A 277540-nucleotide genomic window follows, 5' to 3' on the forward strand; every position below is an offset into this window, starting at 1 on the left:
TTTTGTTTTCTTTTCTGTACATACATCAGAGACAACAGCAGCCTTTGGCTTTGGGTTTTAGTCCAAACTTGGAAAGATCTCCAAAAATCCCCATTTGGGGCTATATTGGATAGTTGAGGATATTTGGGATAGTTCCTTTAAAGTGTTGTCGGAAGGCTTCCATGGCTTGCTGTGAGTTTTCTGGGCTCTATGGCCATGTTCCAGTAGCATTCTCTCCTGACGTTTTACCCACATCTATGGCAGGCATCCTCAGAGGTTGTGAAGTTTGAACCCTTAACTCCCCCACTCTGGTTACAGTCTTGCTCACAACCTCCGAGGATGGGTTGCTGTGATTTTTCCACGCTGTATGGACATGTTCCAGTAGCATTCTCTTCTGATGTTTTGCCCACATCTATTTATTTATTTATTTATTTATTTATTTATTTACAGCATTTATATTCCGCCCTTCTCACCCCAAAGGGGACTCAGGGCTGATCACATTGCACACATAAAGGCAAACATTCAATGCCAGGCATCCTCAGAGGTTGTGAGGTTTGAACTCTTAACTCCCCCACTCTGGCTACGGCCCTGCTCACAACCTCCGAGAATGGGTTGCTATGATTTTTTCCACGCTGTATGGACATGTTCCAGAAGCATTCTCTCCTGACGTTAAACCCACATCTGTGGCAGGCATCCTCAGAGGTTGTGAGGTTTGGACCCTTAACTCCCCCACTTTGGTTACAGCCCAGCTCACAATCTCCAAGGAGGAGTTGCTGTGATTTTTTCCGGGTTGTATGGCCATGTTCCAGTAGCATTCTCTCCTGACGTTTTGCCCACATCTATGGCAGGCATCCTCAGAGGTTGTGAGGTTTGAACCCTTAACTCCTCCACTCTGGCTACTGCTCACAACCTCCAAGGAGGGGTTGCTGTGATTTTTCCGGGCTATATGTGCATGTTCCAGTAGCATTCTCTCCTGACGTTTTGCCCACATTTGTGAGGTATGTTGGAAACTAGGCAAGGGATATATAAACCTCCCTTGCCTAGTTTCCAACAGACCTCACAACCTCTAAGGATGCCCGGCCCGCCACAGATGTGGGCAAAACATCAGGAGAGAATGCTTCTGGAACATGGCTATACAGCCCGGAAAATTCACAGAAACCCTGTGATTTAGCCATGAAAGCCTTCGACAATACCCCTGAGGATGCCGCCATAGATGTGGGTGAAGCGTCAGGAGAGAATGCTCTGGAACATGGCCATAAGGCCCAGAAAACTCACAACAGCCCAGTTCTGTTAAAGTTTGGATTAAAACCCAGAGTGTATTGATGGCTGCCATGGACATAGCAAGCCTATCGTTTTGGGGTATCAGCCTCCCAGGGAATGTTGACTTTTGACTTCATCTCATATATTTTGGCATCATACCATATGTGTGTGTATATACACATACACATATACACATACATACACATACATACTTCCTTAAGATCTTTGAATAGAAAGTAACTGAATGTTTCATGGAGAGAATCAATAACAATAACAATACAACCGATCTAAATAATTATATATGAATGCATTAGGACAGAGCATTTTGTGTAAGTTTATTAGCCAACTTGAGTAGATGCCTAATAAATTGGGAGAAATGTGACATACAAATAAAGTAAACAAACTAAACAAATTATATGAATCAATCCTGCAGGCTGCCTGCCTCAAATAAACAAATTATGTGAATTATATTCAATCCTGCAGGCTGCCCGGCTCTCCTTGTAACACATAGCTTGGCTTACTTGCTTGAGCTCGCTGGTCTCTGTCACTTAACTCTTTCTTTCTTATACCTGAAAACCACAAGGATTTTTTAGAACTAATATATGCTCCACCAAATACCCTTTTTCTTTTGACTGCTTTTCAGATACGGCTTTCTAGTTTCAATAGGATACTTAAAAATCCATTTCGCACTGAGGTGCATTTTAATCCAGATCCCAAAGAAATTGAAAACCTGAAGTGAATGAAAATACTCTGAAACATCCTTTAATATAGGACATTAGTATTCTTTTCTTTTGCATTCTTTCAGCGTCTTATTAGCATCCAGATCATTCAACGATTTTGATCCCGCAGAACAAAAGAAGCAGAGATAGGGAAATCTTTGAATTAACTGGCATTGATTTTTGGAATCAAAGTGAATGAATTGCTTGCATGGTTTCATTCATATTTTATTGCTGGTTTAGTTGAATGTTATGGGGTGTGGGTTGTACGTTTTGTTCCAGGGGAAATAAACGCACTGCCTTCTCCTATGCGCAATCCTACTCAACCTCATCCATGGGTGCATCTACACACAATAATTGATGCAGTTTGAAACCACTTTAACTGCCCAGGCTCAATGCTATGGAACCATGGGATTAGTACTTCGGGTCACTTTTTGGCAAAGAATGCTGAAGACCTTGCAAAACTACAACTCCCAGTGTTTCATAGCTTTGAAACATGGAAGCTAAGCTGGTATGAAAATGCATTAATTCTATAGTGTGGATTCACTTTGCAAAATTAATGGAGGAGACATATATATATATATATATATATATATATATATATATATATATACAGTAGAGTCTCACTTATCCAACATAAACGGGCCAGCAGAACGTTGGATAAGCGAATATGTTGGTTAATGAGGAATTAAGGATAACCCTATTAAACATCAAATTAAGTTATGATTTTACAAATTAAGCACCAAAACATCATGTTAGACAACAAATTTGTCAGAAAAAGTAGTTCAGTACACAGTAATGCTATATAGTAATTACTGTATTTATGAATTTAGCACCAAAATATCATGATATATTGAAAGCATTGACTACAAAAATGCGTTGGATAATCCAGAACGTTGGATAAGCGAGTGTTGGATAAGTGAGACTCTACTGTATATATATATATGTAATTTATTCTTCTATTAAATGTTATTTGACCCAAATGGTGTCCAGAGAAGGGAATCAAGGTGGCCATAGATCTGGAAACATATACCATTTATAATAATAATAATAATAATAATAATAATAATAATAATAATAATAATGCAAAAGTATTGGAAAATGAGCATGCAAAGATACTGTGGGACTTCCGAATCCAGACTGACAAAGTTCTGGAACACAACACACCAGGCATCACAGTTGTGGAAAAGAAAAAGGTTTGGATCATTGATGTCGCCATCCCAGGTGACAGTGGCATTGACGAAAAACAACAGGAAAAACTCAGCCGCTATCAGGACCTCAAGATTGAACTTCAAAGACTCTGGCAGAAACCAGTGCAGGTGGTCCCAGTGGTGATCGGCACATTGCGTGCCATGCCAAAAGATCTCAGCCGGCATTTGGAAACAATAGGTATTGACAAAATTACGATCTGCCAACTGCAAAAGGCCACCCTACTGGGATCTGCGCGCGTCATCCGAAAATACATCACACAGTCCTAGACACTTGGGAAGTGTTCGACTTGTGATTTTGTGATACGAAATCCAGCATATCTATCTTGTTTGCTGTGTCATAATAAAATAATAATAATAATAATAATAATAATAATAATAATAATAATAATAAATTTTATTTATGTACCGTCCTATCTCCTCAGTGGACTCAGCCCTCAAAATGTCTGTTCAATACCTAAACAGGTGGTAGAGGCACAGAAAAAAATAACAAAGATTTCAGGGATGCTTTAATTGTTGATTCCTGCACTGGAGGTGTGGGTGGACTAGATGGCCTTTGGATATCTTTCGATAAGATTCGCTGAACCATAACTGCAATGTTTAATTTAGTGTAAAGCTTTAATGATGGAAAATTGTACGGATCATGGCACAACCTTTCATGAAGCAGAGTCTACTTGGTCTCAAGATATCTTCCAGTGAGCTCCTATGACCCATAGCTGCAGTGAAATCCCAACTAGACAGAAAATTGTATTAATCATCTCACACTCTTCCCATGAAGTATAGTCTAGTTCATTGGATGCATTAAATATGTGGATGTGTGTATTTAAAAAGACAAAATTTGAAGGTAAAGGATATTTTCCAGCAGAAAATATTGAAATGAAACTCTGGTATGAAAGTGTGCACGAGAACGTGCCAATTGAGACAAAGGCTGGAGCTACTTCTATATAATGCAATTTGAAACTGAATTATATGGTCAGTGTAGACCCTTATGATGCAGTGTAGGTCCAGCCTGATTTTATTCAGGCACAAATAGAGATCATGGTGTCCTCTCTTACTACAGTAAAGTCTCACTTATCCAACACTCGCTTATCCAATGTTCTGGATTATCCAACGCATTTTTGTAGTCAATGTTTTCAATACATCGTGATATTTTGGTGCTAAAATTGTAAATACAGTAATTCCTACATAGCATTACTGTGTATTGAACTACTTTTTCTGTCAAATGTGTTGTATAATCATAACCCAATTTGATGTTTAATAGGCTTTTCCTTAATTTCTCCTTATTATCCAACATATTCGCTTATCCAACGTTCTGCCGGCCCGTTTATGTTGGATAAGTGAGACTCTACTGTATTTATGATAACCCAGGCATGTTGCATTATTATAAATGCCTGCTGACTTGTTTCCAAATAAGAGTTACACCTGCTTGCTAGCTGCAACTGCTTTGGGTCTCAATCCAGAGAAAGAAGTGGAGCATAAATGGAGTAATAATAATAATAATGGCAATAATGATAACAACAACAACAGACTAAGCAGAGCAGAATGTAGTATGAGCCATGAATAGAGCCGGGCAAGAAATAAAGCTATTATTATTATTATTATTATTATTATTATTATTACATAACATAGTCTGACACAGCAAACAAGATATATATGCTGGATTTCATATCACAAGTCGAACACTTCCCAACCATTTAGGACTGTGTGATATATGCTTGGGAATTATTATTATTATTTTATTATGACACAGCAAACAAGATAGATATGCTGGATTTCGTATCACAAAATCACAAGTCGAACACTTCCCAAGTGTCTAGGACTGTGTGATGTATTTTCGGATGATGTGTGCAGATCCCAGTAGGGTGGCCTTTTATTATTATTATTATTATTATTATTATTATTATTATTGATTCAATGGCTCTACAACAGCTCAAGGTGTAACACTTGGATTTTGCCCTCCGATTTTTGTATGCCATTTCTTTTTAATACACAAAATGCCTATGTAATTGCGTTCCCCTCTTTTCCATTCATGCAAACCTACCTCCACACAAACCTACCTCCACAATGAAATGGTCTCCAGAATAGTGGCACAAGCTCTGCGGATTTCTCTCTTGCTTTTGCTACAAAAACCAGCACCTTTTGGTATCACACGGGCTGCATCTACACTGTAGAATTAAATGCCGTTTGACACCACTTTGTCACCATTGGCTCAATGATATGGAATCATCAGAGTTCTAATTTTGCAAGGTCTTTAGTCTTCTCTGCCAACGAATGCTGATGTCTCAGCAAACCACAACTCCGATAATACTGAGCCATAAATAATCATATTCAGGAGGCCTATATATTTATATATTCAAAAATAATGACTGGTGCTGTTTTGAATGCTTAGCTTGTTTTTCTTTGGTAGCAGCTTTAAGGGTTTTCAGTTAACAAGAGGAGCTGTTTTAAAAGAAATGTGTTTGCTTAGTAATTCCAATATTTATTTCTTACTCTGTTTCATGAGTTCTCAGGACGCCGGTCGTTTGCCATTGTCTCCTTCTGAAATACAGCCAATGACACCTAGTATCCTCTTGCAGTCTTTCTTTGAAGGCCTGGATATTATCATTATTTATTTTTTATTATACCCTGCTTTTAATTTCTACAAAGGAAACTCAAAGCAGCTTTAGTTTTTGAGATCAGAAAGGATCTGGTGCCGTTCGGATATTTAGGCAGCATGATACGTTTCTAGCATTGCAGTAGCCTAAAACTTCACTTAGCATGCAAAGAAAAAAGACTTATCAAGATAAAAAGCAGAATCCATAGAACCAGCATAGTGTTTGGTCGAATCTCTCTTTTTTAAGTAGAGGTTGGATGGTCATCTGTTAGGAGTGCTTTGATTATGTCTTCCTGTTTGGCAGAAGGGGGTAAGACTGCATGACCCCTGTGGTTTCTTCCAACTCTTTGGCCCCTTCTATGCCTCCGTATAAAATCAAGATTATCTGCTTTGAACTGGATTATATGGCAGTGTAGATTCATATAATCTGGTTCAGAGCAGATAATGGGGATTATCTGCTTTGATAATCTGGATTATATGGCAGTGTAGAAGGGCCCTATGATTCTACTGTTGTGAGCCACTTTGTCAAGAAATAAAAATGGGATATAAAGAAACGTCATCATCAGACACAACAGTAGAAGTGAAGGGAAATTTCATAGTGAGGTCAAGATTCTTATTCTCAGAATCATAGAATCATAGAGTTGGAAAAGACCTTGTGGGCCATCCAGTCCAACTCCATTCTATCAAGAAGCAGGAAAATCACATTCAAAGCACCCCTGACAGATGGCCATCCAGCCTCTGTTTAGAAGCCTCCAAAGAAGGAGCCTCAACCACACTCTAGGGCAGAGAGTTCCACTGCTGAACAGCTCTCACAGTGAGGAAGTTCTTCCTAAAGTTCAGGTGGAATCTCCTTTCCTGTTGTTTGAAGCATTGTTCCACGTCCTAGTCTCCACGGCAGCAGAAAACAAGCTTGCTCCCTCCTCCCTATGACTTCCCTTCACGTATTTGTATATGGCTATCATGTCTCCTCTCAGCCTTCTCTTCTGCAGGCTAAACATGCCCAGTTCTTTAAGCCGCTCCTCATAGGGCTTGTTCTTCAGACCCTTAGTCATTTTAGTCTCCCTCCTCTGGACACATTCCAGTTTGTCAACATCTCCGTTCAATTGTGGTGCCCAGAATTGGACACATTGTGATTCCAGGTGTGGTCTGACCAAGGCAGAATAGAGGGACAGCATGACTTCCCTGGATCTTCTAGACACCAGACTCCTATTGATGCAGGCCAAAATCCCATTGGCTTTTTAAGCTGCAGCATCACATTTTTGACTCATGTTCCCCTTCCTCCTCATGAGGACTCCAAGATCCTTTTCACACCTACTGCTGTCGAGCCAGGCGTTGTCCCCCATTCTGTATCTTTGCATTTCATTTTTTCTGCCTAAGTGGAATATCTTGCATTTATCCCTGTTGAACTTCATTTTGTTAGTTTCAGCCAGGCATCCTTCTCATCTGTGAAGATCATTTTGAATTCTGCTCCTGTCTGAATTCGGAGGCACTACCTTCACTGTGCATCATCCCCATAGCCATGGGGCAACCTATAAGAAATTTAACCAGCTCAAAACCAATTTTTGAAAGACCTCATTAGAACTAACTGAACCTGTATGAGACCATTTGACCCGGTATTGAAATCACAGATTTGGAAGGGACCCCAAGGGCCATCCAGTCCAACCCTATTCCGCTACATGGGGATACTTGTTAGTAAAAGAGACACTTCTCTGTTTGTTTTTTAAAAAATATTTTTATTATTTTAAGACATACACATACACAACATTTACAATTCCCACTACCACCACGAGGATTATTTTGTTTTACGTATTAATCCTGTTTGAAACAATCCTTCTAGATTTACATACTATATAACATTTGTATCCTATTTCTTATGGCCTGATCTCTACTTATTCATAATATAATCCTTGACCCGGTTCCATTTTTCTTCAACTTCTTGCATTATATTTTCATTACCTTTTGAATCATTTAATTTTACATCCATAATTTCGGATTCCATTTGGTCCGCCATATACTGATACCATTTGTTTGCTGTCCACTTTGATTTATCTTTCCATCCCAATACTATCACTGCTTGTGTGCACTCAATTATTGCTTCCTTTATTTCCCTGTAATCTCCCATTCCCTCTCTTTGTACTAAGACCGCAATTTCTTTTGTTATAACTCAATCAGTTCCTAATATTTGGTTTGACACATTTTGTATAGTTTGCCAGAAGTATTCTACCTGTTTGCATCCCCACTGTTGCAACACAGACTCAAGTGCCAGACCAGATGTTAGTAAAAATACAGTTTATTAGTTCACAACCAAAAGGAACCCAAAAACAAACTCAAAAGGCTCAGAACACTTAATCTTCAGTGTGAAACACAGAATTCCCAGCAAACAACACAAAACCCCAGACCCTGGAAAATAACCCGGATCAAACCAGAGTATAATCCGGTTTAAAAACAAACTTTGTAAAACAACAAAGAAGGCACTCCAATTTCCAGCAGGATGTCAGCAGGCAGGAATTGACGAGTCCAAGAGAAGGAGAGGTCAGCAATACGAAATCCAGTCCAGGTCAGAGAAGGAGAAGTCAGCAATACGAAATCCAGTCCAGGTCATATACAGAGCCAAAGCGTAGAATGCCGCACGGCAACTAATGCATAAGATCAACACAAAGCAGTCCAGAGAAAACCCTCACAGTTCCAACCCCCACAGCCATGGATAATCCAGATTAAATTTACATTCACAGAAGTCTTCCCAGCTCACACGGACACATGAACACCCAACAACACTTTGCCGACTGCAAAGGTGATCCATTTCCCAAACCCACTTTTATTCACAAATCATCCTCAGAACTAAAATCAGCTAACACCCTGCTAGCAGCTGCAGCCTGTTGCCTCAATTCCTCCTCAGAGCTAGAATCAGACAACGCCCCACCAGACCTCCTTTCAGCTGAAGCCCCTTGCCGATCCCTCCACCCAGTCCATCTTTTATCCAAACCCATAATTCCCCAAGACCCAGCTGAATACCCACTGTGCCAACCCTCAAACGTGTCGCTACTTGTGGGTTCTCTAAAGATGTCCTGGATCTCTCGCACCTTAGTCCAGTCCATTACCTCATCCTCTGAACTTGTCATCCCATCCTCCCGATTCTCAACCCCATCATCCCCCTCAAAGCCCTCAAATGAGTCATCATCAGTAGGCTCCATAAGTATTTCCCGGATCCGCTTCCTTTGTTGCTCCTCATCGGAGTCTTGCTCACGAGTAGTCTTTCTTCCTCTTCTAGTGCACCTAGTAGTATCATTATTCAAAGACTCCATCACAACACCCACATCATGTGCATAAAATGCCCTTCCTGTTGACATCCATGCTAACACTGGCTGCTTCCTTTTTATAATAATATGCTAATTGACAGGGTGCACAATAATATGCAATATTTTCCTCCTCATTTCTCTTACTTTTGTATTCCATGTCATTCCTATTGTCTCTACCACCTGTCTCATATCGTGTTCTGTAATTTGTAACTCTGTTTCCCACAAACTTTTCAAGTCCTGTATTGTACATCCGTCGGCCTCTATTAGCATTGTATATATTTTACTGGCCTGTGCATTATTTCTTTCCATTATCTTTTCAATAAAGGAGACACTTCTGTGTTGACATCTGGTTAATTCTGACGCTGGGTTCTGTCCTAGGCGCAGCCCAGGTACGGACGGTCCAGATGGTTCCAGCGGCCTCCTTCCTCCTCTTGCTGTTCCTCCCACTCAAGTCCTGCCTTCCCTTGGAGTGGCCGAGGTCCGGTGCCGCCCAGCTCCTTCCCCTCCGCGGCCTGAGCTGGGAGCCGTGGCCAAAGCGCCTGGAGTGGGAAGCCATCCCGTCAGTCCTCCCGTCTGGCCCAGAAGACAGAAGCCCCTCCAAGGACCGCCTGCCCCCCAAAGCCTGCAAGCTCCCGGGAGGGGAACCCACCCCAAAGCAGCAAAGAACCCAGCGCTCCCCTTCCTCCAGCAAACGGCGGGACGGGCGCCCCAATTCCTTGGACTTGACTTTTCACCTCCTCCGCGAGTTCCTGGAGATGTCCAGAGAGGAGAGACTGGCCCAGAAAGCTCGTAGCAACAAAATATTGCTGCATAATATAGGCAAATGAGTCGAGGGGAGGGTCTGGGGCGGGTGGGGGGCGACAACGTTTTGATTGTAAAGTTCACCCTCTATTCTTGTAACTGTGCTATTCATTGGGGAGTGGTGTGACCCCCTCTTCACCCGATGTCATGTTCTGCTCCAGAAGGGTCTCCTCTTAGTATTATGCTCTTCCAACATTATATATATATATCTATCTATATATATTGGAAGCCTTTGCCCAGTCAGGAATGACGACAACGTGTTTTGCTACAGTCCCCCGTTCTGTTTTTAAGTAATAATGATATATTTGATTCAACACCATCAATTTGCATAGTCTTTGCATTTAAAAAAGCAGAGGGGAGTAAGGAAGTCCTTGTTCCTGCCGCAGGAACTGGAAAACTAAATTTGATCCACAGGCGAGAGAAAAGAGGGAGGAAAGGAGAATGATTGGAGTTAAGTCTTTTTGTATTCTTCAGCGAAGAGATCAAAAAAGGTTCAAAATATGGAACTGTATTCAAGTTCTGTCACCCTAATAGGTCATGACAACTCCCATTATTTCCCACTGCTAGCTGTGCTGGCTTGGGATGATGGGCACTGTAGTGCAACAATGACCTGGATGCTATGGATGGTCCCTTACTTATCTCATTGAACCAGAGATTCAATAGTTTTCCTTTAGCTGAAGTTGACCAATTGAATTCAGACCAACATCTAGCAGGCTACAGGTAGGAAGCAATTAGATGTTCTTATCCAGTATAATCATCCCTCCACATTCGATGTGGACCTTTGTGAAAATGAAAATCTATGAAAAAATATTTTTTAACCTGAGAGTATATGTCTCCACAAATCTCTAGGTCCTCTACGATGTCTTCTGCTGGACACTGATCATGCAGTTTCACTGGAAAACCTAGATAGCCCTTCAGGATGATGATGTGGTCAATCTTCAGCAGAGGCTGACATATAGCTATATTGGAGGACCTAGAGATTAATCCAATCTGTGAATAATCAAATGCCCCAAAGTCAGACCCATAAATGTGGAGGACAAACTCATATCGAGGCTGCTGTGTCTTGGTGTACTGAATCTGCTGTCAGGTTTGTTTTAACCTTTGGGGGAGCTATCCAAGGTGCTAAATTCATTTTAGGGCTAGGATGCAGCACCATGGACAGCTCTTTTTAACTCTCAGATAAAACTCAGAGCAGATTCACTGTTAAATCGACAGAGAACATCTTGTTCCTCCCCTTCATCTGAACAACCACACTGTGAGGGAGGTTAGGCTGAAAAATGGCAACTGGCACAAGGTTACCCAACACGCTTTGTGGTCACAAAAAAATATGATCTTAAGTCTCTCTGGTTAAATCCTCGCACTCCTTGTCACTCCATTTGTTTCTTATGCCTCGCTGCTTTGTTTCCCAGGGCAAAGTTCAGCTTCAGAAGTGTGCTTCATGTCGGAACTGAAAATCCACTGTGGTTTTGTTGAAAAGGTGATTAAACAAGGGCTGGTAGGATCAAGCAGTTCCTTCTTGAGACTCTTTCTTGAAAAGGAACGGGGTGGGTTTGCAGTTCTGAGATGACGAAACTAAATGACGAGCACCATTTCTTTTCCCTGGAGTCAGATCTTGAAGTCCTTTAAGCACCCCTCTAGAAACCTGTAACTGAAAACTGCCAAAAATGTACAGCTTCTATCTGTGTTGTTCTTGAGTGCTGCTCTACACCAGCCTAGTATAACTTCTTCGACAGCTTTCGGGTCACAAGAATGTGATCACAGCAAAATGTGTGTAGACGCGTCTGTCTGAATGTATGTGTGTGTGTGAAAGGGAGTGTGTTTAGAGCGCCAAACATGTTGCTGCTTCTCTCCTTGTTATCTCAGCATTACGGACCTCCCGATCCAGATGTGAACTGATTGGTTTGGTCATGTACAGATGTTGTTTCCTCCCCGTCTCCATTGGATTAAAGCAATCAGCAAACTTGAAAATGTACGTTGAAGTGTTCTGAATAAACTTTATTTTAATAAGCCTGTTTCCTTCTCAAACTGGGGTTATAGAAAGAATAAGCCAGGAGAGGCCAAGTCAGGAGCATCCCAGGGCCTAAGACTTCAGAGGCAAAACCCAAGATCCAGTGGTGTTGATGTCAACCACCAACAGAAAGCACAGATTCTGAACCAAAGATTATGACTTAGTGATATCATATCATACACACACATTTATTAACTGGCACCAAGCCATCCCATTTTACTATTCTTGTTCGGGATAGATCCGAGTGGGGGATCCAGAAAAGGGTGTGTTTTTGGGATGAGTAGACAAGTTCAAGGAGAAGAACAAAGAAGGTTGAGGCGGTCCAAGGTCCAAATATGTTTTGTTTCACATGAACTGGGTCATCCTTGAATTACTGATGCTCTTGTCTCTAAGAGTGCATATTAGTTGAACCTTGTTTTTCCCACACAAGGGTTTAGATCAGGCAGGTCAACCTGTCAGAGGTGTGGAAAATCCTGTTGAAGGATGTCATTGGACCTAAAAGCCAAGAGAATAACAAGAGAGATAAAATGATTAAGACAGAAGACTGTGACACCTCAGGCAGCATGAGCACTGGGAATCAGACATGAAGGCCAATAAACAGTCTAATATCTTTATTAAGGAAATAAAGGAGACAACTAAAAATAAGCAGAGTATGTAGTCCAGCAGTAGACTTTTCAGGAAAGGTCAAATATAGTCCAGTAATATGAAAGGAGATATCCAGTATTAGAGTTCAAAGTTTTAAATCCAATAACCGAAACACACTCAAACCTTTAGGCTGTTTGAGTGAGGATTAAGGCAAGATCTGTCAAGAGTTCCAGGGCTAGGATGCAAGGCAAGGCAAAGTTAGTCGTGGTAAAGCTGAATTGCTGTCCAGGCTTGACAGGGAGACGAGAGGCAACGCCGGTCTACTCGAGAGTAGCGCGCTGCAGAACTAGAGTCGATGTGAATCCCTCAACTGACACGTTGAACACCGCAAAATCTATCTGGTGCCCAGAACTTTTATGGGACTTTGCTCTCCTCCTCAGCCAGGTGTCTGAACTCTTTCCCAAGGGAAAATGACCAAAGTCAACAACTTTGCCAGATGCAATCCTCCCTGAAAACTCTCAAGGGAACCAGCTTAATTAACGCTTGCTTTCTCCGCTAAACGAGCGCTCCTTCTGGAAATCTGCTTTTCCACTCGCGAAGTCTCCCAAAACAATCGGCGGTCAAAACTAACATTCTCTGGAGAACCGGGCTGAGAGCCAAGGCCCTTTTCTATGAACTGTGGGATAGAACTGTCAACAGGGGACATCTGGAAAGGAACGGAATCAGGCAGAAATGGCAAAAACCCCATCTCTTCTTCGGTCTGCTTCGTAATGACAACGGGGTCATGACTTGGGGGTCTCTGAGACACTACAAAGACTATCTAAGAAAGAAATAGGGTGGAGATGCAGCAGAAATATTAGACTGGTAAGACATTGAGTCCTAGGTACTCACATCCTTTTTAGACCTGGAACTCTAAATGGCAAGTTTCTCCAAGAATTTATTCAGTACTGAAAACTAAGAAACATCATGGCTGCAAGATAAGCTTTAGTGGTTTTGAATATCGCAACAGGTGGTGTTCTGCTCCCTGAGCTCACTCTCTCAGGTGCCCTATTCTTGACAAAAAATAGAGGTGGAAACTCACAACAAAAGGTACAACACTAAACAAAAAAGTAATTTAATTGTGTTGAAGATCAATACCCTAACTCCTCCCAGGGTCTGACTAAGAAACGATTACTTAAAGGAACAGATGGAAGCTCAGAACCTGAGTTTCTCTTGATTTCTTCCAAAGAGATCCTTTTTCTAACTACTTTTCTGTGTCCTTTGTATGGCTTTGATTTTTGTTAATACCTCCTGTTAAGTCTCATTCCTTCTTAAACTGCAAACTTGGTTCCTCAATACTTAAAGCTTGTTTCTCCACGTCACAAACTTAATTCCTTCAACCTTTAGCTTTTTAAACCTTGACTGAGTTTCCTTAATTTTGATCAAGTTTCCTTAACCTTTGACTGAGTCTCCTTGACTTTAGACGTGGAAGATATTGCAGCCTCTAGGCTCCTGGGCACCCTTAGACTGACTAACTGTTGCTAAGGAGGACTGCAATCTCCACCTCTGGGGGGTTTCTTAATTAATTAATTACCCACAGAAAATGATACAAAAAGGAAGTAAACGAGTCTAACTGACGGGACAACTGAGGCTCAACCAAGAAAACAGTAAAAGCCTCTGTGGAGCATGACAGGTGGTCTATGGCAGAAAAAAGGATTCCAGTCCTTCAGGAATGGAATCCAGTGGTAAATTTGGGATCTTAAATAACTCATTTTACCCAGACTATCCTGTGGCAAAGGTTCAAGATCTAAAGGTGCATTTATACTGTAGTATTAATATAATTTGACACCACTTGAACTGCTGTGGATCAATGCTATTGAATCCTAGTAGACTTCGTTTTACATAGTCTTTAGCCTTCTCTGCCAAATAGTGCTGCTGACTGATAAAATTACAAATCCAAGGATTCACATAGTAATTAAAGTGGTGTCCAACTGTATTGATTCTATATTCCAGATGAACCCCTGTTGCTCTAACTCTGGGGTGCAAGCCTAACTTTAAAGCAAGCCTTGTGGAAGAAATATTCCTGAGGGTTATATCTCACAGAAGCAACCAAAGGAAATCGAAGTTGAGAGGTATGAATCAAAAGCTATGAGAACTGTACAAGAAATTGTTTAAAAGGACTAATATGTTCCCAGCAGCATACCTTTTCCCAGCCTCAAATTGCCAAGCTACAGAAGAAACAACCTAGAATATAACCTTTTCTATGTCATTGGATAGCGGTTAAAATTTGTTGGGTTGTTGTATGACTTTCGGGCTGTGTGGCCATGTTCCAGAAGCATTCTCTCCTGACGTTTCGGCCACATCTATGGCAGGCATCCTCAGAGGTTGTGAGGCCTCACAACCTCTGAGGATGCCTGCCATAGATGTGGGTGAAATGTCAGGAGAGAATGCTTCTGGAACATGGCCACACAACCCGAAAGACATACAACAACCCTGCGATCCCGGCCATGAAAGCCTTCGACAACAGGTTAAAATTTGTTCTTAACACTATTGTAAAACCTCTCTGCCCATTGACAGAAGACATGGTGATTATGGCCCCAGATACGCCTCTCATCTGGGGCACATTCCATATTCAGGAAAAAAGAATTTTGGTTGATAGGGTTTTGAAATTTAATTCTCCAAATCCGCAACTGTTGGTGATGCTGGCTGGAGGTTTGGGAATCAAAGTCCAAAATATCTGGAGGACCACAAGTTGGAAACTACCGTGATTCTCAAGCTCTAATCCTCCAGGTGTTTTGAACTTCAACTCCCAAAAGATCAGAGATTTTGGGAACTGAAGTCCAAAATACCTGGAAAGACAGAGTCTGGGAAACTTAGATTGTATGGAGTTTCAGATGCTCTCATGTTGAACAGTCTTATCTTGCTGGGGGAAGGTCAGATTAGACATCCTTCCTTTCAAACTATTCATGATTCATGGGTTGCGTGGAAGAATGATTGGGGATGTTCCAAACAAAGGCCTTGATTCAAGACACTCACCTTCCCTAATCATGCAGCCACAGAGTGGGGTTGAAGCAGCTGCTGAGAAGAGGTTCGGTGAAGCCTTCTCTTCTCCATGTCTCAGTGGAGGAGTTGGATGTTGGACTCTGGAGAAGCAGAAAGATACAAGAGTCAAAAAGAGAAGGTGTCTTCAAGGTCTTCCTGAGAACATGAATGAGGGCCTTGTTCGATTTTCCTTTCCCTAAGATAAAGGTAAAGGTTTTCCCCTGACATTAAGTCTAGTCGTGACCAACTCTGGGGGTTGGTGCTCATCTCCATTTCTAAGCCGAAGAGCCAGCATTGTCCATAGACACCTCCAAGGTCATGTGGCTGGCATGACTGCATGGAGCGCCGTTACCTTCCTGCCGGAGCGGTACCTATTGGTCTATTTACATTAGCATGTTTTCGAACTGCTAGGTTGGCAGAAGCTGGGGCTAACAGCGGGAGCTCACCCCACTACCGAGATTCGAACCACCAACCTTTCAGTCAGCAAGTTCAGCAGCTCAGTGGTTTAATCACCATGAGGACAGAAATGGGTAACAAATTAGTGAGTTGGTTTTTTGTTTGAATGCTGGATTATAACTCCAGGAGACCAGGGTTCCAATCCCCATTCAGTTATGGAAACCCAATAGGTGATTTTGGGTGGATCTACATCAGGCATGGGCAAACTTTGACCCTTCAGATGTTTTGGACTTCAACTCTCACAATTCCTAACAGCCGATAGGCTGTTAGGAATTGTGGGAGTTGAAGTCCAAAACATCTGAAGGGCCAAAGTTTGCCCATGCCTGATCTGCAATATTTGACATGATTTTAATTGCCATGACCCAATGATACAACATCCTAGGAGCTGTAGTTTTACAAGGTCTATATCTTTGTCTGCCAAATGGTGCTGCTATGGCACCAAACTACAAATACCAGGATTCCATAATACTGAGCCATGTCAGTCAAAGTGGTATCAAACTGATTAATTCTGCTGTCCAGATGCACTCTTAGTGAGCAGTTTGCCACTAGAAGGTTTCCATCTTCTGCAGACAAAAATTTCTGTTTTTTTTCTTAGTACTATAATGAATAGAAACTTTATTTTAAAAGCACCGGTCCATTGTGTATCACATAATAGATTCCTGTTTTTGCTGTTGTGTGTTGTCAAGTCATCTCTGACTTATGGTGAAGATATCCTAGCATATTATTGGCAATCAAAGGGGGTTTTCTCCTGAGGCTGAGAGAGTGTTACTTGCCCATGGCTATGATTGAGTTGGCATTCAAACCCAAATGTTCAGAAATCCTAATCCAAGACTCAAGTCCATACATTATGCTTGCTTTTCCCTTTTGGGGGGAATTACTAACTGGATTTAGGTCAGAGACAGCTTAGCCGCTAATTGGCAGTATATTAGACCTTGCATTGTAGGAGACAGAACGGAGCACCTTTTGATCTGTGCCAACCACCCAGGACATGGAGATAATTGCAATATAACAGGAAGTGTGAGGCTTCTTTCAGGCCACAGGCTCATTGTCAAGATAAAGCTCTGATTTAACAATGGGATACGCAGAACATTGAATGGCAAACTCTTCCGGATCATCCTCTTTTGCTCCATTTGGTACAGAGGTCTCACACATTTTTAAACAGTCTTATTGATACGTTGACATTCTTTAAAGCAGCTCAGAATAGTTAGTATAGTGATATTAATACTGCAGTCAGTCATATCATTCTCATCTGGAAGAATCAGAATATATATATATATATATATATACACTAGCTGTGCCCGGCCATACGTTGCTGTGGCAAAGTGGTGGTGGTATTGGTTAAAAATTGTTGTGGAATTTTTATTTGACGTTATTTGTATTTTTTAATTAATTTTATTGTAAGTTATCTTTTTATTATTTTATTGTATTAATTTTTAGTGTTTTAAATTGTTTTTTTTAGTGTTTTTTATTATTTTTTAATTGGGTTGCTAGGAGACCAAGTTGGAGGAGCTTAGCCTTCTAACTGGCAGCAATTGGATAAAAGCAATTATTCATCTCTCTCTCATTAGGACTTTATTTTTCTTTTCTTTTTGTTGTATCAACCTAGAGGCATGAATGATGGGTTGCGTTGTCAAATTTCGAGGTTGGGGGGCCTGTAGTTTTGTTGTTTTGTAGGTCGCTGTGATGCCATCACTCTTTTATATATAGAGATATATGGAGTCCCTGGTGGTGCAGTGTGATATAGCGCTGAGCTGCTGAACTTGCAGACCGAAAGGTCCCAGGTTCGAATCCGGGGAGCAGAGTGAGCACTCTGTCTTAGCTCCAGCTTCTGCCAACCTAGCAGTTCAAAAACATGCCAATGTGAGTAGATCAATAGGTACCACTCCGGCGGGAAGGTAATGGCGCTCCATGCAGTCATGCCGGCCACATGATTTTGGAGGTGTCTACGGACAACGCTGGCTCTTCGGCTTAGAAATGGAGATGAGCACCAACCCACCCAGAGTTGGACATGACTGGACTTAACGTCAGGGGAAACCTTTACCTTTACCTATACCTATATCTATACCTATATATATGTATATATATATAATATTTATGCCAGTGAAGGTTCTGAGTATTTGGGTTAATTTTCCAGTGATTCTTCAAGCATTTGGAGAGGGTTTTTTTTCTTTTTGCCATTTTTCCACAATGTTTTCCTGGTCGATATTATAATTTATGAAATCCTTGGGAAGGATTTGCTTTCCTCTGCTGAAAATGTCTTGTCCAGGGAGTTTCCATGGCTGATTGGAGATTCGAACTCTGTTCTCCAGAGTTGTAGTCTAACGTTCAAGTCACTATACAATGTTGGCTTTTAACTATTGGTATCCACAAGCCATCTCATCTACACCAGGCATGGGCAAACTTCAGCCCTCCAGGAGTTTTGGACTGCAACTCCCACCATTCCTAACAGTTTGTTAGGAATTGTGGGAGTTGAAGTCCAAAACACCTGGAGGGCCAGAATTTGCCCATGACTGATCCACACTGTAGAACTGATGCAAATTGACATCACTTTTGCTATTATGGTTCACTGCTATGGAATCCTGGGATTTGCAGTTTGGTGATGGCAGAGAAGGCTGAAATCATTGTAAAACTACAACTCCCATGATTCCATAGCATTGAGCCATGGCAGTTAAAGTGGTGTCAAACTGCATTATTTCTGCAGTGTAGATGCACTTTTAGATGCTGCCTAGGTCACTGACTGCTTGGTTGGCATGATGGATAGAGGGCATCCTGCCCTTCCGCCCGTTTCCTGAGCCCCCAAATCCATATGCAAAAGTCTGTAAGTTTTCAAAAAGTGTCTTCCTTCTCCTTATTACCAGCTCCCAGCTTCAGCAAAAAAAGCCCTTGAAGATGAAAGGCACAGCTCATATTTGAGCCATTGTTATGGCAGCATCAGGAAGAGGAGTGAGAGGCTAAGAATAGATTCACAGAGAGCCAGACTCAGGGAACGAAAGTCAGCCCAGGCCATTCTCTGATCCAAGCAAAGAGAGAACAAAGATTGATTCATAAGGAGCATGGCGACCCCAAAATTAACTCTAAACACAATCAGGTGGGAGGATGCTGACAGACACCGTCAATTACCCATGTCCTTCCAGGACATCGCTTACCCAAATCAGAGTTTGGAAATCAGCACTTCTGGGGAGATGTCACATCTCACATTCCTGTATCCAACACAGATAGAGGTCATGCAGGTTGGGAAATTGTGGAATTTGTGGTTTCGAAGGAAGGAAGGAAGGAAGGAAGGAAGGAAGGAAGGAAGGAAGGAAGGAAGGAAGGAAGGAAGGAAGGAAGGAAGGAAGGAAGGAAGGAAGGAAGGAAGGAAGGGTGGGCAGGAGGGAACTAGAATGACCGAGAGATATCTGAATACATGGTTATGTGCCCAAGCTTTTGATAAGTAAATGGCCTGATTTAAGGATGAAGCATGAGGATCTCGGATGAATGGAATTAATTATATATACGTTTTTAAGGTTTTTATAATGTGTTTTAACAATGTTTTTAATGGATCTGTTTATATTGTTTTGTTTTTATGATTGAATTTTGGGCATTAAATTTTGCCAATTTTTGTAAACCGCCCTGAGTCCCCTTGGGTGAGAAGGGCGGGGTATAAATGTTGTAAATAAATAAATAAATAAATAAATAAATAAATACTGGGTCACCCAATAAAACTGACTGGGAATTCAAGACAGACACAAGAAGCTCTGAATACAATGAGAGTTGGAGACATCTGGGAAGCTTTCTCCAGTTGGAAAGCTTACTTTCTGAATTGCAACTCCCCAAATCCTCCAGCCATCATAAGAGCAGTGGTCCAAAATAAGTCTCATTTCCAAACTCTGAGAGAGATGTAAGATTTTGTGGGGCCTTCAGCCCTTCTAATCTGAAACTAAAGAGTTTCATAGAGGTGTTTCAGTGGACAACTCAGTGGGCAGTTCAGCAACAGACACAAACATCTCTGACCTGACTGGTGGAAGATGCCATCCCATTCAGAAAGATACTGTTGCCGCTCTGGTTTCCAAACTCCTCAGTCTCCTCTGAACTCTCTGCTTTGCTGAAGGTTTCCCCAGAGGCTCCATCCATGCCTTGGGTGGGCACCTTGCTCAGTAAAAGACCCTCTGGCTGAGATGCTGCTGAACTGGAGCCTCCATCCAGAAGACTCTTAAAGAACACAAAACACCCAGATAGCAAGGAAAAGCAAAAAGCTCCAGCAGATCTACGTTTCTGTCTAATGCCTGGATCTGTAAACACTGCAATGCATTAGAAGCAGTGAAGCATGGCTTCTGTTGCTTTTGTTGCTACTGTTGCTGTTTTGGTTGTTATTGATCAGTAGTTCCCAACCTTTTCTTGACCAGGGACCACTCTCCAACATTAGTACCAAAAGGGTTACGAATAAGTTCTGGGTCAACTTTAGATTTGCTTTGGTTATTTGGGGTGCTGATTCAGAAAATTGCAACAGATAGACCACATCAGTTCTAGTTTCTGATACAGAACATATGCTATCCAGTAGCCACCATATCCTCTCCCACAGAAAACCACATTTAATAATCTAGAGCTGATTTTACCCATCTTATTTTAGGTCTCGCAGCACACCGGTGGGCCATGTCCCACAGGTTGGGAACCACTGCTATTGATTATAGATTAAGGGTGACACTGTCCAGCAATATTTGCTTCTCGAAGTATGGTCTTATCCATGCAATCCTTCTCCAAGAAAGACCCCAGAGGTTCAAACTGTATTACCTCGTAGCTTAGATATATTCTCGTTGCTGGGACTTTGGCTTCCTTTGAAAAGACCTTGTTTCATGCCTATGCTTCTATGGATTTGATGATTACAGCCTTGTTTTGTAACTATATTTTGAAACTGAACTTTTACCTTTTATGAACTATTTTACTGCCTATTTCCTAATAAACTACAAAAGACTATGTTCTGTGTGCAGCCTGGTGTCTTTAGCAAGGTGAAGCTAACCTGAGGTGCAACCATCTGGTTAAACCCATAACAGTGAGAAATGAATGAGGCAGGAAGAGTGATGTCTCTTTCATGAGAAATTAAGTGCAGCCCAGGGTTTTGCACAGCAGTGGAGTTACAGAAATATGTTCACCAGTCAAAGCCTTTGACAATAAAGAGCCTAGTCATTTGTTAGAGTTTCCATCCAATACCATGTATCCCAATAAGCTCCTCTTCCCATTCTGGTGTCCCAGATCTAGATCTCATAGAATCATTGAGTTGAAAGAGACCCAAGGCGATGAAGTCCATTCCCCTTCCATTCAGGAAAACACAGTCAAAGCCCTCCCCACAGATTGCCATCCAGCTTCTGCTTTTAAACCTCCAGAGAGGTATCCCCACCACACTAAGGCAGAATATTCCACTGTCAAATAACTCCATAGGTTCTCTCTAATGTTTAGGTAGAGTCTCATTTCCTGACTTTTCTCACCTGTTGAGCACCCCATAGGCTGCCTTCTTTGCCAGCCGGGTCTTCTGCCATAGCCTCATGGGTGGCTCTGCTCAGGGTTTCCATCATCCGGAGAGTGTTTCCTTGCTCCTGCTCCTCATTCCCAAAGGCAAATAAGTCTTCTCTCTCCTCCGAGGCAGCAGCCCCCATCTCTGCCAAAGGGTCTTCAGCCTCACCGCTGGCCCCTTCATCCTCTGTTGACGGCTCAGGATCTTCAACTAGAGCAAAGACCAACAAGAGACAGCAGACAAAAGAGAAACATTTTAATAACTGATTCCTTATAAGTTTCAGAGTCTATCAGATGCACCTTTTTGACAATCCAACGATCTAGGAATCAGTTCAGTATGTTCATGATCCTGGGCTTCTGCTTCCAGTCAGATGGGTTTTAGAGAATATAAATACTGTAAATAAATAAATATAATATAAATATAAATACTGTAAATAAATAAATAATAAATTAGAGTCCTGGTTGGCATTCTGGCCAAATGTCAACAGCTCCATAGGGACACTAAAAGAGTTGCCTTAGAGCTCTTCCACATGGTCATATAACCCAGAATATCAAGGCAGATAATCCACGATATCTACTTTGAATTGGATTATCTGAGTCCACACTACCATATAATCCAATTCAATGTTGATTTTATACAGCTGTGTGGCAAGGACCGTAGTGATCTTGCCAAATACTTTTTTGCATCAGCTTTGCAGTCTGAAGCTAGAAAAAGTTATGGAAGTTGAGGAAAGAATAAGGGAGTGAACTGTATTGTTAAGTAGTTTATTTATTTATTCACAGTATTTATATTCCGCCCTTCTCACCCCGAAGGGGATTCAGGGCAGATTACAATGCACATATGCATACATGGTAAATATTCAATGTCATTATGTTGGGGTTTGTAAATGATAGATAGAAGCTCCTACATGTGCCCGTGAGCCCAGAGACACCCTGCAGAATGATGAACCATGCAGCTTTGCAGAACAAGTAACACAGGAACTTTTACTGATTCCAAAAGATCAACAGAACAACGGTATTTACAATAGCATCTCTGTTTGCTTACAGAAATCAGCCATTATAAGCAATCCTTTCTTAGTCCATGAATCTGCTTCAGTGAAGATCAGCAGCAAACAAGGCCTCAGAAATAGTCAGGCCTCTCTGAGTAAGGAGCCATCTTCTTTCCAGCCAGAACTCAGTAGACTCACTCACACACAGAGAGAAACCTGTTCAAACCGGTTCTTCGGCAGCAGGATAGCAACAGTTACAAAACTGAGTCCTTTCAAACTCAGCCAATTGGCTTCATGCATATGATTTTCCAGTTAACACACATTAGACATACAACATATAGACCGACACAGAGGCTATTTTAACATTTTCCAGCATCTGGCTTCATGAGGGTATACTCAATTCCGGCCACAGGGGGAGCTGCCGTTTCATCGCCCACTTGTGACACTGAGTCCTTGAGGGTAGTACTTCCTCATTCCTTTCTGCAGGCTGCTGGCAGTTTTATAGTGTCATGAATTAATTAAATTAGCCTCCCCACATAAAGCGGTACCTAAATTTTCTACCTGACAGTCTTTCGAGCAACTGTCTTTCGAGCTGCTTAGGTCAACAGCGAGCTAGGCTATTAATGGTCGGGAGCTCAATCCAACCTGGGCTTCGATCCCATGACCTCTTGGTCAGTAGTGATTTATTGCAACTGGTTACTAAGCAGCTGCGCCACAGCCCGGCCCTAGTTTGTACAGTTCTTATTGCAATTAATGGGAAGATGAACCAGGACTGTGTGCTTTAATTTTATTTGTTCACGCCTGCACTGTAATTTGTATAGTAACTCAGGCTTAGGCAAACTTGGGCCCTCCAGGTGTTTTGGACTTCAACTCCCACAATTCCTAACAGCCTACCGGCTGTTAGGAATTGTGGAAGTTGAAGTCCAAAACACCTGGAGGGCCCAAGTTTGCCCATGCCTGCTTAAGACCATCATATGTCAACCAACAACAACTTGAATACACACAACAGCAAACCAAAACATTGCTATTAAACTACTCTTAAACTGTCAATAAAACCATTGAAAAGGGAGAATTAAAAATAATTACAAAATCTATTTTAAAACACTGCAACCCAGAGCATCCCAGCACCCTATTTGAAAACATTCAGTTCTCAAAAGAACGGTTGGAATGAAAAAGCTTTTGGCTGCTGACGGAAGGACAGCAAAGACAGCACTGCTGTGGAGAATAGAAGAAAGGTCATGCTATCTTTTTAGAGGGGGGAAAAACCAAATAAAAGATATCAAAAATAGTCAACCTTTCGTCTTTCCAAATATAAGGATAGCGACAGCCTTGCATTGAACAATGAGTTCAACAGAACCTTTCCACTGACTTCCTGAATGGTTGATAGACAGAGAGGAAAACTGTAGATGATGTTGGAGTTAAAAATACAGGCATTTGTAGCTCCGCCAGAGCAATTATATTTATTTATTTACAGTATTTATATTCCACCCTTCTCACCCCGAAGGGGACTCAAGGCAAATCACAGAATACATATACAGCAAACATTCAATGCTGTTATGCATAGACAGGACAAACAACAGTACAGACAGTGGTATATAAGCATTTCCCATCTTCGGCGTCCTGGAGGCTGTGCTCAATTCCAGCCACTGGGGTTGGGGGGGGGGGGGTTTGCTGTCACTCCATCTTTCATGTCAAAGAGCCCTGTTCACATACTTCCTCTTTCTTTGGCCACCTCCCCTCTTAAGCAGTACCTATTTATCTACTCACAGCTGTTTTCGATCTGCTAACTGGGCAGTGAGCTGGGCTGAAGGTTGGGCACTCACCCCGACCCGGGCTTTGAACTGCCAACATTTCAACTGGCAAGAATTATTGCACCTGGAGGTTAACCTGGTATGCTAAAATGATCAATTTCTGGCGTATAATCACATACAGTAGAGTCTCATTTATCCAACATAAACGGGCCGGCAGAATGTTGGATAAGTGAATATGTTGGATAATAAGGAGAGATTAAGGAGGAGCCTATTAAACATCAAATTAGGTTATGATTTTACAAATTAAGCACCAAAACATCATGTTTAACAACAAATTTGACAGAAAAAGTTGTTCAACACGCAGTAATGCTATGTAGTAATTACTGTATTTACGAATTTAGCACCAAAATATCACGATGTATTGAAAATATTGACTACAAAAATGCGTTGGATAATCCAGAACGTTGGATAAGCGAGTGTTGAATAAGTGAGACTCTACTGTATAATCACCATATAATCACATTGGAGGGTCTAGAGATTTCTAGAGAGGCATCTTCTGAGATGAAAAAAATAACAACCATTTTTAAAATTTGGGTTGTTTTTCCACAATTGTGGGACTCTTAAACAAAAGTACAGTAATTCAAAAACTACCAATAAAAATTATATTAAAAAAACAAAACAAAAGTACAGTCCAAACAGTCATATTTAGCATCTGCACTCTTAAGTATTAACATATCAGGACTTTTATAGGGGAGAATGAACAAGCAACTTAGTAATTTTTTATGCTCTTTACTAAAACTGACCCTAAACAAAGTAAAGGTAACAGATCCTATCTGATCTTGGAAACTAAGTAGTATAAGCTCTGGTTAATACTATCCTACTAATCCCAGGTACCATGGGATGTATTTCAGAGGAAGAAACTAGCAAAACCACTTTGTCTTTAAAAAAATCCTTTGAATGTTCATTGATTTACAAAATCCTATGAAATTAATGGGATTACCATATGGCAACAGGCAGTATAGTAAATGTACAAAGGAACACTCCTTTAGGAAAAAATATCAACTTATCACAATCTAGTCACAGAATGTATCCTTTATGTATCCTTTGTGGGGCTGGGCTTAGCACGGTATCTATTTATCTACTCACATTTCTGCTTTCAATCTGTTAGGTAAGCAGGGAGCTGGGGCTAACAGCAGGTGATCACCCCGACCTGGGCTCAAACTGCTGATCTTTCAATCAGCAGGATTTTTCTGCTAAATCGCTAAACCGCTAGATGCAGAAAAATCCTGCTGTTTGAAAGATCAGCAGTTCGAGCCCAGGTCGAGGTGATCACCTGCTGTTAGCCCCAGCTCCCTGACTACCTAACAGATTGAAAGTGGAAATGTGAGTAGATAAATAGGTACTGCTTTTAGCGGGGCCGGGCTGTGGCGCAGCTGGCTAGTAACCAGCTGCTATAAATCACTACTGACTGAGAGGTCATGAGTTCGAAGCCCGGGTCGGGTTAAGCCTCCGACCACAAAAAAAAAAAAAATAGCCCCGGCTTGCTGTTGATCTAGCAGCCCCGAAAGACAGTTGCATCTGTCAAGTAGGGAAAATTTAGGGACGCTTTATGCGGGAGGCTAATTTAACTAATCTACAACACCATAAAACTGCTCAGGAGGAAAAGAAGAGGAAGAACAGCCACCAATGGACGGTGAAGCAACTGCTCCCCCTGTGGCCGGAATCGTGAAGCTGGAAAGATGTTAAAAAAATGCCTCTGTGTCTGTCTAAAAAAACTGAATGTTGTTTGTCTGTTGGCATTGAATGTTTGCCATATATTGTGTTCATTGTAATCCGCCCTGAGTCCCCTTCGGGGTGAGAAGGGCGGAATATAAATACTGTAAATAAATAAATAAAATAAATAATAAAAGGCACCTTAAGAATATTGATTGGGAGGACAACAAAGCTCCTCGGCATGGAAGATGGAGCAACAGCACCTCCTTGTATCTGGAGTCGAACACAGCCTCCAAGATGCCGGAAATAAGATGGGAAATAACTTTACCTCTATCTGTGTATTGTCTGTCCTTCTTAATTGTATAACGGTATTGAATTCATGCCGTATGTGTGTTCTGTAATCCGCCCTGAGTCCCCTCAGGGAGATAGAGCGGAATATAAATAAAGTATATTAGTATATTACAGTGTTCCCTCACTTATCGCGGGGGTTACGTTGCAAGACTACCTGCAATAAGTGAAAATCCGCGAAGTAGGAACACTATATTTATTTTAATATTTATACATTATTTTAGTAGTTATACACTATTTTAAATGTTTATCAACCAATCGTGTGTTGATAAATCGCCTCCTTCTCCTCCCGTTGCCACTTTGGCTCCTTTTCTCTCCCTTCGGCTTCTCCTTCCTCGCTTCCTTAGGCTATAGATTGTAATTTTTTAAATGATTTATAATATTCTTTTAGAATTTATTGAAAAACTGCAAAACAGCGAATCCACGAACAGCGAACCGCAAAGTAGTGAGGGAACACTGTATTTACTTTATATTCTATTTCATACATGTTGCAATAACTGAGAATGCTATTTCCTTTTTAACAATTGCAAATAGATATACCCAACTAAATAAATGTATCTTTTCCCTAAGGGCAGAAATGCTTTGACTCTTATTAAATTAGTTGTTTTTTTCTAGGCTTTCAATGCTGTATTAATTACCTGATGTACAGCCCACTCGGTCTACCCAAATGGGGATTAAAACGGCTCTAGACTTTCCAAAGTCCTTCCCACTCCCACCTCCAGACACATACTTTTGATGAAATCGAGCTGGTAAAGGAGCCGTTCCTCGGCATTGAAATCCACAGTGTAGTGCTCCATGTTGTCATAACCCGATTCCAGGGCATCCGGTTTGCAGCTCTGGGTCATCTCAACAATTCTGGAGTTCAATGGATGGAGAGGAGGAGAAGCAATTATAAGAGGATCACATAGAGAGCTCTCCTCTCTTTGAACCCCCGTCCACAAAGGCAAATTAAGGGTTGCAACAGGGAGGCAATTTAAAAGAATGAATAATACTTACTTTTGGATGAGAACTTTGGCGTTCTGAAGAAGAGAAGAAAACAGACAAATGGGATATGAGTGGGGGAAAGTGAGGTTTTTTTTACAAAGCACCTGAAAGAGTACAAAGTGTGCCACTCTTTCCGTCTCTGCTTTCATGATTCAACTCTTGTTTCAGAAAATGTTAGTGTGAACCAGCTAATAATATCCAGCGAAATGGCAAAAGACGGAAATGAACAGATGACACTACCTACTGTAATAAAATCATCGAAGTTGGCCATCTCATCCTGACATATAGCAGTCTGGAAGGATTCTCATCCAACTTCTGATGAAAGATATCTGAAGTTGGAGAGTCCAGATGTGGTCTGAACAAAATAGAGTATTGTATGGGAAAGATTTTTCTAAAAAGAAATACCTCCCAGTTTTTCCCAGTTGTCATGGCTTTAAATTTGAACTAAGGGCAATTCTCCATAGTGTTGTTGAAGGCTTTCATGGCTGACATCACAGGGTTGTTGTGTGTTTTCCAGGCTGTCTGGCCATGTTCCAGAAGCATTCTCTCCTGATGTTTTGCCCACATCTATGGCAGGCATCCTCAGAGGTTGTTTGATGTATTGGGGAAAAACTAAGCAAGGAAGGTTTATATATCTGTGGAGTGTCCAGGGTGGGAGAAGGAACTCTTGTCTGTTGGAGGGAACATCAAGGGAACCAATGACTGCACAGGGAAGCTGATGAAGAAACACAACCTACAAACTATCTGCAGACCCAGATGGAGATGGAGGCGGGGTATAAGAATAAAATTATTATTATTATTATTATTATTATTATTATTATTATTATTATTCTGGGGGAGGTATTCCAGAGCCAGGGAACCACCACAGAGAAGGCCCTCTCTCTCATCCCCACGAACCACGCTTGAGATGGTGGTGGTACCGAGAGAATGGCCTCCCCAGTCCATCACAGAGCCTGTACCAGTTCATAGAATCACAGTTAGAAGAGACCACATGGGCCATCCAGTCCAACCCCCGCCAAGAAGCAGGAAAATCACATTCAAAGTACTCCCAACAGACATTAGCAGCATTGTTCTCCTTACCCTGCTCATAATTTACACCTGATAATATAATATAGGAGTTGCTACATTTTTGCATATGTGTGGATTAAAAACAGAAACTATCTCCCGTTGCCGAACCTGCACGAAATCCGCCATCTGGGGCTCCTCCATGGATTGCAGAGCCGTGTCCACCAACTTGGAAGAGGAGTCAATGTGTTCGGCGCATACTTTGCTGAGAGATTTCAAGTGCTGTATCTTTTCTTCTTGCTCGTACGTGATCCTCTGCAGCATGATCTTTCTCCGCTCTTCCAGGATGGCAGACATGCGGTCAAACTTCTCGCACAAGGCCTGCTTCTGGGCTTTGCAATTCTCCTGCTCAAAAGGATGGAAATGATTGAAAGCTTCATCTGGATGGGATGCAACAAACCATGCATGGGCTGTCATTATGAGAAATAGCTCTGCTGAAACCAGGAATTTATTCTTTCTGTTGAGGGTTATTTAATGAACAATTTAATGGTGTGAGATTGGGACTTAATAAACTCACAATTGGATTTAATTATAAGATCACTATATGCTCAAAAATGGAAAGAGGTACCTATTCCGAAGATCTTTGAAACGGCCGAAAGAGACAAATTATCTAATTTGATCACAGGGAAGTTGTTGGGTACATTTTTAAAAGATTGGAAGTTGTTTTTGATCTACTCAAAGAAGGGGGAAAGGGCAGATTGATATAGATTTTAACATCAGAAAGAAAATAGTTTATCTCAGAAGCTTTCCAATTTAGCTCATTGGGTTGGAGGGTGAGAAGTCAATCTGTATGTATTTTATGGTGAGGATGAAGTAGTGTGGTCGTTAGAGCAGTGATGGCCAACCTATGACACACATGTCAGCACTGACACGCCTAGCCATTTTTGCTGATTGATTGGATGACTAATGCCTTTTGTGGCCAAATTTGGTGTGATTTGGTCCAGTGGTTTTGTTGTTTACTCCATGGGAATTATGCACATTACATTATATGTATGTGTATATGTGTGTGTGTGTGTGTGTGTGTGTGTGTGTGTGTGTGTGTGTATGTATGTATATATATATATATATATATATATATATATATATATATATAATCATTCTATTATTATTCTATTATTATTATTATTGTAGTATATTATTGTGTTAGTACTATTATATTATTCATTATTCATGACTACATTGAAACTACAATAGACAGAAATCAGTGTGGAAACTGCAAGAGGTACCATAGATTGTGGTACATGGAAATAATGGTAGTAAATAGTTTTTGATTTATTAAATACAGTTATATATTACAATTATATGTTTTTGTTACTTAAACTATATATATTGTGAAATTATGGGTTTTTTTTCTCGAAGTGTCACACCACCCAAGTCATGCTAGGTTTTTTTGGTGAATTTTGACACACCAAGTGCAAAAGGTTGCCCATCATTGTGTTAGAGTTTAGTGTTATTATCGAGATATATCTGAGGGAAAGGGAAATGCTTTATGTATACATTTGGAAATATAAATTGTTGAGAAACTTATTTTTTAATCTACCTATACACATAATAAAAGTGAAAATATGTATGCATGTGTCCGGTTGGGGTGTTCACTTACACAGACAATATCCCACTTCCACAAATAGCTCTAGCTCTCACTACTCAGGAGACAACAATAGCCTTCCCTCCAATGACATTGCAGGTTATAGAGAGTGCCATGAACATGTCCAAGAGCCCTGCCAATGTTCTCCACAAACACCATACTGCCCACCACCCAAGTGAAGGCTTTCATACAATGACAATTTCACCCTAGACTTTCTGTTTTTCCTCCACCACAGACATCCCAGTGTTTCTTCCTCTCTCCATTGGTGTGGAATTTGCATGACCCCGCCCACTGCCTCTCCCATAACCCTTTCCTATTATTTTCTATGGCACACAGCAGACAGAGGAATTAATCAGCAACTGAACATACTGGAGAGGTTTAGAGAAAATTCACAATGATTTATAGGAGTTGTAGGGACTGGGGTGTATAGTTCACCTGCAATCTAAGAGCATTCTGGACTCCACCAACAATGGACCTGGAATTAACTTGGCACGCAGGACCCCCGCGACCAACAAAAAATACTGGAGGTCTTTAGAGGGATTTATAGGAGTTGTAGTTCACCTATATCCAGAGCGCACTATGGACCCAAACAATGATGGATCTGGACCAAAACTTGATATGCATACCCAATATGCCCAAATTTGAATACTGGTGGGTTTTGAGGGGAATTGGCTTGGACATTTTGGAGTTGTAGGTTCTGGGATTTATAGTTTCACCTGCAATCAGTGAGCACTCTGAACTCCACTAAAGAAGAAATTGGACCGAACTTGGCACACAGAGCCCCCATGACCAGCAAAAAATACTGGAGGTCTTTGGGGAAAATTCATCTTGATTTGGGGGAGTTGTAGTTCACCCATATCCAGAGAGCACTGTGAACCCAAACACCGATGGAGCTGGACCAAACTTGGCACACATACCTGATATGCCAAAATTTGATTACTGGAGGAGTTTGGGGAGGAGCTGACCTTCCTTTCTGGGAGGTGTAGTTCACCCACAACCAGAGAAACTGTGACTGTATGTTGTGTACAGTAATTTGACATGAAACTGTTATTTAAATATGTTTGTTTTTAAGTAAGCATAAGCAAGTATTGTTTGTGTTTCTTCTGTTGAATATTTTAATTTTAAATATCTGAAAAATGAGTTTAGTACTAGCATTTTTTTCGTGCTTATACATTGGTAGTTTGAAGTTGGACAGATACTTGTCTATCATGTATTTGTGTTGTGTATAATAATAATAATTATAATAATAATGATAATAATGTACTTTACTTATATTCCGCTCTATCTCCCCGAGGGGAAAAAGGTTACAGAACACATACACAGCAAACGTTCAATGCCGTTATACAATTAACAAGGACAGACAATACATAAACAGAGGTAAAGGCTTTCCTCATCTCTCTCATTTCCAGCATCTGGAGGCTGTGCTCGACTTGCTCCATCTTTCATGCTGAGGTGCTTTGTTGTTCTTAGATGTCCTCCTGAGCGAATGTCCTTATGGGCGACTTTTATTACCTCCCCACTTAAAGTGGTACCTATTTATCTACTCACATTTCTGTTTTCAATCTACTAGGTCGATCAACTAGGTCGGAGCTGGGGCTGACGGTGGGTGCTCACCCTGACCCGGGCTTGAGCTGCCGATCTTTCAATCAGCAGGATTTTCTGCAGCTTAGTGGTTTAAAGCTCTGTGTTAAGACCAGCCCCTATTTGTTGTGTGTTTGTCTCTAAACATAAATAAAAATGTTCTATTTATCTCTCAGTTTGAACTTAAATATTGTATTCCTCTCCAGTTCTCCTCCTTTTTTATGAACATGCAAGAAAAGGTCAAAAGCAGCTTCTTTCAATTTTGGACTAATCCTAGCTTCCAGCGATGGGTGAAATGGGAAAAAACTGTGGTTTGCCCTAACTACGGCGGGTTAAAACAAATCCCAGGAAATCAGAACGTTAGCTCATCTCTCTTCTGAAGTTGTACTTTTTGAATTTCAAATATTCTACCTGTTCACTTCTCCCACGAATTGATTTCCCCCTTCTCTCTATGATGCCGTAAAAATGACAGATTTTTTTCCTCCTCAAGGGAAAAGCATGGGTGTTTGGGCTTTTTTTGCATTGAGAAAAATCCATTAACACCAGCAATTTTAAATGTTATCTCCATCTCACCCACCCATTTCGCAAACTCCGTTCTTCTTAATTTGCTTAGTTTTTGACAAAATACATTTATCTCTCATCTGTTGATGAGTTAGGGGTGAGGAATAACAACACAAATGACAGATTCTCTCAAATCTTCGTGTTGCTGGTGGTGGGTTTCCCCACCCGCTTAGAAAGCCCTTTTAAACACACAAACGCGTCATATTGAATCCAACCTGAATCACAGGTATGCGAATATTGGCATGCGGCAATTTATGTAAAAGTTTCTAAAGCCATAGTTTGCAACTCTACAACGTGTTTAATGTACCATTATCAGGGGGAAAATCTTGCTTTGTTTTCAGAGCAATGTCTACTGACGGGCCGGGCTGTGGCGCAGCTGGCTAGTAACCAGCTGCAATAAATCACTACTGACCGAGATGTCATGAGTTCAAAGCCCGGGTCGGGTTAAGCCCCCGACCATTAAATAGCCCGGCTTGCTGTTGACCTATGCAGCCCCAAAAGACAGTTGCATCTGTCAATTAGGGAAATTTAGGTACGCTTTATGCAGGAGGCTAATTTAACTAATTTACAACATCATAAAACTGCCAGCAAAACACAAGGAATGGAATGAGGAAGTACAGCCACTACTGGACAGTGAAGCAACAGCTCCCCCTGTGGCCGGAATCGTGAAGCTGGAAAAAAAATGTTAAATGCCTCTGTGTCTGTCTATATATGTTGTTTGTCTGTTGGCATTGAATGTTTGCCATATATGTGTTCATTGTAATCTGCCCTGAGTCCCCTTCGGGGTGAGAAGGGCGGAATATAAATACTGTAAATAAATAAAAATAAATAAAGATTAGCTAGAACTGATGATAGTGCAAGATGCAGAAAAGAGGGAAGAAGAAGAGGAGAAGGGAGGAGGAGGAGGAGGAGGAGGAGGAGGAGGAGGAGTCTATGCTAAAAATGATCTTGAAGTCTTCATTGATAACATGTTGAACTTGAGCCAACAGTGTGATGCAGCAGCTAAAAAAGTCAATGGGATTATGGGCTGCATCAAAAGGAGTCTAGTGTCTAGATCGAGGGAAGTCATGGTGCCCCTCTAGTCTGCTTTGGTTAGACCACACTTGGAATACTGTGTCCAATTCTGGGCACCACAGTTCAAAAGAGATATTGACAAGCTGGAAAATGTCCAGAAGGTCACAACTAAAGTGATCAAAGGTCTGGAGACCATGTTTCCTTATGAGGAGCGTCTTAAAGAACTGGTTATGTTTAGCCTTCAAAAGAGACGGTTGAGAGGAGGCATGTATACATCTGTGAAAGGGTGTCGTAAGGAAGAGGGAGCAGACTTGTTTTCTGCTGCCCTGGAAACTAGGACTGGGAGCAATGGGTTTAAATTACAGGAAAGGAGATTCCACCTGAACATTAGGAAGAACTTCCTGACAGTACGAGATGATCAGTAGTGGAACTCGCTGCCTTGGAGTCTGATGAAAGCTTCTTCCTTGGAAACTTTTAAACAGAGAGGAGGAGGGGGAGGGGGAGAAAGAGAAGAAGAGGAGGGGAATGTTGTAGTTCAGCCTTTGGTTGTGCCTGCACCTGATGTCACTGGGGATTCTGGATCTGCGAACCAGCAGGAGAATCAGCAGGAGATTTTAAGCCCTGAAACTGAGCAGTCTCTGTCTTAAACTGAAGGCCACATTCCAGAGAGGCAGTTCGCTAGGGAAGCAAGGTCAGAGGCAGATATGAGCTCAGAGAAGGATATTCCAGGTGCACAGTCTAATGAGCAGTTAGATAGGAGATTTATGTTTAGTCAACACAGGGCTGCTCAACAGAGTTTGAAAAGGTAAAGATGCTTGTTAGCCAAAAAGTATTTATCAGTTTTTCAGGGGAGAAGGCATATTTTCTGTCTATACAGTGTTCCCTCACTACTTCGCGGTTCACTTTTCGCAGATTCGCTGTTTCGCGGTTTTTCAATAAACTCTAAAAGACTATTATAAATCATAAAATATTACAATTTACAGCCTAAGGGAAGAAGGAAGGAGAAGCCAAAGGGAGAGAAAAGGAGCCCAAGCGGAAACGGGAGGAGGAGGAGGCGATTTATCAACACACGGTTGGTTGATAAAGACTTAAAATAGTGTATAACTACTAAAAGAATGTATAAATATTAAAATAAATATAGTGTCTCTACTTTGCGGATTTTCACTTATTGCGGGTGGTCCTAGAACCTAACCCCAGCGATAAGTGAGGGAACACTGTATTAGCAAGACCGAAAGGCTTTTTTGCCAGTCTGGTAAACGTTACCTTTAAGGATACATCTCTTGCCAAGTCAAGCCTGCTAAGGGATTTCTACTTCCATGTTTCCTGTTGCCCATGTTCCACATTGCCAAGTTTCAAAGATTGTTCCTGAATCTCATCTTTTGGATTTATTCTGCCTTGTATTCCTGGTTTTTTATTCTACTCTTGTATTTTGAATTCTGTGGATTATTTCTGACATTTAGGCTTTGTTTTTATACTAATTTTGCTGAACTGCTTTTTATATATATTCTTCAATAAACTGCTTTGCTATTTCACATGGGCTGGAGTATGGTGTTAAGTACAGAGATGCTTCCCAGCCTTGGAGTACAACAGAGGAGATGAATAGGAGGAGGAGGAAAAAGAGGAGGAGGAGGAGGAGGAGGAGGAGGAGGAGGAGGAGGAGGAGGAGGAGGAGGAGGAGGAAGGGGGGAGAAGAGGAGGAGGAGGAGGAGAGGAGGAGATGAAGACTCCTCCCATGGAAATGGCCAGATGCTTAAGTAATATACTTCACTAAGTAATAGATAGTATCTCCTGCCTGCATCTCCCAATCTTGATTTACCAGGAGGTAGTTGCTGCAAATGGCAGGGATCTGTTCAACTGTCAACCCAGAATTTCTTTCCAGTGATCCTTCCTTTGACTATGAGAATTTTGGACTAACCTTTGCTTCTAAAGATCTCTGCCACAATTCCTGCTTACACAGCGATTGTTCATAGGAGAGGGATGGAAATGTCAAGTCTTCTGTACCCCAGTCACTAGGAGAACAGACCTCATTTGTTCACAAGTGACTGCTGTCTGATAAAGCAGGATTGGTGGATTTTTATGATCATGGCATGAATAAGGACCGCGGATATGCATCCATAACAACAGTACCTAATTCCAGCCATTGTTTTTTGAAATGCTAAATTATGTTAAAAGGACTGCAATATATTTAAACGACTGATTGATTCCTGTGAAGATTTCATCAATGGTTCAATGTGTACAATTCCTCCATGCCCCCCCCCCCCCCCACACACAGGTTAGGAACCGAGTTTTAGAAGGAGACGTGCCTTTTGCTAGCTCTTCTTTCTCAGTTGCTTCCTGAACCTCCCAATGCTCCCATTACCATCCATATTTTGCATGTTCCTTGAGTAATGGATTTTCAAAATGTGTAGGATCAGACTGTTGGTTTCATGAAAGTTGCAAGAGGGTTACACACAAAGACTCAGATACTCCATGAGAGATCTATCTATGATGCCACAGTTATGCATCATCTCCCACTCCCACTAAAACTCACCATTCAAGTATAGCTGCTTGGCTTTCAAGGTGGGTTTTGGGGAGTGTGGCAATGGTGCCACAATTACAAATCTCACTATGAAATACAGTAGAGTCTCACTTATCCAACACTCGCTTATCCAACATTCTGGATTATCCAACACATTTTTGTAGTCAATGTTTTCAATATATCATGATATTTTGGTGCTAAATTCGTAAATACAGTAACTACAACATAACATTACTGCATACTGAACTACTTTTTCTGTCAAACTTGTTGTATAACATGATGTTTTGGTGCTTAATTTGTAAAATCATAACCTAATTTGATGTTTAATAGGCTTTTCCTTAATCTCTCCTTATTATCCAACATATTCGCTTATCCAACGTTCTGCTGGCCCATTTACATTGGATAAGTGAGACTCTACTGTAGTTACAAGGTCTTAAGTCTAACTTATGATATTGTAACTCCGTGACAGGATCCAAGATGAAGATTTCTGTGTTATGTCTATAGAATTTGACAATTTTATGCAATTTTTTGGAAAGGGATTTGGGGGAGAACATGGGGAAATAAATAAAGAGGTACCCAATTAGATATTATTTGGTTTGACAAGCAGCATTTGTCAGAAGGAACACAGACGTATGGGCACGGCCAAAGCTATAGGGAAGCTCAGCTGCCTCAATACATTTTCTGGTCACCTTGACCCAAGCATGAACAATTTGGCCACTGATTTCACTAGACTGCATTTGCTGTGACTAAATACATAGTTATTTCCTGCTGGAGGATGTGGCCGTGGTTTGATAATGTCTTGACAAGGATCACACGCTTCCTATTTTTCATTGACCGGTTACCCTCACCATCCTTGGCCACCTCAACTCAACACATTCTGGTCACGGGGCTGAATCAACCATTCAGAAAAGGCCTGGTGTTTTTCAAAACAGCCCTTCAGTCGCCAATCTGAGCTTCACAACCAGGTCAGCCTGTATCAGAACAACCGAAATGATGCGCACAGTGATGCAAGGAAGCCACCAAAAGAAGGTTTAATCTCCACCAAGTAATTGGCTCTTCGAACTTGATGGCTTGACGTCGTTGTGCAAGAGGCAATGACTCAGCCCACTCACACAGACTCCGAGAGTGTTCGGCTAAAAGGAACAGCAAGTGATGTTCCTTTGCTCTTGTAGAAAGGGATGCTGAGAGCCAGCAGTGGGTCTGCTTGCATTTTAGTCCAAACTTTAAATGGTTTCGTCCTCACTTTAAAAATGCTGAATCCACCAAATTGATTCATCATCTTGGATACTTTGTGCAAGGGCCGTTCTAGTATGTGGCATGGATTCACCAATGCACTTACACAGACGCTAAGAGCCAGCACTAATAAGAAGGAACGCCCTACCTCAATATTCCTGCAGGTTCCTTGCAAGTCACCAACGTAGGCCTGGATCCGGTCGTTTGCAGCCACAAGACTCCCAATCCCACCTGTCAACTCCGCCTTATGGAGAGAATTACAATGGTTAGAATGGCTTCCAATTCTAGGACCAACTTCCATCAACTCCATTCAACATGGTTCAGGGTAAAAGACTGAGAGATCTTATTATTTTCGTCATCGTCATCATCATCATCTATCCCATCTTTAATTACCATAAGTCCCATTATATATGATGGCACAAATGCTGTCCCTTACATAAAACTAGCTTTGCCCAGCCACGCGTTGCTATAGCTTATGGGAATCATTTGTTGGCCAAGTGGAATAGCAGTGAATAGCCTTGCATCCTCAAAGCTTGGCTGTTTTCTTCTTATGGGAATCCTTGTTTGGTGAGCTGGAATGCAACGGAATAGGGTTGCTGCTAGGAAGCCTGGGTACTTGTGTTCCAGGGGAATGGTTTTTTGGGCTGCTAGAATTGCAATGAATAGCCTCAATGCTTCAAAGCCTGGCTGCTTGCTACCAAGGTTAATCCTTTGTCTGGTTGAATTGGACTGAATAGCTTTGCAGCTTCAGTACCTGGCTGTGTTATACCTAGGGGAATCCCTGTTTGGTGAGCTGGAGTAGCCCCCTCAATCAAAGAGCCGTTTTGAAACCTGGCTACTTCCTTTGTAGGGAAATCATTGTTTGGCCAGCTTGAATTGCACTGAATAGTCTTGCAGCTTAAACTCCTGGCTGCGGAGCCTACCTTTCTAATGGGCAGTTAGGAAGAGAAAGGCTCTCCCTCATCCTCTGTAATTTGGACTATTTTTCTAAGTTTTTTATTGAAAGACATAGACTGGATGTCTATGTCATTCTTGGCCAAATTTGGTGTGATTGGGTTCAGTGGTTTTGTCATTTACTCCATAGTAAAACGCGACATTACATTTTTTTTATATATAGACTAGCTGTGCCCAGCCATGCGTTGCTGTGACTTATGGGAATCCTTTGTTGGCCAGGCGGAATAGCAGTGAATAGCCTTGCAGTCTCAAAGCCTGGCCGTTTTCTGGAGTAGCTGGAGCTTTTTGTTGTATGAATGTAGAGGCATGGATGAGGGGTTGTGCTGCCAAGTTTAGTGTTTCTGGGATGTGTAGTTTTGTTGTTTTGTCCTAGGCCGAAATTTCATTACCCTTTTATATATATAGATGGCAAAATCAAATTTTGCTTTTTAGATTTGTAGGGGGTGTGGGAATATTTTCAGGCTGTGGATGGTTGAATCCGTAGATACAGACTCCATGGATACGAGAAGCCAAGTGTATATATTATTGCTCTTGCTGTCGGTAACTCTGATAAATACAGAAGTATTTATCAGAGCACTGTGTGGGAGGCAACTGCACAAAAGTTAGGAAACCATACAAGTCGGATAAGAAAGGTCAATCTGAACTCAGAGAACCTAAACTAGGTTCTGATCTTGGAAACTAAACAGGTTCTCCTTAGTACAGTAGAGTCTCACTTATCCAAGTCTCGCTTATCCAAGTCTCTGGATTATCCAACACATTTTTGTAGTCAATGTTTTCAATATATCATGATATTTTGGTGCTAAATTCGTAAATACAGTAATGACAACACAACATTACTGTGTATTGAACCACTTTTTCTATCAAATTTATTGTATAACATGATGTTTTGGTGCTTAATTTGTAAAATCATAACCTAATTTGATGTTTAATAGGCTTTTCCTTAATCCCTCCTTATTATCCAAGATATTCGCTTATCCAAGCTTCTGCTAGCCCGTTTAGCTTGGATAAGTGAGACTCTACTGTACTTAGATGGGAAGGAATGGGCAAACCTACCTCTGAGCATTCCTTGCCTAAGAAAACCCTATGAAAAGCATGGGCTCTCCATAGGCAAGGTAAACATGCACACAATTGAGTGACAATTTTCCATCAAAGGCTCATCCATTCTCGAAACTAAAGGAACCTGAGTCTCCTCAACTCAAACAGGGATCAACCCAACCTTCTGCTTCATGTAGATGTCTGAGAGAGGAGCCACTTCGCACTCCTTGTGTTCTCCAAAGACCTTGCATAGCGAGCATGTGGGCACCGCACACGTCACACAATAAATGTTGATCTTTTCATCTTCGTGCTCTTCGCAGGTTGGGTGCTCACTTTTTAACAGCGGCCTGAAGGGAGAGGAGATAAAAGGAAAAGGAGGGTTGGTTTAGAAAGAAGGATTGAATTCATGTCTTCAGTGGTAGCTGGTGGCTCTCATGTCAGGAGGAGCAAACCTATTGCAATGTTTGTTAGGGAGTGAATATAGCGGGACCAGCAGCGTCCAGTTAACACCATGTGCAAAGAACTCACACCAGGCAGAGGAATTGAAAGAACAAAGGAACTTTACTCTTGCTTGTTGAGTTGAAATATAAAACAGTTCTGCAACCGTACAATGTCCATGTAGTTGCATAAGATCAATAACTAATCAATCAGCATTCAATATATACAGCATAGCATATTCAAACTGCTACTTGACCGTAGCTAGAGAGCCTGCCTTTTCTGTGCTCTCTCTGGAAGCTCAAATTCCCAACTGACAAATCCAGCCATCTGTCAGCAAACAGATACATTGTTTGAGGCGTGGCTTTGCCTCTGCAAAAAGCTGAGCTCTCTTGCAGAGATCCCTTGCAAACAACTTTGCAAGGATTTCTTTACACACACACACATAATAATAATAATAATAATAATAATAATAATAATAATAATAATAATAGCAATTTGGTGCAATAATGTTAGCTCTTGCTTTAAACAGACAAGGGTTCACAGGGTTGTTGTATGTTTTTCGGGCTGTGTGGCCATGTTCCAGAAGTATTCTCTCCTGATGTTTCGCCCACATCTATGGCAGGCATCCTCAGAGGTTGTGAAGCATGGATAAACTAGGCAAGGAAAGTAAATATATATCTGTGGAGAGTCCAGGGTGTGACAAGAGTCCTTTGTCAGATGGAAGTCAGTGTTAATGTTGCAATTAATCACCCCAATTAGCATTGGAAAGGTTTGTAGATGGGAAGCAACACTCTGAGGGCAGAGGAGCCCCAAGGACGGCTAATGACTCTGAACAGAGGATGCCCCCCAGGCAAGAGACAAACCTTTCCAATGCTAACTGTCCATGCTTAGCTGTCTGGTCATTGTATTAAACATACCCAGTTCCCTAAACCACTAGTAAAGGTAAAGGTTTTCCCCTGACATTAAGTCCAGCCATGTCCAACTCTGGGGGTTGGTGCTCATCTCCATTTCTAAGCTGAAGAGCTGGTGTTGTCCATAGACATCTCCAAGGTCATGTGGCCGGCATGACTGCATGGAGCGCAGTTTACCTTCCCACTGGAGCGGTACCTATTGATCTATTCACATTTGCATGTTTTCGAACTGCTAGGTTGGCAGAAGCTGGGGCTAACAGCAGGTGCTCATTTCACTCCCCGGATTCGAACCTGCGACCTTTCGGTCCACAAGTTCAGCAGCTCAGTGGTTTAACATGCTGCACCACTGGGGGCTTGGGGTCACCCTAAACCACTGGGTGACCCCAAACCTCTTCTGCATAAATTATGTTGACAAACCTTACAATACGTTTGCCCTAAGTTGCAATTGATTTGAAGGTACAATAGAGTCTCACTTATCCAAGATAAATGGGCCAACAGAACCTTGGATAAGCGAAAATGTTGGATAATAAGTAGGGATTAAGAAAAAGGCCTATTAAACATAAAATTACATTATGATTTTACAAATTAAACACCAAAACATCATGTTTTACAACAAATTGACAGAAAAAGCAGTTCAATATACAGTAATGTTATGTAGTAATTACTGTATTAACGAATTTAGCACCAAAACATTGCAACATTTACTACAAAAACATTGACTACTAAAAGGCAGACTGCCTTGGATAATACAGAACATTGGATAAGTGAAGCTTGGATAAGTGAGACTCTACTGTATATGATAACAGTAATAAAAATAATCCTGAAGGCTAAACACTATGGGAAATTTCTTTGCAAAGAATTTTAGCATGGGTTTCCATGGCTGAGTGGGGATTCAAATCCAGTTCTCCAACATCACAGTCCAACACTCAAACCATGAAAGGAGTAGAGGAATGACATGCATCTTAATGGGAAGAGGATGGTGACTTTTTAAGAAACTCTAGTACACAGAGACCTCTGGTGGCCAAATGAACTATTTCACAGCCATAAAGTGAATTTGTTTTTTCCTGTCAGGAGCAACCTGAGTCGCTTCTGGAATGGGAGAATTGGCCATCTGCAAGGACGTTGCCCAGGGGACGCCCAGATGTTTGATGTTTTTAACATCCTTGTGGGAGGCTTCTCTCATGTCCCCGCATGGAGATGGAGCTGATAGAGGGAGCTCATCCGCACTCTCCCAGGGTGGGACATGATGTTATGGTATTTCTGGTTTGGCTCCTCCCAGAGAAAACCTTCCTCAGTTTGATATCTTTGAAAAAGAAACTCTTTGGGGATTTGGTTTCTGATCTGGAGGGCTGCTAATGAATGTTTTGACTATTTGATGGAAGCTGATGTGAACTTTAGCCTGAACCAGCTGTAATGAATAAGTTAAATTATCCCAGGGAATAGGGAGGTCTATGTTCAATGCATATACAGTATTTATATTCCACCCTTCTCACCCCAAAGGGGACTCAGGGTGGATCACAATGTACACATACAAGGCAAACATTCAATGCCATATGAACATAGAGACACAGACAGACACAGAGGCAATTTAACATTCTCCAGCTTCCAGCTTCCTGAAGGTATGCTCGATTCCAGCCACAGGAGGAGCAGCTGCTTCATCATCCACTGTGACACTGAGTCCTTGATGGATACTTCCTCACTCCAAACACTGCTGGACAATTTTTATGGTGTCGTAAATTAGTTAAATTAGCCTCCCCGCAAAGCGGTACCTAAATTCCTACTTTATAGATGCAACTATCTTTTGGTTGCTTAGGTCAACAACCAGCAGGGGCTATATATTTTTTAATGGTCGGGTGCTCACTCCGACACGGGCTGGCCTCAAACTCATGACCTCTTGGTCATAGTGATTTATTGCAGCTGGCTACGTAACCAGCTGCACCACAGATCCACCTGGAAGCCCCCTGAATTAAATGCCGCAACACAACACATTATTCTCAATATTTATCTGCTCTCCTTGCTCTCTCCAGCCTTGGCCTTGCTGATGTAAGGTATACTTAAGTATAATTATCAGGTAACTTTCAGCACCCGATGCCAGAAAAACAACAACAAAAATGAAATAAGCAGAAGTGCACTTCTGGTTTGGATAAAACTGGTATCTGATGGGGATTAATCAATGCAAAAATGACTCCACTGAGGCTCTTGTACTGTGGAAAACATCATGAAATGACAAGACCCGCTGGAGAAAATGAGAAGTCCTATGAAGTGGAAGCCAATAGGGATAGAAATACTGTATTGCATTACATGTGGATTGATTCTATCAAAGAGCTTGCAAAACATGACGAGGATCGTTGACAAACAGTAGTCTTATAATCTGTAATAATAATAATAATACATTTTATTTGTAACCTGCTTGTCCTCATGGCTTAAAGCAGGGTACAACATAGTATGTATTATACATATATGTGCGTGTATATACATATATGTATGTGTGTGTGTGTGTGTATAGACATACATACAGGAGTCAAAGTAGGTATGTATGTTTGTTTGTTTGTTTATACCACAAAAGCTTTTGCTAGTTGAAGTAGTCAAAAGGACCTTAACAGATTAGAGAGCTGATCGGCCAAAACTAACAAAATGGATTTCAACAAGGACAAATGTAAGATACTACACTTAAAAAAAATGAAAAAAATGAAATGCAAAGATACAGAATGGGTGATACCCGCCTCAACAATAGTCCGTGTGAGAAAGATCTTGGAGTCTTCGTGGACAACAAGTTGAACATGAGCCAAGAGTGTGATGCAGCAACTAGGAAAGTCAATGGGATTTTGGGCTGTATCAGAAGGAGTCTAGTGTCCAGATAGAGGGAAGTCATGGTGCCGCTCTATTCTGTTTTGGTTAGACCTCACCTGGAATACTGTGTCCAATTCTGGGAATGATAGCCATATGTAAATATGTGAAAGGGTGTCATAAGGAAGAGGGAGCAGGCTTGTTTTCTGCTGCCCTTGAAACTAGGACTTAGAGCCATGGGTTATAGGAAAGGAGATTCCACTTGATCATTAAGAAGAACTTCCTGACTGTCAGAGCTGTTCAGCAGTGGAACTCTCTGCCTCTGAGTCCGGTGGAAGCTCCTTCCTTGGAAACATTTAAACAGGCTGGATGGCTATCTGTTAGAGATACTTCTATTGTGTTTTTCCTGCATGGCAGGTGGTTGGACTAGATGGTACATATGGTTTCCTCCAACTCTATTATTCTATGATTCTATGGTCCTCTGATGCCACTGGATTGGCTGTTAGGAATTTTGGAAGTTGAAGTCCAAAATACCTGGATGGGCCAAAGTTTGCCCATACTAGATAAAGATAAAACCCTGAATGTAACCCACCTCTCTGGTCCTCTTGCTGAGGCTTGCTTGTAAACGTCAATGATGTTCTCAACCAAGAGGTTCCTCTGCAGCCCATAAATGCCATGTCTGTCCAGGACGACTTCGTGGCGACAGGATGGGCAGCGAAACCTCCCCGCGGATCCCAGCGTCGTCCCTCGAGACTGAAACACACAAAAGCATAGATAATATACATAGGGTTGGTGGCCAGTCATTTCAGAGTATTGTTCCATCTCTATAGTTGGAGACCTGATCTGGATTTTCAAGGGATGATGTTCTCTGCACCTCTTTTGGGAGCAATCCCAGCACTCGTTTTCTGAAGAAATGCTTCTGTAGTTGTGGGGAAAAAAGCCTTGATGCACCTTTGCTCTTTGAGAGAAATGTAGGTGTAGAAGAATTAAAACTAATGGAGTTCGACACCACTTTAACTGCCATGGCTCAATGCTGTGGGATTCTGGAATTGTAGTTTCACCAGCACTCTTTGGCAGAGAAGGTTTAAGATATTGGGAAACTACAACTCCCAGGATTCCATAACATAGATACGATAGATTGCTAAAAAAAAGAGAGAGAGAGAGAGAGAGAGACATGAACAAATCAAGTCAGACAACTTTCTTGAAGACAAAATGACTAAACTGAGCTTTAGCACAGCAGGTTAACCACCAGCTGCAATAAATCTTGCCAATCAAAAGGTTGGCAGTTCGAAGCCCATGTTGGGGGTGTCCTGTTTTGTCTTTCAAGAACAGCCTTAAAACATTGTAGTAAGTATATGAAAACTGCTTTACTTCAGCAGAACATAAAGTACAGCACATTCAGTTGAATAATGCAAAATGAAGCAAGGAAGTCTTAGGACAAGCACAGTTCTTAGTCTCTGATAAATTTCCAAATCAAATAGCAGCATTACTTCAGACAAAGAAACAGCAATAAATCCTTAGGAGCAGTTTCCCAGATGCAGACTTGAAGCAGGCACAAGGGGAGTGAAGGCTTAGGCATTAGAGTCAGTTTGTTACCAGCAAGAGCTGGCTGCACCTGCTTCTGCTCTATAGCCCTGAGTCCCCTCACAGCTGCTAGGGCAGTTCCTAATTACTCAGCTGCATTTCTGGCAGCTATTCTAGCTGAATGACGTCTCTGCACTGTCTCTTTTCGCCTCTCCTGAAAAGTGGGTACAGTACTGGCAAAATCTCCTCCTCAGATTCCAACTGGCCCTCTGATTCATGAACACTTTCCTGCTCCCCTTCCTCTTCTGAAGAAGAGGAATCCCTAACAGGGAGTGAGCACCTGACCTTCGGCCCAGCTCACTACCCATCTAGCAGATTGGAAACAGCTGTGAGTAGATAAATAGGTACTGCTTAAGTGAAGGGGGGGATATTTTAATAGCACCATAAGGAAATAGCTGAAAAATGCCAGCAATCAAAAAAGGAGGAAGTCTGTGAACAGGGCTCTTCAACATGGAGGATGGAGTGACAGCACTGCCTACCCCCCCCCCCCCCCCCCCCGTGGTTGGAATTGAGCACAAACTCCAGGACGCCGAAGATAGGAAATGCCTATATATATCTCAATCTGTACTGTTGTCTGTCCTGTCTGTGTATAACAGCATTAAATGTTTGTCGTATTTGTGTTCTGTGATCTGCCCTGAGTACCCTTTGGGGTGAGAAGGGTGGAATATAAATACTGTAAGTAAATAAATAAACCAAGGCCGCCGTCCTTTGGAAATATCATGACTCACAATGTGACTCACATTGAGTGATTCAACCAAGGAAATCAAAGCTGTTCCAAATTTGTAAGACCTGAGCAGGTAATCTAAAGTGATAGCAGTTCCTGTTTTAGTTCTGATGACCATGGCTGTTGGAGGTCTCTCACTCATAGGCTTGGCATAAGTTCAAGTTGTATTGATGGCAAAGATCAACAACAACAGATCAACAAATGATACCATTAACAAAGCATTACAGGTATTGACACATTAATTTTTGGACGTGGATGGGGATAGGCTGAGTATTGTACGCCTTGAGTCCTTAGATTGGGAGAAAAGTGAGATAAAAATAAAGTAAATAGAAGAAAGTTGACACTTCTGCAAGAGATTTGCTTCTCTTGGGGGACGACCTGGGTTCCTTCCTTGGAGTTTCCGAATGACGGATGATTTGTAAATGTTTCCATCTTCGTCTCTCTCTAGAGGGATGCCTTAACAGCTGCCTCTGCGCTATTAGGCATCTAGGTTTACTCTCTAGGCTTCTGGCCTTTGCTTTCTTGCTAAAATATCCTCTCCATCATCCCCTTTGGCATCCGCCATAGAGGCTCTAGGGGTTTGGCAGTGACCTTTGGAGTGACACCTTTTCTGAACTGCAGACATGATGCACTTCGGTTTATGTACCTTTCAAGAACTGCACATAAAAGTCCTTCAATATGGAAATAAAAGATAGAAATTGATGTCTGAATAAGGGGGATATTGAAGCAGCTTATTTACTTTTTACAACTTTGGAAGACGACATGACTATCCCCATAGACCTAGTTTAAATTTTTAAATTTTTTATCAAGTACAAGTGTTCCATGTTACATATTGTGATATATATGACTTTTCATATACAGTAGTCTCGCTTATCCAGCATTCTGTATTATCCAACACAGTTTGCCTTTTAGCAGTCAATGTTTTTGTAGTCCATGTTTTCAATACATTGCGATGTTTTGGCACTAAATTCGTAAATACAGTAATTACTACATAACGTTACCATGTATTGAACTGCTTTTTCTGTCGATTTGTTGTAAAACATGATGTTTGGGTGCTTAATTTGTAAAATCATAATGTAATTTGATGTTTAATAGGCTTTTCCTTAATCCCTTCTTATTATCCAACATTTTTGCTTATCCAACATTCTGCCGGCCCGTTTATGTTGGATAAGTGAGACTCTACTGTAATAGAAATAATAGAATATAATTCTTTTTAACTTTCCCACCTAAAATTCCCTTTAAACTAATCCCTGATCTACTTGATATTTTGGCCCTTTCTACGCTGCCATATAAAATCCAGATAATCTGCTTTGAACTGGGTTATATACCAGTGTAGATTTATATAATCCAGTTCAAAGCAGATAATGTGGATTATTTTTTTTAAACTGGATTATATGGCAGTGCATATGACCGTGGTGGTGCAATGATTTTAACCCTTGTGCTGCTGAACTGCTGACCTGAAGCTTGGCCATTCAAATCTACGAGACAGGGTGAGCTCCCGTCTGTCAGCCCTAGCTCCTGCCAACCTAGCAGTTCAAAAACATTCAAATGTGAGTAGATAAATAGGTATTGCTTTGGTGGGAAAAGGCAAAGAGATGCTCCAAGCAATCTTGCCAGCCACACAACCTACTTGGCTTGAAAATGAAGAAAGCACGTTTGCAGAGCCAGAGGTGATCCCTGCCTCCAGAAGCCGGAAATGAAAGGAGAAGCCTTTGCCTTTGTTTGTGTTTGTGTGTCTCATTGTATGTGATTGTAAAGGCATTGAATGTTTGCCTATGTCTGCTGTAAATGCTGTAATCCACTCTGAGTCCCCTGGGGAGGAGGGCAGAATATAATTAAAATATATCATCATCATCATCATCATCATCATCAGATGAGGCCTAAGAAGTATATTTATACAAAAACAATTCAAACTGAATTCCCATCTCTTTCTTTAAAGACATACTGAGTACATTATTATGTCGTGCCAGTTATCATAATCTATATAAACCTTTTCTTTCTGTCTTCATTGGTTTCTTATAAAAATTTCAGCCCACAGTGATTTCACATTTTCTTTCTTTTCAATATGATTTATAACAGATTCCCAGATGAAACTGCTGAGCTCCTGAACTTGCTGACCAAGCAATTCAAATCCGGGGAACAGGATGAGCTCCAGCTGCTAGCTCCAGCTTCTGCCAAGCTAGCAATTCAAAAACATGCCAATGTGAGTAGATCAATAGGTACCGCGTTGGCGGGAAGGTAACGGCACTCCATGCAGTCTTGCCAGGCACATGACCTTGGAGGTGTCTATGGACAATGCCAGTTCTTTGGCTTAGAAATGGAGAGGAGCACCAACTCCCAGAATCAGACATGACTAGACTTAATGTCAGGGGAAAACCTTTACCTTTACCTATAACAGGTTCCTTGTAAATTGCAAAGGTATCTAGCAATTTCTCTGTTATCAAACATGTTATGTTTATTTACAATTTATTTATTTACAATATTTATACCCTGCCCTTTTCACCCAAGGGGACTCAGGGCGGCTTACAGAAATTGGCAAAATTTCATGCCCAATGCTTATAATGTTATACTTATAATCCCGTTCTCTTTTCTTGATAGTAAATCTTATTCTTCCACTTTTGGGTTAATTTCAGCAAAAGCGATGTGCTAAATCAAAGGCAGAGATTTGCGACAAGTTCAGGGACTGTTTTCTTTGGCTCTTCGTGGTAAATGGATGGTTCAAAGTGCTTTAAAAGGAAGACACAAAGAAATCCCACTTGTGTTACTTTTTAATGGGTATTCTTTTCCACCATTTAATTGCTTTTGCAGAGACATGACAAATGGAGGCCCGTAGAGGAGGGAAGGAAACCTGGATTAATTCCAAGCAAAATGGTAATTATAGTACAGATGTCAGCCTTAAGGACTATCCCACTGGATTCCCCTTGTTTTCCATTAACTGAATAATAATAATGACGATGACTGTGTGTAGTGTGGGTTAATAAGTCTTTATTTAGAACCGGGTGGGCAAATTGTAGCCCTTGAGCCACATGCAGGTTCCCTTCAGACCTCCCACACGGACCCATCCTACATCTTGGCAATTCTCTCTGCACCAGAGAATTAATGCAGTTTGACACCAATTTCACTGCCATGGAGCCATGCTATGAAATTGTGGGAGCTGCAATTTGATGAAGCACCAGCCCTTTTTGGCAGAGAAGGGTAAAGACCTTGTAAAACTACAGCCATGATTCCATAACATGCAACCATGGCAGCTAAAGTGGAGTCAAACTGGACTAATTCTACAGCGTACAAGCACTCATGGTCTCTTCATTGCTATTTTATGGTTTTAGCTGAACAATCTCCACTCAGAAAAGGTTCCAGGTAAGGTAAAGGTAAAGGTTTCCGTAGACACCTCCAAGGTCATGTGGCCACTGACATGACTGCATGGAGCGCCATTACCTTCCCGCCGGAGCAGTACCTATTGATCTACTCACATTTGCATATTTTCGAACTGCTAGGTTGGCAGAAGCTGGGGCTAACAGCGGGCGCTCACACCGCTCCCGGGATTTGAACCTGGGACCTTTCGGTCTGCAAGTTCAGCAGGTCAGCTCTTTAACACACTTCGCCACAGGGGCTCCAGAGGGAGAGGCTATTCTGTCAAACCTTCCTGATCTCAAGTCCATATTCCTTTTCTTAGACGAGATGTCAGAAGAAGAGCTTCAGCAGGCATTACGTCAATGGCCAGAGAAATCATCTCCTAGCTGAGTTGCTCACCTATCTAATGTGTTGCTCACCTATCCAAGTTGACCGATACTGTAAGCAAAGCAACAGAGAGATTCCTCATGCCTGTTGGGAAGAGGAACATGGGAAGCCGGCATTATGATGTTTATTATGTTTATTATTGTTATGTTTATTATTATGTTTGTTATGGGTTTTTTTCGTGTCAGGAGCAACTTGAGTCGCTTCTGGTGTGAGAGAATTGGCCGTCTGCAAGGACGTTGCCTAGGGGACGCCCGGATGTTTTGATGTTTTTACCATCCTTGTGGGAGGCTTCTCTCATGTCCCCGCATGGAGCTGGAGCTGATAGAGGGAGCTCATCCGCACTCTCCCCGGGTCGGATTCAAACCTGACAGCTTTCAGGTCAGCAACCCAACCTTCAAGTCATGAGGCTTTAGTCCACTATGCCATTTAATAACAACAACAACAAAAACAACAACTTTATTTATATCCTGCCACCATTTCCCAAAGGGACTCAGGGCGGCTTACAAAACAGCACATATTGATGCTATGACACATAAAATACAAGTAAAGTATATCAACATTAGTAACAACACAATATCGAAAAGATAAACAACACTTACAAATGTAAAACCCAACTCCATTTAAATAAGATATTCAATAAAAACGCAGCAATAGCAATTTAAAATGGACAATACTAAATTCCAAGTAACCGTAATACAAAGCAAGACCAATTAAAATGGGCAATACTAAATTCCATGTAACCGTAAAACAAAGCAAGAGCAATTAAAATGGGCAATACTAAATTCCAAGTGACATGAAGTGTCAGAGTGAGTTTGTTTGAGCAGCTGATGCCTTAGGCATTCTCTAGTAAAGATAAAGGTTTCCCCTGACGTTAAGTCCAGTCGTGACCGACTCTGGGGGTTGGTGCTCATCTCCATTTCTAAGCTGAAGAGACTGCGTTGTCCATAGACATCTCCAGGTCATGTCCACTGCGTGGAGCGCCATTACCTTCATGCTGGAGCGATACCTATTGATCTACTCACATTTGCATGTTTTCGAGCTGCTAGGTTGGCAGGAGCTGGGGCTAACAGCGGGCACTCATTCTGCTCCCGGGATTTGAACATGGGACCTTTTGGTCCGCAAGTTCAGCAGCTCAGTGCTTTAACGCACTGTGCCACCAGGGGCCCAGGCATTGTCTAAGGCCTGCTTAAAAAGCCAACTTTTCAGCTCCTTCTGAAAGCATTGCAGAGTAGAGGCTTGCTTAATTTCCCTGGGGAGGATATTCCAAAGCCGAGGGGCCACCACGGAGAAGGCCCTCTCCCTTGTCCCCACCAACCGTGCTTAAGACGGAGGTGGGACCGAGAGGAGGGCCTCCCCAGCAGACCTCAGAGTCCATGCAGGTTCATAGGGGGGGATACGGTCACGAAGATAGGCTGGACCCGAACCATGTAGGACTTTGTATGTAATGACCTGCACTTTGAATTGGGACTGGAAACTTGTCGGCAGCCAATGGAGCTGCTTTAACAGGGGCATGGTATGCTCCCTATAGCTAGTCCCTGTTAGTAGTTCTAGCTGCCGATCTTTGCACTAATTACAGTTTCCGAGCCGTTTTCAAAGGCAGCCCCACATAAAGTGCATTGCAGTAATCCATTCTAGATGTAACTAAGGCATGGGCCACCATTGCCAAGTCAGGCTTTTTGGAGTATGGTTGCATCTGGCACACAAGCGAAGGCCCTCCCGGCCACCACCAACATCTGAGCCTCAAGTGTCAGGGCTGAGTCCAGGAGGACCCCAAGATTGTGGACCTGTGTCCTCAGGGGAAGTGTAACTTCATTGAGCACAGGTTGCCATCCTATACGCCAATCTGTCTTGCAGGAGGACCTCTGTCTTGTCTGAATTAAGCTTCAGCCTGTTAGCCCTCATCCAGTCCATCACAGCTGCCAGACACTAGTCCAGGATCCAGGGAGATTCCTTGGAATTGGGTGGAAAGGAGTAATAGAGTTGAGTGTCATCTGCGTATTATTTTTGTTATATTTATTTATACCCCACCATTTCTTTCCATAAAGGAGACTCAAAGCGGCTAGATACTAAGTTAACATACCACAAGTAACTGGTAATATATCATGTATGATCACCTAGTCTGGTATTATCACTTCTGGCTGGCAGCTTTAATATATTAACTTGCTGTTCTGCTTACCCAAAAGCTGCCACAAATATAGTATGGCTTCCTATTGTCATGCTGCTTCTAGCCTGGGTTTCCCAAGTTGTTTCTTATGTGGAAAACATATCCCAGAGGGGGACAATTTGATTTTTAAGGGGGGCAGTTCGAGAATAATTTATTAACAGTGGATTTTTTCTGTTTCTTATGGTTCTTGGGACCTCATATACAGTATATAAATATACTAGCTATGCCCGGCCACGCGTTGCTGTGGCAAAGTATGGTGGTATGGGAAATAAAGTATTGAGGAATTGGTGGTAGTTAAGGTAAAGGGTAAAGGTAGCCTTCTAACTGGCAGCAATTGGATAAAAAGAATTATTTCTCTCCCTCTAATTAGGACTTTCTTTTTCTTTTCTTTTTGTTGTATCAACCTAGAGGCGTGGATGAGGGGTTGTGCTGTCAATTTTCGAGGTTGTGGGGCCTGTAGTTTTGTTGTTTTGTCCGCTGCCGTGATGCCATTACTCTTTTATATATATAGATATACAAACAATAACAACACTGTGTTACATTAGAAGTCTGGGGTTGTTCTTGGGTGCCTTCAAGAAGATTCTGTTTTCTTGGCAACCCTAAGGCAAACCTAACAGGAGGTTTTCTTGACAAGATTGGATCAGAAGGGGTTTGCCTTTGCCTTCCTCTGAGGCTGAGAAAAAACTTCAAAGAAAGTGTCCAAAGACAGAAGAAGTTACCATTCCTATCCGCTCAGAAATTAAAGAACTGTAGTTCCCAGGATCTGCCAGCCCGCAGGGATTTTGAAGCATTCTAGGCATAAAAATAATTTTCCCAAGTTTTGATAAGGGTCTCTTTTGGTTTCTTTGCCAACAATATAGTGGAAACTATATAGATCAGGCATGGGCAAACTTGGGCCCTCCAGGTGTTTTGGACTTCAACTTCCACAATTCCTAACAGCCTATCGGCTGTTAGGAATTGTGGGAGTTGGAGTCCAAAACATCTGGAGGGCTAAAGATTGCCTATACCTGATATAGATCCATTTTTTCCACTTACCTCCTCAAAACAAATCTCAGACTCTACACTGAAACACTCTGGTAGAGATGAGTGGCCTTCTTAAAAGGGGAGGATTGGATATTCTTGTGCGAAAGAGCACTTAATGGTGAATTAACATAATACAAAGGTTATTGCTTTGTGGGGAAAGCCAGACAGACTGATTCATGATCGTCAGACGTAGTAGTTGAAAAGCAGTAAATATACGTAGGAGGGCTTTGCAGGGGAACATGTTAGAGAGAAAACGCAAATCATGACAGCAAAATTCACGTCACAACGAAGCCTCTGTATGCAATTTTGTTTGGTACATCACAAAGTAAAGCCATTTGCTGGAAAGACTGTAGGCACAGTATTGAGTGGAAATGAAATATACGTAGCAGGAAGGTAAGCATAGTTTTAAAAATATGAGATTTGAATCATAGAGTGAAGGGAAATAAAGTATATTGGTTAAAATGAGAACTACAATAGCAATAATAGATCCCATTTTTAGTTATTTTAGATGCATGTTTTAACTGGATGGATTAATAACTTTTTTTGAGACTTTTGCATCACATATTGTTTTGGTGAAGCTATTTGGAACTGCTTTAGTTACCTGAGGTCTCCTATTGGTAGAAAGGTGGGGTATGAATCAATCCCAATCAATCAAAAATAAATGAAACCATGAGGCCTGAAACATTTAATGGGATGGAGAGGATCATATCTCAGGAGTGATGTCCTTGTGTTGCATGTAGGAGGTTATCAGGTTTAACCCCTTTATCATCTCCAGGTAGAGTTGAGAAAAAAAAACCCTTTGGTTGGGATATGCTGAATTAGATGGATCAATGGCACAAAACCCACAAAGACCCCCAGGTTGAGAAATACTGGATTAAACCCTTGTGCCAGCTGAACTGCTGACCTGAAGACAGGAAGGTCAGCTGTTGGAATCTGTGATAGGGTGAGCTCCCGTCTGTCAGCCCCAGCTTCCCATGCGGGAACATGAGAGAAGCCTCCCACAGGATAGTAACACATCCGAATGTCCCTTGGGCAATGTTCTCGCAGACGGCCAATTCTCTCACACCAGAAGCAACTTGCAGTATATTCTCAATTTGCTTCTGACACAATTTTAAAAATGGCTCTACAGCTAATCAGTTTTGTCTGATGGGTCTCAAGTTCTAGTGTTATGAAAAACAATATTTTTGCCTGGTCAGCTTCCTGGAAATCATTTTATAAATCTCAGTCATGCCGGTAAACATAATACTGATATGTTGTTGAAGGCTTTCATGGCCGGGATCACAGGGTTGTTGTATGTTTTCCGGGCTGTATGGCCATGTTCTAGAAGTATTCTCTCCTGACGTTTCACCCACATCTATGGCAGGCATCCTCAGAGGTTGTGAGGCAAATCTAGGTGTCCAAAAAGTAACCTTTGAAAGCTTTGCTGTGTGTGTGTGTGTGTGTGTGTGTGTGTGTATGTGTATGTGTATGTATGTGTGTGTGTGTGTGTGTGTGTGTGTATATATATATATATATGGAGAGCAAATACCCCCATAGCTGTGGGCCTTTCTTCCAAATACACCACACCTACCATGACAATGAATATTTTGCTAACAGTTTCATAAAACTGTGTTGACACCCACTTACAGTAACAGAATCTTAGATTTGGAAGGGACCCCCAAGGGCCATCTACTCCAACCCCTAGCCATGTAGCAATATACAACTAAAACATTCAGGAAAGTGCCCTTATCTGCAGGTAGGTCATCTCAAACACAGCTAAGGATTTAATAGTGGATTCAAAGTATGCATGGCTCACCTGGAAGATGTCGTTGGCACATTTTCTACACAGGTTGTGCTGACAGGGCAGGATGACCACTGGTTTGGTGAACATTTCCAAGCAAATGGGGCATATAAGCTGTCTCTCCAGGCTATCCATCGTGGGGCAATCTCTGGGGCAGGAGCTGTATTCCATGTGGGTCGACATGGCAATCCAACAGACTGCTGCTCTTCTGGATGCAGCTCACTGTGCGCCTTTGTCATAGTCACAAAATGTGTGTGGGGGTGGGAGTGGGGAGGATGAACAAGTGTGGAAGGAATCATCACAACCATCACCTCAATGCAAGAGGCAGCTGTCTGCCCCGTTTCCCAGGAGAGGAGCCTTGGCTGTTTTTGAAAACCTAAAGAATGCAACTGCGGAGGCTATCTCTTGCTCCCACCGTCTTGGGAAGAGAAGGGTTTTAGGTTTCAACTGTCTCCAATTTCTGCTCCAGTCCATAGAGCTATAAGCTAAAATGGAAATCCGGGTATTGGGGATAAACAAGATTTCAAACAAAACAGAAGCTGAAGTTTCCATCCAACTTTAGTATACAAATTTCAAAATTCAAAGCTGGTGGAAAATAAGAAATAACAAACTAGGGAACTAGGGGCAGCTAACAAAGATACCCACAGGCAGAAAGTAGCCAGTAGATGAAGCCATTCTATGCAAATTAGGGTGATTAACTGCAACATTCACGCTAGCCTCCAACTGACAAGAGTTCTTCCCTCACCCTGGACTTTCCAAAGATATATATAAACCTTCCTTGCTGAGTTTCTCCATACCTCACAACTTCTGAGGATGCCTGCCATAGATGTGGACGAAATGTCAGGAGAGAATGCTTCTAGAACATGGCCATACAGCCTGGAAAACATACAACAACCCTAACTCCTGTGTTTCTTTACTGGCCCAAATTGGCCAGCTATTTCAACCAGTTATTACCATCTTAAATGTGTGCCATTTTCCCTCATTTTAACTTTTGTGCCCCTTGGGTCTCCTCCCTATTCCAAACAATCCAAAACCCCAAATCCTGAGAACTTAATGTTGAGCAACATGTACTTTGCATGTGGGAAAGTAACAGTGTCAACTCTGCTTTGTGTCTCTTTGTGGAAAGAAAAAGCAAGGTATAAACATAACGACAACAACTCCAGGTGAAAGGATCAGGTGGCACACGATGGGAAGCGTCTTTCTCTTGAAATCTTGGAGCGGGCTGCCTGTCAGAATTGGAGATATAAATTGAGGCGGGCAACTTGTCTGGCTTGAAGGTAAGTTTTTTTGACTCAATCAAGTTAGAGAGTTGGATTCCTCCTTTTAAAAGACGGTCTCTCATATTGTGATCATATGCTGAGCCTTAAAAGGTTAATAACTTTTTTTTTCATATCCTCACTGTCCAAATGAATGGTTGCCTCTTTTTGTGAGTACAAATGACTGAGAAAACAGACAATACAGAGAGATTGTGCCCACTTCCTCCAAACACGATTTGCCCCATTCTCTGAATACAAGGGCACAGAAAAATATTCAGTAAAGGCAGATTTTTCCACTGTGCTTTTGACTAGACAACCCCCCAATTTGGCCCCAACTTGGACATAAAATCTTGTACCTTACCACTATTCCCTACCCAAAGATATTATGCTCCATTTTATATTGCCCTCCATCCCTAATTCTGCTGTCTGATTTACACTTTATCCATCAGCCCTATCCTCAAAATTGATTTGCACCAGCCTGCCCACCTGTGCCCAGGAACAGATTATTTCAGGTTCACTGGTTGGTTCAATGGTTGCTTCTAAATTTTGTTATAATATTGTTGTTTTATTCTGTTTTATGCTATTGTCTATGCACTTAAGTATGTATGTATTTTAACTTTGTTAATTGGACTCATCCCCATGTAAGCTGCCCCAAGTCCCTTCGGGGAGATGGAGGCGGGGTACAAAAATAAAGCTGTTGTTGTTGTTGTAGTTCCTGTTCTTACCTGTCCTATTAACCTTAAAGAACTATATGTGTTATCAGTGTGCCCTGCCTAGGACTGCCAAGTACAATATAAGATGGGGTCCTGCATCTTTAATTGCTGCGTAGAAGACAGAACTTCATGCAGAACCTGCCAACATGGTTGTCCTTTACACAACCATTAAGTGTACAGGAGCCCCGTCCTGTATTTCATCTGGCAGCTCTGATGCAAGACACATGCTTTCAATGAAATCCGGATGTGCAAACTTCCCCCAGAGAAACTGTGTCAGTATTATGGAAATGTTTGGCTTCCCTCAAAATTCCACAGATGATGTGTTGTCCAAAGGATGAAATCCTCCTTCAGTTATCCAGGTATCCTTCCAAATTTCTCAGTACATTCAAAGCTACAGGCCTTGGAACACAGCTGCTAAATCTCATCCTTGAAATCACAAACATATAAACTTAAATATTAAAAACAGGAGAAAAAAACAAGTTTTTGGCGCTTTGTTTGCATTGAAAACATTTATTTTACAACCTTAGTTTACTGATAATTTAGCAGTCTTTATTTTTTTAATTTTTAAGTTCCTATTCAGACATACAATACATAAAATACCATGCTAAAACATAAAATAATTCCTTCTGCTAGAACTGTAGGTATGTACAGGAGCTCAGTACTTGCGTGTGTTAACAATCCACAAAGTTCAGACAGCCACAGCTACTTACATACAATGTAAAGGTTGATCCTTTAAGTAACATAACAAAATATATATATAGATTCTATGTATATATATATTTATATATCATTGCTTTTCAAATGCATTTATACTTTTGATTGTATTGATTTTCTTTTCTTTATTCTTTTTACACCTAACATTTTTTTAAAAACACATTAGGATTTTTTTCCCTTCTCCCATCCCGCAAGTACAAGTGCAAAAGGAGACTCTTGTTACATCTTCAGGTCAACACAGACTTCAGACAACAAAATCTAGTAAAAAAATCAATCATGGGATCTACTCAACATTGCTAGGAAGGCTTGGCTCATTTCAAAGGGCTTTCTAAAGTTCATTGAAGCAAACAGAAGCCGATTAAAGGGAGCATTGGCTATACCCTTACTTTCAAACCAGAGTTCAGAAATGTTTTGGTTATTTTACTACAACTCCCAGAATCCATCAGCTATCAGGACACCCTCAGATGGCTTAAGGACTTTGGGAACTGTAGTCCACAAAAGGGAATCTGTCCAAGCATTACTTCATAATGAAGAGATTAACCTTGCTTTAATAGAGGAAAGCTATTTTTTAAAGCAAAAAATCCCCAAGAGAAGCAGGTCACAAGGAGAAGAAAACCCAAGAAAGAATGGAACAATGGCCGCAGCACAATGTGATAGCTACACACAAGTGCATACACTTAACAAACGCTTCCAGGTTGCCAAATGTGCTGTGATTCACACACACACACACACACATCCATGGCTCAACTTTGTGAGACAAACCCCTGCAATTAAGTACATCCTCAACACTGATGTAAGATGCATTAAATTACAAGATATAATAAAAGAGTTACACTGATTGCCTCTAGCAAAATTAAAACAAAAACAAAAAAACAACCACACACCATATATTTTTGGACTATATATTCGGCCATGTTATTCTGGAGACAAAGAGGGGAAAACACAAAGCTAATAAGGTTCCGCCTAAAAGGTGAGGGAGGCCATCTCTGCAATATCTAGTTTTGGAGGATCTTGTACCGTATATTCATGTGATTAAACACCATCTCTCCAAACGTATCTTTTGTGGGGTGAGAAATCCAAATCTTTCAGAAAAGAGGGAAAACAAGGAAGATAACAATGCAGATCTATAAAGGATCTAAAACAGTGGTTCTCAACCTGTGGGTCCCCAGGAGTTTTGGTCTACAATTCCCAGAAATCCCAGCCAGTTTACCAGATGTTAGGATTTCTGGGAGTTGAAGACCAAAACATCTGGGTACCCACAGATTGAGAACCAATGAGCTAAAAGGAATGTTAAGGGAAAAAAGCTAACATTTCCTTCCAAGGTTTCTGTTGGAACATAGTTCTCATCTCACTCACAAATGGATGAAAAATATGGCATTTCATACTTGCCAAGATGCCAACCATCTTCTTCCTTTTTTTCCAACTGAACAGCCAAATCTAAATGACTACCAGACAAGAAGTATAGGAACCCATACATGGCAATGATTATCCATGCTGCATTGTGTCTCACAGCACTGGAAGTAGTTGGAATCTGGTTTCCTCTATGCCCCTAATTATGGATTTTTTTCAAACCAGAACTTTCCTACCTTTATTCATATTCATCAAAATCTACCTCTTGTCTGTAGGACGCTACTTAGCTTTTCTCATTTCTCTTTTAAGATTCCCCACTAGCTTTCACAAAGATGCATTCAATAGTGTTTAAACACACGAATAAATCATTCATGTTGTAAGTGTTTGTTTGGGAAATAATGATGTGTTTGCATGGGATGCATGACTACTGTAGCCAGATTTCAGAATTAAGGCAGAAATCTTCCCAGTTTCGCTTATTCTGTAGTTTAAAAGAGTTACACAAGATTTCTATCCATTTCAGGCCCTTCACCAGAATATTATTTGCACAACGGAGTCTCTGTGGCTAGAATTATAAAATTCTTTCTTTAAATTCTTGGGAGTGCCAACCCTGCACCAGGTAATAGCATAGTAAAGTTTCCTGGAGAATCAATTTTTATCAACGGTTAGGAATACTGTTTTCCAAAACAGATTTTTGAAAAAGTTACAAACATTTCCTTGATTCTAGGTGTGATATCCATGCCAAGAACAAAATCATGTATTTCAATTTGTAGGATTCACTGATTTTGACAAAGTCACGAACAACAAAAATTTAAGCCGCCACTGGTCTCCTGGCAAATAAGGGTTTGGAAAACAGAAAGTTTGCTGTAAGGAAGAAAAGTCAACTTGAATTTGCTAATGCATCAAAATCGGGAGGATTATCTTGTACACTGAGTGGAAAACCAAGGCTAAAGACAGAAGATTGTGAGCTTCCCAAACAGCCTGCACTAAAAAGTTCAAGACAAACTTGTCACTCACATGGAAACATGCTCCCTTCCGCCTTTTCTAAAATTGCTTTGGCATATTTTCAAAATCCCCCAGAAAGTGCAACAAGAATCTTTAAAAAATGTGTATACGCTGCAGGAAACAGTAACTATTCAACACTGTTCTCACATTTCGAAATTTAAATGCATTCTTAGTAGCAGATGTATCTATTTCCATAACAAACTAGAATTCTGGCCTCACTTTAAACAATATTTTATCTCTTTAAGATCATACCACAGTCCCTCACTCTACTAAGCTATTTAAGCATTATTTAGAAAAAGCTTGAGCATAGTTTGAATCTATAGTGCAGAACAACAGAAGATGGTAACATTTGCATACTGATACACAGAAGCGTCATTATGGCTTTAGCAACAGAGTTACTAGAGTGGATTATGAAATGATGACCCAAAAGGATCTAATGAATAGCCTCAAAATCTACCTAAAAATGACCACAAATCACTATGTAAAAGTGCAAGACAGAAGACAAAGTGCCTTGAATGTATATTTCAACAGCTATTTGCGTGAAGCAGTATCTTATGTTGAAAATTAAATCAATTTGTTTCCACTGTCAACAAAACCATTTGAAATTATAAACACGCAGGGGGCTGAAGTCAGCATACAACAATGGTAAGGAGTTGTGAAAATGAAATTTCATTATCTTCTTGGCCTCGAATGGGGTGAAATGAATAGGATGGGGAAGTTGAGATTTGTGAAATTCTCTTCCATAAGGAAGGTCAAAAAGTTAGTAAAGTATTCGGTGAAATCTAGACAAACATCTATTCATATGTGCATTATACGGTTGCTTAGTATAGAGGTGGAAGTATGAAAGATTTGAATGATCACAGCAACTGTTTTAATAGTGTATTTTGTTAGCACACCATCAAAAAGTTAAGAACTATGTTTACACCTAGAGCAAATGGGTTGTGCATGCAATGCAGCTGGACCCCTCTGGAAAGAGGTGGGGATGGGATGAAAGTGCTAGGCTGACATTGAAAAAGGCCATTCCTGTCCACATGTCTACCATGATTTCAAAGTTCTTACTTTTCCTCTTTCTTCTGGGTCCAATGAGGGAAATAGAGTTCTCTAGAGAAAACATGCCAAGCCTGTGGAAATAAGCCACAGTGAAGCACCCCAAAAGAAATGTCTAAACAAAGTAAGCCTAATCCACAAATTTTGCAGAATGAGAGAATGGATAGAGTTGAAAGTATTATATCACACTGACAGCAGGGATAATATTTATGAATGCTCTCTTACATTAAAATCCTGCAAAATGGGATAGGGGAGTCAGGCAAAAGGCTCAGTTAGACAGCTCTTCCCTGAAGAGAGGAAGAAATCCCCATCTCACACACATATGGAGAATCTGTACTGGCATGCGATACAGTCGTTCTACCATCTCAAGTTTGAGTGTAACTTTTTCCATGAAAGGATAAGAGACAAAAAAAAAAGAGCAGAGGGAAGACTGCTTTTAAAAAAAGGTCAGAGTAGCCACTGCACTGCCCTGAATCCTTGAACATTCCTGGTTATATCCCTACAAAACAAACACAACATTTTCTAAAGCAAGACAGAGCAAGCAGTAAGTTACATCTATGGAGCCTTGATAACATCCACTCCATTCACACACTCCACACAATCTCCATTCATTATTTTCCCCCAAGAGTGTTCACTATAAACGTATCATCAGAGGGACAAGAGAAATGCCCAACTAAAAGTACCCTATATTTTAAAAAGAATTATGTGCAAAATATTTTTCTATTCAGATACAAGGAAATAGGAGTGATTTCTTTGCTTCTTTGCTTTGATAGCCATTTAGCAACCCTAAAAAACTAAACATAATATTTCAAGTGTGTAATGCATTGCAAAACAGTTAGCAAAATTCAGTGTTTTTGCTCCCATTTTACAAAGGGAGAACAGAGGTCAAAAAATGGCAAAGCCTGTTCAAGCAGCCAAATAAAGTTGCAGAATTCCATTCGCGTGCTCACTGTCTATGGAGCGAATCAACTCGGGTTTCACCTGAATTGCATAGCAGCAAACCTGTCTGCCATCAAATGTAATGTACACTCAATAAGCTGCCATTGCCAATAGTTCCCTGACTGGGGTGTATATATGAAACACAGTGCTACTTGCATTCTCACTAGAGGGTTTTCTTTTTAAAATGGTCATTAAATACATGCTAAAAGTGGGCATCCAGAATATATAACATAAAGTGGCCATTAATTTCTTTAGTTTAGGCTTTTTCCCTATGTAAAGGAGCTTCTTGGGGAAAATATCAAAGCAATGACATCTTACATACTATGGCAATATATAGTCCGAACAGCAGAAATCTAAAATTTGCTTTTGACTATTTATTTGCTTCAACTTCATTCAAGCTAGACAATGAGAATATACATCAGTTTTTCATGTCCATGCACAAGTAAAAAAAATGGCAATATCTGATTATAAATAGTGCAGGGGAATGATTCGATTTGAACAAAATTAGTGCGCACTTAAATTTAAAATGCAGAGAGATAATTCAAGTAACATCTGGTTTTGTAGCAAAACCCACATTTTGGCCCTCTCCCACAAAAGAATGTAAAAAGCAGCTGACTATCAGATTATAGTTTGAAGATGAAACAGATAAGCGAGAGGAAGATTTTGAGACAACTTCATTATTTTTAAAACAATTCTCCTTTTCTCACAACATTAGCATTTTTCAAGGTAAGTCTGGTGAGACAGAAGTGTAAGGAGCCAAGGGAATGGTGCAAAAATGTTGGAAATTGTAGTTACTATCAAGTGGATGAGGAATAGCAGCCTTCAAGGGATGTTCGTAGCTCAACTGTACAGAAGTGTGGAGGCTTCTGTGACAGATCTAACTTCTCTTTGAAAAATGCTTGTTGTTTTTGGCTGGTATCACTGCTTAAAATGCAGAACGTATCCATCACACTCATTGTGATAACTCCTCAATACATTACAACACAAAGACGTTTATAACGTAAACTCCACACATGCTATCTTTTTTTAAAAGGAAACAAAACAGACCAAAGCTAAACTGCTTTAAATACTGCATGCTACAGTACTTCCATGTATCATCAAGATACGACACTGAAGGTGACAAAAGGCGAAGGGATTACAAAATATTTTCAGCAGGTTGAAGGCTGCCCTCTTTCTGTGGCAGAACATCTCCCTTCCCATATTCTATTTCTAATGTCCATGATTCTAGTGCTGGATTGGCCATGTTATTTATTCTTATCCATTGTAGTTAACAGTGCTTCCTTAACTTAATTAAATCCATCGGTATGGTAGCTGGGGTGGGAATCTGCCGTGAGCTGGGTCGTCTCTGTAGCTGAGGCTGGCTGTATCACAATTGGGGTATCTGAGGCCTCTGTAAAACAAAGGAAAAAGGATCCCGGTTATTGTCAGATGCCCCGAGTCCCTTCGGGGAGATGGAGGCAGGATAAAAGAATAAAGTTGTTGTTGTTGTTGTTGTTGTTGTTATTACTTTATGGTGCCTCTGGACTAAAAGTGAATGAAACCCTGGCTTACTTGAGCAAATGTTGTGATTCCTTAGTTGTTCCCCCCAGATACAGCCTTCAGCATGTTCTGAAGGCAAATGGTCCTGAAGTCCTTCAAACTACCCAGTCTGCATCAGCCAATTAAGATTTGCTTACGTTATTTTTCCACTCACCTTTTCACCAGCCTGGACATGACTATCCCTCTGCTTTAAACAATAACAAATCCTACAATCACAATTAAATAAATTTAAAAATCAAATTCAAAACACAACTATTTTTGTTGCCTAAAATAGCAGTGTAAACCTCACAAACTTGCCTATCACCTTTGACATTTCATCTTTCAGTGGGTCTGAAAGGGCCAAGACTTACCCCTCTCATCTGACTGTAGCTGCGCCTCCAAGTCTTCAGGAGAGACATAGTATTCTTGCTCTTCGCCTTCAGGGGGTTTCGGTTTACACTTCCCACAGCAACAGTTACAGCAACAACAGAGACAGCAACAGCAGTAGCAGCCTGTGACGAGCCCACAGAACACAAACAGTGCCTGTCGAGGAAAAGAGAAAGAAGATATAGTCAGAATAAAGAGCCAGCTCTGTTCTTGGGGTGGAATCAGCTTCTCTTGTTATTTATTTATTTATGGCTCTTTTATCCCGCCTTTCTCAGCCCTGAAGGGGACTCAAGGCTGCTTCACAACATTGACAATGCCTTTAATAACATAACACAGTACAATAAAAATAACCGTATCATTAAAGCAATTAAAGCATTTAAATCCATACAACAAGTTAAAATCACGTGATTCATAGGCATAGTCCAGGGCTGTTCCATAGGTCAATTACACATCTTTCGTATCTAATTATTGCACTAGATTTTTGAAGTACAGTAGAGTCTCACTTATCCAACATAAACGGGCCGGCATAACGTTGGATAAGCGAATATGTTGGATAATAAGGAGAGATTAAGGAGAAGCCTATTAAACATCAAATTAGGTTATGATTTTACAAATTAAGCACCAAAACATCACGTTATACAACAAATTTGACAGAAAAAGTAGTTCAATAGGCAGTAATGCTACTTAGTAATTACTGTATTTACAAATTTAGCACCAAAATATCATGATGTATTGAAAATATTGACTACAAAAATGCGTTGGATAATCCAGAACGTTGGATAAGCGAATGTTGGATAAGTGAGACTCTACTGTATTGGTCAAAGAGCCACGTCTTCACTTTTTTATGGAAGGTCAGGAAGGAGGGAGCTAATCTAATCTCTCTGGGGGGGGGGGGAGTTCCATAGCCAAGGGGCCACCACTGAGAAGGCTCTGTCTCTTGTCTCCGTCAATCACGCCTGCGAAGAAGGCAGAACCGGTAGCAGAGCCTGTCCAGATGATCTTAAACTCTGAGATGGTTCATAGAGGGAGATATGTTCAGACAAGTAAGCTGGGCCAGAACCCTTTATAGGCTAAAGCCAGTACTTTGAATTGTGTTCAGTAGCAGATTGGCGGCCAGTGGAGCTGGTGCAACAAGGAGGTTATATGCTCCCTGTATGCAGCTCCGGTGATCAATCTGGCTGCCGCCCATTGGACCAGTTGAAGTCTTCAAAGGTAACCCCATGTAGAATGCATTGCAGTAATCTATTTGAGATGTAACCATAGCATGAACTACCGTGGCCAAGTCAGACTTCTCAAGGTACGGGTGCAACTGGCACACAAGTTTTCATGCCCTTAGATCTAATACTAGGCCACCTGGAATACAGCAGCTGAAAACAGTTCCTTAGGCATACGCAGTAAACTCTTCCAAACATACTGAACAGAGAATCTAAAACAGTATTTGATCAGAGTCTACACTGCCATATAATCCAGTTTCTGATCTCAGATTATCTGTTTTTAACTGGATTATATGGCAGTGTAGACTTGGATCAGATACTGGATTATATGGCAATGTAGATCCAGTCTTAGTCAACTGGCCAACTCAAGCCATCACCTTGAAGCTCTATACAATCCCTGAAATACCTTTTCCAATTCAGTGCTGCACAGCTTTGACCTGACACCATCTCAATGTGATTTATGAGCCAGGATGGGGATTCTGAGTGTAATTAGCATGTTGTGACTCACAGTTGCTATGTGGTAAAATAGCAAACTGATGGGAATCATTTAGTCATAGATTAAAAATCAAAGGTTACTTAGCAGATGCATGGGCCTAAGATATTCTAAGAACTACCACTACTAGCCATCCCACCAATTCTGCAAAAATGATATTTCTGCATGTAGCCCTGGAAAGAAGAAAATGCCTCCATTATATAAGCAACTTTCCCCAAAGTTTGGGCTACATGCTTGCACATTTTGTGTAAACCTCAATATACTTTATCTATTTTCCTGCTGTCATCAGCTACATTTTCAATGTGCTGATTACTTTATTTTCCAAACATTACTATAATAGATCAAAAATGTACCCAAAAGCACTGGTAAAGCTGAGCTACATCCTCAAATTATTTATGAAATGGCAAAAGGGGAATTTTTCCAGAACCCACACCTAACAGCAGTTTCTGCTTCTCATAAAAGGACAGGCTCCTTATCTATAACTGTATTTCTTTGAGTGGTCATCTGTGAATTCACACAATCCCACCCATCCTCTCCACACAGGGGTCATGCCACCTCAGATCTCAATATGCTGCAGCTGTGGCCTAGGAACTAAGGAGTTTTGGTGGCAAACCCCCATATATATATGAAAGGTTTTGGCGGTAACCCCACCACCGCCACCATCCCGAGGCTATAGCCTCGGGATGGTGGCGTTGGTGGGGTTACCGCAAAAACTTTTCTGCCTAGTGATTCTAGAAAGTTTAGAATAGTGCGCTGCACCTGCACAGAATACCCAATTGTGTGATTCACACAGATCATGAAGAAGAATAGCAAATTCTCTCAAATATTGCATTCAAATAATTTCTCTTTCAAGTCAAAGCAGCCATGGTAGAGGGTAATCATGATATTAATCAAAATGGGAAATAATGAAACTTAAAAAGAAAGATACCACAACTTTAAAAGCTAGAAGACCACAAAAACTTTCCATATAGTAAACGTGTCATAATCACTTTCAAAATGCAAGGTCCCTACAAAAAAGCATTCTAGGATTTTCAAAACATCATATTTCACATGTTGTTCACTAAATAAAACAAGCTCTTCCTTTTCCTACAGAACCCATATTTTGTTATGAATGTTATTAATGAAGAAAACGTATTTAGGATCAGTTGAGCAAAAGAATTTGTAAAATATATATTTTAATACAAGTACTTTTAACAGTGCTGCCAATGGTAATGAAAATACAGTTGAACCTTGACTTTCCCAGATTTTACTTTCGCAGATTTGGTTATCGGCATACTTGCTATCAATAATTTAAAGTTTTATTTTGTTTTTTGTTTTGTGGACTATTTTTAAAAATTGCAGTCAATGTTCATAAATTAGAAAATATAAAGAAAACCAAAAAAGTAAGTCATAAATTCATATTATGTGTGTGTTTGCTAAACATGGTCAACAATATTGAAAGTTAAGGGTTTTGAGGCGGGGGGGGGGGGGGGGGTGGCTAGAGATAATTTTAATTTTTCAATTTCTGCTGTGGTCCTACAGCCAGCAAATGTGACGTGTGAGCTACATTTTCTTCTTTCATATAGCAAGCAATATTGTTTTGAAATTATACCTACTACAACATGTGTACATTATCAGACATGTTTTCTGTCCATGTGCAAATCTGAATAATAGGTGGAATAACATGTTATTCATTAACATTTATTTACTAAAGTTGCAGATATTACATTATTCAGCTCCAAATAATTTTTCCTGAAACAGAGAAAAGATTTCCTGAAAAGAAAATCTAGAGGTCATGGGAACATTTTGAAGCTGCTAGACTCTCTTCAAAAATTAATGCACCTTCTATTTATACACTGAAACCCATCAAGATTGCAAGATAGGATTCAATCATTAATATGATGACTACACAGGATTACTATTGTTCTAAGCCAGCCTGTCCTGAACTGGTGCCTTCCCAATGATTTGGACAATGACCTCCAGTCACGCACTACTCTGCCTAACACTGATGGGAGCTGATGGGAGAGAACCTGTTTGAGAAAGGTTATTCTAAGCCAACAGCATATCTATAATAGTCATTACTCACCTTTGCCCACCAGCTGGACAGCACAAAGTATGTGTTCACGTTCTCTTCTCCAAACTGCTCTGCTACATAGAGACCCAAGGAACCATACTTATCATAAATATTTCGTTTTGTAGCATCAGTCAATATCGCATGTGCATTGTTGATCTCTTTAAATTTATCTGCAGCTTCTGGATTATCTGGATTTTTATCAGGGTGATATTTTAATGCCAGTTTCCTGAGGAAATAAAAAATCATATTAAGAATGAACATCCAGTTAAAAACTTAGAATAGTTAGTTAATATTTTGGAGAACCTTTACTCATCACCAATTCATAATATCCAGCAAATTAAACTTCCTTTGGAGAAACATCCGTCTTGTAAGAAAGAGATTTTTGTTAAAAACAAGATATTGCATTTGAAAACAAATATTTCCATATAGAATATCAGTAATTCCTTCCAGGAAGATGGGAATACCCTCACTATATTGTTAAGAAAAAAACTAAGTATAAACAATTACTTTTCTACTACAGCCTTCCCAAAAATGTTTTAGATTTCATTTCCCACTGGTCCAAATCAGAATGATTAGAAAAAATGGGAGTTATACTTCACTCATCTGGATAATACCAGGCTAGGGAGGGCTCATGTCAACCAAAACTATTTGATATAAGCCAGCGATCATGAAATGACCACTTCCTCATTGTGATTCTGCCATATAATCAGGCAGATTTAATGTGGCTTGAAAGAAATTCTCCCCTCAAGCCACATTAAAACTCCAAGATTTCAGTTCCTTTGTCTTCCTCACAAATCTCTCTTTAGGAAAACCCTTTTTCCCTGGCAATGTCAAGCCTGCAGTTGCTTTTACCTAATCCCCCTAATGAAACAGGAAGCAGTGCAAATAACTTTTCTTGTGCCAAAACTCCCCAATTTCTTGCCTCTCTTGCCCTGGGTTCAGGTTCAGGGTGACTGCAATACATACTGGAAGATACTTTTTATTTATTTTAGAGAAATGTAGTGAATGATTGTAATGTAAATTGAGATTTGCCTGTACAAGAAGGTTATCTTCTGGAACCTGTTTTGTTTTAGCCTATATTAGAGATTATTTGGAAGCTATCTTTCTCCCTACATTAGTTCAACACATAGGTTGCTGCTGACCTCTAGTGTGAAATTAAGTAAACTACAGCATTGCCTGAAGTCTGCAACTGCAACAATGTCTAAAACTGACATTCATTTCCCCTGAGACATGACAGTTTAGAGCAAGTTCAAAAGATGATTTTTAAAATGTTCAGTGTGGAAAAAGATCTTTTTCCAAGATAAGACTTTCCACTGAGTCAGAGGAGTTTCCTTCACTTGGTTGTTGTGTGTTTTCCAGGCTGTATGGCCATGTTCTTCTGGAAAACACACAACAACCCTGTGATTCCAGCTATGAAAGCCTTCAACAACACAGTTTCCTTCACTGCTCAGTAAAACGTTTGACGACGTGACCGCATAAAACAATGTGGTAAAGAGAACTGATCACAAAATATGTATGGACAGGTTGCTTACCTGTAACCATGTTTCTTCGAGTGTACTCTGTGAATTCACACTAATGGAGAAGCTGCGCCTGCGCAGGTTCCGACGGAAACTCTTCCAAGCTGAAGTTCAAATTTTGGCGGTAACCACGCCCCCCTTCCCAAGGGGCATATAAGGCAGCCCCAGGCGCCCGCTCTCCAGTTCCTACGCCGCCAAGGCAACGAGAAAGGGAGAGGTTTGCCAGAGGGGAAGGAAGGGCGGGTTTGTGTGAATTCACAGAGTACACTCGAAGAAACATGGTTACAGGTAAGCAACCTGTCCTTTTTCTTCGTGTACTCTGTGAATGCACACTAATGGAGACTGACACGCTAAGGTCCCGGATGGTGGGACAAGGCAAACTCGACAGCCAGTGAATGTCCAAACATAAGTTTATTAGGACACATTGCGATAACAGTCCCAAGAGACCAGTGCAAAAAATTGTCCGAAAGGACCAGTGCAATGCAAACATGAGCATAGTAGAAGAGAAAAAACATAACATATAGAAAAATATTCCATAAACATAATAGAAACACGCAATTGCGTATAGTGCATATAAACGCTCTCCCAGGGGGGAGAGGGGAAAAAACATCATGCCCTTTGACATACCCGCCAGGGTCAATAAGGCAATAAGGCAATAAGCAACCGAGCAACTGCTCAACACAATCAGGGAAAAACATATCCCCAGAGGTAGGTATGGGGAGAAAAACTGGCCCATAACTTGAAGGAGAGGTATAGAGAGTCACCTGCGGGTGAGTATAGTCAGGATAGGCAAGATGAGAGTACTGATCTTGCGAAGGCCGAGTCCTTTAGGGCTTTATTGTCTAGCCTGTAGTGAGAGACAAATGTAAGAGGGTTCGACCAGATTGCCGCTTTACATATGGAGTCAAGCGGAATACCTCTAAGGAAGGCGGTCGAAGCCGAGAGGCCTCTAGTCGACCTCGGACGGATGGATGGAGGAGGAGGGCGCTTGGCTAGTTCGTAGGCCAACTCAATGGCCTGCACAATCCAAAGGGACAACCTTTGGGAAGAGATGGGGTTACCCAACTTGTCCGGGGCATAGGCGACAAAGAGTCTTTGAGTCTTACGGATGTCCTTGGTACGGTCCCTGTAGAAGAGGAGTGCCCTGCGAACGTCGAGAAGGTGCAGTTTTTGCTCGAGAGGAGAGGAGGGGTTAGAGAAGAAAGCTGGTAGGACAATGTCCTGATTGAGGTGGAAAGCTGACACCACCTTAGGGAGAAAGGTAATGTCCGGGCGAAGAACAGCGCGGTCATGGTGGAAACGTAGGTAAGGCTCATCGACCCTGAGAGCAGCAAGCTCGGATGGCCGTCGTACCGACGTGATTGCCACTAGAAAGGCCAGCTTCCACGAAAGCAATCGGAGATCGGTCGAGGCAAGCGGTTCGAAGGGAGCAGAAGTGAGTTGAGAAAGTACAAGTTCGAGGTTCCAGCCCGGCGTAGGTGGTAGCGACGGTGGGCAGATGTTGTTGTAGCCTCGGAGAAATGTTTTAATCAAGTGGTGAGAGAAGAGAGATGGCTGACCATGGCGTTGAAAAGACCAGGAAAGAGCTGCAAGATAAGCCTTAATAGAAGCGAGAGAGAGTTTCTTCTCGACGAGGGTCATAAGGAAGTCGAGGACCACCGATACCGAGGTTGGAAAGGTGTCGACGTTACGGGATCGAAGGAAGGCGTGAAAGCGAGAGAGTTTGTAGGTATAAGCCTTGGTAGTAGACGGCTTATGGGCTGCTCGAAGAACATCTTGCAGGTTCTGCGGAAGGGAGGCTAGGTAAGAATCCTCCATGCAGTGAGATGAAGGGAAGGAAGGTCCGGGTGAAGAATTTGGCCGTCCTCTCTCGAGAGAAGGTGCGGCGAAGGAGGTAGAGGGCGAAACGTTCCTCTGGAGAGACGAAGAAGGGCTGGATACCACGGTTGGCGGGGCCAGGCCGGAGCTATGAGGATCGCTGTGACCGAGGTCGAGAGGAGTCTTTCGAGAACCTTCGGTATGAGGGGAATCGGTGGAAAAAGATAAAGCATCTCCGCTGACCAGTCCAGCAGAAAGGCGTCCCCTAGACAGCCGGGGAAGGAGTTCGGGGGAAGTCTCGCTCCGTAGCGGGGTAGCTGAGCGTTCCGGGGAGACGCAAAGAGATCCAGAGTAGGCCGTCCCCAGTGTAGGAACAGTCGAGGATCTCGGGATCGAGCTTCCACTCGTGAGAGGAAGATGTCATCCTGCTGAGGGCATCCGCCAAGTCGTTCTGGGCACCCGGAAGGTGAATCGCGGAGACCTGTACGTCGTGGGCTATGCACCAAAACCAGAGACGGGAGGAGAGGTGCATCAACTTCCTCGAGCCCGTACCGCCCTGTTTGTTGATGTAGAATACTGCTACCAGATTGTCCGATTGAATGAGGATGGACTTGTGACAGATGAGGCGGGAGAAAGCTTTCAGAGCTTTGAGAATGGCGAGAAGCTCGAGGAAGTTTATGTGGTTGGTCCTCTCGGATGGGGACCAAAGATTCTGGACCGTTAGACCGCTCATGTGGGCTCCCCAAGCGTAGGTGGAGGAGTCCGTGGTTATGGTTAGCGAGGGCGGGGTTGGATGAAATGGAAGGCCCCTGCACACGTTCCGGTGAGACGTCCACCATGAAAGGGACTGGCGGACGATCGACGGTACCGACAAGTACTTGGAGTTGTGGTGGTAGAACGGCTTGAAAGTGTCTATAAACCACCTTTGTAGGACCCGAAGATGCAGCCTGGCAAAGGGGGTCGTGAGAACCGTGGAGGCCATGTGGCCTAGAAGGACTTGAATGGCACGGGCTCTGACCCTCCGGGCGGATCGACATAGGGCGATCTGGTGGCGGAGAGCTAGGAATCTGTCGAGCGGTAGTGAAACAGTCTCTGCGACGGAGTCGAAGAGGGCTCCGATGAACCGGATTTGGGTCGACGGGGAGAGATTTGACTTCTCGGCGTTGAGTTGGAGGCCGAGAGATTTTAGAAGACGCAGGGTGAAGGAGACGTGGCTTTCGAGAAGAACAGGGTTGGGTCCGACCAGAAGCCAGTCGTCCAGATAAGGAAAGACCGTGATGCCATGTAGCCTGAGGTGGGCCGCTACGGCGGCGACGACCTTGGTAAAGACCCTTGGAGCCGTGACAAGACCGAAGGGTAAAACGGTAAATTGGTAGGTTTGGTCGAGAACTTTGAAACAGAGGAACCGTCTGTGAGCCTCCCGTATCGCCACGTGGAAGTAGGCGTCTCGTAAGTCTATGGAGGCAAAGTAGTCTCCCCGCTGCAGCATCGGGAGGATAGAGGCAATAGAGACCATCCTGAATTTGGAAGGGCGAATGAATATATTGAGGGCCCTTAGGTCCAGAATGGGGCGTAGCCCGCCCCCCCTTTTTGGGACTGTAAAGTATCTGGAGAAGAAACTTAGAGGATCCAGTTCGGGAGGGGAGGGATGGATGGCCCCTTTGGCCAATAAGGCATCGATTTCGGCCAGTATTTCTGGAGAAGGAGTTGAACAGAGAATGCGACCTGTGGGTGGGAGCTCTGTGAACTCTAAGGCGTAGCCGTCTTGGACAATGCGAAGAACCCATGCATCTGAAGTAATGGATTCCCACCGACTGTAAAAGGGGGCCAGGCGGTCGGTGAAGGCACAGGAGGGTCGAGGTAGCGTGGGCTCTACATCGGTAGCGGATGAGGAGCTTTGGAAGGGGATGGCGTCAGGCACGCCGGTTAGCCTGCGGAGGAGCGGGGGTGGTTCGACCGCGTTGCTTTTGCGGATGAGGTCCCCAACGAGGTTGGTGATGGCTTTGATTGTTCGAGCCTGAGGGCCGCTTGAAAGAATGGTGTCGGAAAGATTGTGGCGGGAAGCGGCGGAAGCGGTGAGGGAACCAGCGGGTGCGCTGTGGTTGCGGTTGGTCGCCACATTTAGACGCAAGAATTTTAAAGTCATGATTAGACTTGAGCTTGTCGTCGGTACCGGAGTTAAATAGTCCGAGTGCATCAAAGGGAAGGTCCTCAATGACCTGTCTGGAAGATGAAGAGAGACCCGAAGACCTCAGCCAGGCGTGACGACGGATGGATATCGCGTGAGCAATCATCTTGCCCGCAGTATCGCCTGTATGCTTCGCCATCTGTATTTGGTGGTGGGCAAGCGAGTCAGCTTCCTGTTGGAGGGTAGTAAGGACGGAGCGGTCTTCGTCCGACAGCTTAGTGAAGAAGGGCTGTGCCTTCTCCCAGATAATTTGTTGGTAGGCGCCCATGCAGGCTGCATAGTTTGCCATCCGGCAAAGCAAAAGGGCTCCAGAGTAAAGTTTTCGACCCACGGCGTCGAAGCGCTTCCCTTCTCTGTCGGCCGGAGTGTTCGACTGACGACCTGAGGATTGAGAGGCCTTGACGACCAGGGAGTTGGGGTCGGGGTGGTGTTTGAGCCACTCCAAGGTATCATCGTCGGTACGGTACCAAGTCTCGATCCTCTTCGAGGTCGGAGGAATGGAGGAAGGGGTTTTCCAGGAGGCCTGGATAACATCCAAGAGATAAGGCAGGAAGGGGAGTAGCGTGGCCGGCGGAGCTTGGGCCTGCACCCTTTTGAAAACTGGATCAGACACTGCCTTGGAAGTCTGTTTGATCTCCAAACCCAGGGCGTCGGCCATTCTGACCATTTGATCAGAGAAAGCACGAATATTGTCAGTAGGAGAAGGCGGGTCCGCCTCATACGCATCGTGAGGAGGAGAGAGGTCGAGACCGAGAGAGACTACCGAAGCAGAGAGAACAGAGTCTGGGCGGTCAATGTCAGCATCTTCCTCCTCAGGCCCTTGGGGGGACTGAGGGGGAGAAGAAAGCACAGTCTCAGGGGGAGGCATGGCCTCGCGAGAAGAGAGTGCCGGGAGCCGAGAATCCTTAGAGGCTGAGGCCTGGGCCGCCCGAGCCAGGCGAGCCGTTTGTCTACCACGCTCCGGTGTCGAGGTGGGAGGGAAGAGCTGTTGGCGGGAAGAGTGAGGCGGCGCAGGCGGCTCCGGTACCGGCACCCTGACCACCGTTTGGGTACAGTGGTGGGGTGAGTCCTGCAGCTCCCCGTCGGATAGGGGGTGCAACGGAGATTGAGAAACGTCCCTAGGCCTCTGGGCTGGCACGATAGGAGAAGACCTTCTCGAGGAGGTTGCCGAGGAGGACAGCGGGTCTCTCTTTGAGGAGGCCGAGGAGGAGGAGCGCTGAGTCAGCCTTTTTTTGTCGGCGGTTGCTTGGATGCAACCCTCAAGGACTTGCCAGGTGTGGGAGGAACCACAGCTGAGTCAGATTGCGCTCGACGAGACTCCTCGTGAGCCCTCTTAAAGGCTATCTTAATGGCAGAGGAGGAAGGCGGGGAGCCGATACGAGAGCGGATCGACGTCACCGAAGCCAGAGAGCTCGACGTCGAGGAAGGCCCCACCTTCCCGGAACGGGTTGATACAGTAGCCGTCGTCACAGTACACGGCGGTTTTGCCGGTTTAGCAGTCCTGGAAGTCCTGGACGCCCTGGACGAGACCGAGGAGGCTTTAGTTGTCGGAGGCTTGGCTGTTGGCGCCGACATCGCTCTCAGAGCTGAAGAAGACGACGCACCCGACGTCGACGGAGTCGGTTCTGGCGCGAGAGATCTTTCGTAGAGCGCCGCTCTAAGCCTAGCGGCTCTGTTCTTTCTGGCCTGAGCTGTGAGAGCTAGGCAGAAACGGCAGGTACCGACCACATGAGCCTCGCCAAGACAGAAGAGGCACTTGGCGTGGCCGTCCGAATCAGGAATTTTAGCAGCACACTGCGTGCAGCGCTTGAAACGAGTAGTAGACATGCGAAGAGTCCGAAGTGAACCTTGCGGCGGAAAAAAAGGAACTGGAGAGCGGGCGCCTGGGGCTGCCTTATATGCCCCTTGGGAAGGGGGGCGTGGTTACCGCCAAAATTTGAACTTCAGCTTGGAAGAGTTTCCGTCGGAACCTGCGCAGGCGCAGCTTCTCCATTAGTGTGCATTCACAGAGTACACGAAGAAAAATCTGAAAATGCCTAAAGAATGTACAGTAGAGTCTCACTTGTCCAACATAAACAGGCCGGCAGAACGTTGGATAAGCGAATATGTTGAATAATAAGGAGGGATTAAGGAAAAGCCTATTACACATCAAATTAGGTTATGATTTTACAAATTAAGCACCAAAACATCATGTTTAACAACGAATTTGACAGAAAAAGTAGTTCTATACGCAGTAATGCTATGTAGTAATTGCTGTATTTACGAATTTAGCACCAAAATATCACGATGTATTGAAAACATTGACTACAAAAATGCGTTGGATAATCCAGAACTTTGGATAAGCGAGTGTTGGATAAGTGAGACTCTACTGTAGTATAGAAAATACTCAAAATACTGTGCTCCATAAATGTGACATATCAGCTTTCTGAAAATGTCAACATATCTTATCTACATAACTATTATAAACTGTCCCAAAAAAGAACTGAGGTAAAAATGAGGTGATGAGAAAGTTTCCAGAGCTAAAGAGGTTAAGATGGAAAGTTTAGCTGTTCTCAGATTTTCCTCTATATTTACATTCTAAACTCTCAATCTTGCAAATATTGTGACTAGGATTATGTTTCTGATAATAATTCCAAAAGCAATATATTAAAGCTGATCCACAACTTAAAAATAATTTCACTTATAAATCAGCATTTTTAAGTGTGATTTTTAGTAGAGATTCAAATCAGAAAATTTGACTCAAGATCATATCTGAGTATACTTGACTGCCCCTATAACTACTCTGAATATTCATTATGTGTTTATCTTAGCTAGTAATGCACAAAACATTAACAAAGCTAGATCAGCCAAGTTTCTTCCATTATACTTTTTCAAGATTTCCTTTAATTTGTCTCACAAAATAAAGTCTATTCTCAAATAAAGCATCTCGAGCATTGAGGATTACCAGGGAAGAAATCCCACTGGAGCATTGTAGCACACCAAAATACTTGGGAGTTACCTTGGACCGTGCTCTTCTTTACAAGCACTGCTTGACTATCAAGCAAAAAGTGGGCACTAGAAAAAATATCATACATAAGCTGACTGACACAACCAAACACCGTGAAGACATCTGCCATTGCACTTTGCTACTCTGCTGCTGAATACGCATGCCCAGTTTTGAATGCATCTCACCACGTTAAAACAGTGGATGTGGCTCTTAATGAGACCTGCTGGATTATCACAGGATGTCTATGCCCAACAACACCACAGGAGAAATTATACTGTTTAGCTGACATTGCACCACCTGACATGCATCGAGAGGTAGCAACCAGCAATGAAAGGACCAAGACAGTGACTTCTCCAGCCCATTCCCTGTTCAGATATCAGCCAGCACACCAACGCATTCAATCAAGAAATAGTTTTCTAAGATGTACAGAGATATTCTCAGGAACACCTCAGCAAGCGAGAGTCCAAAGGTGGCAGGCTAAAACTCGGAACCTCAACCTATGGCAGATACTGAATGAGAGACTCTCTCCTGGGCACACAGAAGACTGGGCGACTTGGAAGGCGCTGAACAGACTGCATTCTGACACGAGATGCAGAGCAAACCTTAAAAAATGGGGCCACAAAGTGGAGTCCACAACATGTGAGTGTGGAGAAGAGCAAACCAAAGACCCCCTATTACAGTGGTTCTCAACCTGGGGTCCCAAAAATCCAAGCCAGTTTACCAGCTGTTAGGATTTTTGGGAGTTGAAGGCCAAAAACATATAGGAATCCCAAGTGGAGAACCACTGGCCTATTACAATGTAGTCTGAGCCCTGCCTCATGCACATTGGAGGACCTATTTATAGCAACACCAGAGGCACTCCAAATGGCCAGCTACTGGTCAAAGGACATTTAGTATAATGCCAAGTTTTTAACTTTGTTTGTCTTTTCAAATACATTACAGCTGTACCCTTGGTTCGCTTCTGACACGATAAAAAACAAAATAAAGTAATTAGTATATCAAATGTGAACAGAAAGTTCTCATAGTTTACACCAAACAACTAGCAAAAAGGAAGTAAAATAGGACTGGGTACATGAAAAGTCAACTCTGTATAAGATTGACATAATCAGAAACAATAATCACTTGAGTTATGAGGCAAACATATATCATCTGACAATATATATTTTGGTATACTCATAAATTAAAAGACTAGTGTCATTTCCAGTGCTCTGCCCCAATCAAATCAGGATGGTGACTGAAATATATAGAACAATAATGATGAACTGGCTGGCCCAACCAATCCTTTCTAAGAAAATACTCTGTGTGCTTGGACCTTACCTGTATGATTTTTTAATATCATCTGAGGTGGCATTTTTGTCCAGTCCTAAAACATGGTACAGTGATTCCCCAGATGTAGACAATGAACGTTGCCTCTGGTCTCCCATCATGAATTAACCTGAAATGGAAAAAAATAGTTTTAATATATAATGAACTCAGTTTGCAACCTAGAAAAAGAGTGTTATATAGAGGGCAGAATGCTAAATCTGGAGAGGAAACACCAGGGTTCATATTCTCCTTAAGCTGAGAAATCCACCTGATAACATTTGCCAACTTGAACTTTGAGAATCCCCAGTAGGCTACTGAACATTTTGACAGACATATTAAGAGCATATTTAGGAGATCTTATTGTGAAAATCAAGTGGGACTTCTTTATTTAACATGTATTTTATAGAAATATATTTTAATATGTATCTTTCTCAGAACTACATTTTAATATGTGTGTTTATGGAATTTTTACAATGTTTCTGTGTGCTGTGATCCACCTCAAGCCACGAGGAGAGGCGGGTAAGAATTATGATGATGATGATGATGATGACGATGATGATGATGATTATTATTATTATTAAAGAATGGTGCTTCCCAAAGGAAGAGCATATTAGAAAATATAATATTATTTAAATATTAAATACCAATTCCACACTTTTTATAGCATGCTTTAAAAGTAACATCTTCCAAGAGAATGTACCTTTTAAAAATATTTCCTGCAGTTCTTGATTAGTTTAAATTCCATACTATGTGTTTCTGTAGCCATTAATATCTTCTTAAAACTATCCAAATAAAAGCCACAGCATGCAAACAGAACAGTATAGTAACAGTAAAAATAACAGAATCATAGAACTATAAAGTTGGAAGAACATGACCCAAGATGGCAAAATGCACTGCTCCTCAGTCCTAGATACCAATAAATGTATACTCTACATCCACTGTCCAAATAAAACAACTTTCCTCATTATTCCTTGTACTATTTGAAAAATGACAAAGAGAACAGCAGGATGTTAGTCTCTCATTACCCACTTGAAGATGCTTTGCTACCATAATTGTTCATTAGGACACAATGATCATAACAGGTCAGACTTACTGATAATTTGTCCTTCTAGCTCACTGCTGTGTCTTTTAGTGGAACACAGCAAGATGCACTTTAAAAGTTTCACACACTTCTTGCTTTGAAGATGATGCAGTTTTCAATCTGTATTTTAAATCCCTTCTATATGACAATCAAGATACACCATGCCTGAACATAACAGTGTAAAACCTCATAAGCACTAAAGGTCCTGTCCAACACATGCTTGCTGTAGCCTTCTAAATACTCACAAAAGTTTTATCTATAAAAAAAAGTTTGCTAGCCGGCTTGGGGCTCTCAGAGTAAAGAAACAAAAATCCTTCTGTCCTGCAGAGACCTGCTGTGTTTCTAAACCATGCTAGAAGAGAGGTCCTATCTTCTCTGGTAGTCCACCTGGTTTTTGTGTCAGATGGAGATCAGAGGATGCATCGTTTTTCCTTCACCAGTCCCTTCTCACTCTCCTGCATGGTATTCTACATATTTACCTTTACCTCTAGCTATCAAACTAGTGCTCAAATAAAAGCTTGATTCATTCATTTGCACAAATGGTCATAACAATATCTTGTAGTAAAAAATTAATTCATGCCGATTGTCATTTATGAACTGTTTATTTCATTCTATTAGTGGTTCTCCCCCTTCTTTCTGACTATATTATTTATACTAGTCATCTTTTTTTCCTCTAAGGCTTGGGATACCTCAACTACTTATCTTCACAAACTAAGCCGCCCAACTTCTTAGACCAACTGGCTTGACACTTGCAGTAAAATTTTCAATGATAGTATTATTATTATTATTATTATTATTATTATTATTATTATTATTATTATTATTATTGACACAAAGACATAGTATGACACAGCAACAAGATATATATGCTGGATTTCGTATCACAAAATCACAAGTCGAACACTTCCCAAGTGTTTAGGACTGTGTGATGTATTTTCGGATGATGCGCGCAGATCCCAGTAAGGTGTCTTTTTGCAGCTGACAGATAGTAATTTTGTCATTGTTTATTGTTTCCAAATGCCAGCTGAGATCTTTTGGCACAGCACCCAGTGTGTCGATCACCACTGGGACCACCTGTACTGGTTTATGCCAGAGCCTTTGCAGTTTGACTTTGGGGTCCTGATAACAGCTGAGTTTTTCCTGTTGTTTTTTGTCAATTCCACTATCACCTGGTATGGTGACATCAATAATCCAAACTTTTTTCTTTTCCACTTTCCCCCCTCGATGGGTGCCACCCTTGTTGTGGTGGGGCCAGGCCTTAACTGCTCCAAGGATGCTGAGAGCTGTGCTGGTGGTAGTATAACTACTACATTGACATGATCGCTCCCGAACGTCCCCTCTCGCTGCGTGGAGTTGCCTCGGCTCCCTGGTTCACCGGGGAGCTGGCGGAGATGAAACGTGGGAGAAGGAGACTAGAGTGGTGCTGGCGGAGAACTCGCGACGTTTCTGACCGAGCACGGTGTAAAGCCCCTATTAGGGCTTATTCCGCGGCGTTGCGGGCAGCCAGGAAGGTTTTCACGACTGCCCGCATCGCGTCTGCAACAAATAGATCTTCTGAGTTGTTCCGAGTTGTTGGGGAGCTCCTCCACCCTTCTCAGTGTGGGGGGGCACCTGACTCCTCGGCAACTCGGTGTAGCGAGTTCGCTCACCATTTTGCAGACAAAGTCGCTCAGATTCGTTCCGACTTGGACGCCAGTCTTGATGCATTGCCAGGTGAGGTAACCGAGGCATCTGTCTGTTCGATCTTGTGGGATTCGTTTCAGTTTCTGCAACCTGATGATGTTTGACAAGATTCTTGGAGCGGTGAGGGCGACTACCTGTGCTCTAGATCCCTGCCCATCTTGGCTTTTAAAACAGGCCAGTGGTTGGTTAGTTGATTGGTTTGTGGCAATAATTAATGCCTCTTGGGGCAGGGCAAATTTCCATCCTGTGATGACTCATGGGCCATGTAGTCCCGTTCCTAGCGCTGTTGTGACAGATGAAGAGGAAAACTTGGGTTTTCCACTGTTTCAGCCAGAATTGGAACTTTCCCAGCCTGATTTGGAGCCCTTGCACCTGCAAGAGGTTTGTCTTCCAGAAATCTGCCAAACAAGCCCTGAGTCAAAATCTCCCCCATTTTCTCGCCGTAATTATTATCAACAACAAAAAGGAGTTCAGCAGGCTAATCGCAGAAGCCTGAGAATCGCAGCCAGGCATTCAGCTGATTAAGACTGCTTTCATGAGAAACTTTAGGGAGTCATGCATCTGGACACAGAGATTGACTTTCGGTTCTGGTTCCCCAGAGAAGTGTTCTTTGGTGGGAAAACGAGACCCTATTTAGGTTCTTTGCCCTGAAGGAATTTTGCGGAGTCAATTCGTCAGCTACTGGAGTAGGTTGTGTGTGGACAGCGCTACTCCCGTTTCCAAGCCTCGTTCCCGTTTCCAAGCCTCGTTCCCGTTTCCAAGCCTTCGTTCACGTTTCCAGCCTTGTTTTGCTTCACGGACCTTGCCTTGCTTCCTAGGACTCAGCCTTGCCTTCCAGGACCTTGCCTTGCTTCCCGGACCTCGCCAAGTATTTACCACGGATCTTGTCCCTGTTCCTCGTTCCTTGTTGCCTTGTATCAAGCCTTGTGTTTCAAGAATCAAGTTTACTTCCTAGCCTTACATCAAGTTCCTTGGATTAAGAACCTTGTCATCTCCCCTCACTTTGCTTGGCAAAGTGGGTGTTTCGGTTACTGGATTACAACTTTGGACCTTAATATTTTATATTGGACATTGTTTTCCTGGACTATAATTCACCTTTCCTGAAAGGTCTTCTTCTGAACTATATTCTACACTTATTTTTATTGCCTTTACTTATTTCCTTAATAAAGATATTAGATAGATTTTGGCCTCTGTGTATGGTTATTGGTGCTCTGCAGCCTGGGTCGTGACACATCCAGCCTAAAACAAGCAGTGGTAAGGCCTATTCTGAAGAAGGCCTCATTGGATCCGACCAATCCGTGTAACTACAGGCCAATCTCTAACCTACCATTCTTGGGCAAGGTCTTGGAGCGGGTGGTTGCCTCTCAGCTCCAGGGATTCTTGGAAGATACGGATTTTCTGGACCAATCACAGTCTGGCTTCAGGCCTGGGTTCAGTACCGAGACGGCTTTGGTCGCCTTGGTGGATGACCTCCGCAGGGAGCTGGACAGGGGGAGTGTGACCCTGCTGGTTCTCTTGGACATCTCAGCGGCTTTCGATACCATCGACCATGGTATCCTTCTGGGGCGGCTCTCTGGGATGGGCCTTGGGGGTACTGCACTCCAGTGGCTCCAGTCCTTTCTGGAGGGTCGTTCCCAGTTGGTGAAGCTGGGGGACACCTGCTCAGACCCCTGGCCATTGACCTGTGGGGTCCCGCAAGGTTCTATTTTGTCCCCCATGCTTTTTAACATCTACATGAAACCGCTGGGAGAGGTCATCCGGAGTTTTGGAGTACGGTGCCATCTCTACGCGGATGACACCCAACTCTACTACTCTTTTCCACCTAAATCCAAGGAAGCCCCTCGGATTCTGGACCAGTGTCTGGCTGCTGTGTTGGCCTGGATGAGGGTGAACAAACTGAGACTTAATCCTGACAAGACAGAGGTCCTCCAGGTCAGTCGTACGTCTGATCGGGGTATTGGGTGGCAACCTGTGCTTGACGGGGTTGCACTCCCCCTAAAGGCGCAGGTCCGCAGCTTCGGGGTCCTCCTGGATTCGGGGCTGACGCTTGAGGCTCGGGTGTCGGCCGTGGCCGGAAGGGCCTTTGCACAATTAAAACTTGTGCGCCAGCTGTGACCATACCTCGAGAAGTCTGATCTGACCATGGTGGTCCATGCCTTAGTTACCTCTAGACTGGACTATTGCAATGCGCTCTACGTGGGGCTGCCTTTGAAGACGGCCCGGAAATTACAACTAGTACAGCGTTCGGCAGCCAGGCTTCTAACTGGAGCGAATTACAGGGCGCGTTCAACGCCTCTGTTTAAGGAGCTTCACTGGCTGCCATTTACTTTCCGGGCCCAATTCAAGGTGCAGGTTATCACCTACAAAGCCCTAAACGGTTTGGGACCCACCTACCTTATAGACCGCATCTCCCCCTACGAACCCGCACGTTCTCTTCGCTCGTCAGGGGAGGCCCTTCTCTCGCTCCCACTACCCTCGCAGTCGCGGTTGGTGGGGACGAGAGAGAGGGCCTTCTCCGTTGTGGCCCCCCGACTTTGGAACTCGCTCCCTAGAGAGATCAGGCAGGCCCCTATCCTCCTCTCCTTCCGTAGGAGCTTAAAAACCTGACTCTTTCAAAAGGCCTTTGATACTTAAATCTGGTGTCGGACTGATCGATCTGCCCATTTTATAATAGCCCCATTCTTGAGGTGTTGCCAATGCTATATTGCACTTTGTCCATTTTAACTGTGAAATTACCTTCCCCATTTCGGCCCATTTTGGCACATTTTGCACGTTGCCTGGGTTCTATGAATTAGTCTCCAGTGTTAATATTGTATGTTTTATGTTGATTTTAACAATTGTTTTTACTGTAATTGATGTTTTTATTGGATAACTGTTTTATTGCTCTGTTTTGATATTTGATTGTTTTATCGGGCAAGGCCCCATGTAAGCCGCCCCGCGTCCCTTCGGGGAGATGGGGCAGGGTATAAAAATAAAGGGCTGTGGTGGAGGCTCCTTCTTTGGAGGCTTTTAAGCAGAGGCTGGATGGCCATCTGTCGGGGGTGCTTTGAATGCGATTTCCTGCTTCTTAGCAGGGGGTTGGACTGGATGGCCCATGTGGTCTCTTCCAACTCTACTATTCTATGATTCTATGATTCTAAAGTTGTTGTTATTATTATTATTATTATTATTATTATTATTATTATTATTATTATTATTATTACTGGCAGGTCCAACCAAGCCAGAGAGGTCTCAGTTGAGGAGTAGAACTAAGAGCACATAACCCATTAGCACTTTGGAGAAACAAACCAAAACAAAATCTATACTGGCTCGGTCGTCGCCCAGGATAAAAAGGACCGTGATGGATGCTGCTGATTCTGGACATCCATCGACAAGTGGGATACAGAATCAAAATACAAATGCACAGTCACAGAAACGGCAGAAATACACAATGCCAGAAAACCGCACTATTATTATTATTATTATTATTATTATTATTATTATTATTATTATTATTATTATTTGAAACACAACAAGATGAGTCCATAGTAGACACTCTGCTGGCTGTTGTGTTGGATCACACGTCAGACACTTCCCAAGTGTCTAGGACTGTGTGATGTATCGGCGAATAATGCGTGCAGATCCCAGTAAGGTGGCCTTCTGCAGCTGGCAGGTAGGGATTTTGTCAGCGCCAATGGTGTTTAAGTGCAGGCTAAGGACTTTAGGCACTGCACCCAGTGTGCCGATCACCACTGGGACCACCCTGACTGGCTTGTGCCAGAGTCTTTGCAATTCTATCTTTAAATCCTCATATGGTGTCAGCTTTTCCAGTTGTTTCTCTTCAATCCTGCTGTCACCTGGGGTTGCAACATCGACAATCCATTATTATTATTATTATTATTATTATTACGTACTTTACTTACTTAAGGAGCCCCGGTGGCGAAGTGCATTAAAGCACTGACCTGGAGACCGAAAGGTCCCAGGTTCAAACCCCGGGAGCGGCGTTAGCGGCCGCTGTTAGCTCCAGGTCCTGCCAACCTAGCAGTTCGAAAGCATGCCAATGTGAGTAGATCCAGCGGGAAGGTAACGGCGCTCCATGCAGTCATGCCGGCCACATGACCTTGGAGGTGTCTACGGACAACGCCAGCTCTTCGGCTTAGAAATGGAGATGAGCACCAACCCCCAGAGTCAGACATGACTGGACTTAACGTCAGGGGAAACCTTTACCTTTACCTTTACTTACTTTACTTACTTACAGACACAATTGTAAATAAGTTTTCTAGATGGAAATACCAAAATCAGTATGGCTTTATTATGGCCTGCAAATTAATTCTATTACAGAAGGCTACTTCTTCTTTCCAAAAGCAATGAGATTCTAATTTACTTTGATAGACCTTGTATTAATAGTATTCTGAATACTGGCCCCATGGTGACTACATAATCATAGGAATCAAGTAACAATGGTTAGCTCAGTTGCATCTCAAAGTATGGCATAGCTGAAAATAACTGTAAATCCAGAAAGAACCTATTCAAAAATCCAGAGCAAGAAAAACCTGCATTTCAGTGTGAGGCAAGCTTTTGCTGCAACACAGTGAGAAAACACATGAAACCGCACTGCCATCTGGTAAGTCAATAATTAGAACACATCTTAAGCATCACTTTCGGAAGCCTGTATTATATGTCAATTAAAATAGATGTAAAATGCTTAAGCACACAGCACATACATAGTTAAAGGGCAGCAAAATGTTCAAACATTATTCATAGTGCCAGGTATGAAAGGATGTATCAGATGGCTCAAGGCTGCAGAAATTCACAGCAGATGCAAAGTCTGTCTAATATGTTAGCGTAGCCTGAAAAGCAAATTCAGATTTTGCAGAAGCAATCTGACATTTCTCTCTGCCCCAGGTGGCTGGGAATCATTTCATGCATCTAGCATGATATATAGGTACTATCTACGCAATGAGAGAACAACTCCTGGGCATATTTCTTTAATCGTTTTAGGTTCAAAATTCCTCCTATATCCAATCCAGCACAGTTATTCTATTTACACCAAAGGACTTTGTAGCTCAAAAACCCTTCATAAGGAAAGTCAAGCATAAATGTTTATAAATATATTGGAATTGCCAAATTCACCACTCAGCAAGAACTGACTGGGTGGAGAGTCAAAATGTATCTTCCTACTACCTAGATACTATGACCAAACTCTAAAATGATAATATAGCAAGTTACAAGACTGTGAGCCTGTGGGACTGTTAGATAACCCACTCCCATGATTTCTTCAGTGCAAGGGTTATTAGTGTTGACAGCATTTTTTCTTATTGTGATTAGTTTTCTGTTCTGCCATTACATTATTTGATTTAGTTAATTACCATATATCAATCTCTCTGCAGCAGAATGTGCAAAGGTTTTCAAATGGCAAGTGCAATTAAGCATGGTGAAAATAGTCATTTGGTGAATGAATTTATAAAGCAGGACAGCCCCTGACAATGCAACTATAGAAATATGCTTTGGTTTTAGATGAAGAGTTTTAGTGTGTCATTTACATCCCAAACAGTAGTCGTTAAGTATGACTAGCTAAAGCAATCTTGTAGCATAAATGCTCATTTGAAGCTGGTTTGTTTCAAGGAAACTTAGGGCCCTTCCACAAAGCCATATAACCCAGAATATCAAGGCAGATAATCCACAATATCTGCTTTGAAGTGGGTTATCTGAGTCCACACTGCCACATAATCCAGTTCAATGTGGATTTATAACAGCTGTGTGGAAGGGGCCTCACTTACAGTTAACCACTATTCGATTAAACCAGGGGTACACATAAAAATACAAGGAATACAGTGTTCCCTCACTTATTGCTGGGGTTAGGTTCCAGGACCACCCACAAAAAGTGAAAATCCGCAAAGTAGGGACACTATATTTATTTTAATATTTATACATTATTTTAGTAGTTATACATTATTTTAAGTCTTTATCAACCAATCGTGTGTTGATAAATCACCTCCTTCTCCTCCTGTTGCCGCTTGGGCTCCTTTTCTCTCCCTTTGGCCTCTCCTTCCTCCCTTCCTTAGGCTGTAAATTGTAATTTTTTATGATTTATTATAGTCTTTTACAGTTTATTGAAAAACCGCGAAACAGCGAATCCGCAAAAAGTGAACTGCGAAGTCGTGAGGGAACACTGTACTCCTCAACTCTTTTTACCCATGTTGGAAAAGGGAGGGATGCATGAACCTAATATTTTCTGTGTATTATTCTGTTAAATATTATGCTAAACTACATCTTCAGGGACGGGCCTTTAAACAGCTCAGCCAGACAGGCCATGGGCCTCACCAAACTACAAACCCCAGAATTCTGCAGGAGGCAGAAATCAGATTTAAAGTAGATAAATGCTTAAGTGTGATGAGGCCATTATTTGAGAGACTGCCTCTTCCTGATGACCCTACCCACACTTATTTATTTCCAGCCTTTTTGTCAAAAATGCAATTTTAAAAACAATGTATTTAAAAATATTAATGTGAAACACACCAAAAGAAAACTAACTGTGAAACAGGCAGGATTAAATTTTAGGTACAGCCATAAATAGAGAGACAGACATCTACCAGAATATCATGTTTTACCACTTTACAATCCAGGTGCTAAAAAAGACGCAGCCTCCATTCTCCATGCAACAAAACTCCAAATGCAAGAATCCCACCAAAAGTGCTTAACAACTTGAGTACACACTGGCACACTCAGAAGGAGATAGTCCTTAACATATTTTGGATTCAAATAATTTCAGACTTGCAATGTTAGGACTAGCATGTAGAATTGAACACAGAAGTATACGAGTCATGGGGCACTGCAGTGATGAGACTTGATTACACTTTGGATTCTTTCTTCTTGTTGTGTTCCTTCAAGCTTTTCCAAACAATAGCAACCCTAAGATAGCCCTATCATAGGATTTTCTTGACAAGACTGGTTCTAAAGAGGTTTGCCATTGTTTTCTGAGGGTGACAGAGTCTGACATGCCAAAGGATCATCCAATGCATTACAAAGCCAAGTGGGGATTAAAATCCTGGTCTCCAAAGTCATAGTCCAGTCAGCAAGGCACAACTACAACTCATTTATTTCAATGCTTGAAATCTTCAACTGATAATGTTTATCTGTACAAGGGCTAATTTATCACAGTACCAGCATGGATGTGAGTCAGTGTGGATCTACTCTGTGACTGTCTGTGCCTTCAAGTTGTCTCTCACGTGATGATGATTCCATGAATTTCATATGCTTAGGCAAGGAATCCCAAAAGTGTTTTTTTTTTCTTTTTCAGTTTCTTCCCCCTATATATAGCCTACAGCATTTGGTGTTCATTGGCAGTCTTCTATCTAAGTACTAACCAGATGGGACCCTACTTAGCTTCCAAGATCACACAGGGCCTGGTGCCTTTTAGAGAATTTAGGTGGAAGTCACTTTTTAGAAAAGATGGCTTTCTGAAATGGGGGAGAAGATAAAACTGTGCAGCAATACCAAACCAGTCAAGCAATATTTCTCTAACATGTATTTCTAGAGAAATCACCTTTTCATTCTGCCTAAATTATTAAAATGCAATGGATGGGGAAAGCATTTCTTGCTCCAGCAGCCATTGTCATGGCATTTTAAAGAAGGACAGCAATTGCACTACTGATAAGGATATAACTGCATGGTGCCTAGGAGCTCAGCGTCACAAACCCTCCACCATCTAGCCATTGTATTTTAGAAAGTATGGCAACAAGTTATTTTTCCAAGTACTGATCAGTGCTAAAACAAATACTTTCTTTGGGCAAAGCTCAAATCTACAAGAAAATATAATTTATTATTTTTATTGATGACAGAATCTGTGGACAATTCAAACTTTAAAGACATTTACAGCAAAAGAGCAAACTTTCTTGCATGAAAGTTATCTGGGGAGAGGGCAAATCACTAAAATTTCTCTCCAAATTTTGAAAACCTGACCCTTCCCATTATTAAGCCCACAATTAACTATGCAAGACCTCTGACAAAGCCAGGAGATCACCACCTTTCATTCCTCAGCAGTAAATACTCTGCAAGAAGACAGACTGCCAGCTATTTTTGGATTAGGTCATTTCAGAGAGCCCACACTAGATTAAATAGGCGCTTGTGAAAGGTATTTTAAAAGCGCTCGGCTCTCAGCCAGATTAACTATCTCTCTTCAATTCCATGAGCTTATGTACTTTTAAGAAAATACGTTAAAAAACAAAGCAAAACTCAGTTCTATATTTCAAAAAAGAACTGGGTTCATGGCATACCAGAGGCAAATCAGCAGATGATGTATCCTGGGGACAGGCAGAGCCCACCGGGAAATAAAACTTGATAAGACGTGGGGAAATGAAATTACAGGAGACAAAAAGGAGCAATATTATCTTGCAAAAATGTATTTCTCCATTCAAGTATGACATTGAAAATGTGTCAAATATTAATGCAAGTTCTGTCTAAAGGAAATTTTTCACTTCCATGTGGTCAGAACCATGTTTCTTGAGCTTGACGGTTCTACCTGAAAAATAATACTATTATTTAAATAAAACAGTCAATTCTTGGGATCCAGAAACCAAAATGAAAATCTTGGGATGCATCTTGCTATAGAATGAATCCACTTTAATTGTCTTGGTTCAATGCTAAGGAATCATGGGGCCTTAAGTTTGACAAGGTCTTGTGCCTTCCCTGCCCAAGAATGCTGATAGCTCACCAAACTACAAATCCCAGGATTGCATAGTATTGAGCTATGATTTAATAGGAGCTCCGGATGCAGCTCCTGAAGCAGATTCTACTTTTACTTTGACTCAACACTAAGATTACAGTATTATATGAATCTAATGAGCGCACTAATTTTGGCAAGGTAATTTAGCCAAAAAGGTGAGCATTAGATTCGAGTAAATAGGGTACTTTATGAATTACACTGGTGTACAATGGTGGATCTGATTTTGCCCCCAAGTACACATGACCATTTTTATAAACTACAAAATGTCAACTAAAGTAACAACAGAACAATATTTGTACTTCTAACTACTTCTAGTAGACACTGGAAAACGCTGAAGGAATTGAGAGATTTTGCTATGCAATAAAGGCGAAATATATATAAACAATAATATTTAATGTTCATTAGAAATAAGATGTAAACTTGCATTGCTTCCTAGCTATGGAGAAAAACTACAAAATGTTGGCTTCAATAATAAGAAGGTAGGTGATACTGAATAAGCGGGGGGGGGGGGGTAATCTAAGAAAAATGCAGCAGCAGCAAACTGAATTGGATAATGATGCTGAAATTTCCCTTTATGGCAATTCCAAGAAAATATTGTACATCCTGAAATATCAGTTTCGGATTAATATCTGCCTGTTGCATTGATGCATTATTGATCTGTTATCAATGAAACATTAATGTGACAATAAGCTGACTTTGATTTATGTGATGGGGATGCTTTACTATCCAGATATTTTGGTTGGAACAGTGGTTGAACTGGAAAACACAACATTTTGCACAATCCTGAAGGTAATACAACTGAAAACGACAAATTTCTGACTCACATGCTTTTTGCTGAAGGTCTCCCCCCCCCCCCCCCCCGGTGTCAGGAGTGACTTGAGAAACTGCAAGCCCCTTCTGGTGTGAGAGAATTGACCATCTGCAAGGATGCTGCCCAGATGTTTTACCATCCTGTCGGAGGCTTCTCTCATGTCCCCACATGGGAAGCTGGAGCTGACAAACAGGACCTCACCCCACTCCCCGGATTCGAACCGACAACCTTTTAGTCAGCAGTCCTGCCCACACAAAGGTTTAACCTATTGCACCATCAGGGGCTCCGGTGAAGGTTAGTCAATGGATTATTATGGTGGAGCAGGGATTCAAACCTTGATCTCCCAGATTTCTAGTTTAACATTCAAACTACTACACCATGTCAGTTTCACATTATATCTAAACTATCTCTGACTGTATTTCTTTTTAAATCGCACATACACTAGATTACAAAGTAATTACAAGTAATTCAACATACAGCAACATTTCTTCTCTAAGATCATAAGCATGAAACCAAAACTTTTCAGATTTCCCGTCTCAAAAGGAAGAAGTTTCATGAGATAGGAGCAATGTCTGTTTGTTAATTATACTAAAACCTATCAAAGGGAAACCTGCAGTTATACAGGCCTGAAAACATCTTTAACATATCTGAGGAAGGAATCTGAGGATACAAAAAACTTGCTAAAATACATGAATGCCTTGTGCGATCCACCAGCATTAGCGTTCGCTCAAAAGGTTGACAAACACAGGCTCTTGTGCTTCATGTTCTAGGATATGCTCTCATACCCTGTGAGGAACTGCTTCATGCTTGAGAAGCAACACAAAATACCCTGACAGGATGTCCATATTTTATTTCATAAATCCCAAGAATACATAATAGATAGAGCAACACTGAACCACAAAGGACGCTCTTTATTCTCTTGAGTTACAAACTGACACAGCCTGAACAGCACTGTTATGCTAGAAATGCACAATCAATTCAGACCATCTTTGGGAATTTTGTCTCCATCCCAAAGTTGTTCCATCTCTGTATCATAAATATTCCCAGGCCAATGATCTACTCCAAGAGGAAGTGGAAAATTCTCTGATGCTTTCTGGCATCACCTCCATCAGTTATGTGGTCCTGTAAACTACAACGTTTGGGGGAAAGTTCCATTGCTGCCTGCTGCACCAGCTGGAAAAGTCCTATCTAGTGACAGTGTTGGGCTAAACAGGCATCCCGCTTTTCGACAACCTATTCTTGAATTATGCACAGAATTTGTATTTTGACACATAATTCACTCTTCATCATGTTTACATGACGTTTTGTGACCACATGCTATTTTTTCCCTTTAATCAACTCCATGCTATCTTGTGTACTTCACAGTGGATCTCTTCTGTACAGTACTGCTTATAATAATTTATATAATGGATTATTTACAGTTTTCAGCAGTCAAAATGAACTGCAAACTAAAAAGAGAGACTGGTCTCTTGCTGGTCTCGATTTCCTCACTGCTAAAGAATATGCGGATCAAGAATAGGTTTCTACAGTCACCTACAGACTCATCACAGAGACCCTACAACTTGGAAGGCAGTCATACTTGGCTACGAATGGCAGCCTATGAGTGGTCCCTCACCAGTCAAATAAGTTTGGGAGGGGGGCTGACTGACTTAGTTGAGACTGTTTCCACCCATTGCAAGGATGATGGCAATGTTAATGTCAAATTATAATGATCACCAAAATAAATTAAAATGAGAAACCTAGAAGACTATTATTTTTCACAGGTAGCACACTGATTGTGTACTGGTGATATACAAACAAACACATATACACAAATATACTGGAGAGCAATTATATTATTCACCAGAAACAGCCTTTTTAGTAGTTCTACTTCACAGGTCCTATTGCTGTTCAGTATCTTGAAGGAGACTGATACACACTAACCAGCCATCTGTTATGCCTTACAGCTAGAGAGGATTCCCTTGAAGTGGTTTCTCTCCAAAGGCTATGAAGAAAGGTAATCTTCTGGATTAAACAGCATCACTCTTAACTGTCTGCAAACCAAACTCTATAGGCATCTGATCAGTCAGCACAGTGGGTGGGGAGTCACATATCTAAACTCATCTTGGCCCATCTTTTTCATTACATCTCTTGTTGTTGTATGGTTTACCCAATGTTTCAGTGTACATTGTCAGATTTAATTTAGATTAGCAATCATGTCTGCTCTGACTTGCTACAGTTATTCCCCCTTTATCAGAGAAATGCTGAACATCTGCTCTTCCATTTTAATACCTGGCTTTATGATAGTAGCATCACACACATTACCATCTAGTCTGGTTGCCGAAAGAGACGGGGGAAATCTCTGAAGCTGTCAGTCATACTTTCCACACATTTTTCTCCACAAAAAGGCAACTCAACATCCTGAAATGATCGGGTTGCTAGAAATAGCTAGTTATAATTCAGTATTCATGCAGTGGATCTGCATGTTTATCATGAAAATGCAGCACTTAAATAAATACAAATAACAAAAATGCCAATGTACTGATCCCTGTAAGCAAGATCTCATCTCTTGAAAATCATGTTGGTGGAGACAACAAAAATGGAATCCAGGTTCCAAATGTGGGCCACAAGATTTGCACTTTTCCCACCCTGTTATAAAGAAATGCAACTAATTATTTGGTTAAACCGGATTTTAAAATTTCTGTCCTCCATTCATAGACCATGTTTACTATAAAACTAGCATTATATCTCTTTTTCAAGAACGTCTTAATTAGTGGAGAGAAGTTATTACTGGCTAATTTCACCACCTCCCTTTTTATTGTCTAATTTTTACCTAGAAAGGATATAATGAGTCAGTCCACTTTTGGATATGTATTCTTTCCATTCGAAATTTTAAGGAATTGGTTGTACTAAATGTTTTACATAATAAAGATGCTTTTAAAAATGCAACTCTAAATGATCTCAGGTGGCTCAGGAAGTCTTGGCAATCAACATCCATATCTGTGCCAGGAATATGACATAAATTATTAGAGTCTGAAAAAACTACTGAAGTAAGAGAATTTTAACACAACAAAACACCATCTTTCTAAAAAACCATGCTACATATTAAAAAACTAACATGTGCATTTTTAGAGTTCATCACAATCTCTTTAATAGCTTCACAAACGATTTCAGTCTGAACACTCTTATTCAATCGACCTGATCCATCTGAAGCCCTAACATCCATCAAATATGAATTTACATAGTAGGCTGAGGTCTATAACCAATGAGGATCTTCAGCAACAACAGATGTGCCGTTGCATTGCTATTATTCCACATCAAATTCTCCTAGTTTTGTACGCCTACACCTGAAGATATCCTTACTTAATTAAGGAATTGGTGCATATTGTTCTAAAATAGCAATCACTGAAGTGAAATAATAATAATAATAATAATAATAATAATAATAATAATAATAATAATAATAATAATAATTTAAATACTATTAACAATGCTTGGCTACTTTAAAAGTGCAGGAGTGATAACAAATATCTTTTGGCCTCTGCCCAGATAACAAAACAGTATCAAAATATTAAATTTAAGACCACAGATGCCTGTTGGATGTTATGGAACTGGCTTGTGTCTCCTGCAATTTTGATTTGGCAAAGCCTTTTGTGGCTACCTTCTTTTTGGCTTTGCCACAGAGGACCTGAAAAATGGAATATTACCAACGTCTGTCCTAACAGACAAGAATATTATATCTTGAAGCGAACAGGAATTAATAATGATTACTAGTGAATTAGCTGAGGGTAAATGGATTAAGTATGGGAATATGTAAAGCAAGAACCAGGAAAAGATAGCATAGAAAACTAGAAAAAGAAGGAGACTAGTACTGACTTTGTTCTTTTTTTCAAGTACCAGATATTCTTTTGTTGGGAATTTGTAAGGAATTTGCGTGTTTGTGTGGGTGCTTGTGAAGAAGCAGGCCTGAAGAAAATGGAGGCAAAGCATGATATGGGATGGACTTGACAGATGAAGCGAGGATCTAACAAGGCATATCTAATCTGGCAAGACGAAACGAGGGTTCAGTAAGGCATATCCGAAATAACAGTGGACAATAAAGTGTGCAGGTGGCAGCCCATAAGTCATATAGCCTGAGATGTAGAATGTTTTGAAACCATGCCATAAGAACGGAACAGCGCATTCATCAAAAGGAGGACTAACTTTAGGCTATAAAATGCAGAGGGCTTCTGTGATGTCTCATGGGCCTTGTAGTCCCGTTCCTAGTACTATTGTGACAGACGAGGAGGAAAACATGGGTTTTCCACCGGTTCAGCTTGAATCGGAGCCTCTCCACCTGGAGGATGTTTGTCCTCAGGAAGTTAACCAAACAAGCCTTGGGCAGAATTCTCCCCCGTTTTCCCGAAAGGACAATTATAATAGAGATAGAGGAGTCAGGGAGGCTAATCGCCAGAGTCTCAGAATCGCTGCCAAACAACTAGATGATTAGGTCTGCTTCCCTTGGGAAATTCTAAGGAGTCATGCATCTGGACAGAGTTGGGTCTCGCTTCTTGTTCTCCAGGGAAAGTGTTCTGTTGGCGGGAAAACAAGACCCTATATAGGGGTTTTGCCGCAAGGGGAACCTTGCGGAGTCAATTGTTCAGCTTGAGGAGAGAGATCGTGTGTGGACTTCGTAACCCCAGTTCCTTGTTTCCCGGATCAAGTTTCCAGCCTTGCCTTGTTTCACGGACTTCCTTGGACTTTATTCATGCTTCGTGTTTGCCTCGTTCAAGTCTTTGATCTAGCCAAGAATCAAGTTTATTTTCCAGCCTTGTTGTCAAGCTACATTGGACTTTAAAGACTCTGTCATTTCCCCACACTTTGCTTGGCAAAGTGTGTGTTTCGGTCAAGTGGATTAAAACTTTGAACTCTAATATCTTATATTGGACAATACATTTCTGGACTATATTTGACCTCATCTGAAAGGTCTGCTTCTGAACTATATTCTTCACTTGTTTTTATTGACTTTATATATTTCTATAATAAAGATATTAGATAGATTCTGGCCTCTGTGTAAGGTTATTGGTGCTCTGCAGCCTGGGTCCTGACAGCTTCAAAGATTCAGCACACTTTTCCAGAACAACGGCAACAGAGCGTTCATGCCTGCTCGGAGAACCTGATCACCTCTTCGGAGCAGAGTCTGTGTGTGAGAGTATGGATGTATGAATGTGTGTATTGATGAGAGCTCTCTCTTGATGTGATTTCGATGAGATTCTGATGGGATTCTGATCAATAACTGTTACGTGAAATGTTTTAAAACCAAATTTGGTCTCTAAAAGTGCCTCATTGATCTAATATACATCACGATTCCCTAAACACTCTGCATCAAAAAAGAACAGGAATCCTTTGGGTTCATAACAAGGTTATTGTTCAATAATTTTCAATGTGTTTTTAAAGTTGTTTTATTCCTTTGTTTTTGCTTGCTAACTTTATACCTGCCATTTGTTTGCATTGGGATACTTTATTATTTATAATTTTAAAAATAAGTAAATGAGAATACTACAGAGTCAAAAACAAAAATCTATCTATCCAGACTAGCAGCCTGTTTTCTTAAGATGTTCAAGAAATAGGTATTCAAAGCCTGCTACAGATCTACAAGACTGCATATAGCCATCATGAATAGTAAACAGTGACAGGCATTGCTTTCATAAATCTGTTTGCTTTAAGTCGATAGTCACTACCACATCTGGATGAAGTGCATTATAGTAACTACAGTCACTTCACTAGGTGCAGAAATGTGTCTCCAAAAGGGGCCTGCAGGAGTGCAGAAGTCCATTATATATGCATTTGCAATTTTCACCACAGATTTTATTCACAACAGATGGAAACTTGTAAACTAATAAGCATACAAACATATGTGAAAGCAACGAACTACACTTTGTTTCAGTGAGTATCTTCAACATTGCCAACAGCAATAAAGCGCACAAGGCAAAGTAACTCCTTTCCACTTTTCCTGAATGACTGGAAAGCAATTTGATAGGAATTGTGATATCACAACGACATCACAAAATGGAAAAGGAAGAAGAAGCAGCATCACAAGGAGAGAAATTCCGAAGGTGCTTGACAACCACACTGTAAATTAGCATTTATGATGAAATGACCGGTACATCTGAAGCTCAAGGGTGGCCATGAAGCCCCAGAACATCTAGTGATGAACCTGCAGCACAGATCCACAATATGTAAGGGCTTCTAGAAAATGACAACCACAAGCGGTAACCCCCTCCCAATTCATAATGCATAGAGGTAGCAATAGAAATAGATGATTGCCTAAGAGAAACAGGCTGATGATAGAAAAGAAAGAGCACAAGGCAAGTGTAATGTATGTATGTATGTGTGCATGAGAGGGGGGGCATAATAAACAACAGATAAATGGCATTGGGTATATATAAAACAGAGTTAAGGGGGCACTTGATCAGTAATAGGGAAGTGTGATCCTATATGGCCAACTGCAGAGGGCTCAGGGGCTATTTTTCAACCCTGCAGTCTCCTGAAGGGGGACATCGTAACGCACTGTGCATAATGCAGTTTCTTTTTCAGACAATTAGATAGGTTTGGGGTTGTGTTGGGAAAGTTTTGAAATGGGTTTCTCCCGCTTTGGGCAATATTTAGGGGTATAAAATAACACAGATTTGGAATTTGGGGGCTTCAGAGGTTGCAAACAGGGGCCCCAAGGTCCACACCACGGCTGCATATTCCCACCCTGATGCGAGAAGGATACCAAAACTATCTATCTTTATATGATCATCAAAAGAAACACTTGCATGCAACAATGGCCTAACACAAAGCAAGTTTACTCCGAATAAACTAAGTGTCCTTATCCAGCATCAGAAGAAAGGGGTAAAACAAACCCTAGTCTTCCCCTGCCCTGGAGCTGGAGAAGGGAATGATCCCCCACTTCCTTTTCCATTCCAAGGCTGGGAGTATCACACTTTACATGGCATGATATAGTAGCAGACATGGTAAGACGAACTGTATTCAAAGCATGAGACTACCAAAGATTCTGCTCCCAATCTCAAAAAAGTCCACATTTTTGTTTTTTGGAGAACGGTATATCCTTCTAAAATGCAACATCTTAGTTGGTCCTTGTGTCTTATTTCAAAACTACTAACATTCAAGAAGCATGTTCACCAATGATGCACATTAGTGATCTCAATGCAAAGTCCTCTGGTACCACACAAATAAAAATTCAATGAACAAAAGAGTATGAATAACATATATAGGAATGTTCACGCTGGATGAAATAGGGTTCTGGGTCTTTACCCAACCATGTGTGTCAAAGATGACTTTTACCATACAACTGCCTTATCCATCGATTTGATATTCACAGTTTCAATTATCCATGTTTATTATTATTATTTTATTATGACACAGCAAACAAGATAGATATGCTGGATTTCATATCACAAAATCACAAGTTGAACACTTCCCATTATTATTATTATTATTATTATTATTATTATTATTATTATTATTATTATTATTATTTTGTATTCCACCCTATCTCCCCAGGGGGGCTCAGGGTGGATTCCAACATACAATGGCAAACATTCAATGCCTCTATATAAAAAAAAAACAAATACCGACATAAAATCCCAGAAAAACTCATATATGAAAAAACCCACATATAAAAATAACGTTAAAATTTCACATCAAATTAAACCTAACATCCATGAATTAAATCTAACATCAATAAATTGAACCATTTCAAAAATATTCCCTCCCAGAAATGTTTGTGGACCTCTTTAGGTCCTCCAGTGCAACTCTACTGTATGCTTCCTTCCCAAATATAGTCAAAATATAGGTCTCTCTGGTACTCACAATTTTAGGTATCTACAGGGAGTCTTGGAAAATATCCTCCATAGATATGTCGGTCATACTGGAATTTTCCAGTCCAGTACACCAGGACTTTGATGTATAGAGGAGTCTCACTTATCCAACCTTTGCTTATCCAACGTTCTGTCTTATCCAACACAGTCTGCCTTTTATGTTTTTGCAGTCAACGTTTTCAATAGATTGCAATGTTTTGGTGCTAAATTCATAAATACAGCAATTACTACATAACGTTACCGTGTATTGAACGGCTTTTTCTATCAATTTGTTGTAAAACATGACTTTTGGTTCTTAATTTGTAAAATCATGATGTAATTTGATGTTTAATAGTCTTTTCCTTAATCACTCCCTATTATCCAACATTTTTGCTTATTCAACGTTCTGCTGACCAGTTTATGTTGGATAACTGAGACTCTACTGTAATGTGTTTAAAAAAACACTATATACTTGTTGGGAGTTAGGAGATCACAAGCACTACTGACTGAACGATGTTTACTCATACTAAGCAGTAGTGTGTGAACTAGAAGGATTAGATACAAATCCTTCCTAAAGCAAGTTGAGACATATCCTAAAGTCAGCCAAGGATGGTGACTGTTATTGATAGAAACTGGGACAGGAGAGTTTGGCAAAGCCAAAACATCAACCTCAAATTGGTTAATCTTAACCACAAACTGTTCAGCATACTACTTTTAAAGGACTATTATTCTAAAAGATATTGTCTAATGTGTGCATAGCACTCACTACCCCTAAGTCTTAAGAAATTGAACATACCAAATCTGCTTTGTAGATTCAAAGCTACTATTACATTAAACACCACAATCTCCTGCATTTGTTTACAAAGCAAATGTTGCATCTTCATTATTACTGATTTGCTAAACTGTGTACTTAAAAATGTTATGAAACAATTTCACCACAAATTCCACTCTTAAGCAAATTCCAACCTCTTTATGTTCATACAAACTATATTAGATGTATCATCTTGTAGATTAGGAGCACTTTATCAACAGTAATTCATTCTCTATCCAAAATTGCAGATAGGCCAGGCTGAAATTACAGTAATAAAATTTAAAAAAGACTTTTAAATTAGTATCTGAATAAAATAAAACAAAGCGATAACAATTCAGCAATGTGACTAATAACAAAACAAAGATTAATATCACATGTCAGCATTACTAAAAGAGGAAGGCTGCATCACAAATGAATTGACTCAATCCATGAAGGCATAACCCCGAGTTTTCAAGACTTTAGCAGGGTTGTTGGAATCCGAGACACTTTGAGGTGTCACATTCACAGGGCTGCAATATGTTGAAGTTAACTTGATGGCAATTAACAAATAGTGTCACTGCTGGATTATACATCTACCCATCTGCTTCATACTAATTAAGAACAGTACTTTCAAGGTAGAACATTTCAAGGTTACTGTGCTTATGTGTAAATCTAGCCTACCTAGATTAAGGTGAGTAGTGGCAACTAGAATGAGTGTTCACCCTCTACTTTTCGCAACTCTCATAATACATTTTTAATATCTCCACTTGCCACCGATCAAGAAAACCAAATGCTATTCTGCTTCTCCTCCTTCGTCTTCCATTGACCTGACGTTTTTCAACTCAAAGAAGAGGCTAAGAGGCTTCACTTGCCTTAACAAATCCGTCCTTATGAAATAGCCAGCTGGATCCTGGATGTGGGATCCTAAAAAGTCAGCCTTCAAGAGTCCAGAAAATGATTTACCTATGGACAAGACACAGGGAAATCACAATATATTAGACAACTGAGTGTGAACCATGCATGAGGGCAGAATAATAATAATAACAACTTTATTCTTGTATCCCACCCCATTTTCCCAAAGGGACTCGGGGCGGCTCACATGGGTACCAAGCCCAAAATACACCACAAAATACAACAAGGTACATTTAAAACATATAAACATATAAAAGTCTGTGTGAAAGGTAACATATTTTAACAATTCAGCTAAATAAATAAGAATAGTTTTCATGCTATACAACAAATTCAAAAAGCTTTTACTTTTCATCAGAAACATGATGTTAATATGTGTCACCAAGTCCTTTCTAATTTATGGTAACCCTGAGACAAACTTATTCTGGAGTTTTCTCAGTAAGGTTTGTTCGAAGAAGGGTTGCCTTCACCTTTTTTCTGAAGCTAAGAAAGTATAACTTGTCCAGGGTAACTAAGTAGGTGTCCATGGCTACGTTGGGATTCAAACCCAAGTCTCCAGAGCCATAGTCCAACGCTCAAAACTACGGTACAACAGTGGCTGTCTATTTAATAACTAATTACTAAATTCAGGTTAGCGTGCTTGCAATATAACTATTTTGTTCACTCAATGCTAACATTCAAATTCAGTGAAGAAACATTCCATGCTGTTTTTGGCAAAACTCTTTTCATGCAAAAAGTTAGCATAAACCAGTTATTTCATTTTCCAAGAATTCAGATTTTTAAATATATTTTAAGGTGAATCTTTTTCTTAAAATTATTAGCAAAAAAGAGCCTAGATCAAACATAGCATCATGAATAGGAATTATAAAACTTAAAAATGATATTCTATTAACAGCACTTTATGGAAACTAGAAATAGCTTGGATCTATCCTATTCTACTGCTTCTTAAACTGTGAGTCCTGACCTAAATGGGGTCCCCTTAGCTCAATGTTTTTCCCACAGTAAAAGGTTTCTGAATGCCACCTAGACATTTGCATGAATCGGTCAGCAACAGTGCAATGTTTTATAGTGGAAATGCTTCAGCTGTACTTCATAAAAAAGAAAATCAGGCTGTTTAACAAGCCTTGAAAATGCTGATTTATTATGTTTGCAGGATCTACATGTAAAACATCTGTGGAGATGGGAGTAAACCTCAAAAGGAATAACAGTTTAGATATAAATGCTGAGATCACATTTGTTGATTAACTTAAAGTTAATTTGAAATGGATTCAGATTAATTGCTCAGTATGTACCTTCCTTCAAAGGAAATCTATATTCCTGAAAATAGTCATTCAGAGATGTAGGGTTCATATACAAAAAGAACTTCTTTTTTAGCTTAGTTTTTAATTCAACCCCTATCCCCAAAAGGATTTATATGCAGGCTTCTTGCTCTTGTTCCAATGTTTCAGAAAAAGAGTCATTCCCCAGAGGGGAAAACGCTAACACTGCCATGGAGAGTGATCCATCCCTGACCATTGCCACCATTTTCTGACATCCAGAAAGGCTATACGTGGCATCACAGCAAAGTATACAAAGTCAGTGCTTCTCTTAGTTTCTCCCTGAACAGATTAAGTTCTCACCTTTCAGTAACTCTACTCAGAGATATTTCCTTGTTTTAAAAAGTTGCACTTATATTGACTCATGGATACATCAATCCAGGTTTTCGGGGTGGAAATTTGACTAACATTTTTGGACTTAAATATGAGTATGTAAATTAATTAAAGTTGATATTCTTCACTGAAGAGATGTAAGTGTATGTAAATCAAATGGACCCTGAATGCAGTTTCATGCATGTCTTTCATGGAATAGGAGAAAGCAGGGCTTAAATGAACCACTACCACTGACACCTTGCTCTGTTTTCACAATTAACATACAATGATACAAATTCATTTAGTTACTGAACACACAGAGACTTACATCATGTAAGGGACACAGACACTCTCATGTTTTCTTCATGCTTATGTATGTCTTTTTGGGCATGGCAGAGATTTGTGTTCCTTCCTCCAAATCACTCAACTCACCATACAGCTTCTAAAGCCAGACACATCTCAAATGTCCATGCTGTGCCCTGTTGGTAGTGGGCAGAATCAGAAAAACATCCAACTATGTCCTCATTGCCAGATGCTAAATGATTACATCAGCTTTGAGATTCATCGAAAGTCGCAGTTCTGCTGTAATTTAAATTACGCCTGGGTACAGGAACATAGCTAGATGCTTCTCTAATGCTGCTTGCTCCCCACGAGCTAAATAATAGCTATGCCAGGGACCAAAACTAAGAAAACTAAGAAAAGAATCTAGCAGTAACTAAAATGTTTAATGAAGAGATACAAGAAGAATGACTATTTAGAATGGTCTCCCCACTACAAGACAGAAATGGAAGCCATAGTTTTTATCTTTTTTGGATGTGAAGAGTGGCTAGGAATGAAATAAAGCTGTATATAGCTGACTATATAATCCTTTTGTGTAATTCAGATACTCTGATTACATCTCCATAAACCACATTTTCCACAAAGAGCAGATTTAATGTATTGAAATCCATTTTCTTTGAAAGGAACATTTCAGGTATCAGAATTCAGTAACCAGTCCTTCATTTTTCAGTTGTCATAGAATGCTTTAAAATACATAAAACTACAAATTCTGAAATACTACTTTATTTTTTTAACTGCATCTCATCATGTGCGAGACAGACAATCAGATATATGAGAACTGCCACAATAGATTGACAATAGCAAAACTTGGTGTTCAAAGCTAGTCTGACCTTTAAGATGCCAATTATGTTTCATTATATTTTTAAAAATTAATAACCTCAGTTAAAGCCAGTGGGGGGCTGCAAGATATGGTGGCACCTGCATCACCACTAAACTTGTCAATATATCTGCTCTCCGGGTACAACTCAGCTAAAATAGAGGAGAGGTGGTACAAGCACAGTAAATACTTTTCAAGCCCTAAAGATGACCCCAACAACAATTCAACATAACTCAGATAACCGGCTGATCATTGTGGGATATTGTTTTTTCTGATTCTGTCCACATTCAGTTAAAAGCAGAAAATCTGGTTATGAAACACCACAGAATTTGAATTCATTTCTCCAATCACAACATTTACTTCCTATAACAAATCAAAGTCAACTGTCTTCTTGGTGTCAATCTGTAGCTTTCATAAACCATCCAATTAGTAGTAGTGTTGAAGAGCTTAAAATAATTTTATTTGTATATCACCCTCAGAACAGTCATGATGGCTAACTACATATGTGGCATTTGATCGACAGCAATACAACTTCCCCTATCTATATTACTGTTGTAAGAAAAAACGCAAAAGCTGGGTTGCAGTTAAACATCAAGAAAACCAAAATGATGGCAACCAGACAGATTGATAACTGGCAAATAGAGGGAGAAAACGTGGAGGCAGTGACAGACTTTATTTTTCTAGGCACAAAGATATACTGCAGAAACAGACTGCAACCAGGAAATCAGAAGACGTTTACTTCTTGGGAGGAGAGTAATGACCAATCTCAATAAAATAGTAAAGAGTAGAGACATCATACTGGCAACGAAGGTCCACATAGTAAAAGCAATGGTATTCCCTGTAGTAATCTATGGATGCGAGAGCTGGACTTTAAGAAAGGCTGAGTGAAGGAAGATAGATGTTTTTGAACTGTGGTGATGGAGGAAAATCCTGAGAGTGCCTTGGACCACAAGAAGATCCAATCAGTCCATACTTCAGGAAATAATGCCCAGTTTCTCACTGGAGGGAAGTATATTAGAGGCAAAGATGAACTACTTTGGCCACATAATGAGAAGACAGGAAAATGGAAGAAAAAAGGATGAGGGGCCGACCAAGGGCAAGATGGATGGATGGCATCCTTGAAGTGACTGGCTTGTCCTTGAAGGAGTTGGGGGTGGAGATGGCCGACAGGAAGCTCTGGTGTGGGCGGGTCCATGAGGTCACAAAGAGTTGGAATCGACTGAACGAATAAACAACAGCAACAACAACAACAGCAGCAACAACAACGAAAAACCACCTGAGCAGAAGTTTAATGTCACCAAAGAGATGTACAATCCTTATACTAGAATGCTAACGTGTATGCTTTTAATGTATCTGAAGCTCATAATCTAGATACTGTATTTTGTAACTGAAAGCTGAGTTGTAATAAATATACAACCAGGTTATTGGGGGGGGGGGGGAGGAAAAGCATATACAGTCACCACTCTGTATTCCCCAGATTCTACATCCATGGATTCAAGAATCCATGGCTTGAAAATATGTATTTTGAAAATCCATTAAGTAAATCTTGTTTTTGCTATTTATACAAGAGAAAACCTTTTACTATCACATTTTCTTAAATGGGACTTGAGCATCCAGGGGATTTTGGTATCCTCAAGGGGTCCTGGAACAAAACCTCAGAAGGAACCATGAGTTCACTGTAACTGAAAAAAAAATGTAATTAAAGTCTTTAACTAACTCAAGTACTTTATCAACTACAAATCAACTCTTTTACAGGTTACAGTAACTCTAGTGACAAGTTTTAACTACAGCAGCCTAAATGATGTTGCTCTAATAAGCTTAGTGGATTAAAAGTTAACAATTTAAGTCTAATTGACCAACTTCTTGTATAGAACTGTGACCTTGCGCTCAAACTAGACCATATGACCACAAGCAAGGGAATAACATGGCTGTTCACAAAGTTTCTGAACTGCAATTCTCAGCTTTCCTCATCGTAACTAGACAGCTGGCCTTCTGTAGCCACAGATTCCACCATTCACAGCTTGAGGTTTTTTTTTTAATCCAAAAACATAGCCTCGTTTTTGCCATTGTATATAATGGGATTTGCACATCTATGGATTCATATATCCACTGGTTATGGGGAAAAAAAACTCCAGTGGATTTCTATCCTTACCTAAAGAAGAAATGCTCCAAATGGAAACACACAAAATCCTTACAGAGGGTGGATATGGACTGAAAGCCCAGGATGAACAAATAAGAGTTAGAACTCCTCCCAGAAAGAGCCTTTACCCTCCTGTAAGGAGATATTCAGAAGTACACACCCTTTGATAATAATACAAAAACATTGTGAAATCTCCCTTGCCATGTGTAATTATTTTGTAGGTATTTAGCAGCAACCTAGAATACATAACTTAGACTTGATACTAGCACTGTATCCAGTAAAACTGAAGAAAAGGTTTTCACTATTCACAGTAAATTGCCCTAGAGCCGCCCTGAGTTCACAGTAGCCGCCTTGAGTCGCTTTGCAGAAATAAGGCAGGTTATAAATAAAGCATTATTATTATTATTATTATTATTATTATTATTATTATTATTATTATTATTATTATTATTATTATTATAAACCTTAATGGTTCTACAATTATATAAAAAGGAAATGAAAACAAGGGTTATAGAAAAATGAGAACAGTGGTTCCCAAACATTAGTCCTGCAGAATGTTTAGACTTCATCTCCCATAAATATTGACTACTGGCTAAGTCAACTAGGACTTCTGGGAGCTGATGTTCAAAACACCTGGAGGACCAAAGTTTGAGAATCACTGAGTGTTCAGTTTCACAAGCTACATTACTGAGAGCTGGTTAAATGAAATATAATGCAATGGACAAAGCAATCTTTTTGTTGAACAAAAATTACTACAAGGAACAAATAGGCCATCTAAAGAGGGACCTGTGTGTGTAGTATTACTACCCCTGCAAAGTATTTCAGAATTCAGCTATGTAAAAACAGAAAGAAACCAGAGTATAATATTAGGATTCTAAAATTGGGAACAAATCTATAGAAACCAATACTACTAGTATCCCAGCAGTAGCTGGCATTAATGTTGGTCACCTAACCTAGGTGACCAACTTAGAATGAATGTTATACACACACACACACACACACACACACATATACTATACACATAAACACACACAAACACAACCATACAATAGTTATAGCAAGATATTGCCCCAAAGGGCATAGACTAAATGTCCAAATAATTTTAAGACATAGAGATAAATATGTAAGCAGACCAGATTAAGAGGGAAACAGAGTCAAGGCATTAAACTGATATCCTTCTTAGAATAAAATTATTTGAGGAATAAAAAAATCTCTCAAAACAGAAAAAAAATCAGCAGAAAACAACTTTGAACAGCTCACTAATAGATGGGAGAAGTAATATTAGAAATTAACAAGAGCTTCAAGGACATGAAAAAGTTATTCTTTTTTGACCTAAATACATTTTAACAATATAATACGTTCTTATCTCCAAAACGTTAAAAAAGTTATTCATCTTTGACCTGAATACATTTTTAACAATATAATATGCTCTTATCTCAGATACATGCCAACGCCTTAAATCAAGAATAGCTTTGTAAGATCTGTAGAGATACTCGTGGGACCACCTCAGCAAGCGAGAATCCAAAAGTGGCAGGTTAGAACATCGAACCTCAATTAGTGGCTGATACAAGATGAAAAACTCCCTCCTGAGAACGCATAAGAATGGGCGACTTGGAAAGCACTGAACAGACTGTGCTCTGGCACCACAAGATGCAGAGTCAACCTTAACAAATGGGGCTACAAAGTAGGGTCCACAACACGCGAATGTGGAGAAGAGCAAACCACAGACCACCTACTACAATGCAGTCTGAGCCCTACCACATGCACAATGGAGGACCTTTTTCCAGTAACACTAGAGGCACTCCAAATGGCCAGCTTTTTGCCAAAGGACATTTAGTATAATGCCAAGTTTTTAACTTTGTGGATTTTTTATACATTACTAGCTGTGCCCAGCCATGCGTTGCTGTGGCGTAGTCTGATTGTTAGGATCCCTGTGGTTAGGAAGCAGCCTGGCTTTGAAGCTGCAAGGCTGATCAGTGCTATTCAAGGTAGCCAACGGAGGATCCCTCTGGTTAGGAAGCAGCCTGGCTTTGAAACTGCAAGGCTCTTCAGTACTATTCAAGGTGGCCAACGAAGGATTCCCCCTAGGTAGGAAGCAGCCAGGCAAGTGAGGTTTACATATCTGTGGGATAATGTCCAAGGTGGGAGAAAGAACTCTTGTCTGTTGGAGGCAAGTATGTATGCTGCAATTAGTCACCTTGATTAGCATTTAATGGCCTTACAGCTACCTACTCTTCTCCATGCTACAGGTTCCCCTGTGAGCTGTAAACACAGTCGCCCCCCTCAGGGCAAGTGCAAAGAGTAAAGGGAAAAGAGGGGAGCGTACCATTCGAGCCAAAAAGGGGGGGGGGAGAGAAAAATAGATATAGGCCAATCTGGTTTTTGGGGCTTTTTTTTTTTTTGAGTGAAGGACATACCTTGAATGTGTTGGTGTGTTGTGGCTAAATTTGGTGGCATTTGGTCCAGCGGTTTTGTTGTTAACTCGGTCCTACAAGTGGACAGTACATTTTTATATGTATAGATAACTGTATTATCAATTTGCTTCTGACACGATAAAAAAATCTGAGATAAAGACAATGCTGCTTGTTAAATGCTTCAGTATACTTTGCCTCACATTCCTCACATTCTAAGTTCCTCCACATTATGGAATAATGGCAGCTTTCACGATTTGTTTCAAAATCATGGTAGATGCTCAATTGTGCTAAATAAACAGGACCTCAGCTGGTCTGCAGCTGGATCATAACTTAGGAAGATCAAGATCTATGAGCTTTCACCACCTTTTAAAAACAAAATCTTCAAAAGAAAGAACTTTGAAATAAGAGTTTAGCCATTTACAATATTAATACACACTCAGATTATGATGCCGGCCAGTAAAATATTTCATTTTTTTTTATTTCCTTTAATATAGTTTTTTCCATATTACGCTATCCAAAATGATTTACAAATTTTTATACAGAATTGATAAACAATATAGCATAGGAGAATAACAGATCCCTCAAGCACTTTGTTTCCCATCCACCTGAAGCAGCTTCACATCTTATCTGATCCTCCAAAGGCTGAATCTGTGACTATCTTTATGTGTAACCGATATTCTGTGTATGAACTTTCTGAAAGGTAGCTTTGGGGGAAACTGCTATTACTGCTTTCAGGTGAGGCAAAAACCTAGGCAAGTTTGCTATGCATAGAGAACTGGCACAGGAGGGAGCAAAATCACCACCAAAACCTTGAAACACAATGTTTAACATCCTGCTACCTCTCAAAAGAAAGAGAATTTACTGAAGAGCAGATTGACATCTGCTGCTTTGTACGCCATTTGACAGACGTGATGCTGGAGCCTGCCCGCTCACATAAAAAAACCTAATGCTCTTTTCTGCCCTAAGATCACCAGATTATGAATGTGAAACGAGAGCACTAAGAGCAGAGCTCAGAAACCGTGACGTCAGCAGCACTAGCCAACACAGAATGACTTCATGGGCAAAATGTCTGGAACTGTCAGAGATGCATTTCCAATGTGCATTTGCCATAGTAAAACTGCAGCTACAGCAATACTGGCTTCACTTCTCTCCAAGTACAAGGCAAGATCTATAAGATTTAGAGCCAGAATTCTTTAAGGTCCTTTGTCTATAATGTATTATCTTAACTGCAGATTTATTATTAGTCCCTTATTTAGAATATGGGAAATAAGCTCCCATGGGTATGTGTGTTTATGACCATTTTCCCCCTCTACGAAACCTACTGTGGGTTGTATTGCATTCCCAAATTTCATTCCCTCCTCCAAACCATATGTGTCTGAAGTTCTGGTTTTGAACAAAAGTACAACAAAAGCTTGCGTTGAACAAATGCCACCAGTCCTATTCATTGGCTGGGAAGATTTTGGCCAAAAAAATTTGGTAGGAATCTGGAAGAAATCACTAAGTTGTGAAAACAACCTGAGACAAACCGCATGTGGCCCAGGACACCTACCGATATGAATACAACCCAACACAAAATCGTAATTACTTAAAATACTAAGAGGTATTTTGTAACACGATTGTGTGATTCCCAAGCACAAACTTTGCAGATGACAACGGAATGGAATGGAATAATCCAAATATGCAACATCCACAAATATTGGAGTATTATCTGTAATTCATAATATAACTGTAAACTAGTCCAGCCAGAAGGAATGAACAACTAATAAAATAAATAACAAGAGGACTCTGTTCCAATATTGCATAAAATGAATTCACAGAATCACAGAGTTTGATGAGACCACACAGGCCATCCAGTCCAACTCCTGCCATGCAGGAAAAGCACAATCAAAGCACCCCTGACAGATGCTTATTTAGCTCATTCAGCCTTTGTTTAAAAGCCTCCAAGGAAGAAGCTTCCACCATACTCTAAGGCAAGAGAGTTCCACTGCTGAAAAGCTCTTCTTACAGTCAGGAAGTTCTTCCTAATGTTCAGGTGGAATCTCCTTTCCTGTGATTTGAACCCATTGCTCTGAGTCTAGTCTCCAGGGCAGCAGAAAACAAGCCTGCTTCATCCTTGTGGAGAAGTCATAGTTATTGTGTTTAATTTTGACTGTTGGAGTATGTATTTGTGTTAGTTGACACAGTAGCTGAAACAGAAGCCATCTTGTTTCAATCCACAGTAGTGCGGTTACCAAGGAGACGAAGCTGGCTAGCCCATCAGAGGGAGAAGTGGGCGGAGCCAAGAAAAGGAAAAAAGGGGAGTTTTAAAAAGTGAAGCCAGTGTGTGTGTGTGTGCATGGCTGGAGGCTTTTCAGTCAAGAAGGGCTGAGGAGACAGGCCTGGCCAGAAAAAATCTTTAGTCAAGGCAGACTAAAGGGAGCCTAGTCAAGATCTCTAGTTGAGAAAGACTAATGATCAGGAATTTGATCGGTAGTAGATCAAATTAAAAGCTTTTATTGTAGTTGGGACATTGTTCACTAAGGAGCTCAGCTGAGGTTAGAGTTCGCTACAATTTATATCATCAGTAGGAGAGTGAGAGTGGATTTACACCAAAGACTACTGTTGTGGTGGTTATAACAGTTATTAAACCACTTGTTTATTTAAAGTTTCATAAGTAAATCAATCAACCTGCAACCATAAGCTTTGTACGCAATAAACTTGTTGTTCTTTGTTAACAACTGACTCATTTCATCTCATCTGCGTCTGTGGAGCCAAATTTCATCGGTTATGTAAATTATCAACAGGACAATTGGGCTTCCCTATTACCTCTGTCAGAGTTTGCCTACAACAACGGTGTCCAGGCTTCAACCAAGGAAACCCCGTTCTTTGCAAACTACGGTTTCCATCCACGTTTCTTTCCTTCTGTCATTGAAGCCTCAGAAGTCCCCGCAGCGGAGGACTGGCTGCAGGAACTCACAGCGGTGCAAGAACTCTTGCACCAGCAACTGGATCAAGCCAAGGAGGACTATAAACGCCACGCTGACGGTCATCGCCAGCCGGGCCCCGAGATCAAGGTAGGAGATCGGGTTCTATTGTCCACTCGCTTTTTTCCCTCCCTCCGTCCCTGCCGGAAGCTCGATGCCCGTTTCATTGGTCCCTACCCAGTGGTGGCGCAACTTAACCCCGTGACTTTCAAACTCCAACTTCCGCGCTCCATGCGCATTCATCCAGTGTTTCATCGTTCCCTGCTCCTTCCGGCGGATGGTGTGCGCCCTGATGCAAACCGGCCGGCCCCCACCCCTGTTTTGGTGGACGGGGAGGAGGAATTCGAGGTTCAGGACATTTTGGATTCTCGCTTTCATCGCCGCCGCCTTCAGTATCTCATTGACTGGGTGGGTTTTGGCCCCGAAGAACGCTCTTGGGAAGACGCTTCCACAGTTCATGCCCCCGACTTAGTCCGCCGCTTCCATCAGGCCTATCCTGCCAAGCCGCTGCCCCGCGCCCTGCGGAGAGGGCCCATGTTGGAGAGGGGCCTTGAGGAGGGGGATAGTGTGATGTCTCATGGGCCTTGTAGTCCTGTTCCTAGTACTATTGTGGCAGACGAGGAGGAAAACATGGGATTTCCACCGTTTCAGCCAGAAACGGAGCCCCTGCACCTGGAGGATGTTTGCCCTCAAGAAGTCAGCCAAACAAGCCTTGGGCAGAATTCTCCCCCGTTTTCTCGAAAGGACAATTATAATAGAGATAGAGGAGCGAGGGAGGCGAATCGCTGGAGCGCCAGAATCGCAGCCAAACAATTAGCTGATTAGCTCTGCTTCCCTTGGGATATTCTAAGGAGTCATGCATCTGGACACAGTTGGGTTTCACTTCTAGTTCTCCAGGGAAAGTGTTCTTCTGGCGGGAAACGAGACCCTATTTAGGGGTTTTGCCGCGAAGGAAACCTTGCGGAGTCAATTCGTCAGCTTGAGGAGTGAGATCGTGTGTAGACTTCGTACTCCAGTTCCTTGTTTCCAGGACCAAGTTCCAAGCCTGCCTTGTTCCCCGGACCTCGCCACGGACCTTGTTTTTGCTTCTTGTTGCCTCGTATCAAGTCTTGTTTGCCAAGAATCTAGTTTGTTTTCCAGCCTTGTTGTCAAGCTCCAATGGACTAAAAGACCTTGTCATTTCCCCACACTTTGCTCGGCAAAGTGTGTGTTTCGGTTATTGGATTATAACTTTGGACAGTAATATCACATATTGGACATTATTTTCCTGGACTATATTTGACCTTTCCTGAAAGGTCTATTTCTGAACTTTATTCTTCACTTGGTTTTATTGACTTTATATATTCCTTTAATAAAGATATTAGATAGAATCTGGCCTCTGCGCATGGTTATTGGTGCTCCGTAGCCTGGGTCTTGACAACCGCAGACATTTCTGTATATTTAATGATTGACAGGACTGACACTGTCAAAAAAACAATGTAGTTGATTAGAGGCTCAATGTACTGCACTATCAGTGACCTAATGCTAGATTTCCAAAAGTTACACAATCTACTACTATATTTTTGTACCCCGCTTCCATCTCCCTGAAGGGACTCAGAGAGGCATATGGCGGCTTACACAAGGTGTCTAAAACAACACATACAGTACAATACAAAACTACTAGTATATTAAAGAACAATTTGAACTCAGATCAGCACCCAAAAACCTATAGTGTCATATGTCGTAAAAACATGGCCAAGTGTAAACAAGAAGAAAAGAAAGGGATAGCTAAGAACAAGGGAAAGGGATAAAAGTGCTGTGCTGTATCATAATTGCAGACCATTGGGCTAGACATTCACAAAGGCTTGTCTAAAGATCCAAGTCTTCAATTCCCTCCAGAAAGAGGATAGGGGGGGGGGGGCTCCTTAATCTCCCTGGGGAGGGCGTTCCAAAGCTGGGGAGCCACCACCAAGAAGGCCCTCTCCCTCGTCCCCATCTACCGTGCTTGTGACGGTGGCAGGACCGCAAGAAGTCCTCCCTGGCAGATATTAATGCTTGTGCAGGTACATGGGGGGATGTGGTCGCGAAGATAGGCAGGGCCTGAACCGTTTAGGGCTTTATAGGTGATTATCTGCACTTTGAATTGGGACCTGAAACTTATCGGCAGCCAGTGGAGCTGTTTTAGTATAATTAGGTCCAGTTAGCAACCTGGCTGCTGACCCTTGCACCAGTTGTCATTTCCGGGTCATAGGGGAGGAACCAGACAAAGAATGATCCGAAGACCTCAATGGCATAGAAGGAGATGATAACATGGTACATGTTACAATGGTTGTGAAGCTGAATGAAGGCTGCAACAGTTGAAAGCCCACCAATCATAGTGGCATCCATGCCACTGGACCAGAACCTCTTTTACTGAAGATTATGTGTTAGTTGCTATGCACTGATCTCCACACATAAGTTCCATGGTGATTAGAAAGTGGTAACAGGGGCATGCCTGAAATATGGGAGCCCCTAGCTACAAACCAGCACGTGGATAGTGGACATGGATCCAGCCGTTCTAACTCAAGGTCCGAGACAATTGAGGTGTCCAGAAGCTGTATCCATGACTGAGCAGCCTTATTTAGGATTCACTCTGCTCACCCTATATGGAGAGAAGGCAAGAAAAGGTATCCTAAACATTGTCTGCCTCTCTTATTTATTCCTGACCAAACTATCGCATCCAGAGGGGTCACCACCTTGCGGTCAAAAAAAGCAAATAAATTTTGGTATGTAGAAAATACGGACACTGTTAGATAACACAGACAATTAGCACCCTGAACATAGTACTGCAAGGGAACTGAGGCATTTTACATCAATATAGCAGCACTCCAAGAGACCTGATGAGCAGGAGGGGACAGCTAAAAGAAGAAAAAGGAGACTACACTTTATTTTGGAAGGGGCTGCCTGAACAAGAACGACAAATACACGGGGTCGGCTTTGCTATCAAAAATGACCTGGTGAAGCATCTGTTTGAAGCACCCATCAGCACTAACAAACTCTCATCCCTCCAAATTAATTTTGCCAAAAACCAGCAGACAACTATCATAAGTGACCATGAACCAATACTAAATGCTGTCAAAGACATCAAAGAAACATTCTACTGTCAGCTGAATACCAACCTATCTGAGATACCTAAGGGAGTTGGAGGCCCAAACATCTGGAGGGCCACAAGTTTGACACCTCCATCTTAGATTATCTATATATATAAAAGAGTGATGGCATCAGGGCAGCGGACAAAACAACAAAACCACAGGCACCCCAACCTCGAAATTTGACAACACAACCCATCATTCACGGCTCTAGGTTGATACAACAAAAAGAAAAGAAAAATAAAGTCCTAATTACAGGGAAAGGAATAATAGTTTTTATCCAATTGCTGCCAGTTTGAAGGCTAAGCTCCACCCACTTGGTCTCCTAGCAACCTACTAGCCATGGGGACAGGCACAGTTAGGTCTCACTTAGGCCTCTTCCACAGATTATCAGATTTTAACTGGATTATATGGCAGCGTAGACTCAAGGCCTTTCCAAACAGTTATATAACCCATTTAGAATCTTATATTATCTGCTTTGAACTGGATTATCTTGACTCCACGCTGCCATATAATCCACTTCAGTGTGCATATTAAACATAAAGACAACCATACAACAGACATTCAATACCACCACTACCTCAACGATTTCTCACCAACACCACCAGACAACGCCACAGCAACGCGTGGCCAGGCACAGCTAGTATATCATATAGGGTGTTAAATCTAGTGTCAGAAAACAATTTCACAAATCCTCAGAAGAAATCCAATTCATTTTTCCCACTGGTCAACTCCCACAGCAGTAAAGCCTACAGCAGATATTTCTTTTGCTTTTAAATTTAAGCCCTATCTTTCTGTCTCTCTAAAAGATACTTGAGTCATACATTCAAATGAAAAGAAATTAAACACTAAAATTGGTTTTAAAATAAAAAATTAAGGTACACTATAATTTTAAAAAATGGCACCCAACCAGACACAATCCTTGCTTGGATTGTGTATCCCTGCATGGCAAGGAGTTGGGCTGGACAGTTCTTTGATGTCTTCCAATTCTATGATTCTTCCTTGCCAGATGTTCCCAACAGAATTTAATAGGTTTCCGTTCTAAGTTTTACATCATAGATATTTTCTTCACAATTTATATGAAATTAGTAAGCATCAGGAAGAAGGCTGGGAGAACATGATATTACATCAGCAATTATAAAGGTCAAATGGAACTATACTGTGCAAAAGATCAGAGAGTGGAAGTACACTCCATAATTATTAAATTATGGTTAACATACCACAAATCTGTTTGTGTTTACATAGCTGTAAATTAATGACCTGCTAGAAATTCGAAGTGAGCAAGGAAAGGAAGGTAAAGTAGATTAACCCACACAGATTATTATTTTAAGAGAGATGCTGGGATGGCATACTAAGTAAACGAACTCTGTTTTACTTCGTATATTTCCAATAAAATTTCCATCAATTTATTTAGGGATACCTTAAGATAGATTTAGGGTACATCAACAGTGTAGAATGAATGCAGTTTGGCACCATGGCTCAATGCTATGGAATCATGGGAGTTGTAGTTTTACAGGGTAGAATCATAGAATAGTAGAGTTGGAAGAGACCTCATGGGCCATCCAGTCCAACCCCCTGCCAAGAAGCAGGAAATCTCATTCAAAGCACCCCCGACAGATGGCCATCCAGCCTCTGTTTAAAAGCCTCCAAGGAAGGAGCCTCCACCACAGTCTGGGGGAGAGAGTTCCACTGCCGAACAGCCCTCACAGTGAGGAAGTTCTTCCTGATGTTCAGGTGGAATCTCCTTTCCTGTAGTTTGAAGCCATTGTTCCATGTCCTAGTCTGCAGGGCAGCAGAAAACAAGCTTGCTCCCTCCTCCCTATGGCTTCCCCTCACATATTTGTACATGGCTATCATGTCTCCTCTCAGCCTTCTCTTCTGCAGGCTAAACATGCCCAGTTCTTTAAGCCTCTCCTCATAGGGCTTGTTCTCCAGACCTTTGATCATTTTAGTTGCCCTCCTCTGGACGCTCTCCAGCTTGTCAACATCTCCCTTCAACTGTGGTGCCCAAAATTGGACACAGTATTCCAGGTGTGGTCTGACCAAGGCAGAGTAGAGGGGGAGCATGACTTCCCTGGATCTAGACGCTATTCCCCTATTGATGCAGGCCAAAATCCCGTTGGCTTTCTTAGCAGCTGCATCACATTGCTGGCTCATGTTTAACTTGTTGTCCACAAGGACTCCAAGATCTTTTTCACATGTACTGCTGTCTAGCCAGGTGTCCCCCATTCTGTATCTTTGATTTCCATTTTTTCTGCCGAAGTGAAGTATCTTGCATTTGTCCCTGTTGAACTTCATTTTGTTAGTTTCGGCCCATCTCTCTAGTCTGTCAAGATCGTTTTGAATTCTGCTCCTTTCTTCTGGAGTGTTGGCTATCCCTCCCAGTTTGGTGTCATCTGCAAACTTGATGATCGTGCCTTCTAACCCTTCGTCTATGTCATTAATAAAGATGTTGAACAGAACCGGGCCCAGGACAGAACCCTGCGGCACTCCACTCGTGACTTCTTTCCAAGATGAAGACGACGCATTGGTGAGCACCCTTTGGGTTCATTCGCTTAGCCAATTACAGATCCACCTAACCGTAGTTTTGTCTAGCCCACATTTTACTAGTTTGTTTGCCAGAAGGTTGTGAGGGACTTTGTCGAAGGCCTTACTGAAATCCAGGTACGCTACATCTACGGCATTCCCTGTATCGACCCAACTCGTAACTCTGTCGAAAAAAGAGATCAGATTAGTCTGGCTTGACTTGTTTTTGGTAAATCCGTGTTGACTATTAGCAATGACTGCATCTGTTTCTAAGTGTTTGCAGACCACTTCCTTAATGATCTTTTCCAGAATCTTGCCTGGTATCGACGTGAGGCTGACCGGACGGTAATTGTTTGGGTCGTTCTTTTTTCCCTTCTTGAAGATAGGGACCACATTTGCCCTCCTCCAATCTTAGGAGGTATTTTGCCTTCTCTGCCAAAGAGTGTTGGTGGCTTACGAAACCACAACTCACATGGTTCCAAAGCATTCAGAGATGGTTATTAAAGTAATGTCAAACTGCATTAATTCTACAGTGTGGATGCATATTTTTAAAGGTTACTTTATTCAGTAAGCCTGCATTTCAAAATCAATGACTCAATAGTTACTTATATACTTAGGATGCAACTGATTTTTATTCATCTCTAGTCAGAAGATTTTATTTTAGAGTTCTTCAATTACACATTTTTAAGACTTTATGAGAAATAAGAAATCATGTCATAATGTACCATGTATCCTAGGTAGGAAGTCGACAAACAAAACATAGCAACAGGAGGGTGGGCTACTCCTTGTTTCACTCCTTATTCTAGAACATGTAGCTATGGAAACACATAACAGGAAAAAGGGGGGGGAACACTTCCAGTAATATACCAGTGCTTGCTTAACACTATATCTAGAGTTAATCTTTCTTACAACTAATATTGAGCTGTCTGCGTTAAGTACTAAACAGAGAGAACATGCATGGGAACTAGTCTTAAAATGCATTTTGTACAAATTTATTAGATTTTATTCCAATGGAATCTATACCAGGGGTCCCCAAACTAATGACCATGGGCCAGATGCAACCCTCAAAGGTCATTTACCTAGCCCCTGCCCTAAACTTTAGACTTAGGGTCGCCCTAAGTCTGAAACTACTTGAAGGCACACAACAACAACATTCCTAATTAACTTGACTATCTCATTAGCCAAAAGCAGGCCCACACTTCCCATTGAAATGCTGGTAAGTTTATGTTGGTTAAAATTGTTCTTTGTTTTATACTGTATTGTTCTTTCATGTTTTTGCACTGCAAATAAGATATGTTCAGTATGCGTAAGAATTTGTTCATGTTTACTTCAAAGTATAGTCTGGCCCCATAGCAGTCTGAAAGACCATGAATCGGCCCACTGCTTAACAAGTTTGAGGATTCCTGAGCTATACTATTGCCTATTCACCTTGAAACTGGGGAATCAAGAGAAAAGGGTTCAAATGAACTAGTAATTATATGAAATGAAGAAATTTATCAGGAAAAAAGTCTTTGCTAACCTTTTCTTGATCATTTCTCTTGCTTATCAGAGGCATCTAAAAATAGGTGGTCTTAATTATAAACAGAGTATCAGCATGTAACAAAAACAGTTGCATGCTGCTGAATGAATAAACTAAGTAGCCTATTTTATGAAGATACTAAATTGAGAATAGTGAAAGTTTTCTCTATCATTTCCTAAAAGCAACTGCATCATTACACTAAAAACAACTGCTTTTATAGTTTTCATTCAAAGAAGTGTTTCATGTGCTCAAGAAGTAACATTATGTTCCTACCTGCACCTCCTTTTTATATCACTGATTTGGATGCCACTTTTCACGAAGGACAGTGAAATTGGGGGAAACTGAATCAGTGTTAAAATGCTATGTGAAATTACAAAGCTCTAAGAGAAAAGTCACATGAGGAAGGATGAAGGAAATGGGTATTTTTAGCCAAGAGAAAAGAAGATTACGAGGAAATGTATTGACATTTTTCAAATATTTAATATTGGATGGAAAACAGGCAATAATGCACTTGAATCAAAATCAGGATGGTTTACATGAGCTTTAGGAAGCGTTTCCTAACTAGCAAAGAAAGACAAATTGAACAAATGGCATATGGGCAAAACTAGATGCAAACTAGATTGCTAAATCCATAGCTGCCAATATATGGAAATGCAGAAAAGAACATTTACAAAAAGAAAAACTGCTGTGTAAAGTGTTATCTTTCACCTGTCCACTAATTATTCACAACAAATTCTCCCCAAACTGTTTTTCTCTCCACAGTGAGACTTATGTCTGGAATGAAAGTAATTTGTTAAAAAGACTAACAAAAGTCCATCTCTACCTGCAGAGAGGAAGAATAAGGGAGTCAAAAGTTTAGCCCCAACTAAATGTTCCCCAGCCAATACAACTACATCATATTTACTTGGGTAGGGAACCTTTTTCCTTCTGTAGTGAAAAAGCAGGGTAGAAATAAACATCATAATAATAACTTTCAGGGCTGTATTAACCATTAAGCAAAATAAGCATGTCCCTAGGGCATCAAAGGAAGGGGGACATCACAGAAATTTCCCATTGCTGGATTTACCATAGACCATGTAAAACTGTAAAATGTGCAGCTGAACCAGCTTCCACATAAGGGGGTTCCCACAATCAAAGACTCTGCAATTAGAAAAATTAGGAGAATTTTTTTCAAATATAAAGAAAGTGAGAGTATACAAAAATAAACATTTTCTACATGACTGTCCTTTTTCATTTTAAAAATTAACAATATTATGGTTTATTATTGTTTGTATTTTGAATTAGAAATATATGAGGGCACCAAAATCTTTGAAGTGCTTAGGGATTTTAATCCAGCCCTGTATTCCTGCTGAATACACTTTAATGAAAAAAAGAGGACATATAATTTTCCCCAAGAGACCTTCTATTTCAATTCAGCCTTCATTCTCAGAACTATGCCTATCTCCCAGGGGATGGAGGGGTCCACAAGGCTGGAAGAGAGAAGAGAGTATACATGCAGAATTCCAAAAGTAGAATTCCCTTTCCAGTAATCACGGCCTATTCCCAGAGATCTTGTGTGCTCTCACACACAGATGTGACATACATGTCACCTGCATACCATCACAGAGATTTGTTGAAAACCTAGGACTTCAGGAATGGCTACAAATACTTGGAATAAATCAGTACATAGGGTACAGGTATTTAACTGAACAGTCCTGGTCCCATGAATGCAGAGACTGGCCATAGGAGCAAAATGATACCCTTGTAATAACTACTCAACCTCATCTTCAACAGGTCTAGATGTAGAATGCTTCCACTCTTCCATTTCTAGCCCACTACATTCTGACAGCACCTTCTGTTTTATGTCCCTAATGTTCTTTAACAATTTTATCTGTCATGTTTTCGCTCCACAATGTTCATTATTTCCCTAACCTCAAGCTTCTGTCACATAAATATGCAGTATTGAAAGGCCTAATAACAACTGTGCATTTATAAAGGTTTCTCCTCCTCATTTGAATACAAATATCAGTCTCTTATTCTGCTCTGCTCAGTAATGACACATCCATGCATCAGTTGTCAGATTCTATTATTCATTTCATATGTACCAGATTACCTATAGGGTAGGAAAAGATAGCATAAGTCACTACGAGATTGTTCTGAATTTACACAATACAAGAGAACAGAATTAGTTAACCCAAATAATTATGTGTTATTCTGAGAGGCAAACAATAAAGCAGTTCACTTGATATCTGCAACTGTGCAACTCAAAAGATTCTACCCACAAAATTGCAAACTCTAATCAGAAACAAGATAAACAATGTGGTGTGGACTACAACTCTGTATTTTTTTCCCCTGACATTAAATCTAATCATGTCTGATTCCGGGGGTTGGTGCTCATCTCCATTTCTAAGCCAAAGAGCCAGCGTATCCATTGACACCTCCAAGATCATGTGGCCGGCATGACTACATGGAGCACCATTACCTTCCCGGCAGAGCGGTACCTACTGATCTACTCACATTTGCATGTTTTCGAACTGCTAGGTTGGAAGAAGCTGGGCTAACAGTGGGAGCTCACCCTGCTCCCCGGAATCGAACCACCAACCTTTTGGTGAGCAAGTTCAGCAGCTCAGAGGTTTCACCCACTGTGCCACCGGGGGCTCCATGACTCTTGATACCAGAGTTTAAATCCCTGCTTGGCCATAGAAACCCATTGGGTGACCCTGGGCCACTCACACTCTCAGCCTCATCACAAGCCAAAGGCAACCCCCCTCTGAAAAAATCTTGCCAAAGAAATCCCCATTATAGGATTACCATAGGTCAGAAAGCACTTGAAGGCACATGACAATAACATCAGAAGCAAACACTGGGCACTCCTTCCATTAACCGACATTTCATTATAAGTCCATATATAGTTAAGCAACTGCCTACCAAAGTTTTGCAGTTATTTCCTTGCCTAATTTATTTCCAAACTTGCCTCATTTTGTAAGGAAGGAATGTTACAGCACTTATTGCAAGCATACAAACTTAGTTCCACAATCTGTGAAAATTGGGGGGCGGGGAGTAGTCTACAAAAGAGTAATCTACAGACTTAATTTACAATATGAAAAGCTAACTTGTAGCAGTGAGGAACCAGACATGGCTAGGAATTTCATTTACGAATGTCTTTGATACAAATCTAGGACCTGGTAGCACTTTAGAGTTACAAGATTAAGAATAAAATTTGAGTTGGAAATAAATATTTTAAACTGTGAGAAAAGGAATAAACAAATTCCTCTGAAATAAGACTTGATGGAAACAAAAGATGATCTAAAAGCAATAGATGAAGGACACTACATAGGCTAACATACCTGTGACAGCGGTTGTCTATATAGATGAAAACATTATGTTTCAAGCCGCATTTTTGCAGTCTACAGTAACCCCATTAATGCCACACACATCATGGTGAGATTGGCATAACTGACCACACATTCCCACCTGGAGAACACAGTTCATTGTAGCGTGGGGTGGTCCATGTCTTCTATCTTTTGTATTATTTCTGGCCATATGGCTGTCGCCACTGGGTTTTTTCTCTGCTCATGGCGCATGCAAATACAGTAGAGTCTCACTTATCCAAGCTAAATGGGCCAGCAGAAGCTTGGATAAGCAAATATCTTGGATAAAAAGGAGGGATTAAGGAAAAGCCTATTAAACATCAAATTAGGTTATGATTTTACAAATTAAGCACCAAAACATCATGTTATACAACAAATTTGACAGAAAAAGTAGTTCAATATGCAGTAATGTTATGTTGTAATTACTGTATTTACAAATTTAGCACCAAAGTATCATGATATATTGAAAACACTGACTACAAAAATGGCTTGGATAATCCAGAAGCTTGGATAAGCGAGGCTTGGATAACTGAGACTCTACTGCAGGGGTCCCCAAACTAAGGCCCGGGGGCCGGATGCGGCCCTCCAAGGTCATTTACCTGGCCCCCACCCTCATTTATAATATAACATTTTTATATCAGTTTTAATAATATAATATATTATATATACATATGATATTGATAATATTATTATGTTATACAATGTAATACTAATAATAATACCATATAATAATATTAATTACATGTTATATATTACATATAATATTACAGTATAGTGGTATAGTTCAATATAGTAATATATAATGTTAATATTGTGTTATGCTAATAATATAATATATTGTACTAGCTGTGCCCGGCCACGCGTTGCTGTGGCGAAGAATGGTGGTATGGGAAGTAAAGTATTGAGGAATTGGTGGTAGTTAAGGTAAAGGGTAAACGTTTTCCCCTGACGTTAAGTCCAGTCATGTCTGATTCTGGGGGTTGGTGCTCATCTCCATTTCTAAGCCGAAGAGCCGTCGTTGTCTGTAGACTCCTCCAAGGTCATGTGGGATGACGGCATGGAGCGGCGTTACCTTCCCACCGGAGCAGTACCTATTGATGCACTCACATTTACATGTTTTTGAACTTCTGGGTTGGCAGAAGCTGAGGCTAACAGTGGGGGCTCTGTCAGTTCCCCCAATTCAAACCTGCGGCCTTTCGGTCCAGAAGTTCAGCAGCTCAGCGCTTTAACATGCTGTGCCATCAGGGGACATTATTTCCTAAAGGTTGTGAATATACAATATTTCTGATTATTTTGTTTTGTTTTTTTGTCTGTTGGAGGCAAGTATGAATGCTGCAATTAGGAAAAATGGTTAGGATGTAATGGCCTTGCAGATTTAAAGCCTAGCTGTTTCCTCCCTGAGTGATTTTTTTGTTGGGAGGTGTTAGCTGGCCCTGATTGTTTCCTGTCTGGAATTACCTTGTTTTCAGAGTGGTGTTGTTTGCGATATTTTATATGCTTCTACTGTCTGTGGCCCTGAGAAAACAGAGGATTGGCCAGACTTTGATGATGGGAATCCTTTGTTGGGAGGTGTTAGCTGGCCCTGATTGTTTTCTGTGTGGAATTCCCCTATTTTCAGAGTGTTGTTCTTTATTTAGTGTTCTGATTTTAGAGATTGTATTGTTCTGTTTTATTATACCACATTAATTTTTATATATTCTGATTTTAGTGTTTTTGAATACTTGGAGCCAGATTGTATTCATTTTCACGGTTGACCGCAACACAATAATAATAATAATAATAATAATAATAATAATAATAAGGATACTAATGATAGTAATAATAATGACTTTGGTAATACATAGTGCTTCACTGCCTTCTCAGCTTCCTTTCTGGAAGAATCCTTTCTTGGGAGGTGTTAGCTGGCCCTGATTGTTTCCTTTGTGGAATTTCCAATTTCCTTGCTTTATTTACTTTCTTTATTTCTTTATTACTGTCCTGGTTTTAGAGATTATATTGTTCTGCATTATTCTATCCTAGAAATTATTTCATATCAAAGTAGAATCTCACTTATTCAACATTCGCTTATACAATGTTCTGGATTATCCAACACAGTCTGCCTTTTCATAATCAATGTTTTTGTAGTCAGTGTTTCAAATTCATTGTGATATTTTACTGGTAAATTTGTAAATACAGTACAGTAGAGTCTCACTTATCCAACATAAGTGGGCTGGCAAAATGTTGGATAACCGAATATGTTGGATAATAAGGAGGCATTAAGGAAAAGCCTATTAAATATCAAATTAGGTTATGATTTTACAAATGAAACACCAAAACATCATGTTAGACAACAAATTTGGCAGAAAAAGTAGTTCAATACGCAGTAATGCTATGTAGTAATTACTGTATTTATGAATTTAGCACCAAAATATCACGATATATTGAAAGCATTGACTACAAAAATGCGTTGGATAATCCAGAAGCTTGGATAAGTGAGACTCTACTGTAATTACTACATAGCATTACTGCGCATGGAACTACCTTTTCTGTCAAATTTGTTGCATAATATGATGTTTTGGTGCTTAATTTGTATAACGATTACCTAAATTGATGTTTAATCAGCTTTTCCTGAATCCCTTCTTATTATCCAATATATTTACTTATCCTGCCGGCCTGTTTATGTTGGATAAGTGAGAGTCTACTGTATATTGATCATCTTATATTATCTGCTTAGAACTGGATTATATGAGGCCCCTTCTTCACAGTTGTATAAAATGCACACTGAAGTGGATTATATGGCAGTGTGGAGTCAAGATAATCCAGTGCAAAGCAGATAATATAAGATTATAAATGGGTTATATAGCTGTGTGGAAGGACCTTGAGTCTACACTGCCATATAATCCAGTGCAAATTAGATAATCTGTGGAAGAAGCCTAAGTGAGGCCTAAATCTGCCTGTCCCCTAACTGAAACCTGGCTGTCCCTTGGTTGCTAGGCAACGAAGTGGGCAGAGATTAGCCCTCTAAACTGGCAGCAATTGGATAAAAACAATTATTGCTCTCCCTCTAATTAGGACTTTATTTTTCTTTTCTTTTTGTTGTATCAACCTAGAGGCGTGGATGATGGGTTGTGTTGTCAAATTTCGAGGTTGGGGGGGCCTGTAGTTTTGTTGTTTTGTCCACTGCCCTGATGCCATCACTCTTTTATATATATAGATGTACATACAGCTGCTCTGAGTTCCCTTCGGGGTGAGAAGGGTGGGATATAAATGTAGTAAATAAATGTAGTAAATGAATAAATAAATAATTTTAGACTTAGGCTCGCCCACTTGACTTGAAGGCACACAACAACAACAACAACAACAACAATCCTAATTAACTTGACTATCTCATTGGCCTGATAGGTTTATGTTGGTTAAGATTGTTTTCATTTTAAAATATTTTATTGTTCTTTCATTGTTGTTGTTTTGCACTACAAATAAGACATGTGCAGTGTGCATAGGGATTTGTTCATATTTCTTTTTCAAATGATAATTTGGCCCCTCAACAGTCTGAAGGATTGTGGACCGGCCCCCTACTTAAAAAGTTTGAGGACCCCTGCTCTACTGTATATGCATTGCTACTTTAAGTGTAAAGAAACAATCATCTTTGTTCTCCCATGTATTAGAATCCTTATAGGATAGTTGGCTTGTACATCTCCCACCAGCCTATTCTGACCATCACAAACACCACCCCCTAGCTCCATAGCAATGCCACCTCAGAGCGTCTGTCACACTTCAAAAAAAATGCATTTTTGGAGAAACTGTGAGGTAAAAGGTAAGCTCTTTTACTTTGGTCTAAAGCCCTACGGTGTCTTTGTGAACCGCATTCGAAGTAAATAATTAGGAATGTTGTGTGTCCAGATTGCAGTGGCTGCAAGGTGAGTACACAATACACATTTGAACACAGTCTAAGGAAGGAAACAATAAAAAACCTTCAAACTTGGAAAGTACATAGCAGCTGGGAACAGAGTTAGCTGATGCTGAACTGGCAGGAGACAAAAATACTAACAACTGCATTTGTCTTGTTGGTCCCCTGACTGGCAGGACTCTTCACCACCTCTAAACATCTTAACAACTGACAATGCCCCATCAAAGAGACTAAGAACAGATATCCCTATAGGAATCAAGGATACTATCTGCACTAAATTTGCCAGGAATCTTTCATCTCCGTTCTCCCAAAGCAACCAGAAGAGCATTTGGGGTGTGGGGGAGGCTCTATCATCATTAACATGAGCAGCATGAATCTGGTAATCAACAGTGATACATTCACAACCCTCCTTGCTTCCTCAAGTTTATTCTCCTTTTCAGTAGAAACGAAACAAAGGAAAATGTGTTAACTTGTTAATTGGACTGCCTTGATGCAAACCTGTAAAATAAATGAATCACACATCCCAAGCAGTATTCAGCTAAAAAAAAATCTGCTGAAAGACAACATTGGCCATAAGTTAGAGGAATGTGTACCACATATGGAAAACATTTTATCCAGTGCAGGGTAGTATTGCAGTGTGTTGTCGAAGGCTTTCATGGCCGGAATTACTGGGTTACTGTGAGTTTTCTGGACTGTATGGCCATGTTCCAGAAGCATTCTCTTCTAATGTTTCACCCATATCTATGGCAGGCATCCTCAGAGATTGTGAGGTTTGTTGGAAACTAGGTAAGTGGGGTTTATATATGTGTGAAATGCCCAGGGTAGGAGAAAGAACTCTTGTCTGCCCTGAGGGAAGTGTCAATGTTGCAATTGGCCACCTTGATTAGCACTGAATGGTCTTTCAGCTTCAAAGCCTGGCTGCTTCCTGCTGGGGGAATCTAGGCAGGATTCCCCCAGGATTATTTTTCAGATAAAATACAAAATAAATATGGTAACCAATATATGGATTCTAAAATATATGTGTATACACATGCACACACAGAGGGGATGAATATTAAAATATAAAACTATACAATTGAAAAACAAATTTTCCAGATAAAATACAGTATCTTATCTGTCTATACACACTATATATACACCCACGGCCACTCAGTCTATCTATCTATAATTGTCCAATGCATGCAATTTAAAATATTGTTTTTGTTTATTTGTTCGGTTGCTTCTGACTCTTCATGACCTCATGGACCAGCCCACGCCAGCGCTTCCTGTTGGCCATCGCCACCCAACTTCCTTCAAGTCAAGCCAGTCACTTCAAGTATTCCATCCATACATCTTGCCCTTGGTCGGCCTCTCTTCCCTTTTCCTTCATTTTTCCCAGCATCATGATCTTTTCCAAGCTTTCCTGACTTCTCATTATGTGGCCAAAGTACTTCATCTTTACCTCTAATATCATTCTCTCCAGTGAGCAGCCAGGCATTATTACCTGGAGTACGGACTGATTGGATCTTCTTGCGGTCCAAGGCACTCTCAGGATTTTCCTCCAAAACCACAGTTCAAAAGCATCTATCTTCCTTCGCTCAGCCTTCCTTATGGTCCAGCTCTCGCATCCATAAGTTACTATGAGGAATACCATTGCTTTAACTATGCGGACCTTGCTTGCCAGTGTGATGTCTCTGCTCTTCACTATTTTATTGAGGTTGGCCATTGCTCTCCTTCTAAGAAAGAAACATCTTCTGATTTCCTGGCTGCAGTTTGCATCTGCAGTGATCTTTACGCCTAGAAATATGAAGTCTGTCACTGCCTCCACGTTTTCTCCCTCTATCTGCCAGTTATCAATCAGTCTAGTTGCCATAATACTGGTTTTCTTGATGTTTAACTGCAACCCAGCTTTTCTACTTTCTTCTTTCACCTTGGTGATAAGGCTCCTCAGCTGCTCCTCACTTTCAGCCATCAGACTGGTATCATCTGCATATCTAAGGTTGTTAATGTTTTTTCCAGCAATTTTAACTCCGTCCTTGGATCCGTCATGCCCCGCACATCGCATGATGTGTTCTGCATACAAGTTGAATAGGTGGGGTGAAAGTATACAGCCCTGCCATACTCCTTTCCCAATCTTGAAACAGTCTTCAAAGCAGCAACTGCAAGACTATTCAATGCTAATCAAGGTGGTCAATTGCAACGTTCACACTTTCCTCAAACAGACAATAGTTCTTTCTCCCATCCTGAACATTCCACAGATATATAAACACCACTTGCCTAGTTTCCAACAGACCTCACAACCTCTGAGGATGCCTTCCATAGATGTGGGCGAAACGTCAGGAGAGAATGCTTCTGGAACATGGCCATACAGCCCAGAAAACATACATAAACCCAATATTCTAGTGTATTTGTACAGTGAACCCTTCTCATACAGGCAGTCCCCAAGTTATTTTGTTCATAACTTGGAGACTGCCTGTACATGGGTCTGCATCCACGGGTTCAACCAACCAACTCAAAAATATTTGAGGGAAAAAACTCATTTGAGTTTTATTCAAATGTTGTCATACATAATGGCCATTTTACTTTGTTAATGCATATGATGGGACTTGGGCCTCCGTGGATTTTGGTATTTACAGGGAATCCTGGAAAAAAATCCAGCAGATATTGAAGGCCCTTTTTAATACTAATACTACATTTTGTATGGGGCCCCTGGTGGTACAGCACGTTAAAGCACTGAGCTGCTGAACTTGCGGACCAAAAGGTGCCAGGTTCAAATCTGGGAGCGGAATGAGCGCCCGCTGTTAGCCCCAGCTCCTGCCAACCTAGCAGTTCGAAAACATGCAAATGTGAGTAGATTAATAGGTACTGCTCCGGTGGGAAGGTAACGGTGCTCCATGCAGTCATGCCAACCACATGACCTTGGAGGTGTCTATGGACAACGCCGGCTCTTTGGCTTAGAAATGGAGATGAGCACCAACCCCCAGAGTCGGTCACGACTTGTCTTAATGTCAGGGGAAAATCTTTACCTTTTTACCTTTACTACTACATTTTGAAGAGGAAAGAGTCATATATTCAGCAGATATTTACTTAATAATACAACCACTTGAGCCATTCTTGTTTTCATCACTGAGTTTAAGACCTTTCAAGAGACGGCAAAGATGCTGACACCACTTATCACTATTTTTATATATTTTACAAATATTTATAGATAACCATCTGACAGATATATGTTTATCGATGACACATCTACTTCTTACAAAGCTTTGTTTCAGTGATCAACTACTGTGCCTTAAATTAAAAGGAGCTTCACCTTTTTGGCAACAAAGGAGAAAATGACACCAATTGAATTGATAAGGCAGATTTCATCTCCCTCTAGTTCAAAGTGATGTACTGACTTTGTCCTTTACCCTTGAATACACATTATATTACAGAGCTTGCAGCCTAAGATGCAGTACAAAATGCAAAAACCAAAAGCTAGTAGGAGACATTTACTGCAAACTGATACTTCAATTGGATAAAACATGAGCAAGATGTAAAAACCAGTAAGTCCCTTCTGTGTCAAACAGTGCCAGTATCCACTATGGAGAGCTTTCACTTTCTCTGCAGAAGAAATGTGAGATCCAATAATCTAACATGCTCCTGTATAAAGCTCAGCTGCACTGTGCCACCATGCTTATAATTGCAAGATATCGATAAAGCATAAAGGAGACAATGAAGTGTGTGTGACTCATCTTATTTGCTCAGTTCATCCAGAAGCTTTTGCAAGCAATACCTCAAGGGCCTGGAAGAAAATTGTGTTCACAGTTCAGCACCAGACTGGGGAGAGCACACACTGAATTCGCTCCGCCCACCCTTTCAAATTTGTTTTACAAATGCAATTAAGGCATCATAACATAAAACTCAAGGAGATAATATTTCTGAGGATCCATTAATTTCAGAAACAAAGACTTTTTATTTTCCCCACCCATTCTTGTCATTATTAATCAGAACAAGCATGCAACAATCATAACTATAAAGCATATATATAGAAAATGTTAAATAATTAATTACCTCAAACTACAAGGAAAGGGAGTATGCAAGCACGTACAGCATCAGACTTTCTCTTGGCACAAAGTACAGGCGTGTCAGCAAAAAAGATGAGGAGTTCCCTAGCCTATCTTCACTGAGATTTCCCAAGAATAACCACCAGCTCTTCCCCACAGGAACTACAATTTTATCAACCTCATTCTTCTAATTACATTCAACAACAAAAGAAACAGACACACAGAACACATCAGAGCCTGGGAGCCTCACATTTTCTTCATCTATCCCTCATCCCTTTTCTGCTCAACTCCCTCCCCATTTCTTCCCAATTACTTAAGATCTTTCTCTTGGCACACCTTCTCTCTCTATTGGCATTAACACAGTTGTTGTGATCAGCTGGCAGAAACAGAAAAGGGGAGGTGTTATGTTATGTCATACAGGAAGAAGCAGAAAACTCCCTACCCAGACACTTTCTATTTTCTTTCACACCCACAGACAAACACCAGCTGCCCCACTGCAATCCTTCCTATGCCCATATAAGCCCCTTACATCCACTTCTGTCATTTCACTGAATCATAGAATCATAGAGTTGGAAGAGACTACATGGGCCATCTAGTCCAACCCCCTGCCGCGCAGGAAAAACTCAATAAAAGTATCTCTGACAGATGTATGCACAGTTTCCTCCCTACTGCCTTCCCTATTCCCCTCCCCAGTGATGAACCATCCCACCCCATTCATATCATCCTTGGTTCCTGAAGCACACTGCCCCCCATCCCAGTCCCCTTGTGTCCCTTTCAGTCTTTTCTCATATATTGGTTTTCCACCACCACTGACCACCTTACCATCTAACCTGCCCCCCTCCTGATATTCGTTTTACTTTTCATAGAGTTGGAAGAAACCACAAGGGTAATACAGTCCAGCCCCATTTTGCCATGCAGGAAAACAAAATCAACGCAATCTTGACAGATAGCCATTCAGTGTCTACCTAAACACCTTCAGAGAAGGAAACTCCACCAGGTTCCAAGGCAGCATATTCCACTGCTGAACAGCTCTGATGGTCAGAAAATTATTGCCCCCTCATCAATATGACATCTTTTCAAAAATTTAAACATGGCTACCATGTCCCACCTCAGTCTTCCCTTCTACAAGCTAAACAGTTCTCCAATCCCCTTTTAATTAATCTGGTCACCCTCTGCTGAACACGTTCTCTCCATGTCACCACAATCCATGCAACAGAACACACAATGCCAGACCTGGGTTTCACACACCCCTCTTCCCACCCCCATCTCAATTTCATTGTAATTCTCTTCCCTGTCTCTCTTCTTTCACGCCTTCTCCACTTCTACCAATCACAACTTCAATTTCTTCTGTCCCCCTCCACTTCTTCTCAGATTAGTTATAGCAACCCACAGTGCTGTTCCACTTCCATAGCCACATCCACTTCCATAGCATTCAACCCTATCCCCCACTTTGCCATGAGCACCGACAGTAGCGACCCCCCCCAATTATGTCACAGACACCTCTCCCAGTGCCTCCTCGCTGCTTAATTGTACCACAAAGCACACCCAACAATACAGATACCACTCCCCCACCTTTTCGACTGCCTCTTCATCCCCCTAAAACTCACACCCCCTTCGTTTCGCCACAGAGTTGCATTCTGTACCCTGGTTTTGAACACAGGCCCCATCCCCGCCTCCAAGGTATGCCACTATTCCTCCCACAGAGCCTCATCCCCCCCCCCCCCAAATCATAAAATAATAGAGTTGGAAAAGACCACATGAGCCATCTAGGCCAACCCCCTGCCATGCAGGAAACACACAAAGTCGGAGGCCTCTATTTAAAATCCTCCAAGGAAGATGCTTCCGCCACACTCTGAGGCAGGGAGTTCCGCTTTTGAACAGCTCTTAGGGTCAGGAAGTTCGTCTTCACCTTCAGGTTGGAATCTCCTATTCTGTCATCTGAACCCATTGCTCAGAGTCCTAGTTTCCAGGGTAGCAGAAAACAAGCCTGCTCCCTCTTCCTTATGGCACCCTTTCACAAATTTATACATGGCTCTCATGTCTCCTCTTCTGAGGGCTAAACAGACCCAGTTCTTTAAAAGACACTGTTAAGTGGGATTCATGCTCTCCAGACCATTGATCATTTTAGTTGCCCTCAAATGGACACCTTCCAGCTTAGAATCAATATCTCTTTTGAACTGTGGGGCCAAAAATTTGAGACAGTATTCCAACCCAGGCATGAGCAAACTTTGACCTTCTGGGTGTTTTGGACTTCAACTTCCACAATTCCTAACAACAGGCTGTTAGGAATTGTGGGAGCTGAAGTAGAAAACACCCCGAGGGCCAAAGTCTGCCCTCGTCTGGTCTAACCAAAGCAGAATACAAAGGCACTATGATGTCCCTCAATCTGGACACTAGACTTCTGATGCAGCCCAGAATCCCATTGGCTGCATCACTACAGGCTCATGTTAAACTTGTGGTCCACAAAGACGCCAAGATCTCTCTCACATGTCCTGAGTTTCCTACAGCCTTCCTCTCAACCAAGTTCACTCAAAGGCCCTCTTCACCCCAATGATGCCTCCCTGCAATAGTTCACTCACCTTCCTTCCCCAAGGCTTTAATTTCACCTCGGGGCCCCTTGATTTTGCCTATTCCTCCACACCTGACTTGATCGGAGGCCCTATCTCTGCAATCCCCTGGACGACGTCCTTGCAGATAGTCAATTCTCTCACACCAGAAACAGCTTGCAGTTTGTTGTCGAAGGCTTTCATGGCCAGAATCAAAGAGTTGTGTGCTTTCCAGGCGAAATGGCAGGCGAAATGTCAGGAGAGAATACTTCTGGAACATGGCCATACAGCCCAGAAAACACACAACAATCCTGGTTTGTAGTTTCTCAAGTCGCTTTTGACACACAAAAATCACTGCAATGCTTCAGGTTCAATTCCTTCCATATTTCACCTTAGTATCAGGTCTCCACAAACACTCCCTCTTCACCACAATGATGCCTCCCTACAATATTTCACTCACACTTTCTTCCCCACGCCTTGAATTTCATCTCAGAGTCCCACTCAGGTTTGCCTCAGGGTCTTCTTCCTCCATACCTTATCTGACTTCACCTGAAACCCCCACCTCTCCCATAGTCCACTTTAGGGCCCCATTTTATTCTAGACATAGAATTGAGGTTGGAAGCTCCCACCCTCTTGGTGTCGCCACAGAGTTGCACTGTGCATCCCGGGTTGAACACGGGTCTCCTCCCTGTCTCCCCAGTTGGCCACCATCCCTCCCCACACTGGGCCTCATTCATTCCCTTGAGTTTCCCTACAGCTTTCTTCTCAGCCAATTTCACCCAGAGGCTCCTCTTCTTTGCACCACTCATTTCCCCTTCGGCCCATGCTCCCCATGCCTTCAATTTAGCATCAGGGTCCCACATCCCAATTATGTATGCCTCCTTCCAATATTTCACTCATGCTTTCGTTCCCACGCTTCTAATTCCACCTCAGGCCCCTTAGTTTTGCCTCAGGACCTTGTTCCTCCACACCTGATTTCACCTGAGGCCCCATCTCTGCCATGCTTCACTTTGGGGGTCCCTCTTCACCCCAATGTTTCCTTCCAATATTTCACTCATGCTTTCTTCCCCATGCCTCCAATTCCACGACCGGCCCCATAGTTTTGCCTCAGGGCCTTGTTCCTCCACACCGGATTTCACCTGAGGCCCCATATCTGCCATGCTTCACCTTGGGAGCCCCTCCTCACCCCAATGATGCCTTATTCCAATATTTCACTCATGCTGTCTTCCCCATGCCTCCAATTCCACGACCGGCCCCATAGTTTTGCCTCAGGGCCTTGTTCCTCCACACCTGATGTCACCTGAGGCCCCATCTCTGCCATGCTTCACTCTGGGGGCCTCTCTTCACCCCCAATGATGCCTCTTTCCAATATTTCACTCGTGCTTTCTTCCTCACTCCTCCAGTTCCAACTCAGGCCCCTTAGTTTTGCCTCAAGGTCTTATTCCTCCACACCTGATTTCACCTGAGGCCCCATCTCTGCCATGCTTCACTTTGGGGGTCCTCTTCACTCCAATGATGCCTCCTTCCAATATTTCACTCATGCTTTCTTCCCCACTCCTCTAATTCTAACTCAGGCCCCTTAGTTTTACCTCAGGGCCTTGTTCCTCCACACCTGATTTCACCTGAGGCCCCATCTCTGCCATGCTTCACTTTGGGGGTCCTCTTCACCCCCAATGATGCCACCTTCCAATATTTCACTGGAGCCTCAGGTGGCCTAGGGGATAAAAGCCTTGTGACTTGAAGGTTGGGTTGCTGACCTGAAGGCTGCCAGGTTCAAATCCCACCTGGGGAGAGCGCGGATGAGCTCCCTCTATCAGCTCCAGCTCCATGCAGGGACATGAGAGAAGCCTCCCACAAGGATGGTAAAACATCAAATCATCGGGCGTCCCCTGGGCAACGTCCTTGCAGACGGCCAATTCTCTCACTCCAGAAGCAACTCCGGTTGCTCCTAGCACACACACACACACACACACACACACATATATATATATATATCACTCATGCTATCTTCCCTGCACTTCCAATTCCAACTTGGGCCCCTTAGTTTTGCCTCAGGGCCTTGTTCCTCCACACCAGAGGAGGGAAACTAAAATGATTAAGGGTCTGGAGAACAAGCCCTATGAGGAGCGGCTTAAAGAGCTGGGCATGTTTAGCCTGCAGAAGAGAAGGCTGAGAGGAGACATGATAGCCATGTACAAATATGTGAGGGGAAGCCATAGGGAGGAGGGAGCAAGCTTGTTTTCTGCTGCCCTGCAGACTAGGACACGGAACAATGGCTTCAAACTACAGGAAAGGAGATTCCACCTGAACATCAGGAAGAACTTCCTCACTGTGAGGGCTGTTCGGCAGTGGAACTCTCTCCCTGGGCTGTGGTGGAAGCTTCTTCTTTGGAGGCTTTTAAGCAAAGGCTGGATGGCATTCTGTCGGGGGTGCTTTGAATGCGATTTCCTGCTTCTTAGCAGGGAGTTGGACTGGATGGCCCATGAGGTCTCTTCCAACTCTACTATTCTATGATTCTATGATTATTTCACCTGAGGCCCCATCTCTGCCATGCTTCACTTTGGGGGGCCCTCTTCACCCCAATGATGCCTCCTTCCAATATTTCACTTTCTTCCCCAAGGCTTGAATTCCATCCACCATGGGGCCCCGGCCTTGGTTTTGCCTCAGGGCCTTATTCCTCCACACCTTCCTTCACCTGAAGCCCCACCTCTGCCAGGCTTTACTTCAAGGCCCCATTCAAGCTGCTTTGGGTCGTAAAGCGGGGTGTAAGTTAAAATAATAATAATAATAATAATAATAATAATAATAATGGCTCCTTCCCTGTCTCTTCCCCCTCAGTTGGCCATGCATGTTTCCCCAAGAAGGCCTCAGAGTCAGGCCCCCTTCCTTCAGCTCGGGCCCTGCGTTGCCCCCAGGCAGGCCGCCTCCTCCTCCGCACCGCCCCCGCCTCGCCGCAGCCCGGCCTGGCCTCCCTCCTCCAAGAAGCGCCGCACAGACGCCACCGCCGCCTCCTCCCCATCTTCCTCCTCACCTGTCTCCTCTCGCCGACGGGGAAATCAGAATGACATCCAGACAGGCTGAGCACTGAGCAAAGCTGAGGAGAGCAGAGAGGAGGGCGACGGACGGACGTAGGTGCGTGCGTGCATACGTACGCGCGCATGAGGAAGCGGCGGCGGCCGGGGCACGCTCCCGACGTTCGGAAAGAGGCCCGGGAGCGCGCGCGGGGGAGAGAGAGAAAGAGTGAGTCTGTGCTCCCGCCGCAGCCTTGCCTGCGCATGCGCGCGCCGGACACCTGGTCCCTTCAACCCCCGAAGGGGCGGAGTTTGTGGATGGGGATGATATAATAGTACTAATGATAACGATAAAGATGATAATAATAATAATAATAATAATAATAATACAGTAGTAGGGATGATATCTCAGTTTGGCTTTCCAGAGCTTTTGGAATACTTAATAGTGTAATAATAATAAATATGATGATGATGATCATGATGATGATCAACTTAATTCTTGTTTCCCAATGCTTTTGAAATATTTAATGGGGTAATAATAATATTAATAATATTAATGATAATAGATATCTCAATTTCCAGCTTTCTTGTTTTCCAATGCTTTTGGAATATTTAATAGAGTTTTATAATCTTGTATTATAATAATAATAATAATAATAATAATAATAATAATAATAATAATAATAATAATAGATATCTCCATTTCCAGCTTTCTTGTTTTCCAATGCTTTTGGAATATTTAATGGGTAATAATATTAATAATATTAATGATAATAGATATCTCGATTTCCAGCTTTCTTGGTTTCCAATGCTTTTGTAATATTTAATGGAGTAATAATATTATTAATATTAATGATAATAGATATCTCAATTTCCAGCTTTCTTGTTTTCTAATGCTTTTGAAATATTTAATGGGGTAATAATAATACTAATATTAATAATATTAATATATTAATAATATTAATGATAATAAATATCTCGATTTCCAGCTTTCTTGTTTTCCAATGCTTTTGAAATATTTAATGGGGTAATAATAATATTACTAATATTAATAATATTAATAGTATTAATTATAATAGATATCTCAATTTCCAGCTTTCTTGTTTTCCAATGCTTTTGGAATATTTAATAGTGTTTTATAATCTTGTATTATTATTATTAATAATAATAATAATAATAATAATAATAATAATAATAATGTTTATGTATACCCCGCTTTATCTCTCCACAAGGAACACAAAGCAGCTTGCTGCAAAACCAATACAATACAATTTATAACCTGAAAATATACCAACATTAGAATAGAATTCAGTATTAATAGTATTAAAAATAAACAGTTGTATATTTTAGATTACATATATTTGGCAATCACAGATAGATAGATAGATAGATAGATAGATAGATAGATAGACAGACAGACAGAGTGTGTCTATATTAATAGTGTGTCTACATAAGGACCACCAAACGCAGCAGCATTGCCCAAACACAAATCAAGGAACATGAAAGGCACTGCAGACTGACTCAGCCAGAGAAGTCAGCCATAGTAGAGCACTTGATGGATTAACCTGGACACAGCATATTATTTGAGAACACAGAAATGCTGAACCACTCTAACAACCACCATGTCAGGCTACACAGAGAAGCCACTGAAATCCACAATCAGGTGGACAATTTCAGCAGAAAGGAGGAAACCATGAAAGTGAACCAAATCTGGCTACTGGTATTTAAAAGCTCTAAAATTAAGACAGTAAATAAGGAACAACACTCTGAAAACAGGGGAATTCCAGACATGAAACAATCAGGGCCAGTTAATAGCTCCCAACAAAGGATTCCTCAGGCAGGAATCAGCCAGGCTTTGGAGCTGCAAGGCAATTCAGTGCTAATCAAGGTGGCCAATTTCAACATTCACACTTGCCTCCAGCAGACAAGAGTTCTTTCTCCCACCCTGGACATTCCATCAGTGGTTTGATCAATACCCCCTCCCCATTTTCACCTGGGGTGCATCTGCACTGAAGAATTAATGCAGTTTGATGGGACGCTTACAGTGCAAATGCACTCTCTGTTAAAGGAAACAATAGGATTTAGTCCCAAAGATGTGTTTTAGGCAGACACATGGGCATTCCTTAGCCCTGTCTCTTTGTATGTCACCTGTCAATTTCTGGAGACCCCCATACATTTCACAGGGTTTCCTTTGGCAGGGAATACAATGGGTCCTTGGTATCCACTAGAATTTGGTTCCAGGACCCCGTGGATACCAGAATCCATGGATGCTCACATCCCATTATACACAGTGGTGTGGTAAAACACTGTTCCTTATATAAAATAGCAAAAACAAGCTTTTCTTTTGGAATTTTAAAAAAAATATTTGAAAATGGAATCTGTGGATATGGAGGGCCAGCTTGTCAGAGATGAGTTTGCCCATTCCTTCCTCCAAAATCTATATTTCAGAAGACGGAACAGGCAAACCCACTTCTGAGTTGCTGACCCACTGGACCTGATATTCCTTGGTGGTCTTTTGGGGGCCCTTCCATACAGGCATATAACCCAGAATATCAAGGCAGATAATCCACAATATCTGCTATGAACTGGATTATCTGAGTCCACGCTGCCTTATAATCCAGTTCAATGTGGATTTTATACAGCTGTGCGGAAGGGGCCTGGGTTTGGAAAAGATTCTTCTATTTGGACTGCCACTCCCAACATTGCTAGTTGGGAGATTCTGGGAGCAATAGTCCCAAATAACACTTTTTGGAAGTTCTAGCCTACTGCATTGGGTGGAAAGGGGTCAGATCTTGTGTTCTCTGTGCTTCCACATTGCTTTTGTGACAATCCCATAAATTGATAGATTTCTTTAGACTACGAAGACCCTGCTTAGCTTCCAAATCCAGGTGAAATCTGGTACCGTTAAGTCAACATGTGTCAAACTCAAGCCTGGTGGGCCAAATGCAGCCCACCACTTCATTTTATGTGGCCCTCCTGATGCTGGACTCCTACTGCTATATTCCTTATCATTAGACAGCATGAGCAAATGGAAATTGTGATACAGAAACATTAGTGGCGCAGTGTGTTAAAGTGCTGAGCTGCTGAACTTGCAGACCGAAAGGTCCCAGGTTCAAATCCCGGGAGCAGAGTGAGCGCCCGCTGTTAGCTCCAGCTTCTGCCAACCTAGCAGTTTGAAAACATGTAAATATGAGTAGATCAATAGGTATCGCTCCGGCGGGAAGGTAACGGTGCTCCATGCAGTGATGCCGACCACATGACCTTGGAGGTGTCTACGGACAATGCCGGCTCTTCGGCTTAGAAATGGAGATGAGCACCAACCCCCAGAGTCAGACATGACTGGACTTAACGTCAGGGGAAACCTTTACCTTTACCTTTAAACATTAAATTATGTTATGATTTTACAAATTAAGCACATGCTGTTTTTCCCCCTTTAATCGACTCCATGCTATCTTGTGTACTTCACAGTGGATCGTTTGTCCTTTACAGTATTGCTTATAATAATTTATATAATGCATTATTTACAGTTTTCAGCAGTCAAAATGAATTGCAAGCTAAAAAAGAGACGGGTCTCCACATTTCAACCATTTACACTTTTTGACAATGCTCTGGCCTCTTACTGGTTTCGATTTCCTCAGTGTGAAAGAACATGCGGATCAAGAATAGATCTCTACAGTCACCAACAGACCCATCACCAACACTCTACACTTGGAAGGAAATCATATTTGGCTATGAGTGACAGACTATGAGTGTCCCTCACCAGTCAAATAAGTGTGGGTTTTTTTTTTTTGGGGGGGGGGGGGGGGAGGTGACTGACTTAGTTGGACTGTTTCAACCTTGCTTACTTTTCCAATATACCTCACAACCTCTGAGGATGGCTGCCATAGATGTGGGCAAAATGTCAGGAGAAAATTCTTCTGGAACATGGCCATACAGCCTGGAAAATGCACAACAACCCAATAATAAAAACATTGTATTATGTTTTCAAGAATAGAACATTCTTCTATTTTACATATTTTACCCCAGTATCAAAGACTTAACACACACACACACACACATATATATGCACATTTCTGATAAATTTTTGGTAGGGGTGTGCAAAGTTTTGGAGTTCCAATTCTCTATCCATGGATTCAATGTCCCTTTGAAGGTAACCATAAGGACAGTTTGGCTCCCAATGCAATTTAGTTTAAGTGATTGCACCCTTTCCATTGCCTACAGACATTATCTACTGTATACAGTACCTCCATGCATAGTCCTAGAGAGAGCCAGTGCGCATGCGCGTCTGGTGGGCTTCTCCTTCCAAGGGAGGGAGGGCATCCCTGCTCCAGGCAATGCAGGAAATATAATTATCAGGAGAGGCCTTTTCTTGCTGACATTGCAGGGCAATTTTTTGTGCCCATTGCATTGCAATCCCTGAAGGTTTCTCCATGCCATCCCCACCTTTTGCACCCATGGTCTACTTTGCTGCACTTCCCTCCCTTTTGCTTTATTTTCCTTGCAATACAAATAAATCCTCATGCAAAGGGTTCCTTACCGTATTGCCTTTCGATGGAGTCTCCTGGAGCCTTAAAGGGCCAAGGCACGCTCTGATGCCCTGCAGCCAGCCCTCGCCATGGGTCTACTCGAGAGTAAAGCCCTTTCCCAGCCCAGTTTGCAAGCCAAGAAGGTGCAAAAAAGAGCAAAAAAAGGTCCCTGACCGTCTCAGAAGGGATGCAACCTTATCTACTGTTTCTGCTGCTGCTGCTTCTTCCTCCTCCTCTTCCTCTTTGCCAGCCTGGTTTTGCAGCAATCCGATTAAACTGCAGGGCAAATCCGGGCTCAACTTGAGGGGGGGGGGGGGGAGGCAGCCCTTTGCAAGGCTCAATTAAATATTATAATTTGATATTATAGATCATAATAAATATATTTGACCCCATTTGCAAAGTCTTGCATCTTAAAAGTGAAGCATTCTGAAAGTAGAAATAAATAAATATAGAAATAAATAAAATTAAAAAACCATGTTCCCTGACCGGGAATCGAACCCGGGCCGCGGCGGTGAGAGCGCCGAATCCTAACCACTAGACCACCAGGGAAAGGTGATGGGACGGTTTCCTGCTTCATTACTTGTTCCTTTCTTTCCAATCTGTTTTTCCTCTCCTATTTCATTCTTTAAATGTTAATTTATTTTTCTTTAATATGATTTATTATTTTCTACATATTTACCCTTTAAATAGATAAATATTCTAATTGCTTTTAAGAAAATGCAAAATGGGAATTAGGCGACATAGGCTGCATCTATACTACCAAATAATGCAGTTTGAACTGCATTATATGGCCAGTAGAGAACCATATACATTAATGCAGTTTGAACTGTATTGAAACTGTGTTGTTGAAGGCTTTTCATGGCCAGAATCACTGGGTTGCTGTGAGTTTTCCGGGCTACATGGCCATATTCCAGAAGCATTCTCTCCTGACGTTTCACCCACATCTATGGCCGGCATCCTCAGAGGTTGTGAAGTCTGTTGAAAACTAGGCAGGTGGGGTTTATATATCTCTGGAATAATGTCCAGGGTGGGATAAAGAACTCTTGTCTGTTTGCATGTTGCAATTGGCCACCTTGATTAGCATTGAATAGCCTTACAGCTACAAGGCCTGGCTGCTTCCTACCTGGTGGAATTCTTTGTTAGGATGTGTTAGCTGGCTCTGATTGTATTCTGCCTGGAATCCACTCTAACTACCACCTTGTTATCGAGCAATTTAGAGCGGCAGCTGTCTCATCTGGGTGACTAGGCGTAAAACATAAAACCTTGGTCAAATATACACAGATTTATCATGGGAAGCGTTCCTTGTTATGCTTGTTGGTCCCTTTTGCAAATTGTCCAAGATTTAACTCTTATTATTATATCATTATTATTACATCAGCCTGGTGTCCTTGGCAAAACTATTAAGTTCCCTGATTATAAACTATCTTTTATTGAAGGGGCCACCATTGACTATAACCATATCAGGATATTTATTTTATTTTATTTTATTTACCTTATTTCTACTCCGCATTTTTGTACCTTGAAGGGAACTCAAGCTTACATATGGCAACCATTAGATGCCTTCAAATACATACAAACAGAGACTTAAAAACAATTAAATTTTAAAATAATACACATTAAAAAAACATTACAGTCGATATTAAAATCACATCATCCAAAAATCATAGTCCAAGACTACACAGAGAAGCCATTGACATCTACAAGAAGCATGTGGACAATTTCGACAGAAAGGAAGAAACCATGAAAATGAATAAAATCTGGCTACCAGTATTTAAAAACTCCAAAATCAGGAGAGTAAATAAAGAACAACACTCAGAAAACAGGGGAATTCCAGACAAGAAACAATATTTAGTAAAATATGTCTGCGTATTATAACATTGACCAGGGCATTACTTTTGTGAATGTTGAATGTATATGTTGCTCTAATATACATACTGTGTATATAACATATGTTTTGAACCATCATTGTGTTTTGTATATCTCTTTACAAAGAAACAATCAGGGCCAGCTGACACCTCCCAACCAAGGATTCCCCCAGGCAGGAAGCAGCCAGGCTTTGGAGCTGTAAGGCTATTCAATGCTAATCAAGGCGGCCAATTGCAACATTCTCAATTGCCTCAGACAGACAAGAGTTCTGTCTCCCACCCTGGACATTGCATAGATATATAAACCCCACTTGCCTAGTTTCCAACAGACCTCACAACCTCTGAGGATGCCTGCCACAGATGTGGGCGAAACGTCAGGAGAGAATGCTTCTGGAACATGGCCATACAGCCTTATAGTGCAGCAAATATATACCCAATTGAATAAAAGTACTCTTGTGTGTGTATATGAACAGTATGCATAGATTTATTGCACACATTTGTATTTGTATTATACAATATATTGTATTTATAATATCACTGCACTTGTAACAATATTATATAACGTGTTGTAATATGATGTTCCCAGCCTTGACTTTTAAAAAGGGCGATCAGAGGACGGGAAGTGTATTGCTTCCGAATAAATGAATGAATGCATCATTTCTGGGCAGCTGCGAGAATGTCTGGGGAGGGGGATTCCGAGGAACTCCCGAAAATTCCCGAAGTCTACGTCACGCGTTCCAAGCAAGCTGATTGGCTGTTTAGGCTCAGCTCTTTCAGGAGTTGTCACTCAGTCACTCACTTCTTTCCAGTTTTTGTTTCAAGCAGGATCCACATTCAACATTTCTTTCACTTTCCTTTCCTCTCTTTCTCTCTGTCCCCTTTTAAATCCAAGCATTTCAGATACAAAATTGCATCTGCACTGGAGATTTAACTAACTCAATACAATGGGATTATGGTACAGTAGAGTCTCACTTATCCAACATCCGCTTATCCAACATTCTGGATTATCCAACGCATTTTTGTAGTCAATGTTTTCAATACATCGCGATATTTTGGTGCTAAATTCATAAATACAGTAATTACAACATAACATTACAGCATATTGAACTTCTTTTTCTGTCAAATTTGTTGTATAACATGATGTTTTGGTGCTTAATTTGTAAAATCATAACCTAATTTGATGTTTAATAGGCTTTTCCTTAATCCTTCCTTATTATCCAACATATTCGCTTATCCAACGTTCTGCTGGCCTGTTTAGCTTGGATGTGAGACTCTACTATACATGTAATAATAATAATAATAATAATAATAATAGTCGCATTGACAAAAAACAACAGGAAAAACTCAGCCGCTATCAGTACCTCAGGATTGAACTTCAAAGACTCTGGCAGAAACCAGTGCAGGTGGTCCCGGTGGTGATGGGCACACTGGGTGCCGTGCCAAAAGATCTCAGCCGGCATTTGGAAACAATAGACATTGACAAAATCACGATCTGCCAACTGCAAAAGGCCACCCTACTGGGATCTGCGCGCATCATCCGAAAATACATCACATAGTCCTAGACACTTGGGAAGTGTTCGACTTGTGATTTTGTGATACGAAATCCAGCATGTCTATCTTGTTTGCTGTGTCATACAATAAAATAATAATAATAATAAATACAGGAAAATAATACAAGTAATAATAAATAGAGTAAAATAATAAATGCAATAATAATAATAATAATAATAAGATCAGAGTGAAATAATAAATGTATTATTATTAATAAAAAATAAAGTAAAATAAATGTAATAGTAGCAACATTAATAGAGATAAATAATAAATGTAATAATACCAATAATAATAGAGAAAAAGAATAAATGTACCATATATTCTCGAGTATAAGCTGACCCAAATATAATCCAACCAGGACCCTCACCTGAGTATAAGTCGAGGGGGGCTTTTTCAGTCTTAAAAAAAGGGCTGAAAAACTAGGCTTATACTCGAGTATATACAGTATGTACATATGTGTTTGCAGCTTTGTTTGTAGTACAAAGTGACTTGATGGATCTGGACCAAAAATGCATACATATATCCGTCATTACCCAACTTAAAATCATTGTGGGTTTTCACTACAACATCTAAGCCATTTTGGGATAAGATCCTTAAAAAAATTAAATACATTGCAGGATATACATAGAAAGAATTAGCTACTGGCTTATAGGGTATGTATATATAGGAATGTTGATTTATCCTAGGGCACAGTATGTGCTCCATTGCTCTATGCCAGGCATGGGCAAATTTTGGCTTTCCAGGTGTTTTGGACTTCAACTCCCACCATTCCTAACAGCCTCAGGCCCCTTCCTTTTCCCCCTCAGCCGCTTAAGCGGAAAAGGAAAGGGCCTGAGGCTGTTAGGAATGGTGGGAGTTGAAGTCCAAAACACCTGGAAAGCCAAAATTTGCCCATGCCTGCTCTATACTCATTCATGCAAATATCTTATCTCAGCTGTATGCATGATCCTAGCAGGGAAGACAACACTGTCCTCCTCCCACAGTCCCTAGGAATCCAGATTATTATTCCAAATCGGACAAAAATGATAAAGATCACACCTTGATGGTGCTCTGTCTCACACTGTTCGATTAGAATATCTCTTGCTGAGCTGCTGTGAACACAGAAGGATTGCCCTGCAGGATCTGATCAAAGGCCTGTCTAGCGGTTTTTCCACTTTTATCTCAGAATCATATAATCCTAGAATGGGAAGAAACCTCATGCAGGGACACACCATCAAAGCCCTCCCAGCAGAGGGCCATCCAGCTCTGTTTTAATGATTTAGACATGAAGCAAATCGGTTTGCCTTCCTCATTTTTGAGATCCCAGGTTCAAATCCCGGGAGCGGAATGAGCGCCCGCTGTTAGCCCCAGCTCCTGCCAACCTAGCAGTTCGAAAACATGCAAATGTGAGTAGATCGATAGGTACTGCTCCGGCGGGAAGGTAACAGCGCTCCATGCAGTCATGCCGGCCAAATGACCTTGGAGGTGTCTACGGACAACACCAGCTCTTCGGCTTAGAAATGGGGATGAGCACCAAACCCCCAGAGTCGGTCACGACTGGACTTAACGTCAGGGAAACCTTTACCTTTACCTTACATACTCTCCAACTGTCCCAATTTGACAGGGACCGTCCCAATTAATTGTCCTTGCAGACGGCCAATTCTCTCACACCAGATGCGACTTGCAGTTTCTCAAGTCGCTCCTGAGACGGAAAAAAAAATTGTCTGTTGTCCCACTTTCTAACCTGGTTTTAAAATTTTGTAATTTCTCTACCTTCCGCTTTGTTTTCAGTTTGCTGCAAACCGAGTTCAATATAGTACAAAAATCTTTGCATTCTGTTCACTAAACAGTTAGGAGAGGTACATGAAACTGTGCATTTCCTGTTGTTGTTGTTGTTGTTGTTGTTATTATTATTATTATTATTATTATTATTATTATTATTATCTGCATTTCTATACCGCTTTTCTCACCCCTGAGGGGACTCAAAGCGGTTTACAACATAATAAATGGCAAAATTCAATGCCTTACAAATATATAAAAATATATCACATATCTAAATAAAATACATACATACAATAGACTCAGGCAAAAGCAAACTGGTGCAGCCTTTCCTAGCTTGTGTATTCTTCCTCTTTAATAACCCCTACTTTTTTGATATAATATTACCTGGCCACATATGTCCCAGTTTTCATCTTTGTAATGTTGGATGTTTTGTTAGTAAGCTGAGTTATATTGTGTTTGCATATGGGAGCAATATTAAGAGTCATTATTGATACAGCACATTGTCCATCTGTATTTGAAAGTCACCAAAGGGTGCATCTACACTGGAGAATTAATGCAGTTTTACACTACTTTAACTATCACGGCTTAACTAACGGCCATTGAAATCTACAAGCATGTGGACAATTTCAGCAGAAAGGAGGAAACCATGAAAATGAACAAACTCTGGTTGCCAGTATTAAAAAAAACTCTAAAATCAGGACAGTAAATAAAGAACAACAAATAGAAAAGAGGAAGTCTAGACAGGAAACAATCAGGGCCAACTAAAACCTCCCAAAAAAAGATTCCCCCAGGCAGTAAGCAGCTAGACATTGAAGCTGAAGGCTATTCAAGGCTAATCAAGGTGGCCAATTGAAACATTCACACCTGCCTCAAATAGACAAGAGTTCTTTTTCCCAACCTGGACTTTCCACAGATATATAAACCCCACTTGCCTAGTTTCCAATAACCTCTGAGGATGCCTGCCATAGATGTGGGTGAAACGTCAGGAGAGAATGCTTCTGGAACATGGCCATACAGCCCAGAAAATGCACAGCAACCCAAGACAGCTCAGTTTGCCTGCAATAAGACTTCAGTAGCAGCCAAGGGAGGAATGCTGCTTAGTTTGTCAGAGGTTGATCCAAAGCCATCATTTGAAGGCATGCTTCATAGGAACTAATTCTACCTCGGAAACAACAACAATAAGGCTGGTTATATAAGGAAACTAGTCACCAACCGTGGGGTGAAAAATTGTGTGCAATTTTGAAAGCTGATTTAGTTAAGAATGACAATAAACCAATTGAGTCTTTGTGTAACATAAGACCAGGCATTTAACTAATGCTATATATTTTTCACAGCCATTGTTGCTCAATAAAAACGATTCTGTAATTTTCATGTTACAGAATGATTACAAGGCAAGGGTGAAGTACAGCGTGTCAAAAGCACTCCTGCAGATTATGTCTCAAGCACAAAAGCAGAACTTGTAAAATAGGGTAACTTTGCCCAGCTGGCAGGTCTCAGCGAGTGATCCTTCATGTTTCTGTATCTTGCCATTTATGCAAAATGGCAAACTCGGAGGTATCTTTTGGATGCGAAGGCTGCATCTAAATTGTGGAATTTACTTTGACACCCCTTGAATTGCTATGGCTCAACGCAACTGAATCCTGGAAGCTGTAGGTTATTGAAGCATCCACACTTTCTTTGGCAGAGAAGACTAAAATTATTATTAAGCCTACAGCTCTGATAATTCCATAGCATTGAGCCATGGCAGTTAAAGTTATGAGGGAATATATTTAAATACTAGCTGTGCCCGGCCACGCGTTGCTGTGGCGAAGTCTGGTGGTATGAGAAATAAAGTATTGAGGAATTGGTGATAGTTAAGGTAAAGGGTAAAGGTTTTCTCCTGACATTAAGTCCAGTTGTGTCCGACTGCACACTGAAGTGGATTATATGGCAGTGTGGAGTCAAGATAATCCAGTTCAAAGCAGATAATATAAGATTATAAATGGGTTATATAGCTGTGTGGAAGGGCCTTGAGTCTACACTACCATATAATCCAGTTCAGATCTGATAATTTGTATTTTATAGGCAGTGGGGAAGAGGCCTAATTGAGGCCTAACTCTGCCTGTCCCCTGGGCTGAGTGGGTTGCTAGGAGACCAAGTGGGTGGAGCTTAGCCTTTTAAGTGGCAGCAATTGGATAAAAAAATTATTCATCTCCCTCTAATTAGGACTTTATTTTTCTTTTCTTTTTGTTATATGTACGTAGAGGCATGGATGAGGGGTTGTGCTGCCAAGTTTGGTGTTTCTGGGATGTGTAGTTTTGTTGTTTTGTCCTAGGCTGAAATTTCATTACCCTTTTATATATATAGAAGATTTTGAAGGATATCCTACTGAAGCTTGTTTTCTGCTGTTCCAGACTTTCACATCAGACTTTTTCACTGCAGCATGACACTGTTGGCTCAGGCTCATGTAACAATGGGATCAAATTAGAGGAAAATAGATCCCAACTAAAGATTAGGAAGAACTTCGTTAACTGTTAGAGAGACAGTGGAATAAGCTGCTGCCTGAGAGTCCAGTGGAGTCTCCTTCTCTGGAGGTTTTTAAATTGATGGCCATCTGTTGGGAGTGATTGGATTGTGTATTCCTGCATGACAGAATGGAGTTGATTGAGTAGTCCTTCTCTAAGATTATAATATACCACCAATAAAGCTCATGCTTTTGCAGCAATGGAAGTCAATCTGGAGGGCCAAAGTTTGCCCATGCCTGGTTTAAGGGGTACAACATCTGACACCTCTTACTAGATCTTGGAATTCTATTAAAAAGCACGCAGACATACCTGTTGAGCCTAATGTCTGCCAATTCCTGGAGAACCCATTTGTGAGACATTTTTCACTTGGCAAGCGAGCATGGCATAGTGGTTTGAAGGGTAGACAGGACTCTGGAGACCATGGGAACTCACACTTTCAGCCTCAGAAAACTCATGAGACTTGAGGCCAAAACGACCTTCTTCTACGCCATTTCGGCTCATTCGCCAACCTTTTTTCATCTCGCCACCCTTCCTAACTCAACCACCTGAAGCAGACAAGACACACAAATGAGTCCTAGAACAAGCCTAAAAGCCAAGATGGCTAAACTGAATGTTTTATAAGGCAGAAGTCAGTAGGAAAAGGGTGACCCTGTTTCAGATGGGCAGACTCCATGAAAGAAGCTATGGCTGAAAAACCTGAGTTGCTGCAGACAGGCTGATTTGAGGCCTCTCATTTATGGGGTCACCATGGGTCAAAGTCAACTTGAAGGCAGCCAACAACCAAAAAAAGCTGATTGAAGTATAATCACCTCGGAAACAGCCTATCATGTCACCCAGTTAGTATGGCTGAACCTGTTTCATAACTAGGGACAAGGCTTTCATAACTGGGGAAGAGGCTGGAATTGTATGAAAGATGTATGATTGGGGTCTATATAGTCTAGAGATACCATCCTAAGATTGAAGCCTGGAAAACTACAGGAAGGAGGTGAAGAATTGATGGACTATAATTAAAAGTTGATGAGAATTGTGACAAATGATGAACTGTTGACATTGCTGATTTGATTAACTTTAGGTGAATTATGATGTGTTTACATTATCAGACACAATGGCTCTTTAAGGAAATATTTACAAGGTTCCTCACTTTAAGAAGAAGGTCAACACAAGGCTCCTTACCTTTACCAACACCAATTAAGAAGAGTCAACATCTGCCAGGAACTGAGATGGCGCCAGGATGTTTCAGGCTGGAACAACATCTATCATTCATGTACAATTTTGGAACAACATCAGCAAGAAATATTGCTATATAAGAGACTAATATTCCAAAATTGTGGCAGAACAGAGAAGCCTGGTCACCCGCTATGTTCTTCTCCTTGGGAAGGAGAGAGATGGTGTACCTTTGGGAGTGGCAGATCTGTAATGGAACGCAGTCTGGTCACTTGCTCCTTTTCTCAAGGGAAGAGAAAGGAGTGCAATTTTGGAGTAACGATACATCTGCACAGAGTCCATTTCTGCTGTGGAGAAAACAGAAATCTGACCCTTGGCATTGTTCTTAGGGAAAGGTGCATTTTGGAAGTTTTGGAACTGTGCTGCAAGGAAAACAAGGACTGACCTAAATGCAGGTGTTCTTCACAGCGGAGGAATGGAAAAATGGTGATGTATACGTGAGGATGAATGAATGTATATGTGTAATGTGAATGCTGACTAAAAATGTAATTCCCCTTTGTTTTGTTAGCCAATGTAACTGTAGGTTGTTTGTGGATTCAATGTAGTTACATAAAGTCTGTATGTCCAATGTTTTTTTGTGTGTGTAAAAGTTCAGATACCCTTTCTCTTACTGGAAAATTGCAATAGCAAGAACCTATGCTTTAAAGTTACTGAAAAGTTATTCTTAACAAGGCCACTGCACCTCTTGGCAGATATGTAAATAGTAGCCGGCCATAGGCCAAACATGAAGACAGGCACTTTGCTTTTCCAAAAGGATTATTTTATTGACAAAGTTTTCCCCAAAGAGTCACCTGTACAGAAGAAACAGTCCAGTCAGCTCCCTGCCCCTTTGAGGCAACTTCTGCCCCAACTTTCAACCCTGGCGGCTAACTTTGCCCCCAAAAACTCCCCACACACCAGACGTCACTTTCTGCAACCTTCCCACATCTACGGTGCCAGGTTTCACAGCATGGGAGCCATCCATCAGCAACATAGGACATGGGGAAGAACTCTACAATCAGCGTTGTGGTGTTAAAACTTGCTTCTCAAAGGCCCAGGCAGCGGAGAGGACAAATTAGGGCTCACAACTTTCCATGGGTGTCTTGAAACAATCCGCTTTCCTGATATGTACTTGGGGACACTGCTAACCTTCCACTGAGCCTCTAAGGCACAGAAAGGTTGGATGATTCAAGAGGCACCTTTGCCTTAGGATTAAAGTTTAGGGCTGTGAATGGTTCTCAGCCTTTTGAAAACACCGCTGTGTTTACCTAATTATAGCCAATATCAAGTGGGGAGAAAGGGTCAGTGGCCCCAAGGATAGACCAATGATAGTGACCACAATTGGATCACAATGGATTTGAATGAAAAACTTAAGAGGTGGATCTCATCCCTGTCTTAAGGAGGAACCTAGCACAGGAAAAAAAACCCCTTATCTAATTGGAAGGAGAAGAGTCTCAAAGATGGAAATCTTATATTGTCCTTTCTGAAGCAGATTCAATGGGCAACTTTAAGAGGGAGAGAAGCAAGTTCTACACACTCAGAGGAGAGAGAGCGACAGAGCATGTATGCACGAGCACAAAGCAGGCGTGTGTACAGTCACGCACCACTGAAATGAACACAAGACTCGGCACATCCACATGCGGTTAACTATGGTAGGATGCAGGACTCCGGTGCTTTGCCCCATTCCCTCCCTTCCCCCCACCCCAAAAAATCCTCACACTATTTCCATCCCTGAAATATAAAAAGGTTATAAACAAGTAAAGCAGGTGGTGATGTAAGGCTTGTGTTTTCAGCTTCAGCTTCCGCATCCTGAAGGCAGAATTGCCCCTAAATAGCGATGCTAAAAGCCGATATGTTGTGAACTCCACTGCATTCCAAAAAAAATAAAGATTCTGAGATTTATTAAAGCTAGAGAAACTCTGTAGCAAGCTAGGCAGTTGCTAAATAGAGGTCCTTTTCTAGGTGCCTACTAAGGAAGAAGAAGAAAGGTATTTTTAAATTTTCCCCAACCCAACTTCTATATCTTAATGGAGACCAGATCTTTCCAAAGCTTTCCTGGGCTACTCAAAATTGCAAAGGAATCAGGAGGAGTCAGAAAATAGATGAAAGCTAGAAAGTTATTTGGAACAGGAGACAGAGTGCCATACAGCACCCAAGCTTCCCTGTACAGCTAGCACATCTTGGAAGTACTCTTCCCATATTGCATAAAGCAATCAAATTCTGCCTGCACATGAGGTGGGGTGACAAAGAGGATGGGAGTGCAAGCCTTTGGTGCCAAAAGGGCCGTTGGGTCAACATTACAGAATCCCTCTTGCTGATGTCTTTCCAGACAGGAAGGAGCAAGGTGTTCCATCTGGACACCTTTAGTGTAAAATATATACGTGTACAAAATACGGTGTGTTCACTTTATTGGACCTGAAGAATCCAGCAGCAAAATAATGTCTATGTATGATATATGGGTCTCTCTCTTCAGAGTGGGACCTGGCTCTCCCACCCACGCCCTTTTTTCTTTTTCTTTTTTTTTCTTGCAATGTTGGGAAGAGCAAACGAAGGGGCTCAGGCAGTCAAGTGCCACTGTGCAGTGGACTTAGAAAGGTGCGTTGTCCTGGGAGGGCTTTTCAGCAGATGCCGGAGGGGAGTGGAGCTCATCACCACCATTGTCTCTGCCCACCACTTTCGACTGCACAGAGGGGAAAGAAGATGAGAAGAGGAACAAACAGATTAAGAGTAATAATAATAATAATCATCATCATCATCATCTTTTATTTATATCCCACCACCATCTCCCAGAGGTGTAATATTCAAAATACAACAAGTGCAAAACAAAACACAGACAATAAACAGTTAACAGAACATCATAAAATTCACAGTGCTGCCTGGAAAAAACAATAAAATACAGCAATTGCTGTAGGTAAAAGAGCAGTATTCAATCTCAGAAGTGTAACGTGCTTAGTAAAGAAGCTGAAGGTCCTCATAAGCAGGGGTCCCCAAAGCAGGGGTCCCCAGGATCCGGATCCGGCCCTCCAAGGTCATTTACCTGGGCCCCGCCCTCAGTTTTAGACTTAGGCTCGCCCAAAGTCTGAAATGATTTGAAGGCACACAACAATTCTACTTGAGTATTGCATTGGCCAGAAGCAGGCCCACACTTCCCATTGAAATTCTGATAGGTTTACTGTATGTTGGTTAAAATTGTTTTTATTTTTAAATATTGTATTGTTCTTTCATTTACTAATATTGTGCTATGGTAATTAATATATTATGTATACATATAATATTGATACTAATATTATCATGTAATACAATATAATACGAATAATAATACAATATAATAATATTAATTATATATTATACTAGCTGTGCCTGGCCACGCGTTGCTGTGGCGTTGTCTGGTGGTGTTGGTGAGAAATTGTTGAGGTAATGGTGGTATTGAATGTCTGTTCTATGGTTGTCTTTATGTTTAGTATGCACACTGAAGTGGATTATATGGCAGTGTGGAGTCAAGATAATCCAGTTCAAAGCAGATAATATAAGTCTAAATGGGTTATATAGCTGTGTGGAAGGGCCTTGAGTCTACACTGCCATATAATCCAGTTAAAATCTGATAATCTGTGGAAGAGGCCTAAGTGAGGCCTAACTGTGCCTGTCCCTTGGGCTGAGTAGGTTGCTAGGAGACCAAGTGGGCGGAGCTTAGCCTTCAAACTGGCAGCAATTGGATAAAAACTATTATTCCTCTCCCTGTAATTAGGACTTTATTTTTCTTTTCTTTTTGTTGTATCAACCTAGAGCCGTGAATGATGGGTTGTGTTGTCAAATTTCAAGGTTGGGGGGGCCTGTAGTTTTGTTGTTTTGTCCGCTGCCCTGATGCCATCACTCTTTTATATATATAGATATTAAATGTAATATTCACTTCACTTCACTTCTTAATTTCTTAATATTACTAACAATGTTACAGTATATTGGTATAGTACAATATAATACAGTAGAGTCTCACTTATCCAACATTCGCTTATCCAACATTCTGGATTATCCAACGCATTTTTGTAGTCAATGTTTTCAATACAACTGAGACTCTACTGTAATATATAATGCTAATATTGTGCTATGCTAATAATATAATATATTGTATGTACATAAAACTTGTAGCCGCTCTGAGTCCCCTTCGGGGTGAGAGAGGGTGGGGTATAAATGTAGTAAGTAAGTAAGTAAATAAATAAATAATTGTTGTTGGGGGGGTTTTTGCACTACAAATAAGACATGTGCATAGGAATTTGTTGGGTTTTTTTTCCAAATGATAATTCAGCCCCCCCCCCCCAAACAGTCTGAGGGACCATGAACCAGCCCTCCACTTAAAAAGTTTGAGGACCCCTGCTCATAAGTATTATTAAAGAGTTTAAACATGGTTGAAGGCTTGTTGGAAAAGCCATGTCTTTAATTGTGTGCGGAAGGTTTGGAGGGTGGGGGCTAGCCGGATCTTCCTAGGAGGGCATTTCAAAGTAGAATCCATTTGGCACACTCACAAGAACATCAAGCAAAATTGAAGTCAGATTTTATTCCCCCCCCCCCCCCCCCCCACAATCTTTTTGGAAAAGCAGTGTATGGCAGATGAAAGATCCTTCTGACACATTCGTGAAACAATAGTTCTTTCTCCTATATTAGCGTAGAGCTCAAGTGGCCTGGCACCAACTGATGCACAGTAAGAAGCTCTTAGTTACGAGTGGGAATCGTGCCTCCCAGATGCTATTGTATTGCAAAATCCAGCAGTTCTAGCCAGCATGGGCACTGGTGAGGAATTCTAGGAATTGTAGTTAAAGACCTTAGAGGTTCCACTTTGCTCACTTCTATTCCAAAAACATGAAGGACCAACAACATAGATGAGGATTATGTGACCCTCTAGATCAGAGCTTTCCAAACATTCCATGTTGGTGACATAAGTTTTAAACATGCATCATTTTGTGACACTGTAATTAAATTTCACTAGCAAACTGGAAGTTAGGCCAACCCCTTATAAGAGATACAGAACATAAATAAATTATAATAAAATGGATGGAGGAACTGTTTATCTCATGAAAATCTTTCATTTGATTTTTAAAAATATATGATTTATTGCTTATGCCGCATATTCAGAAGTTTCTCATTATGTTCACAAGACACACCTACACACAGCAGCCAACACACTAATGTGTCACAACATATAGTTTAGAAGGCTCTATTCTAAATGTTGTTGAAGTGCATTCTCTAACACTCGACTTATGGCTGCTGAGACTTGCAGTTCAGCAAGATATGGAAAGCTATACGGTTCCCCGACTAGAACTAGAGAAATCAGCTGAGGATTTCCAGGGTTTTTTGCATCACCCACAAGGGCTGATGGGAGGTGGTTGGCCAGAAGCATTGGGGTGGAGGGCAATCATACTTTGCTCCTAGGAGTATTAGTATAAAGATGTTGTATGGCTATATAGTCAAACACAACCAATGGTGAGAAATGCTGGGCACTAAGTTTAAGACACTGAACCAAGAGGCCTGGAAATTCCCACCCGCCTGCGTGGGAAGTGGTGGAACTTCTTAAGAAGAAATAAAGGGACAGAAGGCAGGGGGAAAGAGGAGAAATGGAAGAGCGAAAGGAGACATACAGTCTGGAATTAGCTAAAAAGGCTCCAAAACCTTGCATGCTTAGAGGGAGCAGCTCCAAAAAAGGGCTAACAGACAAATGAACGAGGAATTGCAGTTGGTCTTTTGCATGTGAACACAAAGAAGGGGCTTAACAGGTAACAGGAGGGACCAAAGGACAGTCCAAAGGTTTAAAATGTCCATCCTCAAGTGAAGCAAAAGCCACTCTTTCGCAGAGGTTGGCCAGGTGAGAAAGCATAGTTGTTTGAAGGCAGCTTTGCTAACAAATCTAGAAAAACCAGATTTAATTTACAACTGGAAAAACAGCTTCGTAAGAGAGCTGTCTGCTTGATTGTTCCGTATCTGTCTTTGAAACCTTGGTCCCAAGCTGTCTACTCACCTGAATGCAAATCTCAATCTATAGAAAAACTAGCTCCCAGGGTGCCATTGTGTTGGTGTGTGATCATGAACTAATAGCCAGACTCAGCTTAGCCAATGTAGATTTGACTACAGAAGGCTGAGATCACAAGGACCAGAGAAGACACAGCCTTTACCTCAATGTCCAATTATGTTTCTACATTTTCCTGTGCAAAAACAGAATGACCTGCCTAGGTCTTGCAAAATGCCTTCACTCTGAGCCCACCCAGCCCTCTAGCATGGAAGGTATCTTTCTCATCCAGCACAGAAATGCGTTTGCCCCACATATGTGGTAGCACTGAATCTAGTCGCAGGGAGGATAGTTTGTAAGTATTACTTACCTTTATGGTTCCAACTCGGTCTTCAAAAGACTTGAAGGTTGCAGAGTTTCTTAAAAGAAAAAAAGAATCAATGTCAGACAATAAATCGTGGCAGCGTATCAGACACTTGGCCTTGGTGGGTATTCATGCAGGCCTTTCACTTTTATTGAGGCCTCTGGAAATGACTCAAGAACATTCATGGCCTTTGAAGAACTTAAGAGTGGACAAGGCTACGACATATGCTTTGCTTTGGTATAGGCCTGAACCTCCACTCTTCACAGAAATATTGCCAAAGTACAAATTCGAGCTTCAGCTTAAACGGGAAGCTCAAAAGTGGCACACATTTTCTCCAAATTTTTACCTCAACAAGAGCTAGATGCTTTTGAAATGATCTCATAATCACCTCTCACTTAAAATAAGTCTTTTTAGTACAAAGTGACCAGTGAAGAGCAGTACTTTTGTATAAGAAAGGTAGCACAATGCAACAGACCTGTTCTAAATAAGAAAGGAAATCTAGTCGGAACATCCTGATTGCCATGTTTGTTAGAAACTTTTAAAAATGGCAGCTGCCATGTGACCTGACTGGGACTTTGTTCTTTTGTGTGCCTTCGATCAAGTCATTTCCAATTTATGGAAACCCTAAAGCAAATGCCATTTCTTGAGGCTGAGAGTGTAGCTAACCAAAGGTCACTCATAGCTGAACAGGGATTCAAACCACAAATCTCCAGAGCTTATAGTCCAACACTCAAACCATTACACTATACTAGCTCCTACCTGGAACATTTCTGTGGACACCATAACTGTATTTTAACTGTCTGTTTAAATAAACTAGCTGTGTTTTAAAAGCCACATAAATTTTAAAAGAAATTATTATGGTTGTTTACATTTTTGTAGTATTCATTAGTTTAACTCAAACTGGGAATCACCTTGAGTCCCATTTTGGGGAAAATGGCGAGAGATAAAGTAAAATGAAATATCTATCCCAATGCTTCTTATGCTATCGAATGTAGGTGATTAACAGGGTTTCTTTCCCAATATGCCATGGACCAGTATTTCTATTTTGCTTTTTGATAATCGGGGGTTTTCTCTTTACTGGAAACTTGCTGCAGGTCGGTCCACAGAGTACCAATTTGACAATACAATACTGAAGGCGTTCATATTACGTAAGTATAGCACTACAATCCCATAAAAACTGCTGTGGCATCATCTATGGAATCCTGGGTTTTTTAGTTTTGGTGAGTCACTTGAACTCTGGGCTAAGAATTCCTAAATAACCCTGCCTAGATGGTAAATCCCAGGATTTCACTGGATGAAGCCATGGCAGCTAAAGTGGAATAATATAATAGTGCAATATAAAAGGGCTCTGGTTTAGTTGATGATTAAAGCTTGAAAGCTGAATAAATAGGTGTTTACTGGCTTTCCAGTTAGATTCTGTTTTCAGTTTGCCCTTTCAAACAAGTTGTGACACGAGAAAAGGCCCATATCTGTCTCTGACCTCAATGAGCCATCTCCACAGGCATGCCTCTTTCATGTTCGCTTACCTGCCGCCTTCAAGTCACCAATTGACTTATGGCTACTCCATGAAGTTCACAACGTTTTCTGGGGCAACAATAATCAGAGGCTCTTTTGCCAATTCTCAGCTTCGAAATACAACTGACAGCTCCTTACAGCACATGGGTGGTTCCCCAACCAAGCACCAACCAGGTTGGATTCTGCTTAGCTTTCAAGATCAAATGAGGCCAGGCGCCTTTAGGATATTTTAAAAAAGTGGTGATGTTGCTATCCCTCTCACTGTTTTTCACTCATTGCTGAAAACTAATTTAGATCTGGTAGACTTTTGCTGGCTGTGGCAGATAATGTCCTGATTTCAACTTCTATATCCTTGGTTGATTGGTTTATATTACTATCTTTTAAAAAATTAAATTGGAATGTTTAGCTATTGCAAATTCCCTTAGTAACAAAACCAGTGAGAGTACTGATTTTGCACTGGAAAAGTGGGATACAAATACTTTAATACATAAACATTTTGTTTAGTTGAATTTCAACTGTATACATTGGTACAGTTTGCTCCAAGAACCTTGTAGAAGAACTAATATAAGTTCCAAGTCTTAACAGTCATTGTAATTCTATCCTAAACCCTGAAAGATGATACCACATTTTCCCACGTCATCCTACCCACCACGCTTTTAGCAGATACCAAGACATTCATAGCAAATAGAGGTCTTGCCAAAAAGATAGGACCTTCACCACATTACCTCATAGCTGGCATACTTATCGAGTGACGAATGGAGTAGCTGCTACTCGGAAGCGTTAAGGGAAAGTAGGAAATATTAGGAACAGTTAAAATATCACCATGCCCCAGTCATTCAAAATGGTCCCAGTCACCTAGTTTGAATACAAGCTGCAAGGAGAAACATCTGAGAACACCTTCAGTGCTGCAATGATATTGCAGTGATTGCACTGGTATTGCAATCACTGCAATACCAGTGATACTTTATGGCATGAAGGTCCCAACTTATTCCCTTGACTTTTCCCCTCAACTACATTAAGCCATACAGCAAAGTGTACCATACGGACAGCTTTCCATATTATGTCTACTAATTCACAAAATCACAGATATTGAAAGAATCACAGATACAACCCACTGCTCAAGGCAGAATTTCTAGCCTCTTTTTGGAGATGATGAGAGAAGGAGACTCTACTGCCCAACAAGACCACTGGCTCCATTGCTGATTACTCCAACGGTCAATAGAAGTCTATCCTGTAACTTACAATCATTAAACCAACCCTCCAGAGAAGCAAAAAGCAAGCTTGCACCCTCCTCTTTCTGCCAGCCCTTAAGATACTCACTCATAGGTTTTGTTCCAACTTGTCTATATCTTTCAGTTCAGATAAGGTTGTTCCTTAGGACCAGAGATAACTACAAAAATGGGCTTTGAATTAAGAACAAAGGGATGTTGTCCCTATTCTTTTGCTTACTGATAACAAAACTGGACACTAAATATCATTGTCTGCCTTGGGTCATTAAAACTAAGACAGGAAAATGAATAGACAAGGCCAGAAGCATCTATGTATGTATGTATGTATGTCTAAATTGTTTAGGAAATGTAAGTCAGATCAGTCACTGCCTCAAGGAATCTTTCCTCAGGAAAAAGGATTTGACTGCTCTGCTGTGTAGGATGAGGGACTTTGATGTAATAGTATTTTAGTGATCCTCTACAAGTCCCGCATTTCACTGTCAGCAGCTGTTCACTGCAATAAGACCGATGCAATGAGACAGAGCAAACTGCAATTCTACTGCAAGGAGCATCTCTCTGTCTCCACTGGGAGCCAATCCTTCCACAGCATGCACCATTTAATTTAAGGGAAATACTTTTAATACTCTGTTCTGCCCAAGAGACTTGGGGAGAGATGCATTTGGCCCATGACCAAGGCCTGAAGTTACAGCTATATAAAGAAAAAGACAGGGCAACGCAGCCATGTCAATGTCGCAAAGCAGAACAGAATCAGTGTGACATCTGTGTGGCCTCAACACAGCCTTGCTTTGTTTGGGAGGGGAAAAGCAGAGCAGGGGCCAAGTGGGATCTCCGGTCAAGCATGCAGCGAACCCTCCACAGATGTTAGCAATTCAGGTGTGACTTTCCATGTATAACAGAGCCTCTGCCTTCTGGGTCAGGCTAGCCGTTCATTTAAGCCAGTATTATCTTTTGCTGAGTATCATGCAGCATCCTGACGCTGTTGGACTCCTAGTGCCAGCAGCCACAGCCAGCATAGCTACTGGGAGATGCATTCTAACATCACCTGATTCCCATCCTCTGGTCTAGTAGGATTTGTTTTTTGGGGGCATAACAATTCTCTCTTGACTATTGGAACCAAACATGAGTAAATGTCCATGGAAATCAGGTTAAACTCTTGCACTAGTAGCTGGTGAATGCCTCAAATACGTTCCTATATTTGGCACAGCAGAACCTCAGCAGCCACTGTTCTGTGCCTTAGCTGCTGAGCATTTGGGAGCAAGAGATGAGTCAGAACTGAACAGTCTGGGGCAGCTAAACAAAGCCCTTCTGCTTTGGCAGAGCAAGAAGCCTCTAGCCATTGGAGTCCCTTGGAAATGTGCAGAGAGCATCAATATGATGAGGGTCGCTCTGGCAGAGAGCTCATCAATCTCTGAGCATAATGTCAAGAATCCAGTTGGTGAATTATGCTGGTCAACCTTTCACGGCTACGCAACAATGGAAAGCCATGGAGTCAATTTTCCAAGGACTTTCTTCCTTCACATCCATAATGAAAGGCTTTCTCGAACCAAGGCTGTGCCCATGGCCTTTTCTGTCCTACTTAAGCTAGCATATTTATGCCAACATATTGCATCAACAGGATTCCATTTGAATTAAGATTCCCCAAGGGTATCATTTCTCCGCAGAGTCTTACCTAAAGGAATGTGAGAAGGGATGGGCCCTGGAAGAATCCAATGACAGCAAAAAGCAAAAGCCGGGAAAGAGAGACCCAGTTAGATGCGTATTTCAGACCCAGAAGCAATGCACACCACTGATGCCCCAAGACAGCTCTTTTAGAGGAGAATTAAGGGAAATATTTGTTCAATAATGTCATTCTCAGCATTGGGCATGTACATGCAAGCATTCATGCTACAAAAATCAAGCAAACATAACTCTTCATTTTCTGCAGGTATATTGGAAAACCCAGGTAAGTAGTAGCAATACTCTAACATCACAACTTCCAATTTCCCATTTTCCACCCAACCAGAAACACTAGTGACAGGCTCAACGGGTTATCTTAAGCCTCTGGTATTTACTATGCAGCTTCCTAACCCAGAATAATTTTACCCTATCTACAGATCTCATGGTATGAAATTAAGTGCTAAAAGGCCCATCCCCAGGGCAGAAAACAGGGGTAAAAGTAATGCATAATGAAGGAAATAGGGAAAAGCTTTTACTCTGAGATTATAAACAAAATCTGTAGAGTTCAGAAAGGATGGTGTCACTATATTGCCAAGCAAGAGGAATCTGCAGGAATTCCTAGTGAGAAGGGTTAACAAACAAGTTTGAAAATTTCTGAGAAGGTAAGTCACTAAGTAGTGTTAGGGTACTATAAAAACACAGCTCACATTTGTTCTTTATCACCCAAGCCCCATGATCAACATGAGAGCATGAAAATATAGAGTTCTTTTTTTCTCTCTTTTGCTCCTTACATTCACTTGCATTTATTTCTTGATACTCCAACCAGAAAGATCAAGTTGAAAAGCCAAATTATCTGAACTGGAGATACTAGGGACTGGCTCTCAAAGGAATGCTGTAGAACAACCTTTGTGAAACTTCACATGCAATAAAAAATCTGTGTCGTATAAGGGCTCAGATCCAATAAACACAATGAGCTAAAAGTTAACATTGATTGTGCTCATCTGACTGAATACCTTGCCCATTCTACAGGGTTAATAAATTTATAATTAAAAACAAAAGCAAAACAAACAGACCAGGCCTGTTTTTATTGGGCCTTTACCACACTTAGCAATGTTGCCTTACATCTTGAGGAAGTTAATCTCTTTACATCAACTGAAATCAGCTGCACCAGGAGCCTAACTTCCTCTAGAAAAATCGTAAGAAGGGTAAATAAAGTGAGATGCTATACAAAAGATCTACAGAAACAGTGAGATTATAGGCTCATCCACCAGGTGACAAAACACTTAAGGAGATGTCTGCTGTTTCAGTTTAACAAAGATCAGGTGTTATTCTCTCCCCCAAACAAATATTAATATTTAATTCCTTCCCCCCCCCCTTATTTAAGCACACTTCAAACACACCAACAAAGTCAGAATGCATTTTGCTTTCATGAGAACACAGAGGGGAAAGAGAGACAGGAGAATTTCCACTCAAAGGAAAGAGCTTCACAATAAAAATTCATCTCTGATCACATAAGATAAGCATAGGACCAGGAAACTTCCTTTCACTTCAGTTCTGCTGGACAGCACTTAAATCAAAAAGCTTTTATGGAGAGTAAAATAAGACACTATGGAGAACATGTAGCAGCCATTGAAATCTATAGATCAATGGCTGTTCCTTAGAAGGACAAGGGAACTAACAGAAAATGATATTGTTTGTTGAAATTTTATTGAACATTAATACCCAAGGGGAGAGAAAGGAGTCAGCTTCTGCATTTGGTGACAGGGCAGATTGCCATTATTTGGTCCTTTCTGGTTCTTCCCTATTATCCACTGTTTCCTTAAAAGGGTTTCTTTTATTGGTATGCTAATCGAAAGTGAGTTCCCTCTGAGGATCAATGATCAAATCAGCTGCTTTTGCATTTGCTACCAGCACAATAGATGTTTTGCCACTTGTTAGCATACATGTCAGGACATCAATCATACCAAACCAGAATTTAAGCTACTGCTTATAAAAAGGAGACAAAATGTTTTTGTATCCAAGACACATCAGTTTCCTGGAGAACTCTGATGGAAAAAAGATTAATACATAACAGGGTATCTGGTACATTTAAATGTGTTCCTTTTTGGATAGTAAACAGACATGGTTAACTCAAATAAACTAAAAATAATAGTTTGCAGAGATATCTCAGTGTGCTATTATGTGATCAGAGCTTGTCACAGGCTTACCACTCGGATATTCCCAACCAAACCGGAAAAGGAGAGAGGCTGTAAGAATTTCGGATGTAATCAATTAAGAACCAATTTCTATTTCACATAAATATGTTTCTGCACATTAAGTTGTTCCATGTAGCACTGTGCTGCATCAGAACATAATGGCCTACATAGAAACACTGGCTGGAATTCAGTATGGGACAGTCACTTTGTAACACCCAAACAAAAGAGCTGACAAAGTGGCCTTTGTGCCTTGGGACCAATGACAATCGCTCAAGTCACCAATGCACAAAGTAAAGTCCAAAGCACATCGGGATATTGACTTTGCAATGCCAGCGCACATTGATAGGTGCCAATGTGCATCAAGACACTCTTGCCGGTCACAATATGCATCTTTACAACTCACTAGCATAATTCTGTGGCATCACTGCTACATAGCTAAATATGTGTTAAGTTATGCAGCACCATAAAGAATCAGTCTTTTCCAACAAGAGGGAAGCGAATCATTGGATAAAGATGTAATATCACCTATAAGTTGCCCTGAGGATTCTGCATCCTTCATTTGACCCAAACCAAGGAGCCATTTTATATCTTTACCAGCCAAAAGCAATGTGATATTTAAGCTGTCATCCCTAAATAACTAGGTATCTTCAAAATGATAATTAGCACTGAGATTCTAGCCTGCTTTCCATCCAGTAGGTTAAGATGACAGCTGCTTGTGCTTCCACACCAGCAGCTGCATCCGTAATCCAATTGCAGTTGATTATACAAGGTACTAAAGCACCCAGAGTACAGGGACAAACACTAAGTAAACTGCTGAATACATTACTGTTGGGGATGTTCTTACGCTTGTAGACTGATTAGTAGTACACTCATGAAGAAGCTTGGAACAACTGTTTATAAAGTAAAGGCTTTCTGTATATATTTTAGATTTCAATATTAATGTCAAAAATATGATTTTACATAGGAATTGTACTACATTAGAACAGTAAAGGCTGTTTGTGGGTTTAAAAATGCACCTTGCCAGTGAAGAAATGATGAAATTCATCAGAACATTAGATATATAACTACAGCCAGGTGATTTATGTCAAAAAATAATTTTTGGGGAGCTACAGAATTATGTTCTGTGCCACTGTAATCCTTTGGTTTTCAGACACGGTAGGTGCATTTAGATGCATGCAATCAGGATTCAGAAGAGCAAAATATTTTTCGTTAGGAGTGACAAAGTGATCCATGGCATCTGTTTACAAAGAAGCTAAATGACCATTGCACCTCAATTCGCCTGTTACAAATACACATAAAGCAACAATGAAAAAAAACAGTTTTTCTGACACTTTAGGATACGGTGCAATGTCTCACTTCTTAATGGCATGTGTTCAGAGACCCAGAGTTTAGTAGCATACATAAAACATGTCTTATGTCATTTTACCATTCTATTTTATTATGACTATGTTATACTGTATTATGTTTTTGTTTTGTTTTATCTGTTTGTTGATGTTGTTTATATATGCTTTTAATCTTAGTCATGTTTTGTTCTTTGGGCTTGGCCCTATATTAGCCGCTCCGAGTCCCTTCGGGGAGATGGAGGCGGGATAGAAAAATAAAGTATTTTTGTTGTTGTTATTGTTATTATTATGATTATTATTATCTGCTTAACAATAATGTGGAGGGTATCGAAGGAGGGCATCCCCACATAAAAGTCATTCTGGGAGTCATAAAAAGGCCAACAAAGATTTCTGCTGTAGTTACAGTACCTCTTTAAACACAAGGGCCAAATTCTATTTAAGGCAAATTCTCAGGACCATGTTCTAGTAGTGGTTTAAGAAAAAACATACAACTAAAGATGTGACAATGAGTTTGAAACTCTAAATGTCAATAATTGAGCCTTAGGAGAAACACTGCAATCTTTTAAAATGGAAAAAAATGTACAAATCTGCAAACCTATTTAGGATGATGCTATGGAAAAGGGGGCAGAGTTTTCTGTGGCACTGCTCTTGGCTACAATGGGACCCTGGCAGGACTGGACTCAACTGCAAACCTTGAGGTTCTGCAACCCAGAATAAATGGCCATCTGCAACTGCGTGTCAGTCCTATAAATAGGATCTGTTACAGCCAGAGTTGTCTGCCGTCATTGCTGCTACGAGAACAGTTTCTGCTTAGCAAACCTGACAGAGAGGAGAGAATCTTGGTAGACCTTTTCTTACCTCATGTCTCCCAGCTTCCGGCTGATCACGGAGCCCACATTGGAAAGGGCAGCTGAAGTTTTCTGTCCTGCCTGAGACAGCGTTTCTTGTGTCTTCTTGTAACTAGGTAAGGAAAACAAGGGTTATAACAGCTGAAAGGCAGTAATTAAGACGAAAAGGACTCAAGCAGCAAGGGAGAACCACAGCTGGTGCTCAGAAAACAGTGTTGAAAGCAAGAAGGAAGATGGTGTTTTTGACCAAGGCCCCTGTGTGAGCAAGCACCCCCTGAAGATCATACATGCCCCTCTATTTATCTACAAAGAACTCATTTTACAGACTTCAAGAGTGTCATTCTACTTGCAGAAGTCTCTTCACCAAAGGAGACACACATGCAGCTATTAAAATGATGCTGGCACACTTCTTGAAATGCATTTACCAGCATCCTGGAAACAAACCAAAGCATCTCAGAATGAGTAATTTAAAGACATTGCCCAGCTGGTTCCTAATGCAATCATGGCTTAAAGCCTTGCTCATCATCTTTGTTTATATGCCTTTACTACTAAATGTTGATTTTAACTCTCAGTAGGAGGCACTTAGTCTTTTAAATTTCATTTCGGACTTTCTGCTTCTTACATCGCCACACTTTTCCTTTGCACCATATAAACAGCTCCCGGCCCCATCTAACCGGAAGAAGAGGAAGAAAAAGAGCAAGGAATTTGCAGTGCTAAAAAAGTGCATAGATGCCACTGGTAGCTTGAAAACAACAGTAAATATTAACTTGTTAAATCAAAAAGAATAGGTATGACTTCTGCCACAGAAGGAAAATATTTCCCATCAGTTACCATTAAATGGTCCTGCTTAAAAACAAGAATGGTAGCAATACTTATGAACTATACTACTTCTGGGATTTTAAAAAACAATTACTCTGACAGCACAGTCTTTAGTCCTTACATGCTGCATTTCAGAAGATGAATGAGCCATTTATGTTATGTCCCAAAACATGACTGAAAGATAAGGAACTCATTGGACGTACTATTACAGTCAAGAGTTCTAGAATCCCTTACCCCTTTGGGCATCCAGCTGCCCATCAACATCTTGAGGTACACCAAGGGTATAATCTCATCCTCACATCTAGGAGTAAATTATACTGAACTCAATACAGCATAAGTCTGAAGAGATACACAGAGATCAAAGAGAGAATTGTGGGTTTCCAAGTCTTAACAATATAAGTTGCGAGATTATGAACCCACTTCCATGTATGGCAGCTCCAATCTAGTATTTACTTAGCTGTTCTGGGAGATTTTTTACTCCCAGTCAAGCTCACGACTCATAACATTAGGAGGTTTCATTTTCTTTACCTCTGTGCCATGCTTGATATTTAAAAAAATCCCCCTCTCTCAAACACACACAAGCAAACCCACACACTCCCGCTCTCTCACACAATGTCCATTCCTTAATCTATAAGTAAACATGGTGGAGATACATTCATCCTTCCACATTTTCAAGTTTAACTTCTTTAGATGTGGTTACTCTGTTCTCGCTGGGTCCCCGAGCAGGACTCAATCGTCAACTTCTGGCAAGCTTAGAAACCCCCAGAGAAGTGTTAGAAACCTTCTTCAGAAACATTTCACCTTTTACCTCAAGAACTTTGTATTAAAATAAGGCCTCCTGGCTATTTTAGATCAGGAGTAGTGAGAAACTGGGTTTTAAGATGAAAAATCTCTGTTGGGCAATGGGAAAACCTCATGCACCTCTCAATACTCATTCTCTGTTTTGTTACTTTCCACATGAAACATGTTTGACCACCATATTAACCATATATGTAGGTAAATGTATTACATATTCTCAAGTTGAATGTGCAGTTCCTATCGGTTGATCAACACTATCCTGTCCTACAGTAATAGTTAGAATATTGCAAGGTAAATCTAGTAGTAGGTTTTCACAGAGGCATCACTAATCAATTTATCCCAACCTAAACCGTGCTCTCAAACCCAGCACACTGCAGTAGTTTGTGCATTCTGCTGGAAGAAATTATGAAAGGCATCCACTCCAATCCCCTGCCATGCAGGAACTCACAATCAACATACTCTCAACAGATGCCCCTCTAGCTTCTCAAATTTCTGTGCAACTTGCAGGCACATAACACAATCTTAACTATCTCATCTGTCTCAGCAACATATGCACACCTGTCATCATAACCTGAACATAACGGATGCTTCTATGTCCTGTACAAAAGCTATTTCTGCCATTGCATGTCCAGCGTTAGTTCCTGCTTCCTGCTCTGCCGGAAGGCTCATAAAACTGCTTGCTTATTCAGCGGAAACTTCCCAGAGGCAGCAAAAAAGGAAGTGCATAACCTTAAGTCTCACACTGGCTTCCCTTCCCTCCCCAGAGGAGCTGTAGCTGCTTGATGGATGGATGGATGGATGGATAGAGAAGAAGGACTTGCCTAACAGAATGCCCTGACAATTTCCCACACACCTTCAGTCCTTGAGGCATGTTTCACTCAATGGACTGAAACACTGGTCAAAATCTGAATTGGAAAAATGGAGTAGCAGTGTTTTTTAAAGATCAGGCCAGGAAGCCAAGTTCAATCCATGGAATTAAGACTTCCTGCCACACTACACAGGAAAGTGACTAAGAAATGCTAAGCTTCCTGCTTCTCCAGGACAAACGCCAATGAAACTTGACCAAAGTGTGTTGCTTATTGTCTCTAAATGGCCAGATGCCATGGACAGAAGAAAGTGGGACTGTGCCTGTTGAGTAAAGCTGAAGCGCAATCTGCTAAACTTCCTCAAACCATCAGGATTGCAACAGCAAGAAGCTTGTTTGCAGCACTGTGGAGTTTGAGCAACAGAATACCAGGAGGCATGAGAATAATATAATGTAGATAGAATACTCTAACTGCAATTGTGGAAGAGCAATGAGATCCTGCCTATAAATAGTTGTAATACAAAAAATTTTGAAACTGAGGAAATAAATAGACTAACCATGCTGATGAAAGAAAGAAAAAACAGATAATTTGACAGAAGACTGGAAGCCATTTCTTTTCTTTTTTTGACAATGGAAACAGAATATATTTTGTGGGTTTTGAAAACTAGTTCTCCCTCACAATTAAAGGATATAAAGTATATAAAATCAACGGTAGATTCTATAAAGTTTAAAATCTTATTTCACTGGAAGGAAAACGGGAAGTCTACTTTTTCTTTTTCTGTTGTTCTTTTGCCCCTTCTTTTGTGTTTTCTTTCTTCATTTAGTGCTTAAAATGTTTGTTTTGGCCTGTTTATGTTGTTCTAGTTTGTTGTTGGTAGATATGTATCTCCTGTTTCTTTTTCCATTGATTTTTTAAGGCTATGATACTTAATAAACCTAAATTTAATTGGGTTGCTTTGGCTATGTTCCAGAGGCATTCTCTCCTGACGTTTCACCCACATCTATGGCAGGTATCCTCAGAGGTTGTGAGGTTTGTTGGAAACTAGGCAAGTGTGCTTTATGCATCTGTGGAATATCCAGGGTGTGAGAAAGAACTGTTTGAGGCAAGTGTGAATGTTGCAATTAGCCAGCTTGATTAGCACTGAACAGCCTTGTAGCTTCAAAGCCTAGCTGGGGGAATCCTTTGGTCTTTGAAGCTGCAAGGCTATTCAAGGTGGCCAATTGAAACATTCACACTTGCCTCAAACAGACAAGAGTTCTTTCTCCCACCCTGGACCTTCCACAGATATATAAACTCCACTTGCCTAGTTTTCTACAGACCTCACAACCTCTGAGGATGCCTGCCACAGATGTGGGCGAAACACCAGGAGAGACTGCTTCTGGAACATGCCAAACAGCCCAGAAAGCTCACAGCAACTCAGTGATTCCAGCCATGAAAGCCTTTGACAACACACTAAATTTAATTATTCAAAAGAGTAAGAAAATGCCATGGCCTGAAATTAGAGCAGGTCCATACAATTCCAGAATGGCAAGTCAATGCTTATTTAAACTGTGCAGTCGACCCTCAATACGTGAGGAGAAGTCATAGGGAGGAGGGAGCAAGCTTATTTTCTGCTGCCCTGCAGACTAGGACACGGAACAATGGCTTCAAACTACAGGAAAGGAGATTCCACTTGAACATCAGGAAGAACTTCCTCACTGTGAGGGCTGTTCGGCAGTGGAACTCTCTCCCCCAGACTGTGGTGGAGGCTCCTTCTTTGGAAGCTTTTAAGCAGAGGCTGGATGGCCATCTGTCAGGGGTGCTTTGAATGCGATTTCCTGCTTCTTAGAGGGGGGTTGGACTAGATGGCCCATGAGGTCTCTTCCAACTCTACTATTCTATGATTCTATGACCCTAAAGATTAGATCAGATCAATACATAATCTCTAGGAACCTATAGGTCCTCCAGTGTAACTTACACTGCCCAGAAAGAACACTTCTCTAGGCTTTTATAGATCTTCCAGTGCAGTTCTATGGTCAATGTTTGATGGAAAGCCTAGCAGTCAGGACTTTGCATCACTTCCACTGCTGCCCTACACCATTCTTTGTGCTATTCTCCTTGCTTCCTGTTTATTATATATATATGTGTGTGTGTGTGTGTGTGTGTGTGTGTGTGTGTGTGTGTGTATGTGTATTCATTTATTTCTTTAATTAGTCATTCAACCTCTGGGTAGCCTCACAGCTAAAGCTTTCACAGCAAAGTCCAGAAATACAAAGAATACAAAGAACCAAGTTCCCATTGAATCAATGGAAACTTGGTAAGTTAACAATTGCATCCCTTTGATTACATGGAAATCACACTTGGATTTTGGCCAAAATAAAATGCAATAAAACCCAGTTAAACTTAATCAAACTTTGAAAAAGCAATTTAAAGCAAAATTTAAAATTTTTAGAGTAAAAGATAAAAATACCGGAAAGATGTTTTTAAAAGCAGCAGCAGAGGTAGAACCCCTTCAATTAGTTCTGGTTTCCCAGAAATACAGAAACTAAAGTCCTTATCATCTACCACCTGAGTTTTCTGCAATCCAGCAGAGCTCTCAAAGTCCTTTTTTGGAATGCAAGTTGCAATATTTCTCTTTTGGACTACTGGCTACACTGATTGGATGTTGTCCCTCTGAAAAGGAATTTGTTTTTCAAAGTTATGACTTTGAAAAGCTCACAATAGTATGAACTAAAAACTTGCATTTCCGATTAAATGAAAGCAGATTTTCAAGGATCCCAATGTTGCACTCACTGCTGTACTGTGTTCCTGCTGTGCTCTCATTGAACTGCAGCCCACACACAATGGATGTGCTGACTTAACTCACTCTATTCCAACAGGGACCTATTACAAGGCAGCCCAAGACCAAGGCTGCTACTCATTTCCAAAGAGCACTGGGAAGCTATCACTCATTTGGCTTCAGATCATCCTGGAGAAAAGGTTCAGCACCCCCATTACACTGCAACTATAAATCATCCTTCCCCCACAATTCCTGATTAGTTAGAAAAACAAGCAGCATTTACAGATTGGGGACCAAGCAGATAGACAGTTAAGTGCAGGGAAGGGAATTGCTAGTTATGTGCAATGCTACTATATAAAGGGAATGGGCTTTATTACTAAAGGTTAAGACACTCACGCTTCTGATTGGGTTAATTTGTCATTCCAGTCTTCCAGTGTGCTGCTGGCCGAAACATATCTACAAATACAATGGAGATTAGAGAAGGGAGCAATACCTTATTTAGTTAAGTATATATTTAGCTATATGCTGCCTACTAGGACATAATTCTCCCACATCAGATTGCAGAAATCATAAGGATAAAAGAAATTCGGTTCCAATCAGCTACTTGACATTTTACATTTTTTGTCTCCAGTCTGAGTTACATCAAGTTGAACCCACAAAATCACATGGAAAAAAATGGTTACAAAAGAGAAGTTCATCACTTCTCTTTCAGTTCTAAGTAGATTTGCATCACACTCAAGTGTGGGAATGAGAAAAAACCCGCACCCAAGGCATAGTTGTTCTTATATATTGTAGTCAGGCACTACAAAGAGAACCAGCTTCTATGTACAGTAGAGTCTCACTTATCCAATGTTCTGGATTATCCAACGCATTTTTGTAGTCAATGTTTTCAAAACATCGTGAACTTTTGGTGCTAAATTCGTAAATACAGTAATTACTACATAGCATTACTGCGTATAGAACTACTTTTTCCGTCAAATTTGTTGTATAACATGATGTTTTGGTACTTAATTTGTAAAATCATGACCTAATTTGATGTTTAATAGGCTTTTCCTTAATCCCTCCTTATTATCCAACATATTCACTTATCCAACGTTCTGCCGGCCTGTTTATGTTGGATAAGTGAGACTCTACTGTATTTCCAAAAGTTGATTAAACATTCCAGTTGAAATGTTTTTTCCTGCAGCATCTCAAGCAACAGAGTAAATATTTTTATTTAAGCAACTGATAAAGCTCATGCTATGGCTAACTTTAGGCACCAGCCTACAGAACACTTAAAAGCAACTGTAGAACAAAAATATCAAGCTAAGAATTTGGGTAGAAATAGCTTGAAGGAACATATGGGTGGTCTTAACCCAAGTATCTCTGCTCTGTAAATTAACCAATGGCCTGCTTGTTCCTCATAGGAAAGATTGTTTAGTCAAAGGGGGATGAAGACACCTTCCTCCTAATAAAACTTCCTAGTGCAGAGAGCAGCTTATGGGCAAAAAAAAATGGCTCAATGAAGGAAACAGAGCCAGATAACTTAGTCTATGCACTGTATCTGCAGAGGTGGCTTCCTGTCTCTTCTATTACAGAAACCCATACGTTGACAAATGAGGCAGAAAAAATTGCATCCTTCCTCTACCCGTTTCTGCCCTCGCTTTGATACAACCTTTGTTACCTATGGTGAGCTGGCAAGCAGTTAGAATACACTTTAGTTACACACACAATCTCTCTCAAACACACACAAACACAAAAGAACATTTATACATATATACAGTCAACCATGACTCACTGAACAGAGTGATGCTTGAGATGTATGGCCTCCTCTTTGAATTTATTGGTTTGAAATCCTTCTACTTAATTTATCAAAACAGCTGCCAGGCACCGTTTCCTACCCCACTGCTACCCAATGTGTATATAGCTCATTGTTAATTATTTGTAGCTCAACGTCTACATAGAAAAACACACATCTCATGCACTCTTTCAAAAATACCAGATAGGGTTTTGATAATTTAGATGGCTATGGAACATACACTTCCAGCCCACATGTCCTTCACACAATTACATCTCTCTTTGCTGTAGTACCCCCACAAACATTAGATTTTTTAAAAAAATCTGGTCCTCCCTAGGATCTGTCATGCACTCAAATGGCATATTGCCTGTCTCCCAATTTGACCAGTACAGTCCAGATTACATCTACTTTGTAGGTTGCACTCAGTCAATTCCACGAAGGGGAGAATCATGCCTGTCCAAGTAGACTCAAGCAGAAGCAAAATCCTGCATTTTTCTTCGCTCATTAATAACTTTTGTCATCTTGACCACACTCTGCTATTTCTTGGCTGCATGAATCACAGTTTTAATCTGTAAAATGCTAGGAGGGTATGCAATGGTAATAAAACATTGGCAACTTAAGGTCCAGTATTAGCTTTGCCCGAAAGTTCATATGCAACATAAAAGAGTACTTTCTAGCAAATAATAGGTGGCACCAGTAGCTTAAAAAAGAGTACTTCCTAGTTCTAATCTTAGTGAATAAGATATGGTAACTGATTGGAATTTTCCTTTCTTTGCACAAGAGCATATCAAAGAAGCCAGCAAAGTGTTTAATCCTGAAGATGGCCAAGAGAACTGAAAAGCAAGGAATAAGGTTTAACATTAACAAGCAAGAGGCCTTAGTATGGCTCCGCTGCATCCAAAGCATACAGCCAGCTTTCTCTGTGACCAAGACGGAGGTGTGTAACAAGGTGGAATCCGGAGCCAAGGAGAGTGAGAAAGTGCTTGGAAGACGGGAGAGAGGCACTCACAGATCCGACTGGGTCACTTTCTCATTCCACTCTCCAAGTTTCTCAGAGGTTTTCATATAACTAGAAATAAAAACCCAGGGGTCAATCACTTTCAAAAGAGGGAAAGATTTCAGGGGAAAAGGAAACCAATACTCATGAAAAAGGTGATAAATATGAGTGGTTTAGCTAAGAAATGGGTCAGGGCTAGAAATCAGAAGTTTTCCTTCTTGGACTAGGAGTCTGAGAACCAGCTGGGTTTCTTTGGGATCTGCGGATCCACCGTAGTAGTTTTTCCAAGCCATGATCTAGGGCACTTGCCTGTCAGTGGAATTAAGATTTAAACATTATTCAGGGCTGGGGTGGAGAGACACAGTGACTTGAAACATTATTTGCCGTTTGGATCATGCAGTGTGCTTTGAGCATGGAGCACTAATTATTAGAAAACTAAACAAAACAGATGAACAGGAAGCATGGAGGAAATTGTGCACTGCAAAACGAGTTCATATGTTCTTTGGGCACACAGAAGTCTAGGTTTCAAGATTCATCTGTTTTTGGGCACACGCAGGTCTGATAAAATAACCACAAAGACAATTACAGGCATATCTCAACAAACCTTGGTTTTTACAAAATATTTTTAATGCCTGATCAGCCACCATTCCTTTTTTCCTCATCCTCATCTTAACTGTAAGTATTTAGGCACAGCATCATTTGGAAGATGGTGGCTGGAGAAACACGGACTTTCAGTGTTGGGTTGCAAGAACATGCCTGAAGTAAGCAGTGCAATAAATAAAGCTTCACCAGGCAAAGAATTCTCCTCTAGCCAATCCTATTTTAAACTGTGTGTGCATCTGCCTATAACAGGCAAGGTAAACAGCGGCTGCTTCTAGAATCCCATCTTCAGCATATGTGAACGGCATACCAGAGAGAAAACAAGAGAACAAATAAATCTGCCTTACTGCTATGGCCAGAATATTAAATAAAATAGATGCTTTATGTGGTAAGTCTTCCTGCTACCTTCACGGAAAAGAATGTGAACTCCTTCAGAACTACAGAATAATAAAATGTCATAGTTATGTGATTGGTAAAAAGTGCTTTCTCCTCTAGCCCAAATACACTCATTTTTGGTTGCACACAAGGAAGAAAAAAAACCCATGGAACACCTACGCATTGGAAACCTGGACATCATGCCAGCTTTTTGAGAGGTTTTGCTTCAGGCCATCCAAGGGGGTTAATCCCAGTTTTCTCTTCAGTTCTCCACAATGTCTCTCTTTCGCAGCCAACACCTGGCGCAAAGTGCCAATTTCCTCTTCCACCTGCAGAAGATGAATGAGAGTTAAAGGCCTCCTCATGTTATAGGAGCAAGTACACAGCGAAGGTTAGATGTAGCACCCTGGCCTCCCAAGAGGAAAGACAATGTAATATTGTAGCTTTCACACACCAGGAATGTGTGTATCAGACCCACTACCATCCCAGGCACATCTGGTGAAGACACAAGCGAAAGAATTCTTGCTCTCAAGTTATGGATTTCCCTTCGGTACAAAGGTAAGTTGACCCCCTCCCTGTTGTCTTGCTGCCTGCAGGTAAAGATCTATTTATTTAAAGAGGTGTTTAGTTTTTAGTGTATGTGGCAGATAAAGATCTTAAGAGGAGTAGTGTTTTCATTTTACAGTCAGCTCTCCACATTCACTGGAGTTAGAGTGCAAAGATGGCAAAACTGCAAATACAAAACCCTTTTTTTAGACCCAAAAGAATGCTTCTCTAGGAATCTCTATGTCTTCCAGCACAACTCACAGTCAGCTTCTGTCAGATGTTTACCACTGAGTCATTCTGGAGGATCTAGAAATGCCTAGAGAAGTGTTCTAAGTCTTCTAGTACAAATCTGTGGCAGAAGTTTATGACAAGGTCACACTGGAAGACTTAAAAGAGATTCCTAGAGATAATCACATCTGCAAAATCAAAGCTAACAGATATGGCGGGCTGATTATGCTATGTTTTCAAGTTGGCCTTCTGCATTCACACATTCTGCATCCACATATTCAACCAATTCCAGCTCCATCATACTTGAGAGAAAATATTCAGAGAACTCTAATTTTGCCATTTTATATATGGAATTCCATTTTACGATGTCGCTGTATATAATTGGGTTTGATCATCCACGGATTGTGATATCCACATGGGGTCCTGGGACCATTCTATCTAAAAACCTGAATTAAACTTGGGTTTTGTTTTTTTTGTAATGTTGCTTTTTAATTGTTAACCATGGTGGAAAAGTCGTAGGTAAATCAACTATACAAATACATATGTCTTGTTTTGATCAATGTAAAGATAGGCATTCTCTTTCTGCCACTACACTGATCAACAACCCTACATGACATTTCTGTGTCTGATGTGGGTGGCATCTGGACAAGCATCTGACTTCTTCCATGCAGCCAGACAAAGAATGATTACATCATATGCAGGGAAGTAGACAGATGCTTCTCTGATCCACCACCAGGCAGTAAATTATCAGGGGAGCTACAGTAATTCTACAGCAGGTCCAAGAGTTAGAGAATAGTTAACTATAGCAACCTTATATTGTGACCTGGAGATTTTGCACTGAGAAGAAGAACTAGTTTTTTGCAGCATTCATGATTTAGGATTGCTAGGGACACAGGAGAAAAGTCAGCCCTACATGTCCACTATCTCAGCATAAATGAAAGAAACACAAGCTACGCTGTATTACAGTGCTGGCAAATGTATAAAAAACCCAAATAGCATAGTTGCCAGAATGCTGTGTTACAATGCAGAAGTTCAATTCATGTCAGAGCTCAGCCACAAAAATAGCCGTGTGCCGTAGGGTTAACATACAAGTAAAAAACATGCAGCTCTGCAGACACAGTTAGACTGCAACAGCCAGCATTCATCGCCAATAGCTATGCCAGCTAGAACTACTGGGATATGAATAAGGTTATGAAGGCTGCATGATTCCCAAACAGTAATGTCTCACATATTTTCTCAAATGGTTGCATTAAGGTTGAGAGGTAAATGGGAGAAGTCATATCCGACACTTTAAACTGCTTTGTGGAAAGAGATAATAAAAGAAATGTATTGAAGATGGATCTGAGTGCTGTTGTTTCCTGTTTGTTGTTCTGAACTGTTTATGGCAGTCCAATGAATGAGAGACCTCTAAATTTCCCTGTTCTCAACAGCCCTGCTTGGGTCTTGCAGACTCAGAGACATGGCCTCCTTCATTGAGTCTCTCCATTTGGAATTTTATCTTCATTTTCCCTACTGTCTTCCACTTTAACAAGCATTAATGTCTTTTCTTACTGTTCATGTCTTCTTATGATATGTCCAAAGCATAAAAGGCTGAATTTATTTATCTCACCTTCCAATTTAACACAACCAAGTGAAGAAAGGGCTCTAGAAACAAAGGATGAACTACACAGTTACACCAGAGACTTCAGAATATCAATCATAGCACTCTTTTGTCCGTAGACTTGCAGGAGGCAAATTTATCCAATTGCTTCATATCATGTTAACCAAATGGAGCATAAAGAGACCTGCGGAGTGGGAACACTTCTTTACCTTGGCCAGCTCAGATCTTAATTCTTCTTCCTCTGCCTCAGTGAGCCCGTTGTAGGCAGAGGCCCTCAATGGAGGGGGAGGAGCGGCAGCACTTGTGTTGTCAACAGGCACGTCCGTCATTGTATCAGCCAGCAGACCTTTGTTGGGAGAGTTAAGGTTGATATCTGTCATAGACAAGAAGCAAAGCAGGGAAAGAAGGTAAGCAGTCAAAACAGGCAAAGCATGTTAGTTTAGATTGCAAATGCTCTCTCCATTGAGACGATGCTGGCAAAGAAAACAGGGACAGAGCATTCGAAATAGGTTTTACCCAGGAGGCCTGGAGGAGTTGATTTGCATATCAAAAGACAAGTCAGAGGCCCACAAGCAACACTCATCAACAAGCTCACAACAACAGCTATACAGCTATACACTGCCAGTTGTCCCAAGAGGCAAGGAAACTCTCTGGCTGACTCATTCTGGAGGTGAGCTTATCAAACTCTAGAAAACACTCTTGTCTCAGACTATCTCCTTCACTTTGGCTGTACATTAACCCTTGGTATACTTTTAACTATTTTTGAACTACTCTTGGGTTATTTTATACTACGTTTTTAAATTGTGCTTTTAGATTTTGGTTTTAAATTGCACTTTGTGTGTTTTACGTAAAGCACTTAGGGAGGTGAATATTGCGAATTAAACAAAAGACAGTAACAGGCAATAGGTATATTTTAAACAGAAATGAAAGGAAGGTTTGCCAGAGTCACAACCAATCCTGAAACCCTGAAAATTGTATCTGCATGTGAAAATGGTATGCATTCTACATACATTCTGCTTTTCACAGGGTTTAAGATCACCAAAATCAGAATCAACTTTTTAAAAAATCATATCAGAAGCAACTTAAGAACATACTGCAAGTAGCTTCTGGTGTGAAAGAACTGGCCGTCTACAGAGACGTTGCCCAGGGGATGCCTGGTTGTGTTAGCTTGGAGGCTTCTCTCATGTCCCCGCAAGCTAGAGCTGACAGACAGGAGCTCACTCAGTCTCGCAGATTTGAACTGGCAAACTTCAGGTCAGCAGCCCAGCCGACACAAGAGTTTAACCCACTGCACTCCCACGGTTCCTGGAAACAACGTGTAGGCACGCAATAATATCTATTAAAAATACTAGAGAAGTACAGGGTTGTTGTATGTCTTTCGGGCTGTGTGGCCATGTTCCAGAAGCATTCTCTCCTGACGTTTCGCCCACATCTATGGCAGGCATCCTCAGAGGTTGTGAGGTATGGATAAACTAAGTCAGGAAAGGAAAGAATATATATCTGTGTAGAGTCCAAGGTGTGGCAAGAGTTCTTTGTCACTGGGAGCCAGCATTAATGTTTCAGTTAATCACCCTAATTGGCACTGGAAATGTTTTGTCCCTTGCCTGGGGGCATCCTTTGTTCAGTCAAGTCCTCATTGTGTTGGTTCCCATCTACTGTTTTGATTTTGGAGTTTTGTAATACTGGTAGCCAGATTTTGTTCATTTTCATGGTTTCTTCCTTTCTGTTGAAGTTGTCCACATGCTTGTGGATTTCAATGGCTTCTTGTGATGACCCATGGGCCTTGTAGTCCTGCTCATGACATTGTGATGCCTGATGAAGAAGAAAACTTGGGTTTTTTACCTTCCCAGTCAGAACTGGATTCTTCCCAGACAGATTCTTCCCAGCCAGATCTGGGAACCTTGCACCTGCAAGAGGGTTATGTTCCAGAAGTATGTCAAACAAACACTGAGGCTACATCTCCTGTGTTTTCTCGCCATGAGTTTTGTAAACAACAGAGAGGTTTGGAAGCGGCCTCGCGCAGGAGTGCTAGAATAATTGCTAAGAATTTAGCCAATTAAGCCTGCTTTCCATGAGAATCTTTAAGGAGTCAAACATCTGGTCTCAGAGATTAGCTTTCGTTTCTGGTTCCCAGAGAACTGCTCTCGGCGGGAAAGTTAGACTCTATATAGGTGTTTTACCCGCGGAGTAACTTTGCGGAGTCAATTCGTCAGCCTCCGGAGCGAGTTGTGTCTGGACAGCGCGCTCCGATCCAAGCCTCGTTCCTGTTCAAGCCTTGTTCTTGTTTTCAAGCCTTCGCTCCTGTTTCCCAGCCTTGTTTACCTACGGACCTTGCCTCGCCTTTCAGGACTAAACCTTGCCTTGTTTCACGGATTTTACCAAGTAATTCCACGGATCTTGTTCTTGTTCCTTGTTACCTTGTGCCACGATTCAAGCCTTGTTTTCAAGTATCAAGTTAATTCCTAGCCTTGCTCAAGTTCATGGACTAAAGGACCTTGTCATCTCCCCTCACTTTGCCTGGCAAAGTGAGTGTTTCGGTTATTGGATTACAACTTTGGACCTTAATATTTCATATTGGACATTGTTTCTTTGGACTAATTTTGACCTTTCCTGAAAGATCTGCTTCTGGACTAACTTTTACATTTGCTTTTATTAACTTTATATATTTCCTTAATAAAGATATTAGATAGAATCTGGCCTCTGCGTATGGTTATTGGTGCTCTGTAGCCTGGGTCGTGACAGTTTGACTCCGCCACCCTAAGCACCAATTAACCTCGGCCAGAATGTCTACTGGAGCCGGACCTGGACCGGGCGGCCAGCCGATTACCTACACCATCGACAAGGATGAGGTGGACCGAATCCGTGATAAGCTCAATGCACAGGATGGGGAAATAAAGGGTTTGAAGGAACGCGGAATCCGTCTTCCGGCCATGGCGTTGCCAACCAAGTTTACTGGAGAAGCTTCTAAGGTTCATGTTTTCCGTCGCCAATGCCAAGCTTATCTAGAGGCCCGTGCTGCCGAGTTTCCCCAAGAAGACATCAAGGTGGCGTGGGTTTACAGTCTTCTAGACGGGCCAGCGGCCAACTGGGCGACGGCACTGTTCGACCAAGCCTCTCCACACCTAAGATCAGCGCAACGCTTCTTGGACCACCTTAAGGAGACTTGGGGAATCGAGGACAATTTGGAGGCAGCCGGTCACAAACTCCGCCGCCTCTTCCAAGGAGACAGACCCATGTCTCAGTACATAGCCGAGTTCCGAGTGCTGGCCCACAACACCGGCTGGAACGATGTTGCCCTCAGAGGACAATTTCGGGAGGGTCTCAACATTGAAATGCTGGAGGAAATCTCCAAGGTGGATCCTCCCCAAACGCTTGAAGCACTCATCGATCAATGTTTACGGGCTGAAGTCATGATTGCCAACAGGAAACAGTGGGTACGAGGCCAGAGCGGTAGAGCTGGGGCAAAACCCCCCGCTCCCGCCAGCGTTCAGCCGCGTCCAGTGTGGAGACCCCCACCACCATCCCCATACCCCAGAGGGAGCGAGGAGGTGCCGATGCAGTTGGGCAATGTGCGTCCCAGATTAGATGCCGCCGAGAAGGCCCGCCGCCAACGCCTAAATCTCTGTTGGTATTGCGGAAATGGGGGCCACTTCGCCAGAGAGTGCCCAGCCAAAGGGAAGCCCGCCGCCCGTCTTGCGGCGGCGTCCTCCACAGAGACGAAGGCGTCTGAGGCGGCTGGCACACAGCCGGCGGGGGAAGCCAACGACCGGGCGTAGAGAGGCTCGCCAACCCGGTCAAGAAACCCATTCAAGAGCCGCCAACCGGGGTCCTGTTCCTTCTAGTGGTCACCTTATGGTCAGCAAAAAAGGGACCCGTCATGATCCACGCCATGATAGACTCAGGAGCTACCAACAATTTCATTGATAGAGAGTATGCCGACTCTCTGGGATTACAATATCATGACTTCAAGAATGCCCGTGTGGTGCAAGCCATCGATGGCCGCCCTCTTAAGACGGGCCCCGTAAGCCAGTGGTCGGAACCCACCAGGATGTGGATAAGGGAACATATGGAAGAGATTTCCTTCTTTGTTACTGAGGTTCCCCATTTCCCTGTGATTTTGGGGATTCCATGGCTGACACTTCACGACCCAAACATCTCCTGGTCCAACAGAGAACTGCAGTTTGCTTCAAAGTACTGCCAAAACCATTGCCTCGTAGCCAAGGTCTGCCATGCCACAGACACCGAGCCCATTATCACCTTGCCAAAGAAGTACTCCGAGTATTGGGATGTATTCAATGAAAAAGAAGCCGAAAAATTACCCCCACATAGACCTTATGACTGTGCCATTGACTTGGTGGAGGGGGCCCCGATCCCGCGAGGGCATCTCTACTCCTTAACTGAACCAGAGCAAGAAGCTCTCAGGGAATTTATAGAGACAAACCTTCGCAAGGGATTCATCAGACCCTCTCAATCCCCAGCCGCCTCCCCAGTGATGTTTGTGAAGAAGAAGTCAGGGGAATTACGCTTGGTGGTGGACTACAGAGCATTGAACAATATCACTAAGCGGAACAGCTATCCCCTGCCCTTAATCTCGGATCTACTAGACCGACTTCGAGGAGCCAAGGTCTACACCAAGCTGGACCTACGGGGGGCTTATAATCTAGTTCGCATCAGAGAAGGGGACGAGTGGAAGACCGCCTTCCAGACTAAATTCGGATTATTCGAGTCCCGAGTTATGAATTATGGTTTATGCGGAGCTCCCGCAACGTTCCAGCATTTTGTCAATGACATTTTTCAGGACTATCTAGATCGGTTCTTGATCATCTACCTGGACGATTTTTTGGTGTTTTCTAGATCACAATCAGAACATGAGAACCACGTTAAAATGGTGTTACAACGATTGCGGGATCATGGACTTTATGCCAAGCTGGAAAAATGCGCTTTTGATCTACAAGAGGTAGATTTCCTGGGGTACCGCATCTCGCCTCTAGGGCTCTCCATGGACCCGACAAAAGTTTCAGCAGTATTGGAATGGCGGGCGCCAACCAACAAGAAAGAGGTGCAGCGATTCTTGGGGTTCGCGAACTATTACCGCAAGTTCATTCCAGATTTTGCCCGCTGGTCTGACCCAATCACCAGCTGCATCCGTGGGAAACAGCCCTTCCGCTGGACTGATCAAGCAGAGAAAGGGTTCCAGCAACTAAAGAAATTATTCACATCCCAGCCAATCCTTCAGCATCCAGATCCTGAAACCCTTTTTGTGGTGCAAGCGGACGCCTCTGATGTGGCAATTGGGGCTGTGCTCCTACAACCGGTGGGAGATCACCTTCATCCTTGTGCCTATTATTCTCGTCAACTAACCGCACCAGAGAGGAACTATACCATTTGGGAAAAAGAACTATTAGCCATAAAGGCAGCTTTTGAAACTTGGAGACATTGGCTAGAAGGGGCCAAATTTCCCATTGAAGTCCACACTGATCATCGGAATCTAGAACATCTAAGAACTGCCCGCAAGCTAAATCAGAGGCAGCAACGTTGGGCTTTATTCTTTGAACGTTTCAACTTCCAGATTCATTATGTGACCCCAGCCCAAACCAAGCAAGCAGACGCCCTGTCACGTAAACCGGAATACGCTGCAGGACGCAAGGAGACCTTTGAATCCCAACTACTACAACCCGAGAACTTTGCCACGCTCACAGTGGGGAACACCAAATCCACTCCCATTGATTCAACTCCCTCTACTCCAGGACCCATCTGTGCTCAAGAAATCAGGGCTAGTCAGCAAGCAGATGCCTGGGCGCAGGACCAACTTCGTCAAGGTCTGCATTTTCCCTTTTCGCTTAAAGATGGACTGCTTTGCTATAGAAATCATGTTGATATCCCACCCGGACCGGGCAGGGAAAAAGCACTTCGTCTGTGTCATGACTGCAAACCAGCAGGGCATTTCGGACTATTTAAAACCATGCATCTGATCCTAAGAGATTTCTGGTGGCCCAAGATCCGCAAAGATGTGGAAAAATATGTCAACACCTGCCCAGTATGCCAGCGCTCCAAGATAAGAAGGGAGAAGCCCTCAGGGCTTCTACACCCCCTTCCTACCCCATCTCGCCCATGGGAAATAATTTCTGCGGATTTTATCACTGACTTACCACCTTCCTGTGGATTCACCACGATCCTAGTGGTGGTGGACCTTTTCACCAAGTTAGCCCATTTCATTCCCTGTGAAGGCCTTCCCACGGCCCAAGAGACTGCAGATTTATTCCTCCAACATGTTTTCAGACTACATGGATTGCCCAAGAGTTTGGTCACAGACCGTGGATCCCAATTCACCTCTCGTTTCTGGAAGGCACTACAAAAACTATTGGGCATAGACTCTCGTTTATCTTCAGCTCATCATCCTCAAACGGATGGGCAAACGGAGCGCACCAATGCCACTTTGGAACAGTACCTTCGCTGTTATGTAAACTACCAACAGGACAATTGGGCTTCTCTGTTACCACTGTCGGAGTTTGCCTACAACAATGGAGTCCAGGCTTCTACAAAAGAAACGCCGTTCTTTGCAAACTACGGCTTCCATCCACGTTTCTTTCCCCCTGTCATTGAAACTTCAGAAGTTCCCGCAGCAGAAGATTGGCTGCAGGAACTCACAGCGGTGCAACAACTTTTGCTCCAGCAACTGGAACAAGCCAAGGAGGACTATAAACGTCACGCGGACAAACATCGCCAGCCGGGCCCCGAAATCAAGGTAGGAGATCGGGTTTTTCTGTCCACTCGCTTTTTGCCCTCCCATCGCCCTTGCCGGAAGTTAGATGCCCGTTTCATTGGCCCCTATCCAGTGGTGGCGCAATTAAACCCCGTGACTTTCAAACTCCAACTTCCGCGTTCAATGCGCATTCACCCAGTGTTTCACCGCTCCCTGCTCCTTCCGGCGGATGGTGTGCGGCCAGATGTAGACCGGCCGGCCCCCGTCCCTATTTTGGTGGATGGGGAGGACGAGTTCGAGGTTCAGGACATTTTGGATTCTCGCTTTCACCGCCGCCGCCTGCAATATCTCATTGACTGGGTGGGTTTTGGCCCTGAGGAACGCTCTTGGGAAGACGCCTCCACAGTCCATGCTCCTGATCTAACCCGTCGCTTTCATCAGACCTATCCCGCCAAGCCACGACCTCGCGCCTCGGGGAGAGAGTCCCAGTTTGGGAGGGGGCTTGAGGAGGGGGATAGTGTGATGACCCATGGGCCTTGTAGTCCTGCTCATGACATTGTGATGCCTGATGAAGAAGAAAACTTGGGTTTTTTACCTTCCCAGTCAGAACTGGATTCTTCCCAGACAGATTCTTCCCAGCCAGATCTGGGAACCTTGCACCTGCAAGAGGGTTATGTTCCAGAAGTATGTCAAACAAACACTGAGGCTACATCTCCTGTGTTTTCTCGCCATGAGTTTTGTAAACAACAGAGAGGTTTGGAAGCGGCCTCGCGCAGGAGTGCTAGAATAATTGCTAAGAATTTAGCCAATTAAGCCTGCTTTCCATGAGAATCTTTAAGGAGTCAAACATCTGGTCTCAGAGATTAGCTTTCGTTTCTGGTTCCCAGAGAACTGCTCTCGGCGGGAAAGTTAGACTCTATATAGGTGTTTTACCCGCGGAGTAACTTTGCGGAGTCAATTCGTCAGCCTCCGGAGCGAGTTGTGTCTGGACAGCGCGCTCCGATCCAAGCCTCGTTCCTGTTCAAGCCTTGTTCTTGTTTTCAAGCCTTCGCTCCTGTTTCCCAGCCTTGTTTACCTACGGACCTTGCCTCGCCTTTCAGGACTAAACCTTGCCTTGTTTCACGGATTTTACCAAGTAATTCCACGGATCTTGTTCTTGTTCCTTGTTACCTTGTGCCACGATTCAAGCCTTGTTTTCAAGTATCAAGTTAATTCCTAGCCTTGCTCAAGTTCATGGACTAAAGGACCTTGTCATCTCCCCTCACTTTGCCTGGCAAAGTGAGTGTTTCGGTTATTGGATTACAACTTTGGACCTTAATATTTCATATTGGACATTGTTTCTTTGGACTAATTTTGACCTTTCCTGAAAGGTCTGCTTCTGGACTAACTTTTAAATTTGCTTTTATTAACTTTATATATTTCCTTAATAAAGATATTAGATAGAATCTGGCCTCTGCGTATGGTTATTGGTGCTCTGTAGCCTGGGTCGTGACACTTCTCTGTGTAGTCTGACATGATAGTTGTTAGAATGGTCCAGCATTTTTGTGTTCTCAAATAGTATTCTGTGTCCAGGCTGGTTCATCAAATGCTCTGCTATGGCTGATTTCTCTGGTTGAATTAGTCTGCAGTGCCTTTCATGTTCTTTGACTCTTGTTTGGGCGCTGCGTTTGGTGGTCCCTATGTAGACTTGTCCACAGCTGCATGGTATCCGGTAGACTCCTGCAGAAGAGAGAGGATCCCTCTTGTCCTTCGCTGACCGTAGCATTTGTTGGATTTTCTTCGTGGGTCTGTAGATAGTTTGTAGGTTGTGCTTCTTCATCAGCTTCCCTATGCGGTCAGTAGTTCCCTTGATGTATGGTAAGAACACCTTTCCTCTGGGTGGATCTTTGTCTTGACTCTCATGGCTTGTTCTTGGCCTTGCAGCTCTTCTGATGTCTGTGGTGGAGTATCCATTGGCCTGTAGAGCCCAGTTTAGGTGGTTGAGTTCACCTTGGAGGAGGTGAGGTTCGCAGATTCTTTGTGCACGGTCTGTCAGGGCTTTGATTGTGCTCCTTTTTTGACTTGGGTGATGGTTGGAGTTTTTATGAAGGTATCTATCTGTGTGTGTAGGTTTTCTGTAAACTGTGTGGCCCAATTGTTGATTGGGTTTGCGGATGACCAGAACATCTAGAAATGGCAGTTTTCCTTCCTTTTCTTTTTCCATGGTGAATTGGATGTTTGGGTGGATGCTGTTAAGATGGTCCAGGAACTTGCTGAGTTCTTCCTCTCCATGGCTCCAAATTGTGAAGGTGTCATCTACGTATCTGAACCAAACAGTTGGCTTTTTTGGTGCTGTTTCTAGGGCCTGTTTTTCAAAGTATTCCATATAGAAATTTGCTACTACTGGGCTGAGAGGGCTCCCCATGGCCACTCCATCCTTCTGCTCATAGAATCCAGTGTCCCACTGAAAGTAGCTAGTGGTGAGGCAATGGTGAAACAGGGCTGTGATGTCTTCTGGGAAGTTTTGTTTGATTAGTGTGAGGGTGTCAGCTACTGGGACTTTGGTAAAAAGGGACACCACATCAAAGCTGATCAGGATGTCCTTGGTGCTTAGATTGAGGTTGCTGATCTTTTCTATAAAGTGTGTAGAGTCCTTGATATAATGTGCAGTGAGCCCAATGTGGGTTTGTAGCTGTGTAGCCAGAAATTTTGCCAGGTTGTAAGTCGGCGATCCAATGGCACTTACAATGGGTCTGAGTGGGATGGAGTCCTTGTGGATTTTGGGGAGTCCGTAAAGCCTGGGTGGGAGGGCTTCAGATTTGCACAGCTGTTGGCGTATGTCAAAGTTAATGGAGGAGTCCAAGGTGAACTCAACCACCTAAACTGGGCTCTACAGGCCAATGGATACTCCACCACAGACATCAGAAGAGCTGCAAGGCCAAGAACAAGCCATGAGAGTCAAGACAAAGATCCACCCAGAGGAAAGGTGTTCTTACCATACATCAAGGGAACTACTGACCGCATAGGGAAGCTGATGAAGAAGCACAACCTACAAACTATCTACAGACCCACGAAGAAAATCCAACAAATGCTACGGTCAGCGAAGGACAAGAGGGATCCTCTCTCTTCTGCAGGAGTCTACCGGATACCATGCAGCTGTGGACAAGTCTACATAGGGACCACCAAACGCAGCGCCCAAACAAGAGTCAAAGAACATGAAAGGCACTGCAGACTAATTCAACCAGAGAAATCAGCCATAGCAGAGCATTTGATGAACCAGCCTGGACACAGAATACTATTTGAGAACACAAAAATGCTGGACCATTCTAACAACTATCATGTCAGACTACACAGAGAAGCCATTGAAATCCACAAGCATGTGGACAACTTCAACAGAAAGGAAGAAACCATGAAAATGAACAAAATCTGGCTACCAGTATTACAAAACTCCAAAATCAAAACAGTAGATGGGAACCAACACAATGAGGACTTGACTGAACAAAGGATGCCCCCAGGCAAGGGACAAAACATTTCCAGTGCCAATTAGGGTGATTAACTGAAACATTAATGCTGGCTCCCAGTGACAAAGAACTCTTGCCACACCTTGGACTCTACACAGATATATATTCTTTCCTTTCCTGACTTAGTTTATCCATACCTCACAACCTCTGAGGATGCCTGCCATAGATGTGGGCGAAACGTCAGGAGAGAATGCTTCTGGAACATGGCCACACAGCCCGAAAGACATACAACAACCCTGTGATTCTGGCCATGAAAGCCTTCGACAACACTAGAGAAGTAGTTTGCAAGGGTGATATTTAACAGCCTTTATGCTTTCTTATTTCTTACCACCCAGGAGTAAAGCTTTAAAACCAGTAAGATTAATTTTGTTTAATCTACACTGGAAATGGGACAGGAACATGTTGGCAGTACTGCCATCTCTGGTTTATTGTTTTAATAGAGCTAAAGGAAACAGCTACTGGCTACCCTGATCCTTGAAAGGTAAGGGAGGCTTTGTGATTGGTTACTGAATGCAGACTCCAGGAAGGGAGCCAGAGGACAAAGGAGGACACCAAAGACAGATGATGTGGCTAAAGTTTCAAAATTGCAGGGGAATACACATCTACATTCAGCTCCAAAGTTCACTGAGAGGCATTAACCAAGTTGCTATCGCTTCCCCCAGCTTTCTTCACAATTTTATCAAGAGACTGCAAATTGTTTGTCCTTCCTTTGAAGGCAAGCACAATAGAAACACAATACATTGGACACATTAACTGCAAAATCTCACAGTGGGAGTGCTAGCTATATTCCAAGGAGAAGACTGATTTGCAAGAATAAAGGGGTCATTCTTGAATAGAAAGCATGGGAAACTGAGCAAGTAGGCTTCTATTAGGGGGACAACGAATGCTCCAGAGATTTCGAACTTCAACTTGTAGGTGTCTGAGTCAATACAGCCAGTGTTAAGAGATTATGGAAGCCGCAGTGCAAAACATCTGGAGAAACAAACGGCCCTCATAGGACTGTTCCAATCCTATGGCTCTAGGCCATGTGGAAAATTGCAACAACAGTATCAAGGGATTACCAACAGCCTATTTTAAATTGGAATGAACTTGCAGGACTTTTGACCTCTTTCTCATTTCAAAAGGCTGTCTCTCATACACACACACTGAAAAACGCTGCAGAGGTAGCTTTGCAAATGGGAGTGCAGTGGGACATGCCAACACATGGAAACACGCAGCCCAGTTAGTTAGCAAGTAAAACATCACCACACCCTTGGTGGTTGTGTCCCACTTTTAGCAGCAGGCAAGACTCAGGAGCCTAGCGGAAGAAGAGCATATATTACAAAATAATGCAGTTGCTTGAGAAAGAGAGGAGCATCACAAAGCGTGGTCTGGAAAGCATCAAAGGCAAACCTCTAATGAAAAATGAAAGGAGAGAATCTAGAGCAGCCCAAAGCTACAATTCTTTGATCTTGCCACTTCTTAATATTATCACGGGCTGCTCCCATAACTAACCCCTCCCCAACAGATTCAACCTCCCACAACTACACCATAGGCCTCCATTCCCCTTGGCAAGGCATTTTTGGGGTTGACTAGTTATGGGGTAATAGAAGATCAAAGGCTTGATGCTACCCACTCCTTGGGGCATTCTGTCATCATGCAGCATCTCCCAACTATTACTTTGCAGCCAATTCACAGCCAACATTGTAATGAATATAATTTCCCACTTCACTCCCAAAGTGGGTCTCAAGTTCAAAAACCCACCAATCTCCAAAAACATCTAACAGTTTCTATGGATACCATCCCTCAGGATTACTACAGAGACTCCTAAATCCCATAATCATTCCTGGGAGTTTCCTTTGTCTTCCACTCTAAATTTTCCTGCAACACAACTCACAATGTTCATGTTGGGCATCTCTTGGTTCTAACATCCTGCACTTTTGAACTTCTAACTCACTACTCTAAATTTCATCCAGCATGGTTCACATTGCCTCCTTCTAACCAATTACCTCAACACAATATCTCAGCTTCCTTCCAGGATTTTCATTTTATGACTCCATGGCAGCACATTCTGGAATCTCTCCCCCACCCATCTTATTCTAGGCCACACCTGGATGACCTTTGGATGCTCTGCAAATATCTCCAAACAGCTACCCAGTCACAGCTGCCATCACCATTCTCCAGGCTCTGAGCCAACTCTCACACCAGAAACTCCCAAATGTTAAATAACATCCCTCACCACAAAGTTCTGACTCGGCCTTCCCATCACACACCTAAAATCCTGTCTCTAGAAGTTCCTGTGGTTTTAATAGTCAGGGAATACAGTTTTACTAGTTTATTCCTTTGAAATGTATCACAGAGTACCTGATATTCATTGGCAGTCTCTCATCCAAGGCTGACTCTGGGCCCTTCTACACTGCCACAGAATCCAGATTATTAAAGAAGATATAATCCACATTATCTACTTTGAACTGGACTATTTGAGTATACACTGCAGATAATATGGGTTTTATATGGCAATATAGAAGGTGCCTCTGCTTGGTTACAAAATCAGGAGATTTGCAGCTTTCATGGTATGAGACCTAAATCTGTGATAGACACACCTGGGGTGGAAAGAGGGAATTGTGCCATCACTGCATCCCCTATCACTGATGAACACCCATGTGAACGCCTTCATATTTTTGAAATAAAATATTCATATTTGCAAAGGTTGCCAAAGGGGGGAAACAATCTAAACAGAAATGTAGCTTGTCAGGTGAAAGGGAGCTGTCGCTATAGGACTCAGAAGTCATGGTCTGGAAACCATGAAGCCCTATGAGGAGTGGCTTAGGGAGCTGGGTATGTAAAAGAGACATAGCAGCCATGGTTGAATAATTGAAAAGATGTAATATAGAAGACGGAGCCAGCTTGTTTTCTGATGCTTGAGATTAGGATATGGAGCAATGAATACAAACTCCAGAAAAATATAATCCACCTAAATTTTAGGAAGAACTTCCCGAAGGAAGAACTGCTTGGCAGTGAAATACGCTGCTGCCTGGGAGTCCAGTGGAGTCTACTTCCTTCTCTAGAGGTTTTAAAGCAGAGGCTAAGTGGCCATCTGTGTGTTCCTTCAGCAAGAGGAGGTGGGACTGGATGGTCCTCTCTCCTCCAACTCTATGAGTCTAATAATTTACTCACCAATAAAGCTTATGCTATCATAGGAATTGGTGTCAGTCTTGCAAAGGCCAGGATCTACACTTTATTCCAAAAATGGGCTCTTAAACTGGGCAAACATTACTTAGGAGCTATCATTACCACTATTTATATCCCACTGCTATGTGGATTGAGATGCAAAGTGGCTCACAACATTAAAAACAACAACACTGAAACAGCTGCTGCCATCAACTCTTCCAGGTTCTGTGCATCACCTCCCACACCAGAAACTCCCAAATGTTAACTCCCATTGGCTTGGATTGTATATTCGTGCCTGACAGAATTGGATGCCCCTTGGTTTCTTCTAACTGTTATTCTACAGTTCTAAGGTCTCATTGCAGATGGTTAGATTGGAGGGCCTATGTGATCCCCTCCAACTCTATGAGACTAATACTGTATTAACTCGAATCTAACGCTCACCTTTTTTTTTTTGGCTGAATTACCTTCCCAAAATTAGGATGCACATTAGATTCGCACCATAGGGTACTCTTAGTGATGAGCCAAAGCAACAGGGGAAGCTGCTTCAGGAGCTACACTTGGAGCTTCTATTTGAGGGAAGTACCCTCTAATTAAATGGCCATGGCTCAATGCTATGCAATCCTGGGATTTGTAGTTTGGTGAGGTATCAGCACTCTGTGGCAGAGAACGCTCAGAAACTTGTAAGACTACAACCCCCATGGCTCCATAGCATTGAACCAAGGCAGTTAAAATGCATTCATTTCTACAGCACAGATGCACCCAAAGGTTTCTTTCCCATTGCTGGAAGCTTTGGTGTTCCAACACCATTGTTTTTAAAGAAGGAATTCTAAGCAGGCAGCAACTGTAATGGCCATATTACAAAGAGGGAGCGTTTTATTTTATTTAGTTTTTAACTATTTTAACTATATCTAAAGTGCTGATTGTATTTTAATCTGTAATGTGTTTTATTATGGTTTAATTGTCTTATTATGTTTTAATTGCCATTATTAACTATGTCTATTTCCTTTTTTAGCCTAATTTGCCTGTATGTTTTATACCTTATACCTTGTTATTAGCTGCTTTGAATCCCCAATGGGGTGAGAAAAGCAGGATATAAATTAATAAATAATAATAAAGGTGGTAAGAAATATAATAATTATTATTTTGCTACTGTGCATGACATTTACCAGCAAATATTTTTTTCCTTTTTCTTTTTGGTTTCAGGATTTTGAAAATTGAAACTGTTGCCTGTTTTTGGTCTAAAACTATTTAGCTGCTTGTGCTCCCTTTATTTTATCAGTGTAATATTTATTGATTTATGCAATGTTTTTGACACTAAATAAATATTTAAAAAATCATTAGACTCAAGGTAATTATTCCCTAATAAAGTGTATTCCCTAATAAAGTGTATGCAATAGCACAAGCACAGGCAAACTTTGGCCCTACTCCCACAATTCCTAACAGCCTACTGGAGGGACGAAGTTTGCCCATGCCTGCCTTAAACTATGCAATCTATAATCTGATATAGATCTATATCCAAATTACTATAGCAGTCTTTGTAGGAGGAGATAGGAACTAAACTATGCCTAATCCCAGTCTTGTATGGGCCCTCATATGAACTGGCTTGGATTGTAAATCCCTTTGTGGCAGAATGGGATTGGACTGGATGACCTCTTGAGGTCTCTTCCAAGTCTATGCCATGCTTTCTGTAGGTATTCGAAATGGCTGAACAGAAGTTCTCCAAATGTTTAGCTTAGCACAGTGGTTCTCAACCTATGGGTCCCCAGGTGTTTTGGCCTACAACTCCCTGAAATCCCCGCCAGTTTACCAGCTGTTAGGATCTCTGGCTGTTGAAGGCTTCAACATCTGGGGACCCACAGGTTGAGAACCAGTGCTTTAGGTGCTCTTCCTGCCTACTACATCTGATTCCTAATCCACCTAAAATGTAGGCGTGTGATTTCATCTCAAGAACAGACTAGAATCTTGAGCTCCGAGGATCACCTGGGAAGGAATCCCACTCAAGCATTGCAGCACATTAAAATACTTTGGACTTCTTATAATTAATCTGAAACACTAATATGTATATTATGTGTGTGTGTGTGTATATATATATATATATATACACATACTGTATATATAAAACTTCACATTAAATACCACCATTACTTATTATATTAATGCATATGAAACTATTATTAATCTGAAAGACTATTTATTATATATACAATAATTCATATTAAATACCACCATTGCTTATTATATTAATCCATATGAAACACTATTATTAATTGTATATATTAATATTAAATACCAGTATTACTTATTAATTATTACAGTAGAGTCTCACTTATCCAAGCTTCTGGATTATCCAAGCCATTTGTGTAGTCAATGTTTTCAATATATCGTGATATTTTGGTACTAAATTCATAAATACAGTAATTACTACATAGCATTACTGCGTATTGAACTACTTTTTCTGCCAAATTTGTTGTCTAACATGATGTTTTGGTGCTTCATTTGTAAAATCATAACCTAATTTGATGTTTAATAGGCTTTTCCTTAATGCCTCCTTATTATCCAACATATTCGCTTATCCAACATTCTGCCGGCCCGTTTATGTTGGATAAGTGAGACTCTACATATAAAACTTCATATTAAATACCACCATTGCTTATTATATTAATCCATATGAAACACTATTATTAATTGTATATATTAATATTAAATACCAGTATTACTTATTACTTATTATTATATGTATATTATATATATATATATATATATATATATACACACACACACACATACATACACACACACACCTATAGATATAATACTCGTATAAAAAGCAGAATAGAATGGAATTATGACTTCCCTCAATCTAGATCAGGCCTGGGCCAACTTGGGCCTTCCCTCTAAGTGTTTTGGACTTCAACTCCCACCATTCCTAACAGCCTCAGGCCCTTTCCTTTTCCCCCTCAGCCGCTTAAGCTGGAGGTTGGAAGTCCAAAACACTTAGAGGGAAGGCCCATGTTGGCCCAGGCCTTTCTTCCCTCCCTCCCTGAAGGCCAAGCCACGGACCAGGCCTGGGCCTAGCTGCCTCCCTTCATCCCCGGCCTTTCCTGCTCCCCTTCCCCGCCCACGAGGCTCCTACCTTGGCTGGCGCTCTCCATCTCGCCCAGGTCCCGCGCGCGAGAGAGACGGGAGGAAAAAACACGGCCACAGGACCCAGAGCCTGCTTGGACGACGCGACGACGTCACACGCTTCTCTCCCAAACACACACACACTCCCTTCCTTCCTGCGCGCAGCTTAGACGTCATCGCAGGGCGCCAGAGTGGGCTTGGCTAAAGAGTTACGGCAACGCTGTCGCTTCCAGGCTTCACCCTCACTTCTGGTTCCCAGTGGACACCCGAGGGAATTGACCAGACAGAGACGTGAAATTACAAAAATAATACGAAATAGCACTGTTATTAATTATATTCATCAGTCAATATTAAAGGCCATCATTACTTATTATATTTATTAATTAATCAACATGGAACGCACACATGCATACAGTAGAGTCTCACTTATCCAAGCCTCGCTTATCCAACGTTCTGGATTATCCAACACATTTTTGTAGTCAATGTTTTCAAAACATCATGATATTTTGGTGCTAAATTCGTAAATACAGTAATTACTACATAGCATTACTGCATATTGAACTACTTTTTCTGTCAAATTTGTTGTGTAGCATGATGTTTTGGTTCTTAATTTGTAAAATAATAACCTAATTTGACGTTTAATAGACTTTTTCTTAATGCCTCCTTATTATCCAACATATTTGCTTATCCAACATTCTGCCGGCCCGTTTATGTTGGATAAGTGAGACTCTACTGTATCTATATCTATATATATAAAAGGGTAATGAAATTTCGGCCTTGGACAAAACAACAAAACTACACATCCCTGAAACACTAAATTTCGCAGCACAACCCCTCATCCATGCCTCTATGTTCATACAACAAAAAGGAAAGAAAAATAAAGTCCTAATTAGAGGGAGAGGAATAATTGTTTTTATCCCATTGCTGCCAGTTAGAAGGCTAAGCTCCGCCCACTTGGTCTCCTAGCAACCCACTCAGCCCAGGGGACAGGCACAGTTAGGCCTCACTTAGGCCTCTTCCACACTGCCTATAAAATACAGATTATCTGATTTTAACTGGATTATATGGCACTGTAAACTCAAGGCTATATAACCCATTTATAATGGACTTAATGTCAGAGGAAAACCTTTACCCTTTACCTTAACTACCACCAATTCCTCAATACTTTATTTCCCATACCACCAGACTTCGCCAGAGCAACGCGTGGCCAGGCACAGCTAGTATACATATATACAATATAATTTACATTGTATATGCGTATAATAATAATAATAATAATATTTTGTAATACAATACAATACTAATAATAAAATATAATAATATTAATTATATATTATATATTGCATGTAATATTATTAACAATATTACAATATATAGATATAGTAAAAGGTAAAGGTTTTCCCTGACATTAAGTCCAGTCATGTCTGACTCTGGGGGTTGGTGCTCATCTCCATTTCTAAGCCGAAGAGCCAGCGTTGTCCGTAGACGCCTCCAAGGTCATGTGGCCGGCATGATTGCATGGAGCGCCGTTACCTTCCCGCCGGAGCGGTACCTATTGATCTACTCACATTGGCATGTTTTCGAACTGCTAGGTTGGCAGTAGATATAATACAATATGGTAATTTATTGCCAGTATTGTGCCATGCTAATAATATAATATTGTATGTAAATTTAGTTTGTAAGCCACTCTGAGTCCCCTTTGGGGTGAGAAGGCCGGGATATAAATGTATTAAATAAATAAATAAATACATTCGTATTTTTTATTGTTTTCTATGTTTTTATTGATTTGATCTGAATTGTTTTTAATACTAATGATGCTTAATATTGTGTTGTCGAAGGCTTTCATGGCCGGAATCACTGGGTTGCTGTGAGCATTCCAGCCTGTATGGCCATGTTCCAGAAGCATTCTCTCCTGACATTTTGCCCACATCTATGGCAGGCTTCCTCAGAGGTTTCTTAATTAATATTACATGTCTTCACTCTTTATTTTATTTATTTATTAATATTAAATAGTGGGCTGCCAAATGGAGAAGTCAATTCCTGGCTCTCATTAGAAGACAAGGAGCCGCGGTAAATTCTTGTGCCGGTGACCTGAAGACCTGAAGGTCAGCAATTCAGATCCACAAGAAAGGGTGAGCTCCCGTCTGTCAGCCCCAGCTTCCCATGCAGGGACATGAGAGAAGCCTCCTAGCAGGAAGGTAATATATCTAGGTGTCCCCTAGGCAATGTCCTTGCAGACGGCAATTCTTTCACTCCAGAAGTATATTCTCAATTTGCTTCTGACATGATTTAAAAAAATTAGAAGGCAAAATTACTAGAGCAAAACTTGGAAAAAACATCCTTAAATGAAACAACTCTTTGGGAAAGATCCTAATTCTGGCAAAAAAAGCCCTTTTACTTTAATATTACAGTAGAGTCTCAATTATCCAACATTCGCTTATCCAACGTTCTGGATTATCCAACGCAGTCAGCCTCCCGCACTGATCCACAGCTGTTTCTCTAGGTAGCAAGGATTGAACTTTTTATGGATTTAATTTCTGACAATGTTGCTACTGTGAGTTCATTTTATGCAATTCTATCTTTATTTGTACTCAATTTATTAGTAGCCAAAGTTTTTGCAGTCGATGTTTTCAATATATTACGATGTTTTGGTACTAAATTTATAAATACAGTAATTACTACATAATGTTACAATGTTTTGGACTGGCTTTTCTGACGATTTGTTGTAAAACATGATTTTTTGGTGCTTAATTTGTAAAATCATAACATAAGTTAACATTTAATAGGCTTTTCCTTAATCCCTCCTTATCCAGCATTTTCGCTTATCCAACGTTCTGCCGGCCCGTTTATGTTGGATAAGTGAGACTCTACTGCAGGAGTCCCCAAACTAAGGCCCGGGGGCCGGATGCGGCCCACCGAAGCCATTTATCCGGCCCCCACGGCACAAGGGCAGAAGGGGGTTGGACTAAATGACCCAAGGGTTCTCTTCTTCTCTTACAACCATTATTATTATTATTATTATTATTATTATTATTATTATTATTATTATTATTAACAACATTAAGGCTGGGTGGCCATCTGTCAGGGGTACTTTGCTTGTGCTTTTGGTGCACAATGGCAGAAGGGGATTGGACTCAATGGCCCAAGGGATCTCTTCCAACCCTCTTTATTATTATTATTATTATTATTATTATTATTATTATTATTATTAACATTGAGGCTGGGTGGCCATCTGTCAGGGGTGTTTTGCTTGTGCTTTCAGTGCACAAAGGCAGAAGGGGGTTGGACTCAATGGCCCAAAGGGTCTCTTCCAACCCTCTTTTTTATTATTATTGCTGTTGTTGTTATTGTTATTATTGTTGTTATTATTATTATTATTATTATTATTATTATTAATATTGAGGCTGGGTGGCCATCTGTCAAGGGTGCTTTGCTTGTGCTTTCGGTGCACAAAGGCAGAAGGGGATTGGACTCAATGGCCCAAAGGGTCTCTTCCAACTCTCTTTTTATTATTATGGCTGTTATTATTATTATTATTATTATTATTATTATTATTATTCGGTGGCCAATTATAGACCGGCCCTCCAATGGTCCGAAGGATTGTGAACTGGCCCCCTGTTTAAAAAGTTTGGGGACCCCTGCTCTACTGTATCTTTTTCCAGCTTTTAAGGCAGTTGTCTTTTACTGGCCTGGGAAAGGAATGTGAACATCTGTATCTTTATCTTAAAAGTATACTTTCTACATGACTTCTTGTCTTAAACTGAATGACTGTTTCTTTGTTCCTTATCAGGGCTCACATTCCAGAAATTTCCATCTCTCTCCGTGTGTGTGTGTGTGTGTGTATATATACTTTAGCCCTCCAGATGTTTTGGACTTCAACTCCCACATATGGAAGTTGAAGTCAAATATGGGCTAGGCAATGTGGGCTGGACAATGCTACTATCAGGTGGATATGTAATTGATTAAGTGACCAAACCCAAAGGGTGTTCACCAATGGTTCATCTCCATCCTGGAAAGAAGTGACTATTTGGGTGCCATAAAGAGGGTTAGGTCCTGGGCCTTTCAGTTCTGTTCAACATCTTTTTTAATGACTTGGACGAAGGTTTAGCGGGCATACTCATCAAGTTTGAAAATGACATCAAATTGTGAGGGATAGGTAATACTCCAGAGGACAGGATCAGAATCAAAATGACCTCAACAGATTAGACTACTGCATGGCGAAAACTAACAAAATGATTTTCAACAAGGACAAATGTAAGATACTCCGCTTAGGCAGAAAAAAATGAAAGGAAAAGATACAAGATGGGGAATGTCTGGCTCAAGAGCAGTACATGTGAAAAAGATCTTGGAGTCTTTGTGGACAACAAGCTAAACATGAGCCAACAATGTGATGCGGCAGCTAAAAAGCCAATGGGATTTTGGCCTGCATCAAAAGGAGTCTAGTGTCTTGATCGAGGGAAGTCATTATGCATAAGGATATGGGTAAAGTGAACTCCCATTGTCCCGAGTACATCCCCCTCCCAAACCCCACTGTAAAGGACTAATAACGACTAAGGCTCTTTCAGGCAGGGGGGAATCTTTTTTATCCCACCGCTGCCACCACTGTGTAAAGGAGGGTAGCCTAGGAGACCCAATTAATAACGAATAGATGTTCCAAATAATAAGATAACTGCCACCGATTAGTGGAAATGCAGCCACCACTGTGTGGAGAGACACCTTTAGATTATAAAAGTGCTCAACCACCCAATAGCTCAGAGGAAGCCTTTTACTTTGTTCGGTGTTAAAATGGTAGCGCAATTGTGCTGAGGGAGTTTATAGACGGCAGAGGCTTTGATGTTGAAAGAACAATATCAAGTTTATTCAGGCACAATCTTGGTGGTTACAAAAGATGATTCACTTAGAGGTATTCTTATTAACAGTTACAATACCAGAATGAGATGAATCAAACTCTCTAAAGTATCACTTCTTTTACTTAAAGTAGTTAAAACATCTTCCTCTGCTCCTTTTAAACTGTTACTTCAATGGATCTCTGTGAGTCCAGCTGGGATTACTTCCCAAAGTCTGAAACTTGGACTATCCAGTGACTTCAAACCACAGTCACCCCCGTGATATACTATCACAGATTCTCTGTGCCTTTCCAGGACACAGACTATATTAAATAAGTCACCAAGCTTATTTAAAACTGACTCAAAATAAACAATTGAGTCTCCTTGATCCCATCAACCTGGAATCAATCTTCCCTGTGCCTCATCAGAGCACAGACTGAGGCTTCACTTTTAAAAAAAACCTCTTCACTTCTCCTCCCCTCGGCAGATGGCTCCGCCCACATCTCCATGGCAACTGCCTCAGAGGAGAGTCACTAAATGGCTGCCGCCGTCTCATACCTACCTAACCAAACCACAAGCACATAGTTAAACACAACAAACATGAATACAAAACTCATACTTCATTACACCCACCTAAAGTTGGTTATGATGGGTCTGTGTGCCAGATTTGATCCAGATCCATAGTTGATAGGGTCCATAATGGTCTCTATATGTGGGTGAATTATAAGTCCCATCGTCCAGGGGCCATCCCACCCACCCTTCTAGTATTTAAAGTTGGGCTGGGCTTTAGCACAGCTGGTTAATCGCCAGTAGCAATAGATCATTGCCAACTGGAAGGCTGACAGTTCAAAGCCTGAGTCGGAGTGAGCACCCGACTGTCAGGCCACCTCACTGTCCACCCAAGCATTTCAAAAACAGCTGAGCTGTGAGTAGAGAAATTAGGCACTGCTTAAGCGGGGAGGTATTTTAAAGCACCATAAAATGTCGGCGATCAAAAAACAGGAGGAAAAAGTCTGCGATTAAAGGGCTCGTCGTCATAAGCGAATGGAGCAACAGCACCTCCCTATGGCCAGAATCGAGGAAAACCTCCAGGTGCCGAAGTTGGAAAAGGCTGTTTGTCTGTTCTGTATGTCTAACGGCATTGAATGTTTGCCATGTATGTGTATGTTGTGATCTGTCCTGCATCCCCTTCGGGGTGAGAAGGGCAGAATATAAATGCTGTAAATAAATACATAAATGTTCAGAATGCATGCCAAATTTGGGCCCGATCCATTGTTGGCAGGAATCACAAGGCTGTTTGGATGTAGGAATCACCTTGGAAAATAACTTGTGCATTTATCATGTACTAGCTTAGGTACCCAGCAAAGCCCAGTTTATGTCTTTTGTAATGATAAATATTAGAAGTACTGTAGTTAACTTTTTGTTTTTGGGTTTTATGAATGGCCCCATTAGAAAATGTATCCTGATGAGGGTTAACTACAACCCCCATCATTCCTCAATCCCCCCCCCCCAAACATTGCCAGTATTCCAAGTCAGCCATGTTTATTTATTTATTTATTTACAGCATTTATATGCTGCCCTTCTCACCCCGAAGGGGACTCAGGGCGGATCACATTACACATATTAGGCAAACATTCAATGCCTTTTAACATAGGACAAAGACAAACAACAACATAGCTCCGAGCGGGCCTCGAACTTATGACCTCCTGGTCAGTTAATTGCACTGGCTTGCTCTCCCGTCTGCGCCACAGCCTCGGGCTATGTTGGGTGTGCATGCCAAGTATGGTCCAAATCCATCGTTGGTTGAATTCACAGTGCTCTCAAAATGTGGGTGAACAATAACTGCCAAATTTCAGGGTCAAAATCCCAATTCCTGCCAGTATTCAAAGTTGGCCATGTTGAGTATACATGTCAAGTGTTGTCCAAATTCATCATCATCATCTGGGTAAACAGTGCTCTCTGGATGCAGGTGAACTATAACTTCCAAAGTTCAAGGTTAATTCCTATCCCCCGCTCAAAAAAAAAAAAAACACAACTCCACCAGTATTCAAAGTTGGGTATGTTGGGCATGTGTACCAAGTTTGGTCAAGATCCATTATCAGTTGAGTTCACAGTGCTCTCTGGATGTGGGTGAAGTACAACTCCCAGAATTCAAGGACCATTTCCCCTAAACCCCTCCAGCATTATCTGTTGGTCATGTGAGGTCAGTGTGTCAAGTTTGGTCCAAATTCATTATTGGCAGGAGTTACAGCGCTCTCCGGAAGTGGGAGCTATCTTGGAAAATACAGTAGAGTCTCACTTATCCAACCTTCGCTTATCCAACATGCTGTATTATCCAACGTAGTCTGCCTCCCGCCCAGATCCACAGCTGTTTCTCTAGGCAGGCAAGGATCAGATTTTTTAAAATCTTCACAGGACTGAACTTTTTATGGATTTAACTTCTGACAATGTTGATACTGTAAGTTAATTTTATGAAATTCTCTTTATTTGTACTCAATTTTTAGTAGTCAATGTTTTTGCAGCCAATGTTTTCAATTTATTGTGATGTTTTGGTGCTAAATATGTAAATATACTAATTACTACATAATGTTAACATGTATTGAACTGTGTTTTCTGTCAATTTGTTGTAAAACATGATGTTTTGGTGCTTAATTTGTAAAATCAACGTAATTTGATGTTTAATTGGCTTTTCCTTAATCCCACCTTATTATCCAACACTTTTGCTTCTGTTGGTCCCTTTTTGTTAGATAAGCAAGACTCTACTGTACATACAAACAAACACAGATACATACATACAAACATGCACTCACTTTTACCTTATTGCAAGAGCTTTTCTTTCCTTTCTTCATGTTTTGCTCCATTCTGGACACAAGGTGGTGATACTGATCTATTTATTCTCCCTGCCTGGGGCAGAAAAAGCCTTTCTTCTTTGTATGTTGTGCGCCTACAAGTTGTCTGTCATTGCAAAGCCATGAATTTCATAGGGCAAGAAATATCCAGAGGTAATTTTGCCAGTTCCTTCCTCTGTAATACAACCTCCATCTTCCCTGGCGGTCTCCCATCCAAGTATTAACCAGAGTTCACCCCGCTTAGCTTTCAAGATCATAGGTCTCTGGTGCCTTCGGGTTATTTATTCCCTAAAACCATTCTACGGATACAGATTTGTCTGGTCTTTCCATTAGAAACTAGGAAACCACATTGACAGCTCAGTTTTTAAAGCCTGTTCTAATTAGATTTGTTGTACACCAGCTTGAGATCCTTGGATATAGGACAGAATAGGAATATCTTGAGAAATAAATGAAACCGAAATAAATTATGGAAATGAGAAGCAAGTGCTGAGTTCTTGGGGGAAATTGTGATATAATGTCACTCGGGCATGAACAAAAGGGGAGTCAGACCAGCGTTTCTGTTTTGGTGTGAACCATAGTTTGCCAGCAACAACAGTTTGCTTTCATTGTGTTTCTTCCTGCAATAGTGATACTAATGTCTCCTCTCTGAAAAAATCATTTGTCAATAATCTTCTTAAATCATGATGCCCAAAACCGAACACAGTGTGAATTCTGATCAAAGAAGAATAAAGTGGGACTATGGCTTCCCTTAATCTAAATAGTGTGCTTCTGTTGGTCAATTGTTTATTAGTGAGTCAACATGTAGAGAAGTCCCCATATATTTCGTTATCACAATTTATGTATGTGTGCAAATCTCTTCTAAGGGGTTTGTTTACCTCCAGTTTGGTAGTAAAACTGAATTACTGTGTTGCAAAATGATGCGTGTCTAAAAAGTGTGGCAATGTTTGGAAAGCTCTACCCGTGACATATAGAGGTTCAAGTCTCCATTTTCCAGTGATGCTCACTCTCTCTTAACTCAAAGATAACAAGGGTTATTTTGTGGATAAAATGATCAGTCATCATATACATTCCCTTGAGGTATTTGGAAGAAGTGTGGATATAAAAATGATGAATTTATCCCCCCTCCCCCCGTTTATTTACTTTAAAACAATACAATCAGCTCTTTCGATCCATCTTAACTAATTGGTGGTAGTATTTTCCAGTTGGATCAGAAGCAGATCTTTTGTAAGGATGACAGATCTCAATTCCAATGGTTTACGTTGCATTTTTGTTGCTGTGAAAGTCACTCCAATTATTTGCTAGGATTGCATTGAAGTTCAGAGGAATGTAGTGGAGCAGTAGATGATAGAAAAACCCTGCTCTGGTCCAGGGTGCATCTACACTGTAGGATTAATGCAGTCTGACACCACTTTAACCGCCATGGTTCAATGCTATAAAATCCTGAGACTTGTAGTTTGATGAGGCACCAGCAGAGAAGGCTAAGGACCTTGAAAAAACAATTAAAGTGGTGTCAAGTTGCATTAATTCTACAGTGCAGCTACACCCCCAGTGAGTCCTTGTGCCCTTATGCCACTGATTAGGAGCAGCACTTCCATCCAAAGCAGGATCTGCATTTATGTCTCTGGAGATCTTATTATTGCAGAATGAATCCCTGTTTGTGAGTATTGCCTCCTGGTCTCCCTCAAGGGTTTGGAAATCCCACTTTGACACAGAACGCTCTAAGAACCATGTCTGGGGTTTACACAGAACTCTCTCTTGGAAACAATAATATTGGCACAAAAACATGTACATCAAGCCCCCCACATTTGCTATGATTAGGACCATAGGACGCCTCTGAAAGTGAAAAACTGCAAATAAAGAAATGTTTTTAATCGGAGGCAACAGATTCCTCTCTAGGAATCTGTTGGGAGAGAGAATTTGAATCAAATCTGCAAAACTCAAACCCACAAATGTGAAGGGACAGAAGTAGAGATAAACCGCTTTTCTCTTGGGAAATGGCAATCAATTGCTAATAAATCAAAGACTAACCAACTCGACAAGCAGAGTGGAGGAAAGTTGCTTTTGTGGACTACAACCCCATGCACCCTGAATCCCATCGTCCGTATATAATTTAGTATCGTAATCCAGATTATCTGCTTTGAATTTAATTATATGGAAGTGTATACAGGACATCAGGATTTACATTGGACTCCAGGACTGAGCATTTCATACCTACTGCTGTCCCAACCAAAGTTCTGTCATGGAAGTTGTAGATTTACCACACCTTCAGTCTTCTCTGTTGGAGCCTCACCAAACTACCAAACTACAATTCCATAGCATTGAGCCATGGCAGTTAAACTAGTGCCAAACTGCATTAATTCTACAGTGTAGATACATTCTTAGATGCAGGAAATGGCTTTGGTTGCCACTTTCACAATTGTGTTCTACAGCTACTGAGATACTTCAGCATATTATTTCTGGCACTACTACTGATTGCAATGCTTGGCTATACCGAACAGCAGCTACTGAAGTTATAGATCATAACCAATATCAAATCCTCAGACTCAACTGAGTTTTGATTATTTATCTTCTCCAATGAGCTGCCTTTGAGTTAGTTAAACATGAAAGTCAAAGATCCCCAATGCGGTGAACTTTCTCAAGGATTCCCCAGATTTCAGCCTGCATTTAGACACCATCTCAGGTTGTCATTTCAGGAAAAGTAAAAGGATTTATTGTCCAGGCAGTGGCCATGCTGGTTGGAGGATTCTGGGAGTTGTAGTCCCTGAAGTTAGCATTACAAAACTATGCTGTCTCCACCTGCCCTGAAGAGCACTATTGTCACAATTCAGCAATTTTGGTAAGCTAAAATGTATTGTTTACCATTTCCACCCAACCATTGTTTGGTGGCTTCTACATCAGTGCAAATGCTGAACCCACTTTGGATATTAGTCTGAAGTTTAACTAATGTGTTGAGGCAATTTCTGGAAATGGACTCAACAGTTTGAGTGTTTTACTTAAATAAAGTTCAGACTTAAACTGAGCATGGATTTATCACTCACTTAAATGCGCTCCATGCAGTCATGTCGGCCACATGACCTTGGAGGTGTCTACGGACAACGCCGGCTCTTTGGCTTAGAAATGGAGATAAGCACCAACCCCCAGAGTCAGACATGACTGGACTTAACGTCAGGGGAAAACCTTTACTTACTAAATGGATTTCAGGGCATCCAGCCTCTAAGAATCAACAAAATCGACCAGCCTTCCCCAATTTGGCACGCTTCAGATATGCCAAACTGGAACTCCCACCATCCCCAGGGAGCATGATTGCTACCATGGTGTCACATATCTGCAGAGTACATGTTGGAAAAGGCTCAAATATATAACATCAGCCAGAAAAACAAACAAAAACAAGACAGGCACTCAGACAAGTATTCCAAACCCCTCTCTCTTTTTCATTTTTTTCTGTCTTTTTGTCTCTCCCTTTCCTATGTCTTCTGAATCCCAACTCCTTGGCCTCAGCTATAAACTCCAGGGCATCTGGAAATCATGGGGCCTCAGGGGGGCCCAATGGCTGGCCTCCACATTCCTCAAGTGCTTCTTGGCTAGAAACACAGCCATTTGCTGCTTCTCTCTGCAGGTGATGGACGTCCCGACTCGCCATGGGAAATAGCTTCCATGCTTAGGGTTGGCTTTGTAAGCCCACAGTTTCTTGAGGCACCAGTTGTCATTGATTTTGTAGCGCTGGTAGATGGCCTCCTCTTGCTTGGGGTTGGCGGCCCGGAGCCAGTCATGGACGGCTTCCACCCCTTCTTGGCACATGATGTCCGGGTAGCGGTGCTCCAGCAGCTGGATCAGGAGAGCGTTGGCCCTGTTGCACCGGAGATTGGCAATCTGGTCCTCCATGCCAAACGGACAGGTGGTGATGACCTCGTCCTTGGTTCTCCGGATCAGGAGCACAGGCCCCTGGTACTTGCAGAGCTGTTCTCCCACGTTGAGGTTGAAATGCTCCTTCACCGTCCGCACCACCAGCTTCTTCCAGCTCTTGGGCATCACATTCAACGCCAAGGGGAGCAAGTCATCAAAAGTGGCATCTAGGATCAAAGCTCCCAACGATGGGTAGGACATGGCTGCCCAGGTGGCGGAATAGCCTCCGAGGGACCATCCGTATACTATAATGTCTTGTATCCTAAAGCCTAGACGTTGGAGGGCGTAACGGATCACCACGTCCACTGCGTTGGCATCATTCTCTGGGTAGGGCTTGCCCGTACTTCCAGCGAAACCAGGGTGGTTCCATCCCAACACGGAGTATCCGGATTTCAGAGGCGTGAAGAGGCAACCCCATTGATAAAAGCTGACGTTCCCCTCGCAACACACCACTAACCAATTCCCGCGTTCTTCCACTTGCCCCTTCTGCTTGGTCCTCCTGTCTATGAACATAGTGTCAATCTTATTCCCATCCCGAGCCACCAGTTTGGCCCGTTTGCCATTATAGTCTCGCAAGAGGCAAGCTTGACCTTTGGCCAAGATGGGCAACAGGGCTTGGTTCAGGATGAACACAGAACCTGGGTACAACAGCCAGCGGCCTAAAGAGTGGGCCATGATGTAGCTGGCGAGGCGGCTGGGCATCTGCTTGATGCTGCTCATGAAGCCCCATCCGGAGTTCCCCTCTCTATATTGTCCTGTGGGGAAGGCCGAGGCCAGCGGATGTGTCCCTGGCGCAGCTTTGACCAGGATCTGGCGGCCGTGGCTTCTCCCAATGGTGACCCCACGGTTAGTAGAATCGGTGTAGTTTCCGGCTTCATCCCAACGGAAGTCCACCGGCCAGTTACCAAATTCAAAGTTGTAACTGGCCATAAAATAGGTTTTGAATATCTGGGCAAGAGCTTTTGGGAAGCAGAAGACACACATGGAGATATGCGATGGTTATTCTCTGTCAGATGCATAAATTATTATTTTTTACAAAAGAGGCAGGGGGATGAGGAACAGTAGCCCCACAACTGATATTTTCTGAACTCTCCAGGGCAGGTTCTTTTTTTTTCTTTTTCTTGCACCCCTTTATTTCATAGCGGCATGATTCTGGCTTTGGAACTCAAACCACAGGGCTCTGGCCATGGTGAACCACTACTTTGAATGCTCACCTTATGACAGTCTGATCCTCAAAGGAAGCGTAACAGACAGTCAGTGAGGTCAGCATCCTTTGTGAGCATTCATCAGAGCCTCTACAACAGAGAGCAGCTGAGCCAACCAATCAGCAGGGCATTCTGATGGGCATTCGCCATGGAAGCATGAAAGGAAACACTCTGAAGTCTAGAATAGCATTCCACCATCTCCGTCTCTGCCTCTGTCTCTGGACCAGGCATGGGCAAACTTCATCCTTCCAGGTGTTTTCGACTCCAACTCCCACAATTCCTAACAGCCTACTGGCCTATTTTATTTGACTCTAGAGAAACACGAATGCCTCCTACACACTTTTTAATAGATTTATTAGATATAGTCCTGGAAAATAATTATTTTAGATTTGACTCCAAATATTATTTACAAATGTGGGGAGTAGCTATGGGAAGTCCCCTCATGCCAGCTGTGGCCAATTTATTTGTATCCCATCTAGAAACAGTTTTCATATATAATCAGAATCCACACCTAACAGATATGTTATACTACGGAAGATACATAGATGATGTATTGATGATTTTTAGTTCTTACGAAAAAGCCCAATTATTTAGTGATTGGATTAACACTATCCACCCAAACATGAAATTCACTAGTACCATAAGTGCTACTAACATCAATTTTTTAGATGTTGTGATACATAAAGACAGAGAAAACTTATATGTAACTAATTACACTAAACCAACAGACAAAAATTCTATTCTACATTTCAAAAGTTTCCATCATCATGCCTTGAAAGCTAATTTACCATATTCCCAACTGTTAAGATTAAAGCGAAATAACAGTAAACAAAAAGATTTTTAAAGGCAGCATATATCTTTAAGAACAAACTCAAAATAAGAGGATACCCAGAGAAAATCCTTAACACTGCATTAGAGAAGACCCATAAAATTAACAGGGATACACTTCTTAAATATCAACCCAAGTCACTATCTAATAGGATTATTTGTCCCCTTACTTTAAATGCACAAACATCTAACATATGGAAAATAATCTTTAAACACTGGCACTTAATACAAGATATCCCAGGTTGTCAATTCAAACCAATCATAGCCCACAAGAGATCAAAAAATTTAAGGGATATATTGATTCACACAGATATAAGAAAATCTAATATAGGTCTACAGAACCCCACCATGGGTAACTTTCGATGTGGGCACTGTGATTTTTGTAAATTTACAAAGAATTTATACATCCTACATTGAACATTAGAGTTAATTTGAACAGCTATACTACTTGTTCTTCAGAAAACGTGATCTATGTCGTTTTTTATCCTTATGAAATGTTATATGTAGGCATGACAACAAGATCTGTAAGGACAAGGATGCAAGAACACAGATCAAGAATCAGAAAAATGAGCGTTGAATCCACATTATATTTACACTTTAAAGACAGCTTTCACTCATGTAATGATCTTAAGTACTTTGTCTTAGAAAAATTTCAAGCCTCTACTAATATGGACATTAGGAATTCCCTACTCCACAGGGAGACTTTCTGGATCCACAAATTAAAGACTTTACCTCCTCTAGGCTTGAATGACAGGTTGGAATTCACCTGTTTTCTTTAATTTCTTTAATTGATGCTTAAGTACTTAAGAAACTACAATACCTCACTAGAATGCTCGCAACCTGAGAAAGAATACTACATGTAAGGATCCTCTGAGGACATGTAAGTTCTAATCCTGATAATATTGAGAGTAATTAACATTAGTTTGGGGTATTTGTAGTATGGTTTATTATTATGATTTTACTACCTATTGTACACTAGATAGTTTTTTTCTTTTTCTTTTTACTTTTACAAGAAGAAATAAGAAGGCAGAGCCTCATCCCAAGTAAACAGTGGGAACATTAAGATGACCTGAAGAAGCATCAAAACTGGCATTGTACCCGGGAAACCAGTCGTAATCACCCCCGGCACCTTAGATCACCTGACCATCCCTGGTACCCACCAACGGAACAAATTCATCACTTAAAATAACAACCGATTTCTCAAACCCTGAAACAGATTGATGAACTACTTTGATTTGGAACTACTCTACATTGGTGTCATCATATACTTGTATTCCAGCTGCACAATTGACTCTACTGTACACTTCAGCATTACTTGAGAAAGTGATCAAGACGTCAGTAAGACTTTGTTTGATTTCTACTCTTTGTTTGTCAAGACTGGAGTTAAAATTTGAGACTGCAATAGTTTTAAAGGAATACTTATGTGAAATGTTACTAAAGTATACATATTTATGTTAAGAACTGTACAAACACAGTTGGATAAAAAACTCCAGCAGCATTTGAGAACATTATCAAGACGTTAAAAATTTTTTTTTGTTGTGTTTCATTTACTTTATGTGTCAAGACTGATAGTAAAACCTGAAACTGCAACAGGTTTATAGGTATACTCATGTGAAGTGTTGCCATATTATACATTTATGGTAAGAGTTATACAATTCCAGTTGCATAATAATATAATTATTGTATACTTAATTTAGAATAGACATTTCTTTTTTGGAACAAATCCTGCAAATAGATTAACATTAGTTGTTGGATATATAACAGGGACAGGGTTATGGTTTATCACTGACTTCATTTAAATCCAGCTCAGACGTAAGTAGGTACGTCACCACAACCCCATTCTTATACAAGTTGGAAACAAGTTGGTGTTACAGATTGGAAAGATTATATTACTATAGAAATACAAAACTTACAAATATAGAACTTATACATTAATTACTTTAAACTATATTATATACAGTAGTTGCACTTATCCAACACTCGCTTCTCCAACGTTCTGGATTATCCAATGCATTTTTGTAGTCAATGTTTTCAATACATCGTGATATTTTGGTGGTAATTCGTAAATACAGTAATTACTACATAGCATTACTGCACATTGAACTACTTTTTCTGACAAATTTGTTATATAACATGATGTTTTGGTGCTTAATTTGTAAAATCATAACCTAATTTGATGTTTAATAGGCTCCTCCTTAATCTCTCCTTGTTATTCAATGTTTTCGCTTATCCAACATTCTGCCAGCCCGTTTATGTTGGATAAGTGAGACTCTACTGTACCATACTTTCCCTTTTTCTGTTTCACTGTGGATTATAGACATCTGTGCATTCAATTTCTATAGCCATGTCTCTATCCCCTGGCCTATTGATTGTCAATAGGATGCACGTAAGTGCATTCTAGCTGCCCTTGCACACTCACAGGAGTGTGCAGGACTACTTACAGTGCAGGACTGATCTTTCTTTGCTAGGTGCATGAGTGCAGTCACAACATGTTTGGCCACACTGTACAGTCAAGCCAAGAAGATGGTGCTGGATCTGCTAACAGCCCTATTGCTGTCACACAAAGAGTAATGGGGGTTACATGAGGAGGTACAGAGTAGCTCTTTATGCAATGTCCAAACTCCCATGAGATGAGGCTGTTAGTTCCTAACTACTATTAGACGCATTGCACAAAAGATTGAATAGAGCAGTGGTTCTCAACCTAGGGTCCGCAGATGCTTTTGGCCTACAACTCCCAGAAATCCCAGCCAGTTTACCAGCTGTTAGGATTTCTGGGAGTTGAAGGCCAAAAACATCTGGGGACCCCAGGTTGAGAACCACTGTAATAGAGAGTGACCATGTAGATAAACCCCATTGATTTAGTGGGAATAGTTTTGGTGGGAGTATGGATTGTATTGAGGCCTGACACCATCTGGTATTGCTTCTTAATCTAGTGACTGCTCTTTATAGGGAATACCATATTTCATTGCATAATAGTTGCACTCCCCCCTCTCATTTTGAAAGGAAAGGGAGGTGCGATTATTATGTGATGACAACTATTATTATGTGGATGCAACTATTACATGGTGAAAGAAGCCCCATTTGAGGGTCTTCTTTCACCGTGTAATAGTAATCAATATGAGGGCGTCTGCTTCCTTTCCCTTTTGGTGCTGTGAGGTTTGCTCAGCACCAAAACAGCAGTCACACCCTTAATTTACATGCTCAGGCTCATGAACTAAGGGTGCAACTATTATGTGGGGAATGGTAAAACTTGGTTTTTGTCATTCTCCAAAGTGGTGTGGCGACTATAATGCAATGGTGACTATTATGCGATGAAATACAGCATCTAACTCCCTTGTTGAAATAGTTCCACTGGCTATCAGTCTGTTTCCTGCCACAATTCAAAGTACTGGTTGTGACTCATACAATTTTATATGGCTTAGTATCTGAAATCTCCCATATGAGTCTTGCAATCTTAGAGGGCTTCTCAATTGTTCCTTCCTCCCAGGCCTATCTGGTGAGGGCTCAAGAAGCAAGAAGAAAGAAGAAGAAAGGCTGGGAGAAAAGTTGACCAAAGAAACATAATAGCACCAAAAGTACTGGATGTTGATGTTGGTGTTGACCCTTTCAGAGTCCTTGCACTATTCACTTTTATTATATGTGTATCGATGTTGAGTTTTACGGTATTTATTTAATGTGCATACTTTATTGCTGTATTGTGTTAACTACTGTTTTAAATCACTGTTTTTATGATGTTATGTTGGGCATGTCCCTGTTGTAAGCCGCCCCGAATCCCTTCGGGGAGATGGTGGCGGGATACAAGAATGAAGTTGTTGCTATTATTATTATTATTATTATTATTATTATTATTATTATTATTATTATTATTCCTTTGTGGCTACTCCCAAGATATGGAACTTATTTCCAAAAGCCCCTTCTCTGCTCTCTTTCCACTATCTTTTCACTTCATCTCTTAATTGGTTGTAACAGGAAGAATTTTAATGGGATGACACTTTGACAACACTTCAAATATGTTTTCAACCATTTTAAATTAAGGATTTTTTTGGATATATATATATATTTGGCTATATTTTTGTACTGTAAACCTCCTTGAAAATGTCTTCCACATCTCCTCTTCTTTCTTCTTCTCTGCTTCTTCCTCTTCCTCTTCTTTTTAGTTTTCCCACTAACCCTGGCACCTCCACAAACAGATGCACAACCAAAGCACACCCTAGTTTTTATTTCTCTCTTTTCCATCTGCAATTAAACCACCAACCTCTCCAGCCTGACTAGAGCTTCCAGGGCAACTCGAATTCCTCTGGTGGCAAATTTCTTCCGTGGGTCGTCTCCACGTTCTTCAGGTGCTTCTTGGCCAAAAACAAAGCAAGCTCCTGCTTCTGGCTGGGCACCAGGTCTTCTCCCACATCCCATGGGAAGGCACAGTTAGGTCCAAGGCTGGCTTTGTAGTTCTCAAGCACCTGGAGGCACCATTTGTCATCAACCTTATAGAAGTGGCGATAGATGAGGGTTTCCACGGGAGGGCTGTCGGCCGAGAGCCAAAAGTACACAGCTTCTTCTTCCCCATCGAGAATATTGGGATAGCGGGAGTGCAACAGCTGCAACAGCAGTTCGTTTGTCCGGTTGGTCCTGGCGATGGGGAGGGAGGTCTTTGGGTCGAACTGGGTGCTGGTGACTTCATCCAGGGTCCTCCGGATCAGCAGCACCGGACCTTGGTACTGGCACAGCATTTCGGCCACGTTGAGGTTGAAGTGCTCTATCACTGTCCGCCACACCAGGCCCTTCCATTTCCCGCCCAACACCTTCATGGCCAAAGGGACCAAGCTGTCGAAGGAGGCATCCAGCACCAAAGCGCCCAGCTCTGGGTAAGCCATGGCTGCCCAGGTGGCAGTGTAGCTCCCCAAGGAGTAGCCATAGATGACAATGTCTGGCAGCGGGAAGTGCAGGCGGCATACGGCGTACTGGAGAACAACGTCCATGGCGTTGATGTCGTTCTGCGGGTAAGGCTTCCCTGTACTTCTTCCAAAGCCAGGGTGGTTCCATCCTAGGATGGAGTAGCCAGCCCTCAGAGGCGTGTAGATGCAGCCCACTTCGTAGAAACTGCCGTTGCCTTCGCAGCATATGACCAACCTCATCCCCTGGTTTTCTGCCGTTTTCTTCCTCCTCCTGTCCACAAACATGGTGTCGATCTCGTTACCATCACGAGCAATCAGTTTGGCTCGTTTCCCATGAAATTCCTCCATCAGAAGCCTCCGACCATGAACTAGTAAAGATAGCGACACTTTGTTCAGAAGGCACACGGAGCCCGGGTAAAGCAGGCAGCGGCCGACAGAGTGGGCCAGCACGTATCTGGCACATTTGCTGGAATTGCGCCGCACCGCTTGGAAGACGCTGCTAGACTTTCTACTATTTGCATCTTCATCTTGTAGGGCTGGGTTTACTTTGTAATTAGGAACGATAGTGCTACTGCTGAAGTATGCTTCGAGAGTACTTTTGCTGCTCACGGGGTCAACCCAACGATACTCCACCGGCCATTTCTTGAATAAACGGCTGTCCTTGATCATTAAGAATCCTCTGATTTTGAAACACATGGGAAGGACCTTTGGTGGTAAGCCCAGAAGTAAGTGGAATTGATTAAAGGAAGAGAGGGGAAAAAAGAGTCTAGGGAGCTGATGTGGGAAAGAAGTCGAGAGCAACGTTCCGTGAATGTTGGAGTCAGAAATGGAGATGGAGCTGTGCCAGAACTCCTTGAGGTTGACTGCTTTCTTTCTATCCTTTGCTGAGGTTGGGAAGCTGGTTTCTGGCAAAAGCTCCTCAAGTGCTTCCTGCCTCAGTCCTCTCTATCCAACCTATCAAGACAAGGGTAATAATAAGCAAGGTCAACCACCCTTTGTGAGCAATGAACCCACTCAAGGCTTGGTTGAGAGGGAATCAGGCTGCTATGGGGACCTCAAAGCTTGAAGATAGTTTATAGCACATTCACTCAGCAGGAAGAGTCGAAATTCAAAAGCGATGGGCCTCAGTTAGGAAGGGTCCTGCCTGGTGAGCTGTGCTAACATCTAATTGAATAGAGAGAGACTCACCAGGGTGAAGACAAGGAAAGGGTTTGGCTTTGAAAGGGTTTGGTCCATTACGGGGTGGCCAAGACTTGCTGGACACTGCTGTATTTCATTCTGGCTCAATGTCCTTTGAAAACTATAACTCTTTTGAGGTGGGGAGTGTTGGGTTTGATAGCAAGAGGGCAAAATCTTACCCTTCTCGGTAGGCTCAGGCAAAAGCAAACTGCTGCAATCTCTCCTAATGTGTTCCTTCTTGCTCATCATTACTGTAAGCCCTCATGGATCAGTCATCCCCATGGACACTACAATTGAGTGACACTACAATTGAAAAGGTAGAGGGGGTCCTGTTTCTTTTAGGGTTTCCTGGGATGGATTAAGCTTTTACCTTTTGTTACTCTTCTCAGAGAAGAGATGGCTCCTTTTTTATAAGAGTTAATATACCTTATTGACTTGAGCATAAGAGATAAGATACAGTAGAAGTTGGCCATAAAATCACAGTAGAGGACCTAAACATTGACCCATGGATGAGTTGACTCAGGTTTTGGGACTGTTTAAGTAACATTTCTAGGCTTATACCTGAGTACAGGCAGTCCCCAAGTTACGAACAAGATATGTTCTGTAGGTTTGTTCTTAAGTTGAAATTGTTTTAAGTTGGAGCAGGTATATATGCTTTGGACAGCATTGTGAAGGGCTAACAACCCTGTGGTGTTTTCCCTCTCTGTACCCCTGTTCAGAAGATTTCACCTCACTTTCTGTCCCTGTGATCATTGATTGTTGAAAAATTTTGCTTGTTTCGGAAACAAGGATTAGTGGAGACTCCTTTTCCCAATGATACCCCTTTCAACAGTGAATTTCGGAGGGGAAGATTGCTCTCATTTCCTGTTGACTTATCCACAGTTCTTAACTATGAGTCATTTGTAAGTTGGATGTTTGTAACGTCCTATCTACATGGTAAATACGTTTGCCAAGAAGGGCCGGGCTGTAGTGAAGCTGGTTAATCACCAGCAGCAATAGATCACTGCCGATCGGAACGTGGCAAGTTCAAAGCACCTGACTGCCAATAGCCTAGCTTACTGTCCACCTAAGCAGTTAGAAAACAGCTGTAGCTGTGAGTAGAGAAATTAGGGACTGCTTTAGCAGGGGGGCCCTGGTGGCGGCGCAGTGTGTTAAAGCGCTGAGCTGCTGAATTTGCAGACCAAAAGGTCCCAGGTTCAAATCCCGGGAGCGGAATGAATGCCCGCTGCTTGCCCCAGCTCCTGCCAACCTAGTTCGAAAACATGCCAATGTGAGTAGATCAATGTTAGTAGACGCTCCGGCAGGAATGTAACGGCGCTCCATGCAGTCATGCCGGCCACATGACCTTGGAGGTGTCTACGGACAATGCTGGCTCTTCGGCTTAGAAATGGGCATGAGCACCAACCCCCAGAGTCGGTCACAACTGGACTTAACATCAGGGAAAAACCTTTACCTTTACCTTAGCAGGGAGGTTACTTTAATTTATAACACTATAAAACTGCCAACAATCAAAGAGCAAGGAGGAAATACTATGATCAAAAAGGCCTCGGTGTCATAGTGGATGAAGCTACAGCTCCCCCTGTGGCCAGAACCAAGCATAACCTCCAGAAGCCGAAGTTGGAAAATGCGGAATTACCTCTGTCTGTCTGTATGTGTGTATGTCTAAAAACAGCATTGAATGTTTGCCTTGTATATGTGCATTGTGATCCTTCCTGAATCCCCTTTGGGGCAAGAAGGGTGGAATATAAATACTGTAAATAAATAAGTGGATCTTGACAACAACCTGATGTTGCTACACTTGTCCCACATTTCACGTGTGAGAAGTTGGAGGGTATGCCAGCAAGGCATTTCTAATGAGTTGGGTTTAAAGCCAGGCATGGGCAAACTGTGGTCCTCCAGGTGTTTTGGACTTCAACTCCCACAATTCTTAACAGCCAGTTGAAGTCCAAAACACCTGGAGGGCCAAAGTTTTCCATGCCAGGTTTAAACAGACAGACCCCCCTGCATATCTCTTCAATGCAGCTTTGTTCTTTGGCAGGAAGGGAAGTGATCCCAGCCGGTGGAGGAAGCGGGTCAACTTTCTCAGATCACTAGGCTCCCACACCTTCCATGTAATTTGACCACAAGGGTTTCACTTTCCTTTCTGACACCAGATCTTTCTAAATAAAGCTTCAGTAAAACCATAGCCTGATACCAGGAGACAGACAAAAGAGCCAGAGGCTCTTTCAAGGCAATAGGGAGAAGATGGTTGCTACCACTGAAGAATGGAGGCATCATCCCTTGTGGCATGCATGAGGACTGATGCCTCCTTCTCTTGCCAGAGTGGAAAGGGAATTCAAAAGAATTACATAATTTCATTGTTAAGTAGCAAAAGTTGATTCCTTTTGATTCCTTTTGATTCCTTGAATAGCAATTTGCAACAGGCTACACTAGCAATAAAAAGAAGGAAAGCAAACAAATCAAAGCAGGAATTGTAGTCTGCCCATCTATTCCAGGATCCTTAGCATATTTTGCACATAATCTGGAACCCCATTTTTCTAACCTGAACAATAGCTCTTATGAGTGTATCTATCTATACCAGGGGTCCCCAAACTAAGGCCCGGGGGCCGGATGTGGCCCTCCGAGGTCATTTACCTGGTCCCCGGCCTCAGTTTTATAATATAATATATTGTATATAATATAATATTGATAATAGTATTATAATGTAATACAATATAACACTAATAATAATACCATATAATAATATTAATTATATATTCTATATTACATATAATATTACTAATAATATTACAGTATAGTGGTATAGTTCAATATAGTAATATATAATGCTAATATTGTACTATGCTAATAATATAATATATTGTATGTACTGTACATATAATTTGTAAGCCACTCTGAGTCCCCTTTGGGGTGAGAAGGGTGTGATACAAATGTAGTAAATAAATGCAGTAAATAAATAATAAATAAATAAATACATTTTAGACTTAGGCTAGCCCAAAGTCTGAAATGACTTGAAGGCACACAACAACAACAACAACAACAACAACAACAACAACCACTCTAATTAACTTGATTATCTCATTGGCCAGAAGCAGGACCACACTTCCCATTGGAATCCTGATAAATGTATGTTGGTTAAAATTGTTTTTATTTTTAAATATTGTATTGTTCTTTCATTGTTGTTGTTGTTGTTGTTGTTGTTTTTGCACTACAAATAAGACATATGCAGTGTGCATCGGAATTTGTAATTTTTTTTCATATGATAATCCAGCCCCTCAACAGTCTGAAGGATTGTGGACCGGCCCTCGGATTAAAAAGTTTGGGGACCCCTGATCTATACTATCAGTGTATCTATACTGTAGAATTAATGCAGTTTGACCCCACTTTAATTGCCCTAACTCAATTCTATTGAAACCTAGGATTTGTAGTTTGCTGAAGCACCAGTCCTCTTTGGCAGAGAAGGCTAAACACTTTGTAAAACTACAACTTCCATGATTCCGCAGCACTGAGTCATAGCTGTTAAAATGGTGTCAAACTGCATTCATTCTATAGTATAGGTCAGGCATGGGCAAACGTCAGCCCTTCAGGTGTTTTGGACTTCATCTCCCACAATTCCTAACAGCCTACTGACTGTTAGGAATTGTGGGAGCTGAAGTCCAAAACACTTGGAGGGCCAAAGTTTGTTTATTCCTGATGTAGATGCACCCGTAGTTACAAGGGTATAATCAACAAATCTTGAGCCCACCATCAGCTGTTAACATTTGCCATCTTGACCACATTATGATGTTCCTTGGCCACACTTGTCCCGGTTTCCATCTGAGCAACGTTGGATGGCATGCGCCCACTATCATGGGACAGCCCAGGCCAGCTTGCGAGATCTTAACCCTATTGGACTCAGTTCACCCTGACTCAATCTGAGACCATCTGCTGCTTAAGGGGAGAAATCTCCCACCCTGATGGCTAATCTTCGCTAATCTCTGCCAATTGGATCTGTGCCCTTGTTCTTCCACTGGTTGGCTGTGAGCTTCAGCCGGAGGCATGGCACGCTTGCCCAGAAAGTGGAACAATGGCAGCCGGTTCCCCCAAAGGCATTGCCCTGGGACACAGAGACAGGTACTGGGCCCAGCAGTCACTAACATGTGCTTTGGAAGCAATGATCCTTGGCATGAAACAAAAGCAATATGGGAATAGAAAGAATTCTATTTTTTTGATGTGTGACCTGTCTCATAGCTCTGAATGGAAGCAGCCAAGTTGTCGTTCTGGGATCAAAACCAATGAGGTTTACAAAGAGAAGGAAGCAACAACTGGGCTTACTGTTGTTTTTTGTCTATTGTTGTGTTTTATATTGCTATTGTTTTTATTCAGGCTTGGCCCCAAGTAAGCCGCCCTGAGTCCCCTTTGGGGAGATAGAGGCGGGGTATAAAAATAAAGTTGTTATTATTATTATTATTATTATTATTATTATTATTATTATTATTATTGTTATTGAATCAGGAACATTGACGGTGGATAGGCTGCTGCCATGGAAAGGGGTGCAATTTCCTTCTTCTGGGATTTTATCACAAGTTGAACGATAATGTGTCTGGACACTTCGATGGTGTATTCTTGTGTGGTAGAATAAGGTTGGACTAGATGGTCCTTGGAATCTCTCCCAATCCTAAGATTTTGTGATTCTATCCCAGCTCCTGAGATTTGAGATCAAAACCCAGCCTCTGTGGTATTATAGGAGGCAGCACCTATGTAATGGCATCAAGCATTGCCATGGGATGCTGGTCGTGAAGTGATTTATAGTTTCCAAATCACTACCTCCCTTAAACTGCTGCAAGCTGGTAAGCAAATGTCTCAGGAGCAAGGAAAATATAGCAGAGTCTTTTCACAGCACAAATATGCTTCAGCTGTCTATCAGCAGAGTCCAACTGCCAGCATCATGGATTCAAGTTTCATCTAAAATATCCAGAGGTTTTAATCTTCACAGTTGCAATATATACAAATGTACACACAGGATTCGCATGTCCCTTTCTGTTTTGTACTTGCAAACAATCAGAGTCACCATAGTCACATACAACACAGGCAGATACTTACACTGAGTCACACAGGAGAGAGAAAGATGGATTTTTTCATCTTCCTGATAGGTCATCAGTAAGGGACCTTGGCTGATGCAACCTCTTTGTAATAAGCCTCACATACTTATGACTCAGCCATTACCACACTCCCTTAGATATTGCATCATGACATTCACAGTCATTACCTAATCAATATTCCAGATGTTCATCAAACAGTATTTTCTCTATAATTAGAAATGCTGGGCCATTTCTATATAACAAGTATGGCAAGTTATATATGAACCACCTTTACATAGAGTATATCATTCAGAGAAAAAAAGGAACACCAAACCTAGTAAATGAGGAACACACACTTATATTTCAAGGCAGCGCTCTCACCCTGAGATTCCTCCCTTTCACCCTGAGAATCAGAAAATAGGAATCAGGCCCCAAGACCTGCTAACGGGCAATGCAAAGATCAAGGACCACTACTGCCCCATAACCTTCCCCAACCAATAAGATCCTGCTGGCTGGGAGAGTTATGGGAACTGTCATTCCAAAAAAGGAAAGTGTCATCGTTGGCCAAGGTGACACTTCTAGAAGATCCAAAAGGCTCTTTGCTCTGTCCTCTACAGCTCCTACATTAACATTTAAACCTGTGGTTTTAAGGAGACTTGTTTCCTTCTCACAGTCTCTGATGTCATAATAATCTCCCCCTTCTTTTCCTTGATCTTCTTTCTCTTCTCCTTCTCTGCCACCTCCCTTTCCTTCTTCTTCTCCTTCTCCTTCATCCCCCTCCCTCTCATTGGCTGAGATACAAGAATTTCAGGGGGGTCAAAAATTTCATCTATTGCAAGAACCACGGGTTCAGAGCCCAGGACGTCAAGCTGCCAAAGGACCAAATGAGACACAAATGAGATGATGTTGTGACTCAGCTAGAACCTCAGAATGACTCTGATGAGGATGATGGGATTCAGGTTCACAATCAGGTTCAAAATGTCCCTCTTGTAGAAGATGAGGAACAGAGAGTGCAAGTTCATTTTCCCATAGCAAGGAATGATGATGATACTGAAACTCGCCAGGTGCAAGTTGACTTGGAAAAGGAGGACCGTTCTCAGTCTGATAATGAGGCTCAGCAAACTAACGAGCAGGCTGACCTTGATGAAACAGATTCCTTAGATCGAGCTAACCGTTTGGAATTCAGGGTTCGGAGGAGTGTAAGAATTGCAAAAAAGAGGGAGGTTAGAGGCCAGAGAAATGCTTTCATGCTTTGCAAAGGATATTAAAGCAATGTGTTTGGAGTCAAACCTTTGTCAAAGCAACTTTCGTTCAACCAAGAAGCAAGCTCTCGTTTTCCTGGATTATCTTGCAGTTTTTGTGTTCATGTTCTTAGGACTTTGTCATGCTCTAATGGGATTTTGTTTATTCCTGGTGATTTCTTGAATTATTCTCTAAGGCTTTATTTTGTAATGATCTTTTGGAACTTTATTTTGCTTTTAAAGAACTTTTTTATCTTCTATCTTCTATTTTCTAATAAACTAAAAAGACTTCAACCTGTGTGCAGTTTGGTGTATACAGCAAGCTGAAGCTAACCTGAGGTGCGACAAAGGTGACAATTCCAGAAGATCCAAAAGGCTCTTTGCTCTGTCCTCTACAGCTCTTACATTAACATTTAAACCTGTGATTTTAGACACTAGTTTCCTTCTCACAGTCTCCGATGTCATAATCATCTCCCCCCTTCTTTTCCTTGTTCTTCTTTCTCTTTTCCTTCTCTGCCACCTCCCTTTCCTTCCTCTTCTCCTTCTCCTTCATCCCCCTTCCCCTCATTGGCTGAAATACAAGAATTTCAGGGTGTCAAGAAATTTCATCTATTGTAAGAACCACGGGTTCGGAGCCCAGCATGTCAAGCTGCCAAAGGACCAAATGAGACACAGATGAGATGAAGGCAAAGAACAGAGGGTTGACTCTCCTTTGGCCAAAAGCGGATGTCAGCAAAGTCTGCACTCCAAAGACTGACATAAGCGCAATTGCAAACATTCAGATTTATTCATAGCAGAGCTTTTCAAAACAAAGAGACTTTGCCGCACCAATTGTTGATTGGTCCACATCAGTGCCGGTTAGGATTCGCTCCTTTATAGGTCCAGGAGCATCATCCATTGTCACTGATTATTGGCTTCAGTGGCAGATAAACATAATAAACTGTCAAATCTGAAATCTAGTGGTATTCAGTATGAGAAAATGTTCCTAAGATAAAATCATGGGAGAAACCTGTGGCTCTTCCTAACGCCATTATATGTCTCTCATGGCATTGTGAAGGGATTAGGGTTGCTCATAAACTAAATGCTGGATCATGTTCTAAAGTGTGAGTGCAACTTATGACAAGTTGGATGAAAAGTCACCTGAAACTGCAGAAAAGGTCACTGTGAGCTTCATCGCTGGTGCTTATGGGACCAAGGACTTCAATTTGGGGTCCTGGTGTTTTGACAACAGGGAAACAAAGGGATTTGGGTGAGAAATGTTTCAATTAGATAACTCTGAAACCGCCATGACATCAGCTATAAGCAAGCATGGGCAAACTTCGGCCCTCCGGGTGTTTTGGACTTCAACTCCCACAATTCCTAACAGCCGGTAGGCTGTTAGGAATTGTGGGAGTTGAAGTCCAAAACACCCAGAGGGCCGAAGTTTGCCCGTGCCTGAGTTATTATGAGTCTCTACTGACCTAGAAAGGTGTCCTTTTGTTCTTGAAATTTGTCTATATCCAAATCTATTTCCCAAATTTTCAATAAAAGCATTTCAATAAAGTTCCTCTATATCCAAACCTGTATCTAAAGATCTCGATGGAGGCTACCTTAAAAGCATTTTAATAAGATTTCTCTATATCCAAAGATTTCAAGGTGGAAAAAAAAATTAAAATCATTTTTAAAAAATACAACAACAGAGCAATATTAATTTAACTGGTTGGAACAAGTACAGCCAAATTGGGATGAACTCGAATTGGGATGAACTCAATCAGGGCCCAGGCATCTTCCAGGGCTGAAATTTGCAAAGCAAACAAGAGTATGCAGAGATGGCTAATCCATAGCGCCTTCCTTTGCCATCTTGCAAAACTCCCCCTGGAATTTAATTTCCTATGAAATTAATTCATGCTTATAGCAGGCTTTGCCATTCACCCGGGCATACACTCTTTGGATGCTGGGGCTCATGTTTAAATAAATGCATGGATTACGGAACAAAGGAGGGTGGGAGAGGATTTAAACTAAAGGGGCTTGAGCCCTCCTTGGAATAATCTGGCAAAACTGGACCACCAAGGCTTCCATGTGATTTAGCATCTTCAGACGTTATCCATCAGAAGCAATTATGGCCAAACATCTAAGGAATACTTGTATTAAGACAGCAACTTCTTGACCTTTCCCAGGAATAATAGAGTTTGCCTGCAATCTCTATTATACTTGGGAGTAAGCTCATTGAACACATCGAGTACATTTAAATTATATGTATGAAGTGTGGGCCCCTGGTGGCACAGTGTGTTAAAGCGCTGAGTTGCTGAACTTGCGGACCAAAAAGTCCCAGGTTCAAATCCCGGGAGCTGGGTGAGCGCCCACTGTTAGCCCCAGCTTCTGCCAACCTAGCAGTTCGAAAACATGCAAATGTGAGTAGATCAATAGGTACCACTCTGGAGGGAAGGTAATGGCGCTCCATGCAGTCATGCCAGCCACATGACCTTGGAGGTGTCTACAGACAATGCCGGCTCTTCGGCTTAGAAATGGAGATGAACACCAACCCCCAGAGTGGGTAATGACTGAACTTAAAGTCAGGGGAAACCTTTACCTTTACCTATGAAGTATACTTGAAACATATCTGAATTTCATGCTTAGACGTGGGTCCCCAACTTCAAGGTATCTATCTCATTATGGACTTAAAGGCAACAACAGGTATCCCAAAACCCAAAATACTTCTGGTCCCAAACAATCCATCCCAGGGATGTTATTTACCAGCATTACGGTTTGCACTGTGCTTGTCACATTCTTCAAATATAAGAATAATAGATGGGGAAAATAATTTGCTTTCATTCTGCAAAGAACTACAAGTAGGCAAAATTTAATACCAACCTTCCTCCAATGCTGTGCCCTGCCAGAGCAGTTCTGAGGTTCCTGGATGCATCCACACTGTAGAATTACTCCAGTTTGACACCAACCAGTTAAATCAATATTGCTCTGTTATTGTATTTTTTTTAAATGATTTTAATTTTTTCCCCACCTTGAAATCTTTGGATATCTTATTGAAGTGCTTTTAAGGAAACCTCCATTGAGATCTTTAGATATAGGTTTGGATATAGGGGAACATTATTGAAATGCTTTTATTGTATTCCCCCTTGAAAATTTGGGATATAGATTTGGATACAGACAAAATAAAATGTCTCAATTTATTATTTATTTTTATTTACATAATTTCTACCCCGCCTTTCTCACCCGAGGGAACTCAAGGCGGCTTACAATAATAGGCAAAAATTCAGTGCCTGACACAATACATTTCCGATAAATCAATAACACAACATAGTAAAACACATAATAGAAAAGTTAAAAAATATATCCAAGTTAAAAACCATTCATCTATGGAATAATGGGAGTTGTAGCTTTGCAAGATCTCTTCTGCCAAAGAGTGCTGGTGCCTCACCAAACTAGAGACTAATATCCCATTGCAGTGAGCCATGGCAGTTAAAGTGGTGTTAAACCACATTAATTGTTCAGTGTAGATGCATCCTCTGTCTAAGCAAACATCTTGGAAAGAATATACCATGTTTCCCCGAAAATAAGACAGTGTCTTATATTATTTTTTGCTCCCAAAGATATGCTAGGTCTTATTTTCAGGGGATGTCTTATTTTCCATTTACTGTTGAACAAAAAAAAAGAACATTTATTATATACTGTACAGTAGTTGTCATCACAAATCAACATAACCAAACCAGACAAACTGTGACTCCTGTCAATAATTTCTTGTTACTACCATTATTTCCATGTACAACTGGTATGTACATTTACCAATCCTGCATGCTCTGGTGTTGTTTGGCGGGTGCCGGGCATGCTTACAAACAAAAACTTTGCTAGGTCTTACTTTCAGGGGAGGCCTTATATTTAGCAATTCAGCAAAACCTCTGCTAGGTCTTATTTTTTGGGGATGTCTTATTTTCGGGAAAACAGGGTAGGTCCAATTTCTTCTAGTATCTTGCCATTTCCCCCTATTGTTTCTCCAGTAAGAATGAGATGTGTTTGCACAGGAGGAAGCTGGCATCTTGGAAGGAATGAAGTTCCAATTTCTCCCAGTAACCTACTATTTTGTTTCACCAGTAACCTCTGAGGATGCCTACCATAGATGTGGGTGAAATGTCAGGAGAGAATACTTCTGGAACATGGCCATACAGCCCGGAAAACACACAACAATGCTGTCACCAGTAAGACTTGTATTGCCTAGATGCTTGTGCTGGGCTGCATCCAATGTGACCCCTGCTTGCCCCACGTCTTTCCACAAACCCTTGCAGCTGAGCCTCCGATCCAGGCAGGGCTTATTAATGTGACTTCTAATCCCCTAATGACCCCCTAATTGCTCAGACATATGGAAGCTCCTTCTCCCCCATCCCCTCTCTGTCCCAACCCAGGAAAATCTTTGGCTTTGACAAGGCTGCCTTTGAACTGAAGCAAGCTCCTGGCCTCATCTCCCTTCTTCAGTGGGAGTCCATTAGAAATATCCAATTACGCCCCCACTTTCCAGCGCTCCTTCCCCTCATCCCTCTGCCCCATTCCCCCTCCTTCCTTCCTTCCTCTCCCACTCATCTGTTTCTGACATGGATTTAAAGGCAGGCAAGAGAAAAATACCAAGGAAAGCTTGCCAGCTCTGCCAACATTTCTGCTCCCCAGTTTGCAGGGCTGCAGAAGCTTGTGTGTGGAATACTGCAAACTGGCAAATAGAGATTCAGAATAGAGATTATTTTCCCCCAACCACCATGTAGTGATGCTTAGGACTTTGGCTCCCATGATTCCTTGCTGTTGGCTGTATAACCTGGGACTGATGGGAACTGCAGTTCAGACCATTTGCTGAGCATCATAAAATCTCTAAAGGAGCCAGCTGTGTTCCATTGAAAGCAAGGCCGGGCAACTGTGTATGGCTGGGGATTGTATTTGACTTCTAGGAGATTTTGAGGGCTCAGACTCTATCTATCTATCTATCTATCTATCTATCTATCTATCTATCTATCTATCTATCTATCTATCTATTTCCAGTATTTATATTCCGCCCTTCTCACCCCGAAGGGGACTCAGGGCGGATCACATTACACATATAAGGCAAACATTCAGTGCCTTAACATAGAACAGAGACAGAGACAAACGCAGGCTCTGAGCTGGCCTCGAACGCATGACCTTTTGGTCAGAGTGATTTGTTGCAGCTGGCTGCAGCTGGCTGCTCACCAGCCTGCGCCACAGCCCAGGCTTCTCTACTCTACTACTGGAACCCCCGGTGGCGCAGTGGATTAAATCCTTGTGCTGACAGGACCGATGACTTGAAGGTTGGGTTGCTGATGTGAAGGTTGCCAATTCAAATCCAGCCCGGGGAGAGCTCCCTCTATCAGCTCCAGCTCCATGCAGGGACATGAGAGAAGCCTCCCGCAAGGAGGATAAAAGCATCAAAACATCCAGGCGTCCCCTGGGCAACGTCCTTGCAGATGGCCAATTCTCTCACACCAGAAGCGACTTGCAGTTTTTCAAGTCACTCCTGATACGAAAAAAACTACTACTTGCACCCCATTGCAAGGATGCCTCTCAGGGCAGTGAGGGCATTTTCGCCATGCTTTTAGATCCAGGAGGGGACTTTTCTCAAAACAAGATGTGACCAGAAATTAATACGGGAAATATTATTATTCAGAAGGAGCACATAAATGAGAAAAGGCTCTAACAGTTTGCTGTTGCCAGACTGCACAGGGAAGGGCTAAGTTACGCCTAGCTACTCCTAACTTTGTGGACCACAACCTATTTTTGCACCTTGAACTTTGGAGCCTCCGGTGGCCTAGGGGATAAAAGCCTTGTGACTTTAAGGTTGGGTTGCTGACCTGAAGACTGCCAGGTTCGAATCCCACCCGGGGAGAGCGCAGATGAGCTCCCTCTATCAGCTCCAGCTCCATGCGGGGACATGAGAGAAGCCTCCCATAAGGATGGTAAAACATCAAAAAAAACATCCAGGCGTCCCCTGGGCAACGTCCTTGCAGACGGCCAATTCTCTCACTCCAAAAGCAACTCAGGTTGCCCCTGACACAAAAAAACCCCTTGAACTTCATTTCAAGAAATTGAAATAAGCTGAGAACAAAGGGAGCAAAGTGGGAGAAGAAGAGAAAAACCAGAATAATCACGACGCAGTTGAAAAAGTGGACTGACAGAGGATTAATAATGACTGGGACATTTGGAGGGTATAAAATCGATATCTAATGTTGCCCCATGGTGGCGCAGTGAGTTAAATCGCTGAGCTGCTGAACTTGCTGACCGAAAGGTTGGCGGTTTGAATCTGGGAAGCGGAGTGAGCTCCCGCTACTAGCCCCAACTTCTGCCAACCTTGCAAATGTGAGTAGAGCAATATATACCGCTCCAGCAGGAAGGTAACAGCGCTCCATGCAGTCATGCCGGCCACATGACCTTGGAGACGTCTATAAACAACGACTGCTCTTTGGCTTAGAAATGGAGATGAGCACCAACTCCCAGAGTCGGACATGATTAGACTTAATGACAGAGAAAACCTTTACCTTTACCTAAGGCTGCATCTATACTGCAGAATTACTACAGTTTGGCACCACTTTAACTCCCATAGCCCACTCTTGTGGAATCCCAGGAGTTGTAGTTTAGTGAGAGACCAGTATTCATTGGCAGAGAAGGCTAAGCTACAACTTCTGCGATTCTGTACCATGAAGCCATGATATGGCATTAATTCTACACAGTGTAGCTGTACTCTTAGCTCATATCTTACATTTTTGTCTCTTCTGCCTTGTATTTTGAACTCTTGCAAAAGCCACTCCAGGCAACCACCAGGAGGGTTCCAGGCCAGATTGTGGCCTCTTTGAGGGATCTTTGACTAATGCCAGCTCCAGATGGCCCTTAAAGCCCAGGCATTCTTTCCCCCTTAAAGCAATCCTGAGTACAGGCTGTTGCAGGATCTGGAGGAAGATCCCCTCCACCTCCCCTTTTAATCTGCACAGGTCAGAAAAAGGATGAGAGAGGGTCCTCCACCTGCCATAACCTTTTGCCAGTTGGCTCCGAAAGCTGGATTACATTTGGAGTTCAGCAGGAGACACTCCAATGAGTTCCCAGCCTAGAGAAACAGTTTTACACCACTCTTTCGAGGCTTTCAGGATCCAACTTTAGGGTTGTATGGGTTGATTGTGCTTTGGAGTTCATGAGCTGTATGGCAATCTATATATATAAAAATGTTGTCGAGTAAACAACAAAACTACTGAACCAAATTACACCAAATTTGGCCACAAAAGACATAGTCATCCAAAATATGTCTTTCAATTAAAAAAAAAAACCTAGAAAAATAGTCCAAATGACAGAGGGTGAGGAAGAGCCTTTCTCCCCCTAACTGCAAGTTAGAAAGGTAGGCTCTGCTGCCTTTAGCCCCTCCCCCCGGCCTGCTGCCTTTAGGCCCCACCCCCTTTGTGTCCTAGCAACCCCTACTCCAGAAAACGGCCAGGCTTTGAGGCTGCAAGGCTATTCCACCTGGCCAACAAATAATTCCCATAAGCCACAGCAATGCGTGGCCGGGCAAAGCTAGTGATATATATATGTGTGAATACACAGTTGAACCACACACTCATGGGCAACAAGGAACAACGTGCTTTCTGAGTGAAAACACTCCAAAGCCCCAGTCCCCTAACATAGCAGTAACTTAAGATTTCATTATACAAATACAGTTTAGGCATCCCAAGAGAAGACGAAGGCAAAGTGATGGAGGGAATGTGACCAAAATATGGAAGTTCCTACTGAGAGCAAAAGGGGCCCTAAATGCACTAAAGACATCAGATCCCATCTGATCTTGGAAGCTAAGCAAGGTCATTTCTGGTTAGTATTGTTGTGACTCAGCTGGAACCTCAGATTGACTCTGATGAGCATAATGGGATTCAGGTTCAACATCAGGTTCAAAATGTCCCTGTTGTAGAAGATGAGAAACAAAGAGTGCAAGTTCATTTTCCCATAGCAAGGAATGATGTTGCTGATACTGAAACTAGCCAGGTGCAAATTGACTTGGAAAAGGAGGACAGTTCTCAGTCTGATAATGAGGCTCAGCAAACTAACGAGCAGGCTGACCTTGATGAAACAGATTCCTTAGATCGAGCTAACCGTTTGGAATTCAGGGTTCGGAGGAGTGTAAGAATTGCAAACAAGAGGGGGGTTAGAGGCCAGAGAAATGCTTTCATGCTTTACAAAGAGCATTAAAGCAATTTGTTTGGAGACAAACATTTGTCAAAGCAACTTTCGTTCAACCAAGAAGCAAGCTCTCATTTTCCTGGATTATCTTGCAGCTTTTTTGTTCATGTTCTTGGGACTTTGTCATGCTCTAATGGGACTTTGTTTATTCCTGGTGACTTCTTGAATTATTCTCTAAGGCTTTATTTTGTAACGATCTTTTGGAACTTTACTTTCACTTTTAAAGAACTTTTTATCTTCTATTTTCTAATAAACCAAAAAGACTTCAACCTGTGTGCTGTTTGGTGTATACAGCAAGGTGAAGCTAACCTGAGGTGCAACAAGTATTTGGATAAGAGACCGCCAATGTATACCAGGCAACAAAGGCTACACTGGCAAAATCTTCTCAATCTGAGTTTTCCTAGCTTAAGAAAACCCTGGGAAATTCATGAGGTCACCATAAGCTTTTAAGCAGAGGCTGGATGGCCATCTGTCTGGGGTGCTTTGAATGCGATTTCCTGCTTCTTGGCAGGGGGTTGGACTGGATGGCCCATGAGGTCTCTTCCAACTCTACTATTTCATGATTCTATAAGTCAACAGGTGATTTGAGGGCTTATCTAGGTGTGACTGATTTTCCCCACTCTCTACAATGCAAGAAATTGGGGGCTGATAACAGCCCTTATTTCCAACTACACCCCATAACTACACCTTTGGATTGAAGCTTTGAAAATGTAGAACTACCAACTTTTGTCCAGTCACCTGGCCCTGCTGTGTCCTGGCTCCCTTCCAAAACAAGAGATTTGCTTCGACCTGGATTCACTCAGAGAGCCAAAATATCACTCAAGCACTAGGCACAAGAGGAAATGGTCTTTTAAAAAATATATATGAAAAGGAGAAATGTTCTTAATCCCAAGGATAGGGGGAAAGAAAGCCAGAGGGTTAAACAAACATACACCTTCATAAAAATTGTGGATTTATCTGCAGGTGAATTCTTGCAAGGACAAAGCGATGGCTGTTGAGCTGAATCCTTAAATACTGGCGCAGCGGAGACAGCAAAAGAGAGGGGATTTTCCCAGATTTTTATCTCCTCCTGAATCCCTTAAGACTTGCCTGTTGTAATTGTTCTCTCCTCCCACCATGCCCAACATGGCCTTAATCTTTAGCTCATCAGGATGGTTGGCCTTCAGACTCAAAGAGGCATGGTGTTCCCCAAGGTAGAATACAATTTTCTTCTTTTCCTCTTGCCTTCTTCCTTGGCATTATTGTCTTTTCTGTGTTCTCATTAGATGTCCAAAGTGCATCAGTTTAGCTGTCCCAGGTTCAAGAAAGGGTTCAGGTATGATTTGTTCTAGGACTCATTTCTTTGGCTTTTTAGTAGTCGTCAGTATCCATAGACTTCTCTAGCACATCTGTACACATAATAACTGAAAATCTGAATGTGGCACGGGTGTCCGCTCACATAGACATCATCCAGTCTCCACAAACAGGCTATAGTTCCCAGTGCAGTGAAGCCACCAAGTCACTCCTTCCCAGGACATTGCAGGTTACAGTGAGCACATCCCAGTGTTCCTTTTTCTCTCAATTTGCATGACTCCGCCCACTGCATCTCCTTTAACCTTTCCCTACCCTTTCCTATGGCACACAGCAAAGAGAGGGATTGATCAGCAACTAAACATACTAGAGAGAGGTTTGGGGAGAATTCACCATGATTTATAGGAGTTGTAGGGACTGGGATGTATAGTTCACCTGCAATCTAAGAGCCCTCTGAATCCTACCAACCAGGTGGGATTCAGACCCAACATGGCCAAATTTGCATAATGGCTTGGTTTGGGGTGATTGACCTTTGCATCAGAGATTTATAGTTCACCCATATTCAGCGAACTACATAGCTGTGGAATGTCCAGGTTGGGAGAAAGAACTCTTGTCTATTGGAGGCAAATGTGAATGTTGCAATTGGCCACCTTGATTAGCATTGGATAGCCTTGCAGCTTCAAAGTCTGGCTGCTTCTTGCTTGGGGAATCCTTTATTGGGAGGTGTTAGCTGCCCCTGATTGTTTCCTGTCTGGAATTCCCTCTTTTCAGAGTGTTGTTCTTTATTTACTGTCCTGATTCTAGAGTTTTTAAAATACTGGTAGCCAGATTTTCTTCATTTTCATGGTTTCCTCCTTTCTGTTGAAATTGTTCACGTGCTTCTTGTGGATTTCAATGGCTTCTTTGTGTAGTCTGACATGGTGACATGTTAGAGTGGTCCACTATTTCTGCGTTCTCAAATAATATACTGTGTCTGGGATGGTTCAATAAAGAACAACAAAACATGAAAGGCACTGCAGACTGAATCAGCAGAGAAGTCAACCATAGTAGAGCACTTGATGGACTAACCTGGAAACAGCATATTATTTGAGAACTCAGAAATGCTGGACCACTCTCATAACCACCATGTCAGGCTACCCAGAGAAGCCATTGAAATCCACAAGCATGTGGACAATTTCAACAGAAAGGAGGAAATCATGAAAGTGAACAAAATCTGGCTACCAGTATTTAAAAAAACTCAAAAGCCAGGACAGTAAATAAAGAACAACACTCTGAAAACTGGGGAATTCCAGACAGGAAACAATCAGGGCCAGCTAACACCTCCCAACAAAGGATTTTCCCAGGCAGGAAGCAGCCTGGCTTTGAAGCTGCAAGGCAAGACTTTACATCCCCTCCTCTCTCTGCCTCTCACTTAATTGAGTTTCATATTGATTACCAGGTAATCAGTATAAAACACTTTATATTTCCTATCCTTTGTAAAACGGGATTAATACAATCAAGTCAAAGGTCAAAATAGAAAGAGTAATACAATAATACAGAACGAGCCCCGGTGGCGAAGTGCATTAAAGCACTGAGCTGCTGAACTTGCAGACCGAAAGGTCCCAGGTTCAAACCCCGGGAGCGGCAGGAGCGGTCGCTGTTAGCTCCAGCTTCTGCAAACCTAGCAGTTCGAAAACATGCCAATGTGAGTAGATCAATAGGTGCCTCTCTGGCAGGAAGGTAACGGCGCTCCATGCAGTCATGCCGACCACAGGTATCTATGGACAATGCCGGCTCTTTGGCTTAGAAATGGAGATGAGCACCACACCCAGAGTCAAACATGACTGGACTTAACGTCAGGGGAAACCTTTACCTTTACTACAGTTTGCAACTTCTCTGATGTTGAACTCTTGTCTAATATTGTGACTGAACAATATTGGTATTTGGCACGAAGGTATTGTAGCATAACTTCCACTTAAGTCCTTAAATGTAGATTTCTGCTATGAAAGCAAGACATGGGATTTCAGCCAGTGATATATACTTTACTTTGCTCTCTTTCACGTTCCATCTTCAGGGAACCTGTCTCTGTGCCCATCGCCTCCTGGAACCAAATCTCCAGAAATAAATCTGCCCAAAGGAGATCCCTGAAAGGCTGTTACGCTTCCATGTCCGGATGGCTGCAACCACCAAGCCAAGACTCTTCCTGAAGGAACTTGGCAAAAGCAGCAGCAGAAAAGAAGAATTGCTCCTGCCACTCTCTGGAGGGACCTGAATGCAACGTACAGATGGTCCAGCAACGCAATCTGTTCATCACTGAGCCCTTGGAAAGGAGAACAAACTCCAGAAGGGAAGAACCCATCCGTGATGTGGGTCAAATCAGAATTGTGCCCTACAATTCAGACAGTTGCCCGAGGAGAGTTGCTTTTAGGGACCATGAATATAATGCAACCGTAGTTCAGTACAAAACATTTAGAGGTACTGGTTTAAGGAAAGCTGGTGTGAAGTGAAAAGCTGGACTAAATTGAGTAAAGCCAGCCAATTACCACTCATAGAGTGCTGTGAAGGTGAGTCTCTAGAGGAAAGGGTACGATCTATTGCTTGTCTGAGGAATTGTCTTCCAACACAAGACAATTACCATATATACTCGAGTATAAGCCGACCCAAATATAAGCCGAGGCACCTAATTTTACTACAAAAAAAACTGGGAAAACATTGACTCCAGTATAAGCCGAGAGTGATAAATTTCAGAAATAAAAACAGATACCAATAAAATGACATTAATTGAGGCATCAGTAGGTTCAATGTTTTTGAATATTTACATAAAACTCATATTTAAGATAAGACTGTCCAACTCTGATCAAATCATTATTCTCATCTTCTTCAATGTCAATGTGCTTAGGTATCCTTTTAATAATAATAGAGTAAAATAATACATGTAATAATAATAATAATAATAAATACAGAAAAATAATACATGTAATAATAAATAGAGTAAAATAATAAATGCAATATAATAATAAGATCAGAGTGAAATAATACATGTATTAATTATTATTATTATTATTATTATTATTATTATTATTATTATTATTATTATTATAAACAGAGTAAAATAAATGTAATAGTAGCAACAATAATAAAGAAAAATAATAAATGTAATAATACCAGTAATAATAGAGAAAAATAATAAATGTACCATATATTCTCGAGTTTAAGCTGACCCAAATATAAGCCAACCAGGACCCTCACCTGAGTATAAGCCGAGGGGGGCTTTTTCAGTCTTAAAAAAAGGGCTGAAAAACTAGGCTTATACTCAAGTATATACAGCAGGGGTCCCCAAACTAAGGCCCGGAGGCCGGATGCGGCCCATCGGAGCTATCTATCTGGCCCCCACGGCACAAGGGCAGAAGGGGGTTGGGCTAAATGACCCAAGGGGTCTCTTCTTCTCTTACAACCATTATTATTATTATTATTATTATTATTATTATTATTATTATTATTATTATTAACATTGAGGCTGGGTGGCCATCTGTCAGGGGTGCTTTGCTTGTGCTTTTGCTGCACAAAGGCAGAAAGGGGTTGGACTAAATGGCCCAAGGGGTCTCTTCCAACCCTCATTATTATTATTATTAACATTGAGGCTGGGTGGCCATCTGTCAGGGGTGCTTTGCTTGTGCTTTCGGTGCACAAAGACAGAAGGGGAATGGACTCAATGGCCCAAAGGGTCTCTTTAAACTCTTTTATTATTGTTGTTGTTGTTGTTGTTATTATTATTATTGCTCAGTGGCCAACTATAGTCCGGCCCTCCAACGGTCTGAAGGATCATGAACTGGCCCCCTGTTTAAAAAATTTGGGGACCCCTGATATACAGTAATAAGAATTTTTGTTACCTCCTTTAGGGACAAAATCAGTTGAGAATTGCACCCCACAAAAGGACCTGATTCCTTCTGAAGGTCACTTCTATTGTTTACTGTTTGCTTCCCCCAACCCCGCAAAGCCCTCACTTTCCATAATGTTCCCTCTTTCCAGGCTTCTTCATCTCTGAAACTATCAAGGGAGGCAGATGCCGAAAGGAGGGATTCTCACGACCGCTGCTTTTCTCCCCAAGAAGAGGAGAGAAAACCTGATAAGGCTCTGGCTAAAATAGCCCTTATCTCCCCCTCTGATTTTGCATGCTGGGGCAGAGCCTTTCCGGGCTAGGAAGGAGGATGTGTGGCTTATGGCCAGGACCCCATTTAGGGACTGAGAACAGAGGCTCCTTGTAAGGCGAGAGCTCAGGAAGGGGAACTCAAAGTGGGGTCTCTTGGGGTCAAGCCTGGGACACTGGCTTGCTGGTTTTAATCTGCTGTAAGTGACTTAAGAGGCTGGAAACAAGATCCGCTTCTTAACAGTAGTCTGAATGAAAGCAGGGCAAAAGGGTGGGGGGCTCAGCGGGTCCAGCTGGCTTTGCAGAAGCTTGGATTCCCCCAGGGATTTCTAGGAGGGTGGGGACAGAAGGGAGGAAGGATGGAGCAGCCGCAAAGCAATGGGTGGGGGGATGCGGCCCCGGCACTGCCGATGCCTTTCTCCTTGAACTGGAAAGCATCCAGGCATCTCAAAAGCAGAGACATAAAAAAACACCCCAAAGAGACCGTGGCTGAAGACATAAAGCAGGCTGGTTGTCTTGTGTTCGTATTGTTGCATTTATTTATTTTAGTAAATAACCAAGAAGTAAAAAAAAATGATAAAATAGAAAACACTACAATAAATTGCCAGACTAAATATGAAATTGAGAAAAACAGTAAACATCAAATATTACTATAGATTGAACATCACTTCTCTAGAATCCTCCAGAATTGGGTCTAGACGTGTCAATACCGTGTTTCCCCGAAAATAAGACAGTGTCTTATATTAATTTTTACTCCCAAAGATGCTCTGAGTCTTATTTTCAAGGGATGTCTTATTTTTCCATGAAGAAGAATTCACATTTATTGTTGAACAAAAAAATGAAAAATTATTATATACTGTACAGTAATTGTCATCATAAACCAGCATAACCAGACAAACTGTGAATCCTATCAAGAATTTCTTGTTACTACCAATATTTCCATGTACAACACTTTATGGTACGTACATTTACCGATCCTGCATGTTCTGGTGTTCTGTTTGGCGGACATGCTTCCAAACAAAAACTTTGCTAGGTCTAACTTTCAGGGGAGACCTTATATTTAGCAATTCAGCAAAACCTCTACTAGTTCTTATTTTCTGGGGATGTCTTATTTTAGGGGAAACAGGGTACAATGGAACTCAATACTAAATAAGGAATAGAGAACAGCATTATCAAATGTTAATATAGACTGAGCATCACTTCTCTAGAATACTGAAATACTCCAGAATTGGGTCTAGACGTGTGATGACCCATGGGCCTTGTAGTCCTGCTCATGACATTGTGATGCCTGATGAAGAAGAAAACTTGGGTTTTTTACCTTCCCAGTCAGAACTGGATTCTTCCCAGACAGATTCTTCCCAGCCAGATCTGGGAACCTTGCACCTGCAAGAGGGTTATGTTCCAGAAGTATGTCAAACAAACACTGAGGCTACATCTCCTGTGTTTTCTCGCCATGAGTTTTGTAAACAACAGAGAGGTTTGGAAGCGGCCTCGCGCAGGAGTGCTAGAATAATTGCTAAGAATTTAGCCAATTAAGCCTGCTTTCCATGAGAATCTTTAAGGAGTCAAACATCTGGTCTCAGAGATTAGCTTTCGTTTCTGGTTCCCAGAGAACTGCTCTCGGCGGGAAAGTTAGACTCTATATAGGTGTTTTACCCGCGGAGTAACTTTGCGGAGTCAATTCGTCAGCCTCCGGAGCGAGTTGTGTCTGGACAGCGCGCTCCGATCCAAGCCTCGTTCCTGTTCAAGCCTTGTTCTTGTTTTCAAGCCTTCGCTCCTGTTTCCCAGCCTTGTTTACCTACGGACCTTGCCTCGCCTTTCAGGACTAAACCTTGCCTTGTTTCACGGGTTTTACCAAGTAATTCCACGGATCTTGTTCTTGTTCCTTGTTACCTTGTGCCACGATTCAAGCCTTGTTTTCAAGTATCAAGTTAATTCCTAGCCTTGCTCAAGTTCATGGACTAAAGGACCTTGTCATCTCCCCTCACTTTGCCTGGCAAAGTGAGTGTTTCGGTTATTGGATTACAACTTTGGACCTTAATATTTCATATTGGACATTGTTTCTTTGGACTAATTTTGACCTTTCCTGAAAGGTCTGCTTCTGGACTAACTTTTACATTTGCTTTTATTAACTTTATATATTTCCTTAATAAAGATATTAGATAGAATCTGGCCTCTGCGTATGGTTATTGGTGCTCTGTAGCCTGGGTCGTGACAAGACGTGTCAATACAATGGAATTCAATGCTAAATAAGGAATTGAGAACAACATTATCAAATGTTAGTATAGACTGAGCATCACTTATCTGAATTCTGAAATACTCCAGAATTGGGTCTAGACGTGTCAATACAATGGAACTCAATACTAAATAAGGAATAGAGAACAGCATTATCAAATGTTAGTATAGACTGAGCATCACTTAACTGATTCTGAAATACTCCAGAATTGGGTCTAGATGTGTCAACAGAGGTTGTGTCCATACCTCACAACCTCTGAGGATGCCTGCTATAGATGTGGCCGAAACGTCAGGAGAGAATACTTCTGGAACATGGCCACACAGCCCGAAAGATATACAACAACCCTGTGATCCCGGCCATGAAAGCCTTCGACAACACATGTGTCAACAAAGTTCAGCACAAAATAAGGAACCAAGAACAACATTATGAAATGTTGCTATAGACTGTTAGGAAATGTTATCAAATGTTACTATAGACTGCAGACTATTAGGAATTGTGGGAGTTGAAGTCCAAAACACCTAGAGGGCTGAAGTTTGCCCGTGCCTGTTATAGTAAGTAGTAAGTAAGTAACTTTATTTTTCTATCCTGCCACCATCTCCCGGCAGGGACTCGGGCCAGCTAACACGGGACAAAGCCCAAAAACAATAACCAAAATACAACAATTAAAACATTACAAAGAGTAAAAACACAATAAAAACAACATTATACAGAACAATACATCAAACCTTAAAAACTCATTTAAGGCATAAAATGAGTAACAATACAATAAAATAAGATGGACCACCAATTTGGTGGAGATTGACCATCACTTATCTGGAATACTAAAAATTTCCATTATTCAATTTAGATGTTTAGATTTTTTTTGGATTTTGGAATACCTGAATTTGCATGTGTGTGTGTGTGTGTGTATGCAAGCGCGCGCACACGCACACACACACACACAATGAGATGGGCCCCAAGTCTAAACACAGAAATCATTGATGTTTCACATGCATTTTATCCACATCTCCTGAAGCTAATTTTATGCAATATATTGAATAATTTTGTGCATGAAGTCCAATCTGTATATATTGAAGCACTAGAAAGTAACAATGTTACTATCTCTGCCACCCATGTGGACAGTTTGGGGTTTTGGAATTCTGGATAAGGAATGCTCTATCTACCCTGTTTCCCCTAAAATAAGACAGCCCCAGAAAATAAGACCTAGTAGAGGTTTTGCTGAATTGCTAAATATAAGGCTTCCCCTGAAAGTAAGGCCTAGCAAAGTTTTTGTTTGGAAGCATGCCCAATGAACAGAACACCAGAGCATGTGGGATTAGTAAATGTACGTACCATAGAGTGTTGTACATGGAAATAATGGTAGTAACAAGAAATTCTTGATAGGATTTCACAGTTTGTCTGGATATGCTGGTTTGTGATGACAACTACTGTACAGTATATAATAAATGTTCAATTTTTTGTTCAACAATAAATGTGAGTTCTTCTTCATGGAAAAATAAGACATCCCCTGAAAATAAGACCTAGTGCATCTTTGGGAGCAAAAATTAATATAAGACACTGTCTTATTTTCGGGGGGAAACGGTATTAGTATAGGTTGAGCATCAGAATTCTGAAATACTCCAGAATTGTGACTAGATGTGTCAATACAATAGAACTCAAGTTTGCCCATGTCTGGTTTACATCATCTGAACTATTTGCAGAAGTTTCAAGGTTGTTGTTTTTTTTAGTGTCAGGAGCAACCTGAAAAACTGCAAGTCACTTCTGATGTGTGAGAATTGGCCATCTGCAAGGACATTGCCTTGGCACCCAGTGCCCCGGTGAAGTGTGTTAAAGCACTGAGCTGCTGAACTTGCAGACCGAAACGTTGCAGGTTCAAACCCCGAGAGTGGAGTGAGCGCCTGCTGTTAGCTCCAGCTTCTGCCAACCTAGCAGTTCGAAAGCATGCAAATGTGAGTAGATCAATAGGTACCACTCTGGTGGGAAGGTAACAGCACTCCATGCAGTCATGCCGGCCACATGACCTTGGAGGTGTCTACGGACAACGCCGGCTCTTTGGCTTAGAAATGGAGATGAGCACCAACCCCCAGAGTCATACCCGACTGGACTTAACGACAGGGGAAACCTTTTTACCATCCTATTGGAGGTTCCTCTCATGTCCCCACATGGGAAGTTGGATCTGATAGACAGGAGCTCTCACCAACCTTTTGATCAACAGTCCTGTTGGCCCAAGTGTTTAACCCATTTCTTCAAAGTGAGGACATTTGAGTTGGCCAGTGTCGAAATTTGGCAAGGGCCTCAAGACCAGTTAGTTGTGTTCTTGCAAGGTCAGTGGGAGGAATAAAATAGAAGATGGGAGGAAATGTTCCATGTGTGCTGCCCGTCAGCCTCTCTCTCAGCCTGCCACTAAAACAGTCAAGATCTCGCCCCCTCCCTCATGTGCCCTTTCGGTGTCTCCCACATCCCGGCCTCCCCACCAGTCTCCCTGCCTTCCTCCTCTTTCATCTCAATGGGGGAGCCAAGCTGCGGCTCTTGGAGCCAGACTCCGAGCAGGAGGAGACCTCCGTCATTTCCCTCCCCGTGTTTTTTTAAAAATAGCAAGAGATTTATTTTCTGACAGTGGCTGGAAAGCCCCCCTGGGGGAGAGTAAGAGAGGAAGCGGGCTGGCTTCTGAAAGGCAGAGGAAGGTGGGGTTGGCTGTGCAGGGAGGGTGGATGGAAAGGGCAGGAAATCACCCCCGGGTTCCAACAGCCCTGCAGAGAAAGAGAGAGAGAGAGAAGGAGGGAGAGGCCGAGGAACAGGCACAACATGCAAACAGGCGGCTTGTGTGGTTAAAGTAGAAACTCCCCCGGCACAGACAGAGTGGCCTTGTGCTGCATCCGCTTGCCCCTTCTTTCTGCACCAGGCCTTGACCCAATAATGGGAGGACTGGAGGGGCTTTGACCAATACTAGGCAGAACCAAGAGGTCCAATTTAGCCCAGGTATCACTTGTGCATCAAAACTGGACCTGCATTTCTGGGCCATGTCATTGAAGGGACCATAAGCCAGAGAATGGTAAACTTTTGCATATGTGGCTTTGCCTCTGCATATATCATATTAGCCTTTTATATAGACCAGGGGTCCCCAGACTTTTAAAACAAGGGGCCAGTTCACAGTCCCTCAGACTGCTGGAGGGCCGGACTATAGTTTAAAAAAAAAAACTATGAAAAAAATTCCTATGCAGTGTACACTGCACATATGTTATTTTTGTTAATGTGAGATTTGTGTATAGATAGTGTTTAAATGCAATTTGTATTTTGCATGTATTGCATACTGATTGCATCATCCAGAGTGTACTATAGTCTGGAAAGAGTTAATTACTGAGAAGTTGTGATGACTTTGATGTGTGGCTGGAACTGGGGAGTGTCCAGACACAAGTGTGTATGCATTACTGATTGCATCAGTTCAGTTCTGTTCTGCTGTCTGCTGAGAAGTCAAGTCATAGAATCATAGAATCATAGAATAGTAGAGTTGGAAGAGACCACATGGGCCATCCAGTCCAACCCCCTGCTAAGAAGCAGGAAATCGCATTCAAAGCACCCCCGACAGATGGCCATCCAGCCTCTGCTTAAAAGCCTCCAAAGAAGGAGCCTCCACCACGGCCCCGGGGAGAGAGTTCCACTGTCGAACAGCTCTCACAGTGAGGAAGTTCTTCCTGATGTTCAGGTGGAATCTCCTTTCCTGTAGTTTGAAGCCATTGTGTCTTGTGTCTATTGTCTTCAAGTCTGTTTGTCTTCTTTATTACTGCTTTCAGTAAAACTTGTATATAGTTTTACCAAAGTCTCTGGATGTCACTTTGTTCTGCGTTCCACTGACTCCAACTACCGCTGCGTAAATTACTCTGACAATTTTGAAGTAAAAAAAACAAAACAGGAAGAAATACAGCATCAATGTTAATCATAATCATAATCATAATAAAAATAATAAAGAGGGTTGGAAGAGACCCCTTGGGCCATATAGTCCAACCTCCTTCTGCCTTTGTGCACCAAAAGCACTCGCAAAGCACTCCTTAATAATTAATTATTAATTAAATAATAATTAAAATACCATTATAAACAAGCAAAGCTTTGGAAGGCACGCACCAGGCGAGGGAAGAGACAGGAAAGGTGCGCGCCTTTCCCTCCTACCGCACACCGTACGCACCTTCCTCGGCCGAGAAGGAGGGAGCTTCCGCTGCAGGGGCCAGATAAATGGCTTCAATGGGCCGCATGTGGCCTGCGGGCCTTAGTTTGGGGACCCCTGATATAGACCATGTAAACATTTTGCATGAACCAAAGTAGTACTGCAACACGGGGCCCTTCCTGTGAGCTGGTGCCTTTCTCCAGAAAGTTCTAAGGAGAGAAAAACAAGAGTAAACAAGTTAGGTTACTGATATCACTTGTGCCAAAATAGGAGTGGAAGGTGAGAAAGACACTCAGCCATTGGTCAAGTTTAGATAAGCCAAGATATATATTCTTTGTTTGCTGCGACATGCTTTTTTCCTGGCGAAAAGGGAGCCGTTTCTCCCCCCGCACCCCCCTGGTTTGGGGGAGGGTGCCAATTTTTTTTTTCCTACTGGTAAAAATTTCTTAAGAATGGCTCTGGATGGAAATAAAAAATGGTGATAATAAACTTTGCTTTTTGCATCTCTCACAAGACTGGGTTTTCTGCCTGATTTTCCTCCTGAGCCAGGACCCCTAGAAGGGAAATTGTCTTCAACCTATCATCACAGAGTTGGAAGAGATCTCCCCAAAGGCCATCCAGTCCAACCCTCTTCTGCCTGGCAGGAACACACAATCAAAGCACTCTCCACAGATGGCATCCAGCCTGTGCTTAAAAACCTCCAGAGAAGGAGACTTCAAAACATTCTTCCTTGAATAAATCAGTCACCCAGACCAAAGGGGTGTGAAAGATGGCCATCATCCATATCTGTCACTCTTCTCTCGTTCTTCTTCAGTCACTATCCTGTGGGTAGAAACGGAGGAAGGAATCCCAGGAGAGCAGTTCAGTTCCACTTTTATTTAAAACGTACATATCTATTAATCATAGATAATAGAGCTCCCGGTGGCGTAGTGTCTTAAAGCACTGAGCTGCTGAACTTGCGGACCGAAAGGTCGCAGGTTCAAGTCTGGGAAGCGGAGTGAGCACACGCTGTTAGCCCCAGCTTCTGCCAACCTAGCAGTTCAAAAACATGCAAATATGAGTAGATCAATAGGTATCACTCCGGTGGGAAGAAAACGGTGCTCCATGCATCCATGCCGGCCACATGACTTTGGAGGTGTCTACGGACAATGCTGGCTCTTCGGCTTAGAAATGGAGATGAACATCAACCCCCAGAGTCAGACATGACTGGACTTAATGTCAGGGGAAACTCTTTACCTATTAACCATAGAATTATAGAGTTAGAAGAGCTCCCAAAGGTCATCCAGTTCAACCCCTTTTTGCCAGGAAGACATAATCCAAGCCTTCCAAACAGGTGGCCATCCAGTTTTTGCTTAAAAACCTCCATAGAAGGAGACTCCAGTGAACTCCAGAATTCTATTGCCGAACAGTTCTTACTGTCAGGAAGATCTTCCTAATGTTTAGATGGGATCTCTCTTCCTGGAATTTGAATCCATTGCTCTGTGTCCTAGTCTCCACGCTTGCCCCTTCCTTAGTGTCAAAACAGGGGAGGGCTTTAAGCTGGAAAAATGGGAGAAGATTTGGACAAAGAGTTTGAAGTTTACCTTGAGTCATGACTTGAAAGAAAATTGTTATATGATGATGTACAGGTGACACTTGACACCAGAAAGGCTTTCGAAGAGGAATAAAGGCATGGCGGAAATGAAAATGTTGAGATGTTTGACCACATGCGGTAGTCTGGCAGAAAAGCCCAGAGATACATATGATGCTGAAAGAAACTGTTAAAGTTAAAATTGTGGTGAAACCAGAGTTTTATTTGTTGGGAATACCGAGCAACCATCTAGAAGGAAAAAATGGAAAATTACTGCAATATTTGAGAAGTGCAATGAGAATTGTCTCTGCACAGAAATGGAAGGAGCCAATTATTCCAATGCGGGAAGAAGGCCTGATGAAGATCTGTGAACTACCTAAGATGGACAAACTTCAAGAAAGATTGAGACTAATTTATTATTTTGCACAACAACTATGCGGGCAAATGTCAATTGTAGGATTGATGGATTAGAGCAATGCTTCCCAACCTGTGGTTCATGGACCACCAGTGGTCCTTAAGAACTAAAATATGTTTCATGGCCTTACCATTACTACACTGTTGCAACAAGAATGACTGGTCTTGCAAAACCCTCTTATAGTGCCAAGGCAACGGGGATGTTGGGAGGAGAGAGACCGACTCCCCACGAAAGATGCAACAACAAGCCTCCTGACTGCTGCTTCTCTCCTCCTCCCTCCACTGAATGGAGCTGTTCCATGTGGCGCCTGGAAACGGGGGCGCCTTGGTGTCTTCATGTTTAGGCCTGTTCCTGGGGGTTATTTGGGGTGCTGATTCAGAAAATTGCATTGGATAGACGACATCAGCTCTAGATTATTAAATATGGTTTTCTCAAGCAGATGGCGACTATTGGATGGCATATGTTCTGTATCAGAAACTAGAGCTGATGTGGTCTACCCAATGCAGTTTTCTGAATCTGCACCCCAAATAACCAAACCAAATTTAAAGTTGACCAAAATCTGATTTGTAACCCATTTGATACTAATGTTGGAAAGTGGTCCCTGGTCAAAAAAAAAGGTGGGAACCACTAGATTAGAGGAATGCTTTTAAAGTAGAAGTGTAGTTATATAATCTTATCTAAAGAGAGTGGATTAAGGGATGAAATCAATAGACAATGAGTGAGAGGTGCATAGAAATATCTGTATAGTTGCGTGTTTGTAGCATGGGCATGTTAATGTAGGTATGTGCTAGGCTAGTGTGTTTGCTTTTGATTTACTTGTGTAATGTGCTGTAGTAGCTAATCAGACAGCTGCTTTGTTTTAGCAATATTTATTATTTATTTATTATTATTTATTTATTTACAGTATTTATATTCCACCCTTCTCACCCCTGGAGAAGCTCCCAGCTTCCTGAGGGTATGCTTGATTCTGCCACAGGGAGAGCAGCTGCTTCATCATCCACTGCGACGGCAACTTCCTCATTCCAACGGCAGCTGGATGATTTTTATGGTGTTGTAAATTAGCCTCCCCACAAATAAGTGGTACCTACATTTCCTACTTGATAGATGCAACTATCTTTCGGGTTGCTTAGGTCAGCAACGAGCAGGGGCTATAATTTATTTTTAATTGTCGGGTGCTCACCCCTACACAGGCTGGTCTCGAACTCATGACCTCTTGGTCAAAGTGATTTATTGCAGCTGGCTGCTAACCAGCCTGCGCCACAGCCCAGCCCCTATATGATGTCTTGATACATTTCTAGGCCCTCCAGTGTGATTCAACTTCCACTGGAAATTGACCATAGAATTGTGCTGGATGACCTACACATCCCCAGAGAGAATGCATTACAGTAGAGTCTCACTTATCCAAGCTAAACGGGCCAGCAGAAGCTTGGATAAGTGAATATCTTGGATAATAAGGAGGGAATAAGGAAAAGCCTATTAAACATCAAATTAGGTTATGATTTTACAAATTAAGCACCAAAACTTCATGTTATACAACAAATTTGACAGAAAAAGTAGTTCAATACGCAGTAATGCTATGTTGTAATTGCTGTATTTACGAATTTAGCACCAAAATATCACGATATATTGAAAACATTGACTACAAAAATGGCTTGGATTATCCAGAGGCTTGGATAAGTGAGACTCTACTGTATTTAAATCTGCAAATAATCAAATATACAAAGATTAAACATTAAGGTTGATTGTCATAAACCCTAGGAGAGTAAACAAACTATTATTTGTTCCCCTTTGGTTTCTCCAAGAAGCCATTGGTTTGGCTGTTGCTTGGGGAGTTTGCTCTCCTTTGCTCAGTCCCTGTAAGTGATCCTTGCCCACGCCATTCTGCTCACATGCTCCCCAGGGCACGTACACACACACACATACACACCCCACACGCAACAGTTCCTGTTTTCCCAGTCTTGGTCTCTGTTTTCCTTTATGGGGGTTTATTTTAATTTCCTCCCAAGATCCCGTTTCCCCCTTCCCCTCCCCAGCTGCTTCCCCCATTCCGGCCAGGCACAACCCCGTCCCTTCTTGTTCTCTGTTTCACGAACATTATCTCTCATTGTTCAACCACTTGCTTAATTTAGCTGCCTTCCTGCCTGCTGGACCCACACACACCCAGAGTCTGCAGCCATGTTCGGAAACGCTGGAGCCTGCTACACACCAGACAATATAGATTCAGCCATTAATAAGCTTGTGGGCAACATGTGTCTAAGCTCCAGACACATGCTATCCAGCTGTGCCGGAGTGCTGCAGTGTTGCTGGATTTCCAAATTTTACAAGATTTGTCCTATCTGTACGCCTGCCTTTGGACAGGATGGTTTTCCCTTATCCTCTTGTTGCAAGACAAATGGATTTATTTACTTTATTTATACCCCACTTCCTCCCCAAGGGGCTAACAGTCACACACTTTGATTAATTTATTATTATTATTATTGTGTTGTTGAAGGCTTTCATGGCCAGGATCACAGGGTTGTTGTATGTCTTTCGGGCTGTGTGGCCATGTTCCAGAAGTATTCTCTCCTGACGTTTCGCCCACATCTATGGCAGGCATCCTCAGAGGTTGTGAGGCATGGATAAACTAGGCAAGGAAAGGAAATAATACATATATCTGTGGACAAGTATACATAGGGACCACTAAACGCAGCGCCCAAACAAGAGTCAAAGAACATGAAAGGCACTGCAGACTAATTCAACCAGAGAAATCAGCCATAGCAGAGCACTTGATGAACCAGCCTGGACACAGTATATTATTTGAGAACACAGAAATGCTGGACCACTCCAACAACTATCATGTCAGACTACACAGAGAAGCCATTGAAATCCACAAGCATGTGGACAACTTCAACAGAAAGGAGGAAACCATGAAAATGAACAAAATCTGGCTACTAGTATTTAAAAACTCTAAAATCAAAACAGTAGATGGAAGCAACACTCTGAGGGCAGAGGAGCCCTAAGGACGGTTAATGACTGAACAAAGGATGCCCCCCAGGCAAGAGACAAAACCTTTCCAATGCTAATTAGGGTGATTAACTGAAACATTAATGCTGGCTTCCCAGTGACAAAAGACTCTTGCCACACCCTGGATTCTCCACACACATATATTTTTTTCTTTCCTTGCCTAGTTTATCCATGCCTCACAGCCTCTGAGGATGCCTGCCATAGATGTGGGCGAAACGTCAGGAGAGAATACTTCTGGAACATGGCCACACAGCCCGAAAGACATACAACAACCCTATTATTTATTTATTTATTTATTTATTTATTTATTTATTTATTTACAGTATTTATATTCCGCCCTTCTCACCCCGAAGGGGACTCAGGGCGGATCACATTACACATATAAGGCAAACATTCAATGCCATAACATAGAACAGGACAAGAGGGATCCTCTCTCTTCTGCAGGAGTCTACCGGATACCATGCAGCTGTGGACAAGTCTACATAGGGACCACCAAACGCAGCGCCCAAACAAGAGTCAAAGAACATGAAAGGCACTGCAGACTAATTCAACCAGAGAAATCAGCCATAGCAGAGCATTTGATGAACCAGCCTGGACACAGAATACTATTTGAGAACACAAAAATGCTGGACCATTCTAACAACTATCATGTCAGACTACACAGAGAAGCCATTGAAATCCACAAGCATGTGGACAACTTCAACAGAAAGGAAGAAACCATGAAAATGAACAAAATCTGGCTACCAGTATTAAAAACCTCAAAAATCAGAACAGTAAATAAAAAAGCAATACTCTGAAAACAGAGGATTTCCAGACATGAATCAACCAAGGGCAGTTAACGACTCCAAACAAAGGATGCCCCAGAGGCAGGAAGAAGACAGCAGATAAGCTTTTCAATGCTAATTAAAGTGATTAACTACACACATTGACACTGACCTCTCTCACCCTAGACTTTCCACAGATATATATTAACCTCTTTGCTTAGTTTTCTCCATACCTCACACCTCTGAGGATGCCTGCCATAGATGTGGGCGAAACGTCAGGAGAGAATGCTTCTGGAACATGGCCACACAGCCCGAAAGACATACAACAACCCTGAGATCCATATTCACCTTGCTACATAGTGATTTGAGTATTGAATAATGACTCTAGTGACCAGGATGTGATTTCATATTTGACTTTGGAAACCCACTGGATAACCTTGAACAAATGGCACACTCTCAGCCCCAGGACATCCCATTATAAGTTGGAAATGACTTGAAGGCACACAACAAGAAACATAGTCATGATTGTGTGCTATTGCCACCATCATACGTGTGTCCTTCTCAGCCAGTTGGAGAAAAGCAGGTCCATTCTACTGGTAATTGAGGAGTGGGAGGATGACATTTCCACACACACATCTTGTGTCATTAACCAAGGCTACAATCACCCAAAGCAGGATCCTTGACACATTTCCTTGTCTGGTGGAAGGAGGCGGCAGAAACATCATCCGCCCATGTCCTTGTTCTCTCCCTGCAGCTGATGCTGAGAAAAGTAGGTTGATAGGGAAGGAATCAGGACAGGAGATTCTACTTATCTATATAACTAAGTTAGTTGTATAACTCAGCCCAAATAATGTGAACTCACCTCTCAGTGGCTGCATGGAGTCTGCATGATGCACCGCTGGATTCACAGTAGGAGGGTTGAATGAAAAGTAATGCCTCCACCTTCGTTACTTGGGTTTGGATGGGAATATTTTAATAAATCAAGCGCAGAAATAATCCTTAGAATGTGCTCTTTAACTACCACTATTGACTTTTCCACATAATCACTAGACAATTGGATACATTTCTGCCAACGATGAACAAGTTTTCTGAAGCCGTCACGGAAGAAGTCGACACTCTGTTCCCGCAACCAGCGTCTCACAGGACCCATTGCGCACAGATCTTCTGATAGCCAAGCAAAGCAATAATGTAACCCACACATTCTTGCTTGAAATTTCTTTCTGAGTGATACAACGATCATCCTGAATCAATCTGTCAACCTTTTGCTTGTGAAACTTGGTGGCTGCTGTCACAGGATGTCCAACTCTTAATTTGTCACGCAACTCAGATGTTTCTACCTCAACATCTTTAAACTTACTTGCCCAATGACGCACAGTATTCACATCAACACAATCACCATAAACAGCTTGCATTCTCTGATGAATCTCCTTTGGGGTGACACCTTCTCCTGTAAAGAATTCAATGACTGCACATTGTTTAAGTTGCATTGACTGACCGTCTGCACAGGGTTCCATACTTTGCACTTTAACAACACAACCGTTCAATGCTAAGGCTTCCCGCCAAATGGAACTGTAGAGGAGAGTCTACTGAAGAAGCCAGTACCTGCTGCAGACCAGTATGGCCACCTGTTGAGGAGTTACGAAGGTGGAGGCATTAATTTTCATTCAACCCTTGTAGAAGCACTGTATCTAGCCATAAAATCAATCTGGTCATCTAGACCAGGGGTCCCCAAACTAAGGCCCGGGGGCCGGATGCAGCCCATCAAAGCCATTTATCCGGCTCCCATGGCACAAGGGCAGAAGGGGGTTGGGCTAAATGACCCAAGGGGTCTATTCTTCTCTTACAACCATTATTATAATTATAATTATTATTATTATTATTATTATTATTATTAACATTGAAGCTGGGTGGCCATCTGTCAGGGGTGGTTTGCTGGTGCTTTTGGTGCACAAAGGCAGGAGGTTGGACTAAATGGCCCAAGGGGTGTCTTCCAACCCTCTTTATTGTTGTTGTTGTTCTTGTTGTTGTTGTTGTTGTTGTTGTTGTTGTTGTTGTTGTTATTGCTCGGTGGCCAACAGTCCGAAGGATTGTGAACTGGCCCCCTGTTTAAAAAGTTTGGGGACCCCTGATCTAGACACTAAAAAGACTATGAGGATGTTGTTGGGCTTCATTGGGGCAGCTCTGGAGTAGTTTACTCCAGATTAATTTGGTGAGTCTCGACCAGTGTTTCCCAAACTCTGATCTTCCAGGTGTTTTAGACTTCTGCCCCAGAATCCTTGATTATAGACCAGGCATGGGCAAACTTTGGCCCTCCAGGTGTTTTGGACTTCAACTCTCACAGTTCCTAACAGCCTACTAGCTGTTAGAGTTGAAGTCCAAAACACCTGGAAGACCAAAGTTTGCCCATTAGTGATATAGTCCAAGGCACTTGATAGTTTAGTTAAAGTTTGGAACTAAAACTTCCTTTCTTACATGGAAGTCTCGGATACTGCCCGTTGGCAAGAGCAAACAAATCAGAGCCTCAAGGTATTCAACAACCTGGGGCCATGTTAGGAAAGACCCTGCTCCAGGCAGATGGTCATAATTATGGTGAGGTTTGCAATGTACTGAAAATGACCTCCTGTTTGTGACCCAAGTTGCAGCACCTTGGAGAGCTCCTTTCACGTTCATTCTAAAATAATGCTTCCCAAAGTTGAAACAAAAAGAAAGAAAATTGGGGGGGGGGACCCCCATTTGTACATGTTTCATCTGTTGTCAACATAGAGTCAAAGCTGTAGTGATTATTTTCCAAATGAACAGACAAAATGCAAGTTATAACTGGGCAGAGGCCAAGTCCGCCAACAGGTCTTAACAAGGAAGTTAAGGAGAGTGTGTTGCATATTGTCGGGAAGTCCAGCATGCATTGTCAGGAATATGTGCATGCAATGACTTGTTTACGGCACAATAGTATAAACAGATGACATCTATGAAATCTAATTTAGACTGTTTCTGAATTGTGTGACAAGCCACTAATAATAATGCAAGTGTAGTAAGTGTTTACATTTTTAAACTCGTACTGCTGACAAAATTAGAACTGAACATTAATAAATTGATATCCAGGTTCATCCTTCTCATTTAGGATTGTTTTAAGTGTTATTCTTTATTTTTATTTGATATCATACTTTGTTATCTTAATTTTCTGTGTGTACTATGAATATTACTACAGTAGAGTCTCACTTATCCAAGCTAAACGGGCTGGCAGAAGCTTGGATAAGCGAATATCTTGGATAATAAGGAGGGATTAAGGAAAAGCCTATTAAACATCAAATTAGGTTATGATTTTACAAATTAAGCACCAAAACATCATGTTATACAACAAATTTGACAGAAAAAGTAGTTCAATATGCAGTAATGTTATGTTGTAATTACTGTAATTATGACTTTAGCACCAAAATATCATGATATATTGAAAACATTGACTACAAAAATGGCTTGGATTATCCAGAGGCTTGGATAAGTGAGGCTTGGATAAGTGAGACTCTACTGTATGGTTGTTTTTAATTTTAATAATTTCAAGCTTCAAGGTGTCTTATTTACAGGAAAATAGATTCATAGAATCATAGAATATTCGAGTTGGAAGAGACCACATGGGCATCTAGTCCAACCCCCTGCCATGCAGGAAAAGCACAATCAAAGTATTCCTGATAGACGTCCATCCAGCCTCTGTTTAAAAGTTTCCAAGGAAGGAACTTGAACCACACTTCAAGGAAAAGAGTTTCACTTTTGAACAGTTTGCATGGTCAGGAAGTTCTTCCTAATGTTCAGGTGGAATCTCCTTTTCTGCAATTTGAACCCATTGCTTCGAGTTTCAAGGACAGCAGAAAACAAGCCTGCTTTGTCTTCTTTATGGCATCCTTTCACATATTTATACATGGCTATCATGTTTCCTCTCATCCGTCTCTTCTGCAGGCTAAACATGCCCAGTACTTTAAGGTGCTCATCATAGGGATTCATGGTCTCCAGACCTTTGATCCTTTTAGTTGTCCTCTTCCCCTGGACACCTTCCAGCTTGTCAATATCTTTTTTAAATTGCAGCGCCCAGAACTGGACACAATATTCCAGGTGAGGTCTAACCGAAGCAGAGTACAAAGGCACCATGACTTCCCTTCAGTCTAGACACCAGACTCCTTCTGATGCAGCCCAAAATCACATTGGCTTTTTTAGCTGCTGCATCACATTCCTGGCTCATGTTCATCTTGTTCCCCATGAAGACTCCAAGATATTTTTTACATGGACTGTTGTCGAGCCAGGCATCACCCATGCTTTATCTTTGCATTTCATTTTTTTTCTACCTAAGTGTAGTATCTAACATCATTCTTCACCATGTTGTAGGATATAAGGACACATATAGATACATAAAAGAATGAAAATTGGGCACTGCATCTTTCTATGAGGGTTGAATGAAAAGTAATGCCTCCACCTTCGTAATTCCTCAACAGATGGCAATCCTGGTATGTGCCAGGTACTGGCTTCTTCAGTAGACTCTCCTCTATGGTTCCATTTGGCAGGAAGCCTTAGCATTGAATGGTTGTGTTGTTAAAGTGCGAAGTACGGAACCCTGCGCAGACGGTCAGTCAATGCGACTTAAGCAATGTGCAGTCACTGAACTCTTGACAGCAGAAGGTGTCACCCCATAGGAGATTCATCAGAGAATGCAAACTGTTTATGGTGATTGTGTTGATGTGATTACTGTGCGTTGTTGGGCGAGTAAGTTTAAAGATGTTGAGGTAGGAACATCTGACTTGTGTGACAAGCAAAGAGTTGGAGGTCCTGTGACAGCAATTACTGAGTTTCACAAGCAAAAGGTTGACAGATTGATTCAGGATGATTGTCGTATCACTCAGAGAGAAATTTCAAGCATAATTGGCATTTTACAAGTACATGTGGGTCACATTATTGCTTGGCTTGGCTATTGGGGCCCCTGGTGGCACAGTGCGTTAAAGCGCTGAGCTGCTGAGCTTGTGGACCAAAAGGTCCCAGGTTCAAATCCCAGGAGCGGAATGAGCGCCCGCTGTTAGCCCCACCACCTGCCAACCTAGCAGTTAGAAAACATGCCAACGTGACTAGATCAATAGGTACTGCTCTGGCAGGAAGGTAACGATGCTCCATGCAGTCATGCCGGCCACATGACCTTGGAGGTGTCTATGGACAATGCCGGCTCTTTGGCTTAGAAATGGAGATGAGCACCAACCCCCAGAGTTGGTCACGACTGGACTTAACGTCAGGGGAAAACCTTTACCTGGCTATTGGAAGATCTGTGCACAATGGGTTCTGTGAGACGCTGGTTGCGGAAACAGTGTCAACTTCTTCTGTGAAGGCTTCAGAAAACTTGTTCATCGTTGGCAGAAATATATCCAATTGTCTAGTGATCATGTGGAAAAGTGAATAGTGGCAGTTAAAGAGAACATTCTAAGGATTATTTCTGCATTTGATTTATTAAAATATTCCCATCCAAACCCAAGTAACGAAGGTGGATGCATTACTTTTCATTCAACCCTCGTATTTGTTCACTTAAACTTTTTTTCTGAAAAAGTAAACCAAATGAGTTTGGGAAGCTCTGTTCTAAAACATGGAATAGATCCATTTCCCATCTAACATAGAAGAAGCCATCTGTTTTCCATTGAGATAGGCGTTGCTTAATCACCTAGTGAACTCCTCACCAGGTGAGCTCAGGTACAACTTCTATCCATCATGGTTCTACTGACTGAGGATCATGGACGTTGCAGACTTTTTGTGGGAAGACTGGTTTTTCAAAAAGGCAGAATATCACTGAGCTGCCATGATATGTAAAGCTTCCCAGGGACCTTTCACAATATCTTCTCCCACGTAGAATCCCGCCCCTTCCTTCCTTTGCCTCCTTCTTCTTCAGGAAGCCGGAAGAGCGATGGCTGGAGGGCAGGATTTTGCTCTTCTCTATTTCAAATTAAATCAGTAACAAGACACCAGGTCTGCCTAAGACTGAACGTGGTAGCTTTTAGAGAAACCAAATGGCAGGATAAATGGTGTGCTATAGTTTTATTCACCTAGTTACATTTGAAATGCTCCAAAAATGTTTTTAATTAGTGCTACTCATAACAGAATCATTTATTCATTTATGGGGTTTTCTGTTCTCAACTTTTTATTATAATTGCTGTGTTTTGCCTGTACATTGTATTAATTGCTGCAGTAAGCTGTCTTGGGTCATGTGCTAAGAGAAAGGTGGGATATTTATTAAATGAATAAATGATTAGTGCAACCACATTCATTGTTTACTTATCAGTATACTTAATTCAGTTTTACTCCCAGGTAAGTAAACACAGGTGGACAGTTGCAATACTGTTTTCGCTGGGTTGTGTACACTAGCAAATACTTCATACCCATCTCCAATGAAAAGCTGACTGTCTTCATGACACACAGCTTCTTTTAGTGAGCATTTCTGGTTGTTGTTGTTGTTTCAACTGACTTTGCTTTGCTTCACAAACTTTGGAGTATACCACAGCTTCAGAGCAGATTGGGCAGCTGGAAAACATTTCCAATATATAGCCCATTGTTTTATTTTTCATATTTGGTATTAGATTTTAGTTAGGATTACAGTAGATTTCGTCTGTAGATTCAGACTGCTCTATTGCTCTGCCACTGGTTCCTGCTTACCTCAATATGTATGTATTAATTTTAATCCAATTTTATATCAAGCTTAAGTTTGTATGTCTTAAGGCACTGTGTAAGTGCCATTTATAAGCTGCTTTGAATCCCCCTTGGGGTAGAGAAAGGAGGGTATAAATGAGGTAGTTAATAAATAAATAATTTATTTATCCCAAGTGCTTCCATTTTAGTTTCTAAAATTGGAGATTCATCCAAATTCTTCTTCCTAGAATGAATCAGTCACCCTTTCATCTCTTTGGTGAAGTTCTTTAGTGTATTGTGTCATTCTAAATAAAGAGAAATAATATAATGTGTTCCACTTCTGGCTGCATGGTATCCACTCTCTTGGTTTAAAGGTATATTTAATTGCTTGAATCTTGTGGAAAAGGTCTCTTGTTCTTCATTTTTTTCTTGTTATTTTCTATTTCCCTGCATTAATTATTATAGTAGTTCTCTTTGTTCCTGCGCACAAGTCACTGTACAATGACATCCAGGATATTGACTCTGGACTGTGTGTGTTTATTTGTGTGTGTAGGTGTGTGTTGTGACTCAGCCACAGCATAGCCAGAGTGAGGATGAAGAAGGGGATTCTGGGTTTCAGATACAAGAGCAAGATAATGGGGTGCAGGATGAATTTCAGGAGGATGGCATGGGAATAATACAGGCTGATTCAGAGGCTCGAGAAATGCAGCTTGAGCAAAATGAATTGTTGACTCCACAGGCCATAGATAACAGCCAGAATGACATTCCCATGGGAATTAATGAGCAAGAGATGTCTCAAGCCCCGCCGTCTTCAGCCCCAGTTCAAGTGCAAGATAACGAGGACCTTGAATTATCTAGGGTGGACCGGTTGTTATGGAAGGGAGTTCAGACTCGTAGGAGTGTGCGATTGGCGGGTAAGAGAGAGGCCTCCACAGGAAAGAGAAATGCCTTTCTGGGGTGCTTTTAAAAGTGTGTGTTGGGAAATAGATTTTTGTCAAAGCAAATTCTCGCTTCATCTGAGTGCATGTTTCTGCTTCATGCCTAGAGAAGATTTCTGTTCCTGGATCTTTGAAACCTTGTGCCTTTGTTTTTTGGGATCTATTGTTTACTGTTTTGGCTAATGGACTTGTGGATTATTCTGGCTTATGAACTATTGGATTTCTATTGACTTTTTTACTGCCTGCTTTGATTTATATCTGCTTTTGCTCAATAAAACTACAAAAGACAATCTCCCGTGTGTGATTGGTGTCTATAGCAAGGTGAATTACTCTGAGGTGCGACAGTGTGTGTGTATGTTGGTGAGTGTATACACACATATGTACCCAATGTTACTCTTCTTTTTCTTTCTTTCTTTGCTCAGAAATTGCTTACCTCACAATGTCTCTATGGCAACATGGCTGTCTGTGTGGGTCTTTCCTTCCTTCCTCCCCTCCCCTCATACATATGTCACCTTTCTTTTCCAGTGATATTACAAAGGGCCACTTCACCTAGCAACAGCCTTTGTACAGAGAGATTTTAAAAACCTAGGGAAAACGTCATCGTCATCCTCGCTGGCATTCCCAAGGCCTTACTTTCAAACCAGCATGTTTAGGTTCAAGGTTGATTCCATGGGTCTCGTGTAGTTGGGATTTACCAAAAAGGATCCAGGGTAATACAACCTGGAATGCAGTCAAACCATCTGCACACCTGGAGGCATCTTTAGTTTGGTGTGTTGAGCCATAATGGCCAAACACTTGGCTTCATATCTGCTGGAATATATGAGACAGATAGCTAGATATGAAGGTTGAATGAAAAACTCCCCTTTGTTACTTGGGTTAGGATGGGAATATTTTAATAAATCAAACACAGAAATAATCCTTAGAATGTGCTCTTTAACTACCACTATTCACTTTTCCACATCATCACCAGACAATTGGATACATTTCTGCCAACAATGAACAAATTTTCTGAAGCCGTCACAGAAGAAGTCGACACTCTGTTTCTGCAACCAGCGTCTCACAGTTCTCTCAACATCTTCCTCAGAGGCATAATGATGTCCCCGCAGATCTTCCATACAGTCCAGATTTAGCACCGCCTGACTTCCACGTTCAAGGAAATCAACATGGATAACACCATCTGCATCCCAGAACACTGTTGCCATGATTTTTCCAGCTGAGGGCTGTGTCTTGGATTTATTTTTCTGGGGCGAGTTTTTGTGTCGATATTCCATAGACTGATGCTTCATCTCCGGATCATAATGGTGTACCCACGTTTCGTCTCCTATCACAATTGAATGGAGAATGGCGTCACCTTCATTCTCGTAACACGAGAGGAGTTCCTGGCAAATTTCAAGTCTATGCACTTTCATTTCAGGCATCAGTATCATGCACAGATCTTCCAATAGCCAAGCAATAATGTAACCCACACATTCTTGTGAAATGCCAATTATGCTTGAAATTTTTCTCTGAGTGATGCGACGATCGTCCTGAATCAATCTGTCAACCTTTTGTGAAATTCGGTGGATGTCCAACTCTTTGTTTGTCACACAAGTCAGATGTTCCCACCTCAATATCTTTAAACTTACTTGCCCAACGACGCACAGTACTCACATCAACACAATCCCCATAAACAGCTTGCATTCTCTGATGAATCTCCTTTGGGGTGACACCTTCTGCTGTCAAGAATTCAATGACTGCAGGTTGCTTAAGTCGCATTGACTCACCGTCTGTGCAGGGTTCCATACTTCACACTTTTCAATGCTAAGGCTTCCTGCCAAATGGAACTGTAGAAGAGAGTCTACTGAATTAGCCAGTACCTGCTGCATACCAGGTACTGGTATGTTGAGGAGTTACGAAGGTGAAGGCATTACTTTTCATTCAACTCTCATAGATTAGGTATGTGACAGTGGTGGGGATGTAGTTCACAATCTCATACCCTAAGTGTCCTAACCCAATCACTTGGGGTCAGGGTTCTGTGCTTTGAATGCCAGGGACCCAATACTTTGGTTGGCTCCTGTAAATTAATGTGGATGTTTCTATGCTCAGGTTTAGTGTTTGATATAATTTTGTTTGCTTATGTTTTTTTTTAAAAAAAAATATTGATGTTAGGTTCTAATTTTATGTTTACATATGGGGTTATTCTGGATTTTTTGTCGGTACCTGTTTGTTTGATTAAGGCATTGAATGTTTGCCTTTTTGTATGTTGGATTCCTCCCTGAGTCCCTCTGGGGAGGTAGAGCTGAATACGAATAAAGTGTATTATTATTATTATTATTTTATTATGACACAGCAAACAAGATAGATATGCTGGATTTCATTTCACAAAATCACAAGTCGAACACTTCCCAAGTGTCTAGGACTGTGTGATATATTTTCGGATGATGCGCGCAGATCCCAGTAGGGTGGCCTTTTGCAGTTGGCAGATGCAGTTATTATTATTATTATTATTATTATTATTATTATTATTATTATTGACACATACATACATACAAAGTTTTGGACTGGATAGCCCCTGGTGTCTCTTCCAATTTCTATGGGATAGATAGATAGATAGATAGATAGGTACATACATAATACACACACACACACACAGGGTTGGACTAGATGTCCTCTAGTATCTCTTCCTGTTTCTATGGGATAGATGGATACATGATGGATACATGGATGAATAAATACATACATACATAGATTCAGCAAGTTGGACAGTATGGGCCCTGGGGTCTCTTCTAACTTCTATGGTACAGATAGACAGATAGATGGATGGATAGATAGATTCATAGATGCATACATCTATGAGATTTTAGCTTGTTTTTGTAAGCCACTCCGAGCCTTGGGGGAGTGTTTTTAAGATTTTTTAAAAGATATTTTAAAGATGTTTTTAAATTGTTAGATTTTAGCCTTTCTTGTAAGCCGCCCCGAGCCCTAGGGGAGTGGCGGCATATAAGTTTAAATAATAAATACATACATACATACACACACAGAGTTGGGCTGGATGGCTCCTGGGGTGTCTTCTAACATCTATGGGATAAATAAGATAGAGAGAAAGACAGATACACATGTACATACACACATAGGTTGGACTGGATGGCCCCTGGGGTCTCTTCCCATTTTTATGGGATGGATAAATACATACAATAATAATAATTACTAATAATACTACAGTATAATGATACAGTACAATATAGTAATTTAATGCTTATATTGTGCTATGCTAATAATATATTGTATGTACATTTGATTTGTAATCCGCTCTGAGTTCCTTTCGGGGTGAGAAGAGCGGGATATAAATGTAGTAAATAATAAATAAATAAAGGCACTAGCTCTAGTCTGATCTTGGAAGCAAACAGGACCAACTCCGGTTAGCACTTGGATGGGAGAATGCCCATGAATCACAGGTGCAGTCGGTTCTGCTCCAAAGGAATAAATTGGCTAAAACACTTCCGAGTTTTACTTGCCTAGGCACACTATTCATTCATGCCACCACAGATAAATGGACAGGTGGCTTGAAGGCACACACATACATACAAATGCTTGGGTTTAAAGCTTAGTTGCTTGTCTTCTATCTCCAAATTCATCCGTTCAGCCCTGCCATGGGATTGAGCAGTTCAGCACTTTGTGCTTGGGGCCATTTCTATTGGGGTGGGGAGGAGAAGGGTCTCCGATAATAATACCGTAGGTGAAACTCAGAGCAGGTCAGGGTCCGTTCTGCATCTTAGCAACCGCAAGACAGTGACTTCCCAGACCTCCTGGCATTCATCACAGCCCAAAGACTCCCCCACTCTTCCAGGCTTTTATGGGGAGGGAGAGAAGCAATTTCTGAGTGCTGGGAGCCCTTAATGAAAGGGGCAGGCCTGGTCACATCCCATCCGTCAGCCCATGGCCCTGGGGGCGAAATTGGGGTTGCGCCCTGGACCGGCTCCCTCCCCTCCTGCACCGCACAGCTAGATTTAGCTCTGATGCAGAGATATTTCTTCCTTCCCTTTCCGAAAGGCCAGGCGTGGGAGGAAGATGGGGTGGGCGGGCAGGAGAGGCCAATTTCTTGTTTGTTGAGGGAGTACATGCTGCATGGAATCTAAGGTCAGTCCTCCATCTCCAAAAGGGTAGAAATGATGGGTCTTAAATGTAATTATATGGCTAGCTAAGAAACTAAGGGAATTGAAAATGGAACTTGGGAAAAGAAATGGGGAAGTTCTTGTCAATGCCAGCATAGCACAGAAGAAAAAGTGAGGCTTGAGAGTAGGGATGGAAAGCATATTCATCATTGTGTTGTCGAAGGCTTTCATGGCCGGGATCACAAGGTTGTTTTCCGGGCTGTATGGCCATGTTCCAGAAGTATTCTCTCCTGACATTTCGCCCACATCTATGGCAGGCAACCTCTGAGGATGCCTGCCATAGATGTAGGTGAAACATCATACAGCCTGGAAAACATACAACAACCCATATTCATCATTATTCATTCCCATGTTGAAAACAGTCAAAAGACCCCGTGGAGAAGAAGAATATATCAGTGACACTTGGGACAATTTTCTCTTGACAGGTGAAATCCCAGAGCATTGGAGATAAATTATTCTGCAGAGGAAAACTTGTTGGGATATGCAAAAGCCCCATCTTCGGGACACACACACATACAAAATGTGTGATCATGCAAAAAACAGTTTACTATGTGGGAAACATTTTAGAATGTTTGAATATGGGAAGAATGCTGAAGAGGAATATCTGTTTCTTCTTGCAGTAGTGAGAAAACAATTGTATTTACTTGTTCCCACATGAAAGTATTGAAAAATTGATATACATCCTGTACTGGGGCTGCATAGTGTAAATCCCTGCGCATGGAGATAGGTTGTGATTGTGCCATCTGACTCTTGTGTCTAGTGTCAGTACTGCACTACCAAATATAAAACCCAAATGCACAACTGCATTCACACAGATATCTGTGCAACATTATGCCCATACACACTCAACTGCACATCTTATGTGCATCTCTACACAAAATAGCACCCCATCATAGACAGTGTTGGCTCTGTAAACATGAAGTAAGTGCCAACATTACTCACCAGTCCAAAATGTCTAGGGCAGGCATGGGCCAACTTCGGTCATCCAGGTGTTTTGGACTTCAACTCCCACAATTCCTAACAGTTTACCAGCTGGAGGGCCAAACATCTGGAGGGCCAAAGTTGGCCCATGCCTGTTCCAGGGGCTGAGACATCCATTAGAAAGAAATAGGATTCCCCCTAGTCATCATAGGCATCACTCATGGCTAAGTTGATGGTCTTCCACAGGTAAAGTCTTGATGATGGGTCCATAAGTGACTGTAGAGACCTTATTCTGTATCTGTATGGTCTTTCACATTGAGAACATAGATTTCCAGATGGAAGGTGGTCCTGACAAGGATTTGTTTGAGGTGTCTTTCTCTTGGCAAGTTTCTTCCTTTCTCCATCATATCTTCTCAAAATCCATAGCGTCTGTTGTTAACAGCTGACCTCCAGTTGCAACAGAGTGCCAGGACTTTGACACCATCAATCATAATGCTCTCTGAACTGTCCTCTTCAAAATTGGATTCTACCTCGTACGATGGAGTGGTTAGGTTAGGGATGGACAATTTTGACCAAAGCTATACCCCCTTAGACAGCTTTGCAGGTATTGTAGACCATATGAGACCCAGAAGTGACCAAAATGGCATCCACCCCATTGAACGTTAGGGAGAGCTTGGGGTGGTAGTGGTCAGGCCTGTAGCGAGGGGGTGGTTTTAGGGGTTCAACCCCCCCCCCCCCCCCCCGAAATTTTTCAGGTTATAAAAAAAACCTGGTTTACTCATGAATTTTAACTGGTTAACCAAATCCCCATGCTAAGTCTATGAGACACAAAACATTAAGAGTCCCTCCAGGCACTATCTCAAGCAGATATTGACAGGTTTGTAGCGGGGAGGGGTGTGTGCTAGGGGTTAACCCCCCCCCCCCCCGAAATTTTCAAAACCCCTCCCAAATTTTTTTTCTGGCTACGGCCCTGGTAGTGGTGGCCCATGCCACGACAAAAACTGCTGCTCTTGATTTCATGCTAATCTGGATCAGTATGCAAAGGGATCTTTCATTCATGAGCTTCCAATACATGGAAGTCATTCAAACTTTATGACAGTTGATGGAAAACACAAGATATAAGATAGCAGGAAAAGAGAAGAAAGACCACTTTGCAGGTGGTGTAGTGGTTTGAGTGTTGAATGTTGACTCTGAAGAACAGGGCTTGATTTCTTGCTTGGCCATGGAAACACAGTAGGAGACCTTGAGCAAGTCACACTTTTTCAGCTACAGAAGTAAGCAAAGGTAAGCCCCTCTAAACTAATCCCATGTCAGGTGTTCCTTATTTGATCACCAGAAGTCAGGAAGAACTTGAAGGCACACAACAACCACCACACTCAGTCAAGGAAGTCATGGCTCTGGGTTTTGCAAGACCTGATAATGGAGAGACTTGAAGGTCTCTCATTGGTAGGTACATTAGATGTCTAAGGCAACTCGACAGCAATTAACAACAACAACAACAACAACAATGTGAATTAGATAGACAGAAAGCCTGAGGACAAGGAGACTGTCATATTAACTATCCATAAGATGGTCTGAGAGTGTTTTGGCTGAAGAGTGGACTATAATTTTTAAACAGATAAATGAACAACGGTTCCACATAACATATAAAAGGGCTGGACCATTGTCCAGCAATATCCATGCTCACCTTAGCCAAGATAATATCTACTCACCATGAGTCACATCAGTGCTTTATTTATCTTTTTGCCACCTTTCCTCATGGCTCAACTTAGGGCACAACACAGATATATTACACCACCATAATAAAATACAGTCAATAAAATGCATATATTAAAATATATTTCTATAAAATATACATATTAAAATATATGGAAAAGATATAGAATGTGAATTTAAAATTCATAGTTAATAATTGACTAGATAGGCCATGGTAGCTTCCAGATTTTTCCAGATTTCATTGCATCCACAATGGAATCACATGAAGCCATTTCAGGAGTCTTTGGGTTACTACCCACCTTTCTAACAAATGCATTTCTGTTTTTATTGTTGTTTGTCTTCAAGTCATTTCTGCCTGTCATGGAGTTTTCTAGGCAACATTTCTTCAGAGGAATTTGCCATTGGCTTTCTCTGAGGCAGAGAAGTTATGACTGACCCATGGTCACTTAATGGGTTTCCACAGCCAAATAGAGAACTTGGTCTAGACCAGTACTCAACTCACCATACCAGATTGGATCACTTCAAATGCAATACTGTTCCAGAGACATGGAAAAGATCTGAATGATCCTCCAGTCTTGGGGAGAATTTCATTTTTGGACAATTCCCAGAACCAACTAGTCAAGATGGAGGTAGCCTGGCAGGTGATCTATTTTTTTTCACCCAAACTTTGCACTACTTCCTTCTTTATCTGCACTGTCATCAGATGTTAAGTGCTATTGATAATGTGCTACTGATGTCCATGTGAATCAGCACCAAATATTACCAAAGGCTTTGATGATTTCACGTTTGCGTAAAATACACATAAGTGAGGCTTCTGAGCACTTGGAGTGATATTCCTATCTCTCTTCTATCCAAGGAGATATTCCTTATCCACTAGCCATGGTTGTCACCAGAAACTCGAGATTGCTGGTTTCCATTTCATAGGGGCAGCAAATCCTGGTTTTTGCCTGGATTTTAAAGGAGCAATCTCAGGTGCTGGATCATGACTTCAAAATAAGTACAGCATTTTGGATAGCTTAGGATGAGACCCATAGTAGATTCGCTGCCTGCAGAATGAAAGGTGCTGAATTCTATCCCCAAAATAAAATTTAGCACCTTGGACAGCTGCACTGAAAATCAGAGGAAATTCTGGAATGATCCTGGAATCAATTCATTAAAGCCACTAGTTGCCATGATATCACAAGGACATAAATGAGGGGCACGTTCATTACAGATGGCCACTCAAAAATCAGAACACTGTATATCATGCAATGCTTGAATTCCTACCCTGCAGCTAAGGAGCCACTGCTTAATTTTGCAAGGAGCATTGTTTTCCATCCTGGCTGTGCAAATTGTCTTTCCAATTTCACCTTGCAATGTGTTGGTGTGAAGGAGAAGGAGGAGCATGGTCTGTTTGAGTTTCAGGAACGAAGGCAACAATTAACAGAATATAGCAGTTTATTTAACCACACAATGCTGGTGCACATGTCAGGGTTCAAGTTCCCTTCTATCTAAGACTGAATCTTTGCACCATTTCACACTGGAGTTATGCATGTTTTGGATACAAGCACTAAGTACTGTTTACAGTATCATTACACACTGATGTGCATGCCATATTGGTGCCCATTTTATCCAGTTGTGTAAGAGTGTCCAATACTTATTTAGTTGCAAAAAATACCCCATAGGTAGCATTGCACAACTACTACACAACTGCAGCCAAGAAATCAGAAGAAGACTAGGACTTGAAAGGGCAGCTATAAAGGAGTTAGAAAGGATTGTGAAATGTCAAGATATATAGCTGGATACTAAAGTTAGCATGTTCCATGTCATTGTATTCCCTGTTTCTAGGTCTGGATGTGAATATTGAACAGTGAAGAAAGCTAATAGAAAGAAAATCAATTTATTTGAAATGTGTGTTGGAAAAGAGATCTTTGAATATTGTGGACATAAAAAGGCAAATAAATTAGTCCGAGAACAAATCAGGCCTGGACTCTCTCTAGACACCAAAAGGACTAAACTGAGGCTGTTGTACTTTGGTCTGATCATGAGAAGGCAGGACTCCCTAGAAAAAAAACCCAATAATACTTGGAAAGGTGGAGGACCACCAGGAAAACAGGAAGACCACATCCCAGGTGGATGTGTCCAACCCCTCCAAGAAGCAGGAAAATCACATTCAAAGCATTCCCCACAGATGGCCATCCAGTCTTTGCTTAAAAGCCTCCAAAGAAGGAGCCTCCACCACACACTGGGGCAGAGAGTTCCACTGCTGAACAATTTGGAAGTTCTTCCTAATGTTCAGGTGGAATCTCCTTTCCTGTAGTTTGAAGCCATTGTTCCATTGTGTCCTAGTCTCCAGGGCAGCAGAAAACAAGCTTGCTCCCTCCTCCCTATGACTTCCCCTCACACACATGGCTAACATGTCTCCTCTCAGCCTTCTCTTCTGCTGGCTAAACATGCCCAGCTCTTGAAGCCGCTCCTCATAGGGCTTGTTCTCCAGACCCTTGATAATTTTAATCACCCTTCTCTGGATACATTCCAGCCTGTCAACTTCAATTGTGTTGCCCAGAATTGGACACAGTCTAATTCCAGGTGCAGTCTGACCAAGGCAAAGTAGAGGGGCAGCATGACTTCCTTGGATCTAGACACTATACTTCTATTTATGCTGGCCAAAATTGTATTGGCTTTTTTAGCTGTCGCATGACATTGTTGGCTCATGTTCACCTTCCTCCCCAGGAGGACTCCAAGATCTTTTTCACACATCCTGCTGTCGAGCCAGGCATTGTCCCCTATTCTGTATCTTTGCATTTTGTTTTTTTTCTGCCTAAGTGGAGTAGAATCATAGAATCATAGTATCTTGTATTTGTCCCTGTTGAACTTCATTTTGTTAGTTTTGGCCCATCTCTCTAATCGGTTAAAATCATTTTGAATTCTGCTCCTGTCTTCTGAAGTATTGGCTATCTCTCCCAAACTTCTAACCTTTCATCTAAGTCATTAACAAAGATGTTGAACAAAACCAAGCCCAGGACAGAACCCTGCTTATGGCACTCCACTCGTCACTTCTTTCCAGGATGAAGAGGAAGCATTGGGGAGAATCACCCATTAGGTTCGTTCGCTTAACCAATTACAGATCCACCTAACCGTAGTTTTGCCTAGCACATTTGACTAGTCTGTTTGCCGGATCTTGTTGAAGGCCTTACTGAAATCTAGATATGCTACATCAAGGACATTCCCTGCATCTACCCAGCTAGTAACTCTAGTGAAGCCACCGCTTCCCTGAGTGCGCAAGATCTCAGGAATCTCTCGTTGGAGATTGACTTGGAGTCTTTCATTACAAGTTGACTTGAAGGCAGCTAACAGCAACAAATATAACTCTGAGATAAGTTCCACTTTCTTTCCTCAATGTAGCATCCCACCTTCCACCTCTCCTCTTTAACAAATCATTGTCTTCATTAAAAAAATACAATTTCACATCTTTGAAAAGGCAGCAGCCGAGGGAGTAATTGTGTCATTTTTGCCTGGCTGGCTGTTTTGAAACTAATATGCCAACATCAAGGTCAGGGAAAAACCTAATGAAATGGACTGGGCCACTCCTCCTCTTTTCTTCTCCTAGTGCATTTGGAGGATGCAGCAAAGGCCAATTCTCATAAATAAACTCCTAGGGAACATCCCCCTCTAAGCCTATTAATTTCAAGGCCTGGAGGTGACCAGCGGATTCAGCCGACTGCCTCCGCTCCTCTGCTCCGTCCTGACCCAGCAAAAGGGGAAAGTTTGCACCTCATCTCCATCCTTCTAAAGGAAGTTTAACTCTTTGTAGGAAGTTCACTGGGAGGGAAAAGAGAGGAAGGTTGTTATTTCCAGTATGGATCAAAAATTAGGAGTCAAATCTCTCTTCTTCTTCTTCTTCCTTTCTGCTGTATTCTAGCATTCAGGATGATGCAACATGTGGTGCACAGACAGCATGAGAGGGCATGTCTCTTTTTCGTTATTCCGGAGTAGAAGTGAGCAAAGGTAAACCTTGTAGGCCACATGTTTGTTTGTTTGTTTATTTACAGTATTTATATTCCGCCCTTCTCACCCCGAAGGGGCCTCAGGGCGGATCACATTATATACATATAAGGCAAACATTCAATGCCATATAACATAGAACAGAGACAGAGACAGAGACAGACACAGAGGCAATTTAAACCTTCTCTAGATTCCTGCTTTCTGAGGGTATGCTTGATTCCAGCCACAGGGGGAGCAGCTGCTTCATCATCCACTGTGACGGCAACTTCCTCATTCCAACAGCAGCTGGGTGATTTTTTATGGTGTCGTAAATTAGCCTCCCCACATATAAATGGTACCTAAATTTCCTACTTGATAGATGCAACTATCTTTCAGGTTGCTTAGGTCAACAACGAGCAAGGGCTATATTTTTTTAATTTTAATTATCAGGTGTTGCCCTGAAGGCTGTATTGGTAGGTAAATTATCCACAGATACCAAAGTCAGAATCATCCAAGACATTTCCAGTTACTAGACTGTGAAAACTGGATAGAGGAGACTGCTGAGACATCAAGGCAAAACATTTGAAATGTGATGCTGGAAGAGAGTTCTACAAGGAGAATTCTTCTAATGCCATGTGTGTGTGTGTGTGTGTGTGTGTGTGTGTGTGTGTGTGTGTCTCAAGGAGGTACCCTGTTTCCCTGAAAATAAGACATCCCCATAAAGTAAGACCTAGTAGAGGTTTTGCTGAATTGCTAAATATAAGGCCTCCCCCGAAAGTAAGATCTAGTAAAGTTATTGTTTGGAAGCATGCCCATCGAACAGAACACCAGAGCATGCAGGATCAGTAAAGGTACATAGATTGTTGTACATGGAAATAATGGTGGTAACAAGAAATTCTTGATAGGATTCTGGTTATGCTGGTTTGTGATGACAGTGTACAGTATATAATAAATGTTCATTTTTTGTTCAACAATAAATGTAAATTCTTCTTCATGGAAAAATAATACATCCCCTGAAAATATGACCTAGCGCAACTTTGGGAGCAAAAATGAATATAAGACACTGTCTTATTTTCAGGGAAACAGGGTATACACACACATCCCATGGATTTCATATGGTTTTCTTTGGCAAAGAATATCCAGACGTCATATTGCCAGTTAATTCCTGTAAAACATAGTATATAGCACCTGGCATTTATTGGTAATTTCCCTTCCAGCTTCAAAGTTGAGACAGCAGAATAGTGCTTGTTGTTTTTGTGCATTCAAAGTCATTCCTGACTTATGGTGACCCTAATAGGATTTATAAATCCTAGTTTAGAAAAAGGATGCTCTCAAAAGTCTAGAAAAAAGAGTTGATCTGTTAGGACTCAAGGATTATATTTATAGGTAAAGCAATCCAGTTTTTACCAGGGCTTCATCTCCATTTGTCAATTAGTGAATTTCTTCCTCGTTACAAGGGCTTTGGCCCCATTCTCCAATTAATCCAAACATCCCTGGATTTGTCCCTCCTCCCTCTTGGTACCAATTCTCTCACAAGAATGATGATGCAGCTGCTGGCAGTTCTTTGCTCCCTCTACAGCTGTCCATAAATCTACCAGCAGAAGATAAATAATTCCAAGCTAATGGGAGAATGTGGCCTATACCCCATCACCCCCTACAGACAAGCAAATGCAAACATGGTTAAAAGTATGGGAAGATCCATCATCCAGTACACATTTATCCATGATGTTGAATACAAATATTTCAGAAATGCAAATAAAATAAAACATGGCAGGGCTCATGTTCCTAATATCTGGGAGAGAGCCATTAGCAAAACCATTGTATTTACTGTATTTACTCAAGTATAAGCCTACTTTTTCAGCCTTTTTTTAAGACTGAAAAAGCCCCCCTCGGCTTATACTCGGGTGAGGATCCTGGTTGGTTTATATTTGGGTCGGCTTATACTTGAGAATATATGGTACATTTTTTTCTCTATTACTATTGGTATTATTACATTTATTATTTTTCTCTATTATTGTTGCTACTATTACATTTATTTTACTCTATTTTTATTATTATTAATACATTTATTATTTCACTCTGATCTTCTTCTTCTTATTATTATTATTATTATTGCATTTATTATTTTACTCTATTAATTATTACAGTAGAGTCTCATTTATCCAACACTCGCTTATCCAACATTCTGGATTATCCAACACATTTTTGTAGTCAATGTTTTCAATACATTGTAATATTTTGGTGCTAAATTTGTAAATACAGTAATTACTACATAGCATTACTGCATACTGAACTACTTTTTCTATCAAATTTGTTGTATAACATGATGTTTTGGTGCTTAATTTGTAAAATCATAACCTAATTTGATGTGTAATAGGCTTTTCCTTAATCCCTCCTTATTATCCAACATATATTCGCTTATCCAATTCTTCCAACCTGTTTATGTTGGATAAGTGAGACTCTACTGTATTACATTTATTATTTTTCTCTATTATTGTTGCTACTATTACATTTATTTTACTCTATTTTTATTATTAATAATACATTTATTATTTCACTCTGATCTTATTATTATTATTGCATTTATTATTTTACTCTATTTATTATTACTTGTATTTTTTTCTGTATTTATTATTATTTTTATTACATGTATTATTTTACTCTATTATTATTAAAAGGATACATAAGGATACATAAGGCCCGGGCTGTGGTGCAGGTGGGAGAGCAAGCCAGTGCAATTAACTGCAATGAATCACTCTGACCAGGAGGTCATGAGTTCGAGCCCCACTCAGAGCCTATGTTTGTTTGTCTTTGTTCTATGTTAAAAGGCATTGAATGTTTGCCTATATGTGTAATGTGATCCGCCCTGAGTCCCCTTCGGGGTGAGAAGGGCGGAATATAAATGCTGTAAATAAAATAAATCAATCAATAAATAAATAAGCACATTTACATTGAAGAAGATGAGAATAATGATTTGATCAGAGTTGGACAGTCTTATCTTAAATTTGAGCTTTATGTAAATATTTAAAAACATTTAACCTACTGATGCCTCAATTAATGTAATTTTATTGGTATCTGTTTTTATTTCTGAAATTTACCACCCTCGGCTTATACTGGAGTCAATGTTTTCCCAGTTTTTTTGTGGTAAAATTAGGTGCCTCGGCTTATATTCGGGTCGGCTTATACTTGAGTATATACGGTAATTCTCTGAGAGGGGCATGAACCTGTCTCTCTGATGGATTTATCTGCTGCTGCTAGAGGATATCTGTTGCTTTCCATTTTCTTGTAAAGGTGCTTGCTTATTTCATGTGAATGACTCCCATGCTCATCCCACCTATGGACATGGGAAACCATCTGTCCTCAATTCACCATCCATGTCATTGCTCTCTCTCTCTCTCTCTCCCTTTTCCTCCTTCTTCCTTCCCTCCTTCTCTCTAATTATGCTGTGGGTGGGACGAGAGAGAGAGAGAGAGAGAGAGAGAACAATGCTGTTTCTCTGGCAGCTCAGAGAGAATGTCCCAGGGGGAATTACACTGAAAAACAGGTCTGGCCTGGAAAAAAATCCAAACAATGGCTAAAATTCGACACCACTATCTTTGTCACACAGCTTTATGAATCCTAAGCCACACTGCAGAGGCTCAACAAAACTCTGCTACCCTGTTTCCCCGAAAATAAGACATCCCCTGAAAATAAGACACAGTAGAGGTTTTGCTGAATTGCTAAATATAAGGCCTCCCCTGAAAGTAAGACCTAGCAAAGCTTTTGTTTGGAAGGATGTCCACCAAACAGAACACCAGAACATGCAGGATTGGTAAATGTACATACCGTAGAATATTGTACGTGAAAATAATAGTAGTAACAAGGAATTATTGATAAGATTCACAGTTTGTCTGGTTATGCTGGTTTGTGATGACAACTACTGTACAGTATATAATAAATGTTCATTTTTTGTTCAACAATAAATGTGAATTCTTCATGGAAAAATAAGATATCCCCTGAAAATAAGACCTATCACATCTTCAGGAGCAAAAATTAATATAAGACACTGTCTTATTTTTGGGGGAACACGGTAGTGAAATGTGAAGATGCATATCTGGACAAATGCGCTCCAATACACACTGGGCAGTTTCGATGTATGTTGGGCACTTCCAAGTGGGGATAGAATCATATAATGGAATCGTAGAGTTAGAAGGGACCCCAAAGGCCATCTAGTCCAACCCCCGCCATGCTGGAAAATGCAATCAAAGCACTTCAGACAGCCTCTGAGTTAAAAACCTCCAGAGAAGGTTATTCCAATATACTCCCAACCAGCATATTCTACTGTCAAACAGCTCTTATCATCAGGAAGCTCTTCCTAATATTTAGGTGGAATATATGTTAATGTGGGATTTGTGTGCTGATAGTGTTTAAATGCAATTTCTGCCATGCTTGTATTGCAACCGATTGCATCATCCAGAATGTACCATAATGTGGAAAGAGTTAATTGCCAAGAAGCTATGATGACCTTGATGTGTAGCTGGAACTAGGGAGTGTGCATAACGATTGCATCAGTTCAGTTCTGTTCAGTTGAGTTCCATCTGCCTAGAGTTCAAGTCAAGTTCTGTTGGAGAACAGAGCAGTCCTGTGTTCGTCTGTCATCTGCAAGTCTGTTTGTGTTGATTACTGCTGCATACAGTAAAACTTTGTAAATAGTTTTATCAACGTCTCTGAGTGTCTCTTCGTTCTGCGTTCCACTGCTTCCATCCAACTACTGCTGCGCTGCAAATGCTCTGACAATATATTTTCTTGTCATTTGAATCCATTGCTCCCTATCCTACTCTTTAGGTAAAAGGTAAAGGTTTCCCCTGACGTTAAGTCCAGTCGTGACCGACTCTGGGGGTTGATGTTCATCTCCATTTCTAAGCCGAAGAGCTGGCGTTGTCCATAGACACCTCCAAGGTCCTGTGACCGGCATGACAGCATGGAGCGCCGTTACCTCCCCGCCGGAGCGGTACCTATTGATCTACTCACATTTGCATGTTTTCGAACTGCTAGGTTGGCAGGAGCTGGGGCTAACAGCGGGCGCTCATTCCACTCCCGGGATTTGAACCTGGGATCTTTTGGTCCACAAGTTCAGCAGCTCAGCCCTTTAACACACTGCGCCACCAGGGACCCCTTATCCTACTCTTTAATGCGGCAAAAAACAAGATTGTCCCTTCCTCGAGGTATTTTCTGTGGGAAGTATACCATAGAACCACCTAAATGACCTACCGTGTTTCCCCGAAAATAAGACAGTGTCTTATGTTTATTTTTGCTCCCAAAGTTGCGCTAGGTCTTATTTTCAGGAGATGTCTTATTTTTCCATGAAGAAGAATTCACATTTATTTTTGAACAAAAAAATGAACATTATATACTGTACAGTAGTTGTCATCACAAACCAGCATAACCAGACAAACTGTGAATCCTATCAAGAATTTCTTGTTATTACCATTATTTCCATGTACAACACTCTATAGTATGTACATTTACCAATCCCGCATACTCTGGTGTTCTGTCTGGCGGGCATGCTTCCAAACAAAAATTATTATTAATTATTATTATTATTATTATTATTATTATTATTAAACTTTATTTGTACCCTGCTAGCATCTCCAGAAGGACTCGATGCGGCTTACAAAGGCTAAATGTTGCTAGGTCTTACTTTCGGGGGAGGCCTTATATTTAGCAATTCAGCAAAACCTCTACTAGGTCATATTTTCTGGGGATATCTTATTTTAGGGGAAACAGGGTAGCACATTCCTATAGAGGCCATTTCCCCCATAAGCATGGATAGTAATTGTGGGAGTTGAAGTCCAAAACACCTGGAGGGCCCAAGTTTGCCCATGCCTGCTCTTGAATTTAATTGATCCAAAAATAGTCCTTAAATGACTCAAGAACTGTCCTTCCTATCTGAAATGGTTTTCCTAGCAGACTACATGAGAAGCATCTGGGTCGGCTTCACCTTTTGAGTTCCTCTGATGCTTTTATTGTCCTTGGCAAGGAGTTGAAAGGGGAAAACACAGGAGCCCTGGCTGCTCCTTGGCCCACGACACCAGAAGCCGGCCACTCATCGCATCCCTTGACGATCCGCCCAGACTGTCATAGCGAGAGAAGTGCGCTTCCTCCTTTGGGTGACTCAGGCTCACCCTTCCTTCCTCAGGAAAACCTGTGATCTGATAAAAACCCACCCAGAGATCTGCTAAAAGCAGCAAACAATCAGGCCACCTTTTGCTCAAAATGGAAACCATTTGTCCCAGAAAAGAAAAAGAAAACTTGGAAGGGGAGGAGGAGGGCAACCATGTTCCCCTATCTCCACTTTTGTGCTACCAAGGAAAGCTTGACTTAGATTTGGACTGAACAAAATGTGCCATCAACAAACTTGTGCTCCATACCTATTTATCTATCTATTTTATATCCCAGTGTTTCTATTATAGGATTTGAGACAGCTCTTTGATGGCCCCGAGTCCCTTCAGGGAGACAGGGGGTTATACATTATTATTATTATTATTATTATTATTATTATTATTATTATTATTATTAATAATAATAATAATATTTTATGATACAGCAAACAAGATAGATATGCTGGATTTTGTATCACAAAATCACAAGTCGGACACTTCCCAAGCATTTAAGGACTATGTGAAGTATTTTCAGATGATGTGCGCAGATCCCAGTAGGGTGGCCTTTTGCAGTTGGCAGATCGTAATTTTGTCAATTTCCATTGTTTTCAAATGCCAGCTGCGATCTTTTGCCACAGCACCCAATGTGCCGATCACATTGGGACCACCTGCACTGGTTTCTGCCAGAGTCTTTGAAGTTCAATCTTGAGGTCCTGATAGCGGCTGAGTTTTTCCTGTTGTTTTTCGTCAATGCGACTGTCACCTGGGATGGCAACATCAATCATCCAAACCTTTTTCTTTCCCACAACTGTGATGTCTGGTGTGTTGTGTTCCAGAACTTTGTCAGTCTGGTTTGAAAGTCCCACAGTATCTTTATGTGTTCATTTTCCATTATCTTTGCAGATTTGTGGTCCCACCAGTTCTTTACTGCTGGGAGGTGGTACTTGAGGCATAAGTTCCAATGAATTATTTGGGCCACATAGTTGTGCCTCTGTTTGTAGTCTGTCTGTGCGATTTTCTTACAGCAGCTGAGGATATGATCAATGGTTTAGTCAGCTTCCTTGCACAGCCTGCATTTTGGATCATCAACTGATTTTTCGATCTTGGCCTTAATTGCATTTGTTCTGATGGCTTGCTCCTGGGCTGCAAGGATCAGGCCTTCTGTCTCCTTCTTCAGGGTCCCATTCGTGAGCCAGAGCCAGGTCTTCTCCTTATCAGCTTTTCCTTCAATTTTGTCAAGGAATTTTCCATGCAATGCTTTGTTGTGCCAGCTGTCAGCTCTAGTTTGTAGTGCGGTTTTCTTGTACTGGTTTTTTGTCTGCTGTGCTTTGAGAGGTTTCTGATTTTTTAAAAATTATTATTATTATTATTATATTCCACCTTTATCCCAACACAGGATCCAAAGTGTCTTACAATCTCATGAAAACAGAATGCAAAAGTTTTAAAAGCATTAATCATTTGATCATTAAGAGACATACAAAAACATTAAGGACATGTTTTGTTGTGTGCTTTCCAGTTGTTTCTGGCCTAATGCAACCCTAAGGTGAAGCTATCTATCATATGGCTTCCTTGGCAAGATTTGTTCAGAGGGGAGGTTGCCTCCTGTGTTTTCCCCTTTCACTGCCAAACAGGAATTCAAAACGTGGTTTCTAGAGCCATAGTCTAATGCTATATCACTTTAGCTTACATCAATTAAACTGATTTAACTGGATTTAAAAAGTCTTCTTTTAAACTGTTTACATTTTTAATAGATTCAGATTTTTTTTTTTTGCTATTTAAAATTGGTTAAAGGGATTTTATTGGATGTTACCTTCACTGCGGGAAGAGATACATGTATGTTCGTAAATACAATAGATAAAGAACTCACTCCTTGAAGCATCAGTGATGGATGGCACATCAATGGGATGGTGAATCCATTCCTGGTTACCATCTGAACTTTCAAGAATCTTCTCCAAGGGGCTGAATCCATGCTGAGTTTCATATTCAACATGAGAGATACCTCATTTCAAATCTAGGAGAACTCAGAAGGGATTCCCCAACCCCACACTTGTGAGGGAAGGACTTGTTTTCTACTACTCCAGAGACTAAAACACAGAGCATTGTCATAGAACTGGAAGAGACCTTGTGGGCCATCCAGTCCAACCCCCTGTCCAGAAGCAGGAAAATCGCTACAAGAAAAGATAGATTAGGAAGAACTTCCTGATGGGAAGAGCTGTTCAGAAGTGGAATATGCTGGGTTGTTGTATATTTTCCGGGCTGTATGGCCATGTTCCAGAAGTATTCTCTCCTGACGTTTTGCCCACATCTATGGCAGGCATCCTCAGAGGTTGTGAGGTATGGAGAAACTAAGCGAGGAAGGTTTATATATTTGTGGAAGTTCCTGGGTGGGGGGAAAGAACTCTTGTCTGTTGGAGGCCAGTGTGAATGTTGTGATTAATCACCTTTGTTAGCATTTAGTGGCCTTCCCAGCCTCGCATCCTGGCCTGGGGGAATCCTTTGTTCAGAGTCATTAGCTGCCCCTGATTGATTCCTGTCTGGAATTCTTTTTTTTTCTTTTTTTCTTTTTTTGAATGCTGCTCTTTATTTACTGTTCTGATTTTGGAGATTTTTTTAATACTGGTAGCCAGATTTTGTTAATTTTTCATGATTTCCTCCTTTCTGTTGAAATTGTCTACATGAATATGCTACTGCCTGGGGAGGTAGTGGTATCTCCTTCTCTAGAGATTTCTAAACAGAGACTGGATGGCCATCTGTCAAGCATGCTTTACTGTATATTCCCACAAAGCAGGGGGTTGGACTGGATGGCCGTGGGGGTCCCAGTTTTAAGTATGTTTGATTTAACCCACTGGTGGCGTAGTGGGTTAAAGCCTTGTGACTTGAAGGTTGGGTTGCTGACCTGAAGGCTGCCAGGTTCGAATCCAACCCGGGGAGAGCGCGGATGAGCTCCCTCTATCAGCTCCAGCTCCATGCAGGGACATGAGAGAAGCCTTCCACAAGGATGGTAAAAAAATCTAGGCGTCCCCTGGGCAACGTCCTTGCAGACGGCCAATTCTCTCACACCAGAAGCGACTTGCAGTTTCTCAAGTCACTCCTGACATGGAAAAAAAATGATTTCCCAAGCAAGGGGGTCTTCTTATTTATTATTTATTACAACATTTCTACCCCATCCTCACCCACAAAGGGGACTCAGGGCGGCTTACAATATAAGGTAAAGGTAAAGGTTTTCCCCTGACGTTAAGTCCAGTTGTGATCGATTCTGGGGGTTGGTGCTCATCTCCATTTCTAAGCCGAAGAGCCGGCGTTGTCCATAGACACCTCCAAGGTCATGTGGCTGGCATGACTGCATGGACCGCTGTTAACTTCCTGCCGGAGCGGTACCTATTTATCTACTCACATTGGCATGTTTTCAAACTGCTAGGTTGGCAGGAGTTGGGGCTAACAGCGGGCGCTCATTCCGCTCCCGGGATTTGAACCTGCGACCTTTCGGTCTGCAAGTTCAGCAGCTCAGCACTTTAACACACTGCGCCACCACCAGGGGCCAATATAAACACTTATATTCAAACACAATTCAAAATACATTTCAATTCAATCTAAATTAATTACATTAAAACATTCATATAAAAATACATATAAATATGCATTCAAGGATATTCTTCTCTGGATGGCTCAAAAAAACAACAACTAGACAGTGACTAGGGTCCTGAAGTAAGGACAGGGTTGGACTCCAAGGCCCATGAGGCTCCTTCCAACTTCATGACTTGGTGACTCTATGAACCAGGTCCTTGCCCTAACATCCCTCCCTCCTTCCTTCCCTCTTTCCTGTGAACGTATTTCTGTTGTTTCTTTGCTTGCATCACGCTGCATCCTCCCATGCACCTGCGAGGCCAGGGCTTTCCTCTTCTGGAGGGACGGGAAATGCGTCTTTTTAGAGGAATAGAATGGGGTCAGGCTGGGATTTTCCTGCTGCCTGTTTGATGGATGTTTTAGAGGACACGTCTCTGGGTGGCCGTGTTGTTCTCCCAGCTGAGAAGGTGCACTGCGAATGGAGATGGCATTGTATTGCATTTGAAAGTTCCCTGCTGTTTGGAAGGGAAATGGCTGATTCGTGGCTGTTCCACAAACACAGACCTGTTCTCCTGTTTCCCCATCTCTATCCATGTGGGAGGCAGCCTTTCCCATGAAAAGCCATCCCTTGCTCCCACCCATCTTTGCAAAAAGAAAAGGGCATTTATCTACACATCTGGAAGGTCAAAGATAAGGTTGGGTTCAAATGAAACAGACTGGTTCAAATGGATTAGTACCAGGCAGCATGGAGTTCTGTAGAAAGAAGAATGACCCAAAGGTGGGAGAGTCTAAGCCAGGGGTCCCCAAATGAAGGCCCGTGGGCCAGATGCGTCCCTCCAAGGTCATTGACCTGGCCCCTGCCCTAAACTTTAGACTCAGGGTTGACCTAAGTCTACCTGGTCTTTGCTTATCTATGGTCTTATGAGATTGTCTAGATGGTCTTTGAAGGTCTCTTTGCTTAGCTACAGCCTTATGAGACCAACTAGATGGCTTTTGGAGGTCACTTTCCTTACCTATGGTCCTATGAAACTGTCTAGATGGTCTTTGGGAACCCCTTTCCTTACCTATGGTCTTATGAAACCATCTAGATGGTCTCTGAGGGTCCCTTTCCTTATCTATGGTCTTCTGATGGCCTTATGAGATCATCTATATGGCCTTTGAGGGTCCCTTTCCTTACCTATGTTCTTATGAGACCATCTAGATGGTCTTTGGAGGTCTCTTTGCTTACCTATGGTCTTGTAAGACCATCTAGATTCGCTTACCTATGGTCTTATGAGACCATCTAGATGGTCTTTGGAGGTCTCTTTGCTTACCTATGGTCTTATGAAATCGTCTAGATCAAGGATCACCAAGCTAAGGCCCATGGGCCAGATGCAGCCCTCCAAGGTCATTTACCTGGCCTCTGTCCTAAACTGAAATGACTTAAACGCACACAACAACACCAATCCTAATATTTTTTACTATTTCATCCTAGTACGACCCCCCAGCAGTCTGAGGGACTGTGAATCGGCCCTCCACTTAAAAAGTTTAAGTGCCCCTGGTCTAAGCAGATCTCTAACAGATTTGACACAGCAAGGAATCATCATCATCATCATCAGGCCTCCTTTATTGCAGTTACAGAGTGATATAGTAGTATGATTCTGGACATCAAAGTCCAAATTCCCACCTGACCATGGAAACCTTGGGCAAATCACATTCTCTCAGCCTCAAAAGAAGACAAAGGGAACACCGCTTTTAATAAACCATGTAATATGTTTACCTTGGCATTGTCATATGTTGGAAACAACCTATGAGACTTAAATCATTATTTTATTTATTTTTAAAGGTTTATATGAAAGTCCAAAATGCCTGGAGGGCCAACGTTTGTCCATACCTGCCCTAACCCCATTGAATGTGAAAGGCTGACTGTGCTGTTGTTTTCATTCTCACCTTCTCCTCATTTCAGGATCCAAGGCATTTGCAACATATAAAAGAAACCTAGCTAAACACTAAAAAGATACAAAAGTCAGGGATATTCTGCAGCTGCAGCACTGTGACAGCAGCAGGGACGTTCCCTCTGGATGATTGTTGGATGGGCAGCCAGAGCCTGGCTTTTCCGTGAGGAACTTAGTGACCCAATTCAAGAAAAGCCTTCAGCAAAGAGCAAAGCCAATCTCCTGGAAACTGAGACTTGAAGGCGGATAATTTCCCTGAGAAATCCATAGTCATTTCTATCTCATAAAAGGGGTGAGAGATTTCTCTGCAGAACAGTTTAAGGAGTGTCACCAGCGAGCATTTTTCCAGTGTGAAATCAGTAAATGGGAGCAGCCTAAAACATTGGATCTGTTCAGAGAAAGCCAAAGATAACATTTTGGTTTGTCCAATTGTTTGTGTTTTTAGCATCTTTCTCTTCATCTATTTTGTCTGAGTGCATATTGATCTTCTTAGATCATAAGAAGAGATTGGGACAAATCCCAGAATCCCCAGCTCCAACCAGAAATGCAAGGTGCCTTGTTCAGGGTTTGTTGTTATTAGTAACTGCCACTTCAAGACAATCTGTTTTATTATGGCCTGGAGGACCCAGACTTTAATATTTAGGTCCTGTATATATCTAAGGGAGCCCCGATGGCGAAGTGTGTTAAAGCACTGAGCTGCTGAACTTTCAGACCGAAAGGTCCCAGGTTCAAATCCCGGGAGCGGAGTGAGCACCTGCTGTTAGCTCCAGCTTCTGCCAACCTAGCAGTTCGAAAACATGCCAATGTGAGTAGATCAATAGGTACCACTCCATCGGGAAGGTAACGGTTCTCCATGCAGTCATGCCGGCCACATGACCTTGGAGGTGTCTACGGACAACGCCGGCTCTTCGGCTTAGAAATGGAGATGAGCACCAACCCCCAGAGTCAGACATGACTGGACTTAATATCAGGGGAAACCTTTTTACAATGAGCAGCATAATTTGATGGTTTGATTGGGAACCTATTGTGCATCTTGGGGCAAGTCACATTCTCTCAGCCTCATAAGAAGGCAATGGCAACCCCTGAATAAAGCCTTGTCAAGGAAAAAAGCCCAACATTATGGTCACCATCAGTTAGAAACAATTCAAAGGCATACAACTGCACTGTTTCATTTACTCCCACTTGCAAATGTGTGCAGGATTCTCATAGTATTGAAGAACAACACTGAGAGTGGGAGGGGAGTAATCATGGGCTGTCTCAGCAGACCATCTCATAAAAGGCCTTCTTTATTCTGCAAATCAGAGTAACCTAGAGTTGGACAAGACCACAAGGGCCATCCAGTCCAGCCTTTTCTACCAAGTCACTCAACTCATATTTTCATAACTTATCACCAAAACCAGGGTTGTTTTGTGAAAGACACAGACCTTAGACCAGGATAGTCAAAAAGACAGTCATTTGAGCATTTCTTTACTTCTTACTTATTTAGGAAAATGGAATAAAGAACATTGAATCTAGTCTCCTTGTTTCTAGCCAAAAGGTGGATGCAGCGCAGAGTGGAGGGTGAGTCCTGGTGATATAATACTGTATTAGTCAAGGCAAGGAGGAAACTAACTAAGCAAGTACATAGATCTCCCCCTGTCTTGCAAATTGCAGCAGCAAATCAATTAATCCTTGAAATGTATAGCATGCTAATGTTCTCCTACCCAAGCCAGAGATTTTCCTCTTGCCCAAAGCTAAACCACAATTTTGCCCTGAATTAAAGGGACAAAAAATGGCCTTAAACTTCGCTCTTAAATATGTGCTTAAATTTCTAAAGAAGTAACATCTGGACTAAGTAATGTTAGCTGGTGGCTCTGGTGTTAGTGACACAGTTCCAGGTTTTAGTCTGAATTTTAAACAACCCAACAATCACAATCTCCCAGCCTTGAAGGTAGGCAAAGGCAAACCTGCTCTGAACAAATCTTTCCAAGAAACGCTCTTGTTGGGTTCGCTTTAAGGTTGCCATAATATGGAAATGACTTGAATATGATGACCGAAACCCCGGCTTTTAAATTAAATTTAAAAAAAAAAACCCAGCGGAGAGTTCCGCAGATTGCTCAACAAAAGGAACGAAGCGGGACCGCAGCAGACTATTATTAAAAGACCTTTTTTCTTCACTTTCCCCTTCCCTGAACTAAGTAACAAAATCCCCCAATAAAAGTAGCATTTATTTTAACAATAACACTCTCTATCTGGTTATTTTGTATCTTTTCTCTGACTCCTTCCTTTGCATGAAATCTCTCTCTCTCTCGTCCCTTTAACTCCGGCTGAGATTTCTCCGCCATAGATTAACATGGCGGTCGATATAAATCGGCTCATATCTCTATCAAAATTACCCCTAGAACGCTCCTCTTTTAGACCTAACCCTTTCTAAGGCTCCTGACTCGAAGACAACCAGCAGAACCGGAATCGGTCCGGTTTTCGGCACCTCAACAGCTGACTGTCAAACGGGACCGACGGCTCCTTTCAAGCTAAACTGCTGCCTTATCCCGGACTTTCCTCTCCCCGCGGAATGGGTTTAAGAGATCCCTAGCCCCTTTCTGTGAACTAGGGATGGGGGATCGCTCTCTCGCTGGGGAAACATAGTTCTCCAAGTACCCTTACCCTCTCTGCAGCTGCCAGGGGGTGCCCGGACGGATGCCCTCCACGTTTCATTCATACTTTTCATGATTTTATGAAGGAGAAGAACACTCTTCCCCAGACCTACCCCTGGACTTATGAAATCCTATACTTCCAAAGACTGCAACCCACATGTGCCTCTTCCCCATGCCACCTCTACGAATTCCTCCCATCACAGATGAACTCTTTTTCCTCATGTATCCATGAATTTTCATATTCTATGTACTTGGACACTCTCATGACTCACTGTTGTATGAATTTCTAATCGTTGGGCTAACTTCATGGATTGTGAAATTATGCTGCTAGAACTCCACTCTTATGAATTTCCATATCGGGTTCCCCAGATGTTGTGAACTTCGTCCTTATCAAATGTTTTCTATTGCTTATATCATTCATGGTTCCCCTTTGTGCAATGTAACCCCCCCTCTATGGATTCTCCCTTTCCTCCTTGAAATCTACCTATCTGCCTATATGTATTTATACTCTTTGGGATCCCCGGAAAATATGTGTTTTTCCCAGCTGGGTTTATGTTCCAACTTTATTTTAATTTTCATTCTATCCCATATAATTGCCAAATCATGAAATCAAATGGGAAATATTATGACCCCAACGTGAACCTTAGCCCTATGACCCAGACCTCCCTTCCCAAAAACAAAAGGATAATCTGCCACAGTTTAATCCAATCTCATTCCGATCGCATGGACAATATAGGGTTTAGAGTCACCAAATTCCAAAAGGTGACTCGCCCCCAAGGCAAACATTGTCATATCCCAGGCCAGGACGCCGCTGGAAGGCACCCTGTGGGGCCCGTCAATGACGGCTCATCACCACCCATCACCACTTCCCGTCTGACACCCCAAGGCATATCTAAAATCTGTAAACGTGACAGGACCCCGGACACCCTTGATGGGTGCCATTAATTCCTTTAGAAATCGGCCGGGCCAGGATTAATCTGATATTTCCTGTCCGGTCACCACATTGTTTCAATAGCTCCTCCTCCTCTCTGATTGGCCCGAGTGGGGACAAAAGCGGCTTCCCATTGGGCCAGCAGAGCAAGGCGGGAAACGAAAGCCCGCCTCGTTCAAACTCTCAGCCTATCCGCGATCTGATGGGCAGGGAAGCGGGGCGGGAAATTCAAAGGGCTGTCAGACCGAAACATTGTATAAATATGGCTTTATTTGAAACATATGTTACGCTAGTAGATTGAATGATCGCTATTAGCGTCCTTTTCAGCTGAATTGCTCAATAAAAACTCCTTGGCGGATTTTCCTTCAACTTGGCGGACCTTCTTCATTTCAGGCTTCAGGTTGTATTGCGGCTTATATTCTCCTTTTGGCTTCGCCAAGGTCCGTTCCCTCAGGACCGGGTCGGGTCTCTCCTTAAGGGCCCGATCCCCCAAAGTGCGGTCGACAACATAATTTGGCGACCACGAAGGGACTTGCTTGGAAGTTCCAAAGATCAATTTCTAGGCTAAAATTCCAAGCGGCGACCTTGGTCCAGATATTCTGGAACAGGTTGGGGAGAGAAACGGCTGCAAGGAGGGCCCTCCGACCAACAATTTGACCTCATTTCACATCCAAATTTCTCTGGCAGTCCCTTTCTCTCTCCAGATCTGATTCAGGGTACTGAACAAAGGAGCCAGATAGGAGGAAGCAGATTTTTAGCTCCTCGAAGGAAAGGCGCCAACGTGAAACAGGGGACGCCCTGTAAAAATAAAAGGGAACCGGCCCCGTTGTTGAGACCCAGGTGGGCGGAGCCCTGGAGGTATTGCACTTCGGATCAGGGCTCGGTAACAAATTCCTGGTGAAACGCGGGAACATCTGGCGCCCGGGGGGCGTGTGAGAACAGTCTGGCTTGTAAGATTACAGGTCCAAGAATCGCGGGGTAGGGGAACGGTTGTGTTCCCGGGGCACCTGCGGATTCCACGGACGCCAGCCATTCAGTCTTGGTGAAGGGAACTCTCGGAAGGACGAGCGGCACCTAGCCGGTTGGGTGAGTCGTTACTCCGTTAACTGTCAGGTACTGGGCAGGGGTTGAGCCAAGAATGGGTGTTTGTTCAGCACGTCTAGGGTGTCCCACCCCAGCAGACATCCCCAGGGATTCTCCATTGGGCAAGGTCCTGGCCAATTGGGGTGGGCTTTGCATCAAAAACATGGTGCAGGCCAGGTTGGGCTAACTCAGAGCACATAAGTGGCCCCTTGTGGCCCTTGAAGGGGGAACAGCTTGCCCCCCCCCTTGCTCGAGTCGCCGAATTCGGAGTGTTGACCTAAGGTGACTCGCCAGGGGAGGGCAAGTGGTCCCAACTTGCTTATGCTGCGATGTTCATGGCCTTAAGCCAGAGGGAGAGTGGAAGGGGGGAGGGGGTCCAAGTCTTCCCATGCAGGGACGTGGGCTCAAAACCTACCCTCCTCAGAAGCTCCCCTCTAGACCTACTTCCCCTCCCGCCTCCACCAGAAGAGGAACTTCTGGAGACATTTGCTTGCCCCACCTTACCAATCCCAACCCCCATCCCTCGCCCCACCTCATCCCCTGCTTTCTCCCCCCTGTTCTGAGTCTTGCACCGACCCAGAACCCCCAAATCGACCCTTCAAGGGAACCTCTGCTTCCCGGGATCCCACTCTCCCAGACTCACTCTCCCAACTCCCTGCCATTTCACCCCGTCCCCCCTCCGTTTCCCAGCCCCCTGTTTTCTCTCAGCCCCATCTCCCCTCCGTTTCCCAACCTCCTATTCCCTCTCCACCCCCCCCAACCGAATCCCTCTAAGCCTTTTTTTCCATTCCACCCCAAGACTTCTTCCCCCTTGCAGCCCCCCTCCCTTAATCTCTCCCTCTCTTCCTCTCGCTCGTCCTTTTTGGCCAGAGGAACAGGGGGAAAGGAGGGGCCCTGGGGGGGATGAGGCAGGGGAAGGAGGAATTGACTGTTCAGAGACCATAAGATATCCATTGCCATCCTCTGTTTTATCTGAAGCCTGAATATTGGGTCAATAGTTCTCCAAAGAATTATTTTCCCCTCTCTCCCTCCTTTTCAAAGCAATCTGCTTCTGAATTTTTTTTGAGTCACAGTTCAATCCCCCTTTTTTTTCCCCTCTTCTTTTCTGCTTGCTTTCAAAACTTTACCCAAAAACTCCAGAAACTCCCCAAAGATCCCAGAGGAACATAAATTTTTAGACTGTCAATTTGCATTTTTGTTGGTTACAATTTGTAAGTGGGACCTTTGATCTGGCATTCTTTCCAAATCATCAGGTCACACCTTGAAATTTGCTCAAACTAAAGGATCCTGTGTCCTCAAAAACTCCTTTCCCTTTTTCTTTTTTCTCCACCCAATCCCTTTGGGCAACCCTGCAAAACCCCTCCCCTTTTTGAATCTCCCTCTCAGCCCCCCCCTCTCTCTGGGGGATATTGTGTATCTTTGGAAAACCTTCCATCTTCAGAGACTGGCTGAGTCCTGCCTGGGGCTTCCCTGTTCTCTGAGTAGTATTCTTTGTTTGTTGCCTTGACATTGGAGCTTTGTCTGTCCTTTAAATGTGGGGAACCAAGTTTTGTTCCTTTTCCTCATGATTTTCTTCCTTGAGCTATCCTCTCTGTTTCTCTCTCTCCCTCTTGTTTGCTATCTCTTGAATGACTGTGTATACAATGGGTTAGGGGTTTTACTAACACTCTCTCAGTATAAAAGGGACCGTTGGGAATTGTAGAATGGGAATCCTGGCACCCCACATGGAAGGCACCCCACTCCGACCTGGACTACCAGGACCATCATCCGCTCCTGTGGCTAAAAAGGGACTCTGAGAAACCCAGCTCAAATAAGGCAAGAGCAACCAGTGGGGTGCCATCACGGTGATGAGGCCCCCACCCACCAGCTGGCTCCAACCCCTGGCAGGGGTCGTAAGGCTGACCCTGAGCAGAAGAACATCCCCCTTCTAATGCAGGGAGGAAAGGGCACCCCCACGAGACCAGGAGAAGGCTGGCAGGTAAGGGCGACCCCCCCTCACCTGAGAAGAGGCGGCAGAGGCTAAAGGTGCGTCCCCGTGGAGCCACAAACAGGACCCACGCTGTTGGTCGCTGGGTCAGGCGCGAGTGGGGAGCCCTAACATGGTTGCGAGGGTGCCAGAGGAACCTTCAGTATTGAAAATGTCCCAGAAGGTATGAATGATTTATTTCCCATTTTTTTTCCTCTTTTTTCTTCCTTATAAAATTAACCCTCCACACTTAGGGTCTTGGGGGAAGGGGAGTGGGGATGGGGCACGTGATCTCTTTTCTTTGCTGTCTTGAGGCATTCTCTACCCCTCGGACCTCCTCCCGGGTGGGAGGGCTGGACCTGGCTGTGGACACTAGGAGGCGCCTGGTGAAGATGGCATCACAACCTCCTCGAAGCCCT

The 277540-nt window shown here is 41.8% G+C and overlaps 5 protein-coding genes, 1 long non-coding RNA gene and 1 other non-coding gene across 20 annotated transcripts; 1 reads left to right on the forward strand and 6 right to left on the reverse strand.

Annotated features, from left to right (window-relative positions):
- Window positions 1–11823: 11823 nt before the first annotated feature.
- Window positions 11824–56216, reverse strand: LOC100557756 (tripartite motif-containing protein 54). Of its 2 annotated transcripts, XM_062979077.1 has the most exons (11): window positions 53906–56216; window positions 43470–43630; window positions 38923–39088; window positions 36901–36996; window positions 28372–28605; window positions 27208–27230; window positions 26942–27066; window positions 21386–21621; window positions 19917–20114; window positions 15462–15568; window positions 11824–12356 (listed from the first exon to the last, which is right to left on the reverse strand). In XM_062979077.1, the coding sequence occupies exons 1-10, from the start codon at window positions 54071–54073 to the stop codon at window positions 15467–15469; spliced, it is 1509 nt and encodes a 502-aa protein (XP_062835147.1). In that variant the 5' UTR covers window positions 54074–56216; the 3' UTR covers window positions 11824–12356; window positions 15462–15466. The 2 variants fall into 2 exon arrangements, with proteins under 2 accessions (XP_062835147.1, XP_062835148.1); XM_062979078.1 differs by lacking the exon at window positions 19917–20114.
- Window positions 56217–56349: 133 nt separating this feature from the next.
- Window positions 56350–137235, reverse strand: dnajc5 (DnaJ heat shock protein family (Hsp40) member C5). Of its 3 annotated transcripts, none has more exons than XM_062979079.1 (6): window positions 136997–137235; window positions 98155–98245; window positions 76403–76520; window positions 66589–66802; window positions 62801–62972; window positions 56350–62301 (listed from the first exon to the last, which is right to left on the reverse strand). In XM_062979079.1, the coding sequence occupies exons 3-6, from the start codon at window positions 76510–76512 to the stop codon at window positions 62198–62200; spliced, it is 600 nt and encodes a 199-aa protein (XP_062835149.1). In that variant the 5' UTR covers window positions 76513–76520; window positions 98155–98245; window positions 136997–137235; the 3' UTR covers window positions 56350–62197. The 3 variants fall into 3 exon arrangements, with proteins under 3 accessions (XP_062835149.1, XP_062835150.1, XP_003220703.1); XM_062979080.1 differs by lacking the exon at window positions 136997–137235 and adding an exon at window positions 132480–132681; XM_003220655.4 differs by lacking the exons at window positions 98155–98245; window positions 136997–137235 and adding an exon at window positions 132480–132660.
- Window positions 137236–137462: 227 nt separating this feature from the next.
- trnae-cuc (transfer RNA glutamic acid (anticodon CUC)) lies at window positions 137463–137534 on the reverse strand. The gene has a single exon. It is a non-coding gene; the product is annotated as a tRNA-Glu (tRNA).
- Window positions 137535–146628: 9094 nt separating this feature from the next.
- On the reverse strand, window positions 146629–188977 carry tpd52l2 (TPD52 like 2). 11 transcript variants are annotated; one of them, XM_008110229.2, is made up of 10 exons: window positions 188802–188977; window positions 172525–172661; window positions 170122–170270; window positions 168979–169038; window positions 166589–166648; window positions 161022–161123; window positions 156639–156665; window positions 154466–154507; window positions 152232–152280; window positions 146629–148549 (listed from the first exon to the last, which is right to left on the reverse strand). In XM_008110229.2, exons 1-10 carry the CDS (start codon window positions 188818–188820, stop codon window positions 148457–148459), a joined length of 738 nt encoding a protein of 245 aa, XP_008108436.1. In that variant the 5' UTR covers window positions 188821–188977; the 3' UTR covers window positions 146629–148456. The 11 variants fall into 11 exon arrangements, with proteins under 11 accessions (XP_008108436.1, XP_008108435.1, XP_008108438.1 ...); XM_008110228.3 differs by having other exon boundaries at window positions 172525–172688; window positions 188802–188974; XM_008110231.3 differs by lacking the exon at window positions 166589–166648 and having other exon boundaries at window positions 172525–172688; window positions 188802–188974.
- A 10897-nt stretch (window positions 188978–199874) lies between these two features.
- On the reverse strand, window positions 199875–201631 carry LOC100558147 (protein ABHD16B). The gene has a single exon (XM_003220693.4). The coding sequence runs from the start codon at window positions 201351–201353 to the stop codon at window positions 199965–199967; it is 1389 nt and encodes a 462-aa protein (XP_003220741.1). The 5' UTR covers window positions 201354–201631; the 3' UTR covers window positions 199875–199964.
- Window positions 201632–201666: 35 nt separating this feature from the next.
- Window positions 201667–203928, forward strand: LOC107982831 (uncharacterized). The gene is made up of 2 exons (XR_001730272.2): window positions 201667–203282; window positions 203419–203928. It is a non-coding gene; the product is annotated as an uncharacterized LOC107982831 (long non-coding RNA).
- Window positions 203929–206601: 2673 nt separating this feature from the next.
- LOC100558343 (protein ABHD16B-like) lies at window positions 206602–208820 on the reverse strand. Its single transcript, XM_003220694.4, has one exon. The coding sequence runs from the start codon at window positions 207988–207990 to the stop codon at window positions 206671–206673; it is 1320 nt and encodes a 439-aa protein (XP_003220742.2). The 5' UTR covers window positions 207991–208820; the 3' UTR covers window positions 206602–206670.
- Between the last annotated feature and the right edge of the window lie 68720 nt (window positions 208821–277540).

The sequence above is a fragment of the Anolis carolinensis genome, chromosome 4 (assembly GCF_035594765.1).
Source record: "Anolis carolinensis isolate JA03-04 chromosome 4, rAnoCar3.1.pri, whole genome shotgun sequence".
NCBI classification, from domain to species: Eukaryota; Metazoa; Chordata; class Lepidosauria; order Squamata; family Dactyloidae; genus Anolis; species Anolis carolinensis.

Bases quoted from the DNA above. Each gene is read 5' to 3' on its own strand.
- LOC100557756 (XM_062979077.1), bottom strand. From the start codon at position 54,073: ATGTCGACCCACATGGAATACAGCTCCTGCCCCAGAGATTGCCCCACG. The intron at 36,997-38,922 runs GTTGGGTTGATC...TCTCTCCATAAG, and splicing joins ACATCTACATGAAGCAGAAG to GCGGAGTTGACAGGTGGGAT. The intron at 15,569-19,916 runs GTCAGAGATGTT...CTGCTTCTCCAG, and splicing joins TGGCATCTTCCACCAGTCAG to AGTCCAACATCCAACTCCTC.
- dnajc5 (XM_062979079.1), bottom strand. From the start codon at position 76,512: ATGATGGGAGACCAGAGGCAACGTTCATTGTCTACATCTGGGGAATCA. The intron at 66,803-76,402 runs GTAAGGTCCAAG...TTATTTCCTCAG, and splicing joins GATATTAAAAAATCATACAG to GAAACTGGCATTAAAATATC. The intron at 62,302-62,800 runs GTAAGTCTTGGC...TTTGTTTTACAG, and splicing joins GCTACAGTCAGATGAGAGGG to AGGCCTCAGATACCCCAATT.
- tpd52l2 (XM_008110228.3), bottom strand. The intron at 156,666-161,021 runs GTAAGAAAAGGT...GGATTCTTCCAG, and splicing joins CGGAAGCTGGGAGACATGAG to GGCCCATCCCTTCTCACATT. The intron at 154,508-156,638 runs GTAAGACTCTGC...GCTTCCGAGTAG, and splicing joins CCCTTCTCACATTCCTTTAG to CAGCTACTCCATTCGTCACT.
- LOC100558147 (XM_003220693.4), bottom strand. From the start codon at position 201,353: ATGTGTGTCTTCTGCTTCCCAAAAGCTCTTGCCCAGATATTCAAAACC.
- LOC100558343 (XM_003220694.4), bottom strand. From the start codon at position 207,990: ATGTGTTTCAAAATCAGAGGATTCTTAATGATCAAGGACAGCCGTTTA.